Source organism: Neolamprologus brichardi, chromosome 3 (assembly GCF_056152115.1).
Source record: "Neolamprologus brichardi isolate AB-2024 chromosome 3, ASM5615211v1, whole genome shotgun sequence".
NCBI classification, from domain to species: domain Eukaryota; kingdom Metazoa; phylum Chordata; class Actinopteri; order Cichliformes; family Cichlidae; genus Neolamprologus; species Neolamprologus brichardi.
Window position 1 is genome coordinate 19,077,402 of NC_142106.1, and position 285,674 is coordinate 19,363,075.

Genomic DNA, 285,674 nt, shown 5'->3' on the forward strand with positions numbered 1-285,674 from the left:
ATGAGACTGAAACTTTTCTCTTAGCAGCACCCAACAGTTTGTCTTCTAACCATTTATTCTTTCCTGAGTCCAGTTTCTTAGAAATCAGGGACCTTATGTTAGAGATTATGCTGATTCTTTAAATGGCATCACTTTCCATGTTGAATCACTCTTTCTTATGGAGTTGTTGTCACAGCTGTGTGCAGTGCAGAGATACTGAACACAAGAGGCAGAAAGACAAACTTTAACATCTGCTTAGAAATAAACACATGGACACATCCAAGTGAAGACAAATTCAGGCAACAGAGCAGAAGTAAACATTTTAAAAAAGAGAACAAAGCAGATTTATATACAACATCAAGAACAGGAGTATTTCTAGTATTTTTCACACATCACATGTTAAGTTCCTGGAATTAAATTTCAAGATGTTGAAATCTGTGTTAGGTTTTTGTTAATGAAGCTCTGATGTTGATGATGAAGGTCGATGAATAAAGAGAAAGCAGAGGAAGGAGAGATGCCCTCAGCTAGTTCAACCTCTCAGTATCCAGACTGCAGTTATCTGTCAGTGAGTCGGTCCTCACATCAGCATCAACAGCTGAGGTTCATTCAGCAGACAGCAATGACACAGAGACTGTGCAGGGGAGGAACATCACCAGGTGATATGGAAAACTTCAGTAATAACAGTCATCATCACATGTAATGGATAGTAACATCTGAATATATAACATCAACAAGTCATAACATTTAAAACATAAAAGTCACCTCCAGATCTGATCAGAGTGAGCTGACTCAGTGCTGCACAGAGCCTGTGACTATAAATTGTACTGTATGTACTGACAACCACAAAAATAGAAATAATCTAAAGATGAAAATAAATATAAAAAGAACATTTGATATGTTCTGACTTGATATGTCTTTGTACAATCTTCAATACTATATATTTTTTTAAAAACATACTGTTATATTTAAAAATATAGCAGTAGAACAAATTATTAAAAGTTTTTATGTTCGGGGTGGAATAACAATTAAAAACACATCAAACACCTGAAGTGGTTTTGTTGGTCAAGTTTATTCACATAAGGAAACAACACAGAAAATATTCATACAGTGTACAAACCAGTATGTATGTTTACTATAAATAATGTGGCGAGCTGACGAATCTTAACAACAAGAGCACTCACAGAGATGAGCCCGTTAACATGCCACAATATAATATAAATAACACTATGCAGATATACAGTGGGATGCAAAAGTTTGGGCAACCTTGTTAATAGTCATTATTTTCCTGTATAAATCGTTGGTTGTTACAATAAAAAATGTCAGTTAAATATATCATAAAGGAGACACACAGTGATATTTGAGAAGTGAAATGAAGTTCATTGGATTTACAGAAAGTGTGCAATAATTGTTTAAACAAAATCAGGCAGGTGCATAAATTTGAACACTGTTGTCATTTTATTCATTCCAAAACCTTTAGAACAAATTATTGGAACTCAAATTGGCTTGGTAAGCTCAGTGACCCCTGACCTACATACGCAGGTGAATCCAATAATGAGAAAGAGTATTTAAGGGGGTCAATTGTAAGTTTCTCCTTTTAATTTTCTCTGAAGAGTGGCAACATGGGGGTCTCAAAACAACTCTCAAATGACCTGAAGACAAAGACTGTTCACCATCATGGTTTAGGGGAAGGATACAAAAGGTATCTCGGAGATTTAAGCTGTCTGTTTCCACAGTTAGGAACATATTGAGAAAATGGAAGACCACAGGCTCAGTTCAAGTTAAGACTCAAAGTGGCAGACCAAGAAAAATCTTGGATAGACGGAAGCGACGAATGGTGAGAACATAAATGGATTCCACTCAGTATCAGCAGATTCTGGAGACCAATGTCCAGGAATCAGTGACAAAGTTGAAGCTGCGCTTGGGCTGGATCTTTCAACAAGAGAACGAACCGAAACACTGCTCAAAATCCACTAAGGCATTCATGCAGAGGAACAAGTACAACGTTCTGGAATGGCCATCTCAGTCCAGACCTGAATATTATTGAAAATCTGTGGTGTGAGTTAAAGAGAGCTGTCCATGCTCGGAAGTCATCAAACCTGAATGAACTAGAGCTGTTTTGTAAAGAGGAATGGTCCAAAATACCTTCAACCACAATCCAGACTCATTGGAACCTACAGGAAGCGTTTAGAGGCTGTAATTTCTGCAAAAGGCAGATCTACTAAACATTGATTTCATTTTTTTTTTTGTGGTGCCCAAATTTATGCACCTGCCTGGATTTTGTTTAAACAATTATTGCACACTTTCTGTAAATCCAATAAACTTTAAAATAAACATTTCACTTCTTTGTCTCATTTCACTTCTCAAATATCACTGTGTGTATCCTGAAACTGAATGAGCAGATCCACTTCCTGAGAACGTCTTCATCAAGAACTGGTTTTGTGTGAAGAAGTACCAATCTGTTTAAAATTAAAAGGCAATTAGAAGATTCACTGAGTTATACCAAATATAATTTAAGAAACTTTAAACTGTGACTGATATTTTTATATTTACAGCACTTCAAATATATATTTTTTAATCTCTGACAGACTTACTCGCAGTAGACAATTCAGAAGAAGCAAAGATCCACAAATGATCAGCAAGCAGCAGATATATGAAGCAATGATAATTACTCCCCACACTAAAAAGAAGAATTTTCACAGTTACACCAACATGAAAAATTGAGTGTTAATGAGGAAAAGAGCAGATTTTAAAGACAGAAAATTAAATTTGGGAAAAATCAGTTTTATTCTGAAAGGTCAACACAAGACTTTATGTACACATTTGTGATAATCAGAAGGTCAAGATGTGTTTATGGATGGATTTTAGTCTGTTTGATGTATTTTAAAGATGATGCACCTTTGAATTTTGGATCACTGCCTTATCCATACTATACAGAGTGAATAGATGATCTTAATATATTGTGTAAGCTTAAAGACTCTGTTTGTTTATTTAGATTCATTTTTACCTGTGACTTTGGTTTCTTTATTCATGTGTGGTGGTTGTATTCTTCGTCGTTGCCAATTTCTTTGTGTTTTCTTAGACTTTGATTCTGAAATCAAACAAAAAAAATTTAAAAAGTATTTTATATACAGTTGAAATTAGATACAATATTTTGGCAGTGAAGATGTTTAAATACTCCATTAATCAAACAGGATATTTATAAAGCAACTGTTTATATGAAGGTGGAAACTTTCTAAAGAAACCAAAACTTTTTGTTTGTCTCTTCTAAGAACTAAATGTTAGATTTACAAAGGATTCTTTTATGTTTGGAGTCAACCTTGATCTATTTTAACAGCTGACAGTGATCACTTGTGTATAAATGAATCGTCTTACCAGAGACGGTGACTCTGCAGCTGTTGTAGCCGCGGCCATAACCTGTGTCCACCTCACACAGGTACAGACCCGAGTCCTCAGTCCTGAGTCTGGACAGCTGGAGTCTGATTCGTCCTTCTCTGAGGGCGTCTTTGTCACTCTGGACTCGTCCTGAAAACTTCTCATCCTGAACCTCTGACACCTCAACACCATCATGAAGAAAATACAGAGTTAAGTCATTATTCAGGCTACAGAGGATCTTCAGTGCTGAGATGGACGTGTTTGGTTTGGTGGTGAACGTCCACTCCAGTGTGATGTTGTGGTTCTCCTCTGCCTGATAGGAGCTCTGTGTCACATCCACTACAAATGATCCTGTTGAGGAGACAGAGAGGAGCAGACACACTCACAACTTTAGACAACATCAGAACTCCTTTCACAGTGAGTCAAAGACAACACTGACAAAAATCACTGCTGTGTTGGTTGGTTTGTTCAAAAAGATCAAACACACATCTACAAACTACAAAATCAACAACAATAATCTGATGAAGTTCTGCTGTGACAAACATGGAAACAATGATTTTTCCTCAGCATGAAGGAAATAATGAAACCATCAGAGAGCTGTGCTGCAGGACGCCTTTATTAAGGCTGTGCCATTAATAGAGTTCATTATTAGTTACTTAATAAAACAAGATCAACTAAATAAAACTATTATTGTGTTTCATTGTTCTTGGATCAGTTTCTGCTGAAATGCTAACAGAAAACTTGATTCACTGAGAGGTTTTGAAATCATGAAGAAGAAACTGGATGGTTGTAATTTACATGTGAGCACTGAAAACATGTCACATTAGAAGGATTTCAGCCTGTAAACATCCACAGCAAACATCCACTCCCACTGAGATCTGCTACATGATAAATGTGAGAGAAACTAAACACTGATGACATTTTAACTGTGTCCCTCCTGCAGATGGAGCTCAACGTCAACTACTAACACAAATGTTACTTTAAACATTTATCAGCTCAGTTTGGAAACACAGAGACTCTGAAACTGTTTCAGTTTCAGGATTGTCCTGCTGGAGAAACAAAGAAAAACTCTTCACTGTGAACATGAAAAATGGAAACTACTGTTTATGGTTTGATCAGGATTTTCACTTCCACTTATGTGTATGCTGAGGGAGTTCACTGTTTCCTCTTACATGCATGATTTCTGAGGTCTTTACTTAAAGGAAGTAAAACTGTCTCTACTCGTGGTCACGGGAAACTTGTTATGCTAAAGAAATAAATGGTTTATAAATTACATGTGAACATTAAAAAAGTCACACTGGAAACATTCAACACATGAAACTGAATCAATACTTAAAACCTACTCATCAGTTAATTATAGTTATTTAACAAATAACCTTTAACAAAACCCAAGCTGAGAATAAAAATCCACAGAGAAACAGAGTGAAACCAGTCCATGATGACTGCTCAGATGATGGACGAGAACGAGCCCACAGTCTGAAGCCTGAAGTCAGTACACGTCTCCTCTTCACAATCAGCCTGCAGACAGTTAATCACTCCATGAAATCTCAACACACAGATGCAAACCTCAAATTTCTAGAAATATTTTTGAAAATAAAATTCAATGTCAGTGTTAAACAGAATTAAGTTGTTCCTAAAAGTGCAGAACTTGCCTGAGAAAAATCACGTTTTCAGCTCCTTTTAGCTCCGTTTAAGTGATTCGCTGACAGCTGTCATCACTGACACATCAAACAGCAAAGAAGAAATGTTCACAGTGAATTTAATTAATTTACCAACATGTGATTAAATCTAGTTGATGAGCTGTGATAGTCTATAATCTACACAGCTGCTAATGTGACTGAGAGTGAATCTAAATAAAAGCTGTTTACCTTGAAAGCAGAAGCGCGAGTTTAAAGACACGACACCGATCAGTACAAGAACATAATGACTGTAGGACGGAGCTGTGACTCTGGTACCAACCTGCAGTTTGTTGTTGAGCTGCTCCACCCACATGACTGTAACTGAGATTTTGGTGCTTTGAGTGTGGGATTAGTGAAGTCTGAATTTCCTCAATCTACAGAAAATTAATGGGAAAAAGAAGAAGTGGATATTGTTTCACTTCTGCTTTTTAGTATTTTTGTGTTGATAAAAACACTTTGAGTAACTCAAACTGAAAGCAGAGTGAGTTTAATGGATCGTGTTACAAAAGATGGAAACCTGTTTGGTCATTAATGTTTTCTCGGTGTGAATGTCTGAATATAAAACATATTGATCTTAGACCATCCATCATGATTCATTTGTTGATCATATTGATTGTTATTGTCTCTGAAAACCAGAACATGTTTGATTCAATTTAAAAAAAATGTGTCAGTCTGCTGAGTCAGTGAAGCAGAAGTTAATCTTCTGATAAACATCATCCTGAAAATGTTCAGTTTACATGGATGCAGGAGAGCGCTGCTATTGGTTACTGAGTAAATGTGTGACTAAGTTTCCAGTAAAATTAGCTTTGAGAGCTAAAATTGAGGACTTCAGCAGCTCATCTATTTAATCCAAAAACAGTTTTTTCCACTTCATCAAATTAAAGAAAGTTTAAAAAGTCTTCAGAGTTCTGCATTTGTGATGTTTTTATGCTGAACATCAGCATCACTGTGTTTTAGATTATTGAAGGAAATCAACTCTTCAGGAAACAAAAGTTTAATCCTCAAAACATTTGATCCATAATCCCATATGGAAAAGATACATAAATCTTATAAAGTTTGTATCTGTCTTGTGTGAAACTTGTATGAAAAGCATACAAGAGTGAAAACAGATGTAAGATCCCTTGAAAAATTATATAAATGAAACTTGTATGTTTTGGATACTTACTAAAAAAATATATGAAAGTAATGAGAAAGTGGCCACTTTCATGAGTAAATCATCAGGTTTTTACTATTTCTTTTCCATATGGGATGAAACAAACTGTAGTTAGACTGCAGTAATAATCTCCTCCTGCATGCAGTGATGGTGAATGTTAGGAAAATTTAATTACTTAAACCATACAAGCAAAAACACAAACACTGAAAAAACAGAGAACAGAAGAACTGAGACTCGAGTCAGAGTTACACTTCCTCAGTCATCTTCCTGTTTTCTGGGATTCGCTTAACCTGACGTCAGTAATGATGATGAGAAGTGAAATTAAGATGGTCACTGATGTCAATGTAGCTGCAAACACATTTACATGAAGGAGGTGTAGCTGGCAGCAACTGACCAATCACAGACAAGGACATGACAGCTGACAGCAGCGAGACGAAGATCATAAAACTGTTAATCTATAAAAATATAAAGAGTTTACAAACACAACACAGACTGACAGTAACAGATTGAGAGGGAAAGCTCTGCACAGTCAGCAGGTTAGTATTAAACGTGCTGAGGGTCAGTGAGACTGGAAAAGAGTCGATGTTGTTGGCATTTATCAGGAATGAAAAAGTTACAGCAGCACATGTTTGAACCCAGGACCTTCTTGCTTTGAGGTACTTACTAACCACTGAATCACTAGTATTATTAAATCTATTAAATTTTTGTTTTTGATACAGCAAATATGATGGCATTGGAGATACGCTGTGTTAGAAGTGAAACATTCAGGGGAGAAAAAGGCTGCTAAAAGCTTTGGTGGAGAGAACTTCCCAAAGGTGTTTTAATGCTGGTAAAAACGCTGGACTGAACTATGTTCTGTTCTTTGGAAGAATCACAAAGAAACTTCCAACATGAAACACGGAAACATTTCACTGAAGATCCTGAACGTGTCGGAGGAAGACAACAGCAGATACAGATGTTTCATCTTGAAGCTGCGGAGCAGAGCGAACTCAATGATTGCAGAGTGTTTATAAATGCAAACTCAAATTTTTGTCATCAAGATTAGATCAAAGTTGATGACAGAGACATCATCTCATCCAGTGGCGGTCCTAGCCTGTTTGGCGCCCTGGGCGAACACTCCCTCTGGCGCCCCCCCCCCCCCCCCCCCCCCCCCCCACACACACACACACACAGACAAAACATATTAATGATTGTACATTAACATAAAATTGTTGTACACACACATATGAAGAGAGAGAGAGTATGCATAGTATGCAAACGGCTACCAAACAGCCATCATAATTCGTCATACAATGAGAACAGGACAAATCAACAATGACTAATTAATATTAAAATCTGTAACATAATGTATTGTTTGGAGTTTAGTCTGTTACTGTTGCTATTTTTACCATTTCTTCTTGGAGCAACTGTAACCCACATAATTTCCTTAGAGATTAATAAAGTATTCTGATTGGTTCAGGATGACCTGCCATTATCCAATCACACATCTGCTTACCTGTATCTTTTGTTTCTCCTCCTCTTCTTTTCTCTTTTTTCTAAACTGAGGACCTGATGGCTTTGAACTTTTCTTGTCCATCTTCCATTGGTTTTAATTTTGCACTCCAGTATGAACACCCATCCCTCAACCCAAGGATCACCACAACATAACCTAACAGACCTACACCTTAGTTCACAGATTCACTTTGTCTAAGGTGCATTTCTGAGATTTCACACAACCCAGGATTCAAATCATGAATACATAATGAGCTTGGATTTACAACATTATAAATGAAATGTGCTCTATTGGGAAGCAGCCAGCCCCCTCCCCTTTCGACGGCTTGTGCGTGAGACTTTAAATCATCAAACTGTAAATTTTAAATTTTAAATTGTTATTGATCCCTTTGCCCCCAGTCCTAAAGTGTGTATTTATTTTCTTACTCTTCTTATATTTATTGTTTGTTTATTTGCACTGCTGTAACTGGAGCCTCGTCGTCTCGTCTCTCTGTATACTGGACTGTAGCGGAGATGACAATAAAGTTTACTTTGACTTCAGCAGCGAACAGGCGCACCGAGGGCTCTCGCGCTCACTTTTCGTGTATAGAATTTCAAAAAAACATCGGTGCAAATTTTAAGTCTGTATCATGATGTCTGGTGTTTTCGTGTTTGTTGGTTTGTTTTTATTTTGCGAGCTGGTTATTAGATGCTGCTCCAGCCGGTCAGAAAATCCCCCGCCGCCCCGCCCTCTCCTCCCTGTGCCGCAAGCAGAAGGGCGCCCTTACTCCCAGCAAATGGGCGATAGAAAACCGATCGGTGCTTATGCCATTCCCAATATGCTCTGGCTGACGTCGGGGCAGCATGAGCATTTTTTTTTTTTTTTGCCGATGCCGGTGATGCCGCCCCCACCACGATGCCAATGAATTGAGGGGACGTTTCCGCGAAGCGCGTATCGAGGCTTGCTTCATTTATGGGAGGAGCTGAAAATGATGACGTCCGAAGCCTCGCTGCCCGGCTGTACCACGTGACTGGTTCATGAAGCGGTTCGAACTTTGCCGCGAGATATGACAGCGATATATATGGAGGACCACAAGAGCCACGCGCATCGAAATAAAAAATCCTGTGCTTAATTAATGAATTGTAGAATAAAATCTGCATTTGTAAATTCATTTTTGAATTCCAATTTAATAAACTGATTTTTAAAATGCTTTTTAAGTCTTCATTTCAAAAAACATTTTAGAATTGCACTTTAATAAACTTCATTTCAAAAACCTTTTTTGAATTGCACTTTAATAAACTGCATTTCAAAAACCTTTTTCGAATTGCACTTTAATAAACTTCATTTCAAAAACCTTTTTCGAATTGCACTTTAATAAACTGCATTTCAAAATCCATTTCCCTTTCCTGTTCGCTCAGGGATTAACATGTGGATTAGCATTTGGATTAGCAGTTGGATTAACAACTTCATTTTAAAAATCCTGCTGCTATTCAAATGAGCCACACCGTGGGATGTAAGGAGCTCTCTGATTGGTTGGTCAGACACAGGCTGTCTGCCAGCCTGGATGTTTCTAGCTCATAGCTTCGCCCTGCTAAGAAGCCTGTGTGCTTGTACAAAGGCCGTTCGACCTCGGGATTTACACTCGGTTCGACAAGGATATGTGAAGAATGAAGGGACCCTGCAGCGAAACGGAGAGCCCAACCTCTGGCTGAGTGCCTGTTTACAAAGTCTGACCACCTGTGAAGGTAACGTGCTAACGTGGCTAACGCTAGCATCACCGCACGTAGCCCCGTTATTTTAAGGTCATCTTAGCTTATGAAAGTTTTACGTCGCAGCTGTACGAGCTAGCTACGTGTTTTGTAAGCTGCTGTGCTCTTCACAAATAAAGCTGGAAGCAGGTCAAACTATTAGAACCAGCACTGAGGCCTGTTACATTTATACAGTGTTAGAGCAACAGCTGCAGCCTATAGCCTTTAAACTAGCGATTAAAATGCTGACAGTAAACTCGTCAGTCCAGATGTTACCACATTACTTTGTGATACTTGTGAGTTAAAACAACTGAGACAGGCTGATTAAAATAACAGCTGTCAGTTCTCTCATTCAGCATATAAAGACTGGAGATCACACTACTGATTTCAGCTCATTTAATATGTGAGTGCACAGATTCATTCTCAACTGGACATAAACGATGATCAAAGGTTGTATATATGATGAAGTCATCAAACCCCAGCCTGTAACACAGTGCGCTGAATCTTAGCTTTGAATGTCCAGTATATTCTAATCAGTGCAATCTAAGCATTCACTGAACCTACAGTATCTACACCTGTGTGGTAAATGTGTGGTAAAGCTACAGATAATGAAATTTAATTATTAATACAATATACGTCATGAGAAACGAAAGCTGAAATTGATTCAGTTTAGTACTTTTCTCTGTATGCTCTGTGATCATAAAGGCCTTAAATTCTGTGATATATACTGTAAATGATTTTCACAGAGGTCTTAAAGTACTTAAATCACTGCTGATAGTCTGGTTGTTTATATTTTCACATTTTTGTGTCTGTAGGGCTGTTTGATGACGATTTGGACTCCTCTGGGAGATGAGGACACACCCACACCTGTTCCATACTGCAGCCAATGATGGTGTTACGGCTCTGAGTCAGCTTTGAGCCATCAGACGCACACACTGGAAAACCAGCACCTGGACTTCATGCAGGAGAGACGGCCTCAGTGATTTAGGTTCATAAGCAAGTTCAAACATTTCTGGCCTCTTATCACTTAGATTTCTTAATCTTAAAAGTGAATGCATTTAAAGCAGGAACTGCACACCTAGCCATCAGAAGTGTGGCAGCATGAGTACTGTAAAGTTTTGTAGGGTCCTTGTTAAAAATTCCACAAGCACCACACATTTGTCATATAAAGTTCCATTTTTTACAGTACAATGTTGAAATTATAAACTATATATTCTAGTTGTCCACTTGTCAGTAATTTTTGAGTAAATGGATGTCATTGATAAATCAGTGGTGATTCACCTGCAAATGTTTTTAACAAACTTTGTTTTTTGTAGAATTCCTCAGCAGCTGTGGAGAGATGCATTTGAATATCTTCTGGTTCCACTTCTCCTTACCTGGAAGCTGAGCATTGCTCATTCCTGACAAGGACATACACCTCAGTGCTTATCATGGGTGTTACATCCTCCGTGCAGCAATTCCAGAGAAAACAAGAGAGCAACGACCACTCATTAAGACCAGCCAGAAATCTGTCCCTTTCTGGCAGCTGTGGAAACTTCCAATAAGAAAGTTTGCATTCGTAGAACAATGCTGGATCATGTGTGATGTGTCATCATATCAGGATATTACATTTTGACCTAATTCTGCTCAATCTGTTTTGATCGTTGATCCAGTATTTCAGCTTTGTGTTGTGCTGCAAGTTTAAAACCCATTGTCCTCATGAGCACAGCATCTAACAACTCTCCTTGAAAAAGTCGATTGACTTTAACTGGACACAATGGTTTCCAGTGGGAGATATTTTCATCACTTATCCGTGACACTGGAGAAGTCACCTGAGTGAGTGATAAAACAATTTTCCATGGAAAATCCAGAGGCACTAAACTTTGTTGTTTCTTTGGGCTCTATTTCAGCTCTAGCAGCATCTCTCAGAAGAAAACTGTTTTCCCAATAATCAGATGAAAAAATTGAACCAGGTGGTATTCTCTGGAGTTTAAGACCAAGACTGAACTCAAACAGTGAATTGACATTAGACTGGAATTCATAAGATGATTAGAAATACTGCTGAAGCTGAATGATTCATTCATATATGATTTTTTTTTCTCCAATTCACCAGGTCTGTATAGTTCAGTATGACTGTGGTACATGATACAAAAGAATAAATACAGAAGAATAAAAACTTTGTGAATAACTTTACTCTTCTTAAAAATAACTAATAAAACAAGTAAAAGTACAAATGTGTACAAGTTAGAGACTTCCTCACTAAGATTTTAATTGTGTGTTAAAGAGAAAGAGATTAGGAGGTAAAATAGACGATGCAGAGTCCATCATCACTGAGGCCGTCTCTCCTGCATGAAGTCCAGGTGCTGGTTTTCCAGTGTGTGCGTCTGATGGCCCAAAGCTGACTCAGAGCCGTAACACCATCAATGGCTGCAGTATGGAACAGGTGTGGGTGTGTCCTCATCTCCCAGAGGAGTCCAAATTGTCATCAAACAGCCCTACAGACACAAAAATGTGAAAATATAAACAACCAGACTATCAGCAGTGATTTAAGTACTTTAAGACCTCTGTGAAAATCATTTACAGTATATATCACAGAATTTAAGGCCTTTATGATCACAGAGCATACAGAGAAAAGTACTAAACTGAATCAATTTCAGCTTTCGTTTCTCATGACGTATATTGTATTAATAATTAAATTTCATTATCTGTATCTTTACCACACATTTACCACACAGGTGTAGATACTGTAGGTTCAGTGAATGCTTAGATTGCACTGATTAGAATATACTGGACATTCAAAGCTAAGATTCAGCGCACTGTGTTACAGGCTGGGGTTTGATGACTTCATCATATATACAACCTTTGATCATCGTTTATGTCCAGTTGAGAATCTGTGCACTCACATATTAAATGAACTGAAATCAGTAGTGTGATCTCCAGTCTTTATATGCTGAATGAGAGAACTGACAGCTGTTATTTTAATCAGCCTGTCTCAGTTGTTTTAACTCACAAGTATCACAAAGTAATGTGGTAACATCTGGACTGACGAGTTTACTGTCAGCATTTTAATCGCTAGTTTAAAGGCTGTAGGCTGCAGCCGTTGCTCTAACACTGTATAAATGTAACAGGCCTCAGTGCTGGTTCTAATAGTTTGAGCTGCTTCCAGCTTTATTTGTGAAGAGCACAGCAGCTTACAAAACACGTAGCTAGCTTGTACTGCTGCGACGTAAAACTTTCATAAGCTAAGATGACCTTAAAATAACGGGGCTACGTGCGGTGATGCTAGCGTTAGCCACGTTAGCACGTTACCTTCACAGGTGGTCAGACTTTGTAAACAGGCACTCAGCCAGAGGTTGGGCTCTCCGTTTCGCTGCAGGGTCCCTTCATTCTTCACATATCCGTGTCGAGCCGAGTGTAAATCCCGAGGCCGAACGGCCTTTGTACAAGCACACAGGCTTCTTAGCAGGGCGAAGCTATGAGCTAGAAACATCCAGGCTGGCAGACAGCCTGTGTCTGACCAACCAATCAGAGAGCTCCTTACATCCCACGGTGTGGCTCATTTGAATAGCAGCAGGATTTTTAAAATGAAGTTGTTAATCCAACTGCTAATCCAAATGCTAATCCACATGTTAATCCCTGAGCGAACAGGAAAGGGAAATGGATTTTGAAATGCAGTTTATTAAAGTGCAATTCGAAAAAGGTTTTTGAAATGAACTTTATTAAAGTGCAATTCGAAAAAGGTTTTTGAAATGAAGTTTATTAAAGTGCAATTCGAAAAAGGTTTTTGAAATGCAGTTTATTAAAGTGCAATTCGAAAAAGGTTTTTGAAATGCAGTTTACTAAAGTGCAATTCGAAAAAGATTTTTGAAATGAAGTTTATTAAAGTGCAATTCGAAAAAGGTTTTTGAAATGAACTTTATTAAAGTGCAATTCGAAAAAGATTTTTGAAATGAAGTTTATTAAAGTGCAATTCGAAAAAGGTTTTTGAAATGAAGTTTATTAAAGTGCAATTCGAAAATGTTTTTTGAAATGAAGACTTAAAAAGCATTTTAAAAATCAGTTTATTAAATTGGAATTCAAAAATGAATTTACAAATGCAGATTTTATTCTACAATTCATTAATTAAGCGCAGGATTTTTTATTTAGATGCGCGTGGCTCTTGTGGTCCTCCATAGTTTTAAACCCCTCAGACTTCATTCAAAAATGTGGGTGTTTGATGGAGAGTTGCGGTTAGTGAGAGTTAGAGACAGTTTGGAGGTTCATGAGAGTGAGGAGAGAAAGTCAGGAGAGAATGGAGCCAGCTAAGAAGAGGAGGATGTCCTCCCCTGTGTGGGAACATTTTGATCTTATTCCTCCCAACAAGGTATGTCAATTTCTACAGAAGATGTATTTTCATAATACTGATGGTGCAATAAAACTTATGTTAAGCTGTCTTTACTTTTGTACAAGGTGAAGTGTTTGCTATGTGCCAGGGAGCTGGGATATAACAACAACACCTCATCCATGCTTAGGCACCACAGAGCTTTGCATGAGAATAAGGGGAACACCGATTGTGGAGCAAGACCAGGTGAACCATCAAATGCCATGATAATATAGCATGCAGTAATGTTACTAAATGATATAACAATATTATACAATGCAATAAATGACGTGTGTGATATTTATATTTGTGCTTTGTTTTTGTTGTCTTTCCTCAGGAGAACAATCTCAAATAGATGAAGACCTGGTTAGCATGGTGATTGAGGACTCCCAGCCATTTAGCATTGTGGAGGACAAAGGATTTAAAATATTTGTTAAATCATTAAATCCTAGCTATGTTCTCCCCACTAAAAAGGTCATAAAAGCAGTGAAAATTTAGTTTTTACAGAATAAAATGTGGGCAGGACTGAGGCTCAAAGCCTCAGTGTGTAGCTGTCCATACCTCAACGTTACAAAAGCACAACCACTGTCCACACCCCAACCACACCTCACCTCACAGTAAATGATCATTTCCATTTTAAGCATTTCCAAATGATCATTTTCCATACTGCCAGCATAAATATACAAAGTATACTGCCATCACTACAATATCGATGTTTTACACACTTCTTTTGTTGTTGACATTTACAGGCTGTGTGCAAAAGGCCACACTCTTCAAATTCATGCCAACTAATATTTTTAAGTCCAGTAGATGTCCTACTAGAGCAAATGAAGCTTCAAGAAGCTTTGCGCTGGGGTGAACCAATTGGATGAAAAGCTTCAGTGCTTCATGAAGCTTCATCTGCCCATCACTACTAACATGCAGCTGGTAGCTGGAAACACCCGCTTACACTGTACAGAAGTCCAAGCTGATCAAAGGAGAAACTCCACAGTGGGAAACAGTCCTTAAAGTAGAAGTTGTTCAGGGACATTAAAGACGATCAAAAGTTCCGTTTGCCAATCGGTCCCTACCAGCTTGGCGCGAATTGACCAAATGCGCTGTCTGGGCACCTGGGCCCGCTTTTATAGACGTGTGTATATAAAGGCGGGTCTGGGCCCGCCTTTATATCGTCTTTTGATCGTCTTTAATGTCGCTGAACAACTTCTACTTTAAGTGTATACATATACACACATATAAACACACATACATATATGTATATATATATATACATATACACACACATACCAACTGATATCTGGTCTTTAGGTCACTGATTAAAGCAGGCAGAGTGGTACAGTGTACTTCTTCATCAGGTAAATCACAGGCTATGTTTGCTTTGCATTGTCCCCACCTGATGACACTGATACAGTATGATGTGATTCCATATTAGATTCTTGATGAATGTGTATTGTTGTTATTTAGCCTGGTTCTATGTGCCCCTTTTTAACTTTGAGCACCTGCCCCTTCAAACATGTCTGGACAGCCCTGGTTTCAGCATTTGTAAACTTGTATATTTCTGAAGTGTGTGACACATTTCTAGTCCATCTTTAACTTTGTTCCACAGACTGAAACGCAATGTGCTCATTTCAGAGTCTTTCCTCTGGCTCTCTGCTGCACAGTGAAAAATGGTACATCTAATTCTGTTTTATTATATTACTTTCATCAATGAAAGGTGAATGATTTTCCAGCTTGTTTCTGTTGTCTGCTCACAGAAATAACAGAAATATGTGTTACTACATACAAAGTCATGTAGTGTCACTTTAGTTTTTATTACTTTACATTTATCCTGAAACTAAATCTTTTAAAGAACCTTAAACACGGTGTGAATTATAGTGATATATACAGGTTGTAATGGGTGATTACAGTGAATTACAGATAGTGTTACGCTGACAGCGAGGAGGTTAACAAGAGGAGAGAGCAAACCAAAAGTAACCTTCATCAGACTGAGGCCTGTTTCCATTCAGTGACACACTGATGGAGATTCTTCACTACACTTACACAAACTGTCTAAAAACACAGGATGATCATGGTTGATGTGAGAATTGAATAAATATCAGAGTAATTACAAACTGTAAAATGAGGATGGCAGCAGCATTTTTGATGATGTAATAATATAGAAGAAAAATAACTGCACTTTTAATTTCGACACACAAAGCATCAGTACTGAGCAGCTAATGATCAATCTGAAAAATGAACACATGCTTCAGACTTAAGCAGAGCAGAACAAGGCAAATAATTACTGAGACAGTAAAAAGTGACTGAAGCCTAACACTCATGTTACAGGTGATTCTGCTCTCTTATTGCAGATAATATTGATGATAAAAAAAAGAATGAGTTTCTGACTCACTGCTTTGCTTCTGCCTCAGTTTCCATGTAACAAACATCACTATACACACCAAGAAAGCTGCTCCGACAGTGATACAGATAATTAATGTGGGAACTCTGATGGCTTCACCTTAAAGGACAAAACAAACCAAACATACACTGGATTAGAGGAAGATGCGTGTGATTTTACCACTAGAGGGAAAAGTGAAAGTGAAAAACATTTTAAAAGTCAAATTAATGAAATAGTTTCTGACTGAGTCATTATTAACTGAAACGTGTGTGTCTCTCTGCTCTGGTTGGTGTTCCTCTGTTGGACTCTGCAGGTGATGTTGTTGCTGTGTCTCTTCTCCACAGTCACTCTGCTGCTGACAGTATAGAGGTCATCAGGACCTCTGAGGGTCTCTGTAGGTCCAGCAGAGAGGAGGTTTCCCTCACCGTCCAACCACAGCAGCTCAGGCTCTGGATACCAGCCTGCAGACTCACACTGTAACACCACCCTGCTGCTGTCATTTGACATCACCTTTATGACGGGTGTAGATGCTGAAGCTGATAAGGAGAAGAGATAAATGACTGTGATCTGCTGCGCACATGTTAGGGGGACACTTGAATACCTACTCAATGTGTTTGTGTGACAGATTGTTAATATCATTAATCTTCCACTAAAAAAATAAAATGAAATGTTTTAATTTTTTAGTGCTAACAACTTTAGTAGTATGAAATTGAACTCATAATTAAATCCACAACCTGCATGAAGTAATCTTACCAACAATAAGATGAACATATGACCTTTGACCCAGCTGTGGAATGAAACATCTGTTCGGTCCTTCATCAGACAGCTGTACTTTGGAGAGAGTCAGTGAGACGTCTCCATGCTTCAGTTTATCAGGACAGGACAGTGATGTTCTTCCAGCATATGACGGCTGCTTGTCGTCCACATTTTCTTTATTTTTCTCCCACACGTAGATAAATCCTGGTGTCAGGTCAGCTCTTGCCCACTCCAGCTGCAGCTGTGAAACATCCACAGCAGTTTTCAGGAAACAGGGTAAAACAACATCATCACCCAGCAGAGCCACAATTTGCTTTGTTGGAGCTTCCTGAGAATAACCTGTAAAGAAACACATCAGATTTGATTTATTGTTGTAGGATTCAGATGAAAGGCTGATTGAAGCAACACCTCAGACATGGATGGATCTCTGCACAGACCTCAAAGTCTAAAAGAGTCTGTTCTTTATTTAAACTCAGAGAGTAAATAACACAAAGAGCAACAACAATGCAAATAAATGACATTTGTACCATTATGTTAGTAATTTGGTCCCATTTTTCTGTGTTTTTTATTGTGTAAAGAGTCTCTCTGTGTACATGACCAGGGCTTGACTCTTTCATAATCTGAAGATGAAGATGTTTTTTCAGCCTGTAATTGTGTTTTATAAACTTACCTCTGCAGAAGAGAAGCGTTAGAGACACGGCAGCATTAATGAAGGATGAGAGTCGAAGTGTAAAAAGTCCAGAAATCTGATAAAGAGCCATGATTCACCTCTGAAAATTAACAAAAACAACTGTTCTTTATCTCTGTCTTACAGGAAGCAACAGTACAATCCTCTGAAACATAAAACATTACAGTCTTAAATATGGAAGCTCAAATTAGAAAAAAAATACCTCAAAGAAACACTTTTAGAGACACTGGAAAGAATTTCTTCTTTGTTCAAAGACTTTGTGTACAGATTTCCTCTCTGGTGCTCTTCTTCACCTGCTTCCTGTCCCCACAGCAGCAGAGAAGGTGTGTGAAGATCAGACTGAGCTCCTGAAGAGCATTGCTCATTACTGTGAAAATTAAAAAGAAAAGCAAGCTTCCTGTTACTATTTTCTCTGTCAAACAAACCAAGACAACAATGTGTTTTGTAACGTAGCTTTTTCTAAACCCTTTAAAATATCAGAAAGTACAGGTGACAGCTCCTACGCCTCTACATGTACTTCTGGGTTTTCATGGCTGCTTGGATTTGAGGATTGGCTTATTTACACTCATTTGGTTAAATGAGACCGTTCAGATTTTTTTAAGTTTTTATGCTTTTCAGATTTTCTTTTGTCTGTTTGGGTCTAACAGAGCAATACTGAGCAACAACTGTCTCTCACTGCAGTTTTCTAGTAACTCCTCAGAAGGAGAGTCAACAACTCTTCAACAAAGTCTAACAATGTGGACACACAAAATGGTCCAGACTAATCCATTGCGGTCAATTCTACAAAATGGTGCGAAATTCAAAACCTGGTAAAAACTGGAGTCTCTCTCTCAACACTCACTGACTTCACCCTTCATACAGACTCTAGTGGTGGGTGTTTACTCACTCAAGCTAAGTGGCATTAGACAACAGTGGAAATTCATGAATGTGAAATGCTCAAAACACTTTCTGTCACACTGAAACTGATCCTCTGATAAAACCTCCAAGAAGGAACAGCCGATTATTATTATTGTTGGTCTGTGGCAGGGATGTGACGATACAGAAAATAATTAATCCTACCTCGAACAAATGTTTTTCAAAGCACTGGAATAGCAGCCTCTGTGTCTCCTGCTTCTTCTAAGCATTGTTGTTGGACTTTGAACAGTCATAGGTTTTGCTGCTCAAGCCTGGATTGACTCATACATTTGTACAAAGGTTCCTGAATCATTAATCATTACAAAGTTATGAACTCAGAGATTTGTTCACACAGAAAGTTGTGTTTTCATATTTTTGTGGGGACATCTAATTGACCTAATGCTTTCCCTGTCTCATTATGCCAGCAGGCGGCAAGTACGTTAGTCGAGTGGTCTGTGTTGCTGCTCCATCCACGCGCAGAATCATGTCAGGAAAAGTCGGAAGAAAGCGTCCAATTTGGGATTACTTTGAATATGACTGTGTTTTGGATAAAGCAAGTGTCTTGTAGTGGAAACAGACAAATTATGAGGGACATTTCTAAAGGGAAAAAAATCCCACAAACCTTAAAGTGCACTTGAAAAGCTCACACAAGAAGGCTAACCTAGCTTACCTTGAGAAGGTAAGGGAGCACACTCAACCCTCATCCCCAGAAAACAGAAGCTAACCCCAGGCAAGGCAGCGTGATGCATCCCGAGACAACAGGACGGGGATATCTACACAACTGTGTGAGTCAATTACCTTCAAAAAGTTTATCAATTCACTTGAACCAAAATTACGAACACCCGGTGCTGCGAGAGTTAATAGTCTCATTGGGGCCAAGATATACATTTTATAGTTGCCTGGTATCAATGGTTGTTCATCTGCCTTTATTTATTTATTTAAAGAACCCATAGGTGGGAATGTGAGTTGTCTGTCTCTGCGTGTTAGCCCTGCGACAGACAGGCGACCTGTCCAGGGTGCAGTATGGTAGCTGGAATAGCAACATACCCAAGGATGAGCAGAATGACTGATATGATGAAACTGGGATTTTGTTACACTTAATTATTGCAAACACAACTAAAACTATAACTGGAACTAATCAAAACTAAACTGAAACTAAGGATTTTCAAAAAAATAAAAACTAAACTAAACTAGCAAACAATTGGTAAAAACTAATTAAAACTGATATAAAATTGAAAATCTGAAGTCAAAACTAAATAAAAATAAAAACTAATGAAAATTGCAAAACTATTAAAACCCTGATCCTGGAGCACTTCTGTTTGGTTTTGTACGTGTTTTGGAGTTTGTACGTGTTTGTCTCTAGGGGCCACCGTAAATATACTTTTATTTATTCACTCCACATAAAATGTAATAAATAAATCATATAATACAAAAACCAACTATTTACATTTCAACTTTTAACTATTTAAATGTTCATCTTTTTCCTTTTACAAATTTAAAGTGAAACAACACAAAACACTGCAAACCACAACACAATTAAATACAAACTAAATAAAATTAAATTATAAAACCAAAAGAAGATGCATATTCTCTGTCATATGGACCTGCATGAATAAACTTTCTGAATCCTTTATCATCTGCAACTGAATATAGATGTGGATGATTACTATACCTTTCTAATGTGACGTTGTTGTCCCTGGCTCTCTTTCTCTCTCTCTCCCTCTGGCTCTGTTCCTGTGCTACTGAGTGTAACTACCGCCCCTCCCCCCTCTTCCCAGCATAAAGCACAAGGCTCGCGTGCGGAGTGAAGCAGAAAAAAAGTGCGAGAGAGAGGGGGGGAGAGAAAGAAAAAAAAAAACAACCCACGCCTCGCGATAAGAAGCCGGCTCGCGTCGTTCACGTCAAAGAATCGGCTCTAAGAGCCATTTCGTTCGCGACTGACCCATCACTAGTCTTCAGTAGCTGCTGGTCTTTGAAGCTGTGGATTCTGGGACTGTTGGAAAAGGTAAAACATTTTTATTAAAACCTTTTTACTGTTTTGTTTTTGTTACTCGTCATCGTAGCTTGCTGTTAATGCTGTGCTAAAAATAACAGTTAGCTTTGTTAGCCGTTAAAGTTAATGCAATTTAGTATCGGTATACAGAACTGTTTTCCTAACAGAACCACTGTTATAATAAAGTGAAGGTGAATATGAACCTTTGGCTTCTAAAATATGTGGTTCTATTGCGTGCTGCGTACATAACGTAATGTCAGCTAGACCGATATTAAAATGTATAATATTGTTAAAGTCACTAAAAGGGCGCCTGAAGCCTGTTGTGAGCTCTGTGTCTGCTCTAGAAACTCAGAAATTCAGTAGAGCTGAGTCGTACATTAAATACTCACATCAGCCTGTACTTTGAATTCTGTAAGAGCTGAATAAAATACAGCTCTGCATACGTGTGTGAATGAATAGAAATGTGACACATGAGAATGTGTGTCTTTGACTGTTCCTGTATAACTTATTTTCGGACTAGTTAACAAATTATGGTCCGGTCATTTGATGTTTCCAAGATAGATGTTCTTTTGTAATATAGTTAAATTTTCTTTGTATATTTCATTTATCCACCATCATACATCATACATACTAGCTAAGAAGAGGTGGTTATACTAACAAGAGGTATCAACGCTGGGCCAAAGTTCAGCACATGGTTAAAGTTTGTAATCCAGCCAGGGTGTAAATATCACTCAGCAGCCAGAGCTGAAGCAGGTAGCATCAACACATAAATCTACCTGGCTTAAATCACAAGACCACCTTTGACCAAAAATCTGTAGATTTTTCTTGTTGCACAAATTAATTCAGATTCACACTAAATTCTGTGAATTCTGGTTGGGAAGATCCGTATGTGCCCAACCTGTAACTGTATATATTTACCTCTGCAGAGGAGAAGTGCTAAAGCATCAAAACAGCAGTGAAGGCTGAGAGCCGATGTGTAACAAGCAGCATGATCTCCTGAAGAGACATCCCTGACTTCTAAAAAAACAGGCTCTCAGGTAAAATCGCATTCACTGGTGCACACTGTGAGGTGAACAGTGAGCACTGAAAACACAGACTGATATGTAGAAGTGCCATCACATTTGCCACACTGACCGTGAATGGTGTGGAGATGTTAGCATCAACTAGACCGGTGATGACGCACAGGACTGTGCTGTGCATTGAATTGTTGTTTGTACTGTATCTCATGTGTTTGTTAAAATAAGTAGAAGTCCAGCATAGCTACTGTACACCTGACTGTAAGTATTTCAAAAGGAGCTGATTCACCAGATCCAAAGGTCCGATTGGATTTCCACCACAGGATTGTGTGTGTTTAACACAGTGCTGCCTGAGGGCCTGACCATAAACAACATTGAGTAATGATTTCAGCTTTATTAAAAAAAATAAAATCTGTTTTTCTTATCATTTTTCAGTGTCCAGATCTTAAAACAAGAAAAAAAGGAGACTTACAAATCCAAGCAAAAGAACTGAGTAAAACTAAATACATTCAACAGTGATTAAAACCATTTTAAATACACAGTTAATTGGTTTAATTTAGTGTAACATGGAAAATATCACATTATCAGGTGAACATATTTACAAAACACCTGGATTTGTTTTACTGGCCGAGTATGTAGATATGAAGAAACCTTCTTTTTGACACGTAAACAATGCAAATGATATAGGAAATGTGTGCTTTATTTATTAAATGTCTTAGTTTTAGCTTATTATGAACTGTTGCACTGAGATAACATTGCTGTTTGATGGTATAACTGATGTTATTAATCCACCAAACAGACTCTTTGTTTTGCTCTCCAGTATCTCCTGCGACACCCTCAGGTGTATTTTTATCCATCCATGATGTCAGACTTTAATTGTAACATATTAACTATAATAGTTGTTTTAAACTAAACACTGCAGTACAAAAATACATTCAACAATAAAACATTGATTTCAGTCAGTGAATCTCAAGCAGTCATTTATGGAAAGTGAAACATTGCACATGAAAATGTTCAAGAAAGAAATTAATAAATAATAAAAGCTTGATATTTGTCGTCAGTGAAGGACCTCTCTGTTTCGGATTTTTTTGTTGGTTTTCACACATTGAGACCTTCTTAACTCTGCTTAAACACAGAAAGACAATTTAAAGATTCACAGAGTTATTCTGAATATTACAAGTTTAACAAACTTGAAAAATGTGACTAAAAACAAAGGTAAACTAAAATCTGTTAAAACTGCTCTGATTATTTACATTTACATTATTAATAAAACTTTCGAGAACATAAACTTTCTGTCTCTGATGAGTTACTCACTTTTCACGTTTCTTCATAAGCAAACATCCATGTCCTCACACCAGGATCAGCGGGACAAAGAAAACCACAGCAGCGATCAGTTCTCGTCTACCTGTCAAAAACAATAAAACATTGATTGCAACATGAATGCACAATGACATGAATGTGATTCAGTGTCAGTGTTAAAAAAGAGCTTAATATATATAATATGTCACAGGCAGGAGGTGGAAATAGGAAATAACCAGTTTTATTCAGAAAGGGGAGCACAGGGCTTTATTTATACTTGACATTGTGCTGATTTTTAATCAAACCCCAACTGTGTGTGCTGTAAACTAAGGCTGTAGTTACAAGGATATATTATTGCCTGTTGTTTACATCAAAATATATTTTCATAAGCGATCTAAGATGAGAGAACAGTTTTCATATTGTCACAGTTTGATGTTACATTATCTAAAATCTGTTTCTGCCACCAGTCACCTCTCTGTGACACCACCTTTATTTGTTTCATTCATATTTAAACCTCATACTAACAGTAACCATGTGACACACTGCTCAGACCTTTAATTCAGCTTAGATTTTTTAAATTACATTGAATATACTTTTAATTGTTTTTTCTTTTAAGTTGTAGGCCTGTGTTTCTGAGTAGATTAAAAATTGTAGTGGTCCTCATGGACAGCTGCTACAAACCAGCTGCTTAAATGTTACACTTGAGTATTTTTCACCTGTGTCTTCGGTCCCTTTATTCACAGGAGGTGGTTGGAGGTTTCTGGGCTGCTGTGTTGTTTTTGTCTTCCCAGGTTTTGGTTCTGAAATGGAAAAAAGTATGCCAGTATGAAAAATATGGAAGTGAATTAAGTTGCTCTAATCTTGTATTTGATTCTCTCTGAGGATCATGTCTCGTAAGCATGTACTGCTCAGAATACAAATACAAATCAATATCACAATATAATTCCACCCTGTAGTTAGCAGAGATTATTTTGCTACCTTCAGGACTGAAAAATGAAGCCTGGACTGAGGAAAGACAAACTGCAGTTCATCTAATGTCCACATGACGCACTAGAAGTGACTCAGGCCTCACAAACTCTTTTGAAACTATAAAAATAAACATTTTTACAGTCTGCTAGAAAAAAATGTTTTTCGTCATTTTCACATGGCCCACATACCGCAAAGAATGACGACCCTTTGGTGGCCCAGATGGTTTGCCAGATGTGGCCCACACATGGGCCAGCACAAGGCCAGTTGCAGACACACTGCTGGTCCTCTGCTGGCCCATCTATCGTGCTCTATCACGTGATGCATACTGCTCCGACGTGCTAACGTTATGAGCTGAGTTACGCCATGTCGCAAGTTTTGTGAGGTGCTTTCGTGATATTTAATGGATCGGATTACATTTTTTATTTCTCTCCGATATCCGAACCAGTAATTTAGGTCAGTATTGGACCGATACCGATACATAATATCGAATTGGTCCATCTCTACTCACAAACCTGCATTTGAAACGTTTGCTACCATAGCAGGATATATAAATATCCTGGCCAGGCCTGTTTTCTATAGGCCTGGGCCACATAAACCAAACCCTAATCGGGCCAGATATGGCATGCCATCGCATAAACAGTGGTGTCATTGCCAGACCTGGCGCACATCTGGTTGACATACACTCTGCCATGACACCAGTCAGTCACCGGATCCCGGCCAGACCTGTTTTCTATGGGCCTGGGCCATATACACCAAACCACAATCGGGCCAGATGTGGCATGCCATCACATAGACAGTGCCATCTATGCCAGGCCTGGCCATATCTGGATGTCATATGTCTTATCATGCCAGAAGTGCCGGCTTGATACCAGATCCGGGCCAGACCTGCTTGCTATGTGGGAACATGACGAAACTCCGTTTAGACAGTGAATGGACTGATCCTTATATGGCATTTTTCAACTCTCCCAGATTACTCAAAGTGCTCTTTAGAACATGCCACATTCGCCCAACCACACACTTTCTCTTAACTGAGTGCTCCTTAACTACATTCATACACATTTACACTCGCGACATGCAGACTGGAGGAGCCAGGGATTGAACCACTAACCTTCCGATCAACAGGTGACCTGCGCTACCGCCTGAGCTACAGCCACCCACTTGCAAAGATGAGTAAACCCTCACTAGGTTTTGGATAAAGTGTACACTCACAAACCTGTCAAACCTGCATTTGAAACGTCGGCTATCATAGCAGTATAGTATTGCAACATAGCATTTTGGTCTTCTAACTAAAATAGGAAAAAAGGAACATAAATAGTGTCATCATTGCCAGACCTGGCCCACATCTGGTTGACATACACTCTGCCATGACACCAGTCAGTCAGAAGTGCCAGTTTATATCAAGTGTAGAAGTGTAAATTTAAGATGACGATGGTTAGATTAATTCACTGAATTCCACCTTTATACCAACTGTATACTGTCTGGTATAAAGACATGGACATCAGATCTTAGGGTTTCCCCACCTGCTGAATCCCATTGTAACCCCTGACTGTACTCATTTTACTATTTGTATTGACTATTTGTATTTGGAGTCAATACAAACTAGGTACTCCGCCCTCCACAGCCTTTTCCTTTAACTGCAGCTGTACTACATAACAGAGTCAAACAGAGTCAAACTGAGAACATTTATTAGTATCAGAATTTAGATTCAAATATTTGTATTATTCTGTATTTATATTAGTTTATTATTATATTAATACAGCACAATTATCAATTACCTTTGTACAAAAATAGCTGGTAGAAATGTCCTTCGGGATGTATTTTTCAACCTAGGTAGCTGTACTTAAGTAAAGAACGTCTGTACTTTTGCTAACTCTGCTTAGAGTTTATGGATGTTATTAACCACAGTTCTAGTCTGATAATTCAATTAAATGCTTTAGAAAGCGTTGATGGCTGTCAATATATTGAGGTCCACTAAACAGTAATGAGGGCTGAAACTATTTAAAGAGATAACAGCTTGTATTATTGTTATTTATTTATTTAGTTAGATATGTTATTGTAAATTCAAAAACTAAATGTAAGATTTACAAAGAAAAAGCTCAGGATCCAACCTTGATCTATTTTAACAGCTCACAGTGATCACATGTGTATAAATGAATCGTCTTACCAGAGACGGTGACTCTGCAGCTGTTGTAGCCGCGGCCATAACCTGTGTCCACCTCACACAGGTACAGACCCGAGTCCTCAGTCCTGAGTCTGGACAGCTGGAGTCTGATTCGTCCTTCTCTGAGGGCGTCTTTGTCACTCTGGACTCGTCCTGAAAACTCTTCATCCTCTGAGAACTCGACACCATTATAAAGATGATACAAAGTTAAGTCATAATTCAGGCTACAGCGGATCTTCAGTGCTGAGATGGACGTGTCTGGTTTGGTGGTGAACGTCCACTCCAGTGTGATGTTGTGGTTCTCCTCTGCCTGATAGGAGCTCTGTGTCACATTGACTACAAATGATCCTGTTGAGGAGACAGAGAGGAGCAGACACACTCACAACTTTATACAACATCAGAACTCCTTTCACAGTGAGTCAAAGACAACGCTGACAAAAATCACTGCTTTGTTGGTTGATTTGTTCAAAAAGATCAAACACACATCTACAAACTACAAAATCAACAACAATAATCTGATGAAGTTCTGCTGTGACAAACATGGAAACAATGATTTTTCCTCAGCAACCATCAGAGAGCTGCAGGACGCCTTTAAGGCCGTGCCATTAATGGAGTTCATTATTAGTTACTTATTAAAACAATATCAGCTAAATAAAACTATTGTTGTGTCTCATTGTTCTGAGATCAGTTTCTGTATTTCAGCCTCTATAAAAGTCCAGATTCAGTCCCTGACAGACTGTGGCAGCTTCAACTGACTTCATTTATTTTGATTTTGTTCTTTGAATTCAAATTAAAGTTCAAGAAAATCTGATTAAACAAACTGAGAAGTTACTTAAAGTTTAATGTAAACCCATTATTTCCTTCATATAATAACACAGATGTTACTTTAAACATTTATCAGCTCAGTTTGGAAACACAGAGACTCTGAAACAGTTTTAGGATTATCCTGCAGGAGAAAAACTACTGCAGTGTTTAACGTAGTCATGAGGTGTTTGCTGACATCTAGTGGTCTTATTGTGAACTCTTTAGTGCAGACCTTCCCAAAGTGTGGGGCCCGCCCCCTAGGGGGGGCGCAGAGCCATTGCAGGGGGGGCACAGTATGAAAAGGGGAAAAAAACAAAAAAACAACGCTTGGACAATGCTAGCACGGGGCGCCTACACAAACACAAAGCAGGAGATGAAGCATCGCTGAATATGTTTCCAAACCAACTTCATTCTAAGCCAAAGAAAATATGGTGAAGCAAATCTTCCCTTTGGTTTCACCTACACAAGTGCCGAGGTAGGTCTCCCCTGCAAAATTGGTTTTCCTTCTTCGGGAGCACTGCTGGGCTCTTCAAATCACGGACTAACAGGATCCCACAGTTGTTTGTGTTTTTAAACCCATTTTGCACAGAGGTTCATTTTTTGAAAAATGTATTGATAGCAATGTTGAATATTATTACACAGGAAAAAAACAACTGCATGTAAAATAATTACACCATCACGCCTCTGCCTTTCTAAATAGAGGGACAGTAACTGCGTGTGTAAATGTAAGCGTGTAAAACCTGCAGATAGAAACAAAATACTGTTAATCTGCCATTCTCCAATTCCTCTCATGTAAACAATAAGGTGGCGCACAGCTGACATGAAAAAAGGCACATACCTTTGACGTTGCGTGACCAACTCTGTATTCCTCGTCCACACGTAAACGCAAAAAAGGAGTTTTAAAAAATCTCCATTTTCGGTGATTCGAAACGCCGTTTACGTGTGGATGAAACAGCTGCGTTTTCAAAAATACCCGTGTAGGTGCGGACGTAGCATAAAAGAGTTAGTAGTTTATTTTCTTACTACCTGTAATTTATTGCAGATTACTTGTATTTGCTTAATTGTTTACTAAATGTTTGAGGTGTGAAATAAACCACAATGGAGCAAAATATGGGTGTGCGTGGTTGGAGGATGTGTTTGTGCGTGCGTGTGCGCATGCGCGCGGGGGGGGGACATATTTCTTGTTAAACGACAGGGAAGCGCAACTGGAAAGTGACATTTTCTCTTGTGTGTTATGCTGCAGCCTGACTGCGCCTTATCTTAGCTGTTAACCTGACAGTGTCAACTTGGTTGTTTTGAAAAGTGGATGGTTAATAAATGCCATGTGAACATTAAAAATGAATATTGGAAAAATATCTCTCAGCATTATTTACCAGTTGAATACAAAATTAAGTCAAAGTACAGTCTGATAGAAACAGCTTTATTTACCTTTAATGAAACTGAAGCACAGGATTAAAATCCAAAGAGAAACAATGTGAAACCCCTCCATGGAGGGTCGGCAGCAACCAGCTTTGACAGGGAGGCATTCAGGCACTCTGGTACTCTAAAGAAAAAAGAAATAATAAAAACACGCCACGCAAATGTCCACAGCCACAGTACACAGGTATAAATGTGGATCTGTGTCAGTCTGCAGAAGTAAAGCAGGAGACAAACTGGAGAGGAGGGTGTGCTGCAGAAGGTGGAAAACAGTTAATAACTCTGTTAAATCTCAACACTCAGACATTAGAGTCATATTTTTAGATCAGACTGAACTTTTAGTTTCGTTTTGCTTCATAAGTATTACAAATAAACCTCAATAAAGCCAATACTTGTTGACAAAGAACAGTCGCTCCTAATGAGTGCCAAACTTTTCTGAGAAACACAACGTTTAAGTTTTTCAGTGTCAAAGTCACTGACAGCTTTCATCATCTACAACATGAAGGTATCTCAACATAAACCTTTTTACCTTGAAGCGTCCAGACCATGAAAACCTGTGCAAACTGTGACTGGAAACCACGACGGCTTAGTTCCCGCACCCACATGTATAGTACTGCCACCTCGATGTAACCCAAACAAAATGTCAAAATGTCAAAATGTTATTTTTAGCTCCCTTTCTTTCTAGTCCCGACCCTTTATCGAGATCTCGAGCCGATTGGCTAAAAAAGGAATTTTTCCTATTTTCTATTGGCCAAAACTGAGCGCTTGGAGACTATCGCTCAATGGTTGGAGGGCTCCATCGAGGGGGCGGTACTATTCACCCCTTCGACGTCATGGACTCGTGTACTTGAAAAAACAAAACCACAAAAAAGGAAGAAACGGATTTTCCATTCAGTACTGAAGACTCAAACATGTTGACAGGAACAGACTGCTGCACACTGCAGTGCGCTCTACAATCATTGGCCTGCCTGTCAGAACTCACAGGTTTTCAGCCAACAGGCCCTTAGACAGGCAGCCAAAATCACCAACGACCCCTCTCACATTCTTCACCCAGCATTTCAATGGCTGCCCTCTGGGCGACGCCTCCGCTGCATTTCCTGCAGGACTGAGAGGAGGAGAGCCACCTTTGTCCCCAAAGACAATCTACTTTTTAACTCCACCCATAAACATAAACTACTCTGCACTCTTTTTACACTGCCGACACTTTCTTCACTTTTAATCACTTTCAGTTATTTATTCACCTTTCAGTCACTTTAATTTTTAAAACTGTGTAATTTTAAAACTGTATATACTATATATTCTGTGTATTTATTATTTCACTCCTATTGCCTGTTCTTATTGTCCTTATCTTCAATGTAATGCTGCTCAGTTGTTTGTTAATTGCCCCTCTGGGATAAATAAAGTCATCTAATTCTGACTCTGATGTGTCTGCAACAAAGCAGCAGGAAAGTTTCAGTGCTGTTTAAAATGTTGTAATGATGGATTCACTGGTTAACAGACACCAGTGGAACTCATTAATAAAAAGTGCACCATTATTTTTAAGATATCAAAAAGAAAATCAGGACTCGTACCTCTGAGTGTCTGTGCCATTAATTAAATGAATGAATTCCCAATGACAACATCAATTTGCTCAACAGAAGCTCAAATAATACAAACATCCTGTTTCTGCTGCTGTTTACAGTCTGCACTCCAGCATTTGGTTTCAGTTCACAATAAGCCAAAATTAGGCTGGTTTGCTTCCCAAATAAGGGCATGTGCACTGACTCTCCTCAGTTCAGTAGCTTTTTCTAACAGGAACATATTAAAACAAGAGGAAAAGAGGAAGCAGTAAACGCTGTTGTGGTTGAAACTGGAAGAATCAATCTGAGAATGGAAGTGACACCATTTCCACAAGATCCTCGGCACACACAAGATCTGCTGATAGAGAAGAATATGATTTATATGGGTGTAGAGTGGAGTAATGTCAACAACCCAACAAATCTGAAACCATTAGGTCAACTTAATGACATATTGGTAGAAGTTTGACAAAAAGCCTTATAACTTCATCCCTCTTTAATCTGCAAATCTGAGCTCAGGGACAGAGGGAACTGTTCATTTACTGAGATCAGCAGCAGACTGTTCGAGGCTGAGAAATAGTGAATATGTTGAAAAGAATAACTGGGCTCTGTAGAGCATCTGCAGCATCTTAGACAACAGGTTCTAACTTGTGAACGATGCAGAGAATGATGGTCAGGTTAGAGTTGAGTTTTTACAAAGGAGTGTGTCTGCTCCTCTCGATCAGCTGTAAAGCCAACAAAGAGACTTCAGAGACGCCTTCATAGCTGCAGGATATTGCAGACAGCAGCTCCAGTGAAGTAGAAAGAAGCAGGACAGCTCACCTTTGTAGGGAATACAGAAGTCAACAATCAGGCAAGTGTTTGATACAGTATGAATATTTCTAGATTTTGTTTTATTTTTTATCTCCTGATTTGATTAAAAACTGAACCAAACTCCACACAGAAAGAGTCCAGCTGAGATTTTAACCAGCAACCTTTTTGCTGTGAGGCAACAAGCTAACCACTAAATCAACATATGGACCATCATGGTGACTATTTTCTGATTTTACTGTCTAGTACATAACCTTTGGGCGAAAAGGAACGACCGTAACATCAGCTCACTTATTGTATTTAAAGACACGGTGTAATAACCCTGTAGTTCATTTTAATATCCCTATTATAGTAGTATACACATATATCTGTATAACCACTGTATATACAGATATATAATAATGACTCACATCTAACAGGAAGGAAGCAACAACGTGTTTGTTTGTTTCCTATGTTTACTTTCTGATAAAGTTAGAGAAATATGCTTCTGCTTTTTTAATTATCATCACATTTTAAGCAGCTCACACAGTGATGGACACATTCTTTGAGTCTTTGTGCAGTTTGTTTACTGAAGATCCAAATAAATTCAAACTTGGGGGCAACTCCTATTTTTAAGTCATTAAAGATGAATTCTGTAGAGTTCAAAGAAATCATTAAAATCCCAAAATTAATGCCGATGTAAAATACAGGGTTACAAAATCCTTTTTCATCATCTAAAACTATAGCATATGATTGTCACAAGGGCGCACTTTGATGCAGTTTTGTTTTGTGACGACCTTGCATCTCGTGCAAGTGTTACCTGTCTCTTTCCGTGAGATCTTCCCTCTAATGGCGGTCAAGTGTTTCGGAGTGCAACAGGAAAATACCTCAGTACTACAAACCAATTAATGAGACTAAATTGTTTTAAATATAAATGCTAATAAGCTACTCTTTTATTAGGCCCCGAACGCTGACCACAAAGGGAAAAATATCTATCAAGTTATTTGTTTTGAAAAATCCAAGTGAGTCACATGCTTTCGTTAGCTACCTGTTAAGTTTAGATAATGCATTTTACTATCCGAATAAGCTCAGAAACCTCTGGAAAAAGGCCAATCTGAACCTATGAGAATGTAGTGTGTTGTTGTTCTTTACAGTGTGGTATAAGTGCGGTATATGTTCTTAGCTAAGGATGTTTTACTGCCGGTGTGATGCTAGCTCTATACCCCGATATCACAATCGGGGAGGTATTCAAATATAAGTACTAGCTCTGTTTATATTAGAATGGTTCAGTCTTAATAGAAACAAGCATATTTCAGGTTTTAATAGTATTTGCACTGTGAATTAAGTTACATCTGCTTGTTAACACACATCCATCCATCCATTCGCTTCCGCTTATCCTTTTCAGGGTCGCGGGGGGCGCTGGAGCCTATCCCAGCTGTCATAGGGCGAGAGGCGGACAGGTCGCCAGTCTGTTGCTGGGCCAACACACAGAGACAGACAACCATTTGCGCTCACATTCACTCACACATTAACACCTAGTGACAATTTGGATTATCCAATTAACCTATCCCCACAAGCTGCATGTCTTTGGACGGTGGGAGGAAGCCAGAGTACCCGGAGGGAACCCATGCAAACATGGGGAGAACATGCAAACTCCACACAGAAAGCCTGATGTTGGAATTGAACTCAGGACCTTCTTGCTGTGCGGCAACAGTGCTAACCACCGTGCCACTGTGCTGCCATACTTATCACTTGATAAGTATTAACAAATAAATCTCAATGAAGGCATTAAACGATGACAAAGAACAGTTGCTCCTTTTGAATGCAGAACTTGTCTGAGAAAAAACGCATTTACGTTTTTCATTGTCAAAGTTACTGACAGCTGTCGTCATCAATATGAGGGCATCGCAACATAAACCTGTTTACCTTGAAGCATCCAGACCATGAAAGCTGAACACGAGAGACAGTCCGAATGAAACAGTGTAAGAGACGAATGGTACCGCCCACCTGTTAAAATAAAAAAAGAATCATGAAAACTATTTGTATGGTTTTTTTGTGACTTTCAGTGTGTTTCATCTTCTGTTTTGTCATCAAACTGCAGGCAGCCTGTCCAGTATATAGATGTTTATTGCAAAATGACAGCATATGATACTGTTCTCACTTTTTAGTGTGACCTGTTTCTGAACATGCAGAGCTTCTCCATATCAAAGCTGTAGAAGTCACTTTAACATTCATGCAGGACTGCAGAGTGTGATCACTCAGGAAATAGTGCTGCTTGGACTTCATGCAGTTCATGTCTGAGAAAACAGCTCACATAGGTATTTGGATCCAAGGATGGACTGGACTCTGAACTTTGGGACTTTCACAAACCTTTCTGTGCACACAAATGTCTTCAACTACATGTAACATCTCTCTCGCTCACTCACAACACGCTGATAGCTTTGCACAGATGCTCAAATGCTCAGTGTGAAACAAATGTGTGCAAATAATTTGATGAATTAATCCCAGTTGTGGATCATATCGTACGCATTTGCAACCCTTTGAGACATATTTCTCTCCATACTGAAAGCAGACATGTTTGTGTTCACTTTAATATCAGAATGGCAGATTTACCACACCACAGCTAAATCCGGGAACAGAGAAATGACCCAGATATCATGAGATCTGATGCCTGTTAACATGCTAACAGAAGTATGTGCAGACCTCAGAGCTGTGATGCAAGAGTCTGAAGCAGTTGGGAAAAAATGTGGTTGCGTAAGAAAAGAGAAGTGAATGTGCGTATAGTTCTGCATTCTCATTCTCACATATGGTCATGAGCTGTGTGTGTGACAAAGACAAAAAAGGGGTAGATGTGAACACAAACCTAAATATAAAATATAAAAAAAGGGAACCATTGCTTCCCTTCTCTTATTTGTTTAAGTGTTATGCTGCAGTCATGTTTGTTCTGAGCTAATTAGAAAAAGGTCCACCCGGCATTTGTTCATTTTTATAGCATCACCTAAATTCAATGAGTAAATAAAATCAAAACACACGAAAAAACACATTAAAATAAATTTTATTTTTAGTTTTATGAGTTATAGAATAATTTAGTTCTGTATATTTTGCTTCAAGTGACATTTTATATTTTACTTATTTTTTAATGTTCAATAGTTCTACAAACCTTCTAAAGGCCTTTAAAGCTTTGTTGGACATGTTGGCTGCTTTTTCACTCAGTTTTCTGTTCTTGTACCTGACCATTTTCAGAGGAATGTTGTTTGTTTGTTAAACCACTGAAACAATGACCTCTGACTCAGTCAAGCATAAAAACTGTACTCAAGAGATTAACCACAGTTTTTATCCACAATATATTTTTTATCGTCGCTTTGTTGTGTAGGTGTTAGAGACCAAGAAGTTTCTTTTTATTAACCTTGTCACATTGGTTCAGTCAATACTCTGTTTTTAAAAAATGTTCAAAAGGGGCTGTTTAAAAAAAGCCTGATTGACGACTGATTATTGTCTGCAACAGACAAAACACAGTAAGAGATGGACTACTTATTGTAAATGTTATATCTTTATTGTCTTTAGAAGTTCTTTTGGCACATAACTGTGAGAATGTTCAATGTGGCCACATTATCTCAGTGAGGAGCTACTTCATAGTAGCTGTGAGGAAAAATCCAAGAAATCTGAGAAGTCCCCATGTTAACAAAGAAGAAGGAGCCAGGTGATGAGTTTTTCCCATGAAGATGTTGATTCAAGATTCAACAAGTTTATTGTCATATACACCACAAAACACAAGTGGTTACACATGGCAATGAAGTTCTTACTTTACAAGTAAGAATTACTTTCCCTTCATACAACAAAAAAAAAACAACAACTAACTAAAATAAAGAATAAACTTAATTTTGAGCACAGAAAATAATAAAAAAAGTAAAAAAGGTGCAAGTAGTTGCAACAGTGTCACAGTGGTAATATAATATAACATAATATAATATAATAGTTTATGTTGTATTATGTTGTATATAAAAAAAATTTGCAGATTTACAGGTTAAAGATAATCACAGTTTGATAATAAGTCAGTGATTCAGTAGCCTGATGGCCTGTGGATAGAAGCTGTTTTTTAGTGTGGTTGACGTTGCTTTCACACTCCTGTGGTGTTTGCTGAACGCAGTCATAGGTGAAGAGGGTGTACAGGCGTGGACTGAGCACACAGCCTTGGACAGTCCCTGTGCTCATTATCTTTGTACCTGATGTCCTTGTACCAACTCTGACTGCCTGAGGTCTGCCTGTGAGGAAGTGCAGGACCCAGTGACAGAGGGAGGTGTAAGTCCAAGAGTGGAAAGCTTTCCCACCAGTCTGTTTGGGATGACAGTGTTGAGTGCTGAACAGTAGTCTATATACAGCATTTGAAAATAGGTGTCCTTATTTTCAATGTGTGAGAGTATGGTAAGAAAATTATTGTTGTAGTGTGTACATGAAAAAAGAGCCTTAAACCCCGAGACACCTGAGGGATAAAGGACACCTTAATTTTGTATAAAATAGCTCTGATTGGATATTCTGGAGAGATTTCTCTCTGCTCCACCAGCTGAGTCCATCGCTGGGACAGTCTGCACAAAGTCACATACAGAGGAGGAAGCATCAGTTTCATCTGACTCAAACACTCCTCCATAGCCCTGTTTTATGTTACTTAAAGGGTTTTTCCATTTCAGTGTATCTCATGAAGAAGTACTTGTAAAACACACACACACACACACACACACACACACACACACATATAGATAGATAGATTTGTGTTTTGATTTTATGTATATTTTACAAATGTCATACAGAATTTGTGTTTTTAAAACTTTTTAAAACTGCATAACAGGAACATTTTTTAAATAAATTTATTGACATATGAACAGAATTCCAAAATATTTAACACTTTCTTCCATAAAATGTAAATGTGACAGATCAATTTCCTTTTTTAAAATGACAAAACTTGGGTTTAGTTTTAAAAGCTACATATAAAAATTGAAAGACAACTATTATTATTCAAATTAAAGCTGCAAATGTGTTTATTTTTGATTAAGTTGTGTATATATTTGTGTTAATTGATCAGGACACGAGGACTCAATAAGTCGACCGAGGGTTTCCCAACCAGCTAGTAGCATATTCATGTGAAGCAATGGAGCTGGCAGCATCTGACCAATCACAAACACGAGCATATCTACTGACAGCAGTCACATCATCTTTAGATTGTGTTTCCTTTATGATGAGCAGCAGGCAGCAGAAAAGATTGATATGTAGCTCCCTCTAGTGGTAAGCTCTAGTTTGTCAGGATGAATAAACCCCTGCAGTAAAGACTTTGAGTGACTCTAAGTGGGTAAAAACCCTGCGTACAGTGAGCACCTTTTTAAATCTCATGGTCATCTGGAGGTGATGAAAGCAAAAACAAAATATGAATTACACAAAGAAGCTTACTGAATCTTCAGGGTGAATAAAAAGGAACAACATGTCATTTAACATCAGATAAGATTATGATATTTACAGCTATTTAACAATTTTTAAACACATTTCACTCCTTTCATCAGTCTGCAAGTGGATATAACGACTATTCTGGGTTAAAAATCAATAAGGTTACAGTAGTTTAACAGTAAATACTGAATTCTGTTTAACACAACTCAGTACTTGAAGTTCCACGTGATAAATTTGTTGTACTTTTGTTTTTTGTTTTCTGTGTGCAAAATCATCAAAAATGAAAACATGATAAGTTTTAAGTTCAGAAGTTAAAAAAAAAAGTTTCCAAAGCTGAAGATCAACTTGTGACTCCTGATTGATAGTTTACATTGAGGCTTCCTCTACTTCATAGGTGTCAAACTCTGGCCCGCGGGCCAAATTTGGCCCGCAGCCTAGTTACATTTGGCCCGCGAAGCCATACAAAATTACTATTAGAGCTGGCCTGCCAGTATTATACAGTGCATGTACTGCTAATACTAAAATTCCCAGAATGCTCTGTTGGTGTTTTGGCGCGTCATTTATGACAGGACCCATTAGCACCCTTTCCTCTGTTGACCATAGTCATAGCAACCATGCAAATACTGCCATGCTACCTATCCCAAAATGGAAAAAAGGAAGGCAGAAAACAGGAGCTTTCTGGACAGGTGGGAGAATATGATGACAATTTGATAAATGATAAAATGATAAAATTTAATTCAGAAGGCCGCAAATACATTTTTTTATTTAAGAAATGAATTCCACTGATGTGTTATTTAATTGGAATTTCGATTTTGCATGTGTGCAATATTAAGTTTTTATATATTTATATAAGTTATATTTAATTGTTTAGTATTAAGCTTTGCTTGTTCCATACTTAGTTTTTCAGCAAAACTTGTTTGAGTCCATAAGAAAAGATTCCTTGTTATATTTGGAGGAAGATTTTTTTCCAATGAATATTAATGTTAGCCCGCGACTTTGATCCAGTTTTGAATTTTGGCCCACTGTGTATTTGAGTTTGACACCCCTGCTCTACTTAGTTTAATATGTGATAAATACGTGTTACTGTGTTACTGCAGTATTGTTCCCTGCAGGTTCACGTGAGTTATGTTTGCTAACAGTTATGTCCTGCTGCTGCTCGCTCCTCTCTCCTTCAGTTTTACCGACTGTTTAAGATCCTAAATGATATTTTATTCTCTGCTGCTTGGTATTTCTACTTGTAAATTATTTATGAATTACACCTGATTCTTGGACAGATCTACAAGCAGCAACAATCACACTGGTTGTAGAAAAATAAGTTTCAAGTGCAAAAAGCAACTTGTTTTGATGTGCAAAGAAAATGACCAGCATATCACACAGGGAGAAGTGGTACGATTATATAAACACTAAGAAAATAAATTCAGTCAAATTCAGTTTGATTTATAGAGCACTGATTTTAAAACAACAGATATCAAAAAAGAGATCAACAAATAAAAACAACAATAAATACAAGGTGAGAAGACATCACTCAGTCAAACTTAAAAGCAGAAGAATAAAAATGATTTTTTTTTTTTTATTTTTACAAATTTATAAAACAGGCAGTGAGGGGTCATAACTGAAAAAGTCATTTTGGTCATTCAGTCGAATCTTTGAAATGACTCGTGCCACCTTTTTTCACTTTCCAGCAGTCCCTGTGTTGATGTTACTGTCTGGTTGTCATTAAAGAGAGTTACGTCCTTATTTTCTTCTTCTGTCTGTTCACTTCCATCGTTCATGTGGTCTACAAATACAAATAAATGACAGTTACCATTCATATAAATATTTACTACACCTGGAATTTGTTTGCTGTAATCTGGGAATTAAGTGTAAATAGCTTTTTAATAATAATCATAAATATGAATAAGAGAAAAAAATATGAATAAGAGAAAATTAAAACAGTATTATTTCATTTTTACTGACATAACAAACACGTGTCTGAAACTATAATGAAGTTCTGAGTCAGTTTTAAATATAGTCCTCGATGGGTCTGCCAGGGGCTCCTCTTCAGTCATTTTTCCTTTTGTTTTTAAATCCTTACATGAGGTTTTCCTAGTATTATAAAATATGTTGACTAGATGATTTTTAAATTTGAAAACACAGAGTAGTATTAGTTTAAATCAGAAAAACGAATCATCGATACTTAAATTTTACCTTCAAAGTTTAAAGGGTTGAAAGGATTTCCCAGTATTCTTCAGTACAGAAGAAATTCCCATGAAACATTAAGGTTTCTAAGTATGAGCTGACACATAAGGATACTGACAGTGTAGTGTCACAGAAACTGGATGTTCTCATATAAAGTTTGATAAAGTGAGTAAAAGGAAAATCTAATCTTACATAAAAACAAAATTGTCACAAGTCCAGCAAATATACATAACCACTACAGCATGAATGATACAGTGAACAGTTGATATAATATGCATGGTTATATTGTCTGACAAGATAAAAAGTAAAAACAAAATATAAAACTAGTCATGGGTAGATCAAAAATCGAGCAATACAGAGATTTTTTTCCCCCTTACATGTCAGTTATTATTACCTGGAACATCTATGTGTGTCTCCGTGCTCTGTTTGGTGTTGCTCTGTTCCTCTGTATCAAATGACATATCAATTTACTCCTACAGTGTATTGATTTCTTATTGCAGATAACATTGACAATAAAAAAATAATAATTTCTGACTCACCACTTTGCTTCTTCTTCAGTTTCCATGTAACACACACCACTATACACACCAAGAAAGCTGCTCCAACACCGATACAGATAATTAATGTACAGTCACTGATGTGTTCACCTTAAAGGACAAAACAAACCATCATACACTGGATTAGAGGAAGTGTGTGTGATTTTACCATTAGAGGGAAAAATGAAAGTGACAAACATCTTAAAGTCAAAATAATGAAATAGTTTGTGAATGTGAGTCATTATTACCTGGAACATATATGTGTGTCTCTCTGCTCTGGTTGGTGTTCCTCTGTTGGACTCTGCAGGTGATGTTGTTGCTGTGTCTCTTCTCCACAGTCACTCTGCTGCTGACAGTATAGATGTCATCAGGACCTCTGAGGGTCTCTGTAGGTCCAGCAGAGAGGAGGTTTCCCTCACTGTCCAACCACAGCAGCTCAGGCTCTGGATACCAGCCTGCAGACTCACACTGTAACACCACCCTGCTGCTGACATTTGACATCACCTTTATGACGGGTGTAGATGCTGACCCTGATAAGGGCAAAGAAGGCATTGTAAACTCTTTTCCACTGATTATACAGCTTCTTTATACTTTAAATCAGGTTTGTTTAAATGTTTTGACTCACCAACAATGAGAACAATGGAAGCTTCTTCACATATCCAGGGAATGGAGCATCTGTACGTTCCTTCATCAGAGAGTATGACATTGAATATTTTAAGCGAGACATTCCCTTTGATCAATTCATCCACAAAGACTCGTGTACGAAAGTGATAAGTTGGATTTTGGTTCTCAAACACCAGCCGTCCATCTTTATGAAGGTGGACGACATCTGGGTCCAGACCAGGTTTGATCCAGTTCACAGTCTCAGAGTTTGTATCAACAGCAAGTTTAAGCTGACATGGAAGAACAACATCATCACCCATCATGGCTACAACCTGAGATGGACACACCAGATGAGATTTTCCTGCAAGGACAAATAAGAAAAATGTAGAAGTAGATGATATTTTTGTGTAAATAAAAAACGACAACAAAAAAAACAACGACAACAACAACACAACTCGATTGCAGTGGAAATCATATGATATTTCCATACAGCAACAAACAATTAAGTATGCTGGGATGATGAGAATAACGGCATTGTTTTTTCAGTAACTAGTAATCTAACTAATTAATATTTCTATCATTTCAACGCAGTTACCATTACTAACAAGAAAATGTGGTGCGGGCCTGTATGAGAAACACAATAAAATTGGGGGATGCAGATTCATGCAACAAAAACCAGCAAGTAGGTGTACAGCATACAGGAGTATTAGCTTATTATGTACAGGTTGGTAAGTTGTCTTGTGACAACTGACGAACTGAAACAAATGAGCGTGCTGTGTGTGTAACAGCGTGACAAACATTACCTGTCTTTTTATTAACTGCACAAGTAGTGCTGGTCATAGCTGCTAGCTCACTGTGTAAGGCTGTCATGGGTCTGTAGCTCTGTCACCGTTTTAGGGAAAATATTTAGTTTTAAAGTAAGGACTTTCCCTTTTTTTCTGTAGGGCTTATATATATATATATATATATATATATATATATATATATATATATATATATACTTATATTTCACTAAAAACTCATAAACATAAAAACTAATATGCAAAAAACGTCTATATGCATTGTCCAGATATGCTATCTAAGGAGATGAGGAGGAAACCGTGACAAAAGGAGCATACCAGTTGTTGTATTGCAGAGGTATTCAAGTATAAAAACAATAATAAACGCAATGTTTTGGTTATATAATATATATTTCTATCATTAATTTATTATGGATTAGGTGCAAGAGCTGTTAAGTGTGGATAATTAAATAATAGTTTAATGCAATAGCAAATTGTACCTTGTTCTCAGATGGACAGCAAGTGGAGAGTGCTAGATGAGATGAAGAGATGGAAGGAGGAAGAGAGGTGATTCACAGGCAGAGCCTAGTTTATTTTTCTATTTTGTTGCCTTATGGTTCCAAACACTGTCACCAATCTGTGCATTTAATTATTATCTCACAACACCTGTTTAAGTCTTGAATATATCACAAGTACAGAGTCAAGGGGAAGTTAATTTGTCTGTACTCGTGGTTACAGGAAACTTGCTGTAATCTGACACACTGTCTCCTCAGTGCTTATTGAAGACAAACAGATGGTTTATAAACTATATGTGAGCATTGAAAAGTCACATTGGAAACATCAAAGTGAATCAATGCCTAAAATATAATCATCAGTTAAAGAGAATTATGTAAGACTCAAGAAGAGTTTGGTAGAAACAGATTTATTTACCTTTGACTAAAACAAAACAGAGGATAAGAATCCACAAGGAAACAGAGCAAGAAGCCCACGATGCACACAGAGGATGGATGAGAACAAAGTCACGGTCTGAACAGTGAAACATCTTGATTTGGTTGGTTTCTGTGTCCTCTTCACACTCAGCCTGCAAAGAGTTAGTAACTCAACATTAAATCTCAACATACAGACATTCATTTTTTGATAAGACCACTTTTTCTTTGATTAAACAATCATACTTGATTTCTACTTAAAATAAACCTCAATAGTCTATAATCTACACAGCTGCTAATGTGACTGAAAGTGATTCTAAATGTTACGGCAAGTGTCACTTGAGGCTGAGAGTGACACTTGGGAGTGACATCTTCATTTTTACAAAATATGTTTTATGATACTCTGTCCTTTAGCAGAATATGCACAACAATAGTCGCCTCAAGGCTCTTTATATTTTAAGGTAAAGAGCCTACAATAACCGGTTTGGGTGAGGGGAGGAAGACAGGACAAAGACACACTATGGAAGAGAGCCAGGGACTAATAATACGTAATAATCAGATGCAGAGAGGCGTATATGCACATGGTGGGTGTAAAAGTTGACACTCAATGCATCAATGCAATACCCAATGATGCAATGAGTGTTTCTTTTTGATTCCCTAGCAGGAGTCAGCTGCCCTTTTGCTTTTGGAGCTCGCTCGTTTTTTGTTTGGTTGTTGTGTTCTTTGTTGCAACCTTTTTCTTTTTCTTGTGGTATTGGAAAAACGGTGTTGCTGGCTTTTTATGTTAAAATTATCTATAATAAAAACTATTCTATTTACTAAAAATCTCTGACTGTTTTCCTTCCATTCCGTTGTGGACCCATTTGTTACCAGTCCCCACACACACCCCTAGACCTTCATTGTGGGAACATAACACTAAATAAAAGCTGTTTACCTTGAAAGCAGAAGAGCGAGTTTAAAGACATGACACAGATCAGTACAAGAACATAATGACTGTAGGACGGAGCTTTGATTCTGGTACCAACCTGCAGTTTGTTGTTGAGCTACTCCACCCACGTGACTGCTACTGGGATTTGAGTAAATGTGAGACTGGGCGGTGTCTGCATTTCCTCTTTCACTGCATCAGTTGATGTGCAATGTCATGAAAAACTATTTAGTTTAGCAGAGGAAATCATGACCACTTGATGACGTTTTATTCCAATTCTGCTTTGTTTAGTTTTTTTAGTCTCAAAGGTTTGTGGTTTGTAAAACACTCTTGGGTAATTTAACCCAAATTGCTTTTACTTAGGTGGTTGGGCTGCTGCCCCGCGACCCCGGATAAGCAGAAGAAGATGGATGGATAATTAAAAACTGCCTCTTCTTTCAATGAGTAGTGACATCATCCTCACCCATCACTTACATATTGTAAAAACAAAAGTTGTAAAACACATCCATTAATTTCAAGCAACCTATTTCAATAATTTAAAAAAAACCCTCCCTTTTAACAGGAAGAAATTTAAGTTTTAGAATTTATATTCAGTGTTAACTGTAACTAGGCTCAATGTTTAAATATCTTATTTTAATAAACAACACTGTCATATGCAAAAATAGGGTGGAAATATAACCCAGTGTTAATTTGGTTATCTGATATTGTGTGATATTCAGTATATGTATATATCTATATTGGGTGTTCAGTTATAAAATGTTCTTCAATGATTTTGAGTTTTTTTATTGCTATTGGTTTGAGGCTGCTTTACGACAGTCAACTGTGGTAGTACATCCTAGCGGGAGGGGCTATGAGCTCACGTGGCTTGTAGCTGTGCCAGAGAGCAAGCTTGGGTGAGCTAGCAGGGAATATCTCCTTCTGCAGTAGCCTTAAAAAAAGACTATTGATCGTTCTCCTGCCAGACGCCTCACTGCTGTGCTGTCTCGTTGACGTGCTGTCTCGCTGGTGCCATTAAAGGATCGGCGGCTGCCATTCATTCATCCATCCGGACCTCGATTATTTGGACCGAAGTACTCACACACGCCCGCACTCAGTGCCATACATTCTCTTTATTTTGCTGGCCAGCTAGCACCATTGTTTGTTTTTTTTTGCATTCACAAAGACTATCCAAAGACATTTTGGTTATTGTCAAATAGACACTCTGATTACGGACTGAGGAGGTTGTGGTGTTACAACCCCAGGACTGAGAAAAAAGACTCTTTACATAATATCTTCACTTGTCGCCTGGTTAGAAGTGGCCATTGATGAAAATATATATTTTCTTCTTCTTCTTTTTGTCTTTGTTTACATTGTATCCCAGGGAAGTTTTAAGTTGTTCAGGTTGAAACGTTTGCACCTAGAGTCGGTTAAGTTTCCTTTGATGTATCAGTGTCAAGCTGATGTTTAAGAGGGTAGGTTAAGGACGTATGTGCTCCAGTCCATCAATCCTTTAAAGTGCTGGACACAGATGGTGCCATCAGACCCTAAATAAATTGTCCTCTGCTGTTATCCATATTGCTTCAATCATTATTTGGTGAGTAGATGTATTGGTTACAGAAATAGGGTTTGCAAGAGATCATTTTTCCATACATGATCATTCCATTCTTTCTATATCCGCTCATGTGCAGAACAAACTTGATGTCTTGATGATGAATTTAACCAAACACCTCTAAACGTTCAGGATTTTTTTTCTTTCTGAATAGTGTTAACTAAAAAAACTAAAAAATTGTGTTAATTGAAGAGTTTTACAGTTCAAAATAGACAGGTTAATACTCAGTTTAATCTTAGAATTATGTTTTGCAAATTCAGTAAACGTGCTTCATCTTCTGTCATTTCAGACAGCTGGGCTCTTGAGTTTGTGCCAATGAGTCATTTTCAAAGGAGAAACTGAAACAATTCATATGAGTTGACTCCACCCACTCTGTAAATAGCAGACTTATCAGCAGCAGTCTGTAGGTATGTAGGTGTCGTGACAGAAAGAAAGTGTTTTATCTTTATTTGGCAAATACAATAAAGAAAGGTGTTTAATGGTGGATCATTAAACACTCACCAGGAACATTGATCAGCTCATCCCAAACTAAACACTAATATCCAAATAATTAGGTTACACTTATTTTTCTAAAGAAGCATCGGATACAGTGTTCACTTGTTTAAATGATCATCTTTAACTGAGATTAGGTTATGATCCTTTATTTTGAAATTAAGCTGATTCATATCAGTATAACTTAAGCACATGACTAAAACTGAAAGCTCAGAGTTTCTTTTAAGTCACCTTGATGAGACAAAGTCCTGCTTTAAGTGCAGGTCTCCGCATGATTCCAAGAACAGTTCTTTATAAACATAAATACAGCTTTTCTCACACTTTGTTTCTGAGCTTTTAACAACTGTTAAAGACATTTGTCATCTTGTATGTGCTCATGGTTTGACAAAGAAAAAACAGACTGATTTTATTTAGAGTTTATTCAGTAACATGTAGAAAAAAATTCCAGATAAAAAGAAAAAAACAAGCAAATAAAAGAAGACTTACCACAGATAAAGACCACAGACTCTGACACAGTGATCCAAACTGTTGCTGTCAAAGTGAAATGAGACGCTGGAGCCGAGCAGGAAACAAACTGAAACAAGGATTAACGAGTCACTGCATGTTTCTGACATTCCTTCATCTATTTATCAGATAAACACTGACCTTGAAGGACACAGCGACAGCTGACCTTGATTGCACCACAACAAACACATTAATGTGTTCTCACTTTCTCAAGCACACTAACATCACTTTAATGTATCATGATTTTTGTTTTTTTTAATATAGTTTTTTATATATTTTATATATTGTTATCTATTTTTGTCATTCTCCAGGTCTGACTTGCCATTTCTGTCTTTCTGTCCTCCTCAAGCTCTCCTTCCGCCATCTCTGTGTGTCTGTGCACATTCTGGTGTTCTTGTCTTTGTGCAATGTCAGGACTTTGAGTTCAGTTTCTGATCTGCATGTTCCTGCCTTTGATGATCTTGTCAAGAGCCACTATGTAGGAGAGTATCTAAGTTGCAGTCAGTGCTGGATTGTTGTGATGTCCCTAACTCTATGTGACGATTACCTACCTGTGTTCTCCTGTGGAGCAGAGCTGGAGGGAGCTCAGAAACTCTTTCGGAGAAGCTGTGGAGCGAGTGCTTTTGTGTGTGGAGCATCGCACTGAGAGCTGGGATTACACTTCTGTGGACGTCATGTTTTTGGAACGATTGTTTTTGCACCGTTTTCACAGTAAATAATTCACTGTATCTGCTAAAGAAGTCCTGCAATTGAGTCCTGCTTTTCTGCAAAGTGGCAAACCCTTTAGTGCACTTTTCTGATGCCTTTTTTTAAAATACAGTATATTTTAGTATTTCTTACCATTATGCTGTGGTCACGGTTTTGCCAGATTAATGAGCTTAGATTTAATTTATACTGTAAAGTGACTGAAGCTAGATGCAGTATACTGACTAAAAGTCATCGTTAACATCACATTACTGCATCAGGAATGCACTAGTGTTTGCATAGGTGACATTATTATCATTGCTGTCAGCTCACAGACACATACTCAGTAGCACACGTTCATTATGCAACACTACTTGAATCTCAGTGACTTAATACTTCTAACCAGAGCTCATCAACTGGCACAGCAGTCTTAGTCATGGTGGCCACACTCAGTACCACACAAATCATATTACAAATGAACAATAAGTGTTATAACACTGTAACTCTACACATGAAGGTCAGAGTGAACCACAAATCTAGTGCCCTCTGCCCTTCAGCTGCTCCTTTGACTAGAAAAAGCTAGCTCTCTGGCTCTGATTGACAGAGTGCAGAACAAACCCGATGACTCTGAAGCTTAAATCAACCAAACACCTCCAAAAGTAGTTTATACTTTTTGTTACCTAAAGAATCAGCAAATACAATGTTCAGTAAATTAAATGATCATCTTTAACTAAGATTTGATTGGTCAGTAAGATTAAGTTATGATCTTTCATTTTGAAGTTAACTTGCTCCAGTTAAGTCTTGCTCCAAAAACAGTTCTTTACAAACATAGATGCAGCTTTTCTCAAGCTTTGCTTCTAAATTTGGTGCTTTCTGTGAGCTTTGTGACGACTAACAGAGACATTTGTTTCACCACATTTTTTAGTGCTTTGTTAGAAGGTTCTTGTCTGTTGGGTTCTCTGACACAAAAACAAAAATACAAACAAATAAAAGAAGACTCACCACAGATGAAGATCCCAGACTCTGACACAGTGATCCAAACTGTCGCTGTCAAAGTGAAATTAGATGCTGGAGCTGAGCAGGTAACAAACTGAGACAAGGATTAATGTGTCACTCCAAACCAGAAATTCTGGTCTGATCAGTTTCTAATGGTCATTGCTGCACATTTATTGGTTTATCAGTAAACACTGAGCACTACAAACACAGGGACAGCTTCACCTTATTGCATCAGGTCAGGACAGATTATGTGTACACCAAAGAGGAGCTCAAAATGGTTTCAACAGAAAAACATTAAAACTTAAAAATGAGGATTCCTACAAGTGTGCTGTGTAAGGTCAACATTTAGAAAGTACGGTAACAAGATTTAAAATATCATGTCACATTAGACCTCTGACTTTGCCCTAAGGTCAATAGTTCAACCTGTAAGTCACAGAATAATGATAGAAGAAAAGACAATTACTGATTATGATACACATGTTGTCCAACATGATGGATGTATTGACGTGCTGTCACAACCAGGCTCAACCTGAAGAGCAACGAGAGACGAGAAGAGGCTCAAACTCAGAAAACAACAGAAACATCTGTTTATGAATTAATCAGCCGTCTGATTCAGCTGAAAGGCAAACATCAGCTCTCAGAATTAAGTTATCCATTGGTGAGTCGGTCCTCATCAACATCAGCAGCTGAAGTTCATTCAGCAGACAGATGTGACAGAACAGCTGAACATAATCAGCAGCTGTTTTTAAACATGTGAAAAATAAAATCATAATTCTGAAATGATACAAACATCACAAACATCTCTTCAGTATATTATGAACACACGGTTACCATAAAACAATCTACAGCAAAAAATATAAATAATCATAGTGCTGATGTGTGAAGCAGATCTTGGTTTAGGAGATCGCTGCTATCTACTGGCTGATCTGCAGTAATGCTGTTTGATGAGACCTTTTTTTATGTGCTGTCAGTTTCTGCTGCACCTGTCATGTTCCTGGGTCTGTTGACCCAGCGTTTTAAGTTTTAGTTTATTTGGATGTTGTTTATGTTTTGAGTTCATTAGATTAGCGAAGTTCATTTGGTTATTAGACTCCTTGTGTTTTCTTCCCCTGTATTTAAGTTTCCCTCACCCTTTGTGTTTCATGCTGCGTGTCTTATGTTATCAAGTTTGTATTATCATGTCTGTCTCATGTTTTCTGTTTTATTTTGAAGGAGTCGTGTGTTCTTTGTTCATTGTATTTAGTTTCACTTCCCTTGTCCTGTCATTAGGCTCATGTCAGTCAGCTGTTCCTCCATGTGTTCCCACTTCCCCTAATCACCTCCTGTGTATTTAAGTCCTCTGTTTTCAGTGTGTCATTGTCACGTCGTCTGTTGGTCACGCCATGTTTCCAAGGCCATGTTTCCAAGGCCATGTTTCCAAGTCTTGTTTCCAAGTCTTGTTTCTAGGTTTTTCTTGTTGTTTATTTAGTTCTCCCAGTTTAGGTTGATGTTAATTTACTTCAGTTTGCCTTGCCCTTTCTTTGTACCTTTTTTTACCAGCCTTATTAAACGGCTCACTTTTGGTTAACATTCAAGTTCTGTTGCCTGTTCCTTGGAGTCTGCGTTTTGGGTCCTTTTTTAAATTCATACAGTCTGCCCTCGCCAGACGGTGACAGCACCACACACAGGAAGTGTTTCATCCATCAGTCGTATAAACATTGGTCTCCTTCAGACTCAGAGAAACTTTTCATTTGTTCTTGATCACATGATGTAAAGTCTTCCTGACACAGAATACACAAATTGGATAACTTTATAATATAAAGGTAAAAGCTAGACCACAGAGGACACTTGTTTATCAAGTTTAAAGGAGGTCCAAAAGAACACCCAAGTTACATACTGTATCAGAAAGGGAGGTAGCAAAGGGCCCAAATATATTGGCTAATTGTCCCCAAGGTGTGTGTCTCAAAGACAATTATTTCTGTTTTCTTTTCATTTAGAAAAAGGGAGTTACTCGATAACCAGCCTTTAACCTCCCTCATACAATCGAGAAAGAAGCGTAGTGAAGACGGGGTATCGTCGGTCAAACAAAAATAGATTTGAATATCATAAATGAATGAATGAATCCAGGCTTTACTGGCCACATGCAGGTTGCCCCGCAGTGGAATAGAACACATGTGTATGTGTGTGCGTGTCCTTAGTTCAGCTGAGACAGTGTCCTCCGCCCTTTCAGGCTAAGTAAACAGTCTGCCAGCCAACCCAGGTGGCCTTGCATGAGATGGGAAGAACAGTCAACACACAGTCGTTATCAGGGTGTTTTTGTTCGGCTCAGCCTTGAGTCCACAGCTGGCGCCGAGGAGGTATCCGTATTATGATGTTGATGTTATTGATTTTTCTTTTATGCGAGCAGCTCAGGAGAATTTCAAAGCTGTTCTTTAACACTCCGACACTGGTCTCTCAATCTCCCGTTGGAGAACCGCGAGCTTCCCCATGATGGTATCAAACTTCCGTTCCGTGGTGTTGTCATTCTTTTGCTCAGAGAGCCGATTCTGAGAACTCACAACTGCAGTGAGCTGTTCTGTGATGTGATCCAACTTTCGCTCAAAGGTGTCATTTTGAGAAGGCCTCTCCTTTATGTAACCCAGTATACGCTCTGAGGTGTTATTTTGAGTCTTCACGGCAGCTGTAAGCATATCCAAGGTGTTAACCATGCTGCTTTCGAGCCCGTTCTGAGAAGTCGCACCTCGTCCCATCGTTTCAATCCTCTTGAACCTGTGGACTCTTAGGAAAATATTCTGTGGACTAACAAAAGATGAACTTTTTAGGTTTGTTCTGGGGCTGCTTTTCTGCTTCAGGACCTGGAGGACTTTCCAGTCAGCAATGTGATGATTTTATTTTTTTAAATGTCTGTACTGAATAATGCTACTCTAATCTAAAAGTGAAACATATTGCCTCTATGTGGATATTAAGAAACTGAAACAATGCTCCACGTGTTACATTTTACTTTCTTTGCTGCAAATACGTCTTTAACTCTGGAAAGTACCTTTGCCTCAGGTTTGATAACTAAAGGGTTCATCTTAGAATCTGTGCATTATAACTAAAACTGGGATCATTCATTCTGAATCATTGTCAGACTCTACAACAAGTCATCCAACTATCCTTTTTGAAATTAAAATTATATTGAGTAGAGTTAAATTTCGTGCTGTTATTAGAACTACTTTAGCTTTATGGTCGCAATGTTGCGAGTGGCTAAAGCAACACACTTACTACAACCCGGAAGAAGCTCCACGTTTTTCTCGCTTCGTAACACATCGCGCTGCTCATCATGACGTACGCAAACTTTCCACTCCACAGAGAAAACAATGACACACAGAATAAATGAAAAAGATTAATAAAAATAAATAAGGATGTTACCTTTAATCTCACCTGTAAAGTCTTCTGTGTATTAAAAGTGAGTGACCGTATCCATAGGACCTGATGTAACGACACATGGGGGAGTGTTTATAAACAAACATCAGAAGTCTTGTTAAAATATTTGTAAATATTTGTAAGTTGCTATCAAAGGTGCTGGCAAACAGGCTGAAGATGGTGATGGATCCAATTTTACATCCAGGGCAAACTTACTGTGTGCCGGGTAGATCTATTGTCAACAATGTGTCATTAGTTAGAGGTGTTTTGGAAGTCTCCAGTTCACTGGGTTATGATACTGGTCTGATTTCTCCGGACCAAGAAAAAGCTTTTGGCTGAGTTGAGCATCGTTACCTCTGGAGTGTGCTAGAAAGGTTTGGTCTCGGCTCTGGTTTAATCGCTAAGATTATGGTTTTGTACGAGGAAATTGAAAGTGTACTGAAAATAAATGGTCGTTTGTGTAAACCTTTTAAAGTAACTAGAGGCATTAGGCTGGGCTGTCCATTGTCGGGCATGTTATATGCTCTGTCTATCGAACCAGTGTTACACGATGTGAGGTCATCCATTACTGGGTTGGTTTTATCCGATGTCAATATGTCTTTTAGTTTGTCTGCATATGCTGATGATATTATTGTATTTGTTAGGAGTCACCAAGATGTGAATAAGTTGGGAATAATTGTTGGTAACTTTTGCAGAGTTTTAGCTGCACAAGTACAGTGGGGCAAAAAAGTATTTAGTCAGCCACCGATTGTGCAAGTTCCCCCACTTAAAATGATGACAGAGGTCAGTAATTTGCACCAGAGGTACACTTCAACTGTGAGAGACAGAATGTGAAAAAAAAATCCATGAATTCACATGGTAGGATTTGTAAAGAATTTATTCGTAAATCAGGGTGGAAAATAAGTATTTGGTCACCTCAAACAAGGAAAATCCCTGGCTCTCACAGACCTGTAATGTCTTCTGTAAGAAGCTTTTCTGTCCCCCACTCGTTACCTGTATGAATGGCACCTGTTTGACCTCATCATCTGTATAAAAGACACCTGTCCACAGCCTCAACCAGTCAGACTCCAAACTCCGCCATGGCCAAGACCAAAGAGCTTTCGAAGGACACCAGGAAAAGAATTGTAGACCTGCACCAGACTGGGAAGAGTGAATCTACAATAGGCAAGCAGCTTGGTGTGAAAAAATCAACTGTGGGAGCAATCATCAGAAAATGGAAGACATACAAGACCACTGACAATCTCCCTCGATCTGGGGCTCCACGCAAGATCTCATCCCGTGGGGTCAAAATGATCATGAGAACGGTGAGCAAAGATCCCAGAACCACACGGGGGGACCTGGTGAATGACCTGCAGAGAGCTGGGACCAAAGTAACAAAGGTCACCATCAGTAACACACTACAACGGCAGGGAATCAAATCCCGCAGTGCCAGACGTGTTCCGCTGCTGAAGCCAGTGCATGTCCAGGCCCGTCTGAAGTTTGCCAGAGAGCACATGGATGATACAGCTGAGGATTGGGAGAATGTCATGTGGTCAGATGAAACCAAAGTAGAACTTTTTGGTATAAACTCAACTCGTCGTGTTTGGAGGAAGAAGAATACTGAGTTGCATCCCAAGAACACATACCTACTGTGAAGCATGGGGGTGGAAACATCATGCTATGGGGCTGTTTTTCTGCCAAGGGGACAGGACGACTGATCCGTGTTAAGGACAGAATGAATGGGGCCAAGTATCGTGAGATTTTGAGCCAAAACCTCCTTCCATCAGTGAGAACTTTGAAGATGAAACGAGGCTGGGTCTTCCAACATGACAATGATCCAAAACACACCGCCCGGGCAACAAAGGAGTGGCTCCGTAAGAAGCATTTGAAAGTCCTGGAGTGGCCTAGCCAGTCTCCAGACCTCAACCCCATAGAAAATCTGTGGCAGGAGTTGAAAGTCCGTGTTGCTCGGCGACAGCCCCAAAACATCACTGCTCTTGAGAAGATCTGCATGGAGGAATGGGCCAAAATACCAGCTACTGTGTGTGCAAACCTGGTAAAGACCTATAGTAAACGTTTGACCTCTGTTATTGCCAACAAAGGTTATGTTACAAAGTATTGAGTTGTATTTTTGTTATTGACCAAATACTTATTTTCCACCCTGATTTACGAATAAATTCTTTACAAATCCTACCATGTGAATTCATGGATTTTTTTTTTTTTTTTCACATTCTGTCTCTCACAGTTGAAGTGTACCTCTGGTGCAAATTACTGACCTCTGTCATCATTTTAAGTGGGGGAACTTGCACAATCGGTGGCTGACTAAATACTTTTTTGCCCCACTGTAAATTGGGCTAAGAGTGAGGCTCTGGTGGTGGGTGATTGGCTTACTGGGCTCCAATGACTTCAAGGTGGGCTGAAGTGGTAAAGGGGAGGGTTGAAGTATCTGGGTGTGTACGTGGGAGATGAGGCTACAGAACGTAAGAACTGGGAAGGGGTGGTGGAGAAAGTTGGGGGAAAATTGGAAAAGTGGAGGTGGTTGTTGCCCCAAATGTCATATAGAGGGAGAGTGTTGATTATAAATAACTTGGCCACTTCTGTTTTGTGGCATCGATTAGCTTGTATAGAACACCCTCCTGGTGTGATACATGACCGTCAAGTTTTGTTGGTTTATTTCTTTTGGGACAATCGACACTGGGTACTCCAGGCATTACTTTTTTTGCCCAAGAGGAAGGTGGACAACGATTGGTTCACCTAGAGAGCAGAACTTTGTGTCTTTCTGTGATTTGAGATCATCACCAAAGTTTCACATTCATTTCCAGCTGAACATTGAACATTTAAAAAGTGCTCTTTTGTGCGTATAACATATAAAAATTATAAAAAAAATATGTGATGATCTGAAATCACAGAAAGAAAAACACACAACGTGTGATTTTGTGATTTATTTATTTATTTATTTATATAGAAGAAAGGGTTAACAAGCTTAAGTTGAAGTGAGCAGTAAATAAAAGGGTTAAACAAACAGTATCACTCTCAAACTGCTCCTCTTCCTGGAGTGAAGCACAGCCTGATAACCCTCCCTCTTCTTCCTGCTCTTAAACACAGCACCTCCTCTCTGTCCACGTGTTTCCTCGTTCCCTCCCCTTCAGATCTGCAGTTTGCCGATGGGTAACGTGGTGTAATGTGGTGACGTGTAAGAGCTGACAGGCTCCATTCACTGCAGAAACATGTTGTTGAGATCAGAGCTCAGACTAGTTTCAGTTATAAGGAAGAGAAACTCACACAGTCACTGACACTGAGAGGAGAAATGGCGCAGAAAGGAGTTCAGCTGGACCGAGAAACCTTCTCTTGTTCCATCTGTTTGGATCTACTGAAGGATCCGGTGACTACAGCCTGTGGACACAGCTACTGCATGAACTGTATTAAAGGTTTCTGGGATGAAGAGGACAGGAAGGGAATCCACAGCTGCCCTCAGTGCAGGAAGACTTTCACACCGAGGCCTGTCCTGGAGAAAAACGTCATGTTTGCAGCTTTAGTGGAGCAGCTGAAGAAGACTGGACTCCAAGCTGCTCCAGCTGATCACTGCTATGCTGGACCTGAAGATGTGGCCTGTGATGTCTGCACTGGGAGGAAGCTGAAAGCCATCAAGTCCTGTCTGGTGTGTCTGATCTCCTACTGTGAGAAACATATTCAGCTTCATTTTGAGTCTCCTGCCTTTGAAAAACACAAGCTGGTGGAGCCCTCCAAGAAGCTCCAGGAGAACATCTGCTCTCGTCATGATGAGGTGATGAAGATTTTCTGTCGTACTGATCAGCAGAGTATCTGTTATCTCTGGACAATGGATGAACATAAAGGCCATGAAACAGTCCCAGCTGCAGCAGAAATGACTGAGAAGCAGAAGGAGCTCGAGGTGAGACGACTAAACATCCAGCAGAGAATCCAGGAGCGAGAGAAAGATGTGAAGCTGCTTCAACAGGAGGTGGAGGCCATCAATGGCTCTGCTGATAAAGCAGTGGAGGACAGTGAGAAGATGTTCACTGAGCTGATCCGTCTCCTCCAGAAAAGAAGCTCTGATGTGAAGCAGCAGGTCAGATCCCAGCAGGAAACTGAAGTGAGTCGAGTCAAAGAGCTTCAGGAGAAGCTGGAGCAGGAGATCGCTGAGCTGAAGAGGAAAGACGGCGAGCTGGAGCAGCTCTCACACACAGAGGATCACAACCAGTTTCTACACAACTACCCCTCACTGTCAGCACTCAGTGAGTCTACACACTCATCCAGCATCAATATTCGTCCTCTGAGGTACTTTGAGGATGTGACAGCAGCTGTGTCAGAGACCAGAGATAAACTACAGGACATTCTGAGAGAGGAATGGACAAACATCTCACTGACAGTCACTGAAGTGGATGTTTTACTGTCACCACCAGAGCCAAAGACCAGAGCTGGATTCTTAAAATATTCACATGAAATCACACTGGATCCAAACACAGCATTTAGATATCTGTTATTATCTGAGGGGAACAGAAAAGTAACAAAAATGAAACAACAACAGTCTTATTCTTATTATACAGAAAGATTCACTGATTTTTATCAGGTCCTGAGTAGAGAGAGTCTGACTGGACGTTGTTACTGGGAGGTGGAGTGGAGAGGGAGAGAAGTTTATGTCGCAGTTGCATACAAGAATATCAGCAGAGCAGGGAGCTCAGATGAATGTGGATTTGGGTGGAATGACAAATCTTGGGTCTTAATTTGTAACACAGAAAATTTTCAATTTTGGCACAACAGCCAACCGCCTGGTGCTTCACTTCGGTGGGCTCACGTCGCGTCACTGCTGTGGTGATTTCTCCTTTCAGTTGTGCGCATTTAGGAGTTTTTTCGTGGGTGTTTCTCATCGAGTTAACGGTGGAGGCTGGAAATGGAGACTGCTAACAGGCGTCTGCTGCTAGGTAGCCTGAGAGTAGTGGAGGGGAGCGGCTAAAAACAGAGATTTTTTTTTCTTTCGTGTGAAAAAAGGAGAGTATTAGCGAGTTAAACACGCTCCTGGTGGTTTTGCCTTTTAGCATGGTGGAGTAGGAGGCTCCAGCGTTGAAGCTACCGGGCTCCTCCGACCTACCGACACACAGCTCGCTCTCACCCCGGGGAGGCTCGTCATGGCCCCGGGCTCGCTGGTGGCGGCCTGCCGCAGCCTGGCCCTCTCTACGTGGCTGCTCTCCTTCTGCTTCGTCCACCTGCTGTGCCTGGACTTCACCGTGGCCGAGCGGGAGGAGTGGTACACCGCCTTCGTCAACATCACCTACGTGGACCCGGCCACCTCGGAGCTGCGCACCGAGAAGACGGAGTGCGGGCGATATGGCGAGCACTCCCCTAAGCGGGACGCCAAGGGGGTGTTGGTCCTGCCCGCAGCACCGCTCGACCGCCAGGCCTGTGACCCCAACACCCGCTTCGCGGTGCCCGCTCAGACCGGGGCCTGGGTGGCGCTCATAGCCCGGGGCAACTGCACCTACAAGGACAAGATCCGCCACGCTGCAGCCCACAACGCCTCTGCGGTGGTCATCTTTAACGTGGGCTCCACCAACACTAACGACACCATCACCATGCCTCACCCAGGTAGATGATGCTCTGCTTTATTCACTCAAATAAATGCGCATTTAACTCTATTTCCTCCCTCTGTGAAGGAGGCTTTGCTTAGCTTTTCTGAGTTGGGTAGTTAGCATAGAATAATAATAGCACAGAATAAATGAAACACATTAATGAAAATCTGAGAATGTTATCTGTAATGTCAGGTTCTGTGGATTAAAAGTGAGTGAACGTATCTACGACTGTGAACGACTGTGTTTTCCACGTGGGGGAGTGTTTATAAACAAACATCAGAACTTCTTGTGGAGGACTTGGTGATCTGCGCATGCGTGAATCTGAGCCTCATGAAAGTTAGTTAGTTTTCTGGTAAAACCTTTTTTCAGTGTCATGTGTAAACTTTCCTCTGAAATCTGATTAAATTCATAGTCACATAAATAATCTTTTTCTGTATCTGTTCGTTTGCAGTTCGTGCAGGATTCACATGAATTTCACCTTTGTGTATATGGTATTGGAAAAAAAATACTAATAGTAATATTTTTTTAGCATATGCCTTTATGGTGGGAACTCTGAAATGTGTTCAGTTCCCACCATGGACACATTTCAATTCCTCAGGTGTTTTTTAGTGACTTCTAGAAGGAAATTGGAGCTTTGATTTATTTCTTCAGTCTGTTTCATTGTTACACTGTTAAAGACTGACACTCAGCTCTGAAAGGTTAAACCTGGATTTGTTTTAATGACCAGCAGGGGGAGACTCCTTTATCTTGAAAAACAGACCAGATTATACTGAAGCCTATGACAGAATGACCCTCAATCTCACTATGACCTCATTATAAATTTTCCAGGTGACTTCATGATCTCCAGGTGCTGCTATATAAATTTTTTGATATTTATAATTGTTTATTTTGCAAATTATGGGCTCTAGAATCAAAATAAGTCAATAAAGTCAATTCTTCACATCCAGGTTCAAAACACAAAGATGGTGAAAACATCCATCCAACCTCTTTAAATCCAAGTCAGCTTCAAACTCTGTTACATTCATATAAACTATAAATATGATCCCACATCTATCTTTTATCCTGTGACTGTGTCTGTGCTGCTCCATGTAGGAGGACAGCAGTGTTTTACAAACATTACTGACAGCTGTCATTGCTACACCTCAGCCTCACAGATGCACCTGTGGTATCAGTCTGAGAATGCTACATCTCCTCGTTCACCACTTATCATGTTCACAGTGTTGGGTGTGCATTCAGCCGACCCACTGGAGTTATGACATCACCCCATCAGCCCTCATGGTGTAAATCTGATTTAAGTCTGTCATTGGTCGTATTTATTCCAGGCTGGAGGACGAGTTACAGGAAGTCAGAGTTGTGATATTTAAATGTTCATGTGATGTAAAAACTTCTTGACACAGAATTCAGTTCAATTCATTTTAAATTATTTTATATTAATTTTGTTTACATATTCAAAATATATTATATATAGTTTAGCATAAATGATAATATTTCCATGTCCATCGTTTAACCCAGGTGTTTCACACTGAGTTGTTGTCACAGCTGTGTGCAGTGCAGAGATACAGCACACAAGAGGCAGAGCTGAACAGTGAAAGACAAACTCAGAGTTACTCAGAAATAAAAACACGGACACATCCGAGTGATGACAAATTCGGGCAACAGAGCAAAAGTAAACATTTTTTAAAAAGAGAAAAAAAGTAGAACAAAGATTTATATACAACAACAAGAACAGGAGTATTTCTACACTGGACTCTGATCAAGGGTTAGACACAGGAGATGGATCAGCTGCAGCTGAGAGCAGCTCTATCCTGGGAAAAACTTTGGATTGGGAACATAAACCTGACTGAGGTCTTGGAGTCTTTGTGACTCACAAACACACATTAATAACACAGAATCTGCAGCTTTGGTGATTAGTTGTATTCTGAATGTCACAAACTGATGAATCTTTATGTGAGTCAGAGTTCTTCTCACTGAGGTTTCTGCTGTTTTGATGTTGCATTAAAACGAGACACAAGTGTAAATATCAGTTCAACTACTTTTCTTACTTTACTTTTTTAGCACACATGAACAAATAAAAAGTAGAGAAACCGTTTTACTGTCAACAAAAGTGCCAACAAGAGTGTATTAACCCTTTAAGACCTACCATAGAACCAAGTCTGCCAGAGCTTATATTATATTTCTACATGCTGTGGAGCCATTTTTGGGAGCATTTCAAGTTGATATACATCAATACAACCATTATAGCCCACATTTTAATAATATGTATGCATTAAGTGCATAGTAATTACATAAATTGCAAAAAAAGTGCAATAAACTACAAAAAAATTGAAAATCGTTTTTGTTTTTTTAACATATATTTCTAGTTAGAGAAATTTAAGAGGCTTATCCCTCAAAACTGTAAATACAAAAAAGTTGCACAAAATAGTTTCCCACCACAGGAAATTTATTTTGAGTGTCTTCATAGTTTTATTTTTGAAAGACACCAATTTTTATATACTGCAGGAAAAACGAAAATAAATATTATAATGCAAATTTGCAAAAAAACAGCATATGCATCAAAATAAACTATTTCCAGCAGTGCAATATGAGTCCTAAGCATCCCAGAAATGACACAGAAAGTCATAAAGTCAAACATAACTTTTAAAAACACCAGTATAGGCTCATGAGGCCCTGATGGTAAAAAACTACATTTCCGCAAAAATGACGTCACTTCCGGTTTCGAGCAGGTAATGGCTGACATGCGATAGTTCGCGCTGACATCTATTCCAACCTAGGAAGTGTTATGAACAGCTGATCGGATCGGCAAAGTGTGTTTCTGGAATATTATGTTTTTGTTGCTGCAAGTGCTTTTTATGCAGTTTTTGTAAAGCTATATGTGGAAGGAAACCATGACTTAGGACAAGCTGATGGCACAAGATGTAAGTACAACTCCTCTGGTTTCATATGCAAAAAAAATTATTGCGCTAGCTTACGTGGTTGCAGTTCTACAAGAATTTAAAAGTAGCTGCGCAAAACGGAGCGTGCCCTCTCCGACAGGTTTTAAAGGGTTAAACAATGTAAACACAAAACATGAAGCTCTATCCTGTTAATGCTGTTTTGTGTTTTACCTCAAATTCAATTCATCCTGTTTTTATTTTAACACCTCAGGATATTTATAGTTCAGATGAGTTGAAGGATTTCAATATTGGACTGAAGTCCTGAATTTAAATCTTTTTTCTGTTGTTTGTGTTGTTTTTCCCTCCGTTGGTTCTTGACGCCAACTGGACAGCATCGAATTGGAAACTTCAAATCTGGTTTATAATCATGATGTTATGAAGAGTTTCTGTTCAAAGTCTGAGATCTGCAGTTTCCAGCTGTTGTCAGGAAACTGAACTAGAAGGCCCATATGCTGACAACGTCTTCATCAAGAACTCTGTTTGAAATTGAAAGAAAATCCAAAGACATGAGTTATACTGAATATGAAAAGTTTAAGAGACTTTAAAATGTCACAGAGCAAATGATATTCTGACACAAACTGTAAATATTTGTTTTTAAAAGACAATACTTTTTTTTTCTGACAGACTTACGTGTTCTTTGCAATTCTGATAAAACATAAATCCCCATGAGATCAGAGAGAGACCGATGAATACAGCCCCGACGATTGCTAGCCAGCCTGACAAAGAAATTCCTAAGGTACAAAAAACAGTAAAAACATAATTCAGTTAATGATGTAAATGAGCACATTTTAAAGACAGGAAGTGGAATTAGGTAATAATCAGTTTTATTCTAAGAGGTGAACACCAGACTTTATTTACATGTTTCTGATGCACAGAGAATTTCATTTATCTCCTCTTACAGTCTGGTGACCTCCAGCTTACATCGGGCCTTTTGTCTAATGATAACCAGGAAAGACTCGAGTCCCCGAAACCCAGAACTGGATAAAACTGATATTTGACATTTTGAATCAGAACCTCAGTATGTTTACCTGAAAGAGCTGCGGGTTTATGGGAGGATTTTACTTTGTTGTTCATATAGACTCAGTTTCACTTCTATAGACCGAGCCTAGTCTTAGACTCTCTTTAGTCTGAGACTGAACTAAATCCATTTCTAGAAAACTGGATGGGAGTGTTTTCTGTTCTGGTAAATTAATACAGTTCTCAGATTTGGCCCATATCTCCTGACTGTTCTGTGTATAAACAATATAATGAATGAGTGATTTTGTAAACTGTAAAGTTATTTTATTTTTACCTTTGGTCTCTTCCTTCAGCTCTGGTGGTTGGAGACTTCCAGGTTGCTGAGTTGTTTCTGTCTTCCCAGGTCTTGATTCTGAGATAAAATAAAATAAAAATACTTTGTAATAAATTGAAAACTGATCTAATATTATGACAGTGAATTAAGTTGCTCACACTGCTTTATTTCTACTAAGTGGAAACTTACAAAACTGAAACAAGAAACCAACAATGAAGAACCAAAAACAAACAAACTGTTGTGATGACAGAAACAGTTTGTAGCTCTTCAGTGTTGGTTTCCTCACATGTCCTGATGAAGCTGCTCAGTAACAGTGTCACTGAGGTTGGACACTGTGGATTTCTGTGGTCGACTCAGACTCTGAGGCCTCCTTCAGGGATGTTACCTGGACCAGCAGCTCCATGAAGAATTAGCCTCACGTGTGTGTAAGCCACAAAGACTCTTGTGTTAAAAAGTCCAACTTAAAGCAGAAATGATCATGTTTACAGTCTTCTACATGAACCAGTGTTGGTCTCCATGGATACTTTTACCATCATATCATCTCTGTGGTTTGTTTCCTACAGGTCTGTTACTGTACTCAGCACTAATTAGCAGGTGTGTGTCTGAGTGATGCAGTTTATGGATGTAATTTTCTAACTACACGGTTTTTCTGGTAATTCTATTAAAAATGCTCCAAAAGGAAACATCAGCTCTAGAACAGTGAAGAAGATCCAGTTCATGGACTCGAGTCAGTGAAAGTGGGGCAGACGATCAGCTACAGTTGCTGTTCTAAGGAACTCATTCAAACAGGATATTTATAAGGACACTGATGTTATGAAAGTGGAAACTATCTAAAGAGATTTTTTGTTTTTCATAATTCTCAGTTTAACAGCTCACAGTGATCACATGTGTATAAATGAATCGTCTTACCAGAGACGGTGACTCTGCAGCTGTTGGAGCCGCGGCCATAACCTGTGTCCACCTCACACAGGTACAGACCCGAGTCCTCAGTCCTGAGTCTGGACAGCTGGAGTCTGATTCGTCCTTCTCTGAGGGCGTCTTTGTCACTTTGGACTCGTCCTGAAAACTTTTTGTCCTGATCCTCTGAGAACTCGACACCATCATGAAGAAAATACAGAGTTATGTGTTTATGATCATTATTCAGGCTACAGAGGATCTTCAGTGTTGAGAGGGACGTGTCAGGTTTGGTGGTGAACGTCCACTCCAGTGTGATGTTGTGGTTCTCCTCTGCCTGATAGGAGCTCTGTGTCACATCCACTACAAATGATCCTGTTGAGGAGACAGAGAGGAGCAGACACACTCACAACTTTATACAACATCAGAACTCCTTTCACAGTGAGTCAGAGACAACACTGATAAAAATCACTGCTGTGTTGGTTGATTTGTTCAAAAAGATCAAACACAAATAATCACAAAAAATCAACAACAACAATCTGATGAAGTTCTGCTGTGACAAACATGGAAACAATGATTTTTCCTCAGCATGAAGGAAATAATGAAACCATCAGAGAGCTGTGCTGCAGGACGCCTTTATTAAGGCCGTGCCATTAATAGAGTTCATTATTAGTTACTTATTAAAACAAGATCAACTAAATAAAACAATTATTGTGTTTCATTGTTCTTGGATCAGTTTCTGCTGAAATGCTAACAGAAAACTTGATTCACTGAGAGGTTTTGAAATCATGAAGAAGAAACTGGATGGTTGTAATTTACATGTGAGCTCTGAAAACATGTCACATTAGAAGGATTTCAGCCTGTAAACATCCACAGCAAACATCCACTCCCACTGAGATCTGCTACATGATAAATGTGAGAGAAACTAAACACTGACGACATTTTAACTGTGTCCCTCCTGCAGATGGAGCTCAACATCAACTAATAACACAGATGTTACTTTAATCATTTATCAGCTCAGTTTGGAAACACAGAGACTCTGAAACTGTTTCAGGATTGTGCTGCTGGAGAAACAAAGCAAATGAATGATGAAACAGTAACTACTATTTATGGTTTGATCAGGATTTTAACTTGTGCATGCTGAGCGAGTTCACAGTTTCCTCTTACATGCATGATTTCTTAAGTCTTTAGTTAAAGGAAGTAAAACTGTCTCTACTCGTGGTCACGGGAAACTTGCTATGCTTTTTTTTTTAAACTAAAGAAATAAATGGTTTATAAATTACATGTGAGCATTAAAAAAGTCACACTGGAAACATTCAACACATGAAACTGAATCAATACTTAAAACCTACTCATCAGTTAATTATAGTTATTTAACAAATAACCTTTAACAAAATCCAAGCTGAGAATAAAAATCCACAGAGAAACAGAGTGAAACCAGTCCATGATGACTGCTCAGATGATGGACGAGAACCACAGTCTGAAGCCTGAAGTCAGTACACGTCTCCTCTTCACAATCAGCCTGCAGACAGTTAATCACTCCATGAAATCTCAACACACAGATGCAAACCTCAAATTTCTAGAAATATTTTTGAAAATAAAATTCAATGTCAGTGTTAAACAGAATTAAGTTGTTCCTAAAAGTGCAGAACTTGCCTGAGAAACATCACGTTTTCAGCTCCTTTTAGCTCCGTTTAAGTGATTCGCTGACAGCTGTCATCACTGACACATCAAACAGCAAAGAAGAAATGTTCACAGTGAATTTAATTAATTTACCAACATGTGATTAAATCTAATTGATCAGCTGTGATAGTTTATAATCTACACAGCTGCTAATGTGACTGAGAGTGACTCTAAATAAAAGCTGTTTACCTTGAAAGCAGAAGAGCGAGTTTAAAGACACGACACAGATCAGTACAAGAACATAATGACTGTAGGACGGAGCTGTGACTCTGGTACCAACCTGCAGTTTGTTGTTGAGCTGCTCCACCCACATGACTGCAACTGAGGTTTGAGTGGTTTGAATGTGGGATGAGTGGAGTCTGGGTATTTGCTCATACACGTCCTCAGTCTAGAGAAAATAAATGGAAAAAGAAGAAGTGGTTTCTTAAAGTTGTTTCACTTCTGCTTTTTAGTATGTTTGTGTTGGTAAAAACACTTTGAGTAACTCAAACTGAAAACAGAGTGAGTTTAATGGATCGTGTTACAAAAGATGGAAACCTGTTTGGTCATTAATGTTTTCTTAGTGTGAATGTCTGAATATAAAACATATTGATCTTAGACCATCCATCATGATTCATTTGTTGATCATATTGATTGTTATTGTCTCTGAAAACCTGAACATGTTTGATTCAATTTAAAAAAAAATGTGTCAGTCTGCTGAGTCAGTGAAGCAGAAGTTAATCTTCTGACAAACATCATCCTGAAAATGTTCAGTTTACATGGATGTGCAGGAGAGCGCTGCTATTGGTTACTGAGTAAATGTGTGACTAAGTTTCCAGTAAAATTAGCTTTGAGAGCTAAAGTTGAGGACTTCAGCAGCTCATCTATTTAATCCAAAAACAGTTTTTTCCACTTCAAAAAAATTTAAAAAAGTTTAAAAAGTCTTCAGAGTTCTGCATTTGTGGTGTTTTTATGCTGAACATCAGCATCACTGTGTTTTAGATTATTGAAGGAAATCAACTCTTCAGGAAACAAAAGTTTAATCCTCAAAACATTTGATCCATAATCCCATATGGAAAAGATTTATAAATCTTATAAAGTTTGTATCTGTCTTGTGTGAATCTTGTATGAAAAGCATACAAGAGTGAAAACAGATATAAGATACAGATACAGATATTTTTCAAGGGATAAGATCCCTTGAAAAATTATATAAATGAAACTTGTATGTTTTGGATACTTACTTAAACAATATATGAAAGTAATGAGAAAGTGGCCACTTTCATGAGTAAATCATCAGGTTTTTACTATTTCTTTTCCATATGGGATAAAAACAAACTGTAGTTAGACTGCAGTAATAATCTCCTCCTGCATGCAGTGATGGTGAATGTTAGGAAAATTTAATTACTTAAACCATAGAAGCAAAAACACAAACACTGAAAAAATACAGGGAACAGAAACAGCACTGAGAGTCGAGTCAGAGTTACACTTCATCAGTCATCTTTCTGTTTTCTGGCTCCACTTAACCTGACGTCAGTAATGATGATGAGAAGTGACATTAAGCTGGTCACTGATGTCAGTGTAGCTGCAAACACATTTACATGAAGGAGGTGTAGCTGGCAGCAACTGACCAATCACAGACAAGGACATGACAGCTTATGTTAATCTATAAAAATATAAAGAGTTTACAAACACAACACAGACTGACAGTAACAGGTTGAGAGGGAAAGCTCTGCACAGTCAGCAGGTTAGTATTAAACGTGCTGAGGGTCAGTGAGACTGGAAAAGAGTCGATGTTGTTGGCATTTATCAGGAATGAAAAAGTTACAGCAGCACATGTTTGAACCCAGGACCTTCTTGCTTTGAGGCACTTACTAACCACTGAATCACTAGTATTATTAAATCTATTAAATTTTTGTTTTTGATACAGCAAATATGATGGCATTGGAGATACGCTGTGTTAGAAGTGAAACATTCAGGGGAGAAAAAGGCTGCTAAAAGCTTTGGTGGAGAGAACTTCCCAAAGGTGTTTTAATGCTGGTGAAAAATGCTGGACTGAACTATGTTCTGTTCTTTGGAAGAATCACAAAGAAACTTCCAACATGAAACACGGAAACATTTCACTGAAGATCCTGAACGTGTCGGAGGAAGACAACAGCAGATACAGATGTTTCATCTCGAAGCTGCGGAGCAGAGCGAACTCAATGATTGCAGAGTGTTTATGAATGCAAACTCAAATTTTTGTCATCAAGTTTAGGTCAAACTTCGATGACAGAGACATCACCTCATCCAAGAACTCTACAAACTTTAGATTCTGAGGACTCGACTCTAAAAAAGAGAGAAGAGTCATTTTCTCTGCATTTTTTTTTTGAATTAGTTTGTCTGGTAATTTATTTTCCTCATGAGCAACAGATAAAAGGAGCATTTGATACAACATGACCTTCAGTTGGTAACGATAGTCCCATTACAGTAAAGAACATGAGGACAGGCCTGCTTGACGGTAGGCTTAACTTGTGATTGACAGGGGATTGCTATATCTGTTGATGGTGATGGACAAAACACTCATTCAAAACACTTTAAAAGGAAGTTGATCACTGTAGCTCAGGGGTGTCGAACTCCAGGCCTCGAGGGCTGTAGCTACTTTTAAAGTCTGTTTGTCGCCCCCTACAGGCCTGCAGGACATTAACAATAACTCTCTGACTGCAGCAGTCAGAGGCTGCAGAGACGTGTTTGTACGTAGGAAGCGTAGACTCACACTCATGTGTGGAACAAATCAGTGACAACGTTTACTGCTTTAAAACAGAAATCAGACGGTGGCCTCTAGTGTCCAGCTCTGGTATTGCACTGAAAAGATGAGTCAAAATTAAGGTGAACATCAACATTTTATCTCCAGTAAAACAAGTGAAGCTTTTATCATCTCTCATTTCATTTTATAATTTCTTACATCTTCTATCTTACATTCGGTAGTGAAAGACATCTCTACTTAATTACAGTGACACATAATGAACATGGAGCATTAAAGTTCCTGTTTGTTTGTTCAGCAACACAGTGAAGACACTAAATGTAAAACTTAAGACTTAAAAATGAACCAAAGATTTAATAAAAATTAACAAATAAAACCGTTGGAACACTTTTACACTCGTAACTCTCAGCACTAAACTGAAAACACGATCACAAATCAGACTAAACTTTACAGACTGAACATCGAGTCCTGACCAGCAGGAAGTTTAACATTAAACTTAATTAATTGTAGCTTTAAACATCCAGAGATGTAAATCACCTTGTTTTGGATGTTTATAAAGTGCAGCAGATGATTAACGAAGGGTGTTTAAAGTAATCAGCTTATAGCTCAGGTTCTCTGAGACAGTAAAGATGATAGAAAGAAAACAAAAACAATCAGAGCTCATCAGCTGTGGTAACAAAGTCTGCTTTCATACAGTGAGATCAACAAAACAAAGGAGTTCTCCTTATGAGCTCCAGAAATTCTCTTTCTATTACTTTAAAACTTGTTGGTGCTTTTCCAGTCTTCTGTGTCACCAACACAATTTTCAGGTGACTCCCCCATCTTTCCACATGAACTGTGCTGGAAATATCCACTTCCATCTGTAATGAATGCAGATGGAATGGAAAAGACTCCTTGTTTGGGAATGATCTATGTCAGCCCAGCACAGTGATGATCAGGGAGGATTTTAACCCTTTAATTAGTCCCTCAGAGACACTTTGAGGTCTCACTGAAAGGTTTAAGTTCACCTTAAACAAACAAACAAACAACCAGTAAGTAAATTCATTAAACATGCTGACAGTGAGGCAGAGGAGTGTTTCTTCTCCAGGCTGAACTTCACAGTTTTGTATTGAAGGAGGAAATCCATCAGTTTCACTGCTGTTTCCAAGCAGATCCTCCAGAGTCTGACAGCAGCAACTCTGACTGAAGACGTCTTTAAGAAATATTTTCTGTTTAGATCCTCTGATCTTCCACTCTCTGTTTTCTTGTATGACACTTTGTTTGTGTGAAAATGAGCTCGATAAATAAGCTGGATGAGGCTCGAGTCTTCAGCTGGGGTCAAAGTTCAAGTCAATCTCACATCCTTTTGTAGGAGTGACCTTATGATGATCTCAGTGCTGCTGGGCCCGAGTGTCACCCTGTGGTTGATGGTTTGAATCCAACATAAATGTGAAGATCCAGGAAAAACAAATCTCTCTCAGCTCCATTAAGACCAACGCTCCTTTGAGTACAGCAGCTAGACTGATAGTGGTTGTTTTTGTGTCTCATCATCCTCTGGATGCTTCTGCTGAAAGAAGTAGAATAATGAGTCAGTCTGACGGTACAAGAAGCAACAACATGTTTGTTTGTTTCTTACTTTAAGTTTCTGCAAAATGTGGAGAGAGAAATATGCAGCAAAACCAGCGAGAGCCAAAACTAATGGTACGGTGATGACAACAATGACCACAGGGACCCTGGATCGACCTGCTGATGTAGAAAAAAAGAAAAAGAAAAAGAGCTCACTACAAATACACAACCCAAAGAAGAATGATGCAGAGAAAAGTTGGACTGTCTTCTCACCATGTCTCTCAGTCACGTCCTCAGGATCTGGAGTTGGGAAAAGCAGCAGTGTCGTTGTTGAGGTTTTAGCAAATTTTGCATCTAGAAAACCACAAAAATCAGTTGAGACATAATAGGTACAAGAATAAAGACGTAAGAACCAGAATGTCGACATTTGAGTTTTGAACCACAGAATAACATTGAAATGTTCAAGTCGGTCCAAAAGGATGTCAACGTGAATTTCTTTTTAAATTATCGTCACATTTTAAGCAGCTCACATGGTGACGGCACAAACTTGCAGTCACACAACAACACGCTGCTCTTTTCCCCATCAAACTGATGATCTTTGAGTTTTTTGGATCTTCAGTAAACAAACTGCACAATGACTCAAACTTGTGCCCAACTCTTGTTTTAAAGTCATTGAAGATGAAACATTTGAACACAACTATGCATGTATATAAAACGGAAATGTATGTACAAGGAAAAATAATACTCGTTACAGCTGTGAAAAGAGAAAGATTATTTTTGTTTCATGTTAGATTTATAACATTCTTATCTCAATTTCTGGTCTAAGATCACAGTGATCACATGTGTCTAAATGAATCGTCTTACCAGAGACGGTGACTCTGCAGCTGTTGTAGCCGTGGCCATAACCTGTGTCCACCTCACACAGGTACAGACCCGAGTCCTCAGTCCTGAGTCTGGACAGCTGGAGTCTGATTCGTCCTTCTCTGAGGGCGTCTTTGTCACTCTGGACTCGTCCTGAAAACGTTTTGTCCTGAACCTCTGAGAACTCGACACCATCATGAAGATAATACAGAGTTGAGTGTTTTTGATCAGTTATCAGTCTACAGCGGATCTTCAGTGTTGAGATGGACGTGTCAGGTTTGGTGGTGAACGTCCACTCCAGTGTGATGTTGTGGTTCTCCTCTGCCTGATAGGAGCTCTGTGTCACATCCACTACAAATGATGCTGTTGAGGAGACAGAGAGGAGCAGACACACTCACAACTTTATACAACTTGTGCTTTTTCCCCCTGACATGTTTCTGTCCATATTGTACATTACTGACATTATTCTACCAATAGTAAACTGACAATAAATAACATTGAATTAGAGTATCTGAAATTATGTTTCTTGAGTAAGCACAAACTATCCTGGATTCCACATTTTAAGTAAGTTAAAAGGCAAAATTTCAAAGTCTCTCACAACGCTCTGTAAAGTTAAAATCTCTGAAATCAAACATTATTATATACTCTGTATTGTTCTATTATACTTCTGTATATGATATACTGTGTAAATGTGGGGAGACACCTGTAAACACACCGTCCAATATACATTCTGCAAAAAAGAACAACAAGGATCATAAATAAAACCAACTCAAAAGAACCATCAAATCTACTTTTCCTTAAATGTCATATTCTTACATTTAAAGACTTGGTTGACAATGTTCAAAGCAGAAAACAAATATTTGGTCCACAACATTCAGAACTTGTTCAAAATAACACCAAATACTAATGACCTGAGAGGAAACCAGTAGTAAGGACTAATGTAAAATATCACAGTATTACAGTCACAGGAGTTGGTGTGTGGGACACCTGTAAAGGTGATGAATTATACTGAAGTCTTTTCTTCATTTTTACAGCTAAAGTAACCCAAGCTTAAAATTTTAATCAAGGTGTTTGTCACATAGAAATAACTCCATGTGAAGCAATGTCCAAACACAGTAACCATACTAGTACCAGAACAACAGCCAACAGTATAACTCCACGCTTTACTCTGGCCATCCTTGTTCCACCTACAGATGATTTAATCCAAAAACTTCCAACATTTTGTGTTCAAGCTTCAGCTCGGCCTCCAGTCTTTTTGTCAATGACACGTCTCCAAACACATCTCACCACCATCTTTTAAAATGTGTAAACTAATGTATAAAACAAAATTCAACTAGAAATATAAATGTAAAAGACTGCTGTGATTTTATATTTATAAAATGTCCATAACAGTGCTGGATTTACCTCAAAGCACTCCACATGGAGAACATTATTTTACTTGTTTAAAAAAATAGTTTGAGAAATAAACTGTGCAGCGTGTGAATACAAAGCCGTGGGACTATTGAGCTGTCCTTCATTGCATTCTTTGTAGGAAAATGTGAAACGATGCAGTGATTTATTGAAATGTCTGCTAACATTCATGAAAATACAGTAAATAAGATAAATACAGAGTCTGTGCAATACTAATGAACTAGAAAGTATTTGTTATGACCACCTTTGTTCTTAAACACAGCCTGAACTCTTAGGCAGTTTTGTCATTTCTTTAAATTGTCTTCAGGAAAATTTCCCAGCCTTTATTTCTTTGGATTATTTGTCTCCAAATTCAGCGTTTTCTTATCCAGAGTGTTACGAACTTGCATGTTCATGTGTTTGTTTTGTGCAGGTGTTGTGTCTTTTTATGTTAATTTAGCTGTGCCAGGCCCTGCTCCGATTGGTGCGTGGATACACTGCCCCGACGTGACTGGTTCCAGCTGGAGGACCCGCCCATTAAAAGGAGGCTGGAGCTACAGCCGAGAGGTCCTCGCGTTTCTCCTCATGACCCAGCAGTATTCCTGTGGCAGCCGCTGGCTGCAGTGCGCTTAAAAGTTGTGGAAGTGGAGTGGGTAGGGGTGAGCTGCCGTTTCTTTTGATCACCCGTTTTCTCCTGTTTTGAGTTAGTTAAGGAGGTCAGACTCTGTCTTTATTTTTGACTTTGTTTTGGTAAGGTCAGGGGTGTAGATTTGTTTTGTTTATTGTTTTGGCCTTGGCTCACCCTGAAGTGTTGACACTCCCGTTTTGGTTCCTTTTTTTCACATTGTAAAAAAATCATATTGAAATTAACGGATTTGTTTCTTGTGGCTGCTTGGGTCTTGGGGGGGAAGCGAGTGCCTCAACCATGTTATTGCCTGGCCCTAGACGGGTCGTAACACGAATGAGGCACTCGCTTCTCAACAAACCTGCTCTAACTGGAAATGCCATCTCCATTTTTAAAATCCTCAAAAATTAAAAACACTGGAAAGATGTCAACATACAAAATACCTACAATCGATTTTAGCATCAGTTAAAAAAAAGACAAACTTAAAGTAGAGTCGGTAATAGAAACACATTATTTACCTCTAACTGAACCCAAGTGGAGCATTAAAGTCCACAGTGGGACCATGAAGAAAGGCATGAAATCCATGTCGTCATCTTGTTAACAGTCTGTGGGGAACCAGATCTTCTTCTTCCTCATCATCATCACATTCAGGCTGCAGACAAAAAGAAAATTGTTACGTCTCAACACAGACATACTGCTCAGTTTATATTGACACTTTGATTGTAAAACGACACGACGAATAAAATTTAGTTCAGCAGCTATGATGCTGACCAGCTACTAATGTTAGCAGGTGGCTGAGAGCAACAACTACACCAACAGAAATCTACTAGATCTAAGAATGCGAGGGGAAACCTGAGCGACACCTAATATCTCTGATTTATTGAAAACTAAACTGAAATCAGAAAAATATAAGACAGTCAGTGAGCAGCATACAGAGATAATTTACAGGAACATGCTTTAGAAATCCACACATACCATGATATATGTTTTTATTCTGAACATGAAACTGTTGTCAAATCTGGCAAAATCAAATGTTGCTGGATTAAAACCCGCTTTTTCCTTAAATGTAATTGGGTGTAAGAGACTGACTGATCCTCTGCTACATGGAAACATCATCATGGATTTCTGGCAGTGAATATTTTACCAATTGTGTTTGCAAGAGGAGTTGACTTCTTGAGCTCTGGTAAACATCACATTAGCGGGAAAACCATAAATTAATGACTGAAATTTGGTTGAATCCAGTGACGTCAGTAAAGAGATTTACCTCTAGGACAGAAGTGTTACAAGTGCCAGAACAGCAGTGAAGGCTCAGGCATGCAGCAATAATTTATAATACTTTAGTTCAGTTTGTTCATGATTATGAGTCTGCTGGAACTGAGCAGGAAACAAATCTGACACAGAGGCAGTATGATACTGACTTAAACCAGACGCTCCGTCTGATCACCTTGTAGGTAGAGACTGCATTATTTGTTCTTCAGCTAAACTGCACGCTACAAACACAGGTAATTTATGGACTCAGTGCATAAAAATGACCACTGTGATATGTATTAACATGATAAATCGTGACACAGACTTCTTAAACTCAAAGTGCATGGGCTGCTAGTAAAAGTTAAAGGCGTGGGTAATATTTTGCAGCATAGGTGAGAATAGTTTAACTCTGGACTTACCTGCTGTGACAAACCAGCGATTATTTCACCCACTCCTTAAACACGAACTTGCAGACACGACAGTCATAGTTTCGGGAAATATTTAACTTTTTCCTGTCCGAGCAAACGATCATACCTGTGTTTTAGGTATATAAAGTCCCAAAGCTTAACCGAAAAGGGTCAGGGAATCACGACGTTTTACGCTTTTTTGCCTGCAAAAGTTTGCTTTCAGCTGAAAGCAGAGTTTAAGTAAAACATCGGTTTACCTTGAACAGGTATGATTAAGACGAAACCCGAGCACAGAATTAAAGCCCGTAGTGAAAGAAAATTAGCTTTTTCACATCCGCCAGTGTGTGATTAAAATTCAGTGTAATCTACACTAACATGCAGCTGGTAGCTGGAAACACCCGCTTACACTGTACAGAAGTCCAAGCTGATCAAAGGAGAAACTCCACAGTGGGAAACAGTCCTTAAAGTAGAAGTTGTTCAGGGACATTAAAGACGATCAAAAGTTCCGTTTCCGTTTGCCAATCGGTCCCTACCAGCTTGCGCGAATTGACTAAATGCGCTGTGAGGGCCCGCTTTTATATACACACGTCTATAAAGGCGCTTTTATATCTGGACCCGCCTTTATAGACGTGGGCATATAAAGGCCCAATGGCCCTCACAGCGCATTTAGTCAATTCGCGCGAAGCTGGTAGGGACCGATTTGACTGCAGCTTCGCTTCAGTCAGCAAACGGAACTTTTGATCGTCTTTGATGTCCCTGAACAACTTCTACTTTAAGTGTATACATACACACACACACACACACATATATATATATATATATATATATATATATATATATATATATATATATATATATATATACACACACATACCAACTGATATCTGGTCTTTAGGTCACTGATTAAATTTAAACTATGTGCCCCTTTTTAACTTTGAGCACCTGCCCCTTCAAACATGTCTGGACAGCCCTGGTTTCAGCATTTGTAAACTTGTATATTTCTGAAGTGTGTGACACATTTCTAGTTCATCTTTAACTTTGTTCCACAGACTGAAACGCAATGTGCTCATTTCAGAGTCTTTCCTCTGGCTCTCTGCTGCACAGTGAAAAATGGTACATCTAATTCTGTTTTATTATATTACTTTCATCAATGAAAGGTGAATGATTTTCCAGCTTGTTTCTGTTGTCTGCTCACAGAAATAACAGAAATATGTGTTACTACATACAAAGTCATGTAGTGTCACTTTAGTTTTTATTACTTTACATTTATCCTGAAACTAAATCTCTTAAAGAACCTTAAACACGGTGTGAATCATAGTGATATATACAGGTTGTAATGGGTGATTACAGTGAATTACAGATAGTGTTACGCTGACAGCGACGAGGTTAACAAGAGGAGAGAGCAAACCAAAAGTAACCTTCATCAGACTGAGGCCTGTTTCCATTCAGTGACACACTGATGGAGATCCTTCACTACACTTACACAAACTGTCTAAAAACACAGGATGATCATGGTTGATGTGAGAATTGAATAAATATCAGAGTAATTACAAACTGTAAAATGAGGATGGCAGCAGCATTTTTGATGATGTAATAATATACAAGAAAAATAACTGCACTTTTAATTTCGACACACAAAGCATCAGTACTGAGCAGCTAATGATCAATCTGAAAAATGAACACATGCTTCAGACTTAAGCAGAGCAGAACAAGGCAAATAATTACTGAGACAGTAAAAAGTGACTGAAGCCTAACACTCATGTTACAGGTGATTCTGCTCTCTTATTGCAGATAATATTGATGATAAAAAAAAAAGAATGAATTTCTGACTCACTGCTTTGCTTCTGCCTCAGTTTCCGTGTAACAAACACCACTATACACACCAAGAAAGCTGCTCCGACAGTGATACAGATAATTAATGTGGGGACTCTGATGGCTTCACCTTAAAGGACAAAACAAACCAAACATACACTGGATTAGAGGAAGATGTGTGTGATTTTACCACTAGAGGGAAAAGTGAGAGTGAAAAACATTTTAAAAGTAAAATTAATGAAATAGTTTCTGAGTCATTATTACCTGGAACATGTTCCAGGTAATAATGACTCAGTCAGGAACTATTACAGGAATTTGACTTTTAAAATGCTCTCTCTCTGCTCTGGTTGGTCTTCCTCTGTTGGACTCTGCAGGTGATGTTGTTGCTGTGTCTCTTCTCCACAGTCACTCTGCTGCTGACAGTATAGAGGTCATCAGGACCTCTGAGGGTCTCTGTAGGTCCAGCAGAGAGGAGGTTTCCCTCACCGTCCAACCACAGCAGCTCAGGCTCTGGATACCAGCCTGCAGACTCACACTGTAACACCACCCTGCTGCTGACATATGACATCACCTTTATGACGGGTGTAGATGCTGAAGCTGATAAGGAGAAGAGATAAATGACTGTGATCTGCTGCACACATGTTAGGGGGACACTTGAATACCAACTCAATGTGTTTGTGTGACAGATTTTTAATATCATTAATCTTCCACTAAAAAAAGAAAATTAAATGCTTTAATTTTTTGTGCTGACAACTTTAGTAGTATGAAATTGAACTCATAATTAAATCCATAACCTGCATGAAGTAATCTTACCAGCAATGAGATGAACATATGACCTTTGACCCAGCTGTGGAATGAAACATCTGTACGGTCCTTCATCAGACAGCTGTACTTTGGAGAGAGTCAGTGAGACGTCTCCATGCTTCAGTTTATCAAAGGACAGTGAGGTTCTTCCAGCATATGACGGCTGCTTGTCGTCCACATTTTCTTTATTTTTCTCCCACATGTAGATAAATCCTGGTGCCAGGTCAGCTCTTGCCCACTCCAGCTGCAGCTGTGAAGCATCCATGGGAGTTTTCAGGAAACAGGGTAAAACAACATCATCACCCAGCAGAGCCACAATTTGCTTTGTTGGAGCTTCCTGAGAATAACCTGCAAAGAAACACATCAGATTTGATTTATTGTTGTAGGATTCAGATGAAAGGCTGATTGAAGCAACACCTCAGACATGGATGGATCTCTGCACAGATGAAGTCTAAAAGATTCTGTTCTTTATTTAAACTCAGAAAACACAAAGAGCAACAACAATGCAGATAAACGACGCTGGTATCTAATCATTTTCTGTGCCTTTTACTGTGTAAAGAGGCGATCTGTGTATTTGATCAGGCATCTTCTGAACATAAATATTTTTTCCTCCTAGTGATTATTTTTTATGCCAATATATATCTATTTATTTACCTCTGCAGATGAGATGAGTTAGAGGCAGGACAACATTAATGAAGGATAAGAATCGAAGGGTAAAAACTCCACTCGTATAAACAGACATGCTTCACCTCTGAAAATTAAAAAAAACAAAATGTTTTTATGTTCTTACAGGAATCAACAGTACAACCCTTTGAAACATTAAACATCACAGGCTGAGAAACAATTTACTCACACGAACATTTTCAGGGACACTGGAGGGAAGTCTTTCTTTTAGAGCTTTCCTCTCTGGCGCACTTCTCATAACAGGATCTGTTTCCCATTTTTACACACCTTCACTGTCAGGATGTTACTTTAATCCAGCCTGTCCAAAACAGAGAAATGTCTGTGAGCCCTTTGAGCTCACCTCTACCACAGATTTAGCAGCAGCTCTACCTGTGCTAGATGCACCTGCTCCTTGTAGTTTCTATCTCTGACTTTATGTCCTCTACAAGAGTTTCTGTTTGGTTTTTGTTTGTTTTTTTGTTTTTTTATCTTCAAATGTTCAATAAAAACATGTATGCTAATTCATAACAAAGAAAGCTTTGTAACTATCCCCACTGGTGAAGACTGTGTCATTTCCACAACACTGGGTGCCAACACTGGCCAAAATGTAGTTTCTGAAACATTAGGAGTTCTTTATGACTCTGTTATTTATAGTTCATTTCTTTTCATGAGCAATCAGAGGGAACGCCTTCCTTGTTCACCAAACAAAGTGAACATTGAACAAACAGTGACAGCTCATTCCACTTGTCTTAGTAGAGCTGTGCTCTCTTCCAGTCTAATCTTTCCCTGCTACAGTGATTTTTTTTAACCTTAAGTTGTGGAGGTAAATACAGACGACACGAGAGCTCTCGATTGACACTGCTCGTTTATTACTTATCACCACACAACTCAACTCTTTTCCCTCCAAAACACAGCAACAACACTTCCTGAGAACTGGGTGTGAGTGGAGCCCTCCAGTGGTCCACCACACATGCCCCCCCCGAACACCCAGTAGGGTCATCCCCTAGTCCAGAACCCTCGCTTTAATTAAACGTCCAGAACGGCTGAAGCGGGGAGGTGGAGAGCTGGCGGAGGGGAAGCGAGCCTGAGGGCCAGGCTGGCATGGGCGGTCAGGAAAAACTGAAGACAGCTCGGGCCCCGCCAGGTGGGGGGCGCTCCCAGAGGAAGAAGCAGGATTGTCCGGTCCAGTGGAAGGCGGGCGGCCACGGCGGGGGGCCTGAGCCGGCACCACCTGATCATCCCGAAGCACATGTGCTGGTTTAAGTCTGTCAATAGAAACAGCCTCCTGTCGACCCCCAAAATCCAAAAGGAAATACTTCCGGCCCGGTTGAATAACCCTAAAGGGGCCGTCATACAGTGGACGCAGCGGAGGCCTATGAGCGTCATGCCTGACAAAAACAAACTGTGAGGAGTCCAACGACCTTGGAACAAAGGTGTCGGGCACACAATGGTGCACTGGGCCAGGAAGAGAAAACGAGTCTCTTGGGGGACGGAGAGACAGCACAGATGGAGCGAAGCACGGGGGTGGGCTCTCAGGCAAGAATTCCCCGGGGACCCGGAGGGGCTGACCGAGGACCAGTTCAGCCGGGGAAACCCCAAGGTCTTCTTTAACCGCGCAGCGCAACCCCAGTAAAACCCATGGAAGGCGGTCAACCCAGTTGCCATCTGTGAGAGAAGCACGGAACGCGGCCTTAAGCGACCGGTGGAAACGTTCGCACATCCCGTTGGCCTGCGGGTGGTACGCAGTGGTTCGGTGGACCTTGACCCCCAGGCCGTCAGCCATGGCAGACCAAAGCTCGGAAACGAACTGGGGGCCCCTGTCTGAGGTGATGTCGGCGGGGGGACCGAAACGCGAAACCCACGTTGACAAAAATGCCCTGGCCACTGCTGCTGCTGTAGTGGATGCCAGAGGCACTGCCTCAGGCCAGCGGGTTGTGCGGTCCACTACAGTCAAAAGGTGCGTGAAACCTTGTGACTGCGGCAGAGGACCAACCAGATCCACATGCACATGATCAAAACGCCTCCCTGGAACGCGGAAGGATTCGAGGGGCGCCTGTGTGTGCCTATGGATCTTAGCACGTTGGCATGGGATGCACGCGGCTGCCCACTCTTTCACTGATTTACGAAGGCCCGGCCAAACGAACCTAGAGCTGACCAGCTTGACTGAGGCCCGGACGCCTGGATGAGAGAGGGCGTGTACGGAGTCGAAAACGCGACGACGCCACGAAAGGGGGACTACAGGGCGTGGACGGCTGGTGGAAACATCGCAAAGCAGGCTGGGCCCGCCGTTCCACACGGGTCTGTCCTCCAATACAAGGCCCGTTTGCGCAGACCGAAGGGCAAGGACGTCCGGGTCGGCCTGTTGGTCAGCGGCCATAGCCTCGAAGTCTATGCCAACATAAACGGGAGAGACCAGCACACGGGATAGACAGTCAGCCACGCAGTTGGACTTACCAGCCACGTGCTGAATGTCAGTTGTGAACTCTGAAATGGCTGCCAACTGGCGCTGCTGGCGCCCGCTCCACGGATCAGAGACCTTGGACATCGCGAATGTCAAAGGTTTATGATCGACGTATGCGGTGAAGCTCCGACCCTCGAGAAAAAACCGAAAATGCCGTGTCGCGAGGTGCAGGGCCAGCAGCTCCCTGTCAAAAACGCTATATTTGCGCTCACTGTCCCTAAGCGTGCGACTAAAAAAAGCGAGCGGTTGCCAGACACCGGAGACCCGCTGTTCTAACACCGCGCCCACTGCCACGTCCGACGCGTCGGAGGTCAACGCAATCTCCGCCGACGGAAACGGGTGGGCCAGAAGGGCGGCGTTTGCCAGCGCGGTCTTGGCCCCAGAAAATGCCTGGATGCGTTCAGGGAGCCAATCAATCGGGTCCTTAGCTGTTTTACCCTTCAAGGCAGCATAGAGAGGCTGCAGCAGGTGCGCAGCTCTGGGGAGAAAGCGGTTGTAGAAATTGACCATCCCCAAGAACTCCTGCAGCGCTTTAACGGACGCAGGACGCGGAAAAGCCGCAACGGCCCGGACCTTGTCTGGCAACGGAACCACACCGTCAGCGGAAATGCGGTGGCCCAAGAAATCCAGAACCGGCAAGCCGAACTGGCACTTGGAGGGGTTGACGATCAGGCCGTGTGCCGCCAAGCGCTGGAAAACCTGGTGCAGATGGGACGCGTGCTGACTCTCAGAGCAGCTGGCCACCAATATATCATCAAGGTACACGAAGACGAAGGGTAGCCCGCGCAAAACAGAGTCCATCAACCGCTGAAAAGTCTGGGCGGCACCTTTCAGGCCGAACGGCATGCGCAAAAATTCAAACAGGCCGAAAGGGGTAATAACGGCAGTTTTGGGGACGTCTTCGGCGCGCACGGGAACCTGGTGATACCCCCGCACCAAGTCAATTTTAGAAAAAATCGAGGTGCCGGCGAGGTGGGCGGAAAAATCCTGGATGTGGGGAATGGGGTAGCGGTCGTTCTCCGTGACATTATTCAAACGGCGAAAATCCCCACACGGCCGCCACCGACCGTCTGACTTGGGCACCATGTGTAGCGGAGAAGCCCAGGCACTATTCGAGCGCTGCACTATGCCGAGGCGCTCCATTGCGGCAAACTCTTCCCGAGCGACGGAGAGTTTCGCGGGGTCGAGGCGACGCGCGCGTGCGAACACCGGCGGACCGACCGTCGGGATATAATGTTCAACCCCGTGCTTCGTTGCCGTGTTCGAAAAATTAGGAACAGTCAGTGAAGGGAACTCCAAGAGCAAACGCTGAAAAACATTCCCTGAAGTCACTAAATTAGCCCGATTCAGGGGCTCGATGGCGCGAGTGAAACAGGGCATTGAAGAAAAAGACAGTGCATCGATTAAGCGTCTGTTAGCGACATCGACCAGCAGTCCGTGGGCACAAAGAAAATCGGCGCCCAAAATAGGTACAGAGCTAGCGGCAACAACAAAGTTCCATTGGAAATCCCGACCATGAAAACAAACAGTCACGAACCTTTCCCCGAACGTTGCGATGGGAGAGCCATTAGCCGCAATAAGCTGCGGTCCGCAGCCCGCTGCTAAACTGTCGGCTCCGGACGGGGGAAGGAGGCTCTTCTGGGAGCCGGAGTCGACCAGGAAACGTCTCCCAGAGCGCGAGTCTTCTATGAAGAGCAGTCTTTCTTTGTCGCCAGCGGTCGCGGCCGCTACAGCGCGCTGGCGGGGTCCATGTCCCAGGGTCGGAAAAGCACAAGGCGGCAGGCAGCGGCGCGCTCTGGCGCCAAAACGCTGATGGTAGAAACAGAGGTCCCGTCCGTGGTGTCGCTGTGCCGCGATCTTTGCCGTCAGCGAAGGATCGGAGACGTCGGGGCAGGTCAGTGGGGAAGTGGAAGGCGCCGCCGGCGAAGCTGGAACTAGGTCGTGATCGTGGAAAGTGCGGGTAGCCAGGAGAATACGATCCGCGTCCTCAGCCAGGGAGCGATAATCCTTCGTGCCCAGAAGCGGAGAGTTGGCGAGGCCGGCTCTCACGGCCGCCGGCAGCTGTCGGAGGAATATGTGGGCGAAGAGGAATCCCCCGTCGTCCGGTCCGAGAAAGGATAGCATGTGCTCCATCAGTTCGAGAGCCGTACCGCCACCCAGGCCTGAGAGGGAGAGGAGCTTCTCGGCTCGCTCTGCGTCGGAGAGGGCATAGCGCCGAAGAAGCAGCTCCTTAAGGGCGGCGTACTTCCCTCGGGTGGGTGGGTCCCGGAGGAGAGTCAACGCACGACGGGTGGCTAGCGGGTCGAGAGAAGCCACTACATGGTGATATTTCGTGTCGTCAGCCGAGATGCCACGAAGGGCGAACTGAGCCTCCACGTGCACGAACCACGACGGGGGATCGTGAAGCCAAAAGTCCGGCAGCTCGAGCGCCACAGCAAACGTAGCTGCAGCCGGAGGCAGAGGGCTGGCGGCTGCTGATGCATCCAGAGCGGAGTCGGTGCCACCATCGGACTGCAACATGTTCAAGTCAGGGGTCACCAATGTGGAGGTAAACACAGACGACACGAGAGCTCTCGATTGACACTGCTCGTTTATTACTTATCACCACACAACTCAACTCTTTTCCCTCCAAAACACAGCAACAACACTTCCTGAGAACTGGGTGTGAGTGGAGCCCTCCAGTGGTCCACCACAAAGTGTCAAAAGAATCCTGTTCACTTATTTTCAGCAGTGTGTTTACTTTATTACTGGAACAGTTTTCTGGATTTACATGTTTGAATCCGACTGTTGTGTGAACACATGAAAATTTGCAGATAAAGTGAACACAGCTGGAAACTGTGAGGAAACAGAACAATAACACAAGTAACTATACTGTAACATGTATTTTAATAATGAATGGCTCCTAAACATGTTAGCAATGAATAAGTTGATCATAAAATCATTTAGGTCAGGTGATAACTGTGGGTTTATCACTGGGAGTGGGACTGATACAGACTCAGTGTGTTAATCAGGTAAATCACAGGCTATGTTTGCTTTGCATTGTCCCCACCTGATAACACTGATACAGTATGATGTGATTCCATATTAGATTCTTGATGAATGTGTATTGTTGTTATTTAGCCTGGTTCTATGTGCCCCTTTTTAACTTTGAGCACCTGCCCCTTCAAACATGTCTGGACAGCCCTGGTTTCAGCATTTGTAAACTTGTATATTTCTGAAGTGTGTGACACATTTCTAGTCCATCTTTAACTTTGTTCCACAGACTGAAACGCAATGTGCTCATTTCAGAGTCTTTCCTCTGGCTCTCTGCTGCACAGTGAAAAATGGTACATCTAATTCTGTTTTATTATATTACTTTCATCAATGAAAGGTGAATGATTTTCCAGCTTGTTTCTGTTGTCTGCTCACAGAAATAACAGAAATATGTGTTACTACATACAAAGTCATGTAGTCTCACTTTAGTTTTTATTACTTTACATTTATCCTGAAACTAAATCTTTTAAAGAACCTTAAACACAGTGTGAATTATAGTGATATATACAGGTTGTAATGGGTGATTACAGTGAATTACAGATAGTGTTACGCTGACAGCGACGAGGTTAACAAGAGGAGAGAGCAAACCAAAAGTAACCTTCATCAGACTGAGGCCTGTTTCCATTCAGTGACACACTGATGGAGATCCTTCACTACACTTACACAAACTGTCTAAAAACACAGGATGATCATGGTTGATGTGAGAATTGAATAAATATCAGAGTAATTACAAACTGTAAAATGAGGATGGCAGCAGCATTTTTGATGATGTAATAATATACAAGAAAAATAACTGCACTTTTAATTTCGACACACAAAGCATCAGTACTGAGCAGCTAATGATCAATCTGAAAAATGAACACATGCTTCAGACTTAAGCAGAGCAGAACAAGGCAAATAATTACTGAGACAGTAAAAAGTGACTGAAGCCTAACACTCATGTTACAGGTGATTCTGCTCTCTTATTGCAGATAATATTGATGATAAAAAAAAAGAATGAATTTCTGACTCACTGCTTTGCTTCTGCCTCAGTTTCCGTGTAACAAACACCACTATACACACCAAGAAAGCTGCTCCGACAGTGATACAGATAATTAATGTGGGGACTCTGATGGCTTCACCTTAAAGGACAAAACAAACCAAACATACACTGGATTAGAGGAAGATGTGTGTGATTTTACCACTAGAGGGAAAAGTGAGAGTGAAAAACATTTTAAAAGTAAAATTAATGAAATAGTTTCTGAGTCATTATTACCTGGAACATGTTCCAGGTAATAATGACTCAGTCAGGAACTATTACAGGAATTTGACTTTTAAAATGCTCTCTCTCTGCTCTGGTTGGTCTTCCTCTGTTGGACTCTGCAGGTGATGTTGTTGCTGTGTCTCTTCTCCACAGTCACTCTGCTGCTGACAGTATAGAGGTCATCAGGACCTCTGAGGGTCTCTGTAGGTCCAGCAGAGAGGAGGTTTCCCTCACCGTCCAACCACAGCAGCTCAGGCTCTGGATACCAGCCTGCAGACTCACACTGTAACACCACCCTGCTGCTGACATATGACATCACCTTTATGACGGGTGTAGATGCTGAAGCTGATAAGGAGAAGAGATAAATGACTGTGATCTGCTGCACACATGTTAGGGGGACACTTGAATACCAACTCAATGTGTTTGTGTGACAGATTTTTAATATCATTAATCTTCCACTAAAAAAAGAAAATTAAATGCTTTAATTTTTTGTGCTGACAACTTTAGTAGTATGAAATTGAACTCATAATTAAATCCATAACCTGCATGAAGTAATCTTACCAGCAATGAGATGAACATATGACCTTTGACCCAGCTGTGGAATGAAACATCTGTACATAGCAAATCCAGCATGTCCAAATTAACACTGTCAGATTTGATTTCAACACTTTTAAAGTGTCTATATGGGTCCACACCAGAGAGTGTTAATTTAACTCTTTTTGGAGAGTTGGTATGTTAACTCTGATTTAGTGTTAAACACCAAATCTCTCTGGAGTTGATAATTTAACACTTGGTGTTAAGAGTTTATATATTAACTCTCAAAGAGTATTTTAGTTTAACTACGTAAGAGTTATCCTCTAATTAATTCTAAAAAGCGGGAATTTTACTCTTCTGAACTTCTAGAAATTTCTTTTGGAAATAAACATTTACTAAAAAGACGCAATGGTTTTTGAAAAACATTTATTCTGAACTGTGCACCACAATTTCAAAACATTTTCTGAAAGATGTAACAGTGTACATGTTCTCACTTTCATTAGAATTTCGTTTATCAAAAGGTCTGACATAGGTGAGCTGGTAAATGCAAATAACAGCATTCTCATCACTTATTTCAATAAATACAAAATACAATATGCATGTCCTTCATTCATCACTTTGTGGAACTTCAACGCACTTCTGCTCTCCCCCATATTCCATCTTCACAAGCATATCCTATGTGGAGATTGAATAAAAATTAGTTGACACTAATTAACGGCACAAATCAATTGCAGCACAGTAAAAAAAAAAGGAATCCTTTTTGAGCCATTACTTGTGTAAAGTATTTTCCCAAAAGACAAGGACACAGACAACAGGTAATACTGAACTAAATGTAAAACCTCAACCTTTTTCATTTTTACCTAAACCGTGTGCACAAAACTCTGGAGGAATCTAAGTGCTAACGTAGAACTCAGTCGGGACTCGGGACTTCTGCTACTGCTGTTTGCTCGTTTTTTATGGGAGATCGTTTTCAGGCTTCAAGTAGCACCATTATACCAACATTTCACATTCTAGACATTGTTTTAAGTGTATTTGACCAAAGGTTTGACTGAAAATTCACATGCAAGCTTTTTTTCAAGGCTGTGGTATTTGCCCGCAAACAATACCTTTCAGCTAGCTAAAACAGAATATTATGCTATCACCGAGCAACATGGCTAATGCCTTTCACACAGCTTTGTCTCAACTCCAAAGAGCCACAGAAGTAAAAGCTAATAATAATAATTGAAACAATCTTTGAAAACATGACTTACCAACCATGGCAAACAACTCAAATATGTAGAGCAAAATGTTCTGAAACGGCTTCACTTCAGCTTCGATTGGAGCCGTGCTGGGGGCGGAGTCTGTGAATTTACTCTATTAGTGTCATAGCCCCTGTAGGAGTTCAGAGCTAAGAGGTCAAGAGTTAATGTTTCCATTGTAACACCTCCAGATTTGAAATAGAAACACTCATTTTTAACACTCGATTTTAACTACTATCATTTTACACCTCAGAGTTACATTAAAAGAATGTGACTCTACCTAGAGTAAAATTAACTCTAAGACTACTAACACCAAAACATTTAACACTTTTGAATTTGCTGTGTACGGTCCTTCATCAGACAGCTGTACTTTGGAGAGAGTCAGTGAGACGTCTCCATGCTTCAGTTTATCAAAGGACAGTGAGGTTCTTCCAGCATATGACGGCTGCTTGTCGTCCACATTTTCTTTATTTTTCTCCCACATGTAGATAAATCCTGGTGCCAGGTCAGCTCTTGCCCACTCCAGCTGCAGCTGTGAAGCATCCATGGGAGTTTTCAGGAAACAGGGTAAAACAACATCATCACCCAGCAGAGCCACAATTTGCTTTGTTGGAGCTTCCTGAGAATAACCTGCAAAGAAACACATCAGATTTGATTTATTGTTGTAGGATTCAGATGAAAGGCTGATTGAAGCAACACCTCAGACATGGATGGATCTCTGCACAGATGAAGTCTAAAAGATTCTGTTCTTTATTTAAACTCAGAAAACACAAAGAGCAACAACAATGCAGATAAACGACGCTGGTATCTAATCATTTTCTGTGCCTTTTACTGTGTAAAGAGGCGATCTGTGTATTTGATCAGGCATCTTCTGAACATAAATATTTTTTCCTCCTAGTGATTATTTTTTATGCCAATATATATCTATTTATTTACCTCTGCAGATGAGATGAGTTAGAGGCAGGACAACATTAATGAAGGATAAGAATCGAAGGGTAAAAACTCCACTCGTATAAACAGACATGCTTCACCTCTGAAAATTAAAAAAAACAAAATGTTTTTATGTTCTTACAGGAATCAACAGTACAACCCTTTGAAACATTAAACATCACAGGCTGAGAAACAATTTACTCACACGAACATTTTCAGGGACACTGGAGGGAAGTCTTTCTTTTAGAGCTTTCCTCTCTGGCGCACTTCTCTTAACAGGATCTGTTTCCCATTTTTACACACCTTCACTGTCAGGATGCTACTTTAATCCAGCCTGTCCAAAACAGAGAAATGTCTGTGAGCCCTTTGAGCTCACCTCTACCACAGATTTAGCAGCAGCTCTACCTGTGCTAGATGCACCTGCTCCTTGTAGTTTCTATCTCTGACTTTATGTCCTCTACAAGAGTTTCTGTTTGGTTTTTGTTTGTTTTTTTGTTTTTTTATCTTCAAATGTTCAATAAAAACATGTATGCTAATTCATAACAAAGAAAGCTTTGTAACTATCCCCACTGGTGAAGACTGTGTCATTTCCACAACACTGGGTGCCAACACTGGCCAAAATGTAGTTTCTGAAACATTAGGAGTTCTTTATGACTCTGTTATTTATAGTTCATTCCTTTTCATGAGCAATCAGAGGGAACGCCTTCCTTGTTCACCAAACAAAGTGAACATTGAACAAACAGTGACAGCTCATTCCACTTGTCTTAGTAGAGCTGTGCTCTCTTCCAGTCTAATCTTTCCCTGCTACAGTGATTTTTTTTAACCTTAAGTGTCAAAAGAATCCTGTTCACTTATTTTCAGCAGTGTGTTTACTTTATTACTGGAACAGTTTTCTGGATTTACATGTTTGAATCCGACTGTTGTGTGAACACATGAAAATTTGCAGATAAAGTGAACATAGCTGGAAACTGTGAGGAAACAGAACAATAACACAAGTAACTATACTGTAACATGTATTTTAATAATGAATGGCTCCTAAACATGTTAGCAATGAATAAGTTGATCATAAAATCATTTAGGTCAGGTGATAACTGTGGGTTTATCACTGGGAGTGGGACTGATACAGACTCAGTGTGTTAATCAGGTAAATCACAGGCTATGTTTGCTTTGCATTGTCCCCACCTGATAACACTGATACAGTATGATGTGATTCCATATTAGATTCTTGATGAATGTGTATTGTTGTTATTTAGCCTGGTTCTATGTGCCCCTTTTTAACTTTGAGCACCTGCCCCTTCAAACATGTCTGGACAGCCCTGGTTTCAGCATTTGTAAACTTGTATATTTCTGAAGTGTGTGACACATTTCTAGTCCATCTTTAACTTTGTTCCACAGACTGAAACGCAATGTGCTCATTTCAGAGTCTTTCCTCTGGCTCTCTGCTGCACAGTGAAAAATGGTACATCTAATTCTGTTTTATTATATTACTTTCATCAATGAAAGGTGAATGATTTTCCAGCTTGTTTCTGTTGTCTGCTCACAGAAATAACAGAAATATGTGTTACTACATACAAAGTCATGTAGTCTCACTTTAGTTTTTATTACTTTACATTTATCCTGAAACTAAATCTTTTAAAGAACCTTAAACACGGTGTGAATTATAGTGATATATACAGGTTGTAATGGGTGATTACAGTGAATTACAGATAGCGTTACGCTGACAGCGACGAGGTTAACAAGAGGAGAGAGCAAACCAAAAGTAACCTTCATCAGACTGAGGCCTGTTTCCATTCAGTGACACACTGATGGAGATCCTTCACTACACTTACACAAACTGTCTAAAAACACAGGATGATCATGGTTGATGTGAGAATTGAATAAATATCAGAGTAATTACAAACTGTAAAATGAGGATGGCAGCAGCATTTTTGATGATGTAATAATATACAAGAAAAATAACTGCACTTTTAATTTCGACACACAAAGCATCAGTACTGAGCAGCTAATGATCAATCTGAAAAATGAACACATGCTTCAGACTTAAGCAGAGCAGAACAAGGCAAATAATTACTGAGACAGTAAAAAGTGACTGAAGCCTAACACTCATGTTACAGGTGATTCTGCTCTCTTATTGCAGATAATATTGATGATAAATAAAAAAAGAATGAATTTCTGACTCACTGCTTTGCTTCTGCCTCAGTTTCCGTGTAACAAACACCACTATACACACCAAGAAAGCTGCTCCGACAGTGATACAGATAATTAATGTGGGGACTCTGATGGCTTCACCTTAAAGGACAAAACAAACCAAACATACACTGGATTAGAGGAAGATGTGTGTGATTTTACCACTAGAGGGAAAAGTGAGAGTGAAAAACATTTTAAAGTCAAATTAATGAAATAGTTTCTGACTGTGAGTCATTATTACCTGGAACATATATGTGTGTCTCTCTGCTCTGGTTGGTGTTCCTCTGTTGGACTCTGCAGGTGATGTTGTTGCTGTGTCTCTTCTCCACAGTCACTCTGCTGCTGACAGTATAGAGGTCATCAGGACCTCTGAGGGTCTCTGTAGGTCCAGCAGAGAGGAGGTTTCCCTCACCGTCCAACCACAGCAGCTCAGGCTCTGGATACCAGCCTGCAGACTCACACTGTAACACCACCCTGCTGCTGTCATTTGACATCACCTTTATGACGGGTGTAGATCCTGAAGCTGATAAGGAGAAGAGATAAATGACTGTGATCTGCTGCACACATGTTAGGGGGACACTTGAATACCTACTCAATGTGTTTGTGTGACAGATTGTTAATATCATTAATCTTCCACTAAAAAAATAAAATGAAATGTTTTAATTTTTTAGTGCTAACAACTTTAGTAGTATGAAATTGAACTCATAATTAAATCCACAACCTGCATGAAGTAATCTTACCAACAATAAGATGAACATATGACCTTTGACCCAGCTGTGGAATGAAACATCTGTACGGTCCTTCATCAGACAGCTGTACTTTGGAGAGAGTCAGTGAGACGTCTCCATGCTTCAGATTATCAAAGGACAGTGAGGTTCTTCCAGCATATGACGGCTGCTTGTCGTCCACATTTTCTTTATTTTTCTCCCACACGTAGATAAATCCTGGTGTCAGATCAGTTCTTGCCCACTCCAGCTGCAGCTGTGAAACATCCACAGCAGTTTTCAGGAAACAGGGTAAAACAACATCATCACCCAGCAGAGCCACAATTTGCTTTGTTGGAGCTTCCTGAGAATAACCTGTAAAGAAACACATCAGATTTGATTTATTGTTGTAGGATTCAGATGAAAGGCTGATTGAAGCAACACCTCAGACATGGATGGATCTCTGCACAGACCACAAAGTCTAAAAGAGTCTGTTCTTTATTTAAACTCAGAGAGTAAATAACACAAAGAGCAACAACAATGCAAATAAATGACATTTGTACCATTATGTTAGTAATTTGGTCCCATTTTTCTGTGTTTTTTATTGTGTAAAGAGTCTCTCTGTGTACATGACCAGGGCTTGACTCTTTCATAATCTGAAGATGAAGATGTTTTTTCAGCCTGTAATTGTGTTTTATAAACTTACCTCTGCAGAAGAGAAGCGTTAGAGACACGGCAGCATTAATGAAGGATGAGAGTCGAAGTGTAAAAAGTCCAGAAATCTGATAAAGAGCCATGATTCACCTCTGAAAATTAACAAAAACAAATGCTCTTTATCTCTGTCTTACAGGAAGCAACAGCACAATCCTTTGAAACATTAAACATTACAGTCTTAAATATGAAAGCTCAAATTAGAAAAAAAATACCTCAAAGAAACACTTTTAGAGACACTGGAAAGAATTTCTTCTTTGTTCAAAGACTTTGTGTACAGATTTCCTCTCTGGTGCTCTTCTTCACCTGCTTCCTGTTCCCACAGCAGCAGAGAAGGTGTGTGAAGATCAGACTGAGCTCCTAAAGAGCATTGCTCATTACTGTGAAAATGATAAAGAAAAGCAAGCTTCCTGTTACTATTTTCTCTGTCAAACAAACCAAGACAACAATGTGTTTTGTAACGTAGCTTTTTCTAAACCCTTTAAAATATCAGAAAGTACAGGTGACAGCTCCTACGCCTCTACATGTACTTCTGGGTTTTCATGGCTGCTTGGATTTGAGGATTGGCTTATTTACACTCATTTGGTTAAATGAGACCGTTCAGATTTTTGTAAGTTTTTATGCTTTTCAGATTTTCTTTTGTCTGTTTGGGTCTAACAGAGCAATACAGAGCAACAACTGTCTCTCACTGCAGTTTTCTAGTAACTCCTCAGAAGGGGAGTCAACAACTCTTCAACAAAGTCTAACAATGTGGACACACAAAATGGTCCAGACTAATCCATTGCGGTCAATTCTACAAAATGGTGCGAAATTCAAAACCTGGTAAAAACTGGAGTCTCTCTCTCAACACTCACTGACTTCACCCTTCATACAGACTCTAGTGGTGGGTGTTTACTCACTCAAGCTAAGTGGCATTAGACAACAGTGGAAATTCATGAATGTGAAATGCTCAAAACACTTTCTGTCACACTGAAACTGATCCTCTGATAAAACCTCCAAGAAGGAACAGCCGATTATTATTATTGTTGGTCTGTGGCAGGGATGTGACGATACAGAAAATAAGAAATCCTACCTCGAACAAATGTTTTTCAAAGCACTGGAATAGCAGCCTCTGTGTCTCCTGCTTCTTCTAAGCATTGTTGTTGGACTTTGAACAGTCATAGGTTTTGCTGCTCAAGCCTGGATTGACTCATACATTTGTACAAAGGTTCCTGAATCATTAATCATTACAAAGTTATGAACTCAGAGATTTGTTCACACAGAAAGTTGTGTTTTCATATTTTTGTGGGGACATCTAATTGACCTAATGCTTTCCCTGTCTCATTATGCCAGCAGGCGGCAAGTACGTTATTCGAGTCGTCTGTGTTGCTGCTCCATCCACGCGCAGAATCATGTCAGGAAAAGTCGGAAGAAAGCGTCCAATTTGGGATTACTTTGAATATGACTGTGTTTTGGATAAAGCAAGTGTCTTGTAGTGGAAACAGACAAATTATGAGGGACATTTCTAAAGGGAAAAAAATCCCACAAACCTTAAAGTGCACTTGAAAAGCTCACACAAGAAGGCTAACCTAGCTTACCTTGAGAAGGTAAGGGAGCACACTCAACCCTCATCCCCAGAAAACAGAAGCTAACCCCAGGCAAGGCAGCGTGATGCATCCCGAGACAACAGGACGGGGATATCTACACAACTGTGTGAGTCAATTACCTTCAAAAAGTTTATCAATTCACTTGAACCACAATTACGAACACCCGGTGCTGCGAGAGTTAATAGTCTCATTGGGGCCAAGATATACATTTTATAGTTGCCTGGTATCAATGGTTGTTCATCTGCCTTTATTTATTTATTTAAAGAACCCATAGGTGGGAATGTGAGTTGTCTGTCTCTGCGTGTTAGCCCTGCGACAGACAGGCGACCTGTCCAGGGTGCAGTATGGTAGCTGGAATAGCAACATACCCAAGGATGAGCAGAATAACTGATATGATGAAACTGGGATTTTGTTACACTTAATTATTGCAAACACAACTAAAACTATAACTGGAACTAATCAAAACTAAACTGAAACTAAGGATTTTCAAAAAAATAAAAACTAAACTAAACTAGCAAACAATTGGTAAAAACTAATTAAAACTGATATAAAATTGAAAATCTGAAGTCAAAACTAAATAAAAATAAAAACTAATGAAAATTGCAAAACTATTAAAACCCTGATCCTGGAGCACTTCTGTTTGGTTTTGTACGTGTTTTGGAGTTTTTACGTGTTTTGGAGTTTGTACGTGTTTGTCTCTAGGGGCCACCGTAAATATACTTTTATTTATTCACTCCACATAAAATGTAATAAATAAATCATATAATACAAAAACCAACTATTTACATTTCAACTTTTAACTATTTAAATGTTCATCTTTTTCCTTTTACAAATTTAAAGTGAAACAACACAAAACACTGCAAACCACAACACAATTAAATACAAACTAAATAAAATTAAATTATAAAACCAAAAGAAGATGCATATTCTCTGTCATATGGGCCTGCATGAATAAACTTTCTGAATCCTTTATCATCTGCAACTGAATATAGTTGTGGATGATTACTATACCGTTCTAATGTGACGTTGTTGTACCTGGCTCTCTTTCTCTCCCTCTGGCTCTGTTCCTGTGCTACTGAGTGTAACTACTGCCACTCCCCCCTCTTCCCAGCGTAAAGCACAAGGCTCGCGTGCGGAGTGAAGCAGAAAAAAAGTGCGAGAGAGAGGGGGGGAGAGAAAGAAAAAAAAAAACAACCCACGCCTCGCGATAAGAAGCCGGCTCGCGTCGTTCACATCAAAGAATCGGCTCTAAGAGCCATTTCGTTCGCGACTGACCCATCACTAGTCTTCAGTAGCTGCTGGTCTTTGAAGCTGTGGATTCTGGGACTGTTGGAAAAGGTAAAACATTTTTATTAAAACCTTTTTACTGTTTTGTTTTTGTTACTCGTCATCGTAGCTTGCTGTTAATGCTGTGCTAAAAATAACAGTTAGCTTTGTTAGCCGTTAAAGTTAATGCAATTTAGTATCGGTATACAGAACTGTTTTCCTAACAGAACCACTGTTATAATAAAGTGAAGGTGAATATGGACCTTTGGGTTCCAAAATATGTGGTTCTATTGCGTGCTGCGTACATAACCTAATGTCAGCTAGACCGATATTAAAATGTATAATATTGTTAAAGTCACTAAAAGGGCGCCTGAAGCCTGTTGTGACGTGAGCTGTGTCTGCTCTAGAAACTCAGAAATTCAGTAGAGCTGAGTCATACATTAAATACTCACATCAGCCTGTACTTTGAATTCTGTAAGAGCTGAATAAAATACAGCTATGCATACGTGTGTGAATGAATAGAAATGGGACACATGAGAATGTGTGTTTTTGACTGTTCCTGTATAACTTATTTTCAGACTAGTTAACAAATTATGGTCCGGTCATTTGATGTTTCTAAGATAGATGTTCTTTTGTAATATAGTTAAATTTTCTTTGTATATTTCATTTATCCACCATCATACATCATACATACAAGCTAAGAAGAGGTGGTTATACTAACAAGAGGTATCAACGCTGGGCCGAAGTTCAGCACATGGTTAAAGTTTGTAATCCAGCCAGGGTGTAAATATCACTCAGCAGCCAGAGCTGAAGCAGGTAGCATCAACACATAAATCTACTCGGCTTAAATCACAAGACCACCTTTGACCAAAAAGCTGTAGATTTTTCTTGTTTGCACAAATTAATTCAGATTCACACTAAATTCTGTGAATTCTGGTTGGGAAGATCCGTATGTGCCCAACCTGTAACTGTATATATTTACCTCTGCAGAGGAGAAGTGCTAAAGCATCAAAACAGCAGTGAAGGCTGAGAGCCGATGTGTAACAAGCAGCATGATCTCCTGAAGAGACATCCCTGACTTCTAAAAAATAAAAATCAAAACTAATTATTTTCCTCTCTTCATTTCTCAGTGAACCAAAAAACAGGCTCTCAGGTAAGATTGCATTCATTGGTGCACACTGTGAGGTGAACTTGTACCAAGTGTGAAATAAATAAATAAATGAAATGAAATGAAACAGTGAGCACTGAAAACACAGACTAATATGTAGAAGTGCCATCACATTTGCCACACTGACCGTGAATGGTGTGGAGATGTTAGCATCAACTAGACCGGTGATGACGCACAGGACTGTGCTGTGTGTTGAATTGTTGTTTGTACTGTATCTCATGTGTTTGTTAAAATAAGTAGAAGTCCAGCATAGCTACAGTACACCTGACTGTAAGTATTGTAGAATTCAAAAGGAGCTGATTCACCAGATCCAAAGGTCCGATTGGTGTTTAACACAGTGCTGCCTGAGGGCCTGACCATAAACAACATTGAGTAATGATTTCAGCTTTATTAAAAAAAATAAAATCTGTTTTTCTTATCATTTTTCAGTGTCCAGATCTTAAAACAAGAAAAAAAGGAGACTTACAAATCCAAGCAAAAGAACTGAGTAAAACTAAATACATTCAACAGTGATTAAAACCATTTTAAATACACAGTTAATTGGTTTAATTTAGTGTAACATGGAAAATATCACATTATCAGGTGAACATATTTACAAAACACCTGGATTTCTTTTACTGGCCGAGTATGTAGATATGAAGAAACCTTCTTTTTGACACGTAAACAATGCAGATGATATAGGAAATGTGTGCTTTATTTATTAAATGTCTTAGTTTTAGCTTATTATGAACTGTTGCACTGAGATAACATTGCTGTTTGATGGTATAACTGATGTTATTAATCCGCCAAACAGACTCTTTGTTTTGCTCTCCAGTATCTCCTGCGACACCCTCAGGTGTATTTTTATCCATCCATGATGTCAGACTTTAATTGTAACATATTAACTATAATAGTTGTTTTAAACTAAACACTGCAGTACAAAAATACATTCAACAATAAAACATTGATTTCAGTCAGTGAATCTCAAGCGGTCATTTATGGAAAGTGAAACATTGCACATGAAAATGTTCAAGAAAGAAATTAATAAATAATAAAAGCTTGATATATGTCGTCAGTGAAGGACCTCTCTGTTTCGGATTTTTTTGTTGGTTTTCACACATTGAGACCTTCTTAACTCTGCTTAAACACAGAAAGACAATTTAAAGATTCACAGAGTTATTCTGAATATTACAAGTTTAACAAACTTGAAAAATGTGACTAAAAACAAAGGTAAACTAAAATCTGTTAAAACTGCTCTGATTATTTACATTTACATTATTAATAAAACTTTCAAGAACATAAACTTTCTGTCTCTGATGAGTTACTCACTTTTCACGTTTCTTCATAAGCAAACATCCATGTCCTCACACCAGGATCAGCGGGACAAAGAAAACCACAACAGCGATCAGTTCTCGTCTACCTGTCAAAAACAATAAAACATTGATTGCAACATGAATGCACAATAACATGAATGTGATTCAGTGTCAGTGTTAAAAAAGAGCTTAATATATATAATATGTCATAGACAGGAGGTGGAAATAGGAAATAACCAGTTTTATTCAGAAAGGGGAGCACAGGGCTTTATTTATACTTGACATTGTGCTGATTTTTAATCAAACCCCAACTGTGTGTGCTGTAAACTAAGGCTGTAGTTACAAGGATATATTATTGCCTGTTGTTTACATCAAAATATATTTTCATAAGCGATCTAAGATGAGAGAACAGTTTTCATATTGTCACAGTTTGATGTTACATTATCTAAAATCTGTTTCTGCCACCAGTCACCTCTCTGTGACACCACCTTTATTTGTTTCATTCATATTTAAACCTCATACTAACAGTAACCATGTGACACACTGCTCAGACCTTTAATTCAGCTTAGATTTTTTAAATTACATTGAATATACTTTAAAAAAATTTTTTTAAGTTGTAGGCCTGTGTTTCTGAGTAGATTAAAAATTGTAGTGGTCCTCATGGACAGCTGCTACAAACCAGCTGCTTAAATGTTACACTTGAGTGTTTTTCACCTGTGTCTTCGGTCCCTTTATTCACAGGAGGTGGTTGGAGGTTTCTGGGCTGCTGTGTTGTTTTTGTCTTCCCAGGTGTTGGTTCTGAAATGGAAAAAAGTATGCCAGTATGAAAAATATGGAAGTGAATTAAGTTGCTCTAATCTTGTATTTGATTCTCTCTGAGGCTCATGTCTCGTATGCATGTACTTCTCAGAATACAAATACAAATCAATATCACAATATAATTCCACCCTGTAGTTAGCAGAGATTATTTTGCTACCTTCAGGACTGAAAAATGAAGCCTGGACTGAGGAAGGACAAACTGCAGTTCATCTAATGTCCACATGACGCACTAGAAGTGACTCAGGCCTCACAAACTCTTTTGAAACTATAAAAATAAACATTTTTACAGTCTGCTAGAAAAAAATGTTTTTCGTCATTTTCACATGGCCCACATACCGCAAAGAATGACGGCCCTTTGGTGGCCCAGATGGTTTGCCAGATGTGGCCCACACATGGGCCAGCACAAGGCCAGTTGCAGACACACTGCTGGTCCTCTGCTGGCCCATCTATCGTGCTCTATCACGTGATGCATACTGCTCCGACGTGCTAACGTTATGAGCTGAGTTACGCCGTGTCGCAAATTTTGTGAGGTGCTTTCGTGATATTTAATGGATCGGATTACATTTTTTATTTCTTTCCGATATCCGAACCAGTAATTTAGGTCAGTATTGGACCGATACCGATACATAATATCGAATTGGTCCATCTCTACTCGCAAACCTGTCAAACCTGCATTTGAAACGTTTGCTACCATAGCAGGATATATAAATATCCTGCCCAGGCCTGTTTTCTATAGGCCTGGGCCACATAAACCAAACCATAATTGGGCCAGATATGGCATGCCATCGCATAAACAGTGGTGTCATTGCCAGACCTGGTGCACATCTGGTTGACATACACTCTGCCATGACACCAGTCAGTCAGCAGTGCCAGCTTACCAGATCCTGTTTTCTATGGGCCTGGGCCATATACACCAAACCACAATCGGGCCAGATGTGGTATGCCATCACATAGACAGTGCCATCTATGCATCCAGGCCTGGCCCATATCTGGATGACATATGTCTTATCATGCCAGAAGTGCCGGCTTGATCCGGGCCAGACCTGCTTGCTATGTGGAAACATGACGAAACTCTGTTTAGACAGTGAATGGACTGATTCTTATATGGCATTTTTCAACTCTCCCAGATTACTCAAAGTGCTCTTTACAACATGCCACATTCACCCAACCACACACTTTCTCTTAACTGAGTGCTCCTTAACTACATTCATACACATTTACACTCGCGACATGCAGACTGGAGGAGCCAGGGATTGAACCACTAACCTTCCGATCAACAGGTGACCTGCGCTACCGCCTGAGCTACAGCCACCCACTTGCAAAGATGAGTAAACCCTCACCAGCTTTTGGATTAAGTGTACACTCACAAATAGGGATGGGTATCGTTTAGGTTTTATCCGATACCGGTGCCAAACCGGTACTTTTGAAATGGTGCTGGTGCTTAAACGGTGCTCAAACTGGTGCTTAAAGAATGGAGAAAACAAACTTTGTCCAAAAACCTCTCATGTTCAGCTGTTTTTTTGTAAAAAGATAACAATGTTAGCCTTTTCTGCAGCTATAGGGCATATATGGTATCACTCTTGGCTGGAAGCAGTGCTTAAACAATGGAAAAAACACAAACTTTGTCCAAAAACCTCTCATGTTTAGCTGTTTTCCACTTTTTCTTTGGTCATTTTAGCCTTTTTGGCCAGGGTGAAGGGAGTATCTGCCATCAAACAAGAAGACAGCTGCATGTAGCTATGATGATATTTGCTAGTTCACCTTACTGCATTAATGTAATAACGTGGTTAGCCTACTCAACGTAAATTACACACGAACAACATTAAGCTACTCACGCAGAGAAGAACGGCTGCTGCTGCCATCATCATCCTCATCATTTCTGCTACACTGGCAGGGCTAGGGGCCAGGACTGTACTCTTCGGGTTTTTGGGGGATGTTGCTAACTCCGGGTCCAATAACAGGCAACCCACCCGCAGTAGATGTGCACGGTGTGAGGTCTCGCAGCAATCTATCAAATACGGCACATTTCTCGGCTTTTAAAAAAACCGCTATGCGTTGCCAGGTGTTTCATCAGATTCGAGGTGTTACCTCCTTTGACAGTATCACAGGATCAGCTTAAAGCACTTGTTGCAGGCTGCTGAGTTTGCATATTTTGCTGTGAAGAACAGCCAGACTTTGACCGCTTCGTCTTGGGCATTTTTAATCTGTAGCTATGTTCTAAAACACAGGTGTCAAACTCTGGCCCGCGGGCCAAATTTGGCCCACAGCCTAATTACATTTGGCCCGCGAAGCCATATCAAATTACTATTAGAGCTGGCCTACTGGTATTATACAGCTAATATATATATTGTTTAGTATTAACCTTTGCTTGTTCCATATTCAGTTTTTCAGCAAAACTTGTTTGAGTCCATAAGAAGAGATTCATTCTTATATCTAGAGGAGGATTTTTTTTTCAATAAATATTAATGTCAGCCCGCGACTTTGTTCGAGTTTTGAATTTTGGCCCACTGTGTATTTGAGTTTGACACCCCTGTTCTAAAAGAACGTACGTAACTGGACCCGCCTACTATCCTCGGAAATGTAAAGTGATTGGCTAGAATCTAAAGTGTATGACATCTCAGGAAAAAAAAAAAAAGCACTGAAATAAAGCACCGAAATGTGCGCTGCTTTTTGGTCTGGTTACTACCGTTTATGTCAGAACCGGTGCCATCATGGCACCGGATACCGGTACCCATCCCTAATCGCAAACCTGTAAAACCTGCATTTGAAACGTTGGCTACCATAGCAGTATAGTATTGCAACATGGCATTTTGGTCTTCTAACTAAAATAGGAAAAAAGGAACATAAATAGTGTCATCATTGCCAGACCTGGCCCACATCTGGTTGGCATACACTCTGCCATGACACTAGTCAGTCAGAAGTGCTAGTTTATATCAAATGTAGAAGTGTAAATTTAAGATGACGATGGTTAGATTAATTCACTGAATTCCACCTTTATACCAACTGTATACTGTCTGGTATAACACCTACCTGCTCAATCCCATTGTAACCCCTGACTGTACTCATTTTACTACTTGTATTGACTATTTGTATTTGGAGTCAATACAAACTAGGTACTCCGCCCTCCACAGCCTTTTCCTTTAACTGCAGCTGTACTACATAACAGAGTCAAACAGAGTCAAACTGAGAACTTTTATTAGTATCAGAATTTAGATTCAAATATTTGTATTATTCTCTATTTATATTAGTTTATTATTATATTAATACAGCACAATTATCAATTACCTTTGTACAAAAATAGCTGGTAGAAATGTCCTTCGGGATGTATTTTTTAACCTAGGTAGTTGTACTTAAGTAAAGAACGTCTGTACTTTTGCTAACTCTGCTTAGAGTTTATGGATGTTATTACCCACAGTTCTAGTCTGATAATTCAATTAAATGCTTTAAAAAGCGTTGATGGCTGTCAATATATTGAGGTCCACTAAACAGTAATGAGGGCTGAAACTATTTAAAGAGATAACAGCTTGTATTATTGTTATTTATTTATTTAGTTAGATATGTTATTGTAAATTCAAAAACTAAATGTAAGATTTACAAACAAAAAGCTCAGGATCCAACCTTGATCTATTTTAACAGCTGACAGTGATCACATGTGTATAAATGAATCGTCTTACCAGAGACGGTGACTCTGCAGCTGTTGTAGCCGCGGCCATAACCTGTGTCCACCTCACACAGGTACAGACCCGAGTCCTCAGTCCTGAGTCTGGACAGCTGGAGTCTGATTCGTCCTTCTCTGAGGGCGTCTTTGTCACTCTGGACTCGTCCTGAAAACTCTTCATCCTGAACCTCTGACACCTCAACACCATAATAAAGAAAATAAAGAGTCAAGAGTTGTTGATCACCTATCAGTCTACAGAGGATCTTCAGTGCTGAGAGGGGCGTGTCTGGTTTGGTGGTGAACGTCCACTCCAGTGTGATGTTGTGGTTCTCCTCTGCCTGATAGGAGCTCTGTGTCACATCCACTACAAATGATCCTGTTGAGGAGACAGAGAGGAGCAGACACACTCACAACTTTATACAACATCAGAACTCCTTTCACAGTGAGTCAAACACAACAATGACAAAAATCACTGCTGTGTTGGTTGATTTGTTCAAAAAGATCAAACACAAATAATCACAAAAAATCAACAACAACAATCTGATGAAGTTCTGCTGTGACAAACATGGAAACAATGATTTTTCCTCAGCATGAAGGAAATAATGAAACCATCAGAGAGCCGTGCTGCAGGACGCCTTTATTAAGGCTGTGCCATTAATAGAGTTCATTATTAGTTACTTATTAAAACAAGATCAACTAAATAAAACTATTATTGTGTTTCATTGTTCTTGGATCAGTTTCTGTTTCTGATTTTTAACTAACGAGCTACTTCAACTTGAATAAATCCACTTGGTTTCCACAGTCAGTGATGATGATTTTGTTTCCATGACTTTGATCAAAATCTGTTGATCAGACTTATTCAGTAACTTCAACTTCACTGTGAACCTGAAAAATGGAAACTACTGTTTATGGTTTGATTAGGATTTTCACTTCCACTTATGTGAAGTTCAATGATTCATCTTACAGGAAGTAAAACTGTCTTGACTCGTGGTCACGGGAAACTTGCTATGCTTTTTTTTTTAACTAAAGAAATAAATGGTTTATAAATTACATGTGAACATTAAAAAGTCACACTGGAAACATTCAACACATGAAACCGAATTAATACTTAAAACCTACTCATCAGTTAATTATAGTTATTTAACAAATAACCTTTAACAAAATCCAAGCTGAGAATAAAAATCCACAGAGAAACAGAGTGAAACCAGTCCATGATGACTGCCCAGATGATGGACGAGAACGAGCCCACAGTCTGAAGCCTGAAGTCAGTACACGTCTCCTCTTCACAATCAGCCTGCACACAGTTAATCACTCCATGAAATCTCAACACATGCAAACCTCAAATTTCTAGAAATATTTTTGAAAATAAAATTCAATGTCAGTGTTAAACAGAATTAAGTTGTTCCTAAAAGTGCAGAACTTGCCTGAGAAACATCACGTTTTCAGCTCCTTTCAGCTCCGTTTAAGTGATTCGCTGACAGCTGTCATCACTGACACATCAAACAGCAAAGAAGAAATGTTCACAGTGAATTTAATTAATTTACCAACATGTGATTAAATCTAGTTGATCAGCTGTGATAGTCTATAATCTACACAGCTGCTAATGTGACTGAGAGTGAATCTAAATAAAAGCTGTTTACCTTGAAAGCAGAAGAGCGAGTTTAAGGACACGACACCGATCAGTACAAGAACATAATGACTGTAGGACGGAGCTGTGACTCTGGTACCAACCTGCAGTTTGTTGTTGAGCTGCTCCACCCACATGACTGCAACTGAGATTTTGGTGGTTTGAATGTGGGATGAGTGAAGTCTGAATTTCCTCAGTCTACAGAAAATAAATGGGAAAAGAAAAAGTGGTTTCTTAAAGTTGTTTCACTTCTGCTTTTTAGTATGTTTGTGTTGATAAAAACACTTTGAGTAACTCAAACTGAAAACAGAGTGAGTTTAATGGATCGTGTTACAAAAGATGGAAACCTGTTTGGTCATTAATGTTTTCTGAATGTCTGAATATAAAACATATTGATCTTAGACCATCCATCATGATTCATTTGTTGATCATATTGATTGTTATTGTCTCTGAAAACCAGAACATGTTTGATTCAATTTAAAAAAATGTGTCAGTCTGCTGAGTCAGTGAAGCAGAAGTTAATCTTCTGACAAACATCATCCTCAAAATGTTCAGTTTACATGGATGTGCAGCAGAGCGCTGCTATTGGTTACTGAGTAAATGTGGGACAAAGTTTCCAGTAAAATTAGCTTTGAGAGCTAAAGTTGAGGACTTCAGCAGCTCAACTATTTCATCCAAAAACAGTTTTTCCACTTCATCAAATTGAAGAAAGTTTAAAAAAAAAAAAGAGATTTATTTTGACTTTTTATTGTCTGTTTAAGTCTTCAGAGTTCTGCATTCATGATGTTTTTATGCTGAACATCAGCATCACTGTGTTTTAGATTATTGAAGGAAATCAACTCTTCAGGAAACAAAAGTTTAATCCTCAAAACAGTTGATCCACAATGAAACAAACTGTAGTTAGACTGCAGTAATAATCTCCTCCTGCCTGCAGTGATGGTCAATATTAGGCTGTCATCGTGTCTGAATTTTAGGAAAATTCACTTATTTAAACCATATAAGCAAAAACCCAAACACTGAAAAAATACAGAGAACAGAAACAGCACTGAGACTCGAGTCAGACTCCCTCAGTCACCTTCCTGTTTTCTGGTTTCACTTAACCTGACATCAGTAATGATGATGAAAAGTGACATTAAGCTGGTCACTGATGTCAGTGTAGCTACAAACACATTTACATGGAGGAGGCAGTAGCTGGCAGCATCTGACCAATCACAGGCAAGAACATTAAAGTTGACAGCAGCGAGACAAAGAACATAAAACTGTAAAACTATAACAATATAAAGAGTTTACAAACACAACACAGACAGAGCAGCAGAGTGAGAGGAAAAGCTCTGCACAGTCAGCAGGTTAGTAGTAAACATGCTGTATGACTGTGTGAGGGTCAGCGAGACTGGAAACGACTTTGTGTTCATCAGGAATGAAAACGTTACAGCCGCACACGTTTTGTCTTGTTGATGTAGATGATCGAGGCCGCTGCTTTGTGTGTCGTTTGCTGAAACAATTTTAAAGTTAAATGTCGTCACTCTTTATCTCTCTGCAGGACCTTCTTGCTTTGATGCACTTACTAACCACTGAGTCACTCCTATTATTAAAACTATTCCCTTTTTATTTGACACAGCAAATATGATTGCATTGGAGAAAAGCTGTATTTGACATAAAACAAAAGCTTTGGTGGAGGAAACTCCTCAAAGGTGTTTTACTGCTGGTGAAAAATGCTGGACGTTTATGTCCTGTGCAAATTATAATTAAAGATAATTTAAATAATAAATAAAAAAAAACTGCACAAAAACCTGCCAGTAGCATTTCAGGATGGCTGTCTCTATAATTTGCTGCCACAAATTTCAACATGTTTTTCTTGAATAGAAATTCTTCTGAGCCATGAGAAACTGCTCAGCATTTCATTTCACTTGGGTTTCTGAACCTGAACCATTCGGTTAATAAAACCACTACTAATGATAAAAGTAATAAAATGAAATGTGGAAGAAGGTCCCATAATCAAAGACACCCAGCCACCTCCACCTAAGGCCCTGACTTCTAAAAAAAAAAATATCCAAAACATGAAAATACTCCCTCTGTAGTTAAGCCCACTGCAGAAACACCCCCACTCCCCCCAAAAAGATTGAAGCAGACCTTTTTCTCCCTTGAGTGTTTTACTTCTAATACAATTTCTCTCCAAATGCCATCATTATGTTTGCTGTCAAGAAAAATGGACTTGGTTTAATAAAACCATGGTGACATCCAGTGATTGACACACTTTTGTCTTAAGATGTGACTCAAAGTTACACAAAAAGGCAAACTCCTTCTATAGTGTAACCCAGAGAGCGATGAGGATGCTGCCGTAAAGCTAACAGCTGCCCACCCAGGTCCAGACTTCCTGTAATGCACAGTAAGAATGTTAATGTGGCAGCACGAGGTGGTGGAGAGTAATAAGGAAAAGAGCAAAGAACCAATGATGTCACACTCACACATTAAAATGGCGTTGCGACAATTAGGAGCTCAAAACTTTTACAATTCAATGAAAACCTGACAGCGTCCCCCTGGGAATTTCAACCACAGAATACTGAGTTGAGACTATGTTAATTATGAAGAAGGCACACAGGTCAGTTATACTTGAGACAGACGTGGTTCAGTGTAAAATAAACATTTTGACAGCTGTTTAAAATACGAAATAAGTGAACCAATGAATTGATTGTACATGCACATTTCCAAGCTGTGGATTACCTGTCAGTGAATACCAGATGAGAAGGTCCAGAAAAATCACCAACTTGTACATGCAGCTCACCTTCACACACTCAAACCAAGAGTGCATAAATAAGCACTGCGCACAGATGGTCCCACCACCAAGGCACACAGTCACCTCCACTTTTGGCCTTCAGCTTCTGAATAAAAGAAACACAAGTTGTTAAAGTAATTAAACCCCAAAACAAATGCACCCTCTGTGGTTAACCGTACTGCAGAAACACACTGGTGATCTGCAGCTAGAAAAAGGGCCTCCTTCAGTCTTCAGTGGTGTCACACAAAAGAGAATCTACAAATCAAAACATTCAGAAAGCAAACGCAGAAACAAAAAGAAATATTCCTTCAGTTTAGAGCAGATAGCTTCACTGAATCTAACTGAATAATTTAATACATTAACAGGCTGATCTTTACAAAACATGAGTGGCACCAATCAACAAAAGTTCAGCCAATTCAGGCTGACGCAGCAGCTACATGTAGGCAAGTCCTACCTGTGACAGCTGGGAAGTCAGGTGACCGAAGAGCTGGATGCGCACGGCAACAGGTGAGTGAGTGAGGGATGCTCAGACATCTAATGTGATTCGCTACTAACAGTGGCTAATAATGCAATATGGAAATACAGTACTCATTCTGCTACATGAATATAAAATAAGACTGTAACAGAAGTAATGCTAATATCTCAATAAGTCAGAGTTACACACTGATCAAACTGTGATGCCCAAGTCTAGAAAAAAGAGGCAAATAGGTTTCTGCAGCTCCACCTGTAAACAAACCTAATACAGATCCATCCTGAAGCTGTGGAGCCGAGTGAATTCTGCATCGTTAAGAAGATTTGTTTTGATGTTTATGAAACGCAAATTCAAGACTGTCAAAATTTAATCTCTGTCACTGATGCAACAGATAAAAGGAGCATTTGATACAACATGACCTTCAGTTGGTAACGATAGTCCCATTAGAGTAAAGAACATGAGGACAGGCCTGCTTGACGGTAGGCTTAACTTGTGATTGACAGGGGAATGCTATATCTGTTGATGTGATGGACAAAACACTCATTCAAAACACTTTAAAAGGAAGTTGATCACTGTAGCTCAGGGGTGTCGAACTCCATGCCTCGAGGGCTGTAGCTACTTTTAAAGTCTGTTTGTCGCCCCCTACAGGCCTGCAGGACATTAACCCTTAGATGCACACATCAAAAATGACCCCACAGGTTGTTTTTCTTCAAAATCTTTAAAATGAAAAGTTGTAATATATTCATATTCCAGGTATTCCTCATAAAATATGTTTGTAATATGATGCCATTTGCAATTTTATTTATTTTTTCATTAATTTAAAGAAAATGCTGTTTTTGTATCACTACCCCACTCTTCCACAAGTGGGGTCAAAAATGACCCCAAGCAGTTTCTGTGGAATCTTCTATGAAACGTTAATTCTTAGCAACTCTGACTGACCCACTTACACTTCTAAAGGATCAGGAATTAATTTTTACACAGTACCATACATGATTTATAGTCAGGGCTGCACATAAGTGGTCTGCAGGTGGGCATTCGCTGTCAAAATAAAAGTATTCCCAGAAATTCAGAGAATACGCACTTCTTTTGCGGTGGAGGACCACCTAAGTAATTGCTTACGGAGCTTGCTTCTTCAACATCTTTAAGAGTTCTGAACAAATGTCTGTCCTCCTCCAGAACATCTTATGTACGCAAACGAGCGTTCCAACTTCTTATCTGGTGCACGTCTTTTATTTTGACAGCGAATGCGCACCTGCGGACCATTTATGTGCAGCCCTGTTTATAGTTTCCTGTGCATTTCAAACATTGTCCTTTCTGATGTTTTTTTTTTTAATATCTAAAGTAACATGGCTGCTATGAGGCCAGCTAGGATCCCTGTGGCCCTACAAATGATCCAGGACGGATGGGATGAAGAGCCAATCAGAGGCATTGACTCAGAATCTGACATCTCAGATATAGAGGACCCAGACTATTGTCCCCCCCACTGAACAAGGCCAGTCAGATACAGAGGAGTCCTCTGATGAGTCCTCTGAAGAGGAAATGGATATTAAGTCTAACAGAATGAGCCCCTCTTACTGCTCTAGCCACAATATTCTGAATTAGACGGCCAGGACGTGCAGCTGGGTTTAGTACTGTCTCCCCAATAGATGCATGGAAGATGTTCATGTCTGATAATATAATAGAAGAGGTGCTGACATGCACAAACATGGAGGCACAAAGAGTAGCCACAGACAGGGGAAAAGAGTGGAAAAATGTAATCAAACATAAGCTCCTGGCCTTCATTTGATTGACCATATTACAACTCTTCGTTTTAAAGAACAACAACCGAGTTTATAGCAAAATGCATTGATTTTATTTGGGGTCATTTTTGACTCCAAATTTTTGACTCGTGGAAGAGTGTAGGTATTGGTAGGTTGTGCATCCAAGGGTTAACAATAACTCCGACTGACTGCAGCAGTCACAGAGGCTGCAGAGACGTGTTGGTACGTAGGAAGCGTAGACTCACACTCATGTGTGGAACAAATCAGTGACAACGTTTACTGCTTTAAAACAGAAATCAGACGGTGGCCTCTAGTGTCCAGCTCTGGTATTGCACTGAAAAGATGAGTCAAAATTAAGGTGAACATCAACATTTCATCTCCAGTAAAACAAGTGAAGCTTTTATCATCTCTCATTTCATTTTATAATTTCTTACATCTATCTTACATTCAGTGGTGAAAGACATCTCTACTTAATTACAGTGACACATAATGAACACGGAGCATTAAAGTTCCTGTTTGTCTGTTCAGCAACACAGTGAAGACACTAAATGTAAAACTTAAGACTTAAAAATGAACCAAAGATTTAATAAAAATTAACAAATAAAACCGTTGGAACACTTTTACACTCACAACTCTCAGCACTAAACTGAAAACACGATCACAAATCAGACTAAACTTTACAGACTGAACATCGAGTCCTGACCAGCAGGAAGTTTAACATTAAACTTAATTATTTGTAGCTTTAAACATCCAGAGATGTAAATCACCTTGTTTTGGATGTTTATAAAGTGCAGCAGATGATTAACGAAGGGTGTTTAAAGTAATCAGCTTATAGCTCAGGTTCTCTGAGACAGTAAAGATGATAGAAAGAAAACAAAAACAATCAGAGCTCATCAGCTGTGGTAACAAAGTCTGCTTTCATACAGTTCAACAAAACAAAGGAGTTCTCCTTATGAGCTTCAGAAATTCTCTTTCTATTACTTTAAAACTTGTTGGTGCTTTTCCAGTCTTCTGTGTCACCAAAACAATTTTCAGGTGACTCCCCATCTTTCCACATGAACTGTGCTGGAAATATCCACTTCCATCTGTAATGAATGCAGATGGAATGGAAAAGACTCCTTGTTTGGGAATGATCTATGTCAGCCCAGCACAGTGATGATCAGGGAGGATTTTAACCCTTTAATTAGTCCCTCAGAGACACTTTAAGAGAGTCTGACAGCAGCCACTCTGACTGAAGACTTCTGTAAGAAATATTTTCTGTTTAGATCCTCTGAGCTTCCACTCTCTGTTTTCTTGTATGACACTTTGTTTGTGTGAAAATGAGCTCGACAAATAAGCTGGATGAGGCTCGAGTCTTCAGCTGGGGTCAAAGTTCAAGTCAATCTCACATCCTTTTGTAGGAGTGACCTTATGATGATCTCAGTGCTGCTGGGCCCGAGTGTCACCCTGTGGTTGATGGTTTGAATCCAACATAAATGTGAAGATCCAGGAAAAACAAATCTCTCTCAGCTCCATTAAGACCAACGCTCCTTTGAGTACAGCAGCTAGACTGATAGTGGTTGTTTTTGTGTCTCATCATCCTCTGGATGCTTCTGCTGAAAGAAGTAGAGTAATGAGTCAGTCTGACGGTACAAGAAGCAACAACATGTTTGTTTGTTTCTTACTTTAAGTTTCTGCAAGATGTGGAGAGAGAAATATGCAGCAAAACCAGCGAGAGCCAAAACTAATAGTACGGTGATGACAACAATGACCACAGGGACCCTGGATCGACCTGCTGATGCTGAATAAAGAAATAAACATAGTCACCACAAATGGACCAAAAAACACTCAAGCAGGAATGATGCAGAGAAAAGTTGGAGCATTTTCTCACCGTTTGTTCGAGTCTTTTTCTGAGGAGCTGGATTTTGCAGTGACGTCTCTGATGTTGAGGTTTTAGCAAAATCTGTATCTGGAAAAAAAACCCAACCAAAACAAACAAATAAAAATCTATGAAATTGGCAGTTTTTTTTTTTTTATACACAGTGATCACATGTGTATAAATGAATCGTCTTACCAGAGACAGTGACTCTGCAGCTGTTGTAGCCGCGGCCATAACCTGTGTCCACCTCACACAGGTACAGACCCGAGTCCTCAGTCCTGAGTCTGGACAGCTGGAGTCTGATTCGTCCTTCTCTGAGGGCGTCTTTGTCACTTTGGACTCGTCCTGAAAACCTTTCATCCTGATCCTCTGAGAACTCGACACCATCAAGCAGATAATACAGAGTTAAGGGTTTTTGATCAGTTATCAGTCTACAGCGGATCTTCAGTGTTGAGATGGACGTGTCAGGTTTGGTGGTGAACGTCCACTCCAGTGTGATGTTGTGGTTCTCCTCTGCCTGATAGGAGCTCTGTGTCACATCCACTACAAATGATCCTGTTGAGGAGACAGAGAGGAGCAGACACACTCACAACTTTATACAATATCAGAACTGTGAAGCACAACAAACAGTCTTTCTGACAGCCTCCCACACGATAGTTTTTCATGTTCTTCCACCACAGTATAATTCCACATTTTACTCTCGTTTTGACTAATCTCTGATTATTCGAGACCTTGTATGTGATTAGAAGGATTTTCAATTCAAGTCTGGATTTAAATCAGCAGCCAATAAAGAGAAATCAGCATGGGAGAACCATGGTCTCACTTTCTAGTCCTTGTTTTTCAGATGGTACAGCATGGTGGATCAAAATGTGATGTTACTTTTCTTTGTTCATAATTCATCAGTTCGACAAGAGCTCCATGAAATACAGCTAAACTCCATGACATAGCCTCCACCCTCCTACAGATGGCTGCAGATACTCAATACTGAGCTCCTCAAACACTGATGATCTGAACCAAAGCTGAGACCATTTCTGATGAACTGGCCAGATGAATCTGTCAGATCCTTTGTCAGACCTTTGTTTTGTTTTGATTTTTCCTATTTCTTAAGGACGTGACTTTCAGATACTGTTCATCTGCTGTAGATAGTTTAAGCACACACTGGCCTCCATGCTGAGATAGCCCCAGTTTTCAGCTGATAGCTATTTGGGAACGATCTTGTTTTTTGCAAAAACATTTTTATGTCCGTCAACATGTTTGAGCTTTGGCATTTTTTATAGGCTCAACCAAAGAAATGGGAACAAACAATTTGTAACAAAGTGTCGAAAGAAACATTTTGAAATCGGTTCTTTGGTAAGTTGTCTGCTTTGTGCTAACACCGCACTGATTTAACCTTCAAGTTTGGTGACTAACTTCAACCTGGTCCAGTTAATCTGTGAGCACGACATTGTCATATTAAAAGCTTTTCAACCTTCACATCAAACATTCACTCCCACTGAGGTTTGATATATATGAAAACAAATTATATTGAAGACTGTCATTAAGATGACTTTTTTCTTCTTGAGATAAAAACATGATAAAACATATATTCAGCAATTCAGTATTTCACAACTGGACTTGCATGTTAAGCAGAGAGAAATGTGAAATTGTCTTTGTTTGCAGACGTCTGCTTCTTCTGAAACTGCAGCGTTTTAACGTGATAGTCTTGGCAGACCTACTATAATTGGACACCTCCATTTCTAAATCATAAATAAAAATATATAACATGCAAAGAATGGATCAAGACCTGCAGGTGACTTTAGCATTAGTTAAATATTGTTGGCTAAAATGGTCTAAAAGTAGAGTCTGTAATAGAAACACATTATTTACCTTTAACTGAACTCAGGTAGATGATCAGAGTCCACAGTGAGGCCACGAGGAAAGGCATGAAATCCACACTGACATCTTATTCACAGTCTGTGGGGATCCAGAGCTTCTTCCTCATTACACACAGAGACTGAAGACACAATGAATTCTGTTAAATCTCAACACAGACGGGCCAATCATGTCTTCAGAAGACATTACACTTTCTTTATATAATGATATTTGACCTTTATTAAAAATAAAACTACAGGCGTTAAACGTCACAGGAGAAATGCTGCTCATGGTGAGTGCAAACCTTTTACAGTCATTTCCCCCATAACCCTGTAACAGGACAGTTATTTAAAGACAGCTGGGCATTAATGGGAATCTTCTGTGGAAATGAGAGAACCAACAGAGAACCTTTAAAAGCTTTTACCTTCAGCTTTTTAATAAGATAGACATACGTGTGTATTGATAGCCGATGTCTCTCTTGGTTCTATTACACTTGCAGTCATTCTTTGACCCTGTTGCAGATCTGGACCTGGTGTCAACAAATCACTTTGTGCTATTTTTGACGTTCACCCTGTTGGTTTGTTTCTGAAATGTTCACAGTATCACTTCCTGCTTTCTTTTTTCATGTAGCGATGGACTGATATAGATTCTGAATATTTGGCCTTGGCAGAATTTGGTAATAAAGCAATAAAAAAGTATTTACTGTTAGTGCAGATATTTGTTTTTTGTGTGGAATAAAAATTCTACTATTTGTAGTATGTTATATGAAAATATTTGAGGAAGCTTGTTTGCCACCTTTTTGTGCACACACACTGATGACCATGTAGTCCCAGCTCCCACTGCTTCAACTAATACTATATAATTCTGTGGAAATACTATCAGTGTTTTTAGGACCAAATTATTAGAGAATCTGTTAATACAGTCAGGGAAAATATTTGAGCCCATGCTGATTTTGTAAGTTGTAAGTAACTTTTTTGAAATGACTTTTTCGGAATTGTTTTCTTTTTTTGTTGCTGTTTTGTCTCTCACTGTTCAAATAAACCTACCACTGAAATCATAATCATTTTTGTGTTAGTGGCCAATCTTTCAAAATCAGCAGGGGTTTAAATAATTTGTTCCCTACTGTAAAATCTATAGCATCAGTAGATACTGTAGAAATTTGAGTAGTGTCATGTAAAAAAAACACAGTAAAACTGTTAAATAAAGTACAGTGAGGTTGCTGTAAGTTTTACAGTAACGCTGACGAATCCTGCTGCAAGGTTTTTACTAAAGTTTAGGGTTTTTCTTACAGTGCTCAACACTGTAAGAAATGACACAGGTGCTGATGCCTGTTAACAATGTTGTTGTCATTATTCTCACACACTTCGATGAGGATTGCCAGCCACAACTACAGGATACACTTTATATTATCGGCACGCAGCCTGGATGCCCACTCGTGCCACGCTGTCAGTGTGTCAGTCTAACCAGGTTAAGAGGCAACACACTTGCAGATGAATTTATTCTAATTAGATTTCAGCTGAAAAATTTCGGTTTTGTTTACAAGTTTTTGTATTTCTGCTTCAGATTTTTGCTGCAACAGTGAAAGCAAGAATCAGCCATTTAATGCTCATTAAAATGTTTTTACATTTAGTATATTGATGATGTTTTCAGGTCAGAAATCCGGGCACAGCCCTCCAACCAGGTAAGATGCTATTAAAAGGTAAAGGTTTCGATAATAGTGCATTTGTTTGGTATCATATCAATGTCAGATTTTTACGGCATAAAAGAGTAAAAGTTTTGGCTTTAAGCTGAGCTTAGAGTTGAAGTAAAACGTCAGTTTACCTTGAACAGGTGTGATTAAGACGAAGGCAGATCACAGGATTAAACTGTGCAGAAAAGTGCAAGAAGACTCCTTACAGAGCGAGCTGTACCCGCACATAGTAACAAGTGCAGAGACTCACAGAGCGACTCGGTCTCTTTTCTTCGAAGCGATTGCTGAGCTGCTCTCAGATGGCTTTTTTATACGCGTCACAACGCGCCATGCAACGTGCGTAATACTCTTCAAAAAAACTGTTTGGAAATACTTGTAACCGCAAAAATACCTGCACTCGTCTTTATTTTAAATCATTTGCTTCTTGTTTGTCCAGTTTAAGTCCCACAGCTCCAGTTTGAGGCTGTGGGAACAACATCTAGAAATTCGCTTTGATTTATTTGTAAATGTTTATAATTTTGTTCTTGTTAATGAACATTACACAACAAAATCAAAGTGGGCTCTATGCGCCTTGATCTAATAGCTTACGACAGCCACTGAAGGTAGAAAACAATAAGGGGCAACGCTTGGAGGGTATAAAATTCCGAGAATAAAATACACAATTTTGACAATAAAGTGGCAAATTTATGGCAAATAAAAACTTGTGATTTTTAGCTTAGTATCGCCACATTATCATAAAGATCCGGTGTTTATAAAGACGCGTTGAATTGGGTCTGTTCAGAAAACAATCAACTGATTTGGATGACGTCATAACCTTTGCACCAAGAACTACACAACGGAAAGATACCAGGACGTGGTAGGTTATATCTATATGTGACTGTTTGACGTGAATGTTGAAATCCTGTTAATATAAGAATGTTAGAATGAGCATTCTGCGTGGACCTGTTTCCTCCTGGCTGAAGATGACGTTGTCATAGTTATTTTTAGAGGATTTTATTCTATTTTTAGTTTAGAGTTCATTATACTAACAAGTCGTATCAATGATGGGCCAAAGTTCAACACGTGGTTAAAGTTTGTAATCCAGCCGGGTGTAAATATCACTCAGCAGCCAGTCATAGAGCTGAAGCAGGAAGCATCAACACATAAATCTACCCAGCTTTAATCACAAGACCACCTCTGACTGAAAAGCTGTAGATTTTTCTTGTTTGCACAAATTAATTCAGATTCACACTAATTCTGTTCACAGAACCAACAAAATGAGGAAGAGGAGGGTGAAACACAATTAGATTGAATTACAATTGGATGGAAGTCAGGATCAGAATCAGAATCACAAAGACTTTATTTATCCCCAAGGGGCAATTAACATACAACAGAGCAGCATGGCGTTGAAGATAAGGACAGGACATAAACAGGCAATAAGAGTGAGATAATAAATACACAGAATATACAGTATATACACAAATTACACAGTTTTAGAATTAAAGTGACTGAAAGGTGAATAAACAACTGTAAGTGAGTAAAGTGTCTGCAGTATAAAAAGACTGTAGTTTATGTTTCTGGTGTGGGGAATGGTCTCGAACCTTGTAGTTCACCTACGAAAATTACAATAAACCAATAATATATGTCTATGTGTCTCTATGCATTCTCAATCATCCAGGAAAGTAAATCTCCAAAAGTTGATTCTCTTCATCTGGACGTAGCGTTTTCAGTGGGAGAAACGTTTCGTCACTCATCAAAGTGACTTCTTCAGCCTCAGCTGACTGCAGGTTTCCCCAATCTTATAAACAGTACATTTGCATAATGACTGAAACCAACCCACTGAAGGAACAATGGGCAATTGTTTCTTGATGGTTCTTTGGGGCACCTTTAAAGGTTCTTCAATGGCTAAAGTCTAAAGAACCACTTTTGGTTCCAGTTGGCACCTTTATTTTTCTGAGTGAAGAACCAATTTTAATATGTTTCTTTAGTTGCCTTGTTACTAGCAGACTGTCAAAATACATCATTTGTCCACATTCCCTTGGTCGATCCTATGAAAAATGCCAAAGATGACAGGGTTTGACAGACATGAAATAGTGTTTTTATTTATTTTATTAATTTTTTTTACTGAATTTACGTTATTTATTTAACGTAAATTCAGTAAAATCATAATTCATGTTGGCAGTAATGACACCCGACGCCAATCGGAGGTCACTAAAATCAATATTGAATCGGTGTGCAACTTTGCCAAAACAATGTCGGACTCTGTAGTTTTCTCTGGTCCCGTCCCCAATCAGACCAGGAGTGACATGTTTAGCCGCATGTTCTCCTTAAATTGCTGGCTGTCTGAGTGGTGTCCCAGAAACGATGTGGGCTTCATAGATAATTGGCAAACCTTCTGGAGGAAACCTGGTCTTGTTAGGAGAGACGGCATCCATCCCACTTTGGATGGAGCAGCTCTCATTTCTAGAAATATGGACAAATTTATTAAACCCCCCAAAATATGACTATCCAGAGTTGGGACCAGGAAGCCGAGTTGCAGTCTTACACGCCTCTCTGCAGCTTCTCTCCTCCTGTTACCCCTGTTCAGTCATAAGTAAAGGAAGAAAACTGGTACATGTTGTAAGAAAATCATCAGTGCTAATGAAGAAATGAACAAAAGGTGTGGCAAAACTGTGATCCGGGATTCTTACTGAAACAGTACTTTTGAGATGTTGAGGTGAGTGCTAGAAGGTCACAGATGTCTGGTGGAAACAAAATGTGACATTACACACCTGCAGTCAGCTGATCTACGAACTCAAGGAATCTGCAGTTGTGATACATTCGAACTTCATCAAAATCTCACAAATCTGCACTTTTGTCTGAATAAACTGGTCAGCTGGGGTTAAAACAATGGCAAGTTTGGCACCTTAAACTGTGATGAGGTCAAATAAAAAAGCCAGACAGATTTATTACTGCAAATTACCTACATGACATTGCAACTATTTATAGTTGCATTTTTTGTAGATGTTTATCTATGTCAGAGGTATCTATGACGGGCCGTACAAGCCAAGTTTCATTCTTTCTCTCTCACATAGTTTTATTTAAATTTTTATATTTAGATATTTTTATTCTCATGTTCACACATATTTAACACACACATTGCAATATTGTGCTCTCTTATACATGCATTTTAATCTACATGTTTACACATTTTCACTCTCACATACATGCATTTTCATTTATGCATTCCTACATTTTGCTCTCATTTACATGCATTCAATATGCATTTTAATCTCACAAATAATATATGTCTGTAAGAAGAGAATGCATACATGTCTGAAGAAAATATATGTATGCAAGAGAAAAATGTATGTGAATGAAAGAGTATAGTCATGGAAACAGAAGGCTGGGTGTCTGTACCGCTGTGATTGGCTGAGAAGCACGCACGGGTCACTTTCAAGTGTCTGACAGCATGGAGGGGGGAGAAGAAGCTTCAACTTTTGCCACAAAACCAGCCAATCACAGACTTAGATGCAAAAATATCTGATTAGCTGTTTTGGTCTCCAATCAGCTCGAAATGACGAAATGCAATATCCCAGAATCCATTTCGTCCAAAACTCAAACGAGGCAGTGACAGAGGAACACAGAGTGTATTTGAAATATTACTCTTTCTGGGTCACAAAATAAACTTTTAAGATATTTTCATGTGATAATGGTGCTGTGTAAACTTCAAATACCCGCTCGATCCATCAACACATCACATATTTCCATAAGTGCTCTAACGTTTTTGGCATCCAAGTCTGTGATTGGCTGGTTTTGTGACACAAATATAACAGTGTACACAAAGAGTTGAACGCGCACGGGCAGAAATGTTGAGAGCGCGAGCAACACATTGCGAGCGAGCGCAAATACAAAAACTGAGCGAGAGGGGCTGCTATTGTGTGTGTGTGTGGATAATAGCAAACACTGAAATACATTTTTCGCATGCAGCAATGAATTTTGTTCACTCAAATTCAGCTTTTCTTCTTCCGTTTCCATTAAACTCCTTCTATTTCCACTATAGGCTTTCATTCACATACATTATTCTCTTGCATACATATATTTTCTTCAGACATGTATGCATTCTCTTCTTACATACATATATTATTTGTGAGATTAAATGCATATTGAATGCATGTAAATGAGAGCAAAATGTAGGAATGCAAGTATAAAGTATATGAGTGTGAAAGAAGAATGTATGTGTGTGAGAGTGAAAGAATGAATTTTGGCTTGTACGGCGCCTCATAGGTATCCGTCCATCATTTGTATCATTTTTAGCTTATTTAAGTCAGATGTCATTCCTGTTCATTTTGAAATCTTCTGTTTGTTTTTTTCACTCCAAATACACAGCAACACCCAAACAGAACCACTCCTGCTCTTAAATCAATGCCATTAGACCATTGTATCCAGCACATTTTAATGACTCTACTTAATAAATAACACAACCTGTGTTTATGTTAGAGTTCACCAAGAGGAAGACCCAAACATACAGAGGCAGATAGGCAGGATAAAGTGAGGGGGAAGAAGCTTAAACTGGAGGGCAAGAAGAAGCAAGTGAATCAAAAAAAAAAAACAAAGTGGAAATACTTCATCTTTCTCGAGTGATGTTTGGAGATGTTATTTTCAAAGGTCTGGGTGTTCTGCAGAGCATCTTCAGCTTTCAAACTAGTCCACTGTGGCGTTTGGAAACATTTGATCTGAATTTACATTAAATGTTTCAGAGAGAGAAGCACAAAAGCTGCTAAAATAAGCTATTTCCCCTTCACATAATTCACAATGAGCCAGAAAAATTACAGAGAAACAGGAAACAAAGTGATCATGGAGGCCTTTTTTTCGTCAACATTGTGAAACAATAACAAAGCTTAACTTGTGGCCTTTGGCACACAACAGCATTGACATTGTTGAAACTGGAAGCAGGAACTTGGTGTTATTAAAATATGACTGTCAAAGCTGAAACTGCTGCTGTCAGTGAGTTGATGACAGTTTGACAGAACCCTTTACAACAAGCAGTGTTGGGGAGTAACGGAATACATGTACCGCCGTTACGTATTTAAAATACAAAATATGAGTAACTGTATTCCGTTACAGTTACAGTTTAAAAAGGTGGTATTTAGAATACAGTTACTTTGTTGAAATAAATGGATTACACGGCGGTACTTCCCTGTTTCATATTGTCGCGGGTCAGGACTGTTTGGGTTTTGTTTGACAGCTACGTTCTGTTGTTCCGGGCGGCAGCGTTGCGGTTGCCATGGTTACAGGGTGCCGCTCTCTCTCTGCGTGTTTCCTGGGTGAGAGAGGCCTTGTTGTTGTTGTTGTGCTAAGCTAATAGGCAGAATGCTACAGGTATAGCTCTAAAGAATGTAGCATCATAGGCAGTGTAGTCCGTGCTGCAGGGAGAATGGACTGCCAAACCCGTTATGTGTCTGTGAGCGAGGGAGGGAGAAAAAGGAAAAGTCCCAGCTGTCATCGAGCAAAAACGGGAGCTGGAAGCATGTAAATATAATAATAACCACTGCAGCCAAGAAGAGTGCCTGACGAGCCCAGTTGTAAGTAAGCTATTAAGACTCGACTGTACACCGTGTTCGTGTTTTCCTCTGAAACAATAGGTTCCGTTGCAGCAGCCTTTCAACGCCTCTCTCTGTCTCTCGCTAGCAAAGTGACCCAGACAACAAAGTAAAGCTAGTTTTCAGCTATGAGCCCAACACAGAACCCACCGTATTAGCCAGAGGTCCCTTTACTACGGTTCGGAGCCGCGGACCTTAAGTAACAGTAATAAATCACAGCAATAGTACATTCATGTAGTTGTAGACAGCATGATAATATATTAAGTAATCCAAAGTATTCAGAATACGTTACTCTCATTGAGTAACGTAACGGAATACGTTACAGAATACATTTTGGGACATGTATTCTGTATTCTGTAATGGAATACATTTTAAAAGTAACCTTCCCAACACTGACAACAAGTTACAACAAAACAGCCGTATAAAGACTCACAGGATAAGCAGTGCAAACAGAAGGCTGCATTACAAACATGTGAACCCTTAAACATGAGCTCAAAAGTTTGTCCTCTTGTTTTTCTGCTCTCAGTCAGTTCCTGTTTCACTGAGCGAGTTAATATTTTTATACTGACAAAAATTGACATCATGCTCAGAGTTTTGTCGGGTTGCAAATTTTGAAGCCAATATGATAACCTTATCCCACCAACGCTGTGGAGGTCCAACTTTTCAGATCCAATTACAATCAAATCACTCAAAATGATCCTCTGGAAAAGAGCAGAATTCTTAGAGCAGAGTTTATTAAACATCGTCATACGAACAGCAGAACAGTACATTTAAAAGCGGAAATAAAACACAGAAAGCAAGCAACCAAAAAGCGAAGCAACCCCAGGGTGTCGAGCCTTAAAGCACAAACACACACAAAAGACAGACAGGAAAGAAGCAGCAGAAAGAAGAGAGAGAGCCAATGCATATCAGACTCATCTTATATAGGAACAGGGATCACTCCTCCTGTACCCTTTCATCCTCTTTTTTCCCTCTTCATCTTCCACTTATGATATACACGACCTTACACCATAACTTCTTGCAGAACAATCTCTCATCCATCACTGCATTGTGTCTCTTTGACAATTTCATGGCCAAAGTGAGTCTGAAAGTCTACAGAAAGGCAGTTAATCCATCTAACACTTTCCTTGGGCACGCATGCTGGACATAAGCTGCTATCCATGCTGAGTAAGGCTTGTTTTTTTATAGGTGTTCAAGGGGCTTATGTTTTTCCCTATAGCTACTTGAGAAGGTTGCAGGCCCTTGCTTGGCAGCCATCCAAACAACTGCATGCCTCTGTTGTACAGCCAACTAAAGAGCGGCCCACGCCATGAAGCACACCAGTCAAACCCCGCTGCCTGCTTCTGCTGCACAGCCATCTCCAACCACTGCATGCTTCTACTGTACTGTTAGATGCAGCTGCATGTCAAGAAGGGTCATATGCACATACCTTAGCAGTACCCTTTGTTGGACTAGTGACAGTAGGTCATAAAGGGTTACATTTTTAAGCAGTATTAATCAACATGTGTTCACACAACAAGTGGCACAATATTTTTGTAACATACTGGGAGATATATATGACCTAAATATATGGGTCATGTGATTTGAACATGCAGGTTAAATGCTTAACACAGTGACTCCATATATAAACACTTCATTGTGAGCATGCATAGTATATACGAGTGTATAACAATAATTCATTCACATTTACAAGCCAGGTTTTTTTTTTTTTTGGTTCTTTTTGCTTATTTCCATTTATGTGTTTTTACTATTGAACATTAATAAAGTAAAAAAAGTTGACTAGAATAGATACCGGACAACGAAAAACGAAAACTCACGCTCTGCTGTTAGTACAGCAACACACAAAAGCTGAGAAAGCAGTGATAACAGACTGTTTAAAAGCTTATAAAGATGTCATGTGGAAATAAAAATAGGAAATTACACACCTGCAGTCGGCTGATTCACAAACTCAAAGAATCTCTCAAAGATGCAGTGTGAATCATTTCACATTCACACTTTGTCTCACAAATCTGCACTTTTCTCTTGATAAACTGATCTGTGAGCTGCTGCAAGACCAGTTTAGCCAGTTTGGGCTTTAAACAGTTGCAAGTTTGGACTGTTAGACTGTGTGCAGATAAGACAACGATAAAGATAGATTCAATTGTCTGCTGAGGTAAAGTAAACAAGCCCGAGACCTGTCACTGCAGGTGAGTTACATCACAAGGCAGCTATTGCTACTAAAACATGGATTTTAAATGCGTTGTAGAACAACACACAGCGACACTACACATGAGTGGGTTTTAAATGCACTGTAGTTCTTCAAACTCCCGACAACCCTCAATGTCTACATGCATTTAAAACTGAGAGGTGGGCATCGGCGCCAGAGGTGAGGTTGAATACATAGACCGTCCTCTGGATGCCGTATAACGTGCCCGCCCCCAAGGCCCTATATGTATGTGTTATGAGAGTGTGAGTAATGTGGATGTCTAGATTGTGAAATAAAATTGAGGCACAGGCAGCCAGAATGCCTCCCCTGCACCCTGGTGACACACCTGCACCCCAAGGCCCTGCATGTGTGGGTGGGTGTGGTGGATGGGAAGAGGGAGGCAGTCGGGGATGGGGAGGGAAGGAAGGGAGGGCCAGGCAGCCCCTCCCTGGGGCCATTTCCCCCCCTGACCCCAGTAGGCACCCACGTCCTCTGGAACCCACCAAGGCCAGGGGGCCCAGTCCCATCCAGACCCAGGCCCACAGTAGCAACACCACCAAGTCCCACAGAACCTGGAGCAGCCCACCCAACCCCACCGCAGAGTATACTGTACCCACCCCATCCAGTTGTTTTAAACACACTGGAAGTGGAGCAATCAAAGCTAAAGTGAAGCTGCAGAAAGTCTTAATGATGACAAGGAAAAAAAGAAAAAAGATGGAAAGATGTTAAAGTAGTTTTTGCTTCCACAGAACTTGGAGCACACACACATTAAATAAACACAGACGCATCCATTCACTGCTGTCATTGAAGCAGTACAGACCACAGTGGAGCTACTTCCAAAAAAGAGATCTTGAAATAGTTTCCATTTATACAGCAGGTAAAATAAGCATTGAACACGTCACCAAGTTTGTAAGTAAATATATTTCTAAAGGTTACACTAACATGAAATTCTAACCAGATGTCAGTAACAACCAATCCAATCCAAACATGCAAAGAAATTAAAGCATAGATGTCCATAAAGTATTTAATCTGCTCCTCTATAGAGGAACTAGTGGGGTGCATTACTTGGGTGTGATTTTGGCTGATTCTTCCACACAAACTCAAATTTGGGATCATCGTCCTGCTGAAGCATCCACTCTAGTTTCATCTTCATCGTCCTGGTGGATGGCAGCAGATTTTTAGGAATGTTTCAGTGCATTTTTCCATTCACCCTTACATGAAGCATGCAGTGCCGTATGGTTGCAAATTTGAAGGAATGACTTATTACCACTCTGAGTTATAAAAAGCTCCCAAATGTTAATAAAACTATGGAGTTACTGCGGCTGACACTCCCAGCGAGGAATCCAGATTGATATCACCTGCCAAAGTTCCTTCACTCCTTCTGAAAGACTCTCTAACCGCAGGATGAAAACCAGTTGTGTTGCATTCCGGGTCGGACAGTGATGTCATCCATTAAGAGCAAATGCGACAGTATTGCTTTAATGGCTTTTTTCCGTTCCAAGCCTTTCCAACCTGGCTGACTTTGCAATGTGTAAAACTTTCAGCAATATTTTTAAGGGCTAATCCAGCTCTCACACTGGGGCAAAGCTGGCATACACTGTGGGCAGTTTGCTAGTCTACTGTACATTCATGCACTCACACTCTTGCCAGCAGGTGTGAAACCCACAACAGCCACAATGCACATTAAAAAAAAAACAAAAACCAAAAACCCAATAATGATAGTTAAGGTTGGACATCTGGAGTGCTCAAGCTCATATTTTTAAGATCAAGGATCTTGAAATTTGTGGATCTGGTAAAATTTAAAACTGGTCGAATAATGTAGAAAGCAAGAAATAATCTCTTACCAGAAAATATTTCTTAAACATTTGTTCACAGACAGAATGTGGAGTTATTGTTAGGGCGCCTGGGTCGTCGACCCGGTGGTTTTGTGTTTTTGGTTCTGGGTTTATTATATTTTTAGCCTTCTTCGTCTAATGGGTTATAGGGTTGTGCTGAGTTTAGGTTCTCTGCGTGGTTTATGTTAGAGTTTTAGTCTTTTGGCTTCAGTCTGTGTTCCTTAGTTGCTGTGTATCCCCTTATCAAGTTCGCATCTGTGTTACGTTTCCTGTTTTACTTTGAAGTCTGTCTCATGTTAATGTATCAGGTTTTGCTTCCCTTGTAGCCCTGATTTGCCCCAGCTGTGTTTCCCTCATTCACTGATTGCTCCCTCTGTGTATTTGAGCCCTGTGTTTTCCTCTGTCTGTGTTGCAATCTACCATCTTACCATGCTGTGTCGTCTGCCTGTCAGCCTGTTTTGTTTTTGCAGTTTTCAGTTTAGTTTTTTTGGTTGTGTTTGCAGTAAATCTAAGTTTGAATTTACCTTCCTCCTCTATAAGTCTGCACTTTGGGTCCTATCTCGCTTGCACACAGCTGTCACATGACAGTTATGAGTTCAGGGATGAGCTGAGCTGTATTTAAAATAAACAAGGGACGAAGTGGGGCATTAAATATTTATGTGCTTATTCTGAATATTAAAAACTGATAATTGTGTATAATTATAGATTTTATAAACAGACAGTTTTGGAAAGGTGTATAGTAAAGTAATCAAAGATCAATGGATATCTGTATATATTGATGTAAGTGGCACAGATATTGAGTCATGTCTGTTTATATTGTTAGTGTCATGGTTCGTTGTTTAACACATTTCTGCCATAAAGCAGCTCCACTGCCTTCAGTTCTCAGAGACAGTGACGCTGCAGCTGTTGTGGCCGCTGCAATAGCCTGTGTCTGTTTTAACATCTCTGTTTGCTTTGTGGATTTTTCTAAATTCTATTTAGTCGTGTTGTGTCCTACAGAAATAAACATTTAAAGATTAATTTGTCTTATTCTCATTGTTTCAACATGTATGATGAAAGGCAGGTTGGATTTAAGATGACGTGCTAAAACAGATAAAAAGAAACATACATTATATCATCACCAGCTCACGTGAAAAAATCATCAACATCACATTTATATGGTTAGTTACATCTGAATATATAAAATCAAGTCACGCAATGTAAAAAAAAAAAAAATGTTGCCATCAGATGTGATCAGAGCCGACCCAGTGCAGCACAGAGCCTGTTACTGCCTTGTTTCCAGCATAACCGTGACTATAAACTGTACTGTATCTACAAACATTTGATATTTTGTCTTTGTACAATCTTCACACCACCAAAAAACAAACAAAAAACAAAACAAAAACACACACATTTAAAAATAGCAGCACAACAAGTGATTAAAAATGTCCAAGTTATTGTGCATCAAACACCTGAAGTGGTTTTGGTGGCCAAGTTCATGCAGATAAGGAAACTGGTTCTTATTTGTCATCATAATTACCTGATACTAAACAATACAACAACTGTACAGACAGTTCAGCTATTATTATCATACTGTAAACTCACGCAGGTAGATTTAACAGGATGCTGCCATCTACTGGCTGATCTGCACTAATGCTATTTGTTAGAAATCAGATTTCTGACAGGTGTGATGACGTCACTGAAACCTCAGGTGAGAATGTGGGTGTGACACAGGATCCAAGGATGGACACGTCAGCTTTGCCGTTTTAGCAGTGCTTTTATTGACAGTAGTGATTAGTACGGTTTCGGGCTTCTGTCCAGGAGGCAGGCACTACTCTGACTGTCACTCTCCCGCTCCGTCTCACTGCAAGACATCAAAAGAGAGTTTCCATTCATCGATCCAGTGCAGCACACCTGCTCTGCTCTGCACTGTGAGCTCACTGAGTCACCCCTCCTCTGCAGCAGGCCAAAGACCACACTTCCGCCACAGTGGGAAAATGTGTTTTTTATCATGCTGTCCACCTCATCTACTCCTCCATTCATCTTACATAGCATTGTTTTTTCAAACACACTTAAAATAGATATAAATCACAGATTCTTTAATGTTTTGGAAATCTTGTTCAACTCGATCCAGCTGTTCTATCTCAGAATGTGATGAAAGATATCGATGTTGGTCTGAAGCCCTGAATTTAAATGTTTTCTCTGTTGTTTAAGTTGTTGTTTTTCCCTCCGTTGGTTCTCAGCACAAACTTACTGAACAGCATCAAACTTCAAATCTGGTTTATCATCAGGATGTTATGAAGCATTTCTATTCACAGTCTGAGATGAGATGCTAACAGTCATGAAGCTGAACGAGGTCCATTTTCTGAGAACGTCTTTATCAAAAAGTTGTGGTTTTGCGTGAGGAAGTCCTCCTCTGTTTAAAATTGAAAGAAAATTGAAAGATTCACTGAGTTATACTGAATATGACAAGTTTAAGAAACTTTTAAACTGTGACAGAGCAAATGATTCTGACACATACTGTAAAAATCTCTTAAATGTTCTGATATTTTTACATTTACAAATCACCACTTACAGTCTGGTGACCTCCAGCTTACATCGGGCCTTTTGCCCAATGACAGCCAGGAAAGACTCGAGCTCCCGAAACCCAGAACTGGATAAAACTGATATTTGACATGTTTACCTGAAAGAGCTGCAGGTTTATGGGAGGATTTTACTTTGTTGTTTTCCAGATTTTAAAAGATGATCTAAGATGAAAACTGTTTGTATTGTTAGCCTGATGTTTCATTTCCTCCCTACCATTACCTTTCATTAACCCAACACTACACAGACTCAGTTTCACTTCTATAGACCGAGCCTAGTCTTGGACTCCTTTTAGTCTGAGACTGAACTAAATCAGTTTCTAGAAAACTGTGTTTTCTGTTCTGGTAAATTAACTCAGTTCTCAGATTTGGCCCATATCTCCTGACTGTACTGTATATAAGCAATACAATGAAAGAATGATTTTGTAAACTGTAAAGACTTTATTTTTACGTCTGGTCTCGTCATTCAGATTTGGTGGCTGGAGACTTCCAGGTTGCTGAGTTGTTTCATTCTTCTCAGGCTTTGATTCTAAAAAAAAGTAAAATAAAATATTGTTTAATAAATTGTTTTATTAACTTAAAATTGATGTAATGTAGCAGTGAATTAAGCTGCTTTCTGTACACAGTTTTATTGCTACCAAATGGAAACTGAACACTGAAACGAAACTGAAACAAGAAACCAACAATGAAGAACCAAAAAACAAACAAACTGTTGTGATGAGAGAAACCGTTTGTAGCTCTTCAGTGTTGGTTTCCTCACATGTCCTGATGAAGCTGCTCAGTAACCGTGTCACTGAGGTTGGACACTGTGGATTTCTGTGGTCGACTCAGACTCTGAGGCCTCCTTCAGGGATGTTACCTGGACCAGCAGCTCCATGAAGAATTAGCCTCACGTGTGTGTCACAAAGACTCTTGTGTTAGAAAGTCCAACTTAAAGCAGAAATGATCATGTTTACAGCCTTCTACATGAACCAGTGTTGGTCTCCATGGATACTTTTACCTTCATATCATCTCTGTGGTTTGTTTCTTACAGCTCTGTTACTGTACTCAGCACTAATTAGCAGGTGTGTGTCTGAGTGATGCAGTTTATGGATGTAATTTTCTAACTACATTGTTTTTTCTGGTCATTTTTGTCTGGTATCGGAAACTCCATCAATCAAACAGGATATTTATAAAGACACCGTTTTTATGAAGGGGGAAACTATCTTAAGAGAGCTTTTTTTTTCTTTTTTTGCTTTTCTTTTTCTCTCTTCAAAACATGAAATGTTAGGTTTATAAACACCAATCTCAGGATCCAACCTTGATCTTCTTTAATAGCTCACAGTGATCACATGTGTATAAATGAATTGTCTTACCAGAGACAGTGACTACAACAGCTTTTTTTTTCAATCATCCAAAGCTGTTTAACTTCTAGAGAGAATCGCAGCAACTACATGATGAAGCTTTCAACTCCAAGACAAACTAAGACAGTTTTCATGTAGTATGAGAAAATCCTCGACTGGGTGTGACACAGGCCCTGTGTATTTTTTACGTTGCAGTATTTTATATATTTTATAATATTTCTGAGTCATATTATGCTTTACTTATGATAAGATTATAAAGCTGAAACAATGATTAGAAACGTTTCTGTTAGCAGCACCCAGCAGTTTGTCTTCTAACCCTTTCTTATTTCCTGATCCCAGCGTCAGATACAATTAAAATACTGATTCTTTAAATAACATCACTTTTCCATGTTGAATCCCTCTTTCATACTGAGGTATTGTCACAGCTGTGTGTAGTGTGGAGATACAGGACACAATAAGTAAGTAAGAAAGTAAAATTTATTCATATAGCTCATTTCACAGATAAAAATCACAAAGTGCTTCACAATAAGATCAGACATGCAAGTTAAAATTAATTAAAACCCGTTTGTATAAAAATGTCTTCAGCTGCTTTTTAAAGGAGTCAGTAGAGTCTAGACAGCGTAAAGACAACGGCAGAGAGTTCCACAGCCTAGGTGCATGAAAAGCCCGATCCCCACGTGTCCTAGTACGTGACCACCAGTAGCCTCTGACCTGAAGACCTAAGTGCTCGGGATGAAGCATGAGGTTTCAACAGGTCACAGATATACTGGGGAGCTTCACTTTGCAGAGCTCTAAAAGTTACAACTAAAATTTTAAAATGAACCCTAAAATTTACAGGCAACCAATGAAGAGAAGCCAAAACTGGAGTAATGTGTGACCTCTTGTTTGTACCAGTTAAAAGTCTTGCCGCTGCATTCTGTACAGACTGAAGGAGATCCAGAGCTGATTTGTTGAGACACGTAAAAAGACCGTTACAATAATCCAAACGAGAAGAGATAAAAGCATGAATAATCATCTCAAGTTCTGCCTTTGACACCAGCAGTCTGAGTTTAGAAATGTTTCTTAGATGATAAAAACAGTTCCGGACAAGTTGTTTAGAGTGTTTCTCAAGAGACATTGAACTGTCAAATACAACACCTAAGTTTCTGAGACTCGACTGAAATGAAGGGTCTAAAAAACTGATATGCTGCCTAATTTCTGAGAGCATGTGATCAGGTGCAATAATCAAAGAGTACACAAGAGCTCTTTAACATCTGCTCAGAAATAAACACATGAACACATCTAGGTGATGGCAAATTCAGGCAACGGAGCAGAAATAAACATTTTAAAAAGAGGGGGGGAAAAAGCAAAACTTTGGATTGGGAACATAAACTTGACCAAGATCTTGGAGTCTTTGTGAGAGGAAGTTCACTGATGAGGTGATACTGAAAAATCCAAGAAAACAAAATCCAGTTTCTCCCATAAAGCACACATTGATAACACAGAATGTGCAGCTGTGCTGAATAGTTGTATTCTGAACGTCACACACTGATGAATCTTTATGTGAGTCAGAGTTCTTCTCACTGAGGTTTCTACTGTTTTGATGTTGCATTAAAAATAGACACAAGTGTAAATATCAGTCCAACTACTTTTCTTACTTTGATTTTTTAGCACACATGAACAAATAAAAAGTACAGAAACAATTTTACTTTAACCTCACAGTATATTTATAGTTCAGATGAGTTGAAGGATAACAATATTGGACTGAAGTCCTGAATTTAAATCTTTTCTCTGTTGTTTGTGTTCTTTTTTATGCTCTCCAATGGTTCTCAGCACCAACTTACTGAACAGCATCAAACTGAAAACCTTAAATTTCGTTTTTCCTATAAGTAGTTTCTATTCACAGTCCGAGATCTGCGGCTTCCAGCTGATGTTGTCATCATGAATCTGAACTAGAAGGTTCACCTGCTGAGAGCTTCCTCGTCATTAACTTCCTGGTTTTGTATGAGGAGGTCTGTTTTCTGTTTAAAATGAAAGACAATTCAAAGATTCACTGAGTTATACTGAACACGACAAGTTTAAACTGTGACAGAGCAAATGATATTCTGACACAAACCATGTGTCAAAAAATGTGTTTTGATCATTTTATATTTACAACACTTACAAGAAAAACTTGTTTTTCTGACAGACTTACAGGTTCTTTGCAATTCTGATAAACAATAAGTCCCCATGAGACCAGAGAGATACAGATGAATACAGCCACGACGATTGCTATCCAGAGTGCCAGGAAAAATTCTAAAGGTACAAAAACAGGAAAAACATAATTCAGTGTTAATGATGTAAACGAGCACATTTTAAAGACAGGAAGTGGAATTAACCATTAAATAACCAGTGAGAGAGGTGAACACCAGACTTTATTTATATGTTTCATTTAATTTATCTCCACTTACAGTCTGGTGACCTCCAGCTTACATCGGGTCTTTTGCCCAATGACAGCCAGGAAAGACTCGAGCCCCCAAAACCCAGAACTGGATAAAACTGATATTTGACATTTTGAATCAAAACCTCAGTATGTTTACCTGAAAGAGCTGCAGGTTTATGGGAGGATTTTACTTTGTTGTTCATATAGACTCAGTTTCACTTCTATAGAACGAGCCTAGTCTTAGACTCTCTTTAGTCTGAGACTGAACTAAATCCATTTCTAGAAAACTGGATGGGAGTGTTTTCTGTTGTGGTAAATTAATACAGTTCTCAGATTTGGCCCATATCTCCTGACTGTACTGCATATGAACGATATAATGAATGAATGATTTTGTAAACTGTAAAGTTATTTTGTTTTTTTTTAATATATATATTTACCTATGCCTTTGGTCACATCATTCAAATCTGGCCTCTGGAAATTTCCAGGTTGCTGAGCTGTTTCGGTCTTCCCAGATTTTGATTCTGAAATAAAATAAATAACATATTTTTTTTATTTCAGCTCAGGTGGTAGAGCAGGTCACTTACTAATCAAAAGGTCGGTAGTTCGATCCCAGTCTGCATGCTAAATATTTTTTTGTCAAGATACTAACTCTGTGTTGCATCATCACAGTATGAATGTGTGTGAATGTTAAACACTGTGAACATATGCGACAGTATAGACAAAAAAGGGCTCGTTTCAATGGGTGAATGTACAAGTTGTGTAAAGCACAATGAAGAAAACAAAAACAAACAAACTGTTGTGATGAGAGAAACAGTTTGTAGCTCTTCAGTGTTGGTTTCCTCACATGTCCTGATGAAGCTGCTCAGTAACAGTGTCACTGAGGTTGGACACTGTGGATTTCTGTGGTCGACTCAGACTCTGAGGCCTCCTTCAGGGATGTTAACAGGACCAGCAGCTCCATGAAGAATTAGCCTCACGTGTGTGTAAGCCACAAAGACTCTTGTGTTAAAAAGTCCAACTTAAAGCAGAAATGATCATGTTTACAGTCTTCTACATGAACCAGTGTTGGTCTCCATGGATACTTTTACTTTCATATCATCTCTGTGTAGACTTCCTACAGGTCTATTACTGTACTCAGCACTAATTAGTAGAGGTGGGAATCACCATACATCCCACGATATGATATTATCACAATACTTAACGCACGATACAATATTATTGCAATTTTTTAAAAATATTTTGCAATATTCAGATTCTGTACATAAAGGTAAACTTTATCAATATTCATTTTATCTAATATCAAAGTCTCACACTCAGTCTTTCTCTCATTTCAGTTTTATTGTTGACAAACTGAACGGTTTGTATTACAGTCTAGTCCAACTTAACTGAAGGCAACCATCTGGTACAATTATAGCTATTCTGAACTATGCAATTTATGAAAACTATGCAGCCCCTTCAGCAACTGAAGAATTTGAAAGTAAATTAAAACAAAATATAATTTTACATTTAATAAAAAAGTTTTAAACTTATTTTAATTTAAGACATGTTTTATTTTAATTAAGTAAACTGTCATGTTTATTGCTGCCAAAAAACAAGTTAAACACATTTGGACAGTGAAGGAATGTCAGGATTCTTGCTCAGAAAAATGATCAACATGCTCTGAAGTCTGCTGGTGTCTGAAACTCCATCAATCAAACAGGATATTTATAAAGACATTGTTGTTATGAAAGTGGAAATTATCTAAAGATTTGAGTTCATCATTTTGAAAGCCTGTTACATTTATACACACCAATTTTATCTCAGGTTTGAACCATGATTAACGTTAACAGCTCACAGTGATCACATGTGTATAAATGAATCCTCTTACCAGAGACGGTGACTCTGCAGCTGTTGGAGCCGCGGCCATAACCTGTGTCCACCTCACACAGGTACAGACCCGAGTCCTCAGTCCTGAGTCTGGACAGCTGGAGTCTGATTCGTCCTTCTCTGAGGGCGTCTTTGTCACTCTGGACTCGCCCTGAAAACTCTTCATCCTCTGAGAACTCGACACCACCACGAAGATAATACAGAGTTATGTGTTTATGATTATTATTCATGTAACAGAGGATCTCCAGTGCTGAGAGGGACGTGTCAGGTTTGGTGGTGAACGTCCACTCCAGTGTGATGTTGTGGTTCTCCTCTGCCTGATAGGAGCTCTGTGTCACATCCACTACAAATGATCCTGTTGAGGAGACAGAGAGGAGCAGACACACTCAAACTTTATACAACATCAGAACTGTGAAGCACAGGAATAAACGAAGCATCATTTCTGTTATAAATCCAAAGAATTACAAGACCCCCACCACAGCCAGCCATGTTCATTCATTCATTTATAACTCTATATTGTCCTCCTGGTCGTTCTGGCTAGTTTCCAACAATTGTGAATTTGAGAACCATTTTTTTAATGTTTAAACAAAACAACCAAAAATTATCATAGATGAGTTTATATGCTCAGCGGGTTTTGCTCACCTCTGCAGAGGACGAGTGTTAGAAGCAGCACCGCAGCAGAGAAGGCCGAGGGTCTGTGTGTGAAGATCACACTGATCTCCTGAAGAGCCATCACTCTTTACTCTGAAAATCAACAAGCACAACAAGCTTTCTGTTACTCTCTGCATCTCACAGGAAGTCCAGCAGTCTAATATAACATCATGTGTTTTATTCTAAATGTTACTGTTTCTGATTCTTTAACAACATTAAAGAAATTTTACCTCAAGTTTCTCTGTGGTGCGTTTCTTCATCTGTCTGCTCTGAGCAACATCTCCAGACTGCAGATCCTGTACTGTTGATCAATAAGTTCCTCCACTCTGAAACATCAACAGGAAAACAGGTTCAGTCCCAGTGAAACTGTCACGGACCTGTGTCTGAAGGACCCAGGGTCTTTGAATAAGTATGGACGTGTATTTTTCGTGCTGCTGTCCTGTTTCCTAATGTTTGTGTATAGCTGGGTGTGTATGTGGGTGTGGCAGAGCACCTGTTCTTCAGCCCTGGTGGGAGTGTCAGCCAGGAGCCCGGCCACACCTGAGGACGAGAAACGCACACACACCTGAAGTTGATCAAGCCTCGTCTGGGAGCTATTTAATAGTTTGTCCGAGCGTTCCTTGACGCTGGACTGTTGCGTGAGACTCCACATTAGTGTCAAGTATAGTGAGTGTATGCCCACAGTTGAGTGATAGCTGCTTCTATCGTTTCTTGCAGGAAGAGTGTGGAAAGCCAGAGAGCAGCGAGCACGTGGAGTGCAGACACACGGGAGCGGAGAGCAAGAGGCACGGACTTATTGGGGAGGAAGACACGGCACGGGAGTCAGGGGAATGCATTTTTGTGTGAATATTTACTGCACTGTAAATAAACGCACTGTTCACCGCAGCATTTGGATCCTCCTTTACCCAGGCAAACCGTGACAGAAGTCACATTCAAGAAGCTGTTTCAGTGTTTAGCTATTAAGCAGTTTCAAAATAGTTTATATGTAAACAGACCTTTAGATCATCACTGATTCAATAACAGAGAGTGATGATTTTAAATATTCTGGTCAGGCTTGTACTGAGAGAAAAGATCAGCCTGGACGTTTTGGTCCAAGCTGATCTTTGTAGTAAAAGATCACCGTTATGTGTCAAAAATAAATAAATTAATTAATAAATTTAACATAAAAATCTAACATATCTAATTGTTAATATCTAATTAAAAACTGCCTCTGCTTTCAATGAGAAGTGATGTCGTCCTCACTGTAATCCATCACTATCATGCTGTAAAAAGAGAAGCAACCATTTAAAAAAATAATAATTTTAATGACAAATTGAATTTTTTTGTTTCTTTTTTTAATTCCTTTGACACAAAAAGACCCCACACCCACAGATGCTGTGAGGCAGTGTGTGTTTGTTTGCAGTGTTTCTCTAAACATTTCTGTCTGTGCAGGCTTCCAGCTGCTCAGCAAAGCACACAAACCTTTTCTGTAACACACATGCGTTGAATGTTTTAGTGTTGTTGTTGGTATTAATATTGGTGGTGCAGCTGCTGAAATGTCAATTATTGGACATATTTTACTGCATTTACCCAGCATATCTAAGCGAGGATTCAGGGTCACCTGGTTCAGCCCTAACTATGCTTTAGCAAAAAGGAAAGTTTGAAGCCTAATCTTGAAAGTAGAGATAGTGTCTGTCTCCCGAATCCAAACTGGAAGCTGGTTCCACAGAAGAGGGACTGACACAGCATCTGTTGTGCTGACCAGAGCTCATTAATACGCACAGCAGTCTCAAACTAGAAAAATAGCTGAAAATCACATTAAAAATGAACAATAACTATGAGACACCAACACATTACTGGAATAAGTGATATAACACTGAACATGAACGTCAGTATGAGGCACGAGCACATAGTGCTTCCTCTTGAATCGTTACTATATCTTCTTCTCTAACTTTGATTGACAGAGAGCAGAACAAATCTGGTGATTTGATGACAAATTTAACCAAACACCTTCAAACTTTAAGGATTTTTCCTGAGGAAGCTGACTCTGCCTCCAAACAGCTGAAAAGTCGTGTTAACTGATGACTGACACAGTTCAACACAGACAGGTGCAAACTCAGTTTAAATATAACAAATGTGCTTCATCTTCAGTCGTCTCAGCTCCTGAGTTTGTATCAAGCAGTAATTCTCAAAGGAGAAACTGAAACGATGCATGTGAGTTGTTTCCACCCACTGTGTAAACAGCAGACCAATCAGCAACAGTCTGTTGTCCGCTCAGTGTTTAACTCTATTTGGCAAATATATTAAACAAAAGTGTTTGATGGTGGTCCGTGAAACACTCATCAGAAACATCGATCTGCATATACAGAACAAAATACTAACATCCAAAATAATGAGGTTACATTTATTTTTCTAAAGAAGCAGATACTGTGACACTGTGTTCACTTGTTAAAATGATCATCTTTAACTGAGATTATTCAGCAGGGTTGCGGTTAGGTTATGGCCTTTTATTTTGAAATTAACCTCTTTCCATATCAGTGTAACTTAAGCACATAACCATAACTGAAAGCTCAGAGTTCCTTTTAAGTCAGCTCGATAAGTCCAAAGTCTTTATAAACATAAATACAGCTTTTCTCACACTTTGCTGCTACATTTGGAGCTTTGTGGGAGCTTTTAACAACTGACAGAAACATTTAGCATCTTGTATGTGCTCACAGTTTGACAGAGAAACAACAGTCTGACTTTATTCAGCAACATGTAGAAAACAATCCCTTTGTTTTTCCATCAAACATTTTTTTTTCTTCATTATAAGTTTCTTGTTTTTTGAGTTCTCCAACTCAAAAACAAAAAAACAAGACTTACCACAGATAAAGGCCCCAGACTCCGACACAGTGATCCAAACTGTTGCTGTCAAAGTGAAACGAGTTTGTTGGAGCCGATTACGTAACAGGAACTTAGACAAGGATAAACATGTCACTGCAAACCAGACGCTCAGGTCGGATCAGTTTCTAACACTCCTTGATGCAAGGCTCATTCATCAGGTAAACACTGAGCATGACAAACACGGGGAAGGTTTCACTTTATTACATACTGCGTCAGATCAGTACAGATGATGTGTAAACCAAAAATTTGCTTAAAATGGTTTCAGCAGTTTCTTCTCATCTTCAACGAAAAACTCACTTTTTTCGTAGCATTTGCATTTAATTTGGTCTGTAAACACAACAGCTCTGAAAGTTTTGAATGTATTCTGATAAAACTCTGTAGGCTGTAGCAGGATCATGTTATAATGATCCAATAAAGTTCGATTTACATCCACCGACGTCTTCATGGTCAACTTTATGACTTGCTGTTGAAAAATTGACAAAAAGCCTCCTTAAAAGCGCACTGTGTAATGTCAACATTTATACGTATAAAGATTTAAAATATCATGTCACATTTTACCTCTGAACTCTCCCTAAGGCCAATAGATCAACCTGAAAGTCAAAGCAATTATATATAAAACTGTTTATTTAAAACTATATTTCTTTCTTTTTCTATAGGTTTCTTTTTTAATCTGACCTCTTCTTTAGGGTCAAATATGGTCAAACTTTCATAAAATGTATTTTTTATCTGTAATTCATTTTCTGCTGCCTCTGTATCGGTGACATTTTTGCATGACTTTGTTTTCCATGTGCATTACTGTAATGCACGAAACAAAGATGAATTTTTCTTAAAATCAAATGAATTCTGCACAGAAAGGACACAGCAGGGTTTGTACTCAGATAAACCCAACAGTCAGAGATGGGTACTTCATGGTGAAGCTCCCAGGTGCAGCTCAGCGGGGCCAAGTTTATTTATCTCTTTGTTTGGATTAGTTACCATTGGCCACAATCAAAGGTTACTTACTGATCCTAATCACTACGCTTCAGACAGCATTGATCACATATGCTGATTCAACAAGTGGCACAAACTTCATTGATATACTTTATTGATATACTTTGACATATAAAATCTACAACATTCTGGTAAAACATACAGGCACATAGGAACTGATATATGAGAGCTGTAAATATCAGGTTACTTTGGATCTCTGATCTCTACTTTAGGGTCAAATAGAGTCAAACTTTCATAAAATGTATTTTATATGTGTTTCAAATTCTGCTGCCTTTACACACAGACATGTTTCATGACTTTGCTTATGCATATTTAGCCCGGATGAGAATTTGGGAGCAAGTGGTCATAATTCCCATGGACTAAAAAGCAATAATCAAAAATGTGTTGACAGTTAAGCCCATGTGATGTAAATTTAACCTGAATGTAATGTGCATTGTAATATGTCACAAAAGTAAATGTAGTAAATTAGAGCAACAAAACTAACATTTGAATAATAAAGTATGATTTCCTACAAACAATAAAAATGAGAATAAAGAAAAACAGTTTCCATTCTGATATCAGAGTTTGTTAACTGTGATGCTTGAGCCGCAATAATGAACCAAAGCAAAGTCTCCAGAACACGAGAGCTTCATGTTTAACCAGAGGTGAGAAAACTCTGAAAACTAGTATTTATTTCATTGAGCCAGGTCTTTTTAAAAAATGTTTTTGCTGCTTTAAGTAATTTCAAACTTTTTGATGCATTTGATGCACAGAGTCACTGTAATGTGATGCAACACTTCATGCTTTTGTCTATGACGTTGAAGAACTGACTTTTTTTTGTTCACTGGGTTAAAGAAAGAAAGAAAAAAAACACACACACTAAGCATGGAAACCAAACAGATAATAATTCGAAGATAAAAAGCAAACATACAGGTATATTAAAAAATGCACAGTCTTAAAATAGTGAATAAAACAAATACATGACAGGCAGCAACACTGTAACACTGCAGTGCACAACAAGCAATACAAACTAACATGTAGCTCAGTTTTGGATCATCAGTTGTGACCAGCAGTGATTCTGAAGTTCATAAATGTGAGTGTAGATAGACAGGATGACATAAGTGCTGGTGCAGGAGTAGTTTCAGCTTTAAACACCGGGCAGAGCTTTCCACAGACATTAATTCAATTCAATTCAATTCAATTTATTTATGTAGCACCAAATCACAACAGCAGTCGCCTCAAGGAGCTTTATATTGTACAGTAAGAGGTCTTTATAAAAAGGCAGCAGTACAATAATTAGTTTAAATTTGCCTCACTCTTTTCCTCACTGAAAGTTGAACTAAATTCCACGCTCGCCCCTGCAGGCATCCTTCAAGTTTGTGTCCTCTACCGGAGGCCTGGGAGCTTCTTCTCAACATCTTCTTATTAAAACAGCTTCTCAAGCTCTTCTCTGAGCCCTTGGTATTTCTCGAGCTCCTCACGTTCCTTCTTCCTGATGTTGCTGTCATTCAGAACCGCTACATCAATCACTACGTCTTTTTCTGTTTGTCTACCACCATTATTTCTGGTTGGTTAGCGACCACTATTTTGTCCGTCTGTATCTGGAAATCGCCACAGGATCTTAGCTCGGCCATTCTCCACCACCCTTGGGGGAGCAATAACATGGCTGACAACTGCTTCATTCCATAGTCGGTATCCGTAGCCAGTCTTATCAATGATCTCATTGAGGGGATTCAGGCCTATGCAGAACAGCAGTGGGGACAGAGCATCTCCTTGGTAGATCCCGCACTTGATGGCGACTTGTGCTATGGGGTTGAAGTTGGCCTCTAGTGTTGTACGCCACATCCCCATTGAGTTCCTGATGAAGGCTCCTGTAAATCTTGTACAGGTCCATTCAAGGATCCAGCTGTGGGGCATTGGGTCATAGGCCTTCTTGTAGTCCAGGCAGAGCACAGGTTGGTCAGTCTGGTCTTGCTGGTGTTTTGCACCTCTGGTATTCTTGCCAATCCCTTTCTGTGCCCCACTCATGTATTGACCCATATGCCTGTTCATCTTAGCCACTATGATGCCTGACAGGAGCGTCCATGTGGTGCTGAGGCAGGTTATTGGTCGGTAGTTGGATGGTAGTTGGATCCTAGGGGTCCTTGAGGATCAGGACTGTCCGGCCTTCGGTTAACCATTCTATGTGTCTTTCTTTAACTAGGAGCTGGTTCATTTGTGCTGCCAGATGCTCATGGAGTGCAGTCAGGATCTTCAGCCAGTAGGCGTGAACCATGTCGGGTCCTGGTGCTGTCCAACTCTTCATACTGGAGATTCTTTCTTGGATGTCTGCCATTATCATGGTTACTGGACCCTGTTCAGGGAGGTCGCTGTGGTCTGCAGTCAGATCAACTAGATACTGAGCATTGCCATTATGGGTTGCGTCCTTCTACTATATGCTCTTCACGTATTGCTCCGTCTTCAGCCTTGGTGGTGCTGTTCTCATATTGTTCCCCTGCCACTGAGAGTACACCTTTGGCTGGTTCCATGGAGAACAGCTGGTTTGTTCTCCTGCCTCTCTCAGGTGTATTTCTTCAAGAGGCTGGTTTCCAAGGCCTATATGTGTGTGTGTGTGTGTACGTTTGGGGGCTTTTTTAGCAGACACGTGAAAACAAAAGTACAGAAACCATTTTACTGTGAATGAAAATGATAACAAGACTTTATTAAGTTAACTTTTGTTAAGTTTTTTTTAACAGCTTATGATATTTGTAGTTCAAATGAGTTGAAGGATATCAATATTGGACAGAAGCCCTGAATTCAAATCTTTTCTCTCTTGTTTATGTTGGGTTTTTTCCCCCTCTGTTTGTTTTCGACGCCAACTTACTGAACAGCATCAAACTGAAGACTTCAAATCTGGTTTATTGCCATGATGTGTTATAAAGATTTTCGATTCACAGTCTGAGATCTGCAACTTCCAGCTGTTGTTGTCGTCATAAGTCTGAGCTAGAAGGTTCACCTGCTGAGAGCTTCTTCCTCATTAACTTCCTGGTTTTGCTTGAGGCGGTCTGTTTAAAAATAAAAGACAATTCAAAGATTCACTGAGTTATACTGAACACGACAAGTTTCAGAAACTTTAAACTGCTTTAAACTGTGAAAGAGCAAATGACATTCTGACACAAACCATAAAAATTTGTTTTCATAATTTTATATTTACAAAACTTAAAAGAAAATCCTGTTTTTCTGACAGACTTACGTGTTCTTTGCAATTCTGGTAAAGCATAAATCCCCATGAGATCAGAGAGAGACCAATGAATACAGCCCAGACGATTGCTAGCCGGCCTGAGAAAGAAATTCCTAAGGTACAAAAACAGGAAAAACACAATTTAGTGTTAATGATATAAAAGAGCACATTTTAAAGACAGGAAATGGAATTAACCACTAATTAACCAGTATTACTCTGAGAGGTGAACACCAGACTTTATTTACATGTTTCATTTAATTTATCTCCACTTACAGTCTGGTGACCTCCAGCTTACATCGGGCCTTTTGCCCAATGACAGCCAGGAAAGACTCGAGCCCCCGAAACCCAGAACTGGATAAAACTGATATTTGACATTTTGAATCAGAACCTCAGTATGTTTACCTGAAAGAGCTGCAGGTTTATGGGAGGATTTTACTTTGTTGTTTTCCAGATTTTAAAAGATGATCTAAGATGAAAACTGTTTGTATTGTTAGCCTGATGTTTCATTTCCTCCCTACCATTACCTTTCATTAACCCAACACTACACAGACTCAGTTTCACTTCTATAGACCGAGCCTAGTCTTGGACTCCTTTTAGTCTGAGACTGAACTAAAGCAATTTCTAGAAAACTGGATGGGAGTGTTTCTGTTCTATATATATTTTTACCTGCTTCTTCGGTATCTTCACTCGGATCCGGCGTCTGAACATTTCCAGGTTGCTGAGTTGTTTCTATCTTCTCAGGCTTTGATTCTAAAATAAAATTAAAAAAAACAAAACAAAAGAAAAAATGTTTTAATAATATTTTGTATTAACTTAAAAACTGATGTAATATTATATCAGTGAATTAAGCTGCTCTTGGCTCTGCACATAGTTTTGTTTTACCACGTGGAAACTTACAAAACTGAAACATGAAAACATGAAGACACTAAAAAAACTGTTGTGATGACAGAAACAGTTTGTAGCTCTTCAGTGTTGGTTTCCTCACATGTCCTGATGAAGCTGCTCAGTAACCGTGTCACTGAGGTTGGACACTGTGGATTTCTGTGGTCGAGATTTAAAAATGACCACAGATTGCTACACAGACCTACAATCCTAAAGGTGTCAGGGTCCTGGGTCTGTTACGCAGTGTTTTTCATGGTTCAGATTCTGAGCTTAATCATTTGTATAAAGTGTGACTCTGCTAAACATCTGTATGCTCACCTCTGCAGAGGACGAGTGTTAGAAGCAGCACCGCAGCAGAGAAGGCCGAGGGTCTGTGTGTGAAGATCACACTGATCTCCTGAAGAGCCATCACTCTTTACTCTGAAAATCAATAAGCAAAACAAGCTTCCTGTTACTCTCTGCATCTCACAGGAAGTCCAGCAGTCTAATATAACATCATGTGTTTTATTCTAAATGTTAATGTTTCTGATCCTTTAACAACATTAAAGAAATCTTACCTCAAAGAAATATTTCAGTGACCACTGCAAACGAGTGCTGCTTTCTGAAAAACTTTCAAGTGCAAACAAAGAAAAGAGAAAATCTCTTCAAGGATTTCACATTCAGAGCTTCTTTGTGGTGCGTTTCTTCATGCGTTTCTTCGTCCCTCTGAGCAACATCTCCAGACTTCAGATCCTATACTGTTGATCAGTGAGTTTCTCCACTCTGTAGCAATAACAGAAAAAATAGGTTCAGTCGGAGTTGTTTCAGTGTTGATCCCATTTATATTTAAGCCGTTTCCCAAAAATGAATTTTTTTCTTTCCTTTTTTATTGCTCTGACACAAAAAGACCCCACGCACACAGATGCTGTGAAACAGTGTTTGTTTGTTTACGGTGTTTCTCTGCACGTTTTGTTTGTACAGGCTTCCAGCTGCCTTTTCCTGTCCAGCACACCACACACAGCTCTTCTGTGGGACACATGCTCTGAATGTTTCAGTGCTGTTGTTCGAATTAATATTGATGGTGCAGCTGCTTAAGCGTCAGTTAACTTGAACATTTAATTTATTTATTTTTTTCAGCTCCTTCTGTTTTTGCTTTTGTGTGTCCATATACACCAACCAGTTCTTCCAACAAGGTGCACAAGAACATGGGGACAGCAGGGGAGTAATAAACATGAACCAGTGGGTTGATGGCAGTACTTGTAGGGCTGATTGTCACTCACCCCTTAAGCCAACTGTAGCCTGTATGATTATTTCAATTATGAAAAGATTATATTGACCTATCAGGTAAATGCCTGGTTTGCCAGATTACTAGTCCTGTCCTGAACATAAATGAAGGAGTGGCAGTCTGCTGGATGAACTGGATTCTTATCGGTGGAGGAATAAATACATTCCACTTAATGTACTTAATGATAGTGTACTAAACAGTTGTTGCTCTGTGGTTCGAGTGACTGACTAGAGTCAAATTCCTGAAATTGTACTGTCTATTATATTTCCACAACTAATTAAAGCTGATACACCATGTCTTAAGGAATTCAACCAGTGCTTACCAGAGCTCATTAACTGGCAGAGCAGTCTCATACCAGAAAAACAGCTACAGTCACATTAAAAATGAACAACGTTACCGGAATAAGTGTTATAATACTGTGAGTCTGCACATTAATATTTGTGTGAACAGTGAGTCGTTGGGATACTTCTCTCACCCCTTGAGCTGCTACAACATTTTCCTTTGAAAGCAGAACAAGCTCTCTAGCTTTCATTAACAGTGTAGAAATAAAACCTTACAGCCTAAAAGTCAACCGGGTCAAAAACCAGGATCTTTTCAAAGTCAGGGGAGGAAACTGACCCTGCCCCAAACAGCTGAAAAGCTCGCTGATGATTGTCACAGTTCAAGGTGACTACTCAGTTTAATCCTGGAATTATGTTTCATAATTTTAGCAAACGTGCTTCATCTTCAGCCATATCAGACAGCTGGGCTCCTGAGTTCGAAAGAAAAAACAAACATGCTGCTGCAGTCAGCTCTGTGGTTGTCTCTATTTACCAAATATATTAAAGAAAAGCGCAAAGACTCTGGCAAAGTTGGTGGTGATCCTTTAAATACTCACCAGAAACACTGTTCAGTTCATACACAACTAAACAATAGCATACAAAAGAATTGGTTTACACTTGTTTCTTTCTAAAGAAGCATCAAATACAATGTCCCATTAATAAATTGGTCCTGTATATTTGAGATTTTATTGGCTAATACCAAAACCTAACCAAGGAAGGAAAGAAATGGGCTGGTCTTCGATCGATCGATCGATCGAAACACCCTGTGAAGTTGTGGCACACAACGATGTGTCCCGCTGGTAAAGTTTCTGGGCTGCCTTTCCTTGTAACAATCCTCCCTCAAGATTTTCTCCATTTAAAGCTATGAATTATCAGAGATTGTAACATCTAGTCCTATCACTGAATCAGCAGGGTTGGAGTTAGATTATGATATTTATTATGAAGTTAACCTGCTTTTTGTTATAAGGTTCTTGTTTGTTCGTTCTCTGACTCAAAAACAAGACAAACAAAAATAAATAAAAAGACTTACCACAGATAAAGACCCCGGACTCCGACACAGTGATCCAAACTGCCGCTGTCAAAGTGAAATGAGTTTGTTCGAGCCGAGCAGGAAACAGGAATTCGACAAGGATTGACGTGTCGCTGAAAAACCAGACAGTCCAGTCCAATCAGACACAGGGATGATTCAACTTGATCACATATTGCATCAGATCAGTAAAGATCATGTGTAAACCAAAAACGAACTCAAAATGGTTTCAGCAGTTTCTTCTTACCTTCAACAAACAATACATCTAAAATGTATAAAGTATGTATAAAGTAAGTAATGTATAAATGTCAAAAGATCAAACCTTTTTTCACTTGATATTCATGACGTAAACATTTATATGAATTTTACTTAAACCAAATGAATGTTGCACAAGTACTATATGCAAATAAATAGAAAGTAAATAAATAATAATAATAATAATAATAATAATAATAATAATAAAAATAATACATGGAGGTCACCACATGATCACAACAAAAAATTAAGCTGACAGCAGAGTCAAGTGTGGATTTATATTCTGAGAAACAAATGCAGAAATATGAATAATGTGATTATTGTGGTTTACATTGAATTGTAGTTTTTGTTCTGTTTTCTAGAACAACCACAGCCAAACCCACCTACGTAAGTGTTCTGCAAAATCTGCCAATTAAAGAACTGGAAGATCATCACCTGGCCTTGTCATTTGCTTGAGGGCCACACTAGCATTTAACCAGTGCACACCCTATGATCAGCACCATAGAAAACTGAACCCTAGCATCAGAAATTAACATAACATTTGATGAAGAAGGTCTAAACATTAATGAAAGCAGCACAGAGTCAGGAGCAGAGAGGTCCTTGAAGCTGCAGATCAGACTATAAAGATGAATTGTTGAGGAGGAAGAAGCAGATGTGAAGTTTTCAGTGTGACAGCATGTTGTCAGTCAGAGCTGCTCACAGTATAAATGTGGGAGTAGAAGGAAGGACGAGAGCAGCCTGATGTGAACAGAAGGAGCTCTGATGTTTGTCACAAACTGTGCAGCCGGCCTGGAGCTACAGGCTGGTTTACCTGAAACCTTCAGACTGAACACACAGAGCTCCAGCTGTGAGCTGCTCATCAAACTCAACACGGGTACTAAATACTGAACTTGGTGGTGCAGCAGATACTGGAAAACACAATAAAAACTCCAGCCAGCCAGTAGATGGCAGCGATCTGCTAAACCAGGATCTGAAAAAAATGAAGCTGTCAATTCAGCTGGAGTGGGCAATCATAATGAAGCACTTTATTTCAAGTTGTAGATTTATTCTACATATTTTTGGCAACCAAACAGGACCATGTTGATAAGTTCCTCTGACCATAACGACAGTGCATACGTTTTTTGTTTTCTGTGTGTCACAGTAGTGGGTCTGCGACCCAGTGTTTTGTGTAATTTCATTTCATTCTTTGATTATCGTTTTTTTCTCCATGTTTCCTGTTTTTTTTAAAGAGTCTTATGTTCCTTCCTCAGTGTGTTGTGTTTTACTTCCCTGTGGTGTCATTGGCTGTGTCCCAATTAAGAGACCGCACGCTTTAAGTACGCATTTTGAGTGCGATTACGTCACCGCCACATGACGACGGCTGTCCCAATTCGAAGTGTACTTCAAATGCATACTCCAAATGCGCCGTCGATTTCCCCAAATATCAAGCGTGGTCCAGTGCACGCTTCGTGGTCCCCTATATCCCACAATTCATAGCGCGGCGGTGGGTGTGGATAATTTTGCCGCAAAATACGGCAGAAGGGAGTGGCCGAAGAGTGAACTGTCAAAAGTAAGTTCTGAATATTATGTCACTTATTTATTTGCGAATGTTTAATAACGAAGAACATTAAAACATTGCTGTTGGCCACATGTCAGCAAAGTTATGTGACATTAGCGATGTTTGTACTTTCAGCAGTAACTTGGTTTTAAAGCCTCTACTTCTAAATAAATATATGTATAGTCGACCTTAATCTTACAGAGAATGTGATGATTTTATGGATAATTAAAGTCAGTCATATATCCACAAACACAACAAGCTGAAAGTCAGTGATGCTGCTCAGTTTGCAGTCCTGAATATCACGGCACAAGCAGGATTCACTGCACTGTTAATGTTAGCTATGTTATATTGCTGCCTCTGTTCGGTGGTGTCGAGCCAAACGGACTTTAACGTGTGTTTGAACGAGCTGACGGTTCACTCGTTAAGCTGAAAGAAAGATGCTTTAATCACAGGAGTCACTCATGTGTCCACTGTACCATCTGGGAACTCTTCTTGTTTAGCACTCGTAATAACACAAACAAAATCCTCCTGTTTGTAGCAGTGTAAACACCTGAGACTGTCACCTGTCTGTCTGTCCTGCACTCTCTCTCTTTTTCTTTCTCTCTGATTGTGTAATAAAAGTATGAACATGTGTTTATAAGTTACACTTGTGTTTGAATCCTGCAGCTTATCACACATTTGATTTCCATGTGTGACAACTGCAAGTGTCCAGAGTGAGGACAGACTGAGGGACCCACTGCTGCACATCATCTGTGAGGCTTTGCACCCCTGATGATCCACCAGGAGAAACTCGGCAGTGTGTGAGGAAGAGGAGGAGGAAGAGCCAGCAGCAGCTGACAGATGGAGAGAATAGACAGACTGTTCCCTGTTTGTGAAGGACTGCTAGGAAAGTTTAACATAACTAATTGTCTGTCCTGAATCAGTCTTATTAGGTAATGTTCAAATAATGTTATCATCCCAGTGTTTTCAGTGTGGGAGAAAGTACTCAGGGCCTTCAAGTTACACACTATGAAAGGCAGCAACAAGTTTAATGTTCAGAAACCTAAAGTATGTATCAGCAGCAGAACGGACCTAAAAATAAATGTTTGTTTCAGTTCTATGAAGCTTTGAGTATTTTGAATTAGTAGTACTGCTGTGTTTGTTGTATCATATTGCTGTAATTGTTTATATGCTTTATATATTCTGAGGTAAGTTGATCTATAGTGTTACATCATATTCTATAAGGATGTTATGTGTTTGTGTACTTTCTGCCCAGTTTGATCCATTTAGCAGAAGTCAGCCTGTTTAAGGCTCTGATATCTATTCTGTATGACTTAAAGCAGTTATGACATGGTCTGATTTTCTCACCCAATAAAGGAATATTTCATATATCAGTCTACTCTTCATTCTATCAGAAACAGTTATCACAGCTCGTACATTTTGTTTTTCCACATATATAAGCATTGAGCCAAATATAGTAATGCCAACATATTAAAAGAACAATATTTGTCTCTTATATATAATATATCTGTATATACACTGTCAAAGATACTTGTCTTTGAGTGAAGTTTTAAGGTGACAGGAAATATAAATGACTACAACTTGAATCTTTGACCCAGAGTTAAAGCTCACTGCTATAATATATCCTGTAATATATATCATAATAATCTGACAATACTATAATATTGGCCATATTATATTTACATTACCACAGTGAGATGATTTTAGTCTCATGAACAACATCAGCTAATTGTTATTTACTAGCTAATCTTAAATGACTGTTCAGTACAGAAATGAAGCCCAACAATCATGTTTTACAGTCCTGTGGTCTCAGCCTCAGATACTCAACTAATCAAAGTGATGTCATGACAAAAATGAAGAAATAAAAAAACATTTTTTCTCCTTCATTTCTGTTACACAAAGCTGTATGTAACATTTCTCGCGGTTAGTATCATGGTTGCTAGGCAACCTGAACAGCACAACGAAGGCTAGACTGTCCCATTTCACAAGCCTCTCACTTCCGCACTTCTCGTACTTATAGTACGCACCGTACGTAGTACGCGTACTTCAAGCGTGCAGACCCTTAGATCTCTTAATTGGGACACAGCCATTATGTTTTATTTCAGTCAGCTGTTTCCTCATGTGTTCTCACTTCCTCTGACCACTTCCTGTGTGTATTTAATCCCCTGTCTTCCTCTGTTCATTGTCAGGTCATTTGTTGTACTCGCTATAGTTGTCTTAGTCTTTGTGATAGGTATCGTTGTATTTCATATTTTTCATGTTTGTTTTTGTTTTTTGTTGAAACTGCTAGTACCTCTCAGCATCTACTTTTGGGGCCTGTATTCAAAACCACTGGCGTAACCCACACCAGTGTGTGTGTGTTTGTGTGCATGTCATCAAAAATGAAAGCACATGATGAGTTTTCAGTTGACCACAAAAATGGTTCTGAAGCTTAAGATGAACCTGTAGTTCCTGATTAACTGTTCAGGATTTAGATTGAGGTTATTGTTCCCTCTCCATCAACTAGAAAGTGTTTTAGGTCAGTTACCCTTTATCTTAATAAGTGCTTTAAGTATTTGCTACATAAATGCATACATTCCTTTACATCCAGTAGATAAAATAATATTTCTGTCATTAATAAAACATCCATAAACTGATATGTAAAGGAAAAAGGTTCATCTCCATTAATGTTTTGCTTTAATTTGTAGTGCTGTTTCCTCAGTGCTGCCGTTCGTCTATGTAAATGTATTAAACAATTATCAAATTTATTTCTGACATCTACAATTGTGATGATGGAAGATCATCTAATCCCTTTCCTTTTAACTCACAGATTAGCTATTATATTGACAAATGAATTAGCTTTGGAATTAATGATAGGATTAGCTCCTATATTAGCTAACAGAGCATGGATATATCATGGATATATTAAGAATATGAAGGGACTCTGCAAGGAAATGTAGAGCTGAACGTCCGAGTGTGCACCTATGGGCAGCCGGACCACCTGTTGCAGATAACATGCTAACATGACTGTCTGATCATCTTTGCATTAAAAAAATATTATTAGAAAATATTTTTTTTCTCTTTTCTTTCCTGTCTTGCTCTTGACAGACATGAAAATGAACATGGAAATAAAAAAATTGTTGTTGTTTTTTTTTGTTTCCTCACTGCCAGTTGTATTTCAGGATCTGGCAGTATTAGCTAGCTACTGTTTTTAGTAAGCTAATGTGCTCTTCAGAAATAAAGTTCTAAGCAGCTCAAACTGTGGACTCTAACTAGTGTTAGAGCAGTGGCCTCATCAGTAAACACATCAGCGTGATCCCCATAAGAACCAGCTCCTTCCTGCAATCATCGTTTTCTGGAAGAACTTCATTTCTTGCCACCATTTACCCACTACAGTTTGCATACCGGACCAATCGTTCCACAGATGATGCCATAGCTCACCTGCCCCACACATCCCTGAGTCCCCTAGACACTGTAGTCCATTTACATGCTGTAAGTGGACTACAGTTCAGCATTCAACACAATAATTCCCTCAAATCTTTTGACCAAGTTGAAGGATCTAGGACTCAGCTCATCACTGTGTCAGTGGATCCTTATCTTCTTCACAGACCCGAATCAGTCAGGGTGGGAAAACATGTCCCCCTCCATCTCACTCCACACTGGGGTGCCTCAGGGCTGTGTTTTAAGCCCCCTGCTGAGCTTCTGCTCCCTTAAGACCCGAACAGAGAGAATGAAGAGGAGCTTCTTTCGCAAGGCTAGTCGGGCCCTGAAGCAGGTGTATGCCATGACTGGACTCTCATACATCACAGCACCACACGCACTCTGTTTATTTGCACACGTCTTATAATTCCTTTCTTAAATTGTTCATTTGGACATCCTATTTTTTATCTTTACATCTAACTCTTAGTTTAGTCTTTAATTCTTAGGTTAAATTCTTAATTTATTGTTTACATCTGTTAGACCCTTTCTTATTTAACTGCAATTTTTTTTTTTTGTAATTTTCTCTAAATTTCTAAATGTAAAATTTGTAATTTTGTAAATCTTGAAAATTTCTGTAGTGTAGTTTAATGGTCGGGCATTGCACAGCAATAAGCATTTCACTGCATGTTGTACTGTGTATGATTATGTGTGTGACATTTCAAGGCCTGAAGAGTCATCTATGTGCATGGGCAAGACAACCTGTTGCAAGACCGACTGAGAATCAGGGTGAAGATTAAAGCTCATTTAAGTGACTTTGGGCATGAAAGTAAGGTTTAAAGTAAGGTGACTTTGCCCCCCTTTCTTACACCCCTGTTTCCTGCACCTTGTCTGGGGCAGGGGTTGGCTGGGGATCTGGGGATGGGGACAATTCTAAAAGGGAGAGCATATTTTCCATAGTGTCTTCTCTTCATTGGCTCCCTGTTAAATCCAGAATTGAATTCAGAACTGCTCATAGAGGGTCATTGGATTGTTGGGGTTTCTTTGTATTATCTCAGCGCCTTTACGGTACAATATAAAGGGTTTTGAGGCGACTGTTAGGCTGCATTGATTCATTCACTCACAATTTTATAATCTTCTTACTGTACTGATATTCATTCGTGTGTGCATATATGATCTAATAAATGCATCTAATTCAAACAGACACACTATAAAATGAGGAAGAAGGTACAAAGCAATGTGAAAGCTAGGGAATTATTGCCCAAAGCAAAAGAGGAAATATGCTTGTCAATTTTCAGTAACAGTTCATCACCCTAACAGCAGCTCAAAGAAAACGCTAGTCAATCGAGAATTTAGCCATTTGTCAGCATCCTGATTTCATTCAGCACAATGGAGACTTTAGTGGGATTGTTGCTTTTGCTTCTCACTTATTCAGCCTCAGCAGGTATGTATGCTTACTATCCAACAGTTTTTACAGCTGTAACACTGAACAATGTATGTTTTTTTCTAGTGTAAACATCAAAGATTTTGTATATCCAAGGGAATTACACATCTTTAAAATGTGCGCAATATAAAGTAAATGTTTAAATGGACGTAGGGTCCGCAACAAGTAAAAAATATTTAACCAAAATATTTAGAATTGTGGATCAGTACCTTGATATTTCTCTCAATATTTCAACAGCTCCATCTGTCAGTGCTACAGCCGTCAGTGCTACAGCCGTCAGTGCTACAGACGTCAGTACTATAGCCGTCAGTACTTCTGCTGTCAGTGCTTCTGCTGTCAAGGCTCAAGCTATCAAGGCTCTAATCATCAATACTTCAGCGGTGGATGGAAATACCAGTAAGAGCATTTTATTGAACTCAATTTGTATAATTAAATTTAAAAATGTTTTTAAAAATGAATAGAATGAATGAAAATAACATTTATCCAAGGGCGTAGATTTGGTTTTGGCATTGGTGGGGACGGATGATTCAACCACCGAACCCTGCCCTGTTTCTTTTTTTTTTTCCTTTTCGTCTTTGCTTCTTGATAAAAAAAAGGAGAAATATACTTGCCTACATATGCTATTCTGCATGCTTTTAAACCATTTACAATTACAATTCATAGTTTTATATGTGAATTATATAATGTTAAGTTACTATTAAACAAATGACTGACTAAAGTATTTTAGGCTTTTGTTTACCTCCACATTCCATATAAATCAGGTATCATACAAAAATAAAAATAGCTTCAAATACAGTCATGACAATAAAAGAATATGACTTTAAGGACTTAACAACATTACTTCAGTTATAGGACACCAACATCTCTTACACATTAGCACTAAGGGAACACTGAATGACCTGGTGGTTTTTGTCCATAAAACTACTCATCTAAGATTACCACAAAGTAAAAGATCTCTCAGCAAAATGATGCAACATTTTAGGCACACTATTGCCCCGATCAAGTCAGTGAGCTGGGATTTTTTATTCTAAACATGAACTACTGTTACAGCAACAGACATGGACTACTGGTGTCCGACACAACAACTCAATGTCCGCTATGTGAAGGAGCCTCTCGGTAACTGAGATAAACTGCTGGCATATTGATTTTACATCTATACTGTCCAGTCTCTCCTGGTGGACATACAGCAGCATTGTTTAATCTCATTCGCGTCATTGTTAACCTTACCCATCTTTTTAGTCTTCTGAGAGCACTGAAGTATCTTTCATCCTAAGTACATGCGTTTTATCCTCAGATTAAAATTATTATTCTGTGCTTGATGTGCCTCACCTTTGGCTCTTCCCCTCTGACTGCACTAGGACATATTGCCACCTGATAAAATAACACATTGATTTGTGCCATATAAAAAGTGAGACATGTCAATTCAGATTCTTTGTCAAATATACACTAATGAATCAATTTACATCAGCAGCCTAACAATTGTTATGATGATAAATACTAGTTAATCTATAGCACCAAATCACCAGTCAGTCACCTGCGTCCTGTAGCGTAGCTTCTGATTGGGCAGACCACCGTTTTACCTCCCTCGTGGTTACTTCTTCCCTCCATATGTTTTGTTTATACTGGGGAATGAGGAAGATGGCGTTGTGGTCAGACTTCCCAAAAGCCGGGTGTGAGACAGCTTTGTAGCTCTGCTTGTATGGCGTGTAGCAGTGATCCAAAATTCGATCCCCCCTCGTTGGACACGAGATATGCTGGTAAAAGTGTGGCATGACTTGTCTAAGGTTTGCTTTATTAAAGTCTCCTGCTACAATGAGAACTCATCACATCATGTAATTCGGACATGATGTGCTGAGTTTGCTTCAAAACAAGGACCCGGGCACAGCCCTCATTGTAGCAGGACATCTATAATTGACTGAGACAGGACTCTGTTCCAAACACTCTAAACCCAGGCACAATGTACATTCCAAATTCCTTTAATTTTAAATATGTTTATATTGTCTATTCTGTAAAATAGTCAGATGTCTATTCATATTAATGAACAGAATTCACCTGCTTGCTGCTACTACTGCACATTCACCCAATGTATGTCCTATATATATATATAATGTTCTTTCTTCTTTAACCCAATGAATATGTCAGTAACATTAGGATGAAATTATTGTGTCACCAACATTTAATGTTAGACATATAATTTTAACAGCCTCTGTAAACTAATATCCTGGCTTGCTCAAAGCTGCCGTTTTCTCTGACAGTTTCAATCAAAATTAGAAATGCTGCTCTGAGACTGAGAGAACTAATAGTGCTGCCTGTTGTGCAGTTAGTTTCCAAAACACGTTATTCGTGGTTACATACAGTTTTAGACTGATGTGGGCCAAAGCCTAGCACAGCCTGTAACGTTATTATGACGGACAGTTTATGAGTGAACTTGACTTTAAATGACTTACAGGTTTCTTTGAAAATTACTTTCTTATATCCAGGTTCTTCCACTTTGCTGCCATCCTCCTCTCCTCCTCGCAGCGCAGGCTTACCGCTGCTAAAACTAAACAGAGCTCCCTGAAAGGCACAGCCAATCACATTGGCCATATTTGTCACATGAGGTTGGACTCCAGTAGAGAACGTAATTTAACTCTTTCTGCACCGCTGGGTGAATGAGACGCTGACAGATCCTTTTTTTCTTTCTATCGGGTTTGTTTTTCTTTACTCGAAGAGATCAAATTATTGGCGGGGACAATTCAATAATCGCTGGATATTGGTGGGGACACGTCCCTTCCGTCCATGCCAAATCTACGCCCTTGCATTTATCCATGTTTTACCAGTTATCTGGGTCGAAGTCCCAGGGGCAGCAGTGTAAAGCACTCAGCAGGGGTTGTAAATGGGAAATGTGTGTTCGCACAAGCAAATTTTTTCTAAGTGCTTCCCTCACTATTATCATCCATCAGCATTCATACACCGATGGATGCATCGGAGAGCAATTTGGAGTTCCTCATGCCCATTTGGTATTCAGACTAGGGGAAGCCAGGAATCGAACCACCATCCTTCCAATCAGTAGATGACCTGCTCTACCGCCTGAGCTACAGCCACAGAAGAGAATGAAGGCTGAGATAACCTTTGGGAAAAACTAATTCCCCACTAACATCTAACCTTATTTAGTTATATTGTTAGACTACAAGTAGTTCAACAACAGATGAGAGTGAGAAAAGGATTTTAGTAGTTAAACATTTCTCACATTGTTTCAACAGCTCCAAGAAACATGTCAAAAAGTCTAAATTTACTCTGATTGTGGTATTTTTATTTTTAAATACTAATAGAGCAGTTATGACAACAAATTCTTCTTTTTGTGAAAAAAATATTATTTTACTTTCAGTGTGATCCCAGCTGACATTAAACAGACGTAAGTGTTTTGGTTGGTGATCCAAAACCAACAGGAAGTTTAAGTAACTATGTTGGGAAACCACATTATTTATATATCGAGGCTAAATAAAAATAGTAATTGCAATATTTATTTATTCAAATAATTATTAAGGAAAATATACTTGGCATAAACTGAATGTATTCCAGTAAAGTAAATATTTAAACAGAAACCAGAATATTGGGTTTCATTTGATCCGATTCCATGAAGTATAATATTTGACATTGTACTTTTGCTACAAAATGACATAGAAAATTTATACGTAATCAGATTAATTGCATTTAAGTAAAAAGTTTATTTTCAAGCCACTTCTTACATATATTTTTCAGGTTCTCAAGCTAACACACGCCTTGCCATCATTGCTGGCACTGCCATTGCTGCCGTTGTGGCCGTGATAATCTTCTATGTAATTGCCCGGAAATGTGGTAAGTTTATTCTTGCATTAGGGAGATTTTTTGTTGTTGCCGTTGTTGTGTGCTAAATGTGTGCATGTTAACTACTTTGTTATAAGTAGAATTAAACAAGCTAAAAAGAATGCAAGTGCAGTGCAGTGCAAAAGAATTACAGGATTATATTATACACAAAATAATACATATTCATATTTTACCAACATCACTAATATGACAAAAATACATCAAAACAAAATCACTAAGTTATTTTGTGATTATTATAAGGTAACTTCTAAAAAGTATCCAACTGTGCTAACCTGCAACACAGTGAATTTTACCTTTTTTAGAACCTGTACCAACTAAAATACATCGGCTTCTTTGTTGCAAAGTAATATTCACCTTTTGGCTGAATTTGACATTTTTAGCCTTTCAGATAAATCTCTCATTTTAATTATGCTATGAATGATTATTTTTAAGCTTTCTGTTTATCCAAAATAACAAGCTACTATAAACTGTCCATGCATGACTTTTGACTGTCTGTGTGTGTGTGTGTGTGTGTGTGTGTGTGTGTGTGTGTGTGTGTGTGTGTGTGTGTGTAGGTGCAACGAACGAGCAAATCTTAGAATCTTGTGGCAAACCCTTTTTTAAGCTCGCAATGGCCTGCAGTGATCTGCTTCAAAAAACTGAATAAAAGGGTTTGATCTTTTCTCTTTTGGATACTAAAGATTTTTCATTCATACTGTTGTTAATATCTTTTAGCACACTTGTTATATCTGTCTTTCTTATATCTTTCTTATATCTCTTTTGACAAAAATCTGCTTGAATGTTGTAGTCAACCGATTTTCTGTTTATGCTTAAAAAAATGTTCTGTTTAAAGATATTCATAAAATTGGGTGGTATGTATAACCTGCTTTTCTATAACTAATGAGCACTGTGGTGAAAATGGTCACTTCTGCTTGCATGACATGTTTCATCAAATAGACCAAATCAGATGTTCCTCACATTACATATGAACAATAAGACTGAGATCCCTCGGCTCAGACAAAAGCTTGTATGTGTGTTAGGATTTAGCCTAAACAGCAGGCACAGATATCCAGAAATAGGAAGGTTTTTGATTTGATTATGTATAACAATGGGAAGAAGTAATTTGTGTTGTGATTGATAAACACTAAAGTTCAACTAAAGGTCAATAACGGGTGTTAAAAAGAGACAAAGATAAAATAAGTACTCAGAAATGAAAAAAAATGCATTGAATGACGGAAGGGGAATAATAAATTTCTGTTTGAGATTATAAGAAATCATGAAATGCAGTTATGCATAAAATGGGGGGGGGGGGGGGGGGCGATGATTGTTGACATCGGATGTTGTTTGTATCAGAGGATTCATAAAAACCTCTGCAGTTAATGATTATTCACAGTTTCCCTGGGGGCATTGTCAAAGTGAGCAGAAGACTGGAAGACTCTGGTTCATATAGTTGATTTTTTTTATATCCACTAGAGATAATTTTTTTAAACTTTTCTTTAAACTCTTACATTTTGAATGTGAATATTATTAACTGATTGAACTGTTTCATTTGTTGTTTCTAAATTGCTTAATAAAGTGTCTTTTTTTGCGATTAAAGTTAATTTTGTGGACATTCCATTCTTTTGACGTAAAGATCGAACTTGGGCATGATTATTAACATCTATTTTTTTAAGGTTCTTATAGGTTATTCTAGTGTTTTAAAACTAACTGTGGTCTATTTTAGACCGGGGGGGGGGGGGGGATAATGAATGATGCTAATAGTGAGTAAAAAGTAAACAGTACAATACCGATAAATAAAAAACACTCCCAAAGCAGAATAAATTATCACGAATAAATTATTACAAAATATTAATAAAAAACTATAAAAATGGAGGCAACTTTGCCTGTGGTAGAATGTATACAATGTAGGAAAAAATCTTTGCTGCAGATACTAATTTTGTGTTGTAAGATTTATGAGTTTCATGCTTTCATAGTGGTACATGGGAGAACTGACATTTTCTCAGGTGGTACACACTGTAAAAAGTTTGAGAAACACTGATAAAGTAAGTGTATGTGTGCTTTTGGAAAACATTTAAAGCTGCAGTACAGAATCTTTGAAACAAGCTAGCATAAAACATTTCTAGAATATAAATCTATAAATATATAATATAAATATATATCTGCTTCTCTTTACAGCTCCTTACTCCACCAGGGCTCTGTTTGGCATTTTCTGTGCAAATGTGATGTACGTACTGCGGCAGTCATAAGTTTTAGTAGAGTTGTTGCTGAACCACATAAAAATATATCATTCATTTTAATCTCCCCAATCAATGATAATGTGATGTTGGAATGTTGTTAAAGAGGGTCAAAAATGTTTCAACCCAGTTTGTTTTGCTGATTCTGTATAGCAGCTTTAATATACGAAGGACACAACTTCCAGATTGTGTGAGTAAAATCAGGTTTTTTCTCTTTGTCAGTTTAACAGTTGCTGTTGTGTCTGTCACTGTTCGCTGTCTGTTTCCTTACCTGGTTCTTCCTGATCTTGTACTTTCTCCTCACGTTCCCTCTTTCCTCTCTCCCTCTTTGGACTGACAATCACACACAAATAGATTGTATTCAATTAGATGAAAAATTAAATTAATATGAAAAAAAATGTGTACTTTCAACCAAAAGGCAAATAACCAAACCACATGTACATCTAATAAAAGATATAAACACTGATCCAACATTATTCTTGATTGACAGATCATTTGGCTTCACACTTTTACCTGAATGTGGCTCCTTTTTTTGAAAAAAAATTCCTTATATCCATTATGAAGCTGGCTGTCTCTCTGTACACACACACACACACACACACACACCAGGAGTTATAAGGTTGATGGGCATCCAGTCAGTTAGCTAGTTAGTATCCATTTCAAACAGGACAGTGGTAACCAACAGCAGGCTACGGACAGTTTTAAGTTTTAGATTTTAAATAGGCTGTATACATTTCAATGGGAGCAACAGAGCAGTCAAATGTCACTGACTTTCGGACGGATTGTAGGGTAGCAAACATCGTCGGAAAACACGTTTTCAACCCTGCAGGTTACCTGGTGTAATGTTTTTCAGCTAAAAAGAAACATGGTGTGACTCCCACCTAAAGAGTAACTGAAGGTTAAATGCAGCTAATATGTCCTGTTTTAAGCCAGGCACTTTCACCTCCGCTCTGCTGCGTCTCAGCGGACGACGCGAGCCGTGGGTGTTTTTTTTTTTTTCTTTCCCTCACCCTCTCTCCGCTTTCCTTCCGCATGCGAGCCTAGTGCTGGGATGAGGGGGGAGGGGCGGTAGTTACACTCGCAGTAGCACGGGAACAGAGCAGGAGAGGGAAAACAACGTCACATTAGAAAGGTATAGTAATCATCCACAACTATTTTCGGTTGCAGATGATAAAGGATTCAGAAAGTTTATTCATGCAGGTCCATATGACAGAGAATATGCATCTTCTTTTTGTTTTCATATTTTAATTTATATTTAATTGTGTTGTGGTTTGCAGTGTTTTGGGTTGTTTCACTTTAAATTTGTTTAAAAGGAAAAAGCTGAAAATTTAAATAGTTAAAAGTTGAACTGTGAATAGATGGATTTTGTATTATATGATTTATTTATTACATTTTATGTGGAGTGAATAAATAAAAGTATATTTACGGTGGCCCCTAGAGACAAAGCACATACAAACTCCAAAACACATACAAAACACAACAGAAGTGCTCCAGGATGCTGGGCGCAGTGTTGAGCTTTTGTTACCGAGTGGCTACACAAGCCAGCAAGTACCAACGACCGGATTTGGTGTGTGGTAGTAACAGGTAAATGAATATTTGTTTAAATTATTTGAATATATATGAGAGCTTGTGTATAAATACACAAACCATACACATATGCTTTCATGCTTTCAATTGTGTAATTTAAGTGATCTGGGTAGCTCTGTTTTGGAAGTTCAGTTAACGCTAGAAATGTGTTTTGGAGTTTGTACGTGCTTTGTCTCTAGGGGCCACCGTAAATATTTATATATAAACATATGTAAAAAAAACCCACTTGTTTTTACATTAGTAATTCCTTTTGTGCATAATTTTATATTATTGTTAATAATAAATTAATTAAAGCAACAAAACAACCTGAAGAGCCGGTTGGGAGCCGAAAGAGCCGGTTCTCTAAAAAGAGCCGGAAATCCCATCATTAATCGCTCTGGCAGCAACAGCGCTAGAGCCAGAGCAGGGGGGAGCTGGAACAAACCATTTTGGGGGGGGGGTGGGGTGGGGGGGGGGGGTTTCTATATCTTCTATATCTAATATCTATCTTATTTGTTGTTAAAATATTACAGCTCAACCAGGTATTGTATTCTTTTTATATTTTTAGCAGTGTGTCACACAAACAGCAAATATTGTCAAAAAAAGTAAGAAATCTTTGGGGCTGCTTAAAATGTGCTAAAATCGCCCCTGGTCAGAAGTGCTCCATCTTCACTGGACTCAGTGCAAAAAGAGATACAGACTATTAAAATAATAGAGAACAAAGAAACATTTCACAAAGAGTGAAAATAATATCACAACCAAAACCTTCATTTTGTGAATGTTGCTACCTGTAAACTTCATGTATCCAGTGGTTTATACAGTATGAACATTGCATTTAATTTTACTTTGTGTATGCTCATTTTTTTATTGAAATTAACCTTATATATTTTAGGTGATTTGTTATGTCTACAGAAGAAAAGTTTAAAAGATGGATTTAGTCATAATTTCAACACATGCAGTGATAAGTAGGATGTATTCTAGATGTTGTGGTAAAAACTACAATTACAGACAAAAACTTCTACATGCAGGGGCCACTTGAATAGGTACAACTGTACATTAAACTATACTGGTAGTCACTCTCAATTTGCCTATAAAAAATATAGTTGCACCTGTCAGGGAAAACACTTACTGTGCAAAAAAAATAAATAAATATATAAATAATAATAAATAATAATAATAATAATAAATACAAATAAATAAATAAATAATAAAACTTTTCTTCATAGTCAGCAAAGAACAAAATTATGGAAACAGTCAAATTAATGAGCATGAGAGTACTGTATATTCAGCTTTGCAATATATATGAAATATATTCAGTTTTAGAATTTATATTCAGTGTTAAATTTAGCTGGGCTCAAAGTGTTAATGCTAGCTTATTTAAATAAACGACATACTCACATGCAAAAGTGGGGAGGCACCAAGGGTGGAAAGAAGTTAATTTAGGGTGGCACATGCCACCAGTGTAGATCTGGCTCTGCTTAGTACATTACTCACTTGATCATGTTTTAGCTACAAATTTGTTCTCTTTGTAGAACGTTTGGTGTTCATGAAATGTAGTAAATGTGTCTGTTTGTTTACCAATTTATGAATTCATTCATCCTATCATTGAAATGACCACATGAGAGATGATATTGCAAGTTAACTGCACACAATGGCAGTGATTTTAGTCGTGCAACATCTCCAATCACTGCTTGCCTTTAGTTTCTCTAGTGTGTATACAAATGTATTGTAGAATAATTTGGGGTTTAGATTGAATGAACAGAATCCCTGTGTTCATAGTTATTCTACTGCCTTATGTTTATGTTTTACAGTTCATGTTTTCTACTTGCTTTAAAGTAAATCACACATCTCTCACAGGTCCCGTCACACCATGGTTCACAGTTGACGGTCACGCCATCACTATTACACTCTGTTTGTAAATAAAGTCTTGTAAATCCCATTCAGCAGTGCCTCCGTGTGTGATCTGCATTTGAGTCCATTTGCCTGGTTTGGCTTTCAGACGTGACCAAAAGCCCCCCCTTCTCTAAGGATTTGGGGAGGGGGGGGGGGGGGGGGTTGTCTCTGCACTAGTTATGGTACGATAAGGTACAAAAGCACGTTTAAGCACAAGAGTCACCATAAGTGCATGTGGCACCAGGACACCCTAGGTCACATGTTGATCGGTTTTGTAAACAGATCATCAGATATCCGACCGTATGTTCTGGACACTCGAGTGATGAGAGGTGCTAAGCTGTCAAAAGATCCCCACCTGGGGTGAGATAAATCGGGCAGCGTGGGAGGACACTGGACAGACCTAAATGTATAATGATGGTGTGTTGGGAATACTTAGTAGAGGCATCTTCAACTCTCACCTACGGCAGAGCTTTGACAGGAGTCTGTACGAGACTGGGGACATTGAGACTGAATGGACCATGTTCAGCACCTTCATCACTGAAGCTGCATTGAGCTGTGGCTGTAAGATGGTTGGTGCCCTTTTGTGGTGGTAACTGCTGAACCATATGGACAGCGGAGGTGAAGGGAGCCACCAGGCTGTAGAAGAATTCCTATTGGGTTGGGGCAGCCTGTGGGACCTGGGATGCAGCCAGAGGGCACTGATAGGCCAAGTGGGATGTGTAGCACTCATTTTAAACATAAATGGTCATTCACATAATTTGTAATCTGTGAAATTTTTTTCATGTCACTGTTATAATGAAGTACTTTGTCATGTAGTTTTCATCTGTCATACATTTTTTTTTTTTTTGCTTTGTTGTGTAGTGTCATCATGTTTTTGTGAGAGTTTGCTCTTTTTGTAGGGCGGCTACAGTCCGGCTTTCCTCTACAACCGACTCAGATGAAATTCTCTTCATGTGCACCAGTGACTGTAAAAAAACGTAGATGACCTAATAGCTCCCGAAAAATGAAGCCAATCTATATCGCCACCTGGTGTCTCGCTGCAGCATAGGTTAAAAACCCGCCTTCTTCATGATAGCAGATGGGACTGGGGCCAGACTAAAGTAAAAAATTCTCCTCAGATAACTTTTCCTAAAGATTTTTTCATTCATTATCAGCAGTTCTCATGATGCATATTTGTCCTCAAGGGCTCTCCTTTATCACATGTTTGATTCTAATTACTAGCATAATGCTGTTAAATTGGGCTGTGACGGCAGCTTTAACTGGCAGCTGCAGTCACGGAGAAACTTGAGTCCCTCTATTTGGGAATAGCAGATAGAGCGGGAACGCTGAGAGGAGGTCCAGTGTTTATGTTACAAAACCACGACCGACTGTTTCAACCTGACAGCCTGAGGTGTTCTTCAGTAAACTGGACTGAATATGTGCAAACAGCAGCATGTTTTCTGTCTCTTGCCACATCTGTAAGGACAGTAACACCAATTTGTTTTATTTTTTTAAAAGCCTCCACTGCAGTAACCCCTCATTAATCATTAACTATGGATTCAAATAGCAAAGCCCAATATTTATGTGCTGAAACCAATTACAGCCATTTGGCAGCTTAAGTTAAAAGTTATGTTTAATTTTTCCACTGATTATTTTTTTTAAAACTGACTCTGTGTTTGTTTATTTATTTATTTATTTTACTGAGTTTTTACTAAATACTCAGGTTAAAACAGTCTATGAGCAATACCTCATCAAGAATAATTCAAAGCTACATGTGCAGTACTCCATACAGCTTACATCCTTAGAGAGTAATCACTTCAAGCATTAACCCTTTGAGGTTCACACCAAGAAAACTGCAATTTAAAAAATATTTCTTTGTATTGTTTATTCCTTTAGAACAACAGCAACAAAGTTGGGTTTTTTCCTGTAATAAGCATGGATGCAGGTAATTAGTCTATCTCTTGTGTGAACCTGGAGCTGTGCGAATGCCTCATATAAGCTGTGCTATTTGGCATCTTTTACTTTTCTATGACAGCTGTATGTGGGTCCCGTAGCCTTCTATTGGAGCGGTAGGTCACAGAAAATGTTACGCTTGCGTTTTGGTAATTTGGTAGAGGTTTAAAGTTATTTGTACCCCTGTAGGAAGAAAATATTGTTTTATTCCTGCGGAGAAGCTTGTAGTGGACTCCGCCACCACTTGCCGTTACTTATTAGGGTGTGACCCTAACCCTAGATATGAAGCAAGGTGGGAGGATATTCCTGCTGAGGTCAGCTGTTCAGTGTAAGTGATGTCCTGCTTTAATTTAGAGATTGCCGAGCTGCTGCTTTGCCTGGGTGGATTTCTGGCTGCTGGGCCGAGGTCCTTATACACCGGTGGCTTTTTTCATTAGTTTTAAAATCGGTTTAACTTGACAGGAGCTGAAGGCTAAGATGGAGTAGATGACCTGCTCCACCTCCTGAGCTATAGTCACCTCAGCAGTGTTGCTAGCAGAAGTTGAAGTAAATTATGTAGAAATATTCATATTCATTCATATTCTTTTCTACTCACAAAAAGCATGAATTCAGTCTCCTTGAAATTAAGGGACAATTTATTGATATCAAACCGCATCTTATAAATGTCCAGTTCATTTTCAATTGCATACAAGAGATCCTTTACATTTTATGTCCAGAACACAATAAATTTGTATCATCTGTATAAACAACACAGTTGTCCATTTTCTAACCAGGAATAGGCTCCACATCTTATTCCATATCTCTCTAGTTTCCTGAATAACTGATATGATCTACTGTATGAAAAGCTTTGTGTAGGTCAAGATAAAAACCATCAGAGAATTCATCATTTTATTGATTTTAAAAGACTATGAAACTTAGATTTACTCTCATCAACACAGCGTCAAAGCAGTTTGAGAATTATTCACAACGTTTAATCTATCAGTTAATTTCTGCCACAAACTCCCCTCCATCGATCTTACTGAGTTCACGAGACATCACACACTGGACTGACTGAGAGACATGAACTACTTTTTGTGGAGGTTTTCTTGTATTAAAACAATATTTTCTTCTATGTAAAGGAAGTAAATAAACAACAGAAAGGAAGAGAAATCCTGCCAATTCAGAAAATAGAACAAACTACATAATATGTAGTTTGTTCTATTTAAACTACATAAGACTGGCCACCTATAAAATCCAAATCTTTAAGAAATAAAAATAAATAAAGTTCCAGTGTTATTGTCGTTTAAGCAATGAAAAAACTCGAAGCCCTAAAACTGTTGAATTATTGCTTGATTATGTTTATGATAATTACTTTGTTTACTTGTTTGTTTGTTGTTACTTTGGTCTCTAGTGGAAACTGTTTTGAAATAAATTCCTCACATGTCACTCTGATCTGTTCACAAAGATTCAACAGAGAAAAAGTGCTGCATTGATTTGAAAACAATTTCAGGTAAATTTACGGGTAATTACAGACAATCAATCATAAGATGTCAAACTCGCAGCTATAAAGTGATCTCTGTGCAGAGAAGAAACAGCACAACAGTGAGCTCTCAACAGCAAAGATAGACAAGAACAAAAAACTGGAAGCTCAAAGGTCTATTTGACTTTAATCAACTCTGCAGTGGCTCCAAGTCCATAAAGATAAAGTCCAGCATAGAGCGGCTGAGTGAATGTGGTCTGGACTCTGTGGAGGAGAGTCATGGTTTCAGAGACGCTGTAGAAAGACAGAATACCTGCTCTGTGATCCAGGTACACTCCTACTCTGGAGGACCGAGGACCTGAGAGGACAGTTTGGAGACTTTTGTGCCAAAATTGAAAACTGTTTGTGTCACAACGTAATGCCCAAGATTTGTCATTGAATCCAAAAACACATTCATTGCCCCACCCTGCTCTGCTGATATTCTTGTATGCGACTGCTATAAAAACTACTCCCCCTCTCCACTCCACCTCCCAGTAACAACGTCCAGTCAGACTCTCTCTACTCAGGACCTGAAACCACTCAGTGAATCTGTCTGGATGATCAGAATAAGACTGTTGTTGTTCCATAAATGTTTCTTTTCTGTTCCCCTCAGATAATAACAGATGTGTGTTTGCTGTGTTTGGATCCAGTGTGATTTCATGTGAATATTTTAAGAATCCAGCTCTGGTCTTTGGCTCTGGTGGTGACAGTAAAACATCCTCTTCAGTGACTGTCAGTGAGATGTTTGTCCATTCCTCTCTCAGAATGTCCTGTAGTTTATCTCTGGTCTCTGACACAGCTGCTGTCACATCCTCAAAGTAGCTCAGAGGACGAATATTGATGCTGGATGAGTGTGTAGACTCACTGAGTGCTGACAGTGAGGGGTAGTTGTGTAGAAACTGGTTGTGATCCTCTGTGTGTGAGAGCTGCTCCAGCTCGCCGTCTTTCCTCTTCAGCTCAGCGATCTCCTGCTCCAGCTTCTCCTGAAGCTCTTTGACTCGACTCACTTCAGTTTCCTGCTGGGATCTGACCTGCTGCTTCACATCAGAGCTTCTTTTCTGGAGGAGACGGATCAGCTCAGTGAACATCTTCTCACTGTCCTCCACCGCTTTATCAGCAGAGCCATTGATGGCCTCCACCTCCTGTTGAAGCAGCTTCACATCTTTCTCTCGCTCCTGGATTCTCTGCTGGATGTTTAGTCGTCTCACCTCGAGCTCCTTCTGCTTCTCAGTCCTTTCTGCTGCAGCTGGGACTGTTTCATGGCCTTTATGTTCATCCATTGTGCAGAGATAACAGATACTCTGCTGGTCAGTACGACAGAAAATCTTCATCACCTCATCATGACGAGAGCAGATGTTCTCCTGGAGCTTCTTGGAGGGGGCCACCAGCTTGTGTTTCTTTAATGGAGCTGCATCATAGTGAGGTTGGAGGTGTTTCTCACAGTAAGAGGCTGGACAAGATAAACAGGACTTGATGGCTTTCAGCTTCCTCCCAGTGCAGGCGTCACAGATCACATCTTCAGGTCCAGCATAGCAGTGATCAGCTGGAGCAGCTTGGAGTCCAGTCTTCTTCAGCTGCTCCACTAAAGCTGCTAACATGGTGCTTTTCTCCAGGACAGGCCTCGGTGTGAAAGTCTTCCTGCACTGAGGGCAGCTGTGGATTCCCTTCCTGTCCTCTTCATCCCAGAAACTTTTAATACAGTTCATGCAGTAGCTGTGTCCACAGGGAATAGTCACCGGATCCTTCAGTAGATCCAAACAGATGGAACAAGAAATTGTTTCTTTGTCCAGCTGAACTCCTTTCTGCGCCATTTCTCCTCTCAGTTTCTCTCTGGCAGAAACGAAAGTATTCTGACCTCTGATCTCATAACATACTTTTCTGTAGTGAATGGAGCCTGTCGGCTCTGAAACGTTACAACATGTTTGTTACACCCATCTTCAAACTGCAGATCTAAAGGGGAGGGAACAAGGAAATACATTTACAGTGTTTCAGGAAGAAGAGGGAGGAGTTATCAGGCTTTGACACAATGCAGGAAGTGGAGCAGTTTGACGTAGACACTGTTTGTTTAACCCTTTGAACATGAACAAAGGAGGCAGATCAGTTTGTACATTTATTATATACGAATGATAAGTAAATAAAAAAGCTGCCACATTGTAACACTATGGCACATATTATACCATGAATTGTTTTTCATTTCAAACATGTTCACATTCAGAAACAAAAATCATTAAATATCACACAGTTATTAATCCTTCAAATATGAGACATTTGGCTTTCAGACACAGAGCCAGTGACTTTATCTTTACTGCAAGTATTTTTGTGTTTCACACCGTTGAATATCAAGTTAAATATGCTGCAAAATGTGAACATTTACAGAATAAAAGTCAGAATGTGTAGAACAGGGTTTTTTTACTTATAAAATGTTTTCACATTCTTGTCTTTTAAACTCGCAGATACAGGAAAAATATTTGCAATCAACTGATATTTTCACAGATATATTGAGAGCTGCAGACTTGCAATTCAAATTTTACTCTCATTTATTATTTTCACTACTTGGAACCACAACTCTGTGATTCCAGCCTCTCAGATCAGTGAATACAAGTGCTGGTGTCATGATCCGGGGTGTCGGTGGTGTTTTGGGGAATGTTTTCTTACTCTGTTCAAAGCTCAGGTCCTTCCTCCAGGTGAAGTTCTGGGTCTACATCTGCCTCTCTCCACATGCGGCTCATTGTCTGCAATCAGCGATGAAGTTTTAAGGACCACCTCAGAGCTCCAGTATTCATCAGATTGTCATCTAAACAATAGTTTGAAATCAGCCTCCATGTTCTGCTTGCTCCAAGTGTTCCTCTGTTTAATTTCACCTTCATTGTGTCTCCAGTTTCCTGCACCTCCAGATCATTATCCACTCACCTCGACTGTTATCTGGATTTCTTCTGTCACTGGTCCTTCCCTCCAACCAGCTGCCTGCCTGAATCTTACCTGCCAGGAACCGTCGCTCAGTTTCACCCAACTTCCTGTGGAGAATCTGGAAACCTGCCTGCTTTCCTGCTCACAGTAACCATCCATGATTTCAGAAAAGGTCTCCCTCCCTCCAAAACCCAGATTCACCAGCCTGCCAAGGAAGCAATCTGTAACATTTCACAGCTCTCTATCTCTGTATTTAATAAAATCAGTTTGAGGTTGAAACAGCCGTGACTTGAGTCTGCTTGTGGGTCCACTTTCACGCTGGCCTCTCGGCCCTGAAAGCCTGACTTCTCCCTCTCGAGTCACAAATTCACACATTGTGAGCTTCCACTTTTGCAGCTCTTCTTAAGAGAAATCTGGTACAAAACTTGCACTTGTAGCTGAAGGGGGACAGGTGGTGGTGAGGGGGTTTGTGTGACTGAAGGCAGAGACCATAGGAATGGAGGTCAGCCAATCAGAATATTGATAACTGGTACGTATTGCAGCTTTTTGTGTTGTGTCTTTCTGGGGGTGTCGATTAGAACAAGCAGCAGCCAATCAAATGCAGTCCAGTCATTTATTTCGTTGGCTCAGATATTTACACAGCACAGTAATGAAGGGCACAATACAGGTTTTATAGTCTTTGTAATCTGTGAGTGTGCATAGGTTTGCTCTGAAGAGGAAATAAACAACAAGAAATAACATTTAGATTCATGTCACGTCTGTAGGTTTATATAACAGTTATAACTATTTAAACTAAAACACGTACACATATTTCTGTGTTAAACTAAGTAGATCCTAACTTTGATGTTAGAGCGTTCACAAAGACAAACACAGTCCAACAGCACCATCTACTGACTACACAGGTTTACAGCAGCGTGATCATGTGACTCTACATTTGCACAAACATGAGAATCAAGCTAGTTGCAAACTGTCTGTATCAGTGTTTCAATTCTGAAAGACGTGGAGAGGTTTTACAAAATAAAATACAAATGAAATAAAATAAACTAATAAATCACAACACTTTTAGATTCAAATATTTGATTGATTAAGCAATTCAAGATTTCCAACTTATGAGGACAACATAAAGTCTATTCATATATTTTAATGACACAGTAAGTATGTTATATTACTGTGAGCATTTAAATATTTAAAGACATGATTAAAGAGATTCAATAAATCCTTATTGAACCTCTTTTAAATGTAAAAATGCTGCAGATGTTTGCTAAAAGTAGATCCACAACGACTGCATCCCTGCATCTGTTTCTTTCCTGGTAATAATTAAAGCAACAATAATGATGATACAGTTAAACAGTAAAAACAAACCAAAAAAATGATAAAAACAGAAATGCTATTAAAAAATATAAACCTGCTTAACAGATGCTGATCAGTACGACAGAAAATCTTCATCACCTCATCATGACGAGAGCAGATGTTCTCCTGGAGCTTCTTGGAGGGGGCCACCAGCTTGTGTTTCTTTAATGGAGCTGCATCATAGTGAGGTTGGAGGTGTTTCTCACAGTAAGAGGCCAAACAGACTAAACAGGACTTGATGGCTTTCTGCTTCCTCCCAGTGCAGACATCACAGATCACATCTTCAGGTCCAGCATAGCAGTGATCAGCTGGAGCAGCTTGGAGTCCAGTCTTCTTCAGCTGCTCCACTAAAGCTGCTAACATGACGTTTTTCTCCAGAAAAAAAAGGTGCAGTTTGAACCTTAAACTTCCTGTTTGCCATTTGTTTGAAAGTTGTGTTTTGATCGTGTCCTGTGGATTTTTGAATTTTTGGCCATCAATTTCTGGAGCAAAGACTACTCAAATTGTTGGAACTTTTGGTACAACCCTGTCTAGATTACGAGTTTGATACAGGATATTGGACTGGACTAACGGAATTAACGAGGTACTTGCAGGCTAGCCAACACCTTACCAGGCTAACAGCTGACTGAGGAATCAGCCGACTGAACCTGCTACCAGGGTAACCAGATAAAATGGGGCCGAAGAGGACACCGACAGCTGAGGAAGTCGAGGACATTAAAAAGTCTCTTGACTTCATAATGGAGGAAATTTCTACTATCAGGTTGCAGCAGAAAAATATCATTGAAATTGTGGAGGAGGTAAAGCTCCTCCGCATCCAAAATGCCGAAAAAGATAAAAAGATTGCATACCTGGAAAGTAAAGTCGCTGACCTGGAACAATACTCCAGGATAAACGACGTTATCGTCACTGGGCTCCATATTAAACCCCGGTCATACGCTCAGGCGGTGACCGCTGACAGCAATGAGGAACCTGGAGAGCTTGACATTAGCTACACGGAACAACAGGTGGCTGCTTTCCTGCGGTCCAAAGGGATTGCCCTGGACTGTAACTCTGTCGAAGCATGCCACCCTCTTCCCAGGAGGAACGGCAACATACCGGCTATTATATTAAGGTTTGTAAATCGAAAGCACAAGATTACGCTGCTGAAACAAGGAAGAAAATTAAAAGGATCTAATGTCTTTATCAATGAACATCTAACCAAACACAACGCTGAAATAGCCAAAAAAGCGCGACACCTTAAGAAGCTGGGAAAAATCCAAAGCACTTGGACGACAAACTGTAAAATATTCATTAAACTAAACGGATCACCAGAGGAAGCCAAAGTTCTGACCATTAAAAATATGGCGGATCTCGAAAAATATCAGTGAGCAACACGATCTGGACGCCAAACAAGGTAACAGACAACCACACACTCACTTATGACACACACTGGAAGGAAGAACTCAGATACATCTGGAAGAAACAGCTGCATCAGTCAGACAGTTGCAGAATATGATCAATTGGAACTGAAAACATTTAACTATATGGATCACAATACACAGGACTTGGAATATGAAATAGATCCAGACAACAACTTCTTCTCATCTAACAATAACAATTGCTGCTACTATACAAATAAAGACTACAATCAGAGGATTAAAACTGAGAATAAATGATCAATTATCCGCTTTAACTGTAGAAGTCTCTATGCTAATTTTAATCATATCAAAGAATATCTTAACCAGTTTTCACATCCATTTAGTGTCATTGCCTTATCAGAAACTTGGATCAATATGGAAAAAGGAACAGACTTTGAACTGGAGGGTTATGAATTCACATTTATAACTAGGCGAAACAAAGGAGGAGGAGGAGTGGCCTTGTATGTGGACAAATCCTTGAAATTTAATGTGGTGGAAAAGATGACGATGGTGATTGATAATGTACTAGAATGTATTACAGTTGAAATTTGTAAAGAAAAAAGTAAAAATGTAATCATTAGCTGTATATACAGAGCTCCAGGTAGTAGTATTGAGACATTTAAAGACTGGATAGAAGAAACATTTATTGAATTAGCTCACAAAAAAGTTTTCATTTGTGGAGACTTCAATATTGATTTGCTAAACCCAAATAAACATATAACCACTGAGGAATTTATAAACACAATGCACTGTATGAATCTATTTCCTAAAATTACTAGACCTACCAGGATTACATCACATTGTGCAACTCTCATAGACAACATTTTTACAAATGACATTGAAAATAAGACTGTAAGTGGACTCCTGATTAACGATATAAGTGACCATCTTCCAATTTTTACAATCTATGATAGGAATTACAAGATCAATAAAATGGACAGTAAAAAACAGTACAGACGAGTAAGAACAGAAGAAAGAATGAATGCATTTAAAAAAGATTTATTGAAAGAGAACTGGGGTGAAGCATATCAGAAACGGGACGTTAATAGTGCTTATAATGAATTCCTTAGAATATTTACATTACTGTACAATACCAACTGTCCAATAAAGCAATATAGTAGGAAACATAAATATATGGACTGTCCATGGATAACAAAAGGTCTGCCAAATGCATCTATAAAGAAAAATGCTCTATATAGAGAGTTCTTAAGAACGAGAACTAAAGATGCTGAAATCAGATACAAAAGATATAAAAAAAAAGGTTAACTAATATACTTAGATTTAGTAAAAAGGAATACTATATGAAGCAATTAGATATAAATAGAAATAATAATAAAAGATTATGGGAAATCCTGAACAGTGTTATAAAACGTGGGACTGGACAAAAGAACTATCCCAAGTATTTCATTTGTAATGACCATGAAGAATACAATATGGATGTTGTGGCAAATAGTCTCAATGAATTCTTTGTAACTGCTGGACCAAATTTAGCAAGAACAATCACTCATCCTGGGAAAGCACAGGAAAAACCGGATACACTGATAGACAGAAATCCATATTCTATGTTTCTCACAGCCGTTGATGAAAGTGAAGTTTTTGAAATTGTCAAAAAATGTAAAAATCAGAAATCTTTGGATTGTAATGATATTGATATGATAGTGGTTAAAAGAGTCATTGAGGCTATTATAAAACCATTTACATACATCTGTAATTTATCATTTCAAACCGGTCGATTTCCAGACAGAATGAAAATAGCAAAAGTTATACCTCTATACAAATCTGGAAACAAACACCATTTCACAAACTACAGACCTGTCTCTTTACTACCTCAATTCTTAAAAGTTCTTGAAAAACTGTTTAAAAACCGACTGGAAAAATTTACAGATAAACATAAACTACTCACTGAGAGTCAGTACGAATTCAGATCAAGCAGATCAACATCATTGGCACTATTAGATTCAATAGAATACATTACAAATTCCATAGACAAAAAGCAATATGTGGCTGGGTTATTCATAGACTTGACAAAGGCATTTGACACCAGGGGCGATTTTAGCCCATTTTTGGGGGTGCTTCAGCACCCCCAAAAATTAATCAAAGCACCCCCAAAGATTTCTTACTCTTTTTGACAATATTTGCTGTTTGTGTGACACACTACTAAAAATATAAAAAGCATACAGTACTGTACTTGTTTGAGACGTAACATTTTAACAACAAAAGTATAGATAAACCCCCCTCCCAAAATGGTTTGTTCCAGCTCGCCTCTCCCCTACTCTGGCTCTAGCGCCGTTGCTGCCAGAGCGATGGTGGCTGAGACGCAGCAGAGCGGAAGTGTGAGTGCCTGGCTTAAAACAGGACATGTTAGCTGCATTTAACCTTCAGTTACTCTTAATATAGTTAGGTAGGAGTCAGACCATGTTTCTTTTTAGCTGAAAAACATTACACCAGGTAACCTGCAGTGTTGAAAGAGTGTTTTGCGATAATGTTTGCTACCCTACAATCCGTCCTGCTCTGTAGTAAATTCAGCGACATCTGACCGTCCTGTTGCTCCCATTGAAATGTATACAGCCTATTTAAAATCAAAAACTTTAAATTGTCGGCAGCCTACTGTTGTTACCACGTCCTGTTTGAAATGGATACTAACTAGCTAACTGACTGAATGCCCATTAACCTTATAACTCCTGTTGTGTGTGTGCGTGTGTGTGTTTGTGTACAGAGAGACAGCCAGGTTCATAATGGATATAAGGAAGTTTTTTCAAAAAAAGGAGCCACATTCAGGTAAAAGTGTAAAATCAAATGATCCATCAATCAAAAAATGAAAATGAAAAAATTTTCTCTTTAACAACATTCCAACTTAACATTATAATTGATTGGGGAGATTAAAATTAATGATATATTTTTATGTGGTTCAGCCACAACTCTTCTAAAACCTCAGCCAGTAATAGGTAGGCCAACTTTTGGACCGTCCAGTTGTCTGTATGACTGCCACAGTACGTACATTACATTTGCACACTATCAGAAAGTGCCAAACAGCCCTGGTGGAGTGAGGAGCTGTAAAGAGAAGCAGATGCTCTGTTTGTATTCTAAAAAGGTTTTAAGCTTGTTTCAAAGATTCTGTACAGCAGCTTTAAATGTTTTCCAAAAGCACACATACACTTATCAGTGTTTCTCAAGCCTTTTACAGTGTGTACCACCTGATAAAAATGTTAAGCTCTCCTAACTACCACTGTGAAAGCATGAAACTCATAAATCTTACAACACAAAATTAGTATTATTAAATTAGTTCTGGGAGTGTATTTTTATGTATCTGTATTATATTATACATACACATTAAAAGTGAATCTCTGTCCAAAAAATGCACTCAGTTTACTTTTTACTATGAGCATCATTCATTATTCTCGCCCAGTAATTAAGGTTAGGATTTTTTCTATTCCAATCCATTCTTCTTGGGCAGCATTTAAATAACCTTAATCAGATTTGATGGTTTTGTTACAGACTTTTCAAAAAAGTGTTTTGCTTTACTTTCACAAATGTGGGGATTAAATTGTGTTAAAATGTACAAAACAGTGATGTCGTGTTTTGTGATGAGGACCCAGGCACAGAGAGACTTGATGAATTTAAGAATCTTATGATTTAATAAAGAAATTTGCAGACTTGCACAGAGATGGTAAAATTATGATGACTGATAACGGAGATGATGACAACAGATGATGAGGACAGGGAGGAACAGGGGTTTAAATGCACCAAAGTGACAGTCAGAGAGAACTCTGGACAACATTTAAGGATGCAGGGACTGACAGAGACAGGTTTATCTTGCTTGGCTGGGCAGCTTTCTGGGTGCTCAGCACCCCCAAAGCTCTGATCCTAGAATCGCCCCTGTTTGACACTATAGATCATGATATATTAATAAGAAAACTGGAACGTTATGGTGTCAGAGGGGTAGTTTTAGATTGGGTCGGGAGTTATTTAAGTGACAGAAAGCAGTTTGTGGAAATAAATGGTGGTTGTTCCTTATGTATGGACATTGCTTGTGGTGTACCCCAAGGCTCAGTTTTGGGTCCAAAATTCTTCAACTTGTACATTAACGACATCTGTAAAGTGTCCAAAGTATTAAAAATGGTTCTCTTTGCTGACGATACAAACATTTTTTGCTCTGGTGATGATCTGCAGAATTTATTGGAGGATATGACTAATGAAATAAGTAAAGTGAAGTTCTGGCTTGATAAAAATAAATTGCTTCTCCTGCTCTGGTAAAAAACCCATAGGCCCACCCCAGTGCATGCTGGTCCTATACCAGTTGCTTTATTTATAGAAAACAAAATGGCCCTACAGCTCTTCCTGACTAATTTTACAAATTAACATCAAACAAACTTTGAAACAAAATATTAACCAACAAATAACTTAAAAAATAAACCCCAAAATATAAGTAAACTAACAACAAACTTTAAGTAATTTCAAAATAATAAAAAATAAGAACAAATAGCTCCAACAGTAGTTTAAATACAAATGCAAAGATTCAAATAAATGGTGTTGATATTGAAAGAGTCAGTGAAAATAAATTTCTGGGGGTAAAAATAGATGAAAAACTTAACTGGAGAGCTCACGTAAGATATATTCATTCCAAAGCATCACAAAGCATTGCAATACTAAACAAGGCAAAACAGGTATTCGACAGAACATCACTTCATATTCTATACTGTTCACTGGTTTCACCATACTTAAGCTATTGTGCAGAGGTCTGGGGCAATAACTATAAAACCACATTAAACTCACTTTTTACTCTTCAAAAAAAAGCAATTCGAATCATCCACAATGCAGGTTATAGGGAACATACAAACTCACTATTTTTGCAGTCTGAAATATCGAAAATTGACGATCTAGTGAAATTCCAAACAGCACAAATTCTATTCAAAGCAAAAAATAAAGAACTGCCAGGTAATATTCAGAGTATGTTTTTTTTGAAAGAAGGAAGTTATAATTTAAGGGGTTTTTGTAACTTCAAAACAATGAAGGTACGTACTACAAGAAAAGGCTTTTGTGTTTCTGTTCATGGAGTGAAACTATGGAACAGTCTGAATATGGAATTAAAGCAATGTCCAAACATAAAACTGTTCAAAAAGAGTTATAAAAATATGATCTTCTCGAACTATAAAGAAAAGGAAAATATTGAAATTAAGTGAATGTCTCTATTTAAAAAAAAACAAAACAAAAAAAACAAAACAACTCATGATGTGATATTATAGTATATAGTATATCAGAAATCTGTTCACTGTTTTTATTACAAATTATATCAGTAAGGAAGCTGACTAAATATTAACTGATAATTTATGGCAAAGGGGTGGGATTAAATAAGTGTTTACTTCTTCCCACTCCCTTTCAACATGTAAATTAATAATTTTTTTTGTATGTAATTTGCACAGTATTTTTTTTCTTTCTTATTTTCTTTTCTAAATGTACTTGTATATTGTTCACATGTTGAAATAAATTACCAATTACCAAATTACCAAATTAACCTTGGCAGCATTTATAACCCTACATTTTAATATGTATCACTCTGAACTTTGCCAAGATGTGTCACCTTCATTTAAATTATAGAAGACTGAACTTTGGTTATATAAGAAGATAAGAGACAATCATGTATCTAAATTTACTGCGATGCATTTGCTCTTTTCTGCCAACAAGTAACATTGATAAACCCAGCTAAACAAACCATGCAAACAAACAGTAACATCTCCACATGAACTAACAACACCTGCAATTAAATAAACCTTAAACCATAGCAGTACCTACAACTGCAGATCACAACGTTTGGATCTTAACTAAACACTTAAATAAAACACTTAAAACACAAGACAGGAACTCCTAAAGCTTGACTGCCTGTAATGAACCACCTCAGGAGCTGCAGCACCTTCATTGTAGATTTTGCAACTACTGCAACACATACAATGAATCACTGCAACTATTTCCACTGAACCTGCAAATGATAACGCTCCAGAGCGTTTTTGTGGAGGTTTTCTTGTATTAAAACAATATTTTCTTCCCAAACCCACTTTAAATAAACTTCTCTCTACATATTCTTCTACAATATGAAGAAAATGCTATTACATTATACATCTGTGTATATGTGAGATCAATCATCAATGAGTAGCATGTAATACTATCAAATGACAAGAATCAAAAACAAACTTATTTAACTATTAGAGAAAATAGTAATTGAATAATGTTAGCAGTTCAAAAACATCAGTTTATCATCATATATTAAAGAGAAGAATCTTATGAAATGTTGAGGTTTCTTAACAAATTACTGAGACAATCACAAAACAATTTGTCCTCTACTCATTAAACCGACTAATTACATGAAAACCCAATGCAACAGTAACCACAAGTATATAATTGTATCACTTATCAAACTATCTAACTGTGTAATATGTGTTGAACATGAAGAGTACAGTATATACAAGATTTGTCAATTGTAAAGTACCAGTTTTATCACTTTAACATTACTGCACTATTATTAAAGCACTTTTCTCCTTTCTCTGTCATATCAAATCATTTTGTTCTACTTTTTATGTTTTTTGTTGATTTTTCACACATGTAGTTTTCAATATCTCTTTATAATACAGCCTTTGATTTATGGAGTAATTTACCAACACATATCAGGTAATCTTCAGAACACAAGTTTCAGTACCTAAAAATACTTAGAACTGGGTAGCAAATATTATATAATTCAAGATTTATTTTAAAGTAATAAGTAACTTTGTGGTATTTAGAAGTTGAGACAATGTTGCAAAGAGAGTTATTAAATTGCACAGATGTATTAGAAGTGTGGGCTTCATCGCAGATTATCCTACTAGACAACATGTTTATCCTACCCTCAGGGTACCCAGTACTTAAAAAAAATTACTTACAATGTAATTATCTTTTTCCTTTAAAATATGCATCACTCTCTGGTTCTGATCTACTGCCTTTAAATATTTTAGGTACTAAATATGTGGGAATATGGCATTAGAAATATTGCAGAGTCACAGCTAAAGAGCGACCCAGCTACAGTTTGTACTTGTGTTTGCATTCCTACAATGAATTCATGAGCTTCTCTCCCTGCTCCTTTTCATGCATGGATGTAGTGCCACATTAACTGAATGCAACGTTTTTAGCGTAGGAAATGAATTAATGTTGTACCATGTATGAAATAAAAAATTAAAATGAAGATGTAGAAACTGCTTTAGATCATAACAAAAGTACACTGATACTCAAGAACTATGTGTGTTTGACTTTACTGAACTCAGCACTGACTCCAAAACCCAAAAGGCACAGTCCAGCATGGAGCGGCTGAGTGAATGTGGTGTGGACTCTGTGGAGGAGAGTCATGGTTTCAGAGACGCTGTAGAAAGACAGAATACCTGCTCTGTGATCCAGGTACACTCCTACTCTGTAATAAGAATCAGTGAATACAAGTGCTGGTGTCATGATCCGGGGTGTCGGTGGTGTTTTGGGGAATGTTTTCTTACTCTGTTCAAAGCTCAGGTCCTTCCTCCAGGTGAAGTTCTGGGTCTACATCTGCCTCTCTCCACATGCGGCTCATTGTCTACAATCAGCGATGAAGTTTTAAGGACCACCTCAGAGCTCCAGTATTCATCAGATTGTCATCTAAACAATAGTTTGAAATCAGCCTCCATGTTCTGCTTGCTCCAAGAGTTCCTCTGTTTAATTTCACCTTCATTGTGTCTCCAGTTTCCTGCACCTCCAGATCATTATCCACTCACCTCGACTCTTATCTGGATTTCTTTTGTCACTGGTCCTTCCCTCCAACCTTCTGCGTGCCTGAATCTTACCTGCCAGGAACCGTCGCTCAGTTTCTCTGTATTTAATAAAATCAGTTTGAGGTTGAAACAGCCGTGACTTGAGTCTGCTTGTGGGTCCACTTTCACGCTGGCCTCTCGGCCCTGAAAGCCTGACTTCTCCCTCTCGAGTCACAAATTCACACATTGTGAGCTTCCACTTTTGCAGCTCTTCTTAAGAGAAATCTGGTACAAAACTTGCACTTGTAGCTGAAGGGGGACAGGTGGTGGTGAGGGGGTTTGTGTGATTGAAGGCAGAGACCATAGGAATGGAGGTCAGCCAATCAGAATATTGATAACTGGTACGGATTGCAGCTTTTTGTGTTGTGTCTTTCTGGGGGTGTAGATAGAATTTACTAAATCGCTGGATGAACATGAAATTATGTCCATAATCACAAACGACCATGAGAGCCAGTAGAATTAATTCAACTGGACAATCAAAAGACGTCCTTAAATGCTCTTTAAGTGGCAGAACAGATGAACAAACAGTTCATCGCTTACTTGAGATGAAATCGGCTGAGCTACTTTGAAAACAGCTTCTAACTGGTTCCTCCTTTAACAGGACGACTGCTCAGGGGTAAGGCCATGATGCAGTCCAGCAACCTTTACGGTTCTGCTTTGATTCACCAGGAACTATTAGGGAAACCTTCCAGCGCCTCCTGTGAAAGACACAGGGATAAACACAAACATTTATTAACATGTTCCACAGTCTTCCAGTTTGATTTTCTCATCCTGTGGACAACAGCGTACATGGATGCAGGTTTATTGTTAACTTTTGTAAGGTTTCTTTACTGAACATATCCAGCTGCAGCTCCACTGTGATCCTGAACTGGATAAGCACTTAAGAAAATGTGTCAATAAACGGACATACATCAACTTACTATATTTATCCAAACAGACGGGACCAATAATGCTTCACTGAGTAGAGACTTTAACAGACTCTTCTATGTAAGAATGTCTCGTGCTGATATAACAGCAAACTTGACAACAAAGGTTTTTCAGACTGCATGTAGCTGTCCTCTATGTCAGCTCACACATTTACATTCATGTCACACTTATTTCTGCTTTCCCATTTTATAATTATTACTTACATTTTGATTAGATACCTTGAGTTTGTAAATGATGAGATTACATAATTGGAATACAATGTATCCAATTCAGGGTTGCGGGAGGATGAAGCCTATCCCAGCTGGTACAGGACAAAGACAGGCTGCCAGTTTATCGCAGGGCTAACACAATATGTGTAACAGAAAATCCACTTAAATGTTTGATATTTCTTATAATAATCATAATTATGACTATTATTTAAATGTTTCTTTATAAATACATTTTGATTTTTTATAACCCCTAAAATATAAACCTGAGCTGTTTCAGATTCTGACCTCTGACCTCAGTGACCTGGCTGTGTCCTCACTGCAGCTCCCTCTTGGAAGTACGTCTGCTTCTCGTCTTCCCCAGTGATGACCGCCTGCCCTTAATATTGCGTACTGTACCTGAGGAACAAAACAGGACAAACACTCGCCTTCATTTAAGAAGTACATTCATACAGAGGTAATCTATGGAAACACACTAGTTCACCCTTTGGGAGGAATCAGTTCCTGTGAAACATTTCTGTAAATGAACATCATGTGGAGAATGAATGAAATGAGTTCTTCAGGTGACTCAGCTGACAAATGAAATCTAGTTAAACTATTAAGCATCTTTGCTCTTCTGAAATCTGTCTTAAACAACAACAAACATAAATTAGTAACAAAAATACAGCTGAGTAGAGGCTTTAAAAACCACCAGCAGCCATAATGCTAAATTTTAATCTTCAAATGTTTCTGAGCCGTCTTCAACCTGCTTTTAACACATTAAAGTCCCACAGTCAATGCAGCCTGACTCAATCTGATTCTAGATGTTCAGCACACACACAGAGGTACCGTTTAAAGTTTAGTGTTAACCTGAGTCACTGATCATTTACAGTATTACAGAGTCTGGCAGTTTTTGCATGATGTCCACGTCACTGTAAGTTTCTAGCTGACTCTCAGGTGTGACAGGTGTGTCAGCAGGAAAGAGTAATAATAACCTGCATCCTGAGGTTTGTCATGCAGGATTAAAGGAGCCAGGCTTTGTTCACACAGCTAGGATTGTATTTTACACTGACCCTGGGTCAGTATAAGTATCATACAGTTTAAACAAAGCACTGAAACTTGCACATATTTATTACAGATGCACTGAAGCTAATCGAGATATTTGCTGTCAATCTGTGGCTGCGATTAAACACTTTACTGGAAACTTTATTAACTAGTAACTTCATCAGTCATGACAGAAGCTAATATTTCTGTGCTAACATCGTTTAAACAGTAACAGCTTTACTACAATATAAGCTAACGTTTACACGTAACTTTAAGCTAGCACCATAAAGACGGTAAAACACGTAATAATATCTACAAATGCATCTTAAAGCTGTTATATTAGTACTCGGTGTATTACTAACATAACCACATTAACATTATTGACACTCGCTGACTTTTAATAGTCATTCTATAAATGCTGTCCATTTAAACGGTCTTACCTGTAAACACTGCTGCATCCACCGGATTCCAGCCAGAGTGGATTCTGGAGTCTTCCCACGCTCCTGTTAGTGATCTTCCATCTGGATGGATGATAACAACCTTCTGAACCATCTAGCAGGAGGTGGCCCATATCTATGGGACTGATTTCTGCTAATAACGCCCATTGTATGGACTGATAACAGCCGACGCGGGTGAATAAAGTCACCCAGTCGCTAGCTGTGCCATTACCCAGCATACATCACTCCCTCCATAAATGCAATAAACGATACAAAAGTAATAACTATAATTAATTTATCTGCTGTATCTGCTGTTTCTCAGGTAGTTGTTTACCTTATATAATTTATTGTGCTCTGTATATGTCTCTACAATGTGATTTTGGAAATATATAAATATACTGACAACAGGCTCTTCCGCGGCAATCTCTTGTCCTCAATAAACGACATTTAGGGAGCTCTATAGTTTTCAATGAGAGGACCCTGCGTGCGTCGATAAGTGAAGCAGAGGGAGCCTGACCATGCGTCACACATTTGACGAGTTGGGAGTGAGAACGTGTTGACACTGCAGGTTACCTGGTGTAATGTTTTTCAGCTAAAAAGAAACATGGTCTGACTCCTACCTAAAGAGTAACTGAAGGTTAAATGCAGCTAATATGTCCTGTTTTAAGCCAGGCACTTTCACCTCCGCTCTGCTGCGTCTCAGAGGACGACGCGAGCCGTGGGTGTTTTTTTTTTTCTTTCTCTCACCCTCTCTCTCGCTTCCGCTTCACTCCGCATGCGAGCCTTGTGCTTTGCGCTGGGATGAGGGGGGAGGGGCAGAGCAGGAGAGGGACAACAACGTCACATTAGAAAGGTATAGTAATCATCCACAACTATTTTCAGTTGCAGATGATAAAGGATTCAGAAAGTTTATTCATGCAGGTCCATATGACAGAGAATATGCATCTTCTTTTTGTTTTCATATTTTAATTTATATTTAATTGTGTTGTGGTTTGCAGTGTTTTGTGTTGTTTCACTTTAAATTTGTTTAAAAGGAAAAAGATGAAAATTTAAATAGTTAAAAGTTGAACTGTGAATAGATGGATTTTGTATTATATGATTTATTTATTACATTTTATGTGGAGTGAATAAATAAAAGTATATTTACGGTGGCCCCTAGAGAGAAAGCACGTACAAACTCCAAAACACATACAAAACACAACAGAAGTGCTCCAGGATGCTGGGCGCAGTGTTGAGCTTTTGTTACCGAGTGGCTACACAAGCCAGCAAGTACCAACGACCGGATTTGGTGCGTGGTAGTAACAGGTAAATGAACATTTGTTTAAATTATTTGAATATATATGAAAGCTTGTGTATAAATACACAAACCATACACATATGCTTTCATGCTTTCAAATGTGTAATTTAAGTGATCTAGGTAGCTCTGTTTTGGAAGTTCAGTTAACGCTAGAAATGGGTTTTGGAGTTTGTATGTGTTTTGTCTCTAGGGGCCACCGTAAATATTTATGTATAAACATATGTAAAAAAAAAACCACTTGTTTTTACATTAGTAATTCCTTTTGTGCATAATTTTATATTATTGTTAATAATAAATTAATTAAAGCAACAAAACAACCTGAAGAGCCGGTTGGGAGCCGAAAGAGCCGGTTCTCTAAAAAGAGCCGGAAATCCCATCATTAATCGCTCTGGTAGCAACAGCGCTAGAGCCAGAGCAGGGGGGAGCTGGAACAAACCATTTTTTGGGGGTGGGGGGTGGGGGGGGGGGGGGGGGTTCTATACATTTGTTGTTAAAATGTTACGGCTCAACCAGGTATTGTATGCTTTTTATATTTTTAGTAGTGTGTCACACAAACAGCAAATATTGTCAAAAAAAGTAAGAAATCTTTGGGGGTGCTTAAAATGTGCTAAAATCGTCCCTGGTCAGAAGCGCTCCATCTTCACTGGACTCAGTGCAAAAAGAGATACAGACTATTAAAATAATAGAGAACAAAGAAACATTTCACAAAGAGTGAAAATAATATCACAACCAAAACCTTCATCTTGTGAATGTTGCTACCTGTAAACTTCATGTATCCAGTGGTTTATACAGTATGAACATTGCATTTAATTTTACTTTGTGTATGCTCATTTTTTTATTGAAATTAACCTTATATATTTTTAGATGATTTGTTATGTCTACAGAAGAAAAGTTTAAAAGATGGATTTAGTCATAATTTCAACACATGCAGTGATAAGTAGGATGTATTCTAGATGTTGTGGTAAAAACTACAATTACAGACAAAAAATTCTACATGCATGGGCCACTTGATTAGGTACAACTGCACATTAAACTATACTGGTAGTCACTCTCAATTTGCCTATAAAAAAATATAGTTGCACCTGTCAGGGAAAACACTTACTGTGCAAAAAAACAGACTGTTAAAACAAATAAATAAAATAATAATAATAAATACAAATAAATAAATAATAAAACTTTTCTTCATCGTCAGCAAAGAACAAAATTATGGAAACAGTCAAATTAATGAGCATGAGAGTACTGTATATTCAGCTTCGCAATATATATGAAATATATTCAGTTTTAGAATTTATATTCAGTGTTAAATTCAGCTAGGCTCAAAGTGTTAATGCTAGCGTATTTAAATAAACGACATACTCACATGCAAAAGTGGGGAGGCACCAAGGGTGGAAAGAAGTTAATTTAGGGTGGCACATGCCACCACTGTAGATCTGGCTCTGCTTAGTACATTACTCACTTGATCATGTTTTAGCTACAAATTTGTTCTCTTTGTAGAACGTTTGGTGTTCATGAAATGTAGTAAATGTGTCTGTTTGTTTACCAATTTATGAATCCATTCATCCTATCATTGAAATGACCACATGAGAGATGATATTGCAAGTTAACTGCACACAATGGCAGTGATTTTAGTCGTGCAATATCTCCAATCACTGCTTGCCTTTAGTTTCTCTAGTGTGTATACAAATGTATTGTAGAATAATTTGGGGTTTAGATTGAATGAACAGAATCCCTGTGTTCATAGTTATTCTAGTGCCTTATGTTTATTTTTTACAGTTCATGCTTTCAAGTAAATCACACATCTCTCACAGGTCCCGTCACACCACGGTTCACAGTTGACGGTCACGCCATCGCTATTACACTCTGTTTGTAAATAAAGTCTTGTAAATCCCATTCAGCAGTGCCTCCGTGTGTGATCTGCATTTGAGTCCGTTTGTCTGGTTCGGCTTTCAGACGTGACCAAAACCCCCCCCTTCTCTAGGGATTTTTTTTTTTTTTTTTTTTTTGGGGGGGGGGGGGGGGGGGCACCAGGACACCCTAGGTCACATGTTGATCGGTTTTGTAAACATATCATCAGATATCCGACCGTATGTTCTGGACACTCGAGTGATGAGAGGTGCTAAGCTGTCAAAAGATCCCCACCTGGGGTGAGATAAATCGGGCAGCGTGGGAGGACACTGGACAGACCTAAATGTATAATGATGGTGTGTTGGGAATACTTAGTAGAGGCATCTTCAACTCTCACCTACGGTAGAGCTTTGACAGGAGTCTGTACGAGACTGGGGACATTGAGACTGAATGGACCATGTTCAGCACCTTCATCACTGAAGCTGCATTGAGCTGTGACTGTAAGATGGTTGGTGCCCTTTTGTGGTGGTAACTGCTGAACCATATGGACACCGGAGGTGAAGGGAGCCACCAGGCTGTAGAAGAATTCCTATTGGGTTGGGGCAGCCTGTGGGACCTCGGACGCAGCCAGAGGGCACTGATAGGCCAAGTGGGATGTGTAGCACTCATTTTGTTTTGCTCTTTTTGTAGGGTGGCTACAGTCCGCCTTTCCTCTACAACCGACTCAGATGAAATTCTCTTCATGTGCACCAATGACTGTAAAAAAACGTAGATGACCTAATAGCTCTCGAAGAATGAAGCCAATCTATATCGCCACCCGGTGTCTCGCTGCAGCATAGGTTAAAAACCCGCCTTCTTCATGATAGCAGATGGGACTGGGACCAGACTAAAGTAAAAAATTCTCCTCAGATAACTTTTCCTAAAGATTTTTTCATTCATTATCAGCAGTTCTCATGATGCATATTTGTCCTCAAGGGCTCTCCTTTATCACATGTTTGATTCTAATTACTAGCATAATGCTGTTAAATTGGGCTGTGACGTCAGCTTTAACTGGCAGCTGCAGTCACGTAGAAACTTGAGTCTCTCTGTTTGGGAATAGCAGATAGAGCGGGAACGCTGAGAGGAGGTCCAGTGTTTATGTTACAAAACCACGACCGACTGTTTCAACCTGACAGCCTGAGGTGTTCTTCAGTAAACTGGACTGAATATGTGCAAACAGCAGCATGTTTTCTGTCTCTTGCCACATCTGTAAGGACAGTAACACCAATTTGTTTTATTTTTTTAAAAGCCTCCACTGCAGTAACCCCTCATTAATCATTAACTATGGATTCAAATAGCAAAGCCCAATATTTATGTGCTGAAACCAATTACAGCCATTTGGCAGCTTAAGTTAAAAGTTATGTTTAATTTTTCCACTGATTATTTTTTTTAAAACTGACTCTGTGTTTGTTTATTTATTTATTTATTTTACTGAGTTTTTACTAAATACTCAGGTTAAAACAGTCTATGAGCAATACCTCATCAAGAATCATTCAAAGCTACATGTGCAGTACTCCGTACAGCTTACATCCTTAGAGAGTAACCACTTCAAGCATTAACCCTTTGAGGTTCACACCAAGAAAACTGCAATTTAAGAAATATTTCTTTGCATTGTTTATTCCTTTATAACAACAGCAACAAAGTTGGGTTTTTTCCTTTAATAAGCATGGATGCAGGTAATTAGTCTCTTGTGTGAACCTGGAGCTGTGCGAATGCCTCATATAAGCTGTGCTATTTGGCATCTTTTACTTTTCTATGACAGCTGTATGTGGGTCCCATAGCCTTCTATTGGAGCGGTAGGTCACAGAAAATGTTACACTTGCGTTTTGGTAATTTGGTAGAGGTTTAAAGTTATTTGTATCGTTGTAGGAAGAAAATATTGTTTTATTCCTGCGGAGAAGCTTGTAGTGGACTCCGCCACCACTTGCCGTTACTTATTAGGGTGTGACCCTAACCCTAGATATGAAGCAAGGTGGGAGGATATTCCTGCTGAGGTCAGCTGTTCAGTGTAGGTGATGTCCTGCTTTAATTTAGAGATTGCTGAGCTGCTGCTTTGCCTGGGTGGATTTCTGGCTGCTGGGCCGAGGTCCTTATACACCGGTGGCTATTTTCATTAGTTTCAAAATCGGTTTAACTTGACAGGAGCTGAAGGCTAAGATGGAGTAGATGACCTGCTCCACCTCCTGAGCTATAGTCACCTCAGTAGTGTTGCTAGCAGAAGTTGAAGTAAATTATGTAGAAATATTCATATTCATTCATATTCTTTTCTACTCACAAAAAGCATGAATTCAGTCTCCTTGAAATTAAGGGTCAATTTATTGATATCAAACCACATCTTAATAATGTCCAGTTCATTTTCAATTGCATACAAGAGATCCTTTACATTTTATGTCCAGAACACAATAAATTTGTATCATCTGTATAAACAACACAGTTGTCCATTTTCTAACCAGGAATAGGCTACACATCTTATTCCATATCTCTCTAGTTTCCTGAATAACTGATATGATCTACTGTATGAAAAGCTTTCTGTAGGTCAAGATAAAAACCATCAGAGAATTCATCATTTTATTGATTTTAAAAGACTATGAAACTTAGATTTACTCTCATCAACACAGCGTCAAAGCAGTTTGAGAATTATTCACAACGTTTAATCTATCAGTTAATTTCTGCCACAAACTCCCCTCCATCGATCTTACTGAGTTCACGAGACATCACACACTGGACTGACTGAGAGACATGAACTACGTTTTGTGGAGGTTTTCTTGTATTAAAACAATATTTTCTTCTATGTAAAGGAAGTAAATAAACAACAGAAAGGAAGAGAAATCCTGCCAATTCAGAAAATAGAACAAACTACATAATATGTAGTTTGTTCTATTTAAACTACATAAGACTGGCCACTTATACAATCCAAATCTTTAAGGAATAAAAATAAATAAAGTTCCAGTGTTATTGTCGTTTAAGCAATGAAAAAACTCGAAGCCCTAAAACTGTTGAATTATTGCTTGATTATGTTTATGATAATTACTTTGTTTACTTACTTTGGTGTCTAGTGGAAACTGTTTTGAAATAAATTTCTCACATGTCACTCTGATCTGTTCACAAAGATTCAACAGAGAAAAAGTGCTGCATTGATTTGAAAACAATTTCAGGTAAATTTACGGGTAATTACAGACAATCAATCATAAGATGTCAAACTCGCAGCTATAAAATGATCTCTGTGCAGAGAAGAAACAGCACAACAGTGAGCTCTCAACAGCAAAGATAGACAAGAACCAAAAACTGGAAGCTCAAAGGTCTATTTGACTTTAATCAACTCTGCAGTGGCTCCAAGTCCATAAAGATAAAGTCCAGCATAGAGCGGCTGAGTGAATGTGGTCTGGACTCTGTGGAGGAGAGTCATGGTTTCAGAGACGCTGTAGAAAGACAGAATACCTGCTCTGTGATCCAGGTACACTCCTACTCTGGAGGACCGAGGACCTGAGAGGACAGTGTGGACATTGTTGTAGTAAAATATATAACTGTCTTTGTCACAATATAATGCCCAAGATTTGTCAGTGAATCCAAATCCACATTCATTGCCCGTCCCTGCTCTGCTGATATCCTTGTATGCGACTGCTACCCAAACTACTCCCCCTCTCCACCTCCCAGTAACAACGTCCAGTCAGACTCTCTCTACTCAGGACCTGATAATACACACTGAATCTGTCTGGATGATAAGAATAAGACTGTTGTTGGTTCATAAATGTTACTTTTCTGTTCCCATCAGATAATAACAGACATCTGTATGCTGTGTTTGGATCCAGTGTGATTTCATGTGAATATTTTAAGAATCCAGCTCTGGTCTTTGGCTCTGCTGGTGACAGTAAAACATCCTCTTCAGTGACTGTCAGTGAGATGTTTGTCCATTCCTCTCTCAGAATGTCCTGTAGTTTATCTCTGGTCTCTGACACAGCTGCTGTCACATCCTCAAAGTAGCTCAGAGGACGAATATTGATGCTGGATGAGTGTGTAGACTCACTGAGTGCTGACAGTGAGGGGTAGTTGTGTAGAAACTGGTTGTGATCCTCTGTGTGTGAGAGCTGCTCCAGCTCGCCGTCTTTCCTCTTCAGCTCAGCGATCTCCTGCTCCAGCTTCTCCTGAAGCTCTTTGACTCGACTCACTTCAGTTTCCTGCTGGGATCTGACCTGCTGCTTCACATCAGAGCTTCTTTTCTGGAATAGACGGATCAGCTCAGTGAACATCTTCTCACTGTCCTCCACTGCTTTATCAGCAGAGCCATTGATGGCCTCCACCTCCTGTTGAAGCAGCTTCACATCTTTCTCTCGCTCCTGGATTCTCTGCTGGATGTTTAGTTGTCTCACCTCGAGCTCCTTCTGCTTCTCAGTCCTTTCTGCTGCAGCTGGGACTGTTTCATGGCCTTTATGTTCATCCATTGTGCAGAGATAACAGATACTCTGCTGATCAGTACGACAGAAAATCTTCATCACCTCATCATGACGAGAGCAGATGTTCTCCTGGAGCTTCTTGGAGGGGGCCACCAGCTTGTGTTTCTTTAATGGAGCTGCATCATAGTGAGGTTGGAGGTGTTTCTCACAGTAAGAGGCTGGACAAGATAAACAGGACTTGATGGCTTTCTGCTTCCTCCCAGTGCAAACATCACAGGCCACATCTTCAGGTCCAGCATAGCAGTGATCAGCTGGAGCAGCTTGGAGTCCAGTCTTCTTCAGCTGCTCCACTAAAGCTGCTAACATGACGTTTTTCTCCAGGATAGGCCTCGGTGTGAAAGTCTTCCTGCACTGAGGGCAGCTGTGGATTCCCTTCCTGTCCTCTTCATCCCAGAAACTTTTAATACAGTTCATGCAGTAGCTGTGTCCACAGGGAATAGTCACCGGATCCTTCAGTAGATCCAAACAGATGGGACAAGAAATTGTTTCTTTGTCCAGCTGAACTCCTTTCTGCGCCATTTCTCCTCTCAGTTTCTCTTTGGCAGAAACGAAAGTATTCTGACCTCTGATCTCATAACATACTTTTCTGTAGTGAATGGAGCCTGTCGGCTCTGAAACGTTACAACATGTTTGTTACACCCATCTTCAAACTGCAGATCTAAAGGGGAGGGAACAAGGAAATACATTTACAGTGTTTCAGGAAGAAGAGGGAGGAGTTATCAGGCTTTGACACAGTGCAGGAAGTGGAGCAGTTTAACGTAGACACTGTTTGTTTGACCCTTTGAACATGAACAAAGGAGGCAGATCAGTTTTTACATTTATAATATACGAATGATAAGTAAATAAAAAAGCTGCCACATTGTAACACTATGGCACATATTATACCATGAATTGTTTTTCATTTCAAACATGTTCACATTCAGACACAAAAATCATTAAACATCACACAGTTATTAACCCTTCAAATATGAGACATTTGGCTTTCAGACACAGAGCCAGTGACTTTATCTTTACTGCAAATATTTTTTGTGCTTTACGCCGTTGAATATCAAGTTAAATATGCTGCAAAATGTGAACATTTACAGAATAAAAGTCAGAATGTGTAGAACAGGTTTTTTTTACTTATAAAATGTTTTCACATTCTTGTCTTTTAAACTCGCAGATACAGGAAAAAATATTTGCAATCAACTGATATTTTCAGTTGACTTGCAATTCAAATTTTACTCTTATTTATTATTTTCACTACTTGGAACCACAGTTGTGATTCCAGCCTCTCAGATCAGTGAATACAAGTGCTGGTGTCATGATCCGGGGTGTCGGTGGTGTTTTGGGGAATGTTTTCTTACTCTGTTCAAAGCTCAGGTCCTTCCTCCAGGTGAAGTTCTGGTTCTACATCTGCCTCTCTCCACATGCGGCTCATTGTCTGCAATCAGCGATGAAGTTTTAAGGACCACCTCAGAGCTCCAGTATTTATCAGATTGTCATCTAAACAGTAGTTTGAAATCAGCCTCCATGTTCTGCTTGCTCCAAGTGTTCCTGTTTAATTTCACCTTCTTTGTGTCTCCAGTTTCCTGCACCTACAGATCATTATCCACTCACCTCGACTCTTATCTGGATTTCTTCTGTCACTGGTCCTTCCCTCCAACCAGCTGCCTGCCTGAATCTTACCTGCCAGGAACCGTCGCTCAGTTTCACCCAACTTCCTGTGGAGAATCTGGAAACCCACCTGCTTTCCTGCTCACTGTAACCATCCATGACTTCAGAAAAGGTCTCCCTCCCTCCAAAACCCAGATTCACCAGCCTGCCAAGGAAGCAATCTGTAACATTTCACAGCTCTCTATCTCTGTATTTAATAAAATCAGTTTGAGGTTGAAACAGCCGTGACTTGAGTCTGCTTGTGGGTCCACTTTCATGCTGGCCTCTCGGCCCTGAAAGCCTGACTTCTCCCTCTCGAGTCACAAATTCACACATTGTGAGCTTCCACTTTTGCAGCTCTTCTTGAGAGAAATCTGGTACAAAACTTGCACTTGTAGCTGAAGGGGGACAGGTGGTGGTGAGGGGGTTTGTGTGATTGAAGCAGAGACCATAGGAATGGAGGTCAGCCAATCAGAATATTGATAACTGGTACGTATTGAAGCTCTTTGTGTTGTGTCTTTCTGGGGGTGTAGATAGAATTTACTAAATAGCTGGATGAACATGAAATTATGTCCATAATCACAAATGACCATGAGAGCCAGTAGAATTAATTCAACTGGACAATCAAAAGACGTCCTTAAATGCTCTTTAAGTGGCAGAACAGATGAACAAACAGTTCATCGCTTACTTGAGATGAAATCGGCTGAGCTACTTTGAAAACAGCTTCTAACTGGTTCCTCCTTTAACAGGACGACTGCTCAGGGGTAAGGCCATCATGCAGTCCAGCAACCTTTACGGTTCTGCTTTGATTCACCAGGAACTATTAGGGAAACCTTCCAGCGCCTCCTGTGAAAGACACAGGGATAAACACAAACATTTATTAACATGTTCCACAGTCTTCCAGTTTGATTTTCTCATCCTGTGGACAACAACGTACATGGATGCAGGTTTATTGTTAACTTTTGTAAGGTTTATTTACTGAACATATCCAGCTGCAGCTCCACTGTGATCCTGAACTGGATAAGCACTTAAGAAAATGTGTCAATAAACGGACAAACATCAACTTACTATATTTATCCAAACAGACTGGACCAATAATGCTTCACTGAGTAGAGACTTTAACAGACTCTTCTATGTAAGAATGTCTCGTGCTGATATAACAGCAAACTTGACAACAAAGGTTTTTCAGACTGCACGTAGCTGTCCTCTATGTCAGCTCACACATTTACATTCATGTCACACTTATTTCTGCTTTCCCATTTTATAATTATTACTTACATTTTGATTAGATACCTTGAGTTTGTAAATGATGAGATTACATAATTGGAATACAATGTATCCAATTCAGGGTTGCGGGAGGATGAAGCCTATCCCAGCTGATACAGGACAAAGACAGGCTGAAAGTTTATCGCAGGGCTAACACAATATGTGTAACAGAAAATCCACTTAAATGTTTGATATTTCTTATAATAATCATAATTATGACTATTATTTAAATGTTTCTTTATAAATACATTTTGATTTTTTATAACACCTAAAATATAAACCTGAGCTGTTTCAGATTCTGACCTCTGACCTCAGTGACCTGGCTGTGTCCTCACTTCAGCTCCCTCTTGGAAGTACGTCTGCTTCTTGTCTTCCCCCAGTGATGACCATCTGCCCTGAATATCGCGTACTGTAACTGAGGAACAAAAAAGGACAAACACTTGCCTTCATTTAAGAAGTACATTCATACAGAGGTAATCTATGGAAACACACTAGTTCACCCTTTGGGAGGAATCAGTTCCTGTGAAACATTTCTGTAAATGAACATCATGTGGAGAATGAATGAAATGAGTTCTTCAGGTGACTCAGCAGTCCCACACTGACAAATGAAATCTAGTTAAACTATTAAGCATATTTCCTCTTCTGAAATCTGTGTTAAACAACAACAAACATAAATTAGTAACAAAAATACAGCTGAGTAGAGGCTTTAAAAACCACCAGCAGCCATAATGCTAAATTTTAATCTTCAAATGTTTCTGAGCCGTCTTCAACCTGCTTTTAACACATTAAAGTCCCACAGTCAATGCAGCCTGACTCAATCTGATTCTAGATGTTCAGCATACACACAGAGGTACCGTTTAAAGTTTAGTGTTAACCCGAGTCACTGATCATTTACAGTATTACAAAGTCTGGCAGTCTTTGCATGATGTCCACGTCACTCTAAGTTTCTAGCTGACTCTCAGGTGTGACAGGTGTGTCAGCAGGAAAGAATAATAATAACCTGCATCCTGAGGTTTGTCATGCAGGATTAAAGGAGCCAGGCTTTGTTCACACAGCTAGGATTGTATTTTACACTGACCCTGGGTCAGTATAAGTATCATACAGTTTAAACAAAGCACTGAAACTTGCACATATTTATTACAGATGCACTGAAGCTAATCGAGATATTTGCTTCATTTATGGGAGGAGCTGAAAATGATGACGTCCGAAGCCTCGCTGCCCGGCCGTACCACGTGACTGGTTCAGGAAGTGGTTCGAACTTTGCCGCGAGCTATGACAGAGATATAAACTCCTCAGACTTCATTCAAAAATGTGGGTGTTTGATGGAGAGTTGCGGTTAGTGAGAGTTTGGAGGTTTAGGAGAGTGAGGAGAGAAGGTCAAGAGAGAATGGAGCCAGCTAAGAAGAGGAGGATGTCCTCCCCTGTGTGGGAACATTTTGATTTCATTCCTCCCAACAAGGTGTGTAAATTTCTACAGAAGATGTATTTTCATAATAGTGATGGTGCAATATAATTTATGTTAAGCAGCTTTACTTTTGTACAAGGTGAAGTGTTTACTATGTGCCAGGGAGCTGGGATATAACAACAACACCTCATCCATGCTTAGGCACTACAGAGCTTTGCATGAGAATAAGGGGAACACCGATTGTGGAGCAAGACCAGGTGAACCATCAAATGCCATGATAATATAGCATGCAGTAATGTTACTAAATGATATAACAATATTATACAACTGTAATAAGTTACGTGTGTGATATTTATATTTGTGCTTTGTTTTTGTTGTCTTTCCTCAGGAGAACAATCTCAAATAGATGAAGACCTGGTTAGCATGGTGATTGAGGACTCCCAGCCATTTAGCATTGTGGAGGACAAAGGATTTAAAAGATTTGTTAAATCATTAAATCCTAGCTATGTTCTCCCCACTAAAAAGGTCATAAAAGCAGTGAAAATTTAGTTTTTACAGAATAAAATGTGAACAGGCAGGACTGAGGCCTCAGTGTGTAGCTGTCCATACCTCAACGTTACAAAAGCACAACCACTGTCCACACCCCAACCACACCTCACCTCACAGTAAATGATCATTTCCATTTTAAGCATTTCCAAATGATCATTTTCCATACTGCCAGTATAAATATACACAGTATACTGCCATCACTACAATATGGATGTTTTACACACTCGTTTTGTTGTTGACATTTACAGGCCACACTCTTCAAATTCATGCCAACTAATATTTTTACGTCCAGTAGGTGTCCTACTAGAGCAAATGAAGCTTCAAGAAGCTTTGCGCTGGGGTGAACCAATTGGATGAAAAGCTTCAGTGCTTCATGAAGCTTCATCTGCCCATCACTACCTGTTAGTGATCCTCCATCTGGACGGATGAGAACAATCTTCTAGCAGGAGGTGGCCCATATCTATGGGACTGATTTGTGCTAATAACGCCCATTGTATGGACTGATAACAGCTGAAGCGGGTGAATAAAGTCACCCAGTCGCTAGCTGTGCCATTACCCAGCATACACCACTCCCTCCATAAATGCAATAAATGATACAAAAGTAATAACTATAATTAATTTATCTGCTGTATCTGCTGTTTCTCGGGTAGTTGTTTACCTTATATAATTTATTGTGCTCTGTATACGTCTCTACAATGTGATTTTGGAAATATATAAATATACGGACAACAGGCTCTTCCGCGGCAATCTCTTGTCGTCAATAATGTTACAGGCATGGCCCTTTAAGGGTGAAGCCTGATGGGAAATGTATTTTGGAGTGTGTGTAGCGGGACTGCCGTGTGTGGGGGTGTGGAGAGAGAGAGAGCGGAGAAGAAGAAAAGTAACGGTTAGCTACAGAAGAGACGGAAAGGAAATAAACAAAAGGAATATAATAACTCCCTTGACAGCCAGAGTTGTGTCGGCCATGCTCGCTGTGAGTAGACTGTTTCAGCCCACTGTACGCGGTGTTCGTGCCTTGGAGAAGAAATAAAGTTTGGTGAAGCAGTTTCCTACGCCTCCTTCGATCTTTTTGCTAGCGGAGTTGACCTGTATAGTAAGCTGTTGCCGGCTACGAGTCAGTTACGGAACTTTCAAGTAACTGCCAGAGGTTTCCTTACTACGGTTCGGGACCGCGGATCTGGCGCGGTAACAATAAGCAACGTTTAGGGAGCTCTATAGTTTTCAGTGAGAGGACCATTGATTGTAGAAAACATGGACGACGCGACAGGTCCCCAAAAATGAAGCCAAAACGTCTCTATCGCCCCCTGGTGTCTGGCTGCAGTATAGGTCATAAATCCCGCCTCCTCCATGTTAGCGGATGGGACTGGGGTCAGACTAAAATAAATTAATTCTCCTTAGATAATTTTTTTCCAAAGATTCTTTATTTTGTTTTCAATAGTTCTCATCACGCTGATTGATGTTCAAGGGGTCTCCTTCCCCATAAGTTTGATTCTAATTCCTACCGCGGTGATGTTAAATTGGGGTGAAATGTCATCGTAAGAGCTGAAACGTCAGAGCTTTGACTGACAGCTGCAGTCACGGAGAAACTTGCGTATCTCTGTTCGCGAATAGCAGATAGAGCGTAGGCTCTGAGAGGACGCCCAGCGTTTACGCTACGAAAACACGACCGAGTGTTTTAACCAGACAGCCTGAGGTGTTCTTCAGTAAACTGGACTACCCGACAGAAGGACCCGAGGCCCCGCTGCACTTTTTCGGTAAGTTAAATGTGTTTGTAAGCTAATCCGTAACTACCGTCCTTAGCTAGCTCCTGAGACCTAGCTAGCTAAAATGAGCAGACGGCTGTCAGGGTTCGTTTAGCTGTGCAGGTGAATGAATTTACTGAAGAAATCAAGAGAAACGCCCCGGGCTGCTCAGTCACTAATTACTGTTACTGTACTTTTATTACAAGTGTTATACTGTAAAAGCAACAGGCTGCACCCTGCTTCAGCTCCTGTGCAGAGCTGAATATTAAATATGTGCAAACAACAGCATGTTTTCAGTCTCTTGCCACATCTGTAAAGACAGAAACAATTTTTTTAAAAGCTTGTACTTCAGTAACTTCTCATTAATCAGGAAGTATGGATTAAAGTACTGTAGTGTACTGTAATACTGAAAAAAATGTAAGAGAAGAACTTCAGATCCTGAGTGTTTGAGGACAGAAGAATCAGCTTTATTTCAATTTTGAGGGATAAAATTTATATCTGAGTTTGATGGTTCTGTTGTCTTTGTGATTACAGGAGCTGCCCTCAGATTCAGACCTCAGCCCCATCGAGTGACAGCAGACAGATCATCCAACATGTTAACTGCAAAATGAACTGATGAAAACAGTACAAAGGTTAAAGTACCACAGGTGCTGTAGTGAAAGCTGCAGCTGTTTTATTGATAAAGTTAAAGACAAAAAAACAAAAGGATTAATCACTCATGTAACTGTGTCACTATATATCAGCATTAACAGGACCTCAGTTTGGTGTTTCACAAAGCTGCTGATCTCAGACCTGCACAGCTTCCGTTTTAAACACTTGATGTACTCAGCTGCATGAAGAGCACATGAGATTTTCTCTAACACAATTAAATAAAACCTGATGAAGGTCAAAGGTCATCACTTGTATGTTGAACTACAAACTTGTCATCTGGAATTTTTTCACAGTTTTTTTTTTTTTTTTTTTACACACACAGTGTGTTATTTACCATAAAGTGATTCAGAGTTATTCATACCAGAGTAACCAGAAAGGATCATATATTTTTAAATATATAACTTTCTACAGGACTGAATATAATATCTTTATGTAAAAGTCCGGAGCCTCTGGGGAGTATCTGATTATTTATTACATTACACAAACCAAAGGTCTCATCACAGTGTTGCTGGGTTTATCCATCTCCTGGGGCGGGCCTACGGAGGAGTGCTGAAGATTTCCCTGTGAGGGAGCTGCTGGTGAAGATCATGAGTCCTGCTTGATCAATGCCATGAGCTTCAGTCTTCCTGGTGTTTCTTAAATGATGCCTCTTACAGCGGGTCAACAGAACTTATGGCAAAGGACAGCTGTGATGAAAGAAAGGGAAGAAGTTTCTCCAAACCTCTGGACCCAGGAAACCCAGCTTGGTCCTGATGGTCTCACTCACTAGTTTCTCTCCAGGGTGAATGTAGCTGTTGATATAATATGGACTCTATTATTAAATGAAAAAAACAAATTAGACTACACTACTGAAACGTTCTGCTGATGTTTTTAAAGTCTCCATGTTACCAGGCTGTAGAGGGCTCTGAAGATTTAAACAGTTTTAGATCCATTACACTCACAGTCTTATGTTAAAATCTCAAAGGACAGCATTATATTTTTGATATTAACAGTAACTCTGGGCCTCTGTGGAGTGTGCAGCTGATCTCATCGCTGTCTAAAAATGGATAAAAAAAAACATAAGTGTTGAAGACTATTAAGAGTAGCAGGTGTGTAGCATCACTAACTAGCTAGCAACAAGCCTCCAACACAGTGCGTATGCTAGCGGCTAATCTAACTAACGAATTAACAACAGATTGATTTTAGAACTATAAGATGATAAGCTGTGTGTCTTTTTTATAACAGTGACATGGTTGTATTTACCTTAATTCAGGGGTGTCCAAACTTTTTTCACTGAGGGCCACATACATAAAAATATAGGAGGGGCTGGGCCACTTACTAGAAATTAGGTATATAACCTGAACTTTAGTGTATTAAAGTTAGAAAAATCACTTACAAGTGGTCGAATATATTATATTGTTGAATATAATTAAAGACAAAACTGCCTTCATCACAGCTTTCCATAAATGGATCTTTATTGATTTATTCAGAAAAAGCTTTGGTAGCTCATTCTCAGAACAGCAGCCTCAGATTTCTTCTTAGACTGAAGATTTACAGCACAGAGAAAAAACAATAAAGGGGAAAATGGGACATGTACGTTTCAAGTTTGTTATTTAAGTTATTAGGCTTAGCAACACACCTATTAACGTTCGTTTGAAACCGTTATCAACATTAACAGACTGAACTGGACAGGAGTGCATATAATTTTAGTAAATTATTCTGGTGAGTATCAGCTGCGCTGGGTATGTAAATCGGGACATCCAGCCGCGGTGCTGATCGCCACTCGTGCCAAAAATCCAGACAAATGTCACTTGATCAAGGAGCAAATCTGCATCAGATGAGATCAGCTGACTTTGCGTGTACGTGGGCAGTGCACAGCGGTGTGTACTCTGTGTTAACAAGAAAAGCGCATATAAGAAAGTGGTGTGCAAAAGCAGGGTAGTGACAGAATTGATGCGCATTATTGATATTTGAAGCATGTGTACCTGCACATTAACACACGGGTACTGTGGAATATATTTTTTACTCACCTAAAGTGCTCGTGCTCTCATCCACTCCCCGCAAAAAAATAGCAGCTGTGCTCTCATCGCATGCGATGGAGTAAAGATCAAAAGCACAGCTTTATCAGACAGTTGCAGTGTTGGCTGACAAGTCTTCAACAACTGGATTTCTGGACATGCTGACGCTGTTGACGGGCGCATTATTTCGGTGACTTTAACGAGGCCGTGTTTTATGAGGTCTCCATCTGAAAAAGGCTTGCCATGTCTTGCGATGAGTTGGGCGACCTCATAGCTGCTATTGTAGCCTTTTCCTGGACAAATTACTGTTGCTGACCCCGCAGGAGAGCTACCCTTTGCTTTAATTTCTGCTCTCGCTCAGCACCAGTGTAGGATGCATAGGCCTGATGTTTGGTTTCATAATGACGTCGTACATTATACTCTTTCATAACTGCCATAATTTCAGTGCAGATCAAACAGACACACTTCCCCTTGAATTCTTTGAAGAAATATTCACTCTCCCACCATGTCTGAAATTTTCTGCATTCACTTTCTACCTTTCGCTTCTTTGGTTCTGCCATGTTTAGTAACTAACTTGGGCTAAATTTCTTCTGTGATTGTCCTTTTTGGTGGAGCAACTGTCTCGATCGACAGTAGCTCCCCCTGGTGTTAAAACTAAGAAGTGCAATACACTCAAGCAAAAGTTGAAGTGCGGGCCATATTTGATTCTATTTATAAAATTACTTGCGGGCCAATTAAAAATGGATCGCGGGCCGGAGTTTGGACACCCCTGCCTTAAACTAGTCGTCAGTCACGGTAAACCAGCAAAAAAACCTCTAGCAGCCGGGCTACGTAAAAAATGTAGGGGGGCGTGTTTGCGGTCACGTCCAGCGGGTGTGTGGGCGGGAGCGTTACACAGTTGCTCCACCTTAAGTCACTACTGCGCAGACTCTGGCTCCAAATTTGCAAGATGGCAGCCTACACAAGCGGGTATTTTGGCTTCATTTTTGCACAATGGTAGGAGGCGGGGTCGCGTCGTCCATCTTTTCTACAGTCAATGGAGAGGACCCTGCACGTCAATTCTCGCCGCGAGGGGGGTACCCTGCGTGCATCGATAAGTGAAGCAGAGGGAGCCTGACCATGCGTCACACATTTGACGAGTTGGGAGTGAGAACATGTTGACCCTGCAGGTTACCTGGTGTAATGTTTTTCAGCTAAAAAGAAACATGGTCTGACTGCTACCTAAAGAGTAACTGAAGGTTAAACGCAGCTAATATGTCCTGTTTTAAGCCAGGCACTTTCACTTCCGCTCTGCTGCGTCTCAGCGGACGACGCGAGCTGTGGGTGTTTTTTTTTTTTTCTCTCTCACCCTCTCTCTCGCTTCCGCTTCACTCCGCATGCGAGCCTCGTGCTTTGCGCTGGGATGAGGGGGGAGGGGCAGAGCAGGAGAGGGACAACAACCTCACATTAGAAAGGTATAGTAATCATCCACAACTATTTTCAGTTGCAGATGATAAAGGATTCAGAAAGTTTATTCATGCAGGTCCATATGACAGAGAATATGCATCTTCTTTTTGTTTTCATATTTTAATTTATATTTAATTGTGTTGTGGTTTGCAGTGTTTTGTGTTGTTTCACTTTAAATTTGTTGTTAAATTATTTGAATATATATAAGAGCTTGTGTATAAATACACAAACCATACAGATATGCTTTCAAATGAGTAATTTAAGTGATCTAGGTAGCTCTGTTTTGGAAGTTCAGTTAACGCTAGAAATGTGTTTTGGAGTTTGTACGTGCTTTGTCTCTAGGGGCCACCGTAAATATTTATATATAAACATATGTAAAAAAAACACTTGTTTTTACATTAGTAATTCCTTTTGTGCATAATTTTATATTATTGTTAATAATTAATTAATTAAAGCAACAAAACAACCTGAAGAGCCGGTTGGGAGCCGAAAGAGCCGGTTCTCTAAAAAGAGCCGGAAATCCCATCATTAATCGCTCTGGCAGCAACAGCGCTAGAGCCAGAGCAGGGGGGAGCTGGAAAAAAACATTTTGGGGGGGGGGGTTCTATACATTTGTTGTTAAAATATTACAGCTCAACCAGGTACTGTATGCTTTTTATATTTTTAGTAGTGTGTCACACAAACAGCAAATATTGTCAAAAAAAGTAAGAAATCTTTGGGGGTGCTTAAAATGTGCTAAAATCGTCCCTGGTCAGAAGCGCTCCATCTTCACTGGACTCAGTGCAAAAAGAGATACAGACTATTAAAATAATAGAGAACAAAGAAACATTTCACAAAGAGTGAAAATAATATCACAACCAAAACCTTCATGTTGTGAATGTTGCTACCTGTAAACTTCATGTATCCAGTGGTTTATACAGTATGAACATTGCATTTAATTTTACTTTGTGTATGCTCATTTTTTTTAAATTAACCTTATATATTTTTAGATGATTTGTTATGTCTCCTACAGAAGAAAAGTTTAAAAGATGGATTTAGTCATAATTTCAACACATGCAGTGATAAGTAGGATGTATTCTAGATGTTGTGGTAAAAACTACAATTACAGACAAAAACTTCTACATGCATGGGCCACTTGAATAGGTACAACTGTACATTAAACTATACTGGTAGTCACTCTCAATTTGCCTATAAAAAAATATAGTTGCACCTGTCAGGGAAAACACTTACTGTGCAAAAAACCAGACTGTTAAAACAAATAAATAAAATAATAATAATAAATACAAATAAATAAATAATAAAACTTTTCTTCATAGTCAGCAAAGAACAAAAATTATGGAAACAGTCAAATTAATGAGCATGAGAGTACTGTATATTCAGCTTTGCAATATATATGAAATATATTCAGTTTTCGAATTTATATTCAGTGTTAAATTTAGCTAGGCTCAAAGTGTTAATGCTAGCGTATTTAAATAAACGACATACTCACATGCAAAAGTGGGGAGGCACCAGGGGTGGAAAGAAGTTAATTGAGGGTGGCACATGCCACCACTGTAGATCTGGCCCTGCTTAGTACATTACTCACTTGATCATGTTTTAGCTACAAATTTGTTCTCTTTGTAGAACGTTTGGTGTTCATGAAATATAGTAAATGTGTCTGTTTGTTTACCAATTTATGAATCCATTCATCCTATCATTGAAATGACCACATGAGAGATGATATTGCAAGTTAACTGCACACAATGGCAGTGATTTTAGTCGTGCAATATCTCCAATCACTGCTTGCCTTTAGTTTCTCTAGTGTGTATACAAATGTATTGTAGAATAATTTGGGGGTTTAGATTGAATGAACAGAATCCCTGTGTTCATAGTTATTCTAGTGCCTTATGTTTATTTTTTACAGTTCATGCTTTCAAGTAAATCACACATCTCTCACAGGTCCCGTCACACCATGGTTCACAGTTGACGGTCAAGCCATCGCTATTACACTCTGTAAATAAAGTCTTGTAAATCCCATTCAGCAGTGCCTCCGTGTGTGATCTGCATTTGAGTCCATTTGTCTGGTTCGGCTTTCAGACGTGACCAACAGCCCCCCCTTCTCTAAGGATTTGGGGGGGGGGGGGGGGGGGGGGGTGTTGTCCCTGCACTAGTTATGGTACGATAAGGTACAAAAGCATGTTTAAACACAAGAGTCACCATAAGTGCATGTGGCACCAGGACACCCTAGGTCACATGTTGATCGGTTCTGTAAACAGATCATCAGATATCCGACCGCATGTTCTGGACACTCGAGTGATGAGAGGTGCTAAGCTGTCAAAAGATCCCCACCTGGGGTGAGATAAATCAGGCAGCGTGGGAGGACACTGGACAGACCTAAATGTATAATGATGGTGTGTTGGGAATATTTAGTAGAGGCATCTTCAACTCTCTCCTACGGCAGAGCTTTGACAGGAGTCTGCACGAGACTGGGGACATTGAGACTGAATGGACCATGTTCAGCACCTTCATCACTGAAGCTGCATTGAGCTGTGACTGTAAGATGGTTGGTGCCCTTTTGTGGTGGTAACTGCTGAACCATATGGACAGCGGAGGTGAAGGGAGCCACCAGGCTGTAGAAGAATTCCTATTGGGTTGGGGCAGCCTGTGGGACCTGGGAGGCAGCCAGAGGGCACTGATAGGCCAAGTGGGATGTGTAGCACTCATTTTTAACATAAATGGTCATTCACATAATTTGTAATCTATGCCATTTTTTTCATGTCACTGTTATAATGAAGTACTTTGTCATGTAGTTTTCATCTGTCATACATTTTTTTTTGCTTTGTTGTGTAGTGTCATCATGATTTTGTGAGAGTTTGCTCTTTTTGTAGGGCGGCTACAGTCCGGCTTTCCTCTACAACCGACTCAGATGAAATTCTCTTCATGTGCACCAGTGACTGTAAAAAAACGTAGATGACCTAATAGCTCCCAAAGAATGAAGCCAATCTATATCGCCACCCGGTGTCTCGCTGCAGCATAGGTTAAACACCCGCCTTCTTCATGATAGCAGATGGGACTGGGGCCAGACTAAAGTAAAAAATTCTCCTCAGATAACTTTTCCTAAAGATTTTTTCATTCATTATCAGCAGTTCTCATGATGCATATTTGTCATCAAGGGCTCTCCTTTATCACATGTTTGATTCTAATTACTAGCATAATGCTGTTAAATTGGGCTGTGATGCCAGCTTTAACCGGCAACTGCAGTCACGGAGAAACTTGAGTCTCTCTGTTTGGGAATAGCAGATAGAGCGGGAACGCTGAGAGGAGGTCCAGTGTTTATGTTACAAAACCACGACCGACTGTTTCAACCTGACAGCCTGAGGTGTTCTTCAGTAAACTGGACTGAATATGTGCAAACAGCAGCATGTTTTCTGTCTCTTGCCACATCTGTAAGGACAGTAACACCAATTTGTTTTATTTTTTTAAAAGCCTCCACTACAGTAACCCCTCATTAATCATTAACTATGGATTCAAATAGCAAAGCCCAATATTTATGTGCTGAAACCAATTACAGCCATTTGGCAGCTTAAGTTAAAAGTTATGTTTAATTTTTCCACTGATTATTTTTTTAGAACTGACTCTGTGTTTGTTTGTTTATTTATTTATTTATTTTACTGAGTTTTTACTAAATACTCAGGTTAAAACAGTCTATGAGGAATACCTCATCAAGAATAATTCAAAGCTACATGTGCAGTACTCCGTACAGCTTACATCCTTAGAGAGTAACCACTTCAAGCATTAACCCTTTGAGGTTCACACCAAGAAAACTGCAATTTAAAAAATATTTCTTTGCATTGTTTATTCCTTTCGAACAACATCAACAAAGTTGGTTTTTTTCCTTTAATAAGCATGGATGCAGGTAATTAGTCTATCTCTTGTGTGAACCTGGAGCTGTGCGAATGCCTCATATAAGCTGTGCTATTTGGCATCTTTTACTTTTCTATGACAGCTGTATGTGGGTCCCATAGCCTTCTATTGGAGCGGTAGGTCACAGAAAATGTTACGCTTGCGTTTTGGTAATTTGGTAGAGGTTTAAAGTTATTTGTACCCCTGTAGGAAGAAAATATTGTTTTATTCCTGCGGAGAAGCTTGTAGTGGACTCCGCCACCACTTGCCGTTACTTATTAGGGTGTGACCCAAACCCTAGATATGAAGCAAGGTGGGAGGATATTCCTGCTGAGGTCAGCTGTTCAGTGTAAGTGATGTCCTGCTTTAATTTAGAGATTGCCGAGCTGCTGCTTTGCCTGGGTGGATTTCTGGCTGCTGGGCCGAGGTCCTTATACACCGGTGGCTTTTTTCATTTGTTTTAAAATCGGTTTAACTTGACAGGAGCTGAAGGCTAAGATGGAGTAGATGACCTGCTCCACCTCCTGAGCTATAGTCACCTCTGTAGTGTTGCTAGCAGAAGTTGAAGTAAATTATGTAGAAATATTCATATTCATTCATATTCTTTTCTACTCACAAAAAGCATGAATTCAGTCTCCTTGAAATTAAGGGTCAATTTATTGATATCAAACCACATCTTAAAAATGTCCAGTTCATTTTCAATTGCATACAAGAGATCCTTTACATTTTATGTCCAGAACACAATAAATTTGTATCATCTGTATAAACAACACAGTTGTCCATTTTCTAACCAGGAATAGGCTAAACATCTTATTCCATATCTCTCTAGTTTCCTGAATAACTGATATGATCTACTGTATGAAAAGCTTTCTGTAGGTCAAGATAAAAACCATCAGAGAATTCATCATTTTATTGATTTTAAAAGACTATGAAACTTAGATTTACTCTCATCAACACAGCGTCAAAGCAGTTTGAGAATTATTCACAACGTTTAATCTATCAGTTAATTTCTGCCACAAACTCCCCTCCATCGATCTTACTGAGTTCACGAGACATCACACACTGGACTGACTGAGAGACATGAACTACTTTTTGTGGAGGTTTTCTTGTATTAAAACAATATTTTCTTCTATGTAAAGGAAGTAAATAAACAACAGAAAGGAAGAGAAATCCTGCCAATTCAGAAAATAGAACAAACTACATAATATGTAGTTTGTTATATTTAAACTACATAAGACTGGCCACCTATACAATCCGAATCTTTAAGAAATAACAATAAATAAAGTTCCAGTGTTATTGTCATTTAAGCAATGAAAAAACTTGAGGCCCTAAAACTGTTGAATTATTGCTTGATTATGTTTATGATAATTACTTTGTTACTTAGTTTGGGGTCTAGTGGAAACTGCAAAACAAGAAGTTTCTCACTTTCTGTGAGAAATTTATTTCAAAAAAATAAATTTCTCACATGTCACTCTGATCTGTTCACAAAGATTCAACAGAGAAAAAGTGCTGCATTGATTTTTATACAATTTCAGGTAAATTTACAGGTAATTACAGACAATCAATCATAAGATGTCAAACTCGCAGCTATAAAGTGATCTCTGTGCAGAGAAGAAACAGCTCAACAGTGAGCTCTCCACATCAAAGATAGACAAGAACAAAAAACTGGAAGCTCAAAGATCTATTTGACTTTAATCAACTTTGCAGTGCCTCCATTTTGATAAAAACCAACTCCAGCATAGAGCGGCTGAGTGAATGTGGTCTGGACTCTGTGGAGGAGAGTCATGGTTTCAGAGACGCTGTAAAAAGACAGAATACCTGCTCTGTGATCCAGGTACACTCCTACTCTGGAGGACCGAGGACCTGAGAGGACAGTTTGGACTTTGTTGTGCCAAAATTTATAGCTGTTTGTGTCACAATATAATGCCCAAGATTTGTCATTAGATCTAAATTCGCATTCATATGAGCTCCCTGCTCTGCTGATATTCTTGTATGCAACTGCTATGTCTAGGTTTCTCCCTCTCCACTCCACCTCCCAGTAACAACGTCCAGTCAGACTCTCTCTACTCAAGACCTGAAACCAATTAGTGAATCTGTCTGGATGATCAGAATAAGACTGCCGTTGGATCATAAATGTTGCTTTTCTGTTCCCCTCAGATAATAACAGATGTCTGTTTGCTGTGTTTGGATCCAGTGTGATGTCACATGAATATTTTAAGAATCCAGCTCTGGTCTTTGGCTCTGGTGGTGACAGTAAAACATCCTCTTCAGTGACTGTCAGTGAGATGTTTGTCCATTCCTCTCTCAGAATGTCCTGTAGTTTATCTCTGGTCTCTGACACAGCTGCTGTCACATCCTCAAAGTAGCTCAGAGGACGAATATTGATGCTGGATGAGTGTGTAGACTCACTGAGTGCTGACAGTGAGGGGTAGTTGTGTAGAAACTGGTTGTGATCCTCTGTGTGTGAGAGCTGCTCCAGCTCGCCGTCTTTCCTCTTCAGCTCAGCGATCTCCTGCTCCAGCTTCTCCTGAAGCTCTTTGACTCGACTCACTTCAGTTTCCTGCTGGGATCTGACCTGCTGCTTCACATCAGAGCTTCTTTTCTGGAGGAGACGGATCAGCTCAGTGAACATCTTCTCACTGTCCTCCACTGCTTTATCAGCAGAGCCATTGATGGCCTCCACCTCCTGTTGAAGCAGCTTCACATCTTTCTCTCGCTCCTGGATTCTCTGCTGGATGTTTAGTCGTCTCACCTCGAGCTCCTTCTGCTTCTCAGTCCTTTCTGCTGCAGCTGGGACTGTTTCATGGCCTTTATGTTCATCCACTGTGCAGAGATAACAGATACTCTGCTGATCAGTACGACAGAAAATCTTCATCACCTCATCATGACGAGAGCAGATGTTCTCCTGGAGCTTCTTGCAGGGGGCCACCAGCTTGTGTTTCTTTAATGGAGCTGCATCATAGTGAGGTTTGAGGTGTTTCTCACAGTAAGAGGCTGGACAAGATAAACAGGACTTGATGGCTTTCAGCTTCCTCCCAGTGCAGACATCACAGGCCACATCTTCAGGTCCAGCATAGCAGTGATCAGCTGGAGCAGCTTGGAGTCCAGTCTTCTTCAGCTGCTCCACTAAAGCTGCTAACACGACGTTTTTCTCCAGGACAGGCCTCGGTGTGAAAGTCTTCCTGCACTGAGGGCAGCTGTGGATTCCCTTCCTGTCCTCTTCATCAAAGTGAGATTTAATACAGTTCATGCAGTAGCTGTGTCCACAGGCTGTAGTCACCGGATCCTTCAGTAGATCCAAACAGATCGAACAAGAAATTGTTTCTTTGTCCAGCTGAACTCCTTTCTGCGCCATTTCTCCTCTCAGTTTCTCTTTGGCAGAAACGAAAGTATTCTGACCTCTGATCTCATAACATACTTTTCTGTAGTGAATGGAGCCTGTCGGCTCTGAAATGTTACAACATGTTTGTTACACCCATCTTCAAACTGCAGATCTAAAGGGGAGGGAACAAGGAAATACATTTACAGTGTTTCAGGAAGAAGAGGGAGGAGTTATCAGGCTTTGACACAGTGCAGGAAGTGGAGCAGTTTGACGTAGACACTGTTTGTTTAACCCTTTGAACATGAACAAAGGAGGCAGATCAGTTTTTACATTTATAATATACGAATGATAAGTAAATAAAAAGCTGCCACATTGTAACACCATGGCACATATTATACCATGAATTGTTTTTCATTTCAAACATGTTCACATTCAGACACAAAAATCATTAAATATCACACAGTTATTAATCCTTCAAATATGAGACATTTGGCTTTCAGACAAGGAGCCAGTGACTTTATCTTTACTGCAAGTATTTTTGTGTTTCACACCGTTGAATATCAAGTTAAATATGCTGCAAAATGTGAACGTTTACAGAATAAAAGTCAGAATGTGTAGAACAGGTTTTTCTTTTACTTATAAAATGTTTTCACATTCTTGTCTTTTAAACTCACAGATACAGGAAAAATATTTGCAATCAACTGATATTTTCACAGATATATTGAGAGCTGCAGACTTGCAATTCAAATTTTACTCTTATTTATTATTTTCACTACTTGGAACCACAACTCTGTGATTCCAGCCTCTCAGATCAGTGAATACAAGTGCTGGTGTCATGATCCGGGGTGTCGGTGGTGTTTTGGGGAATGTTTTCTTACTCTGTTCAAAGCTCAGGTCCTGCCTCCAGGTGAAGTTCTGGGTCTACATCTGCCTCTCTCCACATGCGGCTCATTGTCTGCAATCAGCGATGAAGTTTTAAGGACCACCTCAGAGCTCCAGTATTTATCAGATTGTCATCTAAACAGTAGTTTGAAATCAGCCTCCATGTTCTGCTTGCTCCAAGTGTTCCTCTGTTTAATTTCACCTTCTTTGTGTCTCCAGTTTCCTGCACCTACAGATCATTATCCACTCACCTCGACTCTTATCTGGATTTCTTCTGTCACTGGTCCTTCCCTCCAACAAGCCTCCTGCCTGAATCTTACCTGCCAGGAACCGTCGCTCAGTTTCACCCAACTTCCTGTGGAGAATCTGGAAACCTGCCTGCTTTCCTGCTCACTGTAACCATCCATGCAAGGGCGTAGATTTGGTTTTGACATTAGTGGGGACGGATGATTCAACCACCGAACCCTGCCCTGTTTCTTTTTTTTATTTTCCTTTTTGTTTTTGCTTCTTGATTAAAAAAAAGAAAAAAAAGAAAGGAGAAATATACTTGCCTACATATGCTATTCTGCATGCTTTTAAACCATTTACAATTCATAGTTTTACATTTGAATTATATAATGTTAAATTACTATTAAACAAATGTCTGACTAAGTATTTTAGAGTTTAGTTTACTTCAGCCATATTTCATACCTGATAATATAAATCAGGTATCATACAAAAATAAAAATAGCTTCAAATACAGTCATGACAATAAAAGAATATGACTTTAAGGACTTAACAACATTACTTCAGTTATAGTACACAAACATCTCTTACACATTAGCACTAAGGGAACACTGAATGTGTCACGGTCTGCCGGGGCAAGCCGTGTGGTGATTATTTAGGACCCGGAAGCGGCAGCTCTGGTGCAGGTGAGTATTTATTTACAAAAGTAAATACAACAGAAATGGCGCGGGTGAAGCTGTAACAGAAAACCTAAACTGTGCAAACTAACAAAACAAACCAGAACAAAGATGCAGGGAGGTCCGGGGAAAATATACACAGAGAGATGGATAGAGAAACGCAGGGAGACCGAGGGAAAACAACACAGACGAACCAGCAACGACTAAGACAGAAGACACGTCTTCTGAGAGCACTGAAGCTTCTTTTAGCCTCAGATTACAATTATTGTTCTGTGATTGATGTGCCTCACCTTTGGCTCTTCCCCTCTGACTGCACTGGGACATATTGCCACCTGATAAAATAACACATTGATTTGTGCCATATAAAAAGTGAGACATGTCAATTCAGATACTTAGTCAAATATACACTAATGAATCAATTTACATCAGCAGCCTGACAATTGTCATGATAATAAATAATAGTTAATCTATAGCACCAAATCATCAGTCAGTCACCTGTGACCTCACCTCTTCACCTCTGTCACCTGATGAATAGGACATACATGACAATAAGAATAAAACTGGTTCAGTGTTTCTGTCAATTTTCTGTCAATTTGTGCAGATCTTGACTCATCAGTAATGTTTGTGGGGTGAGTGCATTTTTACAACAATTTGTGCAAACTGCACTACAAGGTGGAATATTTGCAAAATCATAACTACATAGTACTACTACTATGACATTTTGTCTCACAAATTAACCCTATGAATATGTCAGTACCATTAGGATGAAATTATTGTGTCACCAACATTTAACGTTAGACATATAATTTTAACAGTTTACAAAACACGTTATTCATGGTTACATAGTTTTAGACTGATGTGGGCCAAAGCCTAGCATAGCCTGTAACGTTATTATGAAGGACACAGTTTATGAGTGAACTTGACTTACAGGTTTCTTTGAAAATTACTTTCTTATATCCAGGTTCTTCCACTTTGCTGCCGTCCTCCTCTCCTCCTGGCAGCGCAGGCTTACCGCTGCTAAAACTAAACAGAGCTCCGTGAAAGGCACAGCCAATCACATTGTCCATATTTGTCACATGAGGTAGGACTCCAGTAGAGAACGTAATTTAACTCTTTCTGCACCGCTGGGTGAATGAGACGCTGACAGATCGTTTTTTTCTTTCTATCGGGTTTGTTTTTCTTTACTCGAAGAGATCAAATTATAATCAATAATCGCTGGATATTGGTGGGGACACGTCCCTTCCGTGCATGCCAAATCTACGCCCTTGCATTTATCCATGTTTTACCAGTTATCTGGGTCGAAGTCCCAGGGGCAGCAGTGTAAAGCACTCAGCAGGGGTTGTAAATGGGAAATGGTGTGTGTGTTCGCTCAAGCACATTTTTTCTAAGTGCTTTCCTCACCATTATCATCCATCGGCATTCATACACCGATGGATGCATCGGAGAGCAATTTGGAGTTCCTCATGCCCATTTGGTATTCAGCCTAGTGCAGGGGTCGGCAACCTGCGGCTCTGGAGCCGCATGCGGCTCTTTTGTCCTTATACTGCGGCTCCGCGTGGTTTGGGAAAATAAATTAGAAGTATTTAGCTGAAGTGTATTTTATTTGTGTTTAGTTCTTTTTTTAACTTGTAGTTCTAAATTGGAAGATTATTGTGATTTTGAAATATAAAAATAAAATTATATTATATTATTTTTTCATCACTCAAAATAAGCGTCACACTCGGGGAAGCCGGTGTACCCGCCGAAACGCCGTGCATTTATCGAGACTTTCGACCCCAGGTAGGCCAGTTATGGATCCACATTATGTCAGCAGCTCCATATGAACTATGTTAAAACAAACACCGCTCACGCCTCACAGATGACAGCTTACAGTCCTGCGTAAAGATGAAAGCCCCGTTTTGCAGACGCTGTGCGCAGAGGTTCTGGACCAGAAGTCTTATTGTAAACATATCACGGCAGACCCGACGATGTTTGCATGAACACGCTTTTCAGCATCTCTTTACTGACCACTTTTCACACACGGTTGCTGTACGCATACAGCTGGCTGTAGCTTTTCAGCTCACAGCCCGACAACACAACAGCAGAGAGAGCACAGACTTTAAGGCGGCGAGGCGTGATTGCGGGTGCAGCTCAGGTGCGTCTGCCTCCCCTGCAGCGGCGCTGCAGGCCACGCCCCGCCACACACATTAACCAGGTAAAATACATATTTAGGCAGAATTTTGCAAATATCTATTTTTCCTTTTTTAGCAGCATAGTGCTTTTTTCCAATTATTTTTTAAAAGTCAGGTCAAGGCTCCAAAAGCCCAAAGGTGATATGAGGGTGGCTGACAACAGTTTTTGTTTGCTGGATCATTTTAGTTTAGCTGGGTGTCTTTCCTTTTGTTATAGTTCTTTAAGAGTTCAAAATGTGTTAATTACATAAATAAATTGTAATTTTCTCTGTAGCACTTCATGGATTTCATAAGCAACACACTTTAGTTGTTCTGTGGATTCTTTTGAAAAGCAGTTAAAAACTTTTCTGTTCAAACAAGCCTTTTGTTGATCTACGTATTTTATATTCTTTACATTATTTACATTTGATCTTTTACATTGTGTATAATGTCTATTGATTGTATTGTTTATTTTAATATTTGTGTACAGCGCTTTGTGACTGCCTGTCTGTGAAAAGCGCTTAATAAATAAACTTTACTTACTTACTTTAGTTGTTCACACAAAGCATAAAAGTAAAAAACAATATATACAGTGTCATCTTCCATTTAGATTTCAAAAAGTATTTGCGGCTCCCAGTGTTTTCTTTTGCGTGGAAACCGGGTCCAAGTGGCTCTTTGGGTGTTAAAGGTTGCAGACCCCTGGTCTAAGGGAAGCCAGGAATCGAACCACCATCCTTCCAATCAGTAGATGACGTGCTCTACCGCCTCAGCTACAGCCACAGAACAGAATGAAGGCTGAGATAACCTTTGGGGAAAACTAATTCCCCACTAACATCTAACCTTATTTAGTTATATTGTTAGACTACAAGTAGTTCAACAACAGATGAGAGTGAGAAAAGGATTTTAGTAGTTAAACATTTCTCACATTGTTTCAACAGCTCCAAGAAACATGTCAAAAAGTCTATATTTACTCTAATTGTGGTATTTTTATTTTTAAATATTAATAGAGCAGTTATGACAACAAATTCTTCTTTTTGTGAAAAAAATATTATTTTACTTTCATTGTGATCCCCGCAGACATTAAACAGATGTAAGTGTTTCAGTTGGTGATCCAAAACCAACAGGAAGTTTAAGTAACTATGTTGGGAAACCACATTATTTATATATTGAGGCTAAATAAAAATAGTAATTGCAATATTTATTTATTCAAATAATTATTAAGGAAAATATACTAGGCATAAACTGAATGTATTCCAGTAAAGTAAATATTTAAACAGAAACCAGAATATTTGGTTTCATTTGATCCGATTCCATGAAGTATAATATTTGACATTGTACTTTTGCTACAAAATGACATAGAAAATTTATACATAATCAGATTAATTGCATTTAAGTAAAAAGTTTATTTTCAAGCCACTTCTTACATATATTTTTCAGGTTCTCAAGCTAACACACGCCTTGCCATCATTGCTGGCACTGCCATTGCTGGCACTGCCATTGCTGCCGTTGTGGTCGTGATAATCTTCTATGTAATTGCCCGGAAATGTGGTAAGTTTATTCTTGCATTAGGGAGAATTTTTGTTGTTGCCGTTGTTGTGTGCTAAATATGTGCATGTTAACTACTTTGTTATAAGTAGAATTAAACAAGCTAAAAAGGAAAAAAAAAAAACGTGCAAAAGAATTACAGGATTATATTTAGGGATGCAACGATACCAATTTTTTCAAACCGATACGATACCGATACTTGGATCTGAGTACTTGCCGATACCGAGTACAAAAACCGATACTTCTACCACACACACACACACACACACACAAATGCAATGAATTGGAAGACAGGTTTTATTTCATTCTCTGCCGATAATAAATAATATCTTAATAAAAATGACCACAAAAAAATTTCAAGTGAAAAATAAGCACTTCTGTTAAATTATTGCAGAGTCTCCACATTGTAATTTAACAAAATATCACTGAACTATTGGCACTGTCTCGAGCTTTCAGAATAATAAATAAACACTTTTGTTTGGAATAAAATAAATACAAATTAGGTTTGAGAATAAAATAAACTTTTAAATTGTTGCAGAGTGTCCATATTGTAAACAAACAAACAAAATAACGAAAGTATTTGGCATTGACGAATAAACTCCTCATCTGCCCGTGGATCATCAGTCCACTGTGCCGTTAAACCGAGGACTGACATCGCACACACTGCTTGTCTTTACCTCTTTAGAAAGTTTTGGCACTATCTAGCATTATCTCCCTGATGTATGGGCTGGGAATTTCATATCGCAGCTCGAGTATGCTGAGAAGACGATGCAATCCTATGTTTTCCATGACCGGCATTGGCTGGTCATCCAGAGTGATAAAATGAGTCAGAGCCTCTGTTATTTTAACTGCCTGTGGATTTTCTCTTGACATTTTTCATCGCTTTTCCAAAACCTGAGTTAAAGTTGGCTGTTCCGGTCCACACTGCTGACATTTTGTGTAGCCTAGCTACAGCAGCCTCCAGTTTCTCTTTTTTTACTCGTCTAACCCTGTGCCTGTTTAGCGCGGGATGTCCCCTAGTGGCCAATCTAAAAAACTACAACAAAAATGACAATCCACCCTCTGATTAATGAAATAAGTTAGTATCGGTTTGTGGTATCGGTTAACTTTTACAAGTTAACCGATACCACATTTTTACAGTATCGGTCCCGATACCCGATACCAGTATCGGTATCGGTATCGGTGCATCCCTAATTATATTATACACAAAATAATACATATTCATATTTTACCAACATCACTAATATGACAAAAATACATCAAAACAAAATCACTAAGTTATTTTGTGATTATTATAAGGTAACTTCTAAAAAGTATCCAACTGTGCTAACCTGCAACACAGTGAATTTTACCTTTTTTAGAACCTGTACAAACTAAAATACATCGGCTTCTTTGTTGCAAAGTAATATTCACCTTTTGGCTGAATTTGACATTTTTAGCCTTTCAGATAAATCTCTCATTTTAATTGTGCTATGAATGATTATTTTTAAGCTTTCTGTTTATCCAAAATAACAAGCTACTATAAACTGTCCATGCATGACTTTTGACTGTCTGTCTGTGTGTGTGTGTGTGTGTGCGTGTGTGTGTGTGTGTGTGTAGGTGCAACGAACGAGCAAATCTTAGAATCTTGTGGCAAACCCTTTTTTAAGCTCGCAATGGCCTGCAGTGATCTGCTTCAAAAAACTGAATAAAAGGGTTTGATCTTTTCTCTTTTGGATACTAAAGATTTTTCATTCATACTGTTTTTAATATCTTTTAGCACACTTGTTATATCTGTCTTTCTTATATCTTTCTTATATCTCTTTTGACAAAAATCTGCTTGAACGTTGTAGTCAACCGATTTTCTGTTTATGCTTAAAAAAATGTTCTTTTTAAAGATATTCATGAAATTGTGTGGTATGTATAACCTGCTTTTCTATAACTAATGAGCACTGCGGTGAAAATGGTCACTTCTGCTTGCATGACATGTTTCATCAAATAGACCAAATCAGATGTTCCTCACATTACATATGATCAATAAGACTGAGATCCCTCGGCTCAGACAAAAGGTTGTATGTGTGTTAGGATTTAGCCTAAACAGCAGGCACAGATATCCAGAAATAGGAAGGTTTTTGATTTGATTATGTATAACAATGGGAAGAAGTAATTTGTGTTGTGATTGATAAACACTAAAGTTCAACTAAAGTTCAATAACGGGTGTTAAAAAGAGACAAAGATAAAATAAGTACTCAGAAATGAAAAAAAAAATGCATTGAATGACAGAAGGGGAATGATAAATTTCTGTTTGAGATTATAAGAAATCATGAAATGCAGTTATGCATAAAATGGGGGGGGGGGGGGGGGGGTGATGATTGTTAACATCGGATGTTGTTTGTATCAGAGGATTCATAAAAACCTCTGCAGTTAATGATTATTCACAGTTTCCCTGGGGGCATTGTCAAAGTGAGCAGAAGACTGGAAGACTCTGGTTCACATAGTTGATTTTTTTTCTACCCACTAGAGATAATTTTTTTTAACTTTTCTTTAAACTCTTACATTTTGAATGTGAATGTTATTAACTGATTGAGCTGTTTCATTTGTTGTTTTAAATTGCTTAATAAAGTATGATTTTTTGCGATTAAAGTTAATTTTGTGGACATTCCATTCTTTTGACGTAAAGATCGAACTTGGGCATGATTATTAACATCTACTTTTTTAAGGTTCTTATGGGTTATTCTAGTGTTTTAAAACTAATTGTGGTCTATTTTAGACCGGGGTGCGGGGGGGGGGGAATAATGAATGATGCTAATAGTGAGTAAAAAGTAAGCAGTATAATACCGATAAATAAAAAACACTCCCGAAGCAGAATAAATTATCACGAATAAATTATTACAAAATATTAATAAAAAACTATAAAAATGGAGGCAACTTTGCCTGTGGTAGAATGTATACAATGTAGGAAAAAATCTTTGCTGCAGATACTAATTTTGTGTTGTAAGATTTATGAGTTTCATGCATTCATAGTGGTACATGGGAGAACTGACATTTTCTCAGGTGGTACACACTGTAAAAAGTTTGAGAAACACTGATAAGGTAAGTGTATGTGTGCTTTTGGAAAACATTTAAAGCTGCAGTACAGAATCTTTGAAACAAGCTTAAAACATTTTTAGAATATAAAAAGAGCACTCTGCTTCTCTTTACAGCTCCTCACTCCACCAGGGCACCGTGTGGCACTTTCTGTGCAAATGTGATGTACGTACTGCGGCAGTGATAAGTTTTAGTAGAGTTGTTGCTGAACCACATAAAAATATATCATTAATTTTAATCTCCCCAATCAATGATAATGTTATGTTGGAATGTTGTTAAAGAGGGTCAAAAATGTTTCAACCCAGTTTGTTTTGCTGATTCTGTATAGCAGCTTTAATATAGGGAGGACACAACTTCCAGATTGTGTGAGTAAAATAAGGTTTTTTCTCTTTGTCAGTTTAACAGTTTCTGTCTGTCACTGTTCCCTGTCTGTTACCTTACCTGGTTCTTCCTGACCTTGCCCTTTTTCCTCACGTTCCCCTCTTTCCTCTCTCCCTCTTTGGACTGACAATCATACACAAATAGATTGTATTCAATTAGATGAAAAATTAAATTAATATGAAAAAAAAATGTGTACTTTCAACCAAAAGGCAAATAACCAAACCACATGTACATCTAATAAAAGATATAAACACTGATCCAACATTATTCTTGATTGACAGATCATTTGGCTTCACACTTTTACCTGAATGTGGCTCCTTTTTTGAAAAAAAAAATCCTTATATCCATTATAAACCTGGCTGCCTCTCTCTCTACACACACACACACACACACACAACAGGAGTTATAAGGTTGATGGGCATCCAGTCAGTTAGCTAGTTAGTATCCATTTCAAACAGGACAGTGGTAACCAACAGCAGGCTACAGACAGTTTTAAGTTTTAGATTTTAAATAGGCTGTATACATTTCAATGGGAGCAACAGGGCAGTCAAATGTCACTGACTTTAGGACGGATTGTAGGGTAGCAAACATCGTCGGAAAACACGTTTTCAACCCTGCAGGTTACCTGGTGTAATGTTTTTCAGCTAAAAAGAAACATGGTCTGACTCCTACCTAAAGAGTAACTAAAGGTTAAATGCAGGTAATATGTCCTGTTTTAAGCCAGGCACTTTCACTTCCGCTCTGCTGCGTCTCAGAGGACGACGTGAGCCGTGGGTGTTTTTTTTTTCTTTCTTTCTCTCACCCTCTCTCTCGCTTCCGCTTCACTCCACATGCGAGCCTTGTGCTTTGCGCTGGGATGAGGGGGGAGGGGCGGTAGTTACACTCGCAGTAGCACGGGAACAGAGCAGGAGAGGGACAACAACGTCACATTAGAAAGGTATAGTAATCATCCACAACTATTTTCAGTTGCAGATGATAAAGGATTCAGAAAGTTTATTCATGCAGGTCCATATGACAGAGAATATGCATCTTCTTTTTGTTTTCATATTTTAATTTATATTTAATTGTGTTGTTGTTTGCAGTGTTTTGTGTTGTTTCACTTTAAATTAGTTTAAAAGGAAAAAGCTGAAAATTTAAATAGTTAAAAGTTGAACTGTGAATAGATGGATTTTGTATTATATGATTTATTTATTACATTTTATGTGGAGTGAATAAATAAAAGTATATTTACAGTGGCCCCTAGAGAGAAAGCACGTGCAAACTCCAAAACACATACAAAACACAACAGAAGTGCTCCAGGATGCTGGGCGCAGTGTTGAGCTTTTGTTACCGAGTGGCTACACAAGCCAGCAAGTACCAACGACCGGATTTGGTGTGTGGTAGTAACAGGTAAATGAACATTTGTTTAAATTATTTGAATATATATGAGTGCTTGTGTATAAATACACAAACCATACACATATGCTTTCATGCTTTCAATTGTGTAATTTAAGTGATCTAGGTAGCTCTGTTTTGGAAGTTCAGTTAACGCTAGAAATGTGTTTTGGAGTTTGTACGTGCTTTGTCTCTAGGGGCCACCGTAAATATTTATATATAAACATATATAAATAAAACCACTTGTTTTTACATTAGTAATTCCTTTTGTGCATAATTTTATATTATTGTTAATAATAAATTAATTAAAGCAACAAAACAACCTGAAGAGCCGGTTGGGAGCCGAAAAAGCCGGTTCTCTAAAAAGAGCCGGAAATCCCATCATTAATCGCTCTGGCAGCAACAGCGCTAGAGCCAGAGCAGGGGGGAGCTGGAACAAACCATTTTGGGAGGGGAGGGGGGTATCTCTACATTTGTTGTTAAAATGTTACGGCTCAACCAGGTACTGCATGCTTTTTATATTTTTAGCAGTGTGTCACACAAACAGCAAATATTGTCAAAAAAAGTAAGAAATCTTTGGGGGTGCTTAAAATGTGTTAAAATTGCCCCTGGTCAGAAGCGCTCAGTCTTCACTGGACTCAGTGCAAAAAGAGATACAGACTATTAAAATAATAGAGAACAGAGAAACATTTTACAAAGAGTGAAAATAATATCACAACCAAAACCTTCATGTTGTGAATGTTGCTACCTGTAAACTTCATGTATCCAGTGGTTTATACAGTATGAACATTGCATTTAATTTTACTTTGTGTATGCTCATTTTTTTATTGAAATTAACCTTATATATTTTTAGATGATTTGTTATGTCTCCTAAAGAAGTAAAGTTTAAAAGATGGATTTAGTCATAATTTCAACACATGCAGTGATAAGTAGGATGTATTCTAGATGTTGTGGTAAAAACTACAATTACAGACAAAAACTTCTACATGCATGGGCCACTTGATTAGGTACAACTGCACATTAAACTATACTGGTAGTCACTCTCAATTTGCCTATAAAAAATATAGTTGCACCTGTCAGGGAAAACACTTACTGTGCAAAAAAACAGACTGTTAAAACAAATAAATAATAATAATAATAATAAATACAAATAAATAAATAAATAATAAAACTTTTCTTCATAGTCAGCAAAGAACAAAATTATGGAAACAGTCAAATTAATGAGCATGAGAGTACTGTATATTCAGCTTTGCAATATATATGAAATATATTCAGTTTTAGAATTTATATTCAGTGTTAAATTTAGCTAGGCTCAAAGTGTTAATGCTAGCTTATTTAAATAAACGACATACTCACATGCAAAAGTGGGGAGGCACCAAGGGTGGAAAGAAGTTAATTTAGGGTGGCACATGCCACCACTGTAGATCTGGCTCTGCTTAGTACATTACTCACTTGATCATGTTTTAGCTACAAATTTGTTCTCTTTGTAGAACGTTTGGTGTTCATGAAATGTAGTAAATGTGTCTGTTTGTTTACCAATTTATGAATTCATTCATCCTATCATTGAAATGACCACATGAAAGATGATATTGCAAGTTAACTGCACACAATGGCAGTGATTTTAGTCGTGCAATATCTCCAATCACTGCTTGCCTTTAGTTTCTCTAGTGTGTATACAAATGTATTGTAGAATAATTTGGGGTTTAGATTGAATGAACAGAATCCCTGTGTTCATAGTTATTCTAGTGCCTTATGTTTATTTTTTACAGTTCATGTTTTCTACTTGCTTTAAAGTAAATCACACATCTCTCACAGGTCCCGTCACACCATGGTTCACAGTTGACGGTCACGCCATCGCTATTACACTCTGTTTGTAAATAAAGTCTTGTAAATCCCATTCAGCAGTGCCTCCGTGTGTGATCTGCATTTGAGTTCGTTTGTCTGGTTCGGCTTTCAGACGTGACCAAAAGCCCCCCCTTCTCTAGGGATTTTTTTTTCGGGGGGGGGGGAAGGGGGGGGGGGGGGGTGTTGTCCCTGCACTAGTTATGGTACCATAAGGTACAAAAGCATGTTTAAACACAAGAGTCACCATAAGTGCATGTGGCACCAGGACACCCTAGGTCACATGTTGATCGGTTTTGTAAACAGATCATCAGATATCCGACCGTATGTTCTGGACACTCGAGTGATGAGAGGTGCTAAGCTGTCAAAAGATCCCCACCTGGGGTGAGATAAATCGGGCAGCGTGGGAGGACACTGGACAGACCTAAATGTATAATGATGGTGTGTTGGGAATACTTAGTAGAGGCATCTTCAACTCTCACCTATGGCGGAGCTTTGACAGGAGTCTGTACGAGACTGGGGACATTGAGACTGAATGGACCATGTTCAGCACCTTCATCACTGAAGCTGCATTGAGCTGTGGCTGTAAGATGGTTGGTGCCCTTTTGTGGTGGTAACTGCTGAACCATATGGACACCGGAGGTGAAAGGAGCCACCAGGCTGTAGAAGAATTCCTATTGGGTTGGGGCAGCCTGTGGGACCTCGGAGGCAGCCAGAGGGCACTGATAGGCCAAGTGGGATGTGTAGCACTCATTTTTAACATAAATGGTCATTCACATAATTTGTAATCTGTGCCATTTTTTTCATGTCACTGTTATAATGAAGTACTTTGTCATGTAGTTTTCATCTGTCATACTTTTTTTTTTGGTTTGTTGTGTAGTGTCATCATGTTTTTGTGAGAGTTTGCTCTTTTTGTAGGGTGGCTACAGTCCGGCTTTCCTCTACAACCGACTCAGATGAAATTCTCTTCATGTGCACCAGTGACTGTAAAAAAACGTAGATGACCTAATAGCTCCCGAAGAATGAAGCCAATCTATATCGCCACCCGGTGTCTCGCTGCAGCATAGGTTAAAAACCCGCCTTCTTCATGATAGCAGATGGGACTGGGGCCAGACTAAAGTAAAAAATTCTCCTCAGAAACTTTTCCTAAAGATTTTTTCATTCATTATCAGCAGTTCTTATGATGCATATTTGTCCTCAAGGGCTCTCCTTTATCACATGTTTGATTCTAATTACTAGCATAATGCTGTTAAATTGGGCTGTGACGTCAGCTTTAACCGGCAGCTGCAGTCACGGAGAAACTTGAGTCTCTCTGTTTGGGAATAGCAGATAGAGCGGGAACGCTGAGAGGAGGTCCAGTGTTTATGTTACAAAACCACGACCGACTGTTTCAACCTGACAGCCTGAGGTGTTCTTCAGTAAACTGGACTGAATATGTGCAAACAGCAGCATGTTTTCTGTCTCTTGCCACATCTGTAAGGACAGTAACACCAATTTGTTTTATTGTTTTACAAGCCTCCACTGCAGTAACCCCTCATTAATCATTAACTATGGATTCAAATAGCAAAGCCCAATATTTATGTGCTGAAACCAATTACAGCCATTTGGCAGCTTAAGTTAAAAGTTATGTTTAATTTTTCCACTGATTTATTTTTTTTAAAACTGACTCTGTGTTTGTTTATTTATTTATTTATTTTACTGAGTTTTTACTAAATACTCAGGTTAAAACAGTCTATGAGGAATACCTCATCAAGAATCATTCAAAGCTACATGTGCAGTACTCCATACAGCTTACATCCTTAGAGAGTAACCACTTCAAGCATTAACCCTTTGAGGTTCACACCAAGAAAACTGCAATTTAAGAAATATTTCTTTGCATTGTTTATTCCTTTAGAACAACAGCAAAAAAGTTGGGTTTTTTCCTTTAATAAGCATGGGTGCAGGTAATTAGTCTATCTCTTGTGTGAACCTGGAGCTGTGCGAATGCCTCATATAAGCTGTGCTATTTGGTATCTTTTACTTTTCTATGACAGCTGTATGTGGGTCCCATAGCCTTCTATTGGAGCGGTAGGTCACAGAAAATGTTACGCTTGCGTTTTGGTAATTTGGTAGAGGTTTAAAGTTATTTGTATCGTTGTAGGAAGAAAATATTGTTTTATTCCTGCGGAGAAGCTTGTAGTGGACTCCGCCACCACTTGCCGTTACTTATTAGGGTGTGACCCTAACCCTAGATATGAAGCAAGGTGTTAGGATATTCCTGCTGAGGTCAGCTGTTCAGTGTAAGTGATGTCCTGCTATAATTTAGAGATTGCCGAGCTGCTGCTTTGCCTGGGTGGATTTCTGGCTGCTGGGCCGAGGTCCTTATACACCGGTGGCTATTTTCATTTGTTTTAAAATCGGTTTAACTTGACAGGAGCTGAAGGCTAAGATGGAGTAGATGACCTGCTCCACCTCCTGAGCTATAGTCACCTCAGCAGTGTTGCTAGCAGAAGTTGAAGTAACTTATGTAGAAATATTCATATTCATTCATATTCTTTTCTACTCACAAAAAGCATGAATTCAGTCTCCTTGAAATTAAGGGTCAATTTATTGATATCAAACCACATCTTAAAAAATTCCTGTTCATTTTCAATTGCATACAAGAGATCCTTTACATTTTATGTCCAGAACACAATAAATTTGTATCATCTGTATAAACAACACAGTTGTCCATTTTCTAACCAGGAATAGGCTACACATCTTATTCCATATCTCTCTAGTTTCCTGAATAACTGATATGATCTACTGTATGAAAAGCTTTCTGTAGGTCAAGATAAAAACCATCAGAGAATTCATCATTTTATTGATTTTAAAAGACTATGAAACTTAGATTTACTCTCATCAACACAGCGTCAAAGCAGTTTGAGAATTATTCACAACGTTTAATCTATCAGTTAATTTCTGCCACAAACTCCCCTCCATCGATCTTACTGAGTTCACGAGACATCACACACTGGACTGACTGAGAGACATGAAATACTTTTTGTGGAGGTTTTCTTGTATTAAAACAATATTTTCTTCTATGTAAAGGAAGTAAATAAACAACAGAAAAGAAGAGAAATCCTGCCAATTCAGAAAATATAACAAACTACATAATATGTAGTTTGTTATATTTAAACTACATAAGACTGGCCACCTATAAAATCCAAATCTTTAAGAAATAACAATAAATAAAGTTCCAGTGTTATTGTCATTTAAGCAATGAAAAAACTCGAAGCCCTAAAACTGTTGAATTATTGCTTGATTATGTTTATGATAATTACTTTGTTTTCTTACTTTGGTGTCTAGTGGAAACTGTTTTGAAATAAATTTCTCACATGTCACTCTGATCTGTTCACAAAGATTCAACAGAGAAAAAGTGCTGCATTGATTTGAAAACAATTTCAGGTAAATTTACGGGTAATTACAGACAATCAATCATAAGATGTCAAACTCGCAGCTATAAAGTGATCTCTGTGCAGAGAAGAAACAGCACAACAGTGAGCTCTCAACAGCAAAGATGGACAAGAACCAAAAACTGGAAGCTCAAAGGTCTATTTGACTTTAATCAACTCTGCAGTTCCAAACAGCCAAAGACGAAGTCCAGCATAGAGCGGCTGAGTGAATGTGGTCTGGACTCTGTGGAGGAGAGTCATGGTTTCAGAGACGCTGTAGAAAGACAGAATACCTGCTCTGTGATCCAGGTACACTCCTACTCTGGAGGACCGAGGACCTGAGAGGACAGTTCGTACTTTGTTGTAGTAAAATTGAAAACTGTTTGTATTAGAGCGTAAAGACCAAGATTTGTCATTGAATCCAAAAACACATTCATTACCCATCCCTGCTCTGCTGATATTCTTGTATGCAACTGCGACATAAACTCCTCCCCCTCTCCACTCCACCTCCCAGTAACAACGTCCAGTCAGACTCTCTCTACTCAGGACCTGACACCATCCAGTGAATCTGTCTGGATGATCAGAATAAAACTGTTGTTCTTCCATAAATGTTACTTTTCTGTTCCCCTCAGATAATAACAGACGTGTGTTTGATGTGTTTGGATCCAGTGTGATTTCATGTAAATATTTTAAGAATCCAGCTCTGGTCTTTGGCTCTGGTGGTGACAGTAAAACATCCACTTCAGTGACTGTCAGTGAGATGTTTGTCCATTCCTCTCTCAGAATGTCCTGTAGTTTATCTCTGGTCTCTGACACAGCTGCTGTCACATCCTCAAAGTAGCTCAGAGGACGAATATTGATGCTGGATGAGTGTGTAGACTCACTGAGTGCTGACAGTGAGGGGTAGTTGTGTAGAAACTGGTTGTGATCCTCTGTGTGTGAGAGCTGCTCCAGCTCGCCGTCTTTCCTCTTCAGCTCAGCGATCTCCTGCTCCAGCTTCTCCTGAAGCTCTTTGACTCGACTCACTTCAGTTTCCTGCTGGGATCTGACCTGCTGCTTCACATCAGAGCTTCTTTTCTGGATGAGACGGATCAGCTCAGTGAACATCTTCTCACTGTCCTCCACTGCTTTATCAGCAGAGCCATTGATGGCCTCCACCTCCTGTTGAAGCAGCTTCACATCTTTCTCTCGCTCCTGGATTCTCTGCTGGATGTTTAGTCGTCTCAGCTCGAGCTCCTTCTGCTTCTCAGTCCTTTCTGCTGCAGCTGGGACTGTTTCATGGCCTTTATGTTCATCCATTGTGCAGAGATAACAGATACTCTGCTGATCAGTACGACAGAAAATCTTCATCACCTCATCATGACGAGAGCAGATGTTCTCCTGGAGCTTCTTGGAGGGGGCCACCAGCTTGTGTTTCTCAAAGGCAGGAGACTCAAAATGAAGCTGAATGTGTTTCTCACAGTAGGAGATCAGACACACCAGACAGGACTTGATGGCTTTCAGCTTCCTCCCAGTGCAGACATCACAGGCCACATCTTCAGGTCCAGCATAGCAGTGATCAGCTGGAGCAGCTTGGAGTCCAGTCTTCTTCAGCTGCTCCACTAAAGCTGCTAACATGACGTTTTTCTCCAGGACAGGCCTCGGTATGAAAGTCTTCCTGCACTGAGGGCAGCTGTGGATTCCCTTCCTGTCCTCTTCATCCCAGAAACTCTTAATACAGTTCCTGCAGTAGCTGTGTCCACAGGTTGTAGTCACCGGATCCTTCAGTAGATCCAAACAGATGGAACAAGAGAAGGTTTCTTTGTCGAGCTGAACTCCTTTCTGCGCCATTTCTCCTCTCAGTTTCTCTTTGGCAGAAACGAAAGTATTCTGACCTCTGATCTCATAACATACTTTTCTGTAGTGAATGGAGCCTGTCGGCTCTGAAACGTTACAACATGTTTGTTACACCCATCTTCAAACTGCAGATCTAAAGGGGAGGGAACAAGGAAATACATTTACAGTGTTTCAGGAAGAAGAGGGAGGAGTTATCAGGCTTTGACACAATGCAGGAAGTGGAGCAGTTTGACGTAGACACTGTTTGTTTAACCCTTTGAACATAAACAAAGATCAGTTTTTACATTTATAGAAAGATAAGTAAATAAAAAAGCTGCCACATTGTAACACCATGGCACATATTATACCATGAATTGTTTTTCATTTCAAAAATGTTCACATTCAGAGACAAAAATCATTAAATATCACACAGTTATTAATCCTTCAAATATGAGACATTTGGCTTTCAGACACAGAGCCAGTGACTTTATCTTTACTGCAAGTATTTCTGTGTTTCACACCGTTGAATATCAAGTTAAATATGCTGCAAAATGTGAACATTTACAGAATAAAAGTCAGAATGTGTAGAACAGGTTTTTTCTTTCACTTATAAAATGTTTTCACATTCTTGTCTTTTAAACTCGCAGATACAGGAAAAAATATTTGCAATCAACTGATATTTTCACAGATATATTGAGAGCTGCAGACTTGCAATTCAAATTTTACTCTTATTTATTATTTTCACTACTTGGAACCACAGTTGTGATTCCAGCCTCTCAGATCAGTGAATACAAGTGCTGGTGTCATGATCCGGGGTGTCGGTGGTTTTTTGGGGAATGTTTTCTTACTCTGTTCAAAGCTCAGTTCCTTCCTCCAGGTGAAGTTCTGGGTGTACATCTGCCTCTCTCCACATGCGGCTCATTGTCTGCAATCAGCGATGAAGTTTTAAGGACCACCTCAGAGCTCCAGTATTTATCAGATTGTCATCTAAACAGTAGTTTGAAATCAGCCTCCATGTTCTGTTTGCTCCAAGTGTTCCTCTGTTTAATTTCACCTTCTTTGTGTCTCCAGTTTCCTGCACCTACAGATCATTATCCACTCACCTCCACTCTTATCTGGATTTCTTCTGTCACTGGTCCTTCCCTCCAACCTGCTGCCTGCCTGAATCTTACCTGCCAGGAACCGTCGCTCAGTTTCACCCAACTTCCTGTGGAGAATCTGGAAACCTGCCTGCTTTCTTGCTCACTGTAACCATCCATGACTTTAGAAAAGGTCTCCCTCCCTCCAAAACCCAGATTCACCAGCCTGCCAAGGAAGCAGTCTTTAACATTTCACAGCTCTCTATCTCTGTATTTAATAAAATCAGTTTGAGGTTGAAACAGCCGTGACTTGAGTCTGCTTGTGGGTCCACTTTCACGCTGGCCTCTCGGCCCTGAAAGCCTGACTTCTCCCTCTTGAGTCACAAATTCACACATTGTGAGCTTCCACTTTTGCAGCTCTTCTTAAGAGAAATCTGGTACAAAACTTGCACTTGTAACTGAAGGGGGACAGGTGGTGGTGAGGGGGTTTGTGTGATTGAAGGCAGAGACCAATGGAGGTCAGCCAATCAGAATATTGATAACTGGTACGTATTGCAGCTTTTTGTGTTGTGTCTTTCTGGGGGTGTCGATCAGAACAAGCAGCAGCCAATCAAATGCAGTCCAGTCATTTTTTTCTTTGGCTCAGATATTTACACAGCACAGTAATGAAGGGCACAATACAGGTTTTATAGTCTTTGTAATCTGTGAGTGTGCATAGGTTTGCTCTGAAGAGGAAATAAACAACAAGAAATAACATTTAGATTCATGTCACGTCTGTAGGTTTATATAACAGTTATAATTATTTAAACTAAAACTCGTACACATATTTCTGTGTTAAACTAAGTACATCCTAACTCTGACGTTACAGCGTTCACAAAGACAAACACAGTCCAACAGCACCATCTACTGACTACACAGGTTTACAGCAGCGTGATCATGTGACTCTACATTTGCACAAACATGAGTATCAAGCTAGTTGCAAACTGTCTGTATCAGCGTTTCCATTCTGAAAGACGTGGAGAGGTTTTACAAAATAAAATACGTATGAAATAAAATAAACTAATAAATCACAACACTTTTAGATTCAAATATTTGATTGATTAAGCAAGTCAAGATTTCCAGCCGCTGTTGACTGAGGACAACATAAAGTTTATTCATACATTTTAATGACACAGTAAGTATGTTATATTACTGTGAGCATTTAAATATTTAAAGACATGATTAAAGAGATCATCAAGAAATCCTTATTGAAACTCTTTTAAATGTAAAAATGCTGCAGATGTTTGCTAAAAGTAGATCCACAACGACTGCATCCCTGCATCTGTTTCTTTCCTGGTAATAATTAAAGCAACAATAATGATGATACAGTTAAACAGTAAAAACAAACCAAAAAAAACAATAAAAACAGAAATGATACTCAAAACATAAACCTGCTTAACAGATGCTGATCAGTACGACATAAAATCTTCATCACCTCATCATGACGAGAGCAGATGTTCTCCTGGAGCTTCTTGGAGGGGGCCACCAGCTTGTGTTTCTTTAATGGAGCTGCATCATAGTGAGGTTGGAGGTGTTTCTCACAGTAAGAGGCCAGACAGACTAAACAGGACTTGATGGCTTTCAGCTTCCTCCCAGTGCAGACATCACAGGCCACATCTTCAGGTCCAGCATAGCAGTGATCAGCTGGAGCAGCTTGGAGTCCAGTCTTCTTCAGCTGCTCCACTAAAGCTGCAAACATGACGTTTTTCTCCAGAAAAAAAAAGTGCAGTTTGAACCTTGGCAGCATTTTTAACCCTACATTTAAATATGTATCACTCTGAACTTTGCCAAGATGTGTCACCCTCATTTAAATTGTAGAAGACTGAACTTTGGTTATATAAGAAGATAAGAGACAATCATGTATCTAAATTTACTGCGATGCATTTGCTCTTTTCTGCCAACAAGTAACATTGATAAACCCAGCTAAACAAACCATGCAAACAAACAGTAACATCTCCACATAAACTAACAACACCTGCAATTAAATAAACCTTAAACCATAGCCCAAAGAATGAAGCCAATCTATATCGCCACCCGGTGTCTCGCTGCAGCATAGGTTAAAAACCCGTCTTCTTCATGATAGCAGATGGGACTGGGGCCAGACTAAAGTAAAAATTCTCCTCAGATAAATTTTCCTAAAGATTTTTTCATTCATTATCAGCAGTTCTCATGATGCATATTTGTCCTCAAGGACTCTCCTTTATCACATGTTTGATTCTAATTACTAGCATAATGCTGTTAAATTGGGCTGTGACGTCAGCTTTAACTGGCAACTGCAGTCACGGAGAAACTTGAGTCTCTCTGTTTGGGAATAGCAGATAGAGCGGGAACGCTGAGAGGAGGTCCAGTGTTTATGTTACAAAACCACGACCGACTGTTTCAACCTGACAGCCTGAGGTGTTCTTCAGTAAACTGGACTGAATATGTGCAAACAGCAGCATGTTTTCTGTCTCTGGCCACATCTGTAAGGACAGTAACACCAATTTGTTATATTTTTTTAAAAGCCTCCACTGCAGTAACCCCTCATTAATCATTAACTATGGATTCAAATAGCAAAGCCCAATATTTATGTGCTGAAACCAATTACAGCCATTTGGCAGCTTAAGTTAAAAGTTATGTTTAATTTTTCCACTGATTATTTTTTTAGAACTGACTCTGTGTTTGTTTATTTATTTATTTATTTTACTGAGTTTTTTTAAATACTCCGGTTAAAACAATCTATGAGCAATACCTCATCAAGAATCATTCAAAGCTACATGTGCAGTACTCCATACAGCTTACATCCTTAGAGAGTAACCACTTCAAGCATTAACCCTTTGAGGTTCACACCAAGAAAACTGCAATTTAAGAAATATTTCTTTGCATTGTTTATTCCTTTAGAACAACAGCAACAAAGTTGGGTTTTTTCCTTTAATAAGCATGGATGCAGGTAATTAGTCTATCTCTTGTGTGAACCTGGAGCTGTGCGAATGCCTCATATAAGCTGTGCTATTTGGCATCTTTTACTTTTCTATGACAGCTGTATGTGGGTCCCATAGCCTTCTATTGGAGCGGTAGGTCACAGAAAATGTTACGCTTGCGTTTTGGTAATTTGGTAGAGGTTTAAAGTTATTTGTATCGTTGTAGGAAGAAAATATTGTTTTATTCCTGCGGAGAAGCTTGTAGTGGACTCCGCCACCACTTGCCGTTACTTATTAGGGTGTGACCCTAACCCTAGATATGAAGCAAGGTGGGAGGATATTCCTGCTGAGGTCAGCTGTTCAGTGTAAGTGATGTCCTGCTTTAATTTAGAGATTGCTGAGCTGCTGCTTTGCCTGGGTGGATTTCTGGCTGCTGGGCCGAGGTCCTTATACACCGGTGGCTATTTTCATTTGTTTTAAAATCGGTTTAACTTGACAGGAGCTGAAGGCTAAGATGGAGTAGATGACCTGCTCCACCTCCTGAGCTATAGTCACCTCAGTAGTGTTGCTAGCAGAAGTTGAAGTAACTTATGTAGAAATATTCATATTCATTCATATTCTTTTCTACTCACAAAAAGCATGAATTCAGTCTCCTTGAAATTAAGGGTCAATTTATTGATATCAAACCACATCTTAAAAATGTCCAGTTCATTTTCAATTGCATACAAGAGATCCTTTACATTTTATGTCCAGAACACAATAAATTTGTATCATCTGTATAAACAACACAGTTGTCCATTTTCTAACCAGGATTAGGCTACACATCTTATTCCATATCTCTCTAGTTTCCTGAATAACTGATATGATCTACTGTATGAAAAGCTTTCTGTAGGTCAAGATAAAAACCATCAGAGAATTCATCATTTTATTGATTTTAAAAGACTATGAAACTTAGATTTACTCTCATCAACACAGCGTCAAAGCAGTTTGAGAATTATTCACAACGTTTAATCTCTCAGTTAATTTATGTCACAAACTCCCCTCCATCGATCTTACTGAGTTCACGAGACATCACACACTGGACTGACTGAGAGACATGAACTACTTTTTGTGGAGGTTTTCTTGTATTAAAGCAATATTTTCTTCTATATAAAGGAAGTAAATAAACAACAGAAAGGAAGAGAAATCCTGCCAATTCAGAAAATATAACAAACTACATAATATGTAGTTTGTTCTATTTAAACTACATAAGACTGGCCACCTATAAAATCCAAATCTTTAAGAAATAACAATAAATAAAGTTCCAGTGTTATTGTTGTTTAAGCAATGAAAAAACTCGAAGCCCTAAAACTGTTGAATTATTGCTTGATTATGTTTATGATAATTACTTTGTTTACTTACTTTGGTGTCTAGTGGAAACTGTTTTGAAATAAATTTCTCACATGTCACTCTGATCTGTTCACAAAGATTCAACAGAGAAAAAGTGCTGCATTGATTTTTATACAATTTCAGGTAAATTTACGGGTAATTACAGACAATCAATCATAAGATGTCAAACTCGCAGCTATAAAGTGATCTCTGTGCAGAGAAGAAACAGCACAACAGTGAGCTCTCAACAGCAAAGATAGACAAGAACAAAAAACTGGAAGCTCAAAGGTCTATTTGACTTTAATCAACTCTGCAGTTGCTCCATCTCCATAAACATAAAGTCCAGCATAGAGCGGCTGAGTGAATGTGGTCTGGACTCTGTGGAGGAGAGTCATGGTTTCAGAGACGCTGTAGAAAGACAGAATACCTGCTCTGTGATCCAGGTACACTCCTACTCTGGAGGACCAAGGACCTGAGAGGTCAGTTTGGACATTGTTGTGTCGAAATTGAAAACAGTTTGTGCTACAATATAATGCCCAAGATTTGTCATTGAATCCAAAAACACATTTATCTGAGCTCCCTGCTCTGCTGATATTCTTGTATGCGACTGCTACTAAGACTGTTCCCCCTCTCCACTCCACCTCCCAGTAACAACGTCCAGTCAGACTCTCTCTACTCAGGACCTGATACATTACAGTGAATCTGTCTGGATGATCAGAATAAGACTGTTGTTGGATCATAAATGTTACTTTTCTGTTCCCCTCAGATAATAACAGATGTGTGTTTGCTGTGTTTGGATCCAGTGTGATTTCATGTGAATATTTTAAGAATCCAGCTCTGGTCTTTGGCTCTGGTGGTGACAGTAAAACATCCACTTCAGTGACTGTCAGTGAGATGTTTGTCCATTCCTCTCTCAGAATGTCCTGTAGTTTATCTCTGGTCTCTGACACAGCTGCTGTCACATCCTCAAAGTAGCTCAGAGGACGAATATTGATGCTGGATGAGTGTGTAGACTCACTGAGTGCTGTCAGTGAGGGGTAGTTGTGTAGAAACTGGTTGTGATCCTCTGTGTGTGAGAGCTGCTCCAGCTCGCCGTCTTTCCTCTTCAGCTCAGCGATCTCCTGCTCCAGCTTCTCCTGAAGCTCTTTGACTCGACTCACTTCAGTTTCCTGCTGGGATCTGACCTGCTGCTTCACATCAGAGCTTCTTTTCTGGAGGAGACGGATCAGCTCAGTGAACATCTTCTCACTGTCCTCCACCGCTTTATCAGCAGAGCCATTGATGGCCTCCACCTCCTGTTGAAGCAGCTTCACATCTTTCTCTCGCTCCTGGATTCTCTGCTGGATGTTTAGTCGTCTCACCTCGAGCTCCTTCTGCTTCTCAGTCCTTTCTGCTGCAGCTGGGACTGTTTCATGGCCTTTATGTTCATCCATTGTGCAGAGATAACAGATACTCTGCTGATCAGTACGACAGAAAATCTTCATCACCTCATCATGACGAGAGCAGATGTTCTCCTGGAGCTTCTTGGAGGGGGCCACCAGCTTGTGTTTCTTAAATGAAGGTGAATCATAGTGAGGTTGGAGGTGTTTCTCACAGTAGGAGATCAGACACACCAGACAGGACTTGATGGCTTTCAGCTTCCTCCCAGTGCAGACATCACAGGCCACATCTTCAGGTCCAGCATAGCAGTGATCAGCTGGAGCAGCTTGGAGTCCAGTCTTCTTCAGCTGCTCCACTAAAGCTGCTAACATGACGTTTTTCTCCAGGACAGGCCTCGGTATGAAAGTCTTCCTGCACTGAGGGCAGCTGTGGATTCCCTTCCTGTCCTCTTCATCCCAGAAACTCTTAATACAGTTCATGCAGTAGCTGTGTCCACAGGCTGTAGTCACCGGATCCTTCAGTAGATCCAAACAGATCGAACAAGAAATTGTTTCTTTGTCCAGCTGAACTCCTTTCTGCGCCATTTCTCCTCTCAGTTTCTCTTTGGCAGAAACGAAAGTATTCTGACCTCTGATCTCATAACATACTTTTCTGTAGTGAATGGAGCCTGTCGGCTCTGAAACGTTGCAACATGTTTGTTACACCCATCTTCAAACTGCTGATCTAAAGGGGAGGGAACAAGGAAATACATTTACAGTGTTTCAGGAAGAAGAGGGAGGAGTTATCAGGCTTTGACACGGTGCAGGAAGTGGAGCAGTTTGACGTAGACACTGTTTGTTTAACCCTTTGAACATAAACAAAGGAGGCAGATCAGTTTTTACATTTATAATATACGAATGATAAGTGAATAAAAAAGCTGCCACATTGTAACACCATGGCACATATTATACCATGAATTGTTTTTCATTTCAAACATGTTCACATTCAGAGACAAAAATCATTAAACATCACACAGTTATTAATCCTTCAAATATGAGACATTTGGCTTTCAGACACAGAGCCAGTGACTTTATCTTTACTGCAAGTATTTCTGTGTTTCACACCGTTGAATATCAAGTTAAATATGCTGCAAAATGTGAACGTTTACAGAATTAAAGTCAGAATGTGTAGAACAGGGTTTTTTTTTTTACTTATAAAATGTTTTCACATTCTTGTCTTTTAAACTCGCATGAAAAATATTTGCAATCAACTGATATTTTCACAGATATATTGAGAGCTGCAGACTTGCAATTCAAATTTTACTCTTATTTATTATTTTCACTACTTGGAACCACAACTCTGATTCCAGCCTCTCAGATCAGTGAATACAAGTGCTGGTGTCATGATCCGGGGTGTCGGTGGTTTTTTGGGGAATGTTTTCTTACTCTGTTCAAAGCTCAGGTCCTTCCTCCAGGTGAAGTTCTGGGTCTACATCTGCCTCTCTCCACATGCGGCTCATTGTCTGCAATCAGCGATGAAGTTTTAAGGACCACCTCAGAGCTCCAGTATTTATCAGATTGTCATCTAAACAGTAGTTTGAAATCAGCCTCCATGTTCTGCTTGCTCCAAGTGTTCCTCTGTTTAATTTCACCTTCTTTGTGTCTCCAGTTTCCTGCACCTACAGATCATTATCCACTCACCTCGACTCTTATCTGGATTTCTTCTGTCACTGGTCCTTCCCTCCAACCTGCTGCCTGCCTGAATCTTACCTGCCAGGAACCGTCGCTCAGTTTCACCCAACTTCCTGTGGAGAATCTGGAAACCCACCTGCTTTCCTGCTCACTGTAACCATCCATGCAAGGGTGTAGATTTGGTTTTGACATTGGTGGGGACGGATGATTCAACCACCGAATTCTGCCTTGTTTCTTTTTTTTTTTCCTTTTTGTTTTTGCTTCTTGATAAAAAAAAAAAAAGGAGAAATATACTTGCCATATATGCTATTCTACATGCTTTTAAACTATTTAAAATTACAATTCATAGTTTTATATGTGAATTATATAATGTTAAATTACTATTAAACAAATGACTGACTAAGTATTTTAGACGTTAGTTTACTTCAGCCATAATCCATATAAATCAAGTATCATACAAAAATAAAAATAGCTTCAAATACAGTCATGACAATAAAAGAATATGACTTTAAGGACTTAACAACATTACTTCAGTTATAGTACACAAACATCTCTTACACATTAGCACTAAGGGAACACTGAATGACCTGGTGGTTTTTGTCCATAAAACTACTCAGTTAAGATTACCACAAAGTAAAAGATCTCTCAGCAAAATGATGCAACATTTTAGGCACTATTGCCCTGATCAAATCAGTGAGCTGGGATTTTTTTATTCTAAACATGAACTACTGTTACAGCAACAGACATGGACTACTGGTGCCCCACACAACAACTCAATGTCCGCTATGTGAAGGAGCCAAACACATGCCTACTCCTCTCATTAACTGAGATAAACTGCTGGCATATTGGTTTTACATCTATACTGTCCAGTCTCTCCTGGTGGACATACAGCAGCATTGTTTAATCTCATTTGAGTCATTGTTGACCTTAGCCATCTTTTTAGTCTTCTGAGATCACTGAAGTATCTTTCATCCTAAGTACATGCGTTTTATCCTCAGATTAAAATTATGACTATGTGCTTGATGTGCCTCACCTTTGGCCCTGGCTCTTCCCCTCTGACTGCACTACATATTGCAACATGATAAAATAACACATTGATTCGTGCCATATAAAAAGTGAGACATGTCAATTCAGATACTTAGTCAAATATACACTAATGAATCAATTTACATCAGCAGCCTAACAATTGTCATGATAATAAATACTAGTTAATCTATAGCACCAAATCATCAGTCAGTCACCTGTGACCTCACCTCTTCACCTCTGTCACCTGATAAATAGGACATACATGACAATAAGAATAAAATGTGGAGCTGCTTCAGTGTTTCTGTCAATTTGTGCAGATCTTGACTCATCAGTAATGTTTGTAGGGTGAGTGCATTTTTACAACAATTTGTGCAAACTGCACTAGAAGGTGGAATATTTGCAAAATCATGACTACCTCATGATATTTTGTCTCAAAAATTAACCCAATGAATATGTCAGTAACATTAGGATGAAATTATTGCGTCACCAACATTTAACGTTAGACATATGACATTTTAACAGCCTCTGTAAACTAATATCCTGGCTTGCTCAAAGCTGCCGTTTTCTCTGACAGTTTCAATCAAAATGAGAAATGCTACTCAGAGACTGAAATAACTAATAGTGCTGCTTGTTGTGCAGTTAGTTTCCAAAACACGTTATTCATGGTTACATACAATTTTAGACTGATGTGGGCCAAAGCCTAGCATAGCCTGTAACGTTATTATGAGGGACACAGTTTATGAGTGATCTTGACTTTAAGTGACTTACAGGTTTCTTAGAAAAATACTTTCTTATATCCAGGTTCTTCCACTTTGCTGCCGTCCTCCTCTCCTCCTCGCAGCGCAGGCTTACCGCTGCTAAAACTAAACAGAGCTCCCTGAAAGGCTCAGCCAATCACATTGGCCATATTTGTCACATGAGGTTGGACTCCAGTAGAGAACGTAATTTAACTCTTTCTGCACCGCTGGGTGAATGAGACGCTGACAGATCGTTTTTTTCTTTCTATCGGGTTTGTTTTTCTTTACTCAAAGAGATCAAATTATTGGCGGGGACAATTCAATAATCGCTGGATATTGGTGGGGACATGTCCCTTCCGTCCATGCCAAATCTACGCCCTTGCATTTATCCATGACTTCAGAAAAGGTCTCCCTCCAAAACCCAGATTCACCAGCCTGCCAAGGAAGCAATCTGTAACATTTCACAGCTCTCTATCTCTGTATTTAATAAAATCAGTTTGAGGTTGAAACAGCCGTGACTTGAGTCTGCTTGTGGGTCCACTTTCACGCTGGCCTCTCGGCCCTGAAAGCCTGACTTCTCCCTCTCGAGTCACAAATTCACACATTGTGAGCTTCCACTTTTGCAGCTCTTCTTAAGAGAAATCTGGTACAAAACTTGCACTTGTAGCTGAAGCGGGACATGTGGTGGTGAGGGGGTTTGTGTGATTGAAGGCAGAGACCATAGGAATGGAGGTCAGCCAATCAGAATATTGATAACTGGTACGTATTGCAGCTTTTTGTGTTGTGTCTTTCTGGGGGTGTCGATCAGAACAAGCAGCAGCCAATCAAATGCAGTCCAGTCATTTATTTTGTTGGCTCAGATATTTACACAGCACAGTAATGAAGGGCACAGTAAAGGTTTTACAGTCTTTGTAATCTGTGAGTGTGCATAGGTTTGCTCTGAAAAGGAAACAACAAGAAATAACATTTAGATTCATGTCACGTCTGTAGGTTTATATAACAGTTATAATTATTTAAACTAAAACACGTACACATATTTCTGTGTTAAACTAAGTAGATCCTAACTCTGACGTTAGAGCGTTCACAAAGACAAACACAGTCCAACAGCACCATCTACTGACTACACAGGTTTACAGCAGCGTGATCATGTGACTCTACATTTGCACAAACATGAGTATCAAGCTAGTTGCAAACTGTCTGTATCAGTGTTTCCATTCTGAAAGACGTGGAGAGGTTTTACAAAATAAAATACAAATGAAATAAAATAAACTAATAAATCACAACACTTTTATATATATATTTAATATTTAATTCATTAAGCAATTCAAGATTTCCAACTTATGAGGACAACATAAAGTCTATTTAAATATTGTAATGACACAGTACGTATGTTATATTACTGTGAGCATTTAAATATTTAAAGACATAATTAAAGAGATCATCAATAAATCCTTATTGATCCTCTTTTAAATGTAAAAATGCTGCAGATGTTTGCTAAAAGTAGATCCACAACGACTGCATCCCTGCATCTGTTTCTTTCCTGGTAATAATTAAAGCAACAATAATGATGATACAGTTAAACAGTAAAAACAAACCAAAAAAACAATACAAACAGAAATGCTACTCAAAACATAAACCTGCTTAACAGATGCTGATCAGTACGACAGAAAATCTTCATCACCTCATCATGACGAGAGCAGATGTTCTCCTGGAGCTTCTTGGAGGGGGCCACCAGCTTGTGTTTCTTTAATGGAGCTGCATCATAGTGAGGTTGGAGGTGTTTCTCACAGTAGGAGGCCAAACAGACTAAACAGGACTTGATGGCTTTCAGCTTCCTCCCAGTGCAGACATCACAGGCCACATCTTCAGGTCCAGCATAGCAGTGATGTACTCTCCAGGTACATAGTATATGCATTTAGTGACAGCAGTAAAAGAAAGAGGTAATCATAAAAGCGTACCTAATGAAATGGTGCTATCTCGTGACTGAAAACCTTTCTGCAACACTTTAATGATATGAGGTAATAAGACACATGGTTTCTTCAGCACGAACAGCCACTCTGATTCCACTCGAAAACATATCGGCCACTCTGCCAGCTGTGTAAAGTCAAACGGCTCCGGAGGTCCAAATTTAGCCGTCTCTTCCTTAGCGTGAAGTTCTTAATTCTGACACCATGTATTGAACTGTAGCAGCAGTGAGCGTGGCTACATCAATGCTCAGTAACAAACACACATAGGGGGTGTGAAAATTTAGAGGCTGCATCCTCCTGAGGCCGCAAATGGCAGAAAAAATGTGTCCCAATTTTCCCTGAAATTAAAGTATGGGTTGTGTGAATTCCTTCGTGAATAAATTAATTCTTAATTTGTATACTTTAATAAAGTTTACTGAAGGCAAAGCTGGAGCTAAGGCTAAGACCCGCTCATCCCATGCAGGGCTTCAGTTCCCCGTGGAAAAAAAAAATAAGATAAGCGTTCACAAGAAACTATCAGCTCTCTAAGTTAACTCAGGGTCTTTCCAGAGCGTTCTTGTGAAAGTGTTGGCAGCATCAAACTAATCTAACTGTCATCTACGAATCTAATTCACGGGTTTCATCTTTGTTCTCCCACAGAAAATGATCCTTATTACTGCCAACTCTTCCAGAGATGTGAAAATCGACAATACAGAGATCATTAAAATCTACCAGTCAAACACAACACTGTTGTAAAAAGGAAGATGAGAGACGGGCGCCTGAGTTTGTGCAAATCAAAGTGGAATGAATCTGATTGGTTGAACAGGTGTTCTTGCTGTGTGTTCTGTGTTATCCATCAGCATCAAAGAGACTCAGCAGCAGATTAAAATGAAACAGAACAGCATTTATATATTATAATAAATCACCAAATGAATACTTTTGCCCATGTTCACGTGGAAATGCAACACACTGTTTGCTCTCTCTCTCTCTTCAGTCTAAGTTCAGTCTAATATGTGCGCTCCAGTGAGACATTAGACTTCAGTAAAACTATGCAGTTACCTAATTATGCCCAGTGTTTAATCTCCACTGAGAGCTAAAACTCAGCGAAGTTTTAAAGCTGTGTGCTGGTGAGCGTAAACTGTGACTATCACCATGTTACATGGGCGCTACAGAAACATGAAACAAGGCAGAATTGTTATTAAAATGATTGCATTGTTGTCTGAAGACAATACTGATTCTAACACATCCATATCTGCCACACAGAGCTCTACATTTACTGCTCATTTAGAACAAATGACTGTCAGCAAACGAGGACACAATCACACAATCACACAGTCTTTGTTAGATGCGCGCTTGTTTCAGCAAAATTCCCAAATTCCCTCCAACACAACGTCCGGCCCACTGTGCGGCTCCACCAATGAGATCCGAGGGCCTGCGCAGTGGTATTAGCATACAGCCTGTATAAAAAGCGCCGCTCTCGGTCAAACAGCTCATTCGTTACTGCAGAATATCGAGGATCGAAAATGCCTGAACCCGCCAAGTCCGCGCCCAAGAAGGGCTCCAAGAAAGCCGTGACTAAGACCGCCGGCAAGGGCGGCAAGAAGAAGAGAAAGACCAGGAAGGAGAGCTACGCCATCTACGTGTACAAGGTGCTGAAGCAGGTCCACCCCGACACCGGGATCTCCTCCAAAGCCATGAGCATCATGAACTCGTTTGTCAACGACATCTTCGAGCGCATCGCTGCCGAGGCATCTCGCCTTGCGCACTACAACAAACGCTCCACCATCACCTCCAGGGAGATCCAGACCGCAGTGCGCCTGCTCCTCCCCGGTGAGCTGGCCAAGCACGCCGTGTCTGAGGGCACCAAGGCCGTCACCAAGTACACAAGCTCCAAGTAAATTAACTGGGTCTCACGTCAACACAACGGCTCTTTTCAGAGCCACACACTAAACTAACGAGCTGTATTTCTATCGTTAAATATGTTGCTTACTATGTTGCAACTACTAGGATCGCGGATGTGCACCTTTGTGTCACTGGGTGGTATTAATCCGCTGTACCGACCCCAGTCTACAGAAATCTGTTCCTGCTTTTGCCTTTGTCTTTCCACAAAGTCACTACAAACAGAATTAATGCGACTTAAACACTTAAGTGTAAGTTCCAAGTATACTTTTTTTTTTTTCCTTGTGACATGCAAAGTTGAGTAAGACATAAGATTAAAATGCTTTGGCGCAGAAAAACTAGTATCAACATTAATGTTGCAGCTCTTTATTGCACGGTCGTGTCTGTATCATTTTAGTCGTCTGTATTCATTTTGTTGCAGCTTCTCCATACATACATTTATGTGGCCCTGTCTGTTATATGCAGCACCATGCTCTTGCTTCACTGCGAACTGTACTGCACATGGTTGAAATGACAAACCCACCTGACTTAATGTGCACTTTAACACATAACTAGCCTAACTAGGATACAAAGGGCTCGTTTGTTGGACTATTAGAGGGCAAAAATTGGCTAATTAGATGCAAAAGTGTATACTAAGAAAGATGAATTGTATCTTTTTTTTTTTTTTCCTCACTTGTGGTGCCCCTGGATGGATGACACTGTTAGCATTTGCCTAAACTGCCTATGCCACAGGCAGGCCCTGCTGTGTCCTTCACATCCAGCTTTTCTAGCAATTCCCACAGGAATTTCCATCAAAGCTTTCTTCAGTCTAATTCCTAATGTGGTGGCTCCGTGGCCACCTTTCTATCTGCCTTTATATAATGCAACTATTGTAGGAAGTGCTGTGCATAAGATGGAGTTGTAGTACAGGAGGTAGGTAGGAATGATTTCCTGTGGTGTTCAGAGGGGATTTTTGGTCATCTCAGTCTCTCACTAAACACACTCCTGTGGTCAGCAAAGAGCCCTAAGGTGCTCAAGAAGGCCCCAAAGTCAAGAAGGCGGTTACAGCAGCCAAAAAGTGAGCTGACACCACTCTCACACTCAACAACGGCTCTTCTCAGAGCCACTACAACAACACAAGAGCTCCTTCCTCTCACTCTTTAAACACTATCATTCATAATAATATCCTTATTATTAAAGCACACAATTTCCCCTCATTTTACTCATTATATTTATGACTTGTATTAGTATTGTGATACACATTAGTGCTGTCTTCACAAGTCTGCAACTCAAGAAAAGACAACAATACAAATATTAACTCTATATCTACAATCATACCTTCATAATACAAAACATCACACAAATTCTTTTACTGTGAAACATTGTCAAACTGTTAAAAGTTATCACCTACATTTTAAAATATTTTATTAAACAACACATAATACATTTATAGATGCATATTATTATTCATGTATGAAATATTGAGTTCTATTTTTATTTTTTTAAAGCCTACACTGGCTATTGTAGTGGAAGTAAACTGTATATTTTAATGATACCTGGCCAACATAATCCACTTGAAATGCTCTACTTTACAACCTTACCTGACTAAATCTAGGCCAGTTGAATTGACATTCGGTGATTTCAAGGACATGTTTTATTCCAAGCTGAGCCCATACTGCTATTTATTTTACCATGTATTTATTTCATTACTCGTTTCATAACCATTTTGATTCATGTACATTTGAACAAATGGAGTTCTGTAGTGTTAAGGCCGCGGGGAAATCCATCATATCCCAGCTGGAGGAGAAGAGTCAGTGTCCCCCTCCTCAGTAGTTTTCCACTAATTCTATTGTTGAGTCGGGGGGCCTGTCCTCTCCCCAGACTAGTAACTGTGGCTTCCTGTTCCTGGCTGACGCAGCTTTTACTCCTCATTTTATGACAGGCAGACCCCCACTATCAATACATTTTTGACACTATACAGTTACACATTGATTGATTATTGTTAACAGTGTTGGGAAGGTTACTTTTAAAATGTATTCCATTACAGATTACAGAATACATGCCCCAAAATGTATTCTGTAACATATTCCATTACATTACTCAATGAGAGTAACGTATTCTGAATACTTTGGATTACTCAATATATTATCATGCTGTTTACAACTACATGAATGTACTATTGCTGTGTGATTTATTACTGTTACTGAAGGTCCGCGGCTCCGAACCGTATTCCGTGTCAGCTCGTAGCCGAAAACTAGCTTTACTTTGTTGTCTGGGTCAACTTTGCTAGCGAGAGACAGAGAGAGGCGTTGAAAGGCTGCTCCAACGGAACTTATTGTTTCGGAGGAAAACACGAACAAAGCGTACTGTCGAGTCTTAATAGCTTACTTACAACTGGGCTCGTCAGGCACTCTTCTTGGCTGCAGTGGTTATTATTATATTTACATGCTTCCAGCTCCCGTTTCTGCTCGATGATAACTCATACTTTTCCACTCTCATTTTTCTCCCTATTTGCGCTCACTAGTGATGGGTCGTTCACGAACGAAATGGCTCTTAGAGCCGACTCTTTGAAGTGAACGACGCGAGCCGGCTCCTTATTGGGAGCCGTGAGGTTTTTTTTTTTCTTTCTCTCACCCTCTCTCTCGCCCTTTTTTCCGCTAAACTCCGCACGCGCGGACTTTGCGCTGGGCAGAGGGGGGAGGGGCGTTAGTTACACTGGCAGTAGCACAGGAACAGAGCCAGAGAGAAAGAGAGCCAGGGACAACAACGTCACATTAGAAAGGTATAGTAATCATCCACTATTTTCAGTTGCAGATGATAAAGGATTCAGAAACCATGCAGGCCCATATGACAGAGAATGTGCATCTTCTTTTTGTTTTGATATTTTAATTTATATTTAATTGTGTTGTGGTTTGCAGTGTTTTGTGTTGTTTCACGTTAAATTTGTTTAAAAGGAAAAAGCTGAAAATTTAAATAGTTAAAAGTTGAAATGTAAATAGTTGTTTTTTTGTATTATATGATTTATTTATTACATTTTATGTGGAGTGAATAAATAAAGTATATTTATGGTGGCCCTTAGAGACAAAGCACGTACAAACTCCAAAACACGTACAAACTCCTAAGCACGTACAAACTCCAAAACACGTAAAAACTCAGAAGCACGTACAAACTCCAAAACACGTAAAAACTCAGAAGCACGTACAAACTCCAAAACACGTAAAAACTCAGAAGCACGTACAAACTCAGAATCACGTACAAAAGACAACAGAAGTGCTCCAGGATGCTAGGGTGCAGTGTTGAGCTTTTGTTACCTAGTGGCTACACAAGCCAGGAAGTATCAACAACCGGATTTGGTGTGTGGTAGTAACAGGTAAATGAACTTTTTTTTAAAAAAATTATTTGAATAAATATGAGTGCTTGTCTATAAATACACAAACCATACACACATGCTTCCAGTTGTGTAATTTAAGTGATCTGGGTAGCTCTGTTTTGAAGTTCAGTAAACGCTAGAAATGTGTTTTGGAGTTTGTAAGTGCTTTTTGGAGTTTGTATATGCTTTAGAGTTTGTACGTGCTTTGTCTCTAGGGGCCATATATAAACATATATAAATAAAACCACTTTTTTTACATTAGTAATTCCTTTTCTGCATAATTTTATATTATTGTTAATGATTTAATAATTAAAGCAACAAAACAACCTGAAGAGCCGGTTCGGAGCTGAAAGAGCCGGCTCTTTTTAGTGAGCCGAGCCGAAAGAGCCGGCTCTCTAAAAAGAGCCAGAAATCCCATCACTAGCGCTCACAGACACATAACGGGTATGGCAGTCCATTCTCCCTGCAGCACGGACTACACTGCCCATGAGGCTACAGGCTTTAGAGCTATACTGTAGCATTCTGCCTTTTAGCTTAGCACAACAACAACAAGGCCTCTCTCACCCAGGAAACACGCAGAGAGAGCGTCACCCTGTAACCATGGCAACCGTAACGCTGCGGCCTGGAACAACAGAAGGTAGCTGTCAAACAAAACCCAAACAGTCCTGACCCGCCACAATATGAAACAGGGAAGTACCGCCGTGTAATCCATTTATTTCAACAAAGTAACTGTATTCTAAATACCACCTTTTTAAACGGTAACAGTAACGGAATACAGTTACTCATATTTTGTATTTTAAATACGTAACGGCGGTACATGTATTCCGTTACTCCCCAACACTGATTGTTAATTGTCTATAATTATTTATGTCACTTTTGTCACCTTTTTATATAATAAACAAATCAGACCAAAATAGAAAGAGTCACATAATACTCCTTTTTTAAGTCCTAAATTCAAAGCTGAGGTTGAAAGTTGCGATTTGGTGTGAGCCTCAGTTCGGTTAGACTTAACTTGTCATTAACAAAAAACAACCTTTCCACATTTAGACAATAGAAGAGTGGGCGGAGCCACTGAGCTTCGCGCCGTCCAGCGAACCGTCTGTTTTCTTTTACGTCCGCCGAGCACAGATAATAACACGGCTCCGTGGGCTTGAGGTTCATTCGACTTTGTTCGTTCAGAGAAGAAACTTTAACCATGAGTGGAAGAGGCAAGGGTGGCAAAGGACTCGGTAAAGGAGGCGCCAAGCGTCACCGTAAAGTTCTCCGTGATAACATCCAGGGCATCACCAAGCCCGCCATTCGTCGTCTGGCTCGCCGTGGCGGAGTGAAGCGTATCTCCGGTCTGATCTACGAGGAGACCCGCGGTGTACTCAAGGTGTTCCTGGAGAACGTCATCCGTGACGCCGTCACCTACACTGAGCACGCCAAGAGGAAGACTGTGACCGCCATGGATGTGGTGTACGCTCTGAAGAGGCAGGGCCGCACTCTGTACGGCTTCGGCGGTTAAACTCCTTCACCCCAATCCATCAAACGGCTCTTTTAAGAGCCACACATCTCACTTTAAGAGCTTTGTTCTGGAATCTTGTTGTTTTTGTCATGTTTTGGCGTAGTCCTGAAAATATTAGTAAATATGCCATTATCTCTCCAGCAACTTCGTAGTAGCAGTAGTAAGACTGAGTTTTGTTTCTTATATGCAAGTTGGCACAGGTCAACCTCAATGAAAAGGGCAAAATATAAAGACTTAGTACAGGGGAAAAGAAGTTTGTATATAGAATACTGTGTATATATATTAAGGGTGCAACGATACTCGTATGCATATTCAACCGTTCATACAGTGCTTTCTGTTTGGTACGCATATGTATCGAACAATACAAAATGTTTAATTTTATTAACTTTCCTTCTGACGATGCTGTCTGTGTTGAGAGCTCAGTGGACCTGCGCTCGACAGTGCAGCCTAGGCGGAGTAGTCGGAACGCAGATTCACTGAGCGCAGGGCAAGCCAGCGAGACAGAAGTTAACCTCTCCTTGCAACATGGCAAATTGAACCTCCCCCACCCTCATTCAGATCTGGCGTTTGGAACTATTTTGGTTTTCATGTGACGTATGACCCTGAAGGTAAGCGCGTCATGGACAAAAGTAAAACAGCATTTGGATGTGCTACGCAATGCTCAATTACATTGGTGGGAACTACTGCGTTAGCGCAGTTAGCTTGTTAACGTGTTGACGCCATCCAGCCCCACGCACGATCCACGGTAGCTCGTTAACGGAGATTTGCCGTGTTGTGGCGTTAACGTCATTTCAACGAGATTAACGCTGACAGCACTAGTGGGAACACGACGCATATGACTGCACATTTACTCCGACATCCTCCTAGTGCAAATACAAGTGGAAGCAGACAAACAACAATCACGTGTTACCGGTGTGATTCTGCGTTATGTCTGATAAAGGTAAAAGAAAGAAAGGCCTCCAAGCAAATAATTTGCCCACTCCAGCTTCTCTCCCACAGGGGAATAGGGCTTTGGAGTTGACGTCACGCCGCAATGCATTGGGGGAGCGCGGCGCCATGTTCGGGGTCTACGAATCAAAACAAACAGTGTTGGAACGACGATTACAAGATGCTTAAAAGCAGCTCCAAAGAAACGGACGGTATAGAGACCGATTGCGTCCAGAGGCGAAGCGGCGGTACTTGCAGAAAATAGCGTGCATTGGAAATGTGGACCCGTATGAAATACGGCCGTGGAGTAGAAATCCTGAAGACCAACCGCTACTGACGTAGCCTGACATATTTTCGTACCTTATCTGTGGAGTCAGCACGTACAAATCGTCATTCAAACAAAGGTAAGTCAGCTCGAGTACTGCGTGTGAAATGCGTTTGATTTCCCTGCAAACATTCACATTAGTGCAGCATAAATTCATTCATGAGGGGAAATTACAGTGAGAACATGTGGAGGCTGGGAAAACATGGTGAGTTCAGTGCATTGATGTGACATTGTCCTGAAGGATGTAGTTACTCTCTATGGTTAAAGAAATTGCAATGATTTATTCATATTTATTATAAATAATTCTAATTATACATCTTGCTTCCATATTTGTATCCTGTGTCACTAAAAATACATTTTATTTTAACTTTATACATTGATTAATGACCTGCAGAATCTCCTTATCATATTAAGTGATTCAAAATTGTCACTTTATGCTTTCTCCATCTCTAAAGTGATGACATCCTTGCATTACATACTTTAGGTTCATTTTCTGCAGGCAGGTTTCTGACAGAGAACAGGCAGATTTACACTATAACATGCAGCGTTCTATAGATGGACACATAAAGAAATGAAACATGTATGTGCTAACTTTCTAAAAACTTTGTTACATTTATGATAAAGTAGTCTGCCTTGGCTCATAGTTCTTGTCTTTAAATGAACTTTGTGTGTTTCAGGTCCTGCACTCTCAAAGATTGAATGAACCAGCATTGCAGCCATGGGTCACTGTGAGCATCACAGGGAAGGTTGAAGCCGCCCACTGCACCTGTAAGGCCGGAGTCGTGGAGACCTGCACCCATGTCACTGCTCTTCTGTTTAATGTAGAAGCAACAGTGCGGATCATGGCACAAGGATTGTTACAGATGAACCTGCATGCTGGGTTTTGCTGGGTAATGTGACCAAGATACAGCCAGAGGTTGGCCATAAGATAGACTTCTCCTCTTCAGCTGCCCAAAAAAGGCTCTTGATCAAAACACAAACAGACCATCTATATTGAAAGGCAAAAGGGGCCGTCCTCTAAAAAGAAAAATCCCACCTGCTACTGTGGAGGAGTTGTCACTGACATAATGCCATAATGTTTTATCTAGGGGTCTAGATTTATGCCTGTAGTGCACTGCCATGTAAATAATTTGCATTTACTGAATATGTACTGACTGAGTCCCACTGTTCAAAAACTGAATAAAGAAACAAACTAATGTTTACCTTTTTTTTATTATTAAAACCACTTTATAGAACATCGCATCCGTTACAGTGTAGAATCCATATCATTTATAGTTTACAAGTGACAAAATGTTTACATAAAATCATGACAGTGTTTACATGATATCACCCACTACTAATATTACTTTAATTACTGTATCTTTTGAAATTTATACAGCAAAAGACTTAGGAATGTTTAACAGGAGCAGGTTTCATTTTTCCCTGGTTTTATTATCACACTGTTCACCAAAACGGCAGCAAACCTTCACCATCTTATCCAGAAGGGTCACCTCTTCACCCTCACATGGAAGAAGTAATCTGATTGGCATGGTGGTATGTTTGAAGCAGGTCCCTTGTGTAGCACTGGAACTCAGTCATGATGTTTCATCCATTTCATAGGCTGGTTTGCTGCAATGATGCCAAATAATTAGCATCTCTATAAATAGAAGGTAGTTCTGCAAAATCACTCAGTAGGATGTTTGTTCTAATTTGCTATGAGCTCAGAGCGCATCGAAAATAAAACTAATAGGCTATAAAGAGTGATATGAACATATTTAGAACTTACCGGAATGAAAATGTCTGGCGCACCAACAGATATTTAGAGATGGAAGAGAACTGGAGCTCGTCTCACAGCTGCTATCCAGGCTAGATGCCTTTGTTTGCAAACATCGATACACGAGCTGCCTCATGTTGCTTCCAGGTTGGGAAAGAATGAAAAGATAAACCATTTTCAAGCTTATTCTCTTGCCAGTCGTGCGCTCGAACATTGCAGCGGACCACACAGCAAGAACAAACCGCGGCTGTTGTGTGTGCCTTCACTCCTTCGTCGCTTGCGCTTAGACCCCGAACATGGCGGAATAGGCCAAAATCCTTTCCACGCCCACCCCCGTGACATCACGCTCCAAAGCCCTATTGTAGAAAATGGCTGGCATTTATTTTTACATTAAACAAAAAGTATGGATTTACACGTAACATATTTGACATAAGATAAAACAAAAACAACAACACAAAATCCGACATACCTGATAACAAAGGTAAAAGAAAGAAAGGCCTCCAAGTAAATAATTTGCCCACTCCAGCTCCTACGACCAAATACAAACAGTGGGGAAGAGGGTTAGCTCAACCCACCACAACTTCCAAGCTAGCAAGAAGTATATATCCATGCTAGCATTTATGGCGCCTAAAACCCATTTATGATACATACATACTACACACTTGTAACATCTAACAAAAAACAGGCTTAATAATGACAATAATTGAACTAAAATCACAATCAGAAACATCCAGGTGGCTAAATATGCATTATATGAGCGTTTTACAGTGTTGGGAAAGAAATTATACCAACCTCTCCCACAGGGGAATTGTAGAAAAGGGGAGAGGCAAGAGGCAAGAGGGTACACTGTATTTATAGGGTTGCACCAAAGAAGAAGAAGAAAAGAATGAGGAGGGGCTCTAACTGATAATGAACATAACTACAGGCTTGGAGGTCCTAAAAGTCACGTATAAAAGGAACGGTTTGGGGGTTTAGAACACATTTTGTGTAATTATAACAATGTGATTTATGACCCTGTTACACACGCATGCTACAAGCTTTACCCGAGTCATTTAGACAGCCGTTAGCACATGATTCTCATTATGGGGACCTGATGTTTAATATGCTGCTGAGAATATAGCCCAGAAGAAGCCTATAGTACAGTTTTTATTTTGCAAAGAGCCATTTCTCTGTAATAAACTCTCTTTTCCAAAGATGAGTGATTTCTCAATCAGATTTATTTTTTTATTACTTTGTTGTTTCAGCAACATTAAATTTACTTTTGAGTTAAAATATATATTTATAATTTTAATAAATGACAAATTAAAAAGAGCATGAAATTTTTTTTGTGTATGGAAAAAAAATATCGAACCGTGACACCAGAGTATCGAACCGAACCGTGCATTTTGTGTATCGTTGCACCCTAACTACATATATGTGTGATGGGCAGATGGGATAGTGCAGTATTGCACACAATAAGCAACAGTACAAAGGTGGTTTTTTTTGTTTGTTTGTTTTTTAGTGGCAGTTGTTACATTATTGCACTTTTTTAAATATAAATATCAGTAAAGTGGAGTGACCAGTGCAGATTATACAGAGTACTTGTGAAGCTGCAGGGTAGCTTCTGAGTGCATCCTGTGGACTGTGTTGTGGTTGAGGTGTCGTATGGCTTGATGGTAGAAACTGTTTTTAAGTCTTGTAGTCCGAGCAGACAGACTCCTGTAACGTCTGCCAGATGGTAATGAGGAGAAGAGCTGATGTGCTGGGTGGCTGTGGTCCTTGATGATGCTTTGTGGTTTACGGAGGCATCGCTGAAGATAAATGTCCTGAATGGCAGGAAGCCTCATGCCAGTGATGTGCTCTGCTGCCTTCACTACCCTCTGTAGTGATTTACGGCTGCTGGCAAAGCAGCTTCCGTACCAAACTGTAATGCAGCTCATCAGCAAGCTCCCAATTGCACAAAAATATCGATATTTTAATATGAGAATCGATTTTAGAATATAAATGACTGGTATCGGAGGAATCTATACTTCAGTATTGATCCGCACATCACTATTCAATACCACTGTTTATTTAAACTCACCTATAGCAGGAGTGAGGTCATAGACCAAACGACAGAAAACAGATAGATTTCACTGATTTATCCGTTTATTTTTAAATGTCTTCCTGCCAGAAATCCGCTTAAAGCAGCAGTGCTTATTTAGGTTTTTTTTAGATAACCAACCCACCTTTGATCTAGTAAAAGGTGGACATGAGTGGATGAACCCCTATGAAGCTTTTGAAACCTCTTTCTGATGTGTGCCTGAAATATCATTTTCACCAATCATATCAATATAACAATTTCAATGTGTGATCTTCCTTTCTGACAGCCTTACAATCCTGACATAACCTTCATACAAGGAACATTATCAAAGATATGTTTCAGTACCCAGATTTTATGCACTTAAAATGCAACATGTCTGTTTAATAGTGATGTCGGTCGCGAACGAAATGGCTCTTAGAGCCGGATCTTTGATGTGAACGACGCGAGCCGGCTCCTTATCGCAAGCCGTGGGGTTTTTTTTCTTTCTCTCTCTCTCGCACTTCTTTCCGCTTCACTCGGCACACGAGCCTTGTGCTTTGCGCTGGGCAGAGGGGCGGTAGTTACACTCACAGTATCACAGGAACAGAGCAGGAGGGAGAGACAGACAGAGAAAGAGAGCCAGGGACAACAACGTCACATTAGAAAGGTATAGCCCATATGGAAAAGAAATAGTAAAAACATATATGATTTACTCATGAAAGTGGCCACTTTCTCATTACTTTCATATATTTTTTTAGTAAGTATCCAGAACATACAAGTTTCATTATATAATTTTTCAAGGGATCTTATATGTGTTTTCACTCTTGTATGCTTTTCATACAAGACAGATACAAACTTTATAAGATTTATATATATCTTTTCCATATGGGAGTAATCATCCACAACTATTTTCAGTTGCAGATGATAAAGGATAAAGGATAAAGTTTATTCATGCAGGCCCATATGACAGAGAATATGCATCTTCTTTTTGTTTTCATATTTTAATTTATATTTAATTGTGTTGTGGTTTGCAGTGTTTTGTGTTGTTTCACTTTAAATTTGTTTAAAAGGAAAAAGATGAAAATTTAAATAGTTAAAAGTTGAACTGTGAATAGTTGTTTTTTGTAATATATGATTTATTTATTACATTTTATGTGGAGTGAATAAATCAAAGTATATTTATATTTACTCATATATTTAATGGCCCCTAGAGAGAAAGCACGTACAAACTCCAAAACATGTAAAAACTCCGAAGCACTTAAAACTGGATTTGGTGTTGTTGTAGTAACAGGTAAATGAACATTTTTTTAAATTATTTGAATATATATGAGTGCTTGTGTATAAATACACAAACCATACACATATGCTTTCAATTGTGTAATTTAAGTGATCTGGGTAGCTCTGTTTTGGGAGTTCAGTTAACGCTAGAAATGTGTTTTGGAGTTTGTACGTGCTTTGTCTCTAGGGGCCACCACATATATAAATAAAACCACTTTGTTTTACATTAGTAATTCCTTTTGTGTATAATTTTATATTTTTGTTAATTAATTAATTAAAGCAACAACAAAACCTGAAGAGCCGGTTCTCTAAAAAGAGCCGTAAATCCCTTCACTACTGTTTAAAATGCAAACAAGTTTTGCCAGGTTGTCTACATTTATTAGAAATGCTTCCAGGTTAAAAAAAAAACAAAAAAAAAAAAACCCCAAAAACAAACACCCTTTAAGACCACATTTACAGATCAGAAAATACACCACACAAGTGTGTTTGTACGTAGCGCACAGCTGTGGCTCGCTGTCGGTCTAAATGAATCTCAGACCTAAATGAGAGTTTGATTTATAATTATTAGTCTGAACCTCTTTAATCTGCTCAGCTGTCTTGTTTTTAAGTTTTAGTACAGGGACAAACAATGAGAATTTTTATGCTCTTACTACACAGGTTTGTTTTTACATAAGTTTATAAAAAAAAAAAGTTTGGGTGATAACTTTTTAAGTCAGTCCGATTTGTATTCATGTAGTAAAAACAGCTAAATGTGTTGCACACACGGACTAACAGGGCTGGGCCACTTCAGTTCTAGCGTGAACATGAGTTTGACAGCTATGGATTAAAGATTTAGTGTTGTGCGAGTATGACATGGATACAACAGTGAGAAGGGAGCGAGCTCTTGATAGGAGTGAGGTGGCTCTGAAAAGAGCCGTTGTTGGTAGGAGAGCGTGTAGCTTACGCTTAAGCTCTCTCTCCGCGGATGCGGCGAGCCAGCTGTATGTCTTTGGGCATGATGGTGACCCTTTTGGCGTGGATGGCGCACAGGTTGGTGTCCTCGAAAAGTCCGACCAGGTAAGCCTCGCTGGCCTCCTGCAGAGCCATAACGGCAGAGCTCTGGAAGCGCAGGTCGGTCTTGAAGTCCTGAGCGATCTCGCGGACCAGGCGCTGGAAGGGCAGCTTGCGGATCAGCAGCTCGGTGGATTTCTGGTAACGGCGGATCTCACGCAGAGCCACGGTACCGGGCCTATAACGGTGAGGTTTCTTGACGCCTCCGGTGGCCGGGGCGCTCTTACGAGCAGCCTTGGTGGCCAGCTGCTTCCTGGGGGCTTTGCCGCCAGTAGATTTACGAGCGGTCTGCTTGGTTCTTGCCATTCTTTGTCTCTTTTCTCTTAACTGTGCTAACAGCAGAAAATGTAGCAAACAGGCGAGACTCGCTGCTCTTAAAGTGTGTGACTGGCTGTGACGCGGTACCGCTCTGGCTCGTGATTGGTGAGGGGCTCCACGTGGTGCTCAGCACCGTTTAGAGGAGCACCGCCCCGCCTTGGTGTGTGCCGCTCATTGGAGAAAAGTGCATTGAATTTGCGCGCTGCCGCAAGCCTCTCTGCGATTGGTGCGTGACGAAGCTGCGCGCGCTCTGCGGAAATATAAGCGAGGCTTTGAGCTGGTCGGGCCACATTTTCTCTTAGTCTCGATACTACGAAGAAAAGAACCTGTCAAAATGAGTGGTCGCGGCAAAACCGGAGGTAAAGCCAGAGCTAAGGCTAAGACCCGCTCATCCCGTGCCGGGCTTCAGTTCCCCGTGGGTCGTGTCCACAGACTGCTGCGCAAAGGCAACTATGCGGAGCGTGTGGGAGCAGGCGCCCCCGTTTACCTGGCAGCTGTGCTCGAGTACCTGACCGCTGAGATCCTGGAGCTGGCAGGCAACGCAGCCCGCGACAACAAGAAGACTCGTATCATCCCACGTCACCTGCAGCTGGCTGTGCGCAACGACGAGGAGCTCAACAAGCTCCTGGGGGGAGTCACCATCGCTCAGGGTGGTGTGCTGCCCAACATCCAGGCTGTGCTGCTGCCCAAGAAGACCGAGAAGCCCGCCAAGGCCAAGTAAACGCAAACCGCTCGGCTTCAACAAAAACAAAGGCTCTTTTAAGAGCCAAACACTTCTCTCTAAGCAAACATTCTTCTTGCTGTTACAGTCTCTATCAGGACTTGTGTACTGGATAATGTAGACTATGCATCTCTATTTATTTTAAAATGTACATTAATTTGTCATCTTTCACAGTAAGGGACTCAAATTTACCTTTACTCACCAGTTAATGGTTTCTACTGTGGTTTTGTCATCAGATTAGAATCAAAATAATACAATAGATTTTAAGACAAACTTGCAGTCTCTCTCACTGTGTGGTCAAGTCTCGTGCCTTGTCCTAACTCTGTCCTTATATCTTAATTTGGTGTGAATATTTGAAGCTTGTCATTGGTGATGTGATTACTATGACTGCAGTAGCACTAATGATTAGCTTCACCCAGGATCTGCTTTTATTATAAACAACGCTCACGGAAACAGACAACACGCAGTTCATGATGTGGCAAGACCACAAACGCAACAGGAAATCATAACACAGAACATGAGGAGGAGAGGGACAGGTGGAGTTCTTTGGTACAGAGAGAGGAAACTGTGGAGCTGTTTGCGACGTGTTCAGCACTGCTGATGAAGTTGGGACATTTTGCAAAGTCACTTTTTGTGTCTTTTGTGAGTAGAATAAAACAATTACAATCGAATGCTTAGGTTTGCTTATGTAATAGGGGGCGGCTGGAGATCAGAAGAACAGGAAATAATTCCTAAGTGTGTTTTGTTAGAATGACTTTGAGAACAAAAATCCACTATTGCCCTTAAAACAGGGGTTGACAAAGCATTTCATACGACCTTAAAGCTCTGAAGAATGGCATCAAGTTTCTTAACTCTGACGTGCCAAATCAGTTGGTTTAGCTATTAACTTTGGTGCTTAACTGAATGGAGGAAAGAATGTATTGACAGTGGTGGTCTGTCTGTTATAAAATGAGTGAAATAAAAAGGAAGCCACAGTTACTAGCCTGGGGAGAGAACAGGCCCCCCAGACTGAACAATAGAATTAGTAGAAAACTACTGAGGAAGGGGACACAGGGCAGCCACTGACTCTTCTTCAGGGATATCCAAAGGATCTGTGAGGTCAAGAAGTAAACTAAAGACTATATTTTGAAATAACAGAATTCCCCTCAACGTTAACGCTACAGAACTCCATGTATGAAATCAGTAAGGAATTAAATACATACTAAATTAAAAAGCTGTATGGGTTCATCTTTGAGTAAAATGTGCCCTTGAAATCACCCAATATCAATTCAACTGGCCTAGATTTATTCGGATAAGGTTGTAAAGTAGAGCATTTCAAGTTGATGATACAGGCTAGGTATCGTTAAAATATACTGTGTACTTCCACTAGAACAGCCAGAGTAGGCTTACAAAAAATAGAACTCAATATTTCATACATGAATAATAACCTGCATCTATGAATGGTAAATGGCCTGTATTTGTATAGCGCTTTACACATACAGTCATCCGCCCATTCACACACACATTCACACTGGTGATGGCTACATTGTAGCCACAGCCGCCCTGGGGCGCACTGACAGAGGCGAGGCTGCCGGACACTGGCGCCACCGGGCCCTCTGACCACCACCAGTAGGCAATGGGAAAGAACTGCGAATTGATGATAAAAGCAGATCCTATTATGTATTGTTCAATAGAATATTTTAAAATTTAGTTAATGTTTAACAGTTTTTCTATGATAATGTTTCACAGTAAATGTATTGGTGTGATGTTTTGTATTATGAAGGTATGATTGCAGATAGTTGTTAAAATTTGTATTGTCTTTTCTGGAGTTGCAGACTTGTGACAACAGCACTAATGTGTATCACGATACTAATAAAGGTTGTAAATGCAATGTGAAAATGAGGGGGAGATGTGCTTCAATAATAAGGATATTATTATAAATGATAGTGGTTAAAGAGTGTGAGGAAGGAGCTCTTGTGTGTTGCTGTGGTGGCTCTGAGAAGAGCCGTTGTTGTATGAGAGTGGTGGCAGCTCACTTCTTCTTGGTGGCCGCCTTCTTGACTTTGGGCTTTTGGGCCTTCTTGGCGGGGGACTTCTTTGCTGCGGGAGCCTTCTTAAGCACCTTCTTGGGGCTTTTTGCCGCCTTCTTGGGGCTTTTGGGCGCTTTCTTAGCCGCCGCTGCGGGCTTCTTCGCCTTCTTGGGCGACTTCTTAGCGGCTGCGGGCTTCTTAGCTGCTGCCTTCTTGGGCGACTTCTTAGCAGCTGCTGCCGGTTTCTTGGCTTTGGCCGCGGCGGGCTTCTTGGCTTTAGGAGCGGCTTTCTTTGCGGGCTTCTTGGCTTTGCTCTCAGTGGCCTTCTTGTTCATCTTGAAGGATCCGGAGGCGCCGGTGCCCTTGGTCTGCACCAGAGTGCCCTTCGCCACCAGGCTCTTGATAGCGGTCTTGACGCGGGCCTTGTTCTTGTCCACATCGTAGCCTCCGGCAGCCAGAGCCTTCTTGAGAGCGGCTGCGGACACGCCGCTGCGCTCCTTGGAAGCGGCCACGGTTTTCACAATCAGCTCGCCCACGCTGGGGCCGACCTTCTTGGGCTTGGAAGCCGTCGTCTTCTTCTTCTTGGCCGCCTTGGCCGGGGCGGCAGCAGGTGCGGGAGCTTCCTCGGACATTTTCCTGTTTCGCGTCTGATCGAGATTCACGGTATAGTGATGGCAAGTCGGAAGCGCCACGCTGCACTTAAACGCACCATGAGAACCGTGGAGAGTGAAGGCAGCGCGCGCAGCTCTCGAGTGTCGAGCAAAGCTTCATTTTGTGTTTCGTGTCTCGGGATCAAAGAGCTCAAAGTGAGTGTGTGAGCAGCACTGCAGGTCGACAGTGGATCCGTCCACAGCGGGCTCTTGTCTCCTCGTGCAGGCCTCGTGTCGGGCTCTCGTGCTCTCTGCTCGTGCAGCTTCCAAAGCTCAGCGACTCGGTGCGGAGCTCAGCGCTGCTCGGCGGCTTCTTGCACTCTTTTCTCTGCTAAAACTGTTGGAGCCGCAGCAGAGCTCCGTAAAAAGGCTTTTCCAGCTGATACACATGTTTGTTCACGCACTCAGAGTTAAAAGCAGCATCTGGTGAGCGCAGCTGTGGGACAAAGTGATGCTGCGAGCTCCCAGCAAACACACCGATGCTGCTGGAGGCCCACGAAGCAGCGAGACTTGTGTGACAGCTGCTCACTTCTAACCAAAGCACAGTTTCACTCACATTGTTGTACATCAGAAGCTTCATTAGTGACCTTACAGCAGCTCGCTTCCAAATTTTGGCTCTGATCTCTTAGTCTGCATTGACTCAGTTTCCTTCTACAGTTACTGACTCGACAATAAACAACAGCAGTGAATGAACACGTGAATACACACATCCACAAACTGAGTATCTCAATGTGTAATACTCAATACCTGCAAAACATCCAGCCATCTCACTGTTAAACATTATTTTTGTCGCTATTAGTCAAACATTTTATCATTGTAATATAATAAGGTGGTTGTTATTATTTGTTATTTATTTTATCCTGCTCTGCCCATGTCGGTGCATTTCCCAGCTCTGGCACTAATAAAGCTTATCTCATGCCCAATATATCTCTGTTCCTCTTTCTGAAGGATTCTGTTATTCTCCCACCTACTGAAAAATATGTGACCACAATTTTCGTGCATGGTAAGTCAAATGCCGAACAATACCTCTGACCCACACCGTCATGTGCTGACCAGTCACCGGAGTGTGTTTAGTGAGAGACTGAGATGATCAAAAATCCCCTCTGAACACCACAGGAAATCATTCCTACCTGCCTCCTGTACAACTCCATCTTATGCTCAGCACTTCCTACAATAGTTGCATTATATAAAGGCAGATAGAAAGGTGTCAAAGGAGCAACCACATTAGGAATTAAGACTGAAGAAAGCTTTGATGGGAATTCCTGTGGGAATTGCTAGGAAAGCTGGATGTGAAGGACTCAGCAGGGCCTGCCTGTGGCATAGGCAGTATAGGCAAATGCTAATAGTGTCATCCATCCAGGGGCACCACAAGTGAGGAAAAAAATATACAAAAAAAATAAATAAATGATAATACCGATTCATATCTTTCTTAGTATGCATTTTGGCATCTAATTAGCCAATTTTTGCCCTCTAATAGTCCAACAAACAAGCCCTTTGTATCCTAGTTAGGCTAGTTATGTGTTAAAGTGCACATCAAGTCAGGTGGGTTTGTCATTTCAACCATGTGCAGTACAGTACACAGTGAAGCAAGAGCATGGTGCTGCATATAACAGACAGGACCACATAAATGTATGTATGGAGAAACTGCAACAAAATGAATACAGAAAACTAAAATGATACAGACACGACATTGCAATAAAAAGCTGCAACATGTATGTTGATGCTAGTTTTTCTGCACCAAAGCATTTTAATCTTATGTCTTACTCAACTTTGCATGTCAGGAGGGGAAAAAAAAAAAAAAAAGTAGTATACTTGGAACTAAAAACTTGTGTTTAACACCAAGTTGCATCAATTCTGTTTGTAGCGTCTTTCCACAAAGTGAAAAGCAGGAACACATTTCTGTAGACCGGGGTCGGTACAGCGGATTAATACCACCCTTCAGTTGCAACATGTGTTGCGTTAAGAATACAGCTCGTTAGTTTAGTGTGTGGCTCTGAAAAGAGCCGTTGTGTTGACGTGAGACCCAGTTAATTTACTTGGAGCTCGTGTACTTGGTGACGGCCTTGGTGCCCTCAGACACGGCGTGCTTGGCCAGCTCACCGGGGAGGAGCAGGCGCACTGCGGTCTGGATCTCCCTGGAGGTGATGGTGGAGCGTTTGTTGTAGTGCGCCAGGCGAGATGCCTCGGCAGCGATGCGCTCGAAGATGTCGTTGACAAACGAGTTCATGATGCTCATGGCTTTGGAGGAGATCCCGGTGTCGGGGTGAACCTGCTTCAGCACCTTATACACGTAGATAGCGTAGCTCTCCTTCCTGGTCTTTCTCTTCTTCTTGCCGCCTTTGCCGGCGGTCTTGGTCACGGCTTTCTTGGAGCCCTTCTTGGGCGCGGACTTGGCGGGTTCAGGCATTTTCGATACTCTGCAGTAACGAATGAGCTGTTTGGCCGAGAGCGGCGCTTTTTATACAGGCTGTATGCTAATACCACTGCGCAGGCCCTCGGATCTCATTGGTGGAGCCGCACAGTGGGCCGGACGTTGTGTTGGAGGGAGTTTGTGAACTTTGCTGAAACAAGCGCGCATCTAACAAAGACAGTGGGCTGTGTGATTGTGTCCTCGTTTGCTGACAGTCATTTGTTCTAAATGAGCAGTAAATGTAGAGCTCTGTGTGGCAGATATGGATGTGTTAGAATCAGTATTGTCTTCAGACAACAATGAAATCATTTTAATAACAATTCTGCCTTGTTTCATGTTTCTGTAGCACCCATGCAACATGGTGATAGTCAGAGTTTACGCTCACCAGCACACAGCTTTAAAACTTAGCCTTAGCTCCAGCTTTGCCTTTGTTTTTTTAAAGTAAACTTCATTAAAGTTGCAAATTAATTAAATTCAATTTTATTTATATAGCACCAAATCACAACAAAAGTCGCATCAAGGCGCTTCATAGGTACAGAGAAAAACCCAACAATCATATGACCCCCTATGAGCAGAGGTGTGTCGAGTATCCAAAAATTGTACTCAAGTAAGAGTAGCATTACTTTAAAATATTATTACTCAAGTAAAAGTGAAAAGTAGTTGTCAAAAAAGTTACTCAAGTAAGAGTAAAAAAGTACTTGGCGAAAAGACTACTCAAGTAGCGAGTAACTGTTTAAAATGTCCGATTTATTTTTTAAATAAATTTTATCAGACAAACAAAAATGAATAAATATACAAATTTTAGTATTTTCAAAAGGAATATGTAAAAACATCAACAAAATAAGGCACAACAATTCTAATTTCCAGATTTCAGTTTTTCACAACATAAAGCTTTTTTCACCAATACCTACAGTAAATAATATAAATATATAAACAGTGCAAACAATTTCCAGTGACAAGATATGCTGTAAACTTTATATTCATTTTTGCTCCAAATGGCACAGCAGCTTCAGAGAAAACATTAGAACGAGGCATCTTCAACATATGTTCATACAAGGCAGCTCAGTTTACCATAAGTTGTATGGGTGTGCATCTATTTCTGCATATTTAGCAAAAATGTGCCAATTCTTCACTCAGTGAAGTGATGGTTAAGCTTCAGCAGCAGTTTGCTCTCAAGGTTCTTCTAAAAAGTTACCGGAAACTCCACTGGCGGCATGTTATCTAATGTGTTAAACTTTTTTTTTTTTTTAAAGTAACGAGTCGAATTTTGCAAATGTAGCGGAGTAAAAGTACAGTTTCTTCTTCATAAATGTACTAATGTAAAAGTAAAAAGTATCTTTCAAAAAAGGTACTTTAAAAGTACATTTTTTTTTCAAAAACGTACTCAAGTAAATATAACGGAGTAAATGTAACTCGTTACTACCCAGCTCTGCCTATGAGCAAGCACTTTGGCGACAGTGGGAAGGAAAAACTATCTTTTAACAGGAAGAAACTTCCGGCAGAACCAGGCTCAGGGAGGGGCGGCCATCTGCTGCACCGATTGGGGTGAGAGAAGAAAAACAGGATAAAGACATGCTGTGGAAGAGAGACAGATTAATAACAGATATGATTCAATGCAGAGAGGTCTATTAACACATAGTGAGTGAGAAAGGTGACTGGAAAGGAAAAACTCAATGCATCATGGGAATCCCCAGCAGCCTACATCTATTGCAGCATAACTAAGGGAGGATTCAGGGTCACCTGGTCCAGCCCTAACTATATGCTTTAGCAAAAAGGAAAGTTTGAAGCCTAATCTTAAAAGTAGAGATAGTGTCTGTCTCCCGAATCCAAACTGGAAGCTGGTTCCACAGAAGAGGGGCCTGAAAACTGAAGGCTCTCCCTCCCATTCTACTTTTAAATACTCTAGGAACAACAAGTAGGCCTGCAGTGCGAGCGAAGTGCTCTAATAGGGTGATATGGTACTACAAGGTCATTAAGATAAGATGGGGCCTGATTATTTAAGACCTTGTATGTGAGGAGCAGGATTTTGAACTCAATTCTGGATTTAACAGGAAGCCAATGAAGGGAAGCCATCTATATTTTAGTAATTTAGGGTAAATTTGTAGTTTATCATTGACATGAACACAGTGGAAAGAAACTATAACATTCGGATTGTCTACATTCAAAGGAACTATTTCCTCTTCCGCCTTTCATAGTTATGTGCGAAATACGGCTGTGTAAATGTCTTGCAGCCGCTGGCGTGCGCACTCACAACAATGGCTGAGCATAGTTTGAGTCATGTGCTAACGTATTTTACCTCCACAAACAGCTGAGACGTGGTTTGCGATAAATGTGGCAAAAAAGTGAGGTGTTGTGGCCATACTTGCCAACCTTGACACCTCAGAATTAGGGAGACATTCAAAAGGGCTGTTGGGGGGTAAATACATTTTACAGTGTTTATTTATCGGATAAAATACGTTAAATGTCACCGTTATTAATGGTCGGCCCGGAAACAGCGGGGGTCCAAATTCAGAGGCTGCTTCCACCTGAGGACCCGGCCTTCGCGGTCTAAAGAAAGCCGGGTATACGTCATGAGCTCCCTCGGTGGAGTGAAACTCTGCGGTCTGCTCCTTGTTATCTAAAATATAACTGGGCGCTGACTTAAACTCTCGACCGCCTCACTCTTCTGTTTAATCATTTTCTGTTTGACGTTTATTCAGCTGTGTGAAAACCCCGGAGGAACCCACCCGAGGGATTAATAAAGTTAAATTTTATTTAATCTAATCTAATAACTTTAATCTCAGCCAAAACGATTTACTCACGAACAAATAATACACTGAAAAAGCCAAACAATAACATTTTTAAGTTATCAAAGTGACTTATATATGATGTTTAACCTGAGTAGTGAAAGACCGCGGGGGTTTGAAAATAACGTGTTGATCGGCTCAGATATTTGAAGTCTACATTCTCACCTGAAAATATGTTAAGTGTTTTTGCGACCCAGAAAGAGAAGAGTAATATTAAAACTTAGTAGCTGCCGCCATTGTTGGAAACTGGAATTGGCTGGGCCCACCATGAATTCTGCAATATGGTTTTTCAATATTGTTGTCCGGGTGGAAAATCGGGAGGATGGTGGCTCCGGAATTCTCCCGGAAAAATCGGGAGATTTGGCATGCATGGTTGTGGTAACATCACTAACCTTGTCAAACACATCAGAGTAAATCATGTCACAGAATATGACGAGCAAATGTTGAGGTGAACTGAGGAGGAGAGGGACAGGTGCTGCTAGGGCGAGACAGACGTCTCTCACGGAGTCCTTTAGTCCTGCAGGCAGGCAACGTGTTCAAATAGTACATAATATTTTTTTTTATTTCTATATGACCAACTCTGCATCATTAAGTGATAAGAACAAGTAATCTGATGTCCTGTAATCATTAAGACGCTATAATTTAAGATACAATAAAATGAGTCTTTGTACAGCGTATCGGTATTGGATCAGTATCGTCAATACCACCCTGAATATTTCATGGTGTCAGATCGGAAAGGAAATCAGTGATAACGCACATCACTAGTCTGCAGCACTGGGAGATGGATGAAGAATGTTCATTTTCAAAATGCATCTCTGCTAAATTTCCCAGTACACAACTTGCTAAAAACACATTAACGCCAAGAAGAATGTTTGCTTCGAGAGAAGTGTTTGGCTCTTAAAAGAGCCTTTGTTGTTGTTGAAGCCGAGCGGTTTGCGTTTACTTGGCCTTGGCGGGCTTCTCGGTCTTCTTAGGCAGCAGCACAGCCTGGATGTTGGGCAGCACACCACCCTGAGCGATGGTGACTCCCCCCAGGAGCTTGTTGAGCTCCTCGTCGTTGCGCACAGCCAGCTGCAGGTGACGTGGGATGATACGAGTCTTCTTGTTGTCGCGGGCTGCGTTGCCAGCCAGCTCCAGGATCTCAGCGGTCAGGTACTCGAGCACAGCTGCCAGGTACACGGGGGCGCCGGCTCCCACACGCTCCGCATAGTTGCCTTTGCGCAGCAGTCTGTGGACACGACCCACGGGGAACTGAAGCCCGGCACGGGATGAGCGGGTCTTAGCCTTAGCTCTGGCTTTACCTCCGGTTTTGCCGCGACCACTCATTTTGACAGGTTCTTTTCTTCGTAGTATCGAGACTAAGAGAAAATGTGGCCCGAGCGGCTCAAAGCCTCGCTTATATTTCCGCAGAGCGCGCGCAGCTTCGTCACGCACCAATCGCAGAGAGGCTTGCGGCAGCGCGCAAATTCAATGCACTTTTCTCCAATGAGCGGCACACACCAAGGCGGGGCGGTGCTCCTCTGAACGGTGCTGAGCACCACGTGGAGCCCCTCACCAATCACGAGCCGGAGCGGTACCGCGTCACAGCCAGTCACACACTTTAAGAGCAGCGAGTCTCGCCTGTTTACCACATTTTCTGCTGTTAGCACAGTTAAGAGAAAAGAGACAAAGAATGGCAAGAACCAAGCAGACCGCTCGCAAATCTACTGGCGGCAAAGCCCCCAGGAAGCAGCTGGCCACCAAGGCTGCCCGTAAGAGCGCCCCGGCCACCGGAGGCGTCAAGAAACCTCACCGTTATAGGCCCGGTACCGTAGCTCTGCGTGAGATCCGCCGTTACCAGAAATCCACCGAGCTGCTCATCCGCAAGCTGCCCTTCCAGCGCCTGGTCCGCGAGATCGCTCAGGACTTCAAGACCGACCTGCGCTTCCAGAGCTCTGCTGTTATGGCTCTGCAGGAGGCCAGCGAGGCTTACCTGGTCGGACTTTTCGAGGACACCAACCTGTGCGCCATCCACGCCAAAAGGGTCACCATCATGCCCAAAGACATACAGCTGGCTCGCCGCATCCGCGGAGAGAGAGCTTAAGCGTAAGCTACACGCTCTCCTACCAACAACGGCTCTTTTCAGAGCCACCTCACTCCTATCAAGAGCTCGCTCCTTTGTTTTCATTAGTATTGTTTATATATTCTCTCGTACTTGCACTTCAATGTTCTTTGTTTCTATACTACAGTTGGCATCAACGTTGAATTCATCATAAGTGTCTTAATGTGTGTGTGAATGGGTGATTGACTTAATGTGTAAAGCGCTTTGGGGTCCGTAGGGACTAAATAAAGCACTATATAAATTCAGACCATTATTCTCTTAGTCTCCCAGAGTAGCATTTCTAATTTTGATTGAACTGTAAGAGAAAACAGCAGCCTCAAGTAAGCCAGGATATTAGTTTACAGAGGCTGTTAAACTTACGTCTAACGTTAAAATTTTGGTGACTAAAGAATGTCATCAAAATGGTACGGACATGTTTATAAAATGTAAAATTTATATTTGCATTTCAAGTTATAAACATTTACTCAACATGTCTGGGTTTTTTTTTTTTTTTTTTTTTATTATTTTTAATAATTGTAAAAAATACTACTAGGATTTTAAGATCTGTGTGATTTCAGATCAGTAATACTAATGCAGTATGTCAGTGAGGAAAAACAACTCAATCCAGTTGAGCTGAAAAGAATGACACCAAACAAGGCAAGGGGAAAAAAATAAAATGAAACAATTTGAGGGTGAACTACAGACGTAAACTCAAAACGAGTCAAAAATGGTCGGTTGTATTTCAGACCTCGGGTTAATGTAACAAATCATGAAAAATTAGGTTTAAATTTTTGTTCATGACAGTGTAGATTTCTGACATTTTGTGTAATTTAAGCATGTATCAATGTGTTTTCTAACAAAAAACAGTGTGAAACTTAAGTTAGACCTGTTTTTAAACCACACCATGTAGTGTAGCTTTATGGATTTTTATACTTATTGTGCTACATATTTATTTATTATACAGGCTCCAGTATATAAAATCAAAACTCACGTTTTACGTAACTAAAGTGTATAATTATGTGGGCTACAGACAATAATTAAGTTATAGACTATATTTACATGAAAAACATGTATACTTAGTGCATTTGAATCATTTTAACCATATGTAACCACCTGCATGTGTTTGGGAAAAAAAGGCTTTGATTTTGCCACCCCATTTGATTTCTTTGCCACCTTAAAACATTCTCTAGATCCACCCCTGCTATAGATTAACTAGTATTTCTTATCATGACAATTGTCGGGCTGCTTTTAGTCATCCCAGTATCCTCGGCTGAGGCTGAAAGAAGCTTCAGTGCTCTCACAAGACTAAAAACATGGCTAAGGTCAACAATGACTCAAATGAGATTAAACAATGCTGCTGTGTGCCATGTCCACCAGGAGAGACTGGACAGCATAGATGTAAAACCAATATGCCAGCAGTTTATCTCAGCTAACGAGAGGAGAAGGCATATGTTTGGCTCCTTCACATAGTGGACATTGAGTTGTTGTGTGGGACACCAGTAGTCCATGTTTGTTTCTGTAACAGTAGTTCATGTTTAGAAGAAAAAAAAAAAAATCCCAGCTGACTGATTTGATCGGGGCAGTAGTGCCTAAAATGTTGCGTAATTTTGCTGAGAGATCTTTTACTTTGTGGTAATCTTAGATGAGTAGTTTTATGGACAAAAACCACCAGGTCATTCAGTGTTCCCTTAGTGCTAATGTGTAAGAGATGTTGGTGTACTATAACTGAAGTAATGATGTTGAGTCCTTAAACTCATATTCTTTTATTGGCATGGCTCTATTTTTATATGGAATATGGCTGAAGTAAACTAAAGTCTAAAATACTTAGTCAGTCTGTTTGTTTAATAGTAATTTAGCATTGTATAATTCACATATAAAACTATGAGCTGTAATTTTAAAAGATTTAAAAGCATGTAGAATAGCATATGTAGGCAGTATTGTCTCCCGCCACCTGCAGCTGGCCGTCCGCAGCGACGAAGAGCTGAACAAGCTGCTGGGCCGAGTGACGATCGCTCAGGGTGGTGTGCTGCCCAACATCCAGGCCAAGAAGACTGAGAAAGCTAAAGAAAATCCAGCGACTGTCCTCAACCAACTAACGGATCTTTTAAGAGCCACTCACAACCTCTGATAGTACACTTGCTTAAAGTAATGAAATAAAGTAAATTTGACTGACTTAAATTGTAAAGCTATCACCCAAACTTTTTTATATAAACCTGCTGAAAAAACAAATCTGTGTAGTAAGAGCATAAACATTCTCATTGTTTGTACTTGCACTAAAACTTAAAAACAAGACAGCTGAGCGGATTAAAGAAGTTTAGACTAATAATAATTATAAATCGCTACAAACTCTCATTTAGGTCTGAGATTCATTTAGACCGCCAGCGAGCCACAGCTGCACGCTACATGAAAACACACTTTGTGTATGGTGTATTTTCTGATCTGTAAATGTGGTCTCTCTTAAAGGGTTTTTTTTTTTTTTTTTTTTTTTTTTTTTAAGCTTGGAAGCATTTCTAATAAATGTAGACAACCTGGCAAAACTTGTTTGTGATGTGCGTTGTTCCAACACAGAGCATTTACAATAACAGCCTTTGATACTTTGTTTGCACTTTAAACAGACATGTTGCATTTCGCATAAGATTTAGGTACTAAAAATCTCTCTGCTAGATAATGTTCCTTTTATGTAGGTTATGTTGTGATTTTAAGGCAAGGCAAGTTTATTTATATAGCACAATTCAACTACGAGGTGATTCAAAGGGATTACACTCCTGCTGTAGGAGAGTAATTAAACAGTGGTATTGATCAGGTCTGAATAAGCTTTAGACCAGTTTGTGGCGGAGTCAATTAGTATTTAAATGTGTGCCTTTCATTTCAAACACCATCTCTTATAGGGAAAGAGTTATTTAAATATGTTGACAGTGTAAGTCGGTAAATTATGTGAAGTTACTTGTACTACTACTTTCCACTACTTCAGAAGTTGGTGGGGAGACGCTGGCAGGTATTTCACTAAAACTTTTAGAAGTTTCTGCCAAAACATGACTAAAATAACACAATCACAGAACAAAGCTCTCAAAGTGAAGTGGGTGGCTCTTAAAAGAGCCGTTTGATGGATTAGGGTGAAGGAGTTTAACCGCCGAAACCGTACAGAGTGCGGCCCTGTCTCTTGAGAGCGTACACCACATCCATGGCGGTCACAGTCTTCCTCTTGGCGTGCTCCGTGTAGGTGACGGCGTCACGGATGACGTTCTCCAGGAACACCTTGAGCACACCGCGGGTCTCCTCGTAGATCAGACCGGAGATACGCTTCACTCCGCCGCGGCGAGCCAGACGACGGATAGCGGGCTTTGTGATGCCCTGGATGTTATCACGGAGAACTTTACGGTGACGCTTGGCGCCTCCTTTACCGAGTCCTTTGCCACCCTTGCCTCTTCCACTCATGGTTAAAGTTTCTTCTCTGAACGAACAAAGTCGAATGAACCTCAAGCCCACGGAGCCGTGTTATTATGTGTGATCGGCGGACGTAAAAGAAAACAGACGGTTCGCTGGACGGCGCGAAGTTCAGTGGCTCCGCCCACTCTTCTATTGTCTAAATGTGGAAAGGTTGTTTTTTGTTAATGACAAATTAAGTCTAACCGAAGGGAGGCTCACACCAAATCGCACCCACAATGTCATGTCAATGTTTTTTCTGCGAAATCTACAAGCGTATTTATTCAGTGTACAGTAAACTGCGATGGAGACAACCAGTGCTACTCGCCACTCGCAGTCACAGTCATGCTGTTCCTCATTTCCGCCAAAGGCCAGTAGATGGCGGTAGTTTCAGCTGCTCATGTTTTCTTTTATGTCTTCTTTTACATGAGATGTAAATTTAGGAGTCCATCAAGCAACACTTCAGATTCATGCGCGTGTGTTGGAAATACTTAGTATCTTCAACTTTCACCTACAGCAGAGCTTTGACAGTAGTCTGAGCTAGACTGGTGACATTTAGACTGACTGGACCATATTTCAGTTGAGCTGAAGTACTTGAAATTTAGAGATCTGGGACAAATCTGTTTAAAAAATGAAAATTATTTTATTGTTTATTTGACTAATAACTGAATTCTTGTTTTTAAAAGTTTTTACAACTGCATAACAGGAATGGTAAATGGCCTGTATTTGTATAGCGCTTCACTTAGACCCTAGGGACCCCAAAGCGCTTTACACTACATTCAGTCATCCACCCATTCACACACACATTCACACACTGGTGATGGCAAGCTACATTGTAGCCACAGCCACCCTGGGGTGCACTGACAGAGGCGAGGCTGCCAGACACTGGCGCCACCGGGCCGTCTGACCACCAGTGGCAAAGGGTGAAGTCTTGCCCAAGGACACAACGACCGAGACTGTCCAAGCCGGGGCTCGAACCGGCAACCTTCCGATTACAAGGCGAGCTCCCAACGATCGCCATGTGGCTCAAGAGTTGACTGTTTTCATTCAAAGGAAAAATTTATTTGAATGAAATTATTGAGTTCAAACACTTTCTTCCTGAAAATGTAAATGTTAAAATCCTTTTTATTTTTTATTCATTTTTTAACTGGACAAAACTTGGGTTCAGTTTTAAAATGCTACATATAAAAACTCAAAGCCACATATATTATTATTCAAATTAAAGCTACAGATATCTTTATATATCTTTATAAAAAAAAATTGTATTCAATTGTGAATACAATTTGGTGCCATTTATAATTAAGAAATACAGATAGTTTCTCTCTTTACTCTTAAAGTTAACAAATATGTTTTTTATATTTATCAACCTAAAAAAATAAACATTTAGTCTGATTTGATTTACAATTAAAAAGTGTGTTTTTATCTGAATATATATCTATATATTTGATGATGTTGGTGTTTGGCTTGATTGTCAGCACAAAGAGGGAGAGAGAGGAGCAGAGAGGGAGAGAGAGGAGAATGAGGACAGATCAGAGATGGAACAAGAGCAGGTGAGACACACATGTTAGTCAAATGGTTGTTTACCAAAAGTATCACCGTATCATAGGTACTCATGTATCTCGTACCTAGTGTTTCTTTTTAGGTTTGTTATTTTTTAAATTCTATATTTATTAAGTTATGCAGGCTTGTTTGCACAACAAGGCTAAATAATTATATAAACTTTTCTTAATCTAAATAGTGGACTTTGGTAGAATTAAAAAATAAGTGTAGTGCAGGTCTATGATGATTTTTAGTGCTACTATCATCTAGTTTTGATTCTGGTTTTGTCTTGGTTAAATCCTAAGTAGTCCTGATTTTGAACTGTTGTAGTCCTGTTTTAATTCCAGATCAGTTCTGGGTCTGGTTGAATTGGGCTTTAGTCCTCGTGTCTTGATACAGCCCTGATTTTGTTTTGCGTTGCTGCTTAATTAAAAAAAGTAGTTTAAGGTGTCCTGCATATGTGATATATATTTTTCCCTATATGAAGTAATTCTTTTAATCTTACAGTCATATTTCACAAAACACACAGCCAGTTTAGCAGCAAACAGATGTCATCAGATTTTACAGTGTGGGATCATGCAAAGTCCATCATTAGTTTGAGCGATGCCCATCATTATACCACATTTAGTAAGTACACTTGCACATAAACTTACACACTGCTGGCTGGTTACCAGTGAAGAGCAGCGTGTGAATGTTGATCTGAAGGAAAAGGACTTAAAACGAGAGCTACAATTGGTAAGGTGGAGATCATTAGTATTATTAACTGTATATATTTTGTTTTCAGTAACTAACATCACCTCTACGTTTCATGTCAGTTTTTTCTTCAGTTAGTACCAGTTATACGTCACACAGGTCACCATACAAAGTATAGAAAGTTTTTTTTTTTACTTATGTCTCAGAGACATTAGTTACGTTGGTAAATATCTTTGCAGTTTCTAATATTTTTGGTAGTAGTGAGTTGTTTCAAAATTAAAAATATTCAAAATATATCTATTAGTATTATTATTACTTTTAAGTTGTATTGTGTCTAAAAATAAATAAGAAATTGCAAAGGTAATTTTTTTTATATATATTATGTATTTGATATTCAAAAGTCAAATATCATGAAGTAAAGTGTTGTTTCCTGACAAACCTTTTTCCCCCTTTTTCTCCACACAAGCGCCAAACAGCACATTAACCAGCATGTCAAATAACTCGTCTTACTCTGCCTTTGACTGCGTTACCTCAAGCACTGGGATTTCGATCACCATTTCTTTTCTCATCATCAAGATATCTGTTAACCTTTTTCTCTCCATCTTCATCCTCTGCGTGGCTTACCAACGATGGCAGCAGCAGTCCTTCTTGGCAACAAAAAGTCACTCTGACATTTTCACCTATCATATGACTGCCATTGAACTGACAAATGTACTGGGGGTCATTGCTTACTTATGTGGCACATACACTAATAGCTCAGTGTTGCTTCAGTTTGGGATGTATTCAATTTCTACAGTCTTCCCAGGAGAGATATTCTTTAACACTGTGACATGCATGGAGCGCTATCTTGCTGTTGTTCACCCCATCACCTATATGGGGCTGAGACATTCGGGTGGGGTCAGGATCAGAAACATCTGCATTGGGTGTGTGTGGTTAATGTGCTTTACTTGGATTGGAGTAATAGCTCTATATTACCCTGATCTTCCCTATATTCTATACTTCTCTGTGATGGTGGCCACATTAATTATCATCTCTTTTTGTAGCCTCTCTGTTCTCTGTGTTCTGATTCGTCCAGGTCCAGGAGAAATGGGAGCAAACAGGGAGAAGATTGATCATTCAAAACAGAAAGCTTTCTACACCATCACAGCAATAATGATAGTACTGGTGGTGTCTTTTCTAGGAATGCTTGTTACAATTGGTCTGACTAACTCAAATCTGTTACGTAACACAGACAGGTGTGTCATTTTCTTGTCTTATAACTGGTTCAATTTGCCCATGAGTCTGATTTTACCTCTATTATTTCTACACAGAGCAGGAAAACTATCCTGTAGCTGTTTCAGCAAGAATTAAAAATAAACAAAATAGGCAATCACAAAAATAATAATAGGTGGAATTTAAGCAGAAGTGTACGATTTGTTAAAAGTGTGCTTTTCCTGTGTCAGTTTGTGTTGCTCTTTCTAAATACTGTGTTAAGTAGCAGGATTCAATTTGAGTCAAACTTTGTGCACCAACCTAATTCATAGTGATGTGTCGGTCGCGAACGAAATGGCTCTTAGAGCCGGATCTTTGACGTGAACAACACGAGCCGGCTCCTTATCGCGAGCCGTGGGGTTTTTTTTCTTTCTCTCACCCTCTCTCTCGCACTTTTTTCCCACTTCACTCCACACACGAGCCTTGTGCTTTGCGCTGGGCAGAGGGGGGAGGGGCGGTAGTTACACTCGCAGTAGCACAGGAAAAGAGCGGGAGGGAGAGAGAGAAAGAGAGCCAGGGACAACAACGTCACATTAGAAAGGTATAGTAATCATACACAACTATTTTCAGCTGCGGATGATAACGGATTCAGAAAGCTTATTCATGCAGGTCTATATGACAGAGAATATGCATCTTCTTTTTGTTTTCATATTTTAATTAATATTTTATTGTGTTGTGGTTTGCTGTGTTTTGTGTTGTTTCATTTTAAATTTGTTTAAAAGGAAAAAGCTGAAAATTTAAATAGTTAAAAGTTGAACTGTGGTAGTTGTTTTTTGTATTATATGATTTATTTATTACATTTTATGTGGAGTGAATAAATAAAAGTATATTTACGATATGTCTGTGAAGGTTCTCAGTCATCCAGGTCATCGTAGTCAAAGGAGCTTGCAAAGAAAAGCGTCTGGACTTCTTTAAGTCGTTTCACCTCTCATCCGAGAAGCTTCTTCAGTTCTAAGGTTAAATGGTGGGGAGTCCCAGATTTAAACATAGTGGGAGTATCCTTAGAACATTTGACCTTAGAACTAAAGAAGCTTCTCGGATGAGAGGTGAAACGACTTAAAGAAGTCCAGACGCTTGTCTTTGCAAGTTCCTTTGACTATACTTAGGATGACCCCAAGAGACAAAGCATGTACAAACTCCAAAACATGTACAAAAGACAACAGAAGTGCTCCAGGATGCTAGGGGCAGTGTTGAGCTTTTGTTCATAGAGGCTAGCCAGCAAGTACCAACAACCGGATTTGGTGTGTGGTAGTAACAGGTAAATGAACTTTTTTTTTTCAATTATTTGAATATATATGAGTTCTTGTGTATAAATACACAAACCATACACACATGCTTTCAATTGTGTAATTTAAGTGATCTGGGTAGCTCTGTTTTGGAAGTTCAGTTAACGCTAGAAATGTGTTTTGGAGTTTGTACGTGCTTTTTGAAGTTTGTACGTGTTTTGTCTCTAGGGGCCACTGTACATATTTATATATAAACATATATAAATAAAACCACTTTCTTTTTACATTAGTAATTCCTTTTGTGCATAATTTTATATTATTGTTAATAATAAATTAATTAAAGTAACAAAACAACCTGAAGAGCCGGTTTGGAGCCGAAAGTGCCGGCTCTTTTTAGTGAGCCAAGCCGAAAGAGCCGGTTCTCTAAATAGAGCCGGAAATCCCATCACTACTAATTTAATTAAAATATGGACCTCACTGAAATTAAATGAAATAATAGCAGGTATAGAAAAAAAAATAACTGTAACGCCTGCAGTGTGAAATAATTGCATGAAACTGAAGTGTTCACTGAACCTTCTGACAAAAAAATAAATGTATTAAATTACATTAAGTTAAATTAAATATCAATTGCATATGACTTTTAATTTGTATGATTTTTGTTACATTTGGCATTTTTGTGCAGTTTATCACTCACGGCAGTACTGCATGTGTCTGATTGTATACAACAGGTTTTTCAGGAAAAAAGTCACAATGGTGATCTTAAAACTTGATGCATCACACATGATGCACTTGGCTTTAAGGTGAAGTTATACGTTAAATAACGAGTAGCACATCTGTTAAATTAAAGGACAAGTTTTTAACTTTCAGATTTAAATATAAATTCAGAGTTACTGTGTGCACAGAAAAACAAATACAACAATCAGAAAATCTCATAAAAATCATTACTGAATTAATCTCTTTTTGTGGTCAGTTTATGTTTATTTGAATAAAAACATTGTCTTTAAGCTTGTATGGAACCTTTCAGGTGCATTTGATCTATTATCTATTTTGCATGTCTTGTCATCACAGCCTATTCTGTATTATAATTGTGTTGCATTAAAACTTGAAAAGTAAACTTATAACACGTGTGCCTTTGCATTAACTTCTTCTGTCAAATGCATAAATGCAGACTTTTAATCCAACATCCATCCTGTATATATACTGAATCTGTATATATCATCATAAATGTGAGAAAGAAATGTCCAAAACGATAATATCGTGTCTTTAATATATATGTGGCTTGTATCCTATTGATGGTGTAAGACATATTGTATTCCTAGCGACAAAAATACCATCTCTATGGCAACTGTATGCAGCCCCTCAGTTGTTTTTAATGTCAGGTTTTTGATTAGCAGTAGCACTGCAGGTTGAAGTTGAAGTAGTGGCCATTGATGATTCACAGTAACCTTCATTTGCTTAAATAAACGAAACCATCACACCTGGCTGGGAACGAACGTGGAGAAAATTTGTTTAATTCAGAGAACACTTGATTTTACACGTTCACAGTCAGCAAAGAGCACACATTATGGAAACGTAGTCAAATTCTCTAAACGCTTGGTTTAAGTCAATATGAACAAACACCAGGCTTTATTTAGAGGTCATTTAGAGGGGATTCTGCCAAACAGCAAGTCTGTTTATATAGTTAAGAACTGGCATTCCAGTAAAGATGACTGTTCATGCTCATTATGAAATGTACATTATGTAAACTCCATTTATGTTTGCCATGTTTTCATTCAAATTTTCCAGTCTTTGGTATTTAAATTATTAGGTGAATGTTGGAGTCAAGCTTATTTAACAACAGCATTAAAAATAGGAATTTATTGCTTTTTCTAAAAGATGCGTTCAAAAGAAAATGTATCCTACTTAAGTTTGTTTTAAGTAAAGTTCACATTTTAGCTACATTTGATGTTTTTAGTCTTTCAGATGAATCTCTTGTGTTTAATCATCCTATAAATGAAGATGTATTTATAAGTACGTACTTCGGTAAAAGGAAATTATCTTTTTTCTTGGTCAAAGAAATAATGGAAATATAAATCGAATTAATATAGTGAATGAGAAATGCAGTTTGAGTAATGAAAAGGTTCGTTCTAATGTCAGGATTTTTTTGAGTGGACATGATCCAGCTTTGACCCTTGTCAGATTAATGTTTGTGTGTGGCTGCAGGAATCATGCCAACCTATCATACAAAATTCTGAGTAAAAGAAATGGCATTGCTGGGTAAACACGGAAACATAATTCATTTATGATTTTGCTGATAGTCATTCCTATTTGCTTAATACTTATCAGAATATGATCGCAATATGAAGTTTAAAAAACATAGCTGTATGGAAGAGGACTCCCTTACTAGGATTATTTACATTAATCAACAAATTGATTTACTCTGCCTTACAGAAACCTGGTTGCAGCAGGATGATTATGTTAGTTTAAATGAATCAACACCCCCGAGTCATTCTAACTACCAGAAATCTCGAAGCACAGGTCGAGGGGGCGGTTTGGCAGCAATTTTTCACACCAGTCTATTAATTAATGAAAGACCAAGACAGACTTTTAATTCATTTGAAAGCCTGATGCTTAACATTGTCCACCCCAGCTGTGAAACTCAGAAACCAGTCTTACTTGTTATCATCTATCGTCCACCTGGGCCTTACACAGAGTTTCTGTCTGATTTCTCAGACTTTATATCTAATTTAGTTCTGAGCTCAGATAAAATAATTATTGTGGGTGATTTTAACATCCATGTTGATGCTAAAAATGACAGCCTCAACATGGCATTTAATCTGTTGTTAGACTCAATTGGTTTCTCTCAAAATGTAAAAGAACCCACCCACCACTTTAATCACACTCTAGATCTTGTTTTAACATATGGCATAGAAACTGAACATTTAACAGTGTTTCCTGAAAACCCTCTCCTGTCTGATCATTTCTTGATAACATTTACATTTACAATAATTGATTACGCAGCAGTGGAGAGTGGACTTTATCAAAGTAGATGTCTTTCTGAAAGCGCTGTAACTAAGTTTAAGAATATAATCCAGCCACTGTTATCATCGTCAATGCCCTGTACCAACACAGAGCAGAGCAGCTATCTGAACGCTACCCCAACAGAGGTCGATTATCTTGTTAATAATTTCACCTCCTCACTACGTACGACTCTGGATACTGTAGCTCCGGTGAAAACTAAGGTCTCTAATCAGAAGTACCTGACCCCGTGGTATAATTCTCAAACACGTACCCTAAAGCAGATGACTCGTAATCTGGAGAGGAAATGGCGTGTCACAAATTTAGAGGATCATCATTTAGCCTGGAGAAATAGTTTGTTGCTTTATAAGAAAGCCCTCCGCAAAGCCAGAACAGCTTACTACTCATCACTGATCGAAGAAAATAAGAACAACCCCAGGTTTCTCTTCAGCACTGTAGCCAGGCTGACAAAAAGTCAGAGCTCTTTTGAGCCAACCATCCCTTTAACGTTAACTAGTGATGACTTCATGAACTTCTTCACAAATAAAATTTTTATCATTAGAGAAAAAATTACCAATAATCATCCCACAGATGTAATATTATCTACAGCTACTCTTAGTTCCATTGATGTTAAGTTAGACTCTTTTTCTCCAATCGATCTTTCTGAGTTAACTTCAATAATTACTTCCTCCAAACCATCAACGTGTCTTTTAGACCCCATTCCTACAAAACTGCTCAAAGAAGTCCTGCCATTGATTAATTCTTCGATCTTATATATGATCAACCTATCTCTAATAATCGGCTATGTACCACAGGCCTTCAAGGTGGCTGCAGTTAAACCTTTACTCAAAAAGCCATCTCTAGACCCAGCAGTCTTAGCTAATTTTAGGCCAATCTCCAACCTTCCTTTCATATCAAAAATCCTTGAAAGAGTAGTTGTCAAACAGCTAACAGATCATCTGCAGAGGAATGGTTTATTTGAAGAGTTTCAGTCAGGTTTCAGAGCTCATCACAGCACAGAAACAGCTTTAGTGAAGGTTACAAATGATCTTCTTATGGCCTCTGACAGTGGACTCATCTCTGTGCTCGTCCTTCTTGACCTTAGTGCAGCATTCGATACTGTTGACCATAATATCCTGTTAGAGCGATTAGAACATGCTGTAGGTATTACAGGTATTGCACTGCAGTGGTTTGTATCATATCTATCTAATAGACTCCAATTTGTGCATGTAAATGGAGAGTCCTCTTCACACACTGAGGTTAATTATGGAGTTCCACAGGGTTCAGTGCTAGGACCAATTCTGTTTACATTATACATGCTTCCCCTAGGCAGCATCATTAGAAGACATAGCATACATTTTCACTGCTATGCAGATGACACCCAGCTCTATCTGTCCATAAAGCCAGATAACACACACCAATTAGTTAAATTGCAGGAATGTCTTAAAGACATAAAGACTTGGATGGCCACTAACTTTCTGCTTCTTAACTCAGATAAAACTGAGGTCATTGTACTCGGCGCTGAAAAGCTTAGAAATATGGTATCTAACCAGATTCTTACTCTGGATGGCATTACCTTGGCCTCCAGTAACACTGTGAGGAACCTTGGAGTCATTTTTGACCAGGATATGTCCTTCAACGCACATATTAAACAAATATGTAAGACTGCGTTCTTCCATTTGCGCAACATCTCTAAAATTAGAAATATCCTGTCTCAGAGTGATGCTGAAAACCTAGTTCATGCATTTATTACTTCCAGGCTGGACTACTGCAATTCATTATTATCAGGATGTCCAAAAAACTCACTGAAAAGCCTTCAGTTAATCCAAAATGCTGCAGCAAGAGTACTGACAGGGACTAGAAAGAGAGAGCATATTTCTCCTGTTTTGGCTTCCCTTCATTGGCTTCCTGTTAAATCCAGAATTGAATTCAAAATCCTGCTCCTCACATACAAGGTCTTAAATAATCAGGCCCCATCTTATCTTAATGACCTTGTAGTACCATATTACCCTATTAGAGCACTTCGCTCCCGCTCTGCAGGCCTACTTGTTGTTCCTAGAGTATTTAAAAGTAGAATGGGAGGGAGAGCCTTCAGTTTTCAGGCCCCTCTTCTGTGGAACCAGCTTCCAGTTTGGATTCGGGAGACAGACACTATCTCTACTTTTAAGATTAGGCTTAAAACTTTCCTTTTTGCTAAAGCATATAGTTAGGGCTGGACCAGGTGACCCTGAATCCTCCCTTAGTTATGCTGCAATAGATGTAGGCTGCCGGGGGATTCCCATGATGCATTGAGTTTTTCCTTTCCAGTCACCTTTCTCACTCACTATGTGTTAATAGACCTCTCTGTATTGAATCATATCTGTTATTAATCTCTGTCTCTCTTCCACAGCATGTCTTTTATCCTGTCTTCCTTCTCTCACCCCAACCGGTCGCAGCAGATGGCCGCCCCTCCCTGAGCCTGGTTCTGCCGGAGGTTTCTTCCTGTTAAAAGGGAGTTTTTCCTTCCCACTGTCGCCAAAGTGCTTGCTCATAGGGGGTCATATGATTGTTGGGCTTTTCTCTGTATCTATGAAGCGCCTTGAGGCGACATTTGTTGTGATTTGGCGCTATATAAATAAAAATTGAATTGAATTGAATTGAATTGAACATTATAACTTGTATAGCATGCTAGGAGCACCGTTGCACTTTTTAAAAAGCACCTTATCAACTTTATTTAGCATTGCACCTTGAGCATAGATTTGCACATGAGGAACATTTGCACAGAAGTTTAATTATTTATTGAATATTTATTTTCTATTTTGTAATCAGTATGTAGCCCTTTGGTTCCAGGTCCTGCACAGCTGCTCCTCATTAGTAAGTGTGGCGCCTGTCTGCGAAAAGGAAAGGTTGTTACTGAGAGCAAATAAGGTTAACCATTGAGGAGAGCTGGGGCAAATGTGTGTGCAATTCTAGAAATAAAGGTGGTGCAAAGAAGTGACTATGAGATGTGATTACTCACCTTTCTTTCCTGTGTCACCATTTAAAGGTTCAGGGAGAGGCCTGAACCTTTGACCGTGAATGCCTTCTCCAGGTCCACAAAGCACATGTAGACTGGTTGGGCAAACTCCCATGCACCCTCAAGTATCCTTGAGAGGATGAAGAGCTCGTCCAGTGTTCCACGACCAGGGCCAAAACCACATTGTTCCTCCTCTATCCAAGGTTCGACTAACGGACGGACTCTCCTTTCCAGCACCCTGGCATAGACTTCCTAGGGAGACTGAGGAGTGTGATTCCCCTATAGCTGGAATTCTTAAAAATTCTTAAAGATGGGAACCACCACCCCGGTCTCCTAATCCAGAGGGACTACCCCTGATCAACACTCAACATTGTAGAGGCGTGTCCACCAAGACAACCAAAAAAAAACATCCAGAGCCTTGAGGAACTCAGGGCAGACCTCATCCACCTAAGGGGCTCTGCCACCAAAGAGTTGTTTATCTGCCTCAGTGACTTCACCCCTAGTTACCGGGGTCCCGCCCTGGAGCCAGGCCCAGGGAGGGTGCCCGAGGGCGAGTGTCTGGTGGACAGGCCTTAGTCCATGTGACCTGGGTCCCATGGACTTTAAGGTTTTTAAGGTTTTTGTTACATTGTTCACAAAAATTTGTACTGTTATTAAGAAATGATCAGACAAAAGAGGGCTTTCAGAAAATGTAAAAGATCAAGAGCAGGGGTTCTTAACCTTTTTACCTCGGGTCCAACTTTTCCACTACAAAGTGGCCCAGGGCCAATTCAGATATTAACACTGCGTTGAATATATTGATGTTGCATTTGGTTTGATTTATATTTAGTAGATAAATCAAGTATAGTTAATTTTAACGGCTAAAGCCTTGTCAAATAAGCACGATGATGAAATGATACAATGTAACAATCCCAAACTCATTTATTTATTATGTGTACTTGAACCTGGACATAAAACCAAATGCCAAACAGGTTAACAATTCATGAAAAAAATCAAACTGCAAGTAGAAATTCAAAGGCTCAAGTCAGAGTTAATAACACAAAAATAATTAATAATTCAATTTTACTACAGCAAAAGAAAAATAGAAATCTGATAAATAATGTGGTGTTAAAATAAATACATTGAAAATAATTTTCCAATTAAATGAATAAACTGTAATAAAATTTAAATAAAGCGCAAATTAACATACAGCCTTATAATCTGTGAGTGAATCTGAAAGTTGCTTCAGCAGTAAACCTTTTTTCATTGGCAGAACCAAAAGTTATTCTTTATATTGGAGACAAATGAACAACAACAAACAATCACAACATTTACATTTTTTTGCATGCAGCAACTCCCTTTTTATGTTCACCTCCCAATGAGACACTTGAGCCTGCCTCTGAGACACAAACATGTCGAGTCTGGGTGGAATGGAGGAAAGGCTCACTCTCAGAGTAGCTTTCAGTGTTGCTCTGAGTCTGTTTTGGGCTTTGGTCTTGGTTGTGGCCACAATGGAAAATCCTGATTCACACGGATATGTGGTGAACGGGAGCAGGAGTTTCACAGTTCTTAGTGCCAGACATGGGTACTCCTTTGAGAAAGGAATCCAGAAGGAGCTCAGGTCCAGTTTCCCCCACTGCAACATTAAAGTGCTGTCAGTGGAAACTTCTAGTAGCTGGGATTCCAGATGTGAGGGCAAAGCAACATCATTTTCAGTAGGATGCACTGAGGAAACTCAGGGTTTTTAAAAAGCATTTTAAAAATCAGTTTATTAAATTGGAATTCAAACAAGAATTTACAAATGCAGAATTTATTCTACAACTCATTATTTATGCACAGAATTCTTTATTTCGATGCGTGTGGCTCTTGTGGTCCTCCATAAGCATTTTAGGTTGTCTAAGTGACGCCTTTCAAAGAAATTAAAATACTGTCTTGGTCTTTGGTTGAGAATGGTTAGGCTGGTGTAAAAATTTGCTGCAACACCGCCCCCTCAGCCTGTGTTTCAAAGTTTCTGGTAGTTAGAATGACTCGGTGTTGTTCATTCATTTAAACTAACATAATCATCCTGTTGCAACCAGGTTTCTGCAAGGCAGAGTAAGTTGATTTGTTGATCAATTATTAAGTCATACACTAATAGGTGCAGATGTTGGATGGATACTGTATTGTTCTTTCTTTTTGATTTTTTTATATTTAAGTTTTTGTTTTTGCCAATTTTTAGTTTGTTTTTTCTCTCTGTAGAAGCTGACACAGTCTCTAAGGGGACGGGGTTTTGGGGGGATAGCAAGGAGAGAAAAGCTGCAGAGAGGCATGTAGGACTGCAACTCTGCTTCATGGTCCCAAAAATGTCGCTCCTGGTCCGAATGGGAAGGGGACCAGAGAAAAAGACAGTGTGGACAACACACTGGATAATGAACAATGTACACAATCAAAAACAACCTGCCAGTCCAGCAGCCAACAGATGTCATCACATTTTACAGTGTGGGATCATGCAAAGTCCATCATTTGTTTGACTGATGCCCATCTTTATACCACATTCAGTAATACATTTGCACATCCTTACACACTGTTGGCTGGATGTCAGTGAAGAGCAACGTGTGTGTTTGGATTAAAACAATACTAAAAGGAGAACAACAAATAGTAAGATGGGAGTATTATTTTTATTATTTTTTTATTGCTATGTACATTTTCACTGGTCGTTAAAAGATGTTGGGGACACCTCTATATTTCATGTGGGTTTTTGCTTCAGTTAGCACCAGTTACACCTCAGGCAGGTCACCATTTAAAGCATCCATCCATCCATCCATCTTCATCCGCTTTATCCGGGGCCGGGTCGCGGGGGCAGCAGCCTAAGCAAAGAGGCCCAGACCTCCCTCTCCCCAGCCACCTCCTCCAGCTCATCCGGGGGAACACCAAGGCGTTCCCAGGCCAGCCGAGAGATATAATCTCTCCAGCGTGTCCTGGGTCTGCCCCGGGGCCTCCTCCCGGTGGGACATGCCTGGAACACCTCACCCAGGAGGCGCCCAGGGGGCATCCTTACCAGATGCCCAAACCACCTCAGCTGGCTCCTTTCGATGTGGAGCAGCAGCGGCTCTACTCTGAGCCCCTCCCGGATGGCCGAACTTCTCACCCTATCTCTAAGGGAGATGCCAGCCACCCTTCGGAGGAAGCTCATTTCCGCCGCTTGTATCCGCGATCTCGTCCTTTCGGTCACTACCCACAGCTCGTGGCCATAGGTGAGGGTAGGGACGTAGATCGACCGGTAAATTGAGAGCTTCGCTTTTACACTCAGCTCCCTCTTCACCACGACGGACCGGTGCAGCGTCTGCATTACTGCAGCTGCAGCCCCAATCCGTCTGTCGATCTCCGGCTCCCTTCTCCCATCACTCGCGAACAAGACCCCGAGATACTTGAACTCCTCCACTTGGGGCAGGACCTCATCCCCGACCCGGAGTGGGCACTCCACCCTTTTCCGGCTGAGAACCATGGCCTCAGATTTGGAGGTGCTGATCCTCATTCCCGCTGCGTCACACTCGGCTGCGAACCGCTCCAGTGCGAGCTGGAGGCCCTCACCCGATGAAGCCAACAGAACCACATCATCCGCAAAGATCAGAGATGAGATCCTGAGGCCACCAAAGCGAAAGCCCTCCGCCACTTGGCTGCGCCTAGAAATCCTGTCCATAAAAATTATGAACAGAACCGGTGACAAAGGGCAGCCCTGGCGGAGCCCATCACCCACCGGGAACGAGTCCGACTTATTGCCGGCAATGCGAACCTAGACAGTATTTTTGGTGTATTTATCTGAGACATTGTTTACTTTGGTAAATTTCTTTAATTAGATGCCCCGACTAACGGTTTTCCTTTTTTGTCTCCACACAAGCGCCAAACACCCCATTAAGCAACATGTCAGATAACTCGTCTTCCTCTGCCTTTGACTGCGTTACCTCAAGCACTGGCTTCGATGAACACCTATTTTTTTGTCACCAAGATATTTGTTGTACTTTTTCTCTCTGTACTCATCCTCTACGTGGCTTACCAACGATGGCAGCAGCAGTCTTTCTTGGCAGCAACAACTCACTCTGACATTTTCACCTATCATATGACTGCTATTGAATTGATATATGTATTAGGGGCCATTGCTTACTTATGTGGCATATACACCAATAACTCGGTATTACTTCTAATGGGGATCCATTCACTTTCTTTTGTCTATCCTGCAGAGATATTCTTTAACAATGTGACATGTGTGGAGCGCTACCTGGCTGTTGTTCACCCCATCACCTATATGGGGCTGAGACATTCGGGTGGGGTCAGGATCAGAAACATCTGCACTGGATGTGTGTGGTTGATGTGTTTTGGTTGTCTTGGAGCAGCAGTTTTGTGTTACCCTGAAGTTCCCTATGTTCCATATTTCTGTCTGATGATGGCATCGTTAATTATCGTCTCTTTTTGTAGCCTCTCTGTTCTCTGTGTTCTGCTTGGTTCAGGTCCAGGAGAAATGGGAGCAAAAAGCTCGAAGGTTGATCATTCAAAACAGAAAGCTTTCTACACCATCACAGCAATAATGATAGTACGGCTGGTGTGTTTTCTAGGAATGCTTGTTATATTTGGTCTGTATAATTCAAATATGTTACGTAACACAGAGAGATGTTTCCTTTTATTGTCTGTTGATTGGTTTACTCTGCCCATCAGTCTGATTTTACCTCTGTTGTTTCTACACAGAGCAGGAAAAGTACCCTGTAGCTTTAATAACGTCTAATAATGGTAAAAAGCAGGGAGCGGGGATAGCTCAGTAGGTAAAGTGGTTGCCCCATTAGAGAATGGTCGGCTGTTTGAATCCACCAAACGGCTACCCTGAGGTAACCTTGACCAAAGGAACCATTTCTACACGCTGCTCCTCGGGCGCTGGATTGGTAGCTTTCCACTGAGTGAATGGGTTAAATGCAGAGGACTACAAATATTCTCACGTGTGGAACTATAAGGGCTTTAAAATATATACATAAAACAGTAATGACAAAGCTGGAGGTTCTTAGCTCTATGCTTTCCTTTTCATTTAAATTATCCCATTTCATTTCCACACATAAGATGAAAGATATATATATATATATATATATATATATATTTACACTACTGATCTTTTTACATAGCACATAAATTCAAGTTAATGTAACTTTATCGTTAAATAAAAACATATCCTGTCATGTGTCAGAAACATGTCACAGCTCTTTAACTGTTGTTACAAGATATATATATATATATATATATATATATATATATATATATATATATATATATATATATATTCTTAATGCTTATTTTCTGATTATATTGTTTTATGTATTTTAATAAGAGAGGCCTTTAGAAACCAAGCCCAGACGAAAAAAAAACTAGGTCAGAGGGTGACAGTTCGCCCTGGCAACAGACTTTAGAAAGGGGAAGTAAAGAAAGGGGAAGTTTAGTGCAGAGCTGCACAGGAAACCAGACACAAAAAAAGAGGAACTAAGTAAACTGTGTGTCGGTGTGACGTAGTGCAGAAATATATATATGGATTTAGCTGCAGAGAATTCAGACCTGAGCTTGTGTGTTCGTGTGGCGGGTCTCCATTTCCGGAAATGTAAAAATAAAGATTATTTTTTGAGCTTGACCACTCTGAGTCCAGTCTTTCACTGTCGCCAAACGAATTCAAAAGAATGGAATTTAATACTGTGTATAATTAAAAATCAGTGTGCAAGTGTGAGTTTTAATATGTATCATTTTTGCTTCAGCCTGAATTTTTGTGCAATTTATTGCTTACAGTAGAACAGCACGTGAGATTTTTAGGGTAAAAAAAACAGTCACACTGATGATTTGGAAGTCTCAAAAACATCAAACATGAGACACTTGGTGTTACAGAATGAAGTTATGAACTAAATAAAGAGTAAAATGTCTGGTTTATTAAAGAAAACGTTTTTTGTTTTCAGATTTTAGGATAAAGTCAGTGTTATTGTGGACACAAAATACAACCTTCAAATAATCTCATAAAAGTTATATTATCACTTATCTCACAACTTGACTCAACAGATTCTGTTCATTCTTTATTTTATTTGGATAAAACACTGTCTTCAAGTTGGTGTTAAACCTTTTAGTTGCATCTTATCTGAATTATTTTCGATCTCTTGTTATTACAGAAAAAAAGTTTTATTATAATAATTTTGTGTGTGTTTTGTTACACATGGAAACATAGTCAAATCCTCCAATAGCTTGGTTTGATTCTATCGGCACACCAGTCTATGTGCAGAGGTCAATCTGCCAAACAGCAAACTATTTAAACAGCAAGTCTGTTTAGATAGTAAAGAGTAGAGAGTTTGTAACTCTAGTAAAATCAGTCTGACAGTTGACTGTTCATATGAAATGTACATTATTTAAACTTTTTCATAGAAAACAAAGTTGTTTGTTTGTTTCCTAAACACAATAATAGTCTTGATTATTTATTTATTTTAAAAAGGATTTCTGGTTGTTGTGGATCTCATGGAATATTGTTCCTCTTCTAATTTTTGTATGCACATAATTTGGGTTGGAGTTAAAGACTAAAATTTTATAAAATTCTGATTTGAAAAAGGAACCCACCTACCTAAGTCTTGTGTGTCCTGTGTTGCAATCAGATCAAGATTCCTGTAACCAGAGAGACTTGCAAAAGCACTGTCCCCATATCAAAATACTGTTTACTTCATGTTAACAAAAAAGTATTTGTATTTGCTGTATTCATAGTTTTAGAAAAATAAAACTAATTTCATCTTGTCCAGGTTCTCATCAAAAAGTTGAGTGAATTTTATTAAGTCTCTTATAGATAAAGTTCACCTATTGGCAAAATTTGATGATTTTAATTGTTTATTTGGCTTGACCTTGGAGCGTGTGTGTTAATGTCAGATGGGGGGTGGGAGTGAAGATGGCACAAAAGTGTCAGTGATTTCAGATAATCTTACTTTTAAAATGTATGATTTAATGAAGAAATGGTATCAAGTATATTGTGATCAGCAAGCACAGAGGTTTGGAGAGAAAAGGTAAAAGAAATTATAATTCTGAATTAAGAATGAATTATACTACTATTCACCTTGTAGTACCATATCACCCCATTAGAGCCCTTTGCTCTCGCTCTGCAGGCCTACTTGTTGTTCCTAGAGTATTTAAAACTAGAATGGGAGGGAGAGCCTTCAGTTTTCAGACCCCTCTTCTGTGGAACCAGCTTCCAGTTTGGATTCGGGAGACAGACACTATCTCTACTTTCAAGATTAGGCTTAAAACTTTCCTCTTTGCTAAAGCATATAGTTAGGGCTGGACTAGGTGACCCTGAATCCTCCCTTAGTTATGCTGCAATAGACGTAGGCCCATGATGCATTGAGTTTTTCCTTTCCAGTCACCTTTCTCACTCACTATGTGTTAATAGACCTCTTTGCATTGAATCATAACTGTTATTAACCTCTGTCTCTCTTCCACAGCATGTCTTTATCCTGTCTTCCTTCTCTCATCCCAACCGGTCACAGCAGATGGCCGCCCCTCCCTGAGCCTGGTTCTGCCAGAGGTTTCTTCCTGTTAAAAGGAAGTTTTTCCTTCCTGCTGTCACCAAAGTGCTTGCTCATAGGGGGTCATATGATTGTTGGATTTTTCTCCGTATCTACTGTACAATATAAAGCGCCTTGAGGCGACTTTTGTTGTGATTTGGCGCTATATAAATAAAATAAAATTGAATTGAATTGAATAAAAATGAAAAATAACCATCGGCGCACTGGGCAAATGCCCAATATGCCCGATGGCCAGTCTAGCTAAGCTGACCTAACCCCACCTACTGGGCACCTGAAACACAAAACACACAGCAAGTTTAGCAGCCAACAGATGTCATCACATTTTACAGTGTGGGATCATGCAAAGTCCATCATTAGTTTGAGCGATGCCCATCATTATACCACATTTAGTAATACACTTGCACATAAACTTACACACTGCTGGCTGGTTACCAGTGAAGAGCAGCATGTGAATGTCGATCTGAAGGAAAAGGACTTAAAACGAGAGCTACAATTGGTAAGGTGGAGATCATTAGTATTATTAACTGTATTTTTTTTTTTTTCAGTAACTAACATCACCTCTACGTTTCATGTCAGTTTTTTATTCAGTTAGTACCAGTTATACCTCACACAGGTCACCATACAAAGTATAGAAAGATTTTTTTACTTGTTTCTCAGAGACATTAGTTACGTTGGTAAATAACTTTGCAGTTTCTAATATTTTTGGTAGTAGTGAGTTGTTTCAAAATTAAAAATATTCAAAATATATCTATTAGTATTATTATTACTTTTAAGTTGTATTGTGTCTAAAAATAAATAAGAAATTAATGTTAAATTGCAAAGATAATTTTTTTCATATATTATGTATTTGATATTCATAAGTAAAATATCATGAAGTAAAGTGTCGTTTCTTGACCAACCTTTTTCCCCCTTTTTCTCCACACAAGCGCCAAACAGCACATTAATCAGCATGTCAAATAACTCGTCTTCCTCTGCCTTTGACTGCGTTACCTCAAGCACTGGGATTTCGGTCACCATTTCTTTTCTCATCATCAAGATATCTGTTATCCTTTTTCTCTCCATCTTCATCCTCCGCGTGGCTTACCAGCGATGGCAGCAGCAGTCCTTCTTGGCAACAACAAGTCACTCTGACATTTTCACCTATAATCTGACTGCCATTGAACTGACAAATGTACTGGGGGTCATTGCTTACTTATGTGGCATATACACCAATACCTCAGTGTTGCTTCTATGTGGGATGTATTTAGCTTATTTTGTCTATCCTGCAGAGATATTCTTTAACATTGTGACATGTTTGGAGCGCTACCTGGCTGTTGTTCACCCCATCACCTATATGGGGCTGAGACAGTCGGGTGGGGTCAGGATCAGAAACATCTGCATTGTGTGTGTGTGGTTGATGTGCTTTGGATTTCTTGGAGTAGCAGCTCTATATTACCCTGAAGTTCCCTATGTTCCATATTTCTGTCTGATGATGGCATCGTTAATTATCGTCTCTTTTTGTAGCCTCTCTGTTCTCTGTGTTCTGTATCGTCCAGGTCCAGGAGAAATGGGAGCAAAAAGATCGAAGGTTGATCATTCAAAACAGAAAGCTTTCTACACCATCACAGCAATAATGATAGTGCTGTTGGTGTCTTGTCTGGGAATGCTTGTTACAATTGGTCTGCATAACTCAAATCTGTTCCGTGACACAGACAGATGTGTCATTTCGTTGTCTCTTGATTGGTTCACTCTGCCCATCAGTCTGATTTTACCTCTGTTGTTTCTACATAGACCAGGAAAGCAGTCCTGCAGCTGTTTCACCAAAAAGTAAAAAATAACTATTATTTAACAATAAGGACAATTTAAACAGAACTGAATTAGATTTGTAAAGTACGCCTCTCAATTGTATGAACTTCAGCATTTTGGGCTGCTCTTCCTAAATGCTGTGTTATGTACTGGGATTCAGTTTGAATCAAAAATCTGTTTTACATTGTGCACAAACATTTGTACCAACTGATTTCAATTAAAGTAGGGACATAGTGGAAAATTAAATGAAATAAAAGCAGATTTAGACAAAAAGATTTGGAAAGAGCAGGTACTGAAGTTGGTGGAAAAAGATGAAAAAGCTCTGATGACAAAGCTGGTGCTACTTAGCTCAGCTTATTTGTTTTCACTTAAATTATCCCATCGCATGTCAAGATGAAAGATTTTTACACTACTGATCTTTTTACGTAGCACAAATTCAAGTTAGTGTAAGTTTTTCCTTAAATAAAAACATATCCTGGGATGTGTCACCAACATGTCACTTTGATAGATTGAATGATAGAATGAGTCAGCTCTAAACCTGTGTAAGCCCTGAGCTGGAGAAAAAATTGCAGTAAACTGAAGTCTTCATTGAACCTTTTATTGAACCTAATATGTATCATTTTTTGCCTTATCGTGCATTTTTTTTTTAAACAGTTTATCGCTCACAGTAGCACTGCATATGTCTGACTGTATACTTCAGGATTGTAGGGTAAAAAAAGTTAAACTGATGATTTAGAGGTCTCAGAAACATGAAGTATGATACACTTGGTGTTACAGAGTGAAGTTACAGTTTGTCTTCATTGCTTTGACCTACCTAAAGAATCTCAGTTTTCAACATCACTATCTCAGCAGAGCAGAAAACACCTCTTGACATATTTTCTCCACCCTTTTGCAAAAAAGTTAACATGGATGTCATTCAAGCAGTTCAAACCCAACGGTATTAGCCATGGTAACCAAACAGAAATAACCTATTTATAACTATCAGAAACTACCTAGATCAGTATGAAATCAATGAAGCACCGGTTTGACACTCCTTCACACAAATCTTCACTTAGCAATCAGTCTGGTGGCCTTCAAAGATGCCACATCTGTGTTGTTCTTTGCCAGCATGTATGGAGGAGGTCTAAGGCAGATGAGAGTGACTGTCAAAAGTGGAAATTTCTTCAAAATAATACATTTTATTTTGGTTTACATGTATTTTCTCTCATATTTCCAGTCTTTCAGTTTTCAGTCACAGTTTTTAAAAAGTCATGCAATCAATAATGTTTACATCAAAGCATTTCTGATTCTGGATCCATGTAAGGAAGAGGACACCCTTACTATATTTATTTATATTATATTATCTGTATAGCACTTTAGAGCACACCTTTCGCTTTATTAAAAGCACCTTATCAAGCACTTTATTTAGCATTGCACTTTAAGCATGGATTTCCACAGTAAAACATTTGCGCACAAGAAGTTTAAATATTTATTGACTATTTATTGGGAATTTTAAAATCAGTTGGTAGCCTTATTTCAGATCCTGCACAGCTGCTCCTCATCAAGGAATGTGGTGGTTGTCTGTCAGGAGAAAAGAATGGTGATTGAAATTGTGATTAAGGTTTACCAGTAAGGAAAACTAATGCAAATGTGTGTGTGAAATCTAGGGATAAAAGTGGTGCAAATAAGTGTAAGATAATGATTACTCACCTTTCTTGCCTGTGTCCTCTTCAAGGTGTTTGGGCAAATGTTTCCCCGGGGGTCCAGACACCATTTAAAGGTTCCGGGAGAGACCATTGGTAAAGAGAGTGTGGTGAATCTTTTTGTGCTTGGGTTTCTGGGTTTTTATAATATTGGGTTTGGTGTAACATTAAAGTGTGAAATATTTATTAATATGTAAATGTGAAATGTATTTATGTATTTATTTATTCTTATTGATATATTGTATACTGTGGTGGAGGGTTGGGATTTAATAACTTACCTGAGCGTGGAATAATGGTTAAGTCTGTGACAGCTGAACATATTTACGGCTGCCAGTTGTCATTAGAGTGTGGATTTTTGTGCTGTGAAGAAGCTCGACAAGTTAATTATTGTAAGGAGAGCTGTATAGAAAATAAATACTTTTTGTTCCACTACACTTGCCTTGGTCCATCTCACTGTGTTTCCAGCCGCTAAGGGCCGCCCTGTTACAATCCATCTCATTGCAAGAAGAAAAATATGACCCTTTATATAGAAAGATAATATGAAACGGCACTATGAAGGTTCCATGAATAGGCTACACTGACAATCAGTGATGCACTGATTCCCACTGAGTACTGTGTTTGTATTTTGTTGAGCATTGTTTAATGATTGGAAGAGGTCATACACTTTTTTGCAAGTCGTTGTGTGAAGGCAAAATTGGCTGTTGTTTCATATTTTAAATGATTTTAAATGATGAGCCTTTTACAGAAAAATGTGTCACTCTGACCAGGAGTGCGTCTGTTTAGGCCTGTGTGTTGAAGTTTGTCATTTTCAGATTTCGATATAAAATCAGCGTAACTGTGTACACAAAACACAACAGGTTCAGTTATCACTTATCTCACAACTTGACTCAACAGATCACTACATCATTATTATTTCATTCATCTCGTTTTCTTTTCAATATTTATTTTATTTGGATAAAAACACTCTTTAAGTTGGCGTGAAACCTTTCAGGTGCATCTTATCTGAATTATGTTCCATCTCCTGTCTTTACAGAATATTCTTTATTATAATCATTTTGTTGCATTAAAAGTGGAAAAAAAAATGTCTCTTGTATCCTGTTGATGGTGTGAAACATTCTGCATATCTACAGCAGGAAGAAAAATAATATCTCTATAGCAACTGTATGTAGTCCTTCAGTTGTTTATAAAGGTTTTTTTATCTGCAGTAGCACCGCAAATTGAAGTTTGGTGACAATTGGATTGATAGTAACGCTTCATTTGCCTACAAAAGCAAAACCGTCACACCTGGCTGCGAAAGCACTTGAAGACGATTTGCTTAATTCACAGAACACTTTTATTTTCATACGTCCAGAGCTGACAGAGAACACACATTATGGAAACATAGTCATATTCTCCTATTGCTTGTTTAATTCAGTCTGAACACCATTTATTGTTTAGAGGTCAATTTGCCAAACAGCAAGTCTGTTTAGATGGTGAAGACTAGAGAGTTTGTCACTTTAGTAAAATCATTATGAAATGTACATTATGTAAACATTTTTCTTCATGTTTTCTTTCACATTTGTGATTAATTTGTTATTTGAATTATGTCAGACAAAAAAAATGTAAGACAGGTACAACTTAAAGTAAAATAGGAAAAACTGTAACACTATTAATGGCTATCAGCCATGTGTGTGATCAAACATTTGTTTCTTTGTTAGATTTAAAACATATAAATAAATCAAACCTTGAAGTAAAGAAAAATCATTGCAGAACAGTCAGGGAATTTGGAGAAGGGGGAAAAGTCAAAATGAAACACAGAGGAAGAGGAGTGTCATTAAGTTATAAAGTGTTCCCCATTAATTAATTAATTTATTTTAAAGGTAATTGTCCAGGTCTTTGTTTAGGAAGAAAGATGCAATTCTCCATGTTTTTGTAAGTTTTAAGTCAACAACAGTCCTGATTAAAGAAAAAAAACAAAACAAAAGAGAGGATGCATGGTTGTTGCGGATTTCATGGATTACTGTTTCTCTTGTAATTGTTATTTGTACATAATTTGGGTTGGACCTAAAGACTTAAATTTTATAAAATGCTCATTGAAAAGGGAACCTACCAAGTAGGTCCTGTGTTGCAATCAGATCCAGATTCCTGTAACCAGTTGGACTTACAAAAACCTCAGTGCCCATATTAAAATATGATTTACCATAATCCGGCGCACTGGATTATAAGGCACACTGTTGATGAACAGGTCTGTTTTCATACATAAGGCGCATCGGATTATAAGGCGCATTAAGCTAAATAAAACAGCCAGATAAGTCAAACTTGTCACGGCTGCGATAGCAGACGTGTGGAGGTGAGGTAAGGACCCAAACGCAGGCTCTTATTTTGGTGAGAAAGAGCTTTATTCACGGGGAGGGTATGATACAACAGGAGCGGAGATGGCATACGCAGAAACTAAGGAAACTAAACTGGGAAAGACTAACAAAACAAACCTGAAACCTGAAGACACAGAGGGAGAAACTCAGGAAGCCAAAACAGGGAGGAAACACGGGGAGACAACAGAGACAGACCAACAGCAAGCGGGAGAAAACATAGGGTTTATATACTCACAGAGGAAATCAATGGGATGCAGGAGGGGAACACAGCTGGGAGAAATCAGAGCTGACGAGACAGGGGAAACGTAAATTGAACATACTGACAAAAGATACGGACCTTCAAAGTAAAACAGGAAATACAACACGTATGCACAGACACGAACTTGACACAAGATATGGCAACAGGGAGGGAACACAAAGACGTGGGACCAGGGCAGGCATAGAGACACAGAACAAAAGAAATAAAAAAAGAAACTAAACCTAAGAACGAGAAATTCCCAACAACAATGAACCTAAAATATTCAATACTGTTGAATTATCTCGCAGCTGCTCTATTCCCATGTTGCTGCATATTAATGACTAACCTTGTATTGTGGATGGATTATCTCAGTTGCTCTCCTGACTATGCTAACATAGCTAGCGGTCACGTATCATTATATACCAGCTAGTCCAACTTCAGTAACCCTACAAAAGTCACTGCTGTTTTCTGTCTTCATTCATGTTGGAAGTCATAGCAGAGCTGTACATTTGAGTTTTTTCAGAAATCTCTCAGTCAGAACATGCTATATCGTGTTTAGGTGGAAACTAGTGAGCTAACTTCCAGCAGACCACACCGTAAAAGATGGCTGAGGCCACCACAGAGTCATAGAAGGTCTTCAGGAGTGGGCCCTCCACTCCAAACGGCCTGAGTCTCCGCAGAGGTACAGCCTGCTCTGCCCTTTCCTGTAGAGGGCTTCTGAATTATGAGTCCAGTCCAGTTTGTTGTTCAGATGAACACCAAGGTACCTGTAGCTGTCCACAGCCTCAAAGTCCATACCTTGGATGTTCAGTGGTTGCAGTAGAGGATGTTTGTGCCTGCGGAAGTCTACCACCAGCTCCTTGGTTTTATTGGCGTTGATCTGGAGGTAGTTCAGCTGGCACCAGTCCACAAAGTCTTGGGTCAGTCCTCTGTACTCCTTGTCGTCCCCATCAGTGATGAGGCCGACTGTTGCAGAGTCATCAGAGAACTTCTGCAAGAAGCACTGGGTGGAGTTGTGGGAGAAGTCTGCAGTGTAGATGGTGAAGAGGAACGGAGCCAGAACCGTTCCCTGTGGGGCCCCCGTACTGCAGACGACCCTGTCCGACACACAGCCCTGAGTTCTCACATACTGTGGTCAGTCGGTGAGGTAGTCCAGAATCCAGGTAGTGAGGTGATAGTCCACTCCTGAGTTCTCCAGCTTGTCCTTCAGGACCGTGGGAAGAATGGTGTTGAAGACACTGGAGAAATCAAAGAACATGATTCTCACAGTGGTCCCAGCAATCTCCAGGTGAGCAAGGGAACGATGTAGGAGGTGAATGACGGCATCATCCGCTCCAATGCCAGGCTGGTAGGCAAACTGAAGTGGGTCCAATGATGAGCTCATCAGGTGCCGAAGCTGAGCCAGGATCAGCCGCTCCAGGGTCTTCATCAGGTGGGATGTCAGAGCCACCAGCCTGTAGCTGTTGAGGTCTTTGGGGCGTGAAGTCTTTGGCACTGGTACAAAAATATATAAATATAATATAAATAAACAGTATAATACTGTTTATAATATACATGTGAAGCTGAAGGATGAACCCTAACGTTTCCCCACTCGATAAAAGTTAACATTAGGGTTCCTGATGGTGAGGGACAAATGCAAGCGCATGGCAGGATGCTGTAAACGAACCAAATTTCAGTCAGAAGAACAACTGAGATAATCGACCCATAATACAAGGTTAGTCATTAATATAGTGCCCCATGGGCTGAGCTGTAGTTACATGTTAAGGTTTTAAAAACTGAGCTTTAAAATGAATAGTGGCAATAAAAACAGAGAGAGGCCGACAGTGATCACTGAATGTTTTTAGACGGCTTGATGAGATTAAATAGAACAAGATACAAGGCATTAAAACATGTTAAAAACACAACAGCCTTATTAAACGCAGTGTAGTTCGGGCTCAGAAGCAGAGTTCATCATGTCATCACTTAAAGACCGGATTGGTAGGTGCTGGTTCCACAGATGGACAGCACAAAAGTGACGTTAGTCTTACTGAACTATGCAAGGCCTTCACAGAAAAAATCATGACCAGAGTTTATCATCAGTTTTCCCTTTGCTGAAAAAACCGGGCCCAGGTCTTTCCTAATGACCTAAGTGCACCTACTGGGCACCTGAAACACAAAACACACAATCAAAAACAACCTGCCAGTCCAGCTGCCAAAAGAGGTCATCACATTTTAGTGTGTGGGATCATGCAAAGTCCATTATTAGTTTGATTGATGCCCATCATTTAATCACATTCAGTAATACACTGTAAAAAAGAAAAAGTTGAGAAAACTTAAAATTTCAAGGCAACATGATGCAAGAGATTTTTGAGTTTTCTCAACTTTTGCAACTGTTGTTGACTTAACTAAGATTTACAAGTTCTGCCAACTTGGTTCTTCTTGTTCACCTAATTAGGATAATCCTGGAAGTCTAACGAAGAAATTCTGGTTTCAATGCCATGTTTTTCCTGCCTTCACCAAACAAGGATATTCTTGTTGAGTAACCATACAATTCTTACTCCAGTGAGTTGAAAATGTACCTATATAAACAAAGGAAAATGTATGCTGTGATCATACTTGAAAGAACACTCAATAAATAGATATAGAATAAAACAAAGCACAATTCAATTTTATCTAAAAGCTTATTTATTTTGTTCAACAGTGCTTTCAGTACATTTCAGAATGTCATGGGCAGTAGGGTGAATTTCTGTTAAAAAAGAAATAACAAACAAACAAACGTGTTGCCAGTTTCTTTTGGGTGCTTTGAGCACCCCAGCAGAGACGTTAAAATTCCAGAGTCCAGAACCAAAAAAGAAAAGTGTCCAGCAACTTAATAATTCACGCACACACACCCTGACCGTCTTGTAAAAGCTTAACATAACTATTTCACCTTAAATAGGTTAATGCCACAAACGATTGCCTATGTACCCAGACATTGACATTTTACATGGGCTTACTATGATGAACTATGGAAGTTAAAAGTTATTAGAAATGTTACTATCAATGAAGAGGAAACTAACAGGTAAAACACCAGTTCTATGCTTCATGTGAAGTGGAAAACACTATAACAAATCTTTTAAAATACTACAAGACAAATTTTCACCATATATTCTCAACAATACAGATTCATCTGACTAAAACTTACATTTCGAATAATGATTTATCCACATCACCTTCATATTGTCCGACCAGGTCAAAATAAGATGGCCTCAATTGCTTCAAAGATATAACTCATCTGCTTTGGATAATCAATGTTGAGGGCATACAGAAGGCCAAAGAGGTTTACCAAGACAGTAGAGAGATCTGGAATGTTATGTAGCACGATGTCCCTTTCCAACACAACTGCATGTTCTCAACGTATCAGCATCGTCATCTTGTAGGATGGCAACTGATGCACCGTTCAACACTGGTTCCAAAATGTCAGTGTCCTGAAGAAAAGTAAAATATGAATTATTGAAAGCTAAGAAAAACTAAAGACAAAACAAATTTCTAAAGATTTAACTTTAACATCTATACCATGCTGGTCATTTGACTTATAGAGGTTTTAAGAAGAAAAAGCTTATTTTCCTTTAATTAATGCCACCTTGTGAGTTTTGTACAAAAATATTTTCTGCTATGGAACACCCACTAACAATGCCCAGCTGCTGCTCAGCAGAAAAAAAAGGAGTGAGAGTTATGACAACTGCAATTCCCACTATAAAATTATCTGGACTGCACTGAGGAAGTGTACATTTCCATTTTGGATTAGCTCATCCTTTAAAAACATCTCATAGCAATTAGTTTTACTTGCATTACTTTTTTGTACTTACTAAGCACTTCAGGAAAACCTCTGTTGCATCCTCTCTGAGGAAAATGGGCAGGCCTCTCAGTGCTGGTGGGACACAATGTCAGATGCCTAAAGAGTATTCAGTGGAAAACAAGAATTTCAATTAGTGTAGTAACATGGTGTACTATACACAATGCAAAATCAGAACTCTCATAGTAATGAAAATAAAGCACAGTTCAGACCCAGCAACACGCAAAAAAAACAACAACACCATGTTAACAATTTTACTTTCTATTTACAAATTAAATAAAAATACTGCCAAATAAGAACAAAGCAATGACTGATGACATTAATTTTTACTGACTGATGTGTTTTGTTTGAAGCCAACATCTTTTTCAGTTTCTGTTAAGAGAAAAGTATACTTTCTTCTAAAAATGTCAGATAAAGAAGCACTTCACTCACCTGTTCATCAAGTTTATCCAGGAGATCTTCCATCTCCTCACAAAGAGCTCCCTTCTTAGACCGGTACAGTTTCAGCAGGCCAGGCACAAATTTGTCAAGGGATGCATTGAAGGTCCCCAGGAGGTCTTTGCTTGTGATCCGATGAAATTTTTCAGATATCTAAACAAGACATTCACCAAAATATTGTCATTTATTCAGCACAGAAAATTCCT

At 39.4% G+C, this 285,674-nt stretch overlaps 26 protein-coding genes, 3 long non-coding RNA genes and 4 pseudogenes across 54 annotated transcripts; 9 read left to right on the forward strand and 24 right to left on the reverse strand.

Annotated features, from left to right (window-relative positions):
• Window positions 1-2,376: 2,376 nt before the first annotated feature.
• LOC102798218 (programmed cell death 1 ligand 1-like) lies at window positions 2,377-4,120 on the reverse strand. The gene is made up of 5 exons (XM_087838207.1): window positions 4,102-4,120; window positions 3,352-3,702; window positions 2,984-3,067; window positions 2,571-2,656; window positions 2,377-2,435 (listed from the first exon to the last, which is right to left on the reverse strand). Exons 1-5 carry the CDS (start codon window positions 4,118-4,120, stop codon window positions 2,403-2,405), a joined length of 573 nt encoding a protein of 190 aa, XP_087694333.1. The 3' UTR covers window positions 2,377-2,402.
• Window positions 4,121-4,462: 342 nt separating this feature from the next.
• LOC148103751 (uncharacterized) lies at window positions 4,463-5,258 on the reverse strand. The gene is made up of 3 exons (XR_015717007.1): window positions 5,220-5,258; window positions 5,004-5,069; window positions 4,463-4,869 (listed from the first exon to the last, which is right to left on the reverse strand). It is a non-coding gene; the product is annotated as an uncharacterized LOC148103751 (long non-coding RNA).
• Window positions 5,259-11,555: 6,297 nt separating this feature from the next.
• On the reverse strand, window positions 11,556-12,938 carry LOC148103752 (uncharacterized). The gene is made up of 2 exons (XR_015717010.1): window positions 12,691-12,938; window positions 11,556-11,876 (listed from the first exon to the last, which is right to left on the reverse strand). It is a non-coding gene; the product is annotated as an uncharacterized LOC148103752 (long non-coding RNA).
• Window positions 12,939-16,077: 3,139 nt separating this feature from the next.
• On the reverse strand, window positions 16,078-17,861 carry LOC148103753 (butyrophilin subfamily 1 member A1-like; annotated as a pseudogene).
• Window positions 17,862-22,786: 4,925 nt separating this feature from the next.
• On the reverse strand, window positions 22,787-28,184 carry LOC102789198 (uncharacterized). The gene is made up of 4 exons (XM_087833349.1): window positions 28,124-28,184; window positions 25,895-26,239; window positions 23,478-23,561; window positions 22,787-22,867 (listed from the first exon to the last, which is right to left on the reverse strand). The coding sequence occupies exons 1-4, from the start codon at window positions 28,182-28,184 to the stop codon at window positions 22,812-22,814; spliced, it is 546 nt and encodes a 181-aa protein (XP_087689475.1). The 3' UTR covers window positions 22,787-22,811.
• Window positions 28,185-37,233: 9,049 nt separating this feature from the next.
• On the reverse strand, window positions 37,234-41,032 carry LOC148103754 (butyrophilin-like protein 10). Its single transcript, XM_087833319.1, has 6 exons — window positions 40,916-41,032; window positions 39,229-39,567; window positions 38,852-39,133; window positions 38,607-38,714; window positions 38,462-38,512; window positions 37,234-37,666 (listed from the first exon to the last, which is right to left on the reverse strand). The coding sequence occupies exons 1-6, from the start codon at window positions 41,025-41,027 to the stop codon at window positions 37,524-37,526; spliced, it is 1,035 nt and encodes a 344-aa protein (XP_087689445.1). The 5' UTR covers window positions 41,028-41,032; the 3' UTR covers window positions 37,234-37,523.
• An 11,738-nt stretch (window positions 41,033-52,770) lies between these two features.
• On the forward strand, window positions 52,771-53,489 carry LOC148103755 (E3 ubiquitin/ISG15 ligase TRIM25-like; annotated as a pseudogene).
• Window positions 53,490-54,223: 734 nt separating this feature from the next.
• LOC148103756 (RING finger protein 150-like) lies at window positions 54,224-55,072 on the forward strand. The gene has a single exon (XM_087833224.1). The coding sequence runs from the start codon at window positions 54,608-54,610 to the stop codon at window positions 55,070-55,072; it is 465 nt and encodes a 154-aa protein (XP_087689350.1). The 5' UTR covers window positions 54,224-54,607.
• Window positions 55,073-57,830: 2,758 nt separating this feature from the next.
• On the reverse strand, window positions 57,831-62,074 carry LOC102788993 (uncharacterized). Its single transcript, XM_087833357.1, has 7 exons — window positions 62,039-62,074; window positions 61,823-61,888; window positions 61,552-61,688; window positions 60,182-60,541; window positions 59,273-59,350; window positions 58,612-58,712; window positions 57,831-58,457 (listed from the first exon to the last, which is right to left on the reverse strand). The coding sequence occupies exons 3-7, from the start codon at window positions 61,610-61,612 to the stop codon at window positions 58,449-58,451; spliced, it is 609 nt and encodes a 202-aa protein (XP_087689483.1). The 5' UTR covers window positions 61,613-61,688; window positions 61,823-61,888; window positions 62,039-62,074; the 3' UTR covers window positions 57,831-58,448.
• A 3,815-nt stretch (window positions 62,075-65,889) lies between these two features.
• LOC148103757 (uncharacterized) lies at window positions 65,890-69,592 on the reverse strand. The gene is made up of 4 exons (XM_087833097.1): window positions 69,507-69,592; window positions 66,978-67,337; window positions 66,184-66,467; window positions 65,890-66,114 (listed from the first exon to the last, which is right to left on the reverse strand). Exons 1-4 carry the CDS (start codon window positions 69,571-69,573, stop codon window positions 66,064-66,066), a joined length of 762 nt encoding a protein of 253 aa, XP_087689223.1. The 5' UTR covers window positions 69,574-69,592; the 3' UTR covers window positions 65,890-66,063.
• A 2,808-nt stretch (window positions 69,593-72,400) lies between these two features.
• Window positions 72,401-74,201, reverse strand: LOC118456078 (butyrophilin subfamily 1 member A1-like). Its single transcript, XM_087838208.1, is given in 5 exon segments — window positions 72,401-72,585; window positions 72,720-73,052; window positions 73,269-73,607; window positions 73,914-74,010; window positions 74,113-74,201. Coding segments are annotated over 4 exon segments (945 nt in total). The 5' UTR covers window positions 74,002-74,010; window positions 74,113-74,201.
• A 6,528-nt stretch (window positions 74,202-80,729) lies between these two features.
• On the reverse strand, window positions 80,730-135,528 carry LOC148103758 (butyrophilin-like protein 2). The gene is made up of 7 exons (XM_087838209.1): window positions 135,424-135,528; window positions 118,105-118,116; window positions 86,289-86,601; window positions 85,790-86,071; window positions 82,779-83,061; window positions 81,221-81,276; window positions 80,730-81,004 (listed from the first exon to the last, which is right to left on the reverse strand). The coding sequence occupies exons 1-7, from the start codon at window positions 135,526-135,528 to the stop codon at window positions 80,730-80,732; spliced, it is 1,326 nt and encodes a 441-aa protein (XP_087694335.1).
• Window positions 91,970-98,451, reverse strand: LOC148103759 (programmed cell death 1 ligand 1-like). Its single transcript, XM_087833198.1, has 7 exons — window positions 98,393-98,451; window positions 98,177-98,242; window positions 97,905-98,046; window positions 96,769-97,128; window positions 92,990-93,073; window positions 92,292-92,382; window positions 91,970-92,099 (listed from the first exon to the last, which is right to left on the reverse strand). Exons 3-6 carry the CDS (start codon window positions 97,963-97,965, stop codon window positions 92,327-92,329), a joined length of 561 nt encoding a protein of 186 aa, XP_087689324.1. The 5' UTR covers window positions 97,966-98,046; window positions 98,177-98,242; window positions 98,393-98,451; the 3' UTR covers window positions 91,970-92,099; window positions 92,292-92,326.
• Window positions 104,837-107,169, reverse strand: LOC148103760 (uncharacterized). The gene is made up of 5 exons (XM_087833300.1): window positions 107,109-107,169; window positions 105,438-105,797; window positions 105,255-105,332; window positions 105,049-105,155; window positions 104,837-104,976 (listed from the first exon to the last, which is right to left on the reverse strand). Exons 1-5 carry the CDS (start codon window positions 107,164-107,166, stop codon window positions 104,929-104,931), a joined length of 651 nt encoding a protein of 216 aa, XP_087689426.1. The 5' UTR covers window positions 107,167-107,169; the 3' UTR covers window positions 104,837-104,928.
• On the reverse strand, window positions 120,683-127,268 carry LOC118456076 (uncharacterized). The gene is made up of 4 exons (XM_087839520.1): window positions 127,178-127,268; window positions 126,537-126,890; window positions 121,377-121,454; window positions 120,683-120,759 (listed from the first exon to the last, which is right to left on the reverse strand). Exons 1-4 carry the CDS (start codon window positions 127,266-127,268, stop codon window positions 120,683-120,685), a joined length of 600 nt encoding a protein of 199 aa, XP_087695646.1.
• Window positions 135,529-157,447: 21,919 nt separating the features above from the next.
• LOC148103761 (tripartite motif-containing protein 16-like) lies at window positions 157,448-159,127 on the reverse strand. Of its 6 annotated transcripts, none has more exons than XM_087833032.1 (3): window positions 159,087-159,121; window positions 158,653-158,951; window positions 157,448-158,580 (listed from the first exon to the last, which is right to left on the reverse strand). In XM_087833032.1, the coding sequence occupies exons 1-3, from the start codon at window positions 159,119-159,121 to the stop codon at window positions 157,448-157,450; spliced, it is 1,467 nt and encodes a 488-aa protein (XP_087689158.1). The 6 variants fall into 6 exon arrangements, with proteins under 6 accessions (XP_087689158.1, XP_087689162.1, XP_087689157.1 ...); XM_087833036.1 differs by having other exon boundaries at window positions 157,448-158,069; window positions 158,187-158,253; window positions 158,380-159,121; XM_087833031.1 differs by having other exon boundaries at window positions 157,448-158,951.
• A 3,111-nt stretch (window positions 159,128-162,238) lies between these two features.
• LOC148103762 (uncharacterized) lies at window positions 162,239-163,207 on the forward strand. The gene has a single exon (XM_087833137.1). The coding sequence runs from the start codon at window positions 162,239-162,241 to the stop codon at window positions 162,932-162,934; it is 696 nt and encodes a 231-aa protein (XP_087689263.1). The 3' UTR covers window positions 162,935-163,207.
• A 16,281-nt stretch (window positions 163,208-179,488) lies between these two features.
• LOC148103763 (tripartite motif-containing protein 16-like) lies at window positions 179,489-181,507 on the reverse strand (annotated as a pseudogene).
• Window positions 181,508-197,242: 15,735 nt separating this feature from the next.
• Window positions 197,243-198,990, reverse strand: LOC148103764 (tripartite motif-containing protein 16-like). Of its 8 annotated transcripts, none has more exons than XM_087832970.1 (3): window positions 198,882-198,990; window positions 198,448-198,746; window positions 197,243-198,375 (listed from the first exon to the last, which is right to left on the reverse strand). In XM_087832970.1, exons 1-3 carry the CDS (start codon window positions 198,914-198,916, stop codon window positions 197,243-197,245), a joined length of 1,467 nt encoding a protein of 488 aa, XP_087689096.1. In that variant the 5' UTR covers window positions 198,917-198,990. The 8 variants fall into 8 exon arrangements, with proteins under 8 accessions (XP_087689096.1, XP_087689100.1, XP_087689087.1 ...); XM_087832974.1 differs by having other exon boundaries at window positions 197,243-197,864; window positions 197,982-198,048; window positions 198,175-198,990; XM_087832961.1 differs by having other exon boundaries at window positions 197,243-198,746.
• Window positions 198,991-214,343: 15,353 nt separating this feature from the next.
• LOC148103765 (tripartite motif-containing protein 16-like) lies at window positions 214,344-216,274 on the reverse strand. 5 transcript variants are annotated; one of them, XM_087833052.1, is made up of 3 exons: window positions 215,527-216,268; window positions 215,334-215,400; window positions 214,344-215,216 (listed from the first exon to the last, which is right to left on the reverse strand). In XM_087833052.1, exons 1-3 carry the CDS (start codon window positions 216,266-216,268, stop codon window positions 214,598-214,600), a joined length of 1,428 nt encoding a protein of 475 aa, XP_087689178.1. In that variant the 3' UTR covers window positions 214,344-214,597. The 5 variants fall into 5 exon arrangements, with proteins under 5 accessions (XP_087689178.1, XP_087689176.1, XP_087689173.1 ...); XM_087833050.1 differs by having other exon boundaries at window positions 214,344-216,039; window positions 216,148-216,268; XM_087833047.1 differs by having other exon boundaries at window positions 214,344-215,727; window positions 215,800-216,268.
• Window positions 216,275-221,929: 5,655 nt separating this feature from the next.
• On the reverse strand, window positions 221,930-226,379 carry LOC148103766 (E3 ubiquitin/ISG15 ligase TRIM25-like). Of its 10 annotated transcripts, XM_087832937.1 has the most exons (3): window positions 222,862-223,677; window positions 222,654-222,735; window positions 221,930-222,551 (listed from the first exon to the last, which is right to left on the reverse strand). In XM_087832937.1, exons 1-3 carry the CDS (start codon window positions 223,601-223,603, stop codon window positions 221,930-221,932), a joined length of 1,446 nt encoding a protein of 481 aa, XP_087689063.1. In that variant the 5' UTR covers window positions 223,604-223,677. The 10 variants fall into 10 exon arrangements, with proteins under 10 accessions (XP_087689063.1, XP_087689042.1, XP_087689056.1 ...); XM_087832916.1 differs by adding an exon at window positions 226,371-226,379 and having other exon boundaries at window positions 221,930-223,582; XM_087832930.1 differs by having other exon boundaries at window positions 221,930-223,433; window positions 223,569-223,677.
• A 3,517-nt stretch (window positions 226,380-229,896) lies between these two features.
• LOC102787249 (histone H2B 1/2) lies at window positions 229,897-230,350 on the forward strand. Its single transcript, XM_006809788.3, has one exon. It carries the CDS (start codon window positions 229,922-229,924, stop codon window positions 230,294-230,296), a length of 375 nt encoding a protein of 124 aa, XP_006809851.1. The 5' UTR covers window positions 229,897-229,921; the 3' UTR covers window positions 230,297-230,350.
• A 4,475-nt stretch (window positions 230,351-234,825) lies between these two features.
• LOC148103767 (histone H4) lies at window positions 234,826-235,316 on the forward strand. The gene has a single exon (XM_087833295.1). It carries the CDS (start codon window positions 234,842-234,844, stop codon window positions 235,151-235,153), a length of 312 nt encoding a protein of 103 aa, XP_087689421.1. The 5' UTR covers window positions 234,826-234,841; the 3' UTR covers window positions 235,154-235,316.
• A 7,038-nt stretch (window positions 235,317-242,354) lies between these two features.
• Window positions 242,355-242,915, reverse strand: LOC102778544 (histone H3). Its single transcript, XM_006780972.3, has one exon. It carries the CDS (start codon window positions 242,831-242,833, stop codon window positions 242,423-242,425), a length of 411 nt encoding a protein of 136 aa, XP_006781035.1. The 5' UTR covers window positions 242,834-242,915; the 3' UTR covers window positions 242,355-242,422.
• A 189-nt stretch (window positions 242,916-243,104) lies between these two features.
• Window positions 243,105-243,695, forward strand: LOC148103768 (histone H2A). Its single transcript, XM_087833282.1, has one exon. It carries the CDS (start codon window positions 243,180-243,182, stop codon window positions 243,564-243,566), a length of 387 nt encoding a protein of 128 aa, XP_087689408.1. The 5' UTR covers window positions 243,105-243,179; the 3' UTR covers window positions 243,567-243,695.
• A 1,882-nt stretch (window positions 243,696-245,577) lies between these two features.
• Window positions 245,578-246,232, reverse strand: LOC148103769 (histone H1 pseudogene; annotated as a pseudogene).
• A 1,971-nt stretch (window positions 246,233-248,203) lies between these two features.
• LOC148103770 (histone H2B 1/2) lies at window positions 248,204-248,637 on the reverse strand. Its single transcript, XM_087833288.1, has one exon. The coding sequence runs from the start codon at window positions 248,630-248,632 to the stop codon at window positions 248,258-248,260; it is 375 nt and encodes a 124-aa protein (XP_087689414.1). The 5' UTR covers window positions 248,633-248,637; the 3' UTR covers window positions 248,204-248,257.
• A 3,660-nt stretch (window positions 248,638-252,297) lies between these two features.
• Window positions 252,298-252,772, reverse strand: LOC102778253 (histone H2A). Its single transcript, XM_006780971.3, has one exon. The coding sequence runs from the start codon at window positions 252,745-252,747 to the stop codon at window positions 252,361-252,363; it is 387 nt and encodes a 128-aa protein (XP_006781034.1). The 5' UTR covers window positions 252,748-252,772; the 3' UTR covers window positions 252,298-252,360.
• A 296-nt stretch (window positions 252,773-253,068) lies between these two features.
• On the forward strand, window positions 253,069-253,787 carry LOC148103771 (histone H3). The gene has a single exon (XM_087833258.1). The coding sequence runs from the start codon at window positions 253,094-253,096 to the stop codon at window positions 253,502-253,504; it is 411 nt and encodes a 136-aa protein (XP_087689384.1). The 5' UTR covers window positions 253,069-253,093; the 3' UTR covers window positions 253,505-253,787.
• A 2,389-nt stretch (window positions 253,788-256,176) lies between these two features.
• LOC102786958 (histone H4) lies at window positions 256,177-256,966 on the reverse strand. Its single transcript, XM_006809787.3, has one exon. The coding sequence runs from the start codon at window positions 256,934-256,936 to the stop codon at window positions 256,625-256,627; it is 312 nt and encodes a 103-aa protein (XP_006809850.1). The 5' UTR covers window positions 256,937-256,966; the 3' UTR covers window positions 256,177-256,624.
• Window positions 256,967-259,645: 2,679 nt separating this feature from the next.
• LOC148103772 (uncharacterized) lies at window positions 259,646-260,506 on the forward strand. The gene has a single exon (XM_087838210.1). The coding sequence runs from the start codon at window positions 259,646-259,648 to the stop codon at window positions 260,504-260,506; it is 861 nt and encodes a 286-aa protein (XP_087694336.1).
• A 15,603-nt stretch (window positions 260,507-276,109) lies between these two features.
• Window positions 276,110-276,970, forward strand: LOC148103773 (uncharacterized). The gene has a single exon (XM_087838211.1). It carries the CDS (start codon window positions 276,110-276,112, stop codon window positions 276,968-276,970), a length of 861 nt encoding a protein of 286 aa, XP_087694337.1.
• A 7,621-nt stretch (window positions 276,971-284,591) lies between these two features.
• Window positions 284,592-285,599, reverse strand: LOC148103774 (uncharacterized). Its single transcript, XR_015717014.1, has 3 exons — window positions 285,463-285,599; window positions 285,044-285,129; window positions 284,592-284,662 (listed from the first exon to the last, which is right to left on the reverse strand). It is a non-coding gene; the product is annotated as an uncharacterized LOC148103774 (long non-coding RNA).
• Window positions 285,600-285,674: the final 75 nt, after the last annotated feature.

What these genes read in the sequence shown, in the direction of transcription:
- LOC148103757 (XM_087833097.1), bottom strand. Translation starts at nt 69,573, where the DNA reads ATGGATTTCATGCCTTTCTTCATGGTCCCACTGTGGACTTTAATGCTC. An exon ending in CTGCAGAGTCACCGTCTCTG is followed by an intron (nt 66,468 to 66,977) that starts GTAAGACGATTC and finishes GTGGTTTTCTAG; the next exon opens with ATGCAAAATTTGCTAAAACC. An exon ending in ACATTTTGCAGAAACTTAAA is followed by an intron (nt 66,115 to 66,183) that starts GTAAGAAACAAA and finishes TACTTCTTTCAG; the next exon opens with CAGAAGCATCCAGAGGATGA.
- LOC148103771 (XM_087833258.1), top strand. Translation starts at nt 253,094, where the DNA reads ATGGCAAGAACCAAGCAGACCGCTCGCAAATCTACTGGCGGCAAAGCC.
- LOC102789198 (XM_087833349.1), bottom strand. Translation starts at nt 28,184, where the DNA reads ATGGAGGGGTTTCACATTGTTTCTCTTTGGATTTTAATCCTGTGCTTC. An exon ending in CTGCAGAGTCACCGTCTCTG is followed by an intron (nt 23,562 to 25,894) that starts GTAAGACGATTC and finishes TTTCCATTTCAG; the next exon opens with AACCAAAACCTGGGAAGACA. An exon ending in TAAAGGGACCGAAGACACAG is followed by an intron (nt 22,868 to 23,477) that starts GTGAAAAATACT and finishes TGTTTTTGACAG; the next exon opens with GTAGACGAGAACTGATCGCT.
- LOC148103759 (XM_087833198.1), bottom strand. Translation starts at nt 97,965, where the DNA reads ATGGACTGGTTTCACTCTGTTTCTCTGTGGATTTTTATTCTCAGCTTG. An exon ending in CAGCTTGGATTTTGTTAAAG is followed by an intron (nt 97,129 to 97,904) that starts GTTATTTGTTAA and finishes TCTCCTCAACAG; the next exon opens with GATCATTTGTAGTGGATGTG. An exon ending in TAAAGGGACCGAAGACACAG is followed by an intron (nt 92,383 to 92,989) that starts GTGAAAAACACT and finishes TGTTTTTGACAG; the next exon opens with GTAGACGAGAACTGATCGCT.
- LOC148103762 (XM_087833137.1), top strand. Translation starts at nt 162,239, where the DNA reads ATGGGGCCGAAGAGGACACCGACAGCTGAGGAAGTCGAGGACATTAAA.
- LOC102788993 (XM_087833357.1), bottom strand. Translation starts at nt 61,612, where the DNA reads ATGGACTGGTTTCACTCTGTTTCTCTGTGGATTTTTATTCTCAGCTTG. An exon ending in CTGCAGAGTCACCGTCTCTG is followed by an intron (nt 59,351 to 60,181) that starts GTAAGACGATTC and finishes ATTTTATCTCAG; the next exon opens with AATCAAGACCTGGGAAGACA. An exon ending in GCTGAAGGAAGAGACCAAAG is followed by an intron (nt 58,713 to 59,272) that starts GTAAAAATAAAA and finishes TTTGTACCTTAG; the next exon opens with GAATTTCTTTGTCAGGCTGG.
- LOC102778544 (XM_006780972.3), bottom strand. Translation starts at nt 242,833, where the DNA reads ATGGCAAGAACCAAGCAGACCGCTCGTAAATCTACTGGCGGCAAAGCC.
- LOC148103758 (XM_087838209.1), bottom strand. Translation starts at nt 135,528, where the DNA reads ATGGCTCTTCAGGAGATCAGTGTGATCTTCACACACAGACCCTCGGCC. An exon ending in ATATGTTCATCTTATTGTTG is followed by an intron (nt 86,072 to 86,288) that starts GTAAGATTACTT and finishes TCTCCTTATCAG; the next exon opens with CTTCAGGATCTACACCCGTC. An exon ending in GACACACATATATGTTCCAG is followed by an intron (nt 83,062 to 85,789) that starts GTAATAATGACT and finishes GTTTCTTTGCAG; the next exon opens with GTTATTCTCAGGAAGCTCCA.
- LOC148103756 (XM_087833224.1), top strand. Translation starts at nt 54,608, where the DNA reads ATGGCCCCGGGCTCGCTGGTGGCGGCCTGCCGCAGCCTGGCCCTCTCT.
- LOC102798218 (XM_087838207.1), bottom strand. An exon ending in CTGCAGAGTCACCGTCTCTG is followed by an intron (nt 3,068 to 3,351) that starts GTAAGACGATTC and finishes GTTTGATTTCAG; the next exon opens with AATCAAAGTCTAAGAAAACA. An exon ending in TTCTGAATTGTCTACTGCGA is followed by an intron (nt 2,436 to 2,570) that starts GTAAGTCTGTCA and finishes AATTTTAAACAG; the next exon opens with ATTGGTACTTCTTCACACAA.
- LOC148103767 (XM_087833295.1), top strand. Translation starts at nt 234,842, where the DNA reads ATGAGTGGAAGAGGCAAGGGTGGCAAAGGACTCGGTAAAGGAGGCGCC.
- LOC118456076 (XM_087839520.1), bottom strand. Translation starts at nt 127,268, where the DNA reads ATGGCTCTTCAGGAGATCAGTGTGATCTTCACACACAGACCCTCGGCC. An exon ending in AACACTCGTCCTCTGCAGAG is followed by an intron (nt 126,891 to 127,177) that starts GTGAGCAAAACC and finishes TCTCCTCAACAG; the next exon opens with GATCATTTGTAGTGGATGTG. An exon ending in CTGCAGAGTCACCGTCTCTG is followed by an intron (nt 121,455 to 126,536) that starts GTAAGAGGATTC and finishes ACTTTTTTTTAG; the next exon opens with AATCAAAGCCTGAGAAGAAT.
- LOC148103754 (XM_087833319.1), bottom strand. Translation starts at nt 41,027, where the DNA reads ATGTTTCACTGTTCAGACCGTGACTTTGTTCTCATCCATCCTCTGTGT. An exon ending in TTCCATTGTTCTCATTGTTG is followed by an intron (nt 39,134 to 39,228) that starts GTGAGTCAAAAC and finishes TGCCCTTATCAG; the next exon opens with GGTCAGCATCTACACCCGTC. An exon ending in GACACACATATATGTTCCAG is followed by an intron (nt 38,715 to 38,851) that starts GTAATAATGACT and finishes TTGTCCTTTAAG; the next exon opens with GTGAACACATCAGTGACTGT.
- LOC148103761 (XM_087833041.1), bottom strand. Translation starts at nt 159,121, where the DNA reads ATGGCGCAGAAAGGAGTTCAGCTGGACAAAGAAACAATTTCTTGTTCC.
- LOC148103766 (XM_087832912.1), bottom strand. Translation starts at nt 223,603, where the DNA reads ATGGCGCAGAAAGGAGTTCAGCTGGACAAAGAAACAATTTCTTGTTCG.
- LOC148103768 (XM_087833282.1), top strand. Translation starts at nt 243,180, where the DNA reads ATGAGTGGTCGCGGCAAAACCGGAGGTAAAGCCAGAGCTAAGGCTAAG.
- LOC102786958 (XM_006809787.3), bottom strand. Translation starts at nt 256,936, where the DNA reads ATGAGTGGAAGAGGCAAGGGTGGCAAAGGACTCGGTAAAGGAGGCGCC.
- LOC148103764 (XM_087832949.1), bottom strand. Translation starts at nt 198,916, where the DNA reads ATGGCGCAGAAAGGAGTTCAGCTGGACAAAGAAACAATTTCTTGTTCG.
- LOC148103770 (XM_087833288.1), bottom strand. Translation starts at nt 248,632, where the DNA reads ATGCCTGAACCCGCCAAGTCCGCGCCCAAGAAGGGCTCCAAGAAAGCC.
- LOC148103772 (XM_087838210.1), top strand. Translation starts at nt 259,646, where the DNA reads ATGTCAAATAACTCGTCTTACTCTGCCTTTGACTGCGTTACCTCAAGC.
- LOC148103773 (XM_087838211.1), top strand. Translation starts at nt 276,110, where the DNA reads ATGTCAAATAACTCGTCTTCCTCTGCCTTTGACTGCGTTACCTCAAGC.
- LOC148103765 (XM_087833054.1), bottom strand. Translation starts at nt 216,268, where the DNA reads ATGGCGCAGAAAGGAGTTCAGCTCGACAAAGAAACCTTCTCTTGTTCC.
- LOC102778253 (XM_006780971.3), bottom strand. Translation starts at nt 252,747, where the DNA reads ATGAGTGGTCGCGGCAAAACCGGAGGTAAAGCCAGAGCTAAGGCTAAG.
- LOC102787249 (XM_006809788.3), top strand. Translation starts at nt 229,922, where the DNA reads ATGCCTGAACCCGCCAAGTCCGCGCCCAAGAAGGGCTCCAAGAAAGCC.
- LOC148103760 (XM_087833300.1), bottom strand. Translation starts at nt 107,166, where the DNA reads ATGCCTTTCCTCGTGGCCTCACTGTGGACTCTGATCATCTACCTGAGT. An exon ending in GAAAAAGACTCGAACAAACG is followed by an intron (nt 105,156 to 105,254) that starts GTGAGAAAATGC and finishes CAGCATCAGCAG; the next exon opens with GTCGATCCAGGGTCCCTGTG. An exon ending in ACATCTTGCAGAAACTTAAA is followed by an intron (nt 104,977 to 105,048) that starts GTAAGAAACAAA and finishes TTCTTTCAGCAG; the next exon opens with AAGCATCCAGAGGATGATGA.